Source organism: Fundulus heteroclitus, chromosome 19, assembly GCF_011125445.2.
Source record: "Fundulus heteroclitus isolate FHET01 chromosome 19, MU-UCD_Fhet_4.1, whole genome shotgun sequence".
Classification (NCBI taxonomy): Eukaryota; Metazoa; Chordata; class Actinopteri; order Cyprinodontiformes; family Fundulidae; genus Fundulus; species Fundulus heteroclitus.
Genome location: NC_046379.1, coordinates 19695066 through 19983423, shown reverse-complemented (window position 1 = coordinate 19983423; position 288358 = coordinate 19695066). Strand labels below are relative to the sequence as shown.

The window sequence follows — 288358 nt, the reverse complement described above, 5'->3', positions numbered from 1 at the left end:
CTCTTTTGGCTATTCAACCCACCTCTGGCTAAATCATAAAACCTTGTCTTTGGTTACCATGCAAGCTTTGATGCATATGCTAAGGAAAATTAGTAAAGTTCTGTTCAAGAAACACTGGACTTCTTTGTGCAAAATGGATTTCAGGCAAGGTGGTAATTGCTAAGCCTCGCTTTCTCCAAAACGTCATCCTTTTAAAGGTCCCCACGAAATGAGCTAAAAGTTACTTTGCTCCAGCTTTAATTTAGTGAGTTTTGAAGGAGAGGCTATTTTCTTTTCCCAAGTTCTGCAGGCATCAAGGGCCCTTCAGTTCTCCGATTTGCTGTAGACGGTAAAGAAATTTAGTTTATGTTTTGTTTTTTAAGCAGAGACAGTGAAATGTATCTCTAATTTTTTTTAAATTTAACATTGGCAGGTCACACACGTTTCTTTTTTTATCAGGTGTTTTGCAGTCATACCTAAACACAGTGAAAGCTCCAAATTATTTTTTACAACACAAGATGCAAAATCTAGACATCAGCTCGGTTAATGTAAAATGAAAGGTGCCCTCTATCCCTGATTGCAGAATCAATATCAACATCTCACTTTCTGGTTTTCTATTTCCCCAGATCCCAGGACCTAGATAGAAGGCCCAGCCACTTAATCAGCACTTTAGGAAAAACACTTGCTCCTCTAGATGACAATAAAGGATAATGCAGACGGGGGCCTGCACATTTAAGCGTGCGGCTGGAGCTGAGCGTGAGGCTGTATTTACATTCCAGTCAATAGAGTATTCACTCAGCTGTTTGAATGACCTTGTAAAGTCAGTAATCCCAGCTCCACAATGAATAAATACATAAACAATGAAATCTTATCCGCTCGCAGTCACTTATTTTGAAAGAAAATGAGACCAGAACAAAAAGAGAGGAGAAAGGTTTGAAGGTTTTTGTTTTTGCTGTGATCTCTTATAAGGTCTGCTCCAAATATTGGTATTTCACTGGACATTCAGTGGACGTCGTCTGAGCATTCGCTAGCTGGAGAGAGGGGGGGTCATCGGCTGAGCTACTGCTGCCAACAACTTCATGATCTCCTTTTGATCATAAGCTGTGTTTCCATACAATTCTCATGCAAATTTTGAGCGAATGTTTAAAATATCACAAAAGAAAATGCGCATTAGACGTGTTTCCGTTTACTGGTTTGTAGCAAATTAACCAGGCGATGCACAGAGTAACGTTGTCATATCTTGACGTTGGCTGTAATAAACAGGAAATAGAGGCTGGTAACTAGCACAGACCACAGATCAGTAATGGAGCAAGGCTTCGATGAATATGCCAATTTTTCTTTCTTTTTTTTTTTAAGGAAGAGACTAAGAAATGCGTCTCTTCATTGATCCACTCGTGTCTGTTGTTGCTTACAGCCCTGTTTTTGATCATTTTGATCGTTATGGGAATATCTGGGAAGATCAAAAAAACGTTGATGGAAACGCGACTACAGTTATTGGTCGAGCTTTTATTGCAAAAAAACTCTACATGCTCTTTCATTATGGACTTGAAAACTGGCTCAGAGCTTATCTGCTTAGCAGTGTTTCTTTCCTAGACGAAGTCATGAATGGCGCTAGTATTGGCATTATCATTTTACTTTTCTCTCACATAAACAGTCCTCCTGGATCAATGCTCCTGTGTTTTGTTTCGTTTTTTTTTTTTTTTCATGTGTATGCGCTGTCTTCTCAAACCCTCAGTCGGTTGTCCCAGTTGGCCGTTCACACTGAGCCTGGTTCTGCTGGAGGTTTCCTCCCGTTAAAGGGAAGTTTTCCTGTTCACTGCCACTACATCCTCATCCAGAAGAAGTGAATGCTGAAAGTAATTGACTCCATGCAATCTGCTGGGTTTCCTTATAAAGAAAACTTTTGAACCAATCGGTTTGTATGATTTGATCAAGGTGACTTTATAAAGTGCCTTATGATGATGATGATTTATCTGTTTTTAAAGCAGCACCATGTAACTTTTCGCCACTAAGGGCACTAGACCTGTAATATCCAGGTTTAGTGCCCCTGAAGGCCACTGGCAACACCGAACTGTTGCAGAATTTAACAATCTCCCTTCGTGTGTTGGAATCCAATAGCAGACCACTTTGAACCAGCAGATTCAGTCGTGGAGTTACTTGTAAAGAAAATGCCACATTCACCCCTCTAGATTACTTCCTACATCAGAGAACCAAAAATAAGTCTGATCAGGTAAGTGTCATATCTGGATTTTCTTTTTTGTTTGTTTGTTGCGGTAGTCTGAGCTCAGACTGCCATAATTTAGAATGGATCATGTGACCTAAAGCGACCCTTTAGGTCACATGACCCATTCAGCAACGGATCCGACCCACTCAAGTTACATAGGTGAGTTTTTGAGAAGGAAAGCATCCATGTGCACCAAGTGCTTTATAGTGACCTGAAAAATTATTTAATATATCTGAAATTAAGCTACTACATGGGTCAATTTACACAGTGCTGCTTTATCTTAGAGCTCTGTGATGTACTTTGTTAGATCATAACATCTTATTTGAAGTTACCGTTCTTTGTCCCAAAGTTAATCCACCTGTAGATTTTTTATGTTATGATTTTAATCCTTCCGCTGCTGGTCAGTGCTCTGATGAGATCAGCTCATGTTTTTACTCAACCTGCCAAACTGTTTTAGTTTCTGTGGCCTCCTTTAAGATCTGATAAGTAAAAGCCAAATCTGAAGTCTGGCTTAATGAAACCACACTTGCTGCTGCCAGAAGAAAGTGTAGAAGAGCCACACTTGAATGGAAGAAGGATAAACTTCAGATATCATATCAGATATTAAAATGCTACCGGAGTTTCTATTGATAAACTGTTTAGTATGCTGGAGTAAGCACTTTTCAGGGATATTGTCACGAGCCTTATATTTTATTTAAAACTTTTAGGTGGGTCTTTCATGCTCCACAGACTGTCTGTGATGGATCCTCTCAGGAAACTTATTGATAAAGTAATATCTCTGAAAGCTCAGATCTTAATTCTGTTTATGGCCCTTTTGTCCCTGTCCTCTGCTCAGCTGTGTTGGATAAGTTTGAGCCACTTTCTTTGCTTTCTTTACAGGAGACCGCAGCTTACTTGAAGCACTTAGTTTCTCCATATGATGCTCTCCCTCCTGGATTTTTAAAGAGGTCTTTGTCACTATAGCACCATTTGCACACTCAATTCTTAATGTTAGTTTGTTCCCTGGTGTTAAGAAACTTGCTCCCCAATACTCTTGAAAATTACAGGATTATCACCAAATTGCCTGTTTCTTGAAAAGTAGTTTACAAGCAAGTAATGGCCTTTTTAGACAAACATGGTATTTCAGAGGTCTTGCAATCTATTTTTAAACTTTTGCAAAGCACCAAATCCGACCTTTTTTTTTAAAGATTTTAACAACGTCTTTCTAACAACTGACTTGGGTGAGTCAGAAAAAGAGATGTGTAGATCCACATGTCTTGTTTCTTCATTAGTACCATCCCCAGATAACTGAAGGTGACATGCTCATATATGTTTAGACAAGTAAAAACACCATCAGGAAGTCTCAGCCTTAATAATGCTCAGTGAGGATTTTTGGTTGTGCGTCCCAGAAATGAACATTTTGTGGTGTGAAATGAACCAATTATTCAATTATTCTGTGGATTCTAGGTTATCCTTTGCTCTGTTCGATTTTCCTGTTGGTTTGATAGTTCTTTATCTCTTTAGCTCCATTTGTGTTAATTAGTTTCCCTTCCTCAGTCTTCCTGTGCTCCTTCTGCTTCCTCTGATTCACATTATCTCCTCATTAGCTTACCTGCATTTAATGCCATTCTCCACTTCTCCCTCAGTATATACTCATCCATTCCCATTGCTCTCCACTGGATTCTGTCCACATTTCCTGATACTCTCCCCATGTTCTGCCTCTGACTGCTGTATTCCTTGTGCTTCCTATGAGTCCTCTGTCCTTAATAAATCATCACAATGCTCATCACACGATCCCGTCTGCATGTTGGTTCTTCGTCTTATCCACAGCTCGAAACATGGAGCTGCCATCAGAATGGGCCAAAAACTCCAGCAAACGTTTGTGAGATGCATGTGGAAGGATACTAAAAATGTTTGATCTATATCACACAGTTTAAAAGGCGCTTATTTCAATAAAACTAATGAAATTACCACTAATGAAGTTAACATGATCAGGATTTGAATAAAGCTTAAAAATTCTCAAAATGTATATATTTTGTCTTGTTCTTTCTAGCATATAGCAAGTCTAAATGTTGGCAATCCTTACTGATGTAAAACAGGAAAGGTTTGATTAAATGTTAGACTGTGAGAATATAAGTGTGTGTAAATATTTGGCTTCTCCTGCACCTATATACAGATAAAATAAACATAAAACTGCTGTGCCAATAACTGCAGCTACATCCCTTTCTGTGAGAGAGACAAGCAGCTGTTTCTGTGCTCCAGGACTAGAAGGCAGAATCATTATGTGGAGTGTGGAGGTGAAAAGAGTTTCTTTTGTTCCCCGACTTGGTTTCTTTCAGTCCTTGCTGATTCTCCTTCTCCTTAAGTGCACAGGTAAGCTTTCAGCTTATTGGCCCCGACTGAGATGGAAGAAATTCTTGATCAGCTGTGACAAAAAACCCAATAAAACTCAATGATTTTGTTTTCCTTTCCCTTTTTTCCCCCGGTTTTAGCGAGTCTGTGCTAGCAGGATGGTTGTGCACAGAGACGCACATACTCTGGTGTTTGATGCCACATCAAAAGACAATCCTACCAATTAGGTGCAAAAAAATTCCCTGCTTATCCTGTTTTTTGGTAAACCACAATCATTAAATTTTAAATAGTTCTCTGAAAATATACAGCCAAGCAGCTTACCAGATTGTATAAAAGCAAAGTGAGAACGCCTAATTTATTTTAGAGGTGTTAAGTCTGTCTGCATCTCTGTTGACCCCCAAGGAAGTTTAAGGATTTACAATTCTCTTTAATTTCCTACTAATTTCTTAAATCTACTGTTATTTCCTTGCTTCTCTCCTCGGGTTTGCTAGCATCACCTGCTTATTTGTGGATTTATACTCAGATTTTTTGGATAAAGCTGCAAAACCTACTAAAAACCCAACCTTTTGCTGTCACAGACCCGTGCTCATGTGTGCCCAAGTGTGTGTGTCCTTGCAGGTTGCCAGCAATGCAGTGTGGGTTTAGGCAGAGTGAATGATCACTCTGTTTATAGGGATTTGATTGCAACCCAGAAACCAGGACACATACTTCGTCTGTGAGCTGCCAAGCAAGCTGCCTGGCGTCAACATTTTATTCCCTGAAACTCCGTCTTTCTTCTTCCCCTTCCTTCTCACCGCATCTCCCTCCTCTTTCCTAATTCCTTCTACCCACTTCCCACCGTCTCTGCTGCTACATGTGTGCTCTGATTTCCCTGGGAACTCGGCTGCAGCAGCAGCAGCAGAGTTCTGACTTCTTTCCAGCGAATATAGACACATGCACAGACAACTACTGTATATAAACACAAATATGAGCACGTTTGGAGGCAGCAACTTGTTTATTTCATGTGGATCACATTAGAATGACAACTAATATTTGTTTACTCTGAGCTCCCAGTCATCCAATATGTTGAAACATTTTTATGAAACCAGATTAATTATGTGTGGCAGCTCCCACAGGACATTCAAAACACACAGCTCATCACAGATTTGTACAGAAGATTAGAATCCAAGTCCCCCCTGACCTGAAGCAATGTTTTTTTCTTCAATGCAGCTGCATAAGCAGCTATCCATGTGTGTCTTGGGATGCTTTTTTTTTTTTTTTGTTGTTGTTCTTAGAACAAATGTGCTTTGGGGCTCTTTGTGTTTGAATTGAATTTTTCATAAAGATGGAGCAAAACATTCATAAAGCACCTCTTTGTGTTGTTAGTTGATAGTGGAACCCAAATTTGTTAAGTTTACTACGGTGGGTGAGACCTGTGTGTTTTGTGCAACACGACGTCTAGCATGAAACCGGTGGAAGACGTGAGAAGTCAGTCCCCTTCTCTCCATCTCTTTGTCTTTAGGAGGCAGATTCCTAAGAAATAAAAGCCTAATGGACAACTAGTGAAAACCATATAAATACTTTTTCAGTTAAGGTAATCAGCACTGCTCAGCTTGTTATCAGTGTGTTACCAACCACTAATGATTTACAATATTTCCTAATGTCAAAATGTTGACATTAACTTTTCATATACACTTGAAGCATTGCAGCAACAGTGTTTGTTAATCAAATTTACTTTTTTAATACGTTTTTTTTGTTTGAAGTGACTATTTATATTTATTTGCAAACACAGTTTAGCCATAAAAGTGAATAAAAAGGGGAAGCACACCTTATTTTTTTTTTTTTTTTTTTAATGAAGAACTGCAATACGTTGCAAAAACTAACCCTGAATAAACCCTTTTCAGGTTGTCACATAGTGGTGCCAGCATTGGGCCATAAGGATTTGTCTTTGGTAAGTGCAGAAAAGCCATTTAACTCTATCATTCTAAACCCCATCATGACATAAAGCACAATGTCTAAAGCATAATGTAGCCACATCTGTGGTTTCCATATGAAGGGTATCCCTGAAACAAACTCGTCCTAAACCAAAGCATTTTGCTCCTTTCAACCCTTTTTTCTATCTTAAACTCACTAAAGCCTTGTCTCTTAGTGACAGGTAACAGGTGTATTGTCAGCCCTGTATGAACCCAGGTCAGTTATAGACTCAACATTATAAGATTCTTTGGAGCTCATTAGAGTGAAAACGCTATTGTTGAAGTGGTTTAACATGGTTGAAAAGCCTGGGTTTCCATCATGCCCTTTGAGTTTCAGTACAGTCCTTCACTCTATTATACAGCTCACATGCATTTAGTCTTCTAATTATGAGCTATTTTACTTAGTGTGTTTCTTGTTGTTTGATTTGCTTTGTTTTTTGTAAGCTCACCTCTCAATGTACCATCAGCTTTTTATCGTTTTATTAACAACTGCCTATTTTACAGTTGTTAATTTGGATTTTTGTTTGTTTGTTCATAATTTTTCCAGATTTCTCTTTTCTTGCCTAACTTGAACCCCACAGCAATGCCAAGTAGCCCTAACCGCTACTCAAATATGTTCAAAGATGTGGCATAAAAAGTCACTAATAAGCACAGTTTGACCAAAACCACTCAAAGCTTTCAAAGCTCCAGCAGAATTTAGCATTTGTTTCTGTTATCATGCAGCTTTTTTATTTATTTTTTGCTTTGTCAACTTTAACTTAAGTTGGATTTTGTAATAATCAGTGCTCCATTTCCTCCATTATCACGCAGCCCATGGATTATTGAAGCACCAATGAATATCCCCATTTGAATGTTGTGATGACTGTTCAACAACTATCCATCTGCAGCACATCCTGAGGTTAACTGATACCCTGTGTTTGGGTGGAGAATAAACTGGAGATGGAAATTCTCCACCACCCACAGATGTTCAGCGCTAAAAGCCACAATGAGTAATCTCTAAAGCACTAGCACCCTGTAAAGTGCATTTTAGGTGTAAACATCTCATCAGAAACTGGTTTAACGGCTGGGTACCATCCTAAAAATGGAAAGTTGGGAGGAAAGGACCTTCCAAAAGAGCCAAAAATGCCACCTGTTGTTCTGATATCTTCTCATTTTAGACCCTTCTGGACTCCAAACAAGCTTGCTGAATGAATATTTGACACCCCAGTCTGCTTTTCTCATGCTTTCGTTGTCTATGGAGTTGGTATCTAATGCTTGTAGCATAAAATGTAAAAATACCACAGTATTGCTGATCAATGCAAGGCCGTTTCCAATTGCTGTCAGCTTGTGAGTTCATCTGATTAAATAAGTCTGAGCTATTATCCTGAGTTGTGAGGCTATCGCCCCCTGCTGAGAATCAATAAACCACCAGCCCAGTTCATAGTCTGATACTTGTTTACAAACACCCGATCAGAATTATTTTACAGTCTTTCATATTATAATATCTATTTGCACACTTTAGTTTCTCAGGGAATGTCTTTTTGGACATCCATGTAAACTTCATAGTTCTGTGACTGGAAGATCTACATTTATTGCGCAGTATTTTGCTGTATGCATGAGGGTGTCAAACAACAGCGCGTCACGTGATACACTCATGCAGCTGCACAGTAATCTATATTGTCTGCAAAGGGACTGACTTTTTGACTCAACTACTTGCCCGGCCTAGCTTTCAACGTTCTCCAAATCCATTACGACTCTTTCTGGTTTTCAGGCCATTTCAGGTGACTCCACAGATTCTCTGGCATATTTAGCTCTGGATTCAAACTAGACTATTCCAAAACATTCATTTTGCAAAGCAAAGCCATTATTTGGTTGCTTTGAAAGGAACCCCAGATCAAGATAGTACCACCACTTCACTTTGTGAAGTTGTGGCCTAAGAATCTAAGTTTGGTTTGTTTAAAAACATGTTCTCCCACAAGTTTTTAGAGTGCTTTAGCCAGGCCTGGGTGTGTTCTTTGGAAAGGAAAGGCTGTAACATGCAGAATACAACCAAAACTTGCCAGAAACTCCTGTGATCTCTCAGCAGCCTCCCTGACCAGTTGTGCTGTATTGTATTCCCATCCATTCTGGAGAAATTAACACTCTTAATGGTGTCATTTTTCTGCAGTTACTGATGACTTATTTACCGTCGCATGCTGTAGACTTTTTTTGTTATCTTCTTCTGACTGCTGCGTTTGTGATGTGAGATCCTACTGATCCTTTGCAACCGTTCTGTAAACTTTGGCTATGACTAAAAGATGCAAGGGGGTAATGTCTGGAAAATCAGGACAGTACAGCTTCATTCCAGGCTGATCAGATTCAATATAATTGACGTTAAGTGTGTAGTGTACCCACAAAGACTAAATGTGGAAATTCGATTAGAAGGTGCAAACAAAGGCATCCAAGGATGTGAACACAAATGTAACCAGATTGTTAGAGTTGTTTTTTTTTTTACATTTATAGTCTTCCCACTGTTTTATTTATTACATTTGTTTAGATAAATGTCACATTAGGTAGAAAAGTGTTTAAAATTATTGATCATAATCTCTTTTCAAAAACTTGCTATTTTACCAAGGGCTTAGGGAAGCTTACAAACATTGTATGAAATCTTATTCAGCTCCTGAGTACATAAAATCTTTTTGTAGGATCTTTATTTAACACTTTTGGCCCTAGGACCACCATGGAATTAGACAATTGATAAAATCCCAATGGATTGCATGGACAGGTCATGCCTGGATTTTAAGACATTGTTATTAGTGAAACCTTTCCTCTCTTTGCTTTTTTCATTGTTGTTTCTTCTGTAAGAAAATTATAAATCATTATAAAAAAATAAAAAGGGGAATAGTTGTTAAAAGGGAAATAGGGAATTCAGACTTTAACTCCATTCAAATGAAGCACCCTTAATTGTCAAGAAGATGTTAAAATCCGGTATTATGTATCGCCTCGTTTTGTGAGCTGAACGTAACATTACACTTAAAACATGAATTTCTCTAAAATAAAACTTTGAGATATCAATGAATTTATTACAACTGCTTCAACATTTCATTACATTTGTAAAGGAAATTATTTTCTTGGGGACACAAGCTCCCTTCTATAACTGAGGCAGCATGAAAAAGTTGTGAATGTCATTATTCCAATGAGGGAGGAGGAAACCTCACTGTCGTACCGTTAAAACATCCTGCAGATCCTGAGTGGTTTCCTGTGGTTTTATTTGTGCTCCTGTTTTGCTGTTTGGTTAAATTCTGAAAAAAAGACGGCTGGGCTTTGGACAGTCCAACATCGACGGGAAAATTACAAAACAACCTAGTTTTTCCTCCCTTGTGAAAGGTGTTTCCCTGGTAACCCAAGCGCTAACGTGGAAAGTTAATGGAGAAGAAACCCAAAGCTTTTACCCCTGCTGGCATGTCGTTTTTTTAAACATTTCTCTGGCTCTGCCAAATAATCCTTAATTCACATATTTCTGAGAGACCAGGCTTTTTGACAAATTGGTGTCACTCTATGTGTCAGCGGGCAAATTCCCCTCCAGCGTCTATTACACGCTTTGCTGTGATGCTGAGCTGGATCTCCGGTGGGGTTAAAATGTTATTCCGCAGTTATAATAAGAAACAGAGGGCCGAGTACCCAGCTGATAAAGCTTACTTAATTAGAAATGTGTTAATATTCAACTTTCATGAAGCAAGATAAGTTTGTTTGACATGCCACACCGAAAACATAGTTCCTCAGAAACATATTCAAACAACTTTTTCAACATTTGTCTGTGGCAGACATACAGTAAGCCATTAAAAGGGTTTAATGTGATAAAACACTACATCATTGTGGGGAGGAAGCGAAACGATTCATGAATTTCATCATTTTTATAAAAGATAATAACAGGAAACATAGAAGAGTCATACTCCAGTCCCCGGGAACCAGTGTCCTGCAACTTCTAGATGCACATCTGCTTTAACACACCTCAGTCTGTAATTGAGTCAGCAGCAGGCCTGCCTGCTGGCTGCATGCTCAGGGCTTCATTCAGCAGTCTGATTCAGGCGTGGTGAAACGGGGACACGTCTAAAGGTTGCAGGACATGCTTGGTTGAGATCAACACATATCTTTGTGAGAGCAGCCCACTCAAAGTAACAACCTTTTTTTTTGCTTAAAAAATGTGGCAAGTTTTAAAGATTCATGTTCATAGACTGTGTCCATCTCCTCTGACTGTGATTGAGACCTTTGCTGTAGAGCAGGGGTCTGCTTGCGTCTCTTTCATCCTTATAATGCAGCTTAGCGTGGCTTAAGAAAATTTAATTGAAGTGTTATGTATATGTGTTTACACACACACACACACACATATACATATATATATATATATATATATATATATATATATATATATATATATATATATATATATATATATATATATATATATATATATATATATATATATATATATTTATATATATATATATATATATTAGTGCTGTCAGTTAAACGCGTTATTAACAGCGTTAACGTAAACCCATTTTAACGCCGACAATTTTTTGTCGCCGTTAATCGCGTGTCAAAACACACACACCGTTCCCTAATGTTTTTTCCCCCGCCGCGCTTTCCGGACTGTGTTTCTTTTACCCTCTGCGCTTTCCGTAGTTTCAAGAGTGCTAGAAAACTGTAGCAAAACAGACCCGCCCTGCGCTAACTGTTGCCAACAGTGAGTCAGCCAATTCTCAAAATGCTTGAAAAATAGCAAAATAAAAATATTTTTTGTACAAGCATGTATTTTATTAGTGTCATTTATTGCAAAATTGCATATTAAAATGCCCAAACAGGCTATTACACTTTCAGACATAAAAGGATAAAATATGCGATTAATTTGCGATTAATTTCGAGTTAACTATCGACATTATGCGATTAATCGCGATTAAAATTTTTAATAGTTTGACAGCACTAATATATATATATATCCATCCATCCATCTTCCAACACGCTTATCCCTTGTGGGGTGGCGAGGGTGCTGGTGCCTATCTCCAGCTGTCAATAGGGAGAGGCGGGGTACACCCTGGACAGGTCGCCAGTCTATCGCAGGGCAACACAGAGACAAACAGGACAAACAACCATTCACACACACTCACACACAATTTAGAGAGGCCAATTAACCTAACAGTCATGTTTTTTGGACTGTGGGAGGAAGCCGGAGTAGCCGGAGAGAACCCACGCATGCACAGGGAGAACATGCAAACCTCATAAAATTATATTTTATTTTTTGTCCCTCAAAATACACGACACACTCGCCAAAAGCCGGTATATGCCCACCAAAATGTTGGGAAGTATGGCCAAGTGTGGAGAAATGTAAGAAGAGTAAAATATCTGAAGAAAATAGAACATTTGATGATACCCGGGCATATTCATTTACACTTACCTCTGATGAGAGTGGCTGTCGATCTGAGGAAAAAAGCACTTCAAGAAGTGGATGACGTCTGCAAATTCAGCTACATATGCAAGTTCTGTGGCCGCTCAGGAAATACTCAGGCAGGGGAAGCCGTTCATAGAGACTGGGTCCAAACGGCACATCGAGTGTTGAAGGTTGCCGACCCCTGCTTTAGAAGAATAAGAAAACATTTAATGAATAAATAATTATTTGTTCAAAAACCATGGATAGTCTTTCTTCAGCTTCACTGTTTATTTGCTACTTTGTATTGGTCTATAACATAAAACCTTATTTAAAAACATTCTAGTTTGTAACCATAATGTAAAAAAAAAACATGTAAAAGTTGTTAATTTAAACAGACTCCTCCATCAACAGAGATGTTGATGGAGGAGTCTGTTTCATAAACACTATGGATGCCAATGCTACACTCCGGCATCGTGCACTGAAATCCCACCATATCCCAGCATCATAGTATGTTGCAGTTTCATGTGAATTAATTCTCGACTCTTTGTCTTTCCCTCAAAGCCTTTCCAAAACACCAATCAGGGTTGTGAATACTTTTGCGAGGCACATTCCAGCAGCAGCAGCAGCAGCAGCAGCAGCAATCCTCCACTCTCACTGAGGCAGAAATAGACACGCATCCCTTCTCTGCTGTCTCAACACAGCATTGATATATGAGTTAGCTGTGATGTTTGAGGTTAAGTACAAAGACAGTAGCTGCTGTCGGCGACTCATGGTGGGCGAGGGAGTGGGGGGGGGGGGGTTGCGCCAAGAGGACAGGTGGGAAGAGAGGGAGAGGTTAGAGAAGTGGGTGCGCTGAATGATTCATACGCATTGCTCCCAGAACGGCTTGTGTTGTGCTTAACATCAGCGGTGGGGATATGAGAGCGCGCGTCTGTTGATGTAAAGAGTTTTCTCGCTGCTCCCATGCTGGAGGGTTCAAAGCTATCGATTTGGCCAGAGATGTTTCTCAGAGTAGGTGTTCCACATACCTGGCCCACCAGCTCGCTCTATTTTTACATTGTAGAGCAGAGGACCATTAGCCTGCCTGCAAAAGTGGGATTTCAAGATGAAGAAAAAAAAAGAAAGAAAGAAAAGAAAACACCTTCTCGCTTCTGCTTCGTTTTATTCATCAACTACACTTTCCAACCTCTGGTGTACTTTCCTGTTTTTGCTCACCCACTCCCTGCTTCCGAGGCCGCGCGCGGTGCGAGATAACGGGCGGGCGCGGAGGCTGGGCCGCCGCGATCGGTGTTTATGGACGTCGGGGCCTCGTCACTGAGAAAGGTAATTTCACGCTTGAGTCGCCCAGTTCAGTCCTGGCGTTGTCCCGGTGATTAATTAGGCTTTTTAAAACGAACAAACCGGGAGCAAAGTGAAGATGTTAATAAGCCCGCCGTTATGTAGACGGAATATAGTCGGTGACCTGCAGCGCTAGTTAGCTGCTACATCCCCCGTGCAGGAGCTGAAACAAGTCTAATTTCATATTAGCATATAGACGCACAAATCATGATGAAATAAAGGAACGGGAGGCAGGGCATAATATCTGGGCTCACCTTTTCCCTATAACAAGCACTTTTATGACGACTGTTAAAGGAATAGGCCTAGCACTGCTCTGGCTTCACACACACATTTAAAAGTTTCACTTCCAAGAATTAAAAAGACACAAACGAGTACACCGTTGTTCAAACCCTGAATCATCTGCTTCTTCTATAAAAGCCGCGTCATATTCTTCATAAGCCTGCAATCTTTATATATAAAAGCTGTAGGCTGGCTGGTTGTTCTCTTCGGGGAATGGCTATTACTTTTGCAACATGCACGTCTTATTATTCCTTCTATTCCAGTAACAGCCTACAACAGTGGGGGGTTGAATAATTTACAACATCGTCACGTCTTTGTGTTGTTTTCTACTCTCTCTTGTCTGTGTTCATGGTGACTATGGAGGAGCTACAGAGATTCTCAGCTCAGGTGGGAGAACTCAACCCTCCCACATGAATAACGAGTTAATTGCCAAAAGCCAATGAGGGGATACAGAAAAGATCTATGAAAGATGCTGTGGTCAGAATAGGCTAAAATGAAACTTTTTGGCCTGAACAAACAATCCCCAGAGTGAAGCACGGTAGCAGCAGCATCATGCTGTGGGCAGGCTTTTCTTCAGCAAGAAGGGGAGACATGAGAAGACGGATGGAGTTGAATACAGATAATCAAAGATCTGTTAAAGATCACATAAGAGAGGTCAATGACGTTAAACATGCAGGCAGAGCTTCAATCAGATGGATTAGATCAACCAGTGTGTGTTAAAAAGTGTAGTTTTTCATTTAAAGGTAACAGAGACATATTATTTAATCGAATGTGTAAATCTGGTGTCTTCTGTTTACTTGCAACAAGGTGCTATAACCCGTGCAATAAGCCTGTACAATAATCATGTATAAAGAGTATAATAACATATGTGCAATAACCTATTTATACATAGAAGTGTATAGAATTGTATATAGCTGTATAACTGTATCTAACTGATTCTACTTACCTACTTTGGCACCTTCTTCTGACTTTTGACTATTAGCCGATGGGACAAGTGAATTTCTCCATTGTGAGATCAATAAAGCTTACCTTATCTTATCTTTTTGCTACTGGCGTGCCCAAATGCCCCCATTGTGGGAGAATAAAGGTATGTCTGTTTCTATTCTATTGTCCTAAATACAAGCCAGGTTTGTCTGATCTTTATTTGTAAAATAGTGGAGAATAACGCCACTTTTTCTTTTCACTTCACCATTAAGCCCTGCTTTGTGTCGGGCTGTTTGAAAAATGTGAAATTTGGTTCAGGCGGTCATCGAGTTTGGAGGATGCCTGCCTGGATCCAGCAGAGAGATCAATTAATACTCACTTCCACCATCTGGCTTCTTCACGTACAGCGGCATTGTGTCAGCGCCTAAGTGGAAATGGAGTCTTAAATTAATGAATAAACTCTGTGAATCTTGCTTAGTGTCACAAATGAACCAGGCGGTGAACTGCGGTGCTTTTTTTTCTCGCCGTTGCTCATTTTTCCTTCCAGTGATCCCAGATGCATCGGATCTTTTTGGCTGTGATAGATCAGCTCTGGTCCAAGGTGACACTTACTCGTGCTGGGCAAGGTTTTTGATAAACTCCTCCCTCTTCGTCTCTTCACCCTCCAGACTTTCAGCTGGTTTAACAGGAAAAGGGAGTGGAACCACTGTTAATTTGTAAAGACCTTTAGATATCGCTGCTTCCAGCGAGTCCTTTGTTTGGATCTTTCACTTAGTGACATACAGCTTTACCAGATGACCTTGCAAGTAGCAGCAAAGATTAATCAAGATCTGTGCTTTTCAAAACTGTAATAGGAGTATCTCTGATGGTATCTGGACCATCAGAGGTATTTAAGAGCAATTTAAAAGCTAAATCCAAACCAAAGCATCTGTAATGTTGAGCTAAAGAGTCCAAACAGCCAAAACTCTGAGTTGTTTAAAGCAACTCAATCTTTGATTTGAACAGAATCTTGTCAAAGTGCATGTAAACAGTTTTTATATTGCAGGTACCTGTATGTTTTAACCACGCGGCAGGCGTCTGGAGTTCTGGGGCTAATGAAATACATCCTTCTTTCATTATGCTAATTCTGACCACTGTTGGGCTATCAATTTAATTCAATTTAATTATTTTTTTCTTTAGATGCCAATAAACAACACATGTCATCTGAAGGCACTTTACAAAGTCAATTCAATCAAATCACACAGACAGATTGGTCAAATATTTCTCTATCTAGAGAACTCCAGCAGGTTGCATCAAGTCATTGACTTCCAGCATTCACTCCTCCTGAAAGAACGTAGAGCCACAGTGGATTGTCGTCTGCATTGTCCATCGCTTTGCAGCAATCTCTCATACCGAACATGCATGAGGTGACAGTGGAAGAGTTTATTTTTTTGGCTTGAAATTTTAAAAGTTGTTATTAAAACTACAGTGGACATGTGTAAAAAAAAAAAATGACTTCTTTATTTGTACTTTTTTGTTGTGACCAAAGACAAAAGCTGAAGTCCATTTCCTGGTTTAAAATGTCTTAACAGTATGGTGGTACTTAAAAAAACTTCTTACTACTTATCTAAGATTTAAGAACATATATCTTGATAAAAGCTATTTATAAAGCCAAGAGAATATCTGAAAGTACTGATACTGCTGTCAACTCAAGTTTAAATCAGATACACTGCACAAAATTAAATTAATATGTTTATTTAAGTTCAGGCGCAGGGCCACGCCTAAACCGCACACCTTAACTATACTTCTAATTACCCAGCAGCTCACCTGACCCTCACAGTCTGTCATGTCCTCTTGACCCCTCCCTCACACTCAAACCCTTCATCTACTGAAATGTCGTTTTCTGACATTTAATCCCCCATTTCATGTTTTGGGTCAGTAAAGATTACCTATATATATATATATATATATATATATATTGTCATGGTTTAGTTTTGATTCGGCTTTTGTTGCCATTGGTTTTCGGTTTTTCCACCTTGTTTTAGTGTTTGTTAGGGTTTAACTTTATTTATTGTTTTTAGTTTCTCCTTCCCCTCACTTCAGCCTTCCCTTCCACCCAGCCTTCACTTCACTCTCCTTGCAGTCAGTCACACCTGTTAGTAATTATTCAGTCAGATGCATGTCACCTGTTAGTCTTCCTATTTAAACCTCCCTCTGCCTCACTTTAGTGCTGGTCCGTCTTCTGAATCATCCACTCCATGCCAGTCTTCGTCCTTGCCTTGGTTTCGGATTTAAGGCTCTGCTCTGTGCCACCCCGCTCAGCGTTGTTGGACTCTCTCTCCTGGCCGTCAGCCCCTGCCTTCACCTGCACCCCTGAGCCGTTGTATTCCTGCACCTCCGGTTACATCTTCCATCAGTCATCAACCCTTCAATAAACCTCTCAAACTTTTGTCCTGTGTGTGTTCTGAGTTCATCAATAAACAAATCCTGACAGTACGGACCAGCCAAAGATGAACTCAGACACCACATGGGACTTACCTCCAGGGGCTGACACCCCGGAGGTCCGCGCTTACCTGGACATGTGTGAACGCCTGATGAATGAGAGGTACGCCAGGATGGCTTCTGCCCAGGACCCTGCGCCGCCGATCAAGGCCGACTCCACTCCCCAGGTGTTCTACGTGGGCGTTGTTGCCGCTACCCCAGGGCACGAGAAGAGAAGCCGCAGATCCCTTCATCGCCTATGTCACCACCTCTATGACTCGCAGCTGGCTCCCCGAGTAAAGCTCAATGTCCCATCCATCAGAGCCCCACATGTCGAGGAGGACCAGCTGTGGAGCTTCTATTACGGTGACCGGGACGACCTTCTTCCCCGTGGGCCTGCAGCCACCCCTCTGACAGCCTCTGTACCCCCGTCTGGCTCCTCCCGGCTAGGACGCCGGGCACTCCGACGCTTTAAGGCCTCCGAAGACTCGCTTCCGCTCAGGTCCCGTGAGGGGGTTCAGGAGGACCCGCCCTCTGAAGCCTGTAGCCCGGCAGCGTCCGAGGTAGCTGAAGAGATGGTTCCGCCTCCACCCGAAAGCTCCGCTCCGCCGGCCACCGTAAGCTCCGCTCTGCCGGCCACCGTAAGCTCCGCTCTGCCGGCCACCGTAAGCTCCGCTCTGCCGGCCACCGTAGGCTCCGCTCTGCCGGCCTCTGAAGGCTTCGCTCTGCCGGCCGCTGAAAGCTCCGCTCTGCCGGCCACCGTAAGCCCCGCTCTGCCGGCCTCTGAAGGCTTCGCTCTGCCGGCCGCTGAAAGCTCCGCTCTGCCGGCCGACGTAGGCTCCGCTCTGCCGGCCACCGTAGGCTCCGCTCTGCCGGCCTCTGAAGGCTTCGCTCTGCCGGCCGCTGAAAGCTCCGCTCCGCCGGCCGACGCAGATCAGCCCGAGGCCTCCGAGGAAGCCGCCCTGCCTCAGGCCGAGGCCTCCGAGGGAGTAGTTTCGCCTCAGGCCGAGGCCTCCGAGGGAGTAGTTTCGCCTCAGGATGAGGCCTCCGAGGGAGTAGTTTCGCCTCAGGATGAGGCCTCCGAGGGAGTAGTTTCGCCTCAGGATGAGGCCTCCGAGGGAGTAGTTTCGCCTCAGGATGAGGCCTCCGAGGGAGTAGTTTCGCCTCAGGATGAGGCCTCCGAGGGAGTAGTTTCGCCTCAGGATGAGGCCTCCGAGGGAGTAGTTTCGCCTCAGGATGAGGCCTCCGAGGGAGTAGTTTCGCCTCAGGATGAGGCCTTAGTTGATGCTACTCCTATTTCTAGTTCGTCGTGCCGGGGTCGTCCTCCACGACGCCCGCACCAGACTTTCCTGTTCGGCCGGAGCCAAAGACTGCGGACTCCGGGCCGCTCAACTTTGCTTCGTCGGGGCCGTCCACAACGGCGCCCGCCTCTGACTTTCCTGTCCGGCCGGAGCCGCAGACTGTGGACTCCAGGCCGCTCGACTTTGCCTCGTCGGGGCCGCCCACCACGGCGACCGCCTCTGACTTTCCTGCTCGGCCGGAGCCGCAGATTGCGGACTCCGGGCCGCTCGTCTTTGCCTCGTCGGGGCCGTCCACCACGGCGCCCGCTTTTGACTTTTCTGTTCGGCCGGAACTGCCGACCGCGGTCTCCAGGCCGCTTAACTTTGCCTCGTCGGGGCCGTCCACCACGGCGCCCGCCTTTGACTTTTCTGTTCGGCCGGAGCTGCCGACCGCGGTCTCCAGGCCGCTTGACTTTGCCTCGTCAGGGCCGCCCTCCTCAAGGGCTTAGTCGGGCGATGCTGCTCCGCCGCCTGCCTCGTCCAGGACGACCTCCACGAGAACTCTTGCGGCTTAGCAGCCGTCTTTGTCTACGCCCTTAAGGCCAGTGCTTTCTGTTTTATTTTGTTTAAGCTCGGCTTTAGTTTTGATTGATTTAGAATACCTCAGTTTAGAATTATTTAGGGGGTTCTTTGTTTTCTTAGAGTACTTAGTCTCTGTTTTGCTTTGTTTTTTCCTGCTCTGTTTTAGGAGTCTAGAATTTGCCTTAGTTTTCTAGGTTTGCCCAGCCTTGTCATTTTAGCTTTAGCTCTCTGGTTGTCACGTTAGTGTACTTGTTCAGTCCTAGTTTTTCTTGTTTGTTCCTTCATTCGTAGTTAGCTTTAGTTTCATTTTCTGCTTTAGTGTTTTGATTTTATGTTTTGCCTTAGTTTTTCTTTTGTGGTGTTATCCCTGCTCTAGTTTTGCCTTATTTTCTAGTTCTTGGTTTGATTCTTTATTGTTGTCCTGCGCTTCTAGTTTCCAGCGCTCCTTAGGTCTTAGCGCTCACTTAGATTTCTGACCCCTGGCACTGAGCTGTTTCATGCTCCTTAGCTTTGGCTGGTTCGAGCTTCCTTGGTTTTTGTTTTGGCCTTTTAGTTCCTTAGTCCCCTGGCGTGTTAGGACGCCTTCTGTTTCTCGGTTCTCTGGCGTGTTAAGACGTCCACTGATTCTTGGCTCTCTGGCGTGTTAGGACGCCCTCTGTTTCTCGGTTCCCCGGCGTGTTAGGGCGCCCTCTGATTCTTGGTTCCCCGGCGTGTTAGGACGCCCTCTGATTCTTGGTTCCCCGGCGTGTTGGGACGCCCTCTGATTCTTGGTTCCCCGGCATGTTAGGATGCCCTCTGATTTATGGTTCCCCAGCGTCTTAGGACGACCTCGGTTCCCCGGCGTGTTAGTACGCCCTCCGTTCTTGTTCCTTGGCATTTTAGATGTTCCTGCTTCCCTTGTGCCCCGGCGTTTCCCTCACGCCCCGGCGTTCTCTTCCCCAAGCCCCGGCGTTTCCCTCACGCCCCGGCCTGTTCTTCCCTCTGGCGTTGTCGTACGCCCGTTCTTCCCTCTGGCGTTGTCGTACGCCTGTTCTTCCCTCTGGCGTTGTCGTACGCCTGTTCTTCCCTCTGGCGTTGTCGTACGCCTGTTCTTCCCTCTGGCGTTGTCGTACGCCCGTTCTTCCCTCTGGCGTTGTCGTACGCCCGTTCTTCCCTCTAGCGTTGTCGTACGCCCGTTCTTCCCTCTGGCGTTGTCGTACGCCCGTTCTTCCCTCTGGCGTTGTCGTACGCCCGTTCTTCCCTCTGGCGTTGTCGTACGCCCGTTCTTCCCTCTGGCGTTGTCGTACGCCCGTTCTTCCCTTTGGCGCTGTCGTGCGCCCGTTCCTTCCTTTTGGCGCTGTCGTGCGCCCGTTCCTTCCCTTTGGCGCTGTCGTGCGCCCGTTCCTTCCCTTTGGCGCTGTCGTGCGCCCGTTCCTTCCCTTTGGCGCTGTCGTGCGCCCGTTCCTTCCCTTTGGCGTTAAGTACGCCCGTTCCTTCCCTTTGGCGCTGTCGTGCGCCCGTTCCTTCCCTTTGGCGTTAAGTACGCCCGTTCCTTCCCTTTGGCGTTAAGTACGCCCGTTCCTTCCCTTTGGCGCTGTCGTGCGCCCGTTCCTTCCCTTTGGCGTTAAGTACGCCCGTTCCTTCCCTTTGGCGCTGTCGTGCGCCCGTTCCTTCCCTTTGGCGCTGTCGTGCGCCCGTTCCTTCCCTTTGGCGCTGTCGTGCGCCCGTTCCTCCCTCTGGCGCTGTCGCGCGCCTGTTCTCCCTCTGGCGTTAGCACGCCTACTTCTTCCCTCTGGCGTTAGTATGTCTGGCCTTGCCTGTTTTGCCTTGTGGCAATGTTCGCCTGACTTTCCTTGTGGCGATGTTTGCTTTTCAGCATCTGCTAGACGTTCTTGTTTTGCCTACCAGGGGTTGTTAGAGACCCCTTTTAGTCCGCTTTTGTTTTCCCTGTTGTTTCAGATCGCCCTGAGTGGGTAGTTTTTTTTTTGTTTGATTTTGGCCCACCATCCGTACCACCCTCCACCCACCCTGCTTTGATCTGTTTTGTTTGACCCTAGCCCGCCATCCGTACCACCCTCCACCCACCCTAGGTTGGTTGTTGTTTAGTTTGTTAGGCCGTCCGGAGTCCGGCCTTGAGGGGGGGGGTAATGTCATGGTTTAGTTTTGATTCGGCTTTTGTTGCCATTGGTTTTCGGTTTTTCCACCTTGTTTTAGTGTTTGTTAGGGTTTAACTTTATTTATTGTTTTTAGTTTCTCCTTCCCCTCACTTCAGCCTTCCCTTCCACCCAGCCTTCACTTCACTCTCCTTGCAGTCAGTCACACCTGTTAGTAATTATTCAGTCAGATGCATGTCACCTGTTAGTCTTCCTATTTAAACCTCCCTCTGCCTCACTTTAGTGCTGGTCCGTCTTCTGAATCATCCACTCCATGCCAGTCTTCGTCCTTGCCTTGGTTTCGGATTTAAGGCTCTGCTCTGTGCCACCCCGCTCAGCGTTGTTGGACTCTCTCTCCTGGCCGTCAGCCCCTGCCTTCACCTGCACCCCTGAGCCGTTGTATTCCTGCACCTCCGGTTACATCTTCCATCAGTCATCAACCCTTCAATAAACCTCTCAAACTTTTGTCCTGTGTGTGTTCTGAGTTCATCAATAAACAAATCCTGACATATATATATATATATATATATATATATATATATATGTATGATTTTGTTTACTTTTTTCAAAAACAGAGAAGGTTTCGAATCAAATCAGTTCATTTATATAGCACCACTTCACAACACAAATCAGCTCAAGGCACTTTACAGAGTCCATTCAATCAAATTAACTTGCATATATTTCCTTGGTATTTGGTGGAATTGCGTTTAAAATGCACGACGTTGGGCACATTCCTTCAAAAAGCTTGTAGAAGCAATTTGGCAGGATTTCTGGCCCACTCCTCCTGAACTAGTGTATGCTGTGTAGGCTCCCCAGCTCACACAAGGGCTTTGTAATATCTATTGCAAAAGACTGACCTTTTTGTCCGTTTGACCATTCAACTATTTGAAAACATTACGTCTTGTTCGAGTCTCTGTTGTGTGTGAATTCTGAGCAAGTGACTCTCAAATATTTCATTGTGGTAAAAAAAAATTACATTGAGGCTGTGTTTCCTGCTTGATGTCTTGAGATGTTACTTCAATATTTAGACATGTCCTTTTTCTCACAATTAGATCTATTTTGTGTAGCGCACCAGTCCCTTTGAGCAGAAAAACCTTATGCAACGTTGTGTTTTCAAGCTTTTCACTTTTCGATCCAAATATAATGAAGTTTAAAAAAAAACTTAAATTGTAGTTTCACCACACAACAGGACACATAGCAAAAATTAAGGCCTTTGTCCATAGGTGCATTTCAAAACGAATGGTTTCTTCCTCAGCCCTGGTTAGTACAGGATTAATTTGTCTTAAATCACTGTATTGTTATTGATATTTATTCCCTACTTACTAACTTCTTTTTCAAAGAAAAAGTCATTTTCAAAAAACTGACGGCATATTCTTGTAACAGTGAGCTGTTACAACCTGCCATAGCACAACACCAATAAAATACAGTAGTGTTAAATGTGGTGCTTTTGTGTTTTAAAACACTTCACAAGCACAAATGCCTGTGAAGAATTCCGATAAGTGTTATTTAGCTGTTCGCATTTTCAGCAACCACCACATACTGTGATTAAACCCACATAATTGGCCCGAGAAATTGTGATTTACTTGCTAATCGACTCGGTATCGGAAATCCGTCCGAATCTGTTGTGAGGTTTCCCTTTGTTTATTCACATCAGCGCGGCCGCTGATTCGGTCACGCAGAATGACCTTTCCCAGTGGGTCCGGCTGTCAGCGGTGTGCCGTTTGAAGTGTGACTGTACCTCTCAGTGGGAACCGGCGGCGAGCAGACATCAGACGGCGTATTAAAGACTCAATTAGACGTTATGCGTATTGGATTCCTGTGGCTGTCTGTCCAATTGAAAGACCATTACGAGGAGACGGAGGGAATCAAAACGAGATAAAGCGCAAAAGACGAAGACAAACAGAGAGGCCGAGGGAGGAGGAGGAGAGGCGCGGAGAGGCGGGAGGGAGACGGAGAGTGATAAAGACACATAGTGGGAGGCTGAATGAAGCGCCGTTGGCATTAAAGAATGAATCGAGCCCGGCCAACATAATGTGATCTCTGGCACTCAGAAGTTATGGCATCACGTCTCTGTACAGAAGCGAACATTACAGATGGCTCCTGTAGAGAGTAATCCAGTCACGCCCTACATGACTGATACGGATTTCAGTTCAATAACTGCCCCACTGTTGTGTTTTGCAGACCAATAACCGATATGAAGACACTTCAGCGACAGGCCATGATGCTGAAAAATGCTCTGTATAATATTAAAGATATTTGTTTCCAGATCTGACGTTTTCGAACCTGGGTGGCTTTACTCTTGCTGCTTTTCTCCTTCTCACTTCATTTCTATTTTTACTCCCTAATTACCGGCTTGCTTTTTCTCTTTAACAACTCTCTCAGTAAACTGCACCTAACACTCACCCATGGAGTCTTTATCCTTTTATTGTTTCGCTGCACATAATTACTCTGGATCCTATTGAGGCGTTCTGTCTTTGGATAGCGGGATTTTAAAAATAAATAAATAAAAATGTTTCTGCCAGGTTACATTTTAAAAATGTGTTGTTTGAAACTAAGGGGGTAAACGAATTTATGAAGGGACGGCTGCCTGTAGACACAAATTTAATGACTGATTTTGACTCCAACATGAAAAGAAACACAGTGACGTGTAAAGCAGGCAGGGGGCATGCTGCTGTGGTTGTTAGAGCTGTGAGTTTAGAGTAGCAATATCTCAGGTTTGAACTCCACTATAGCTCTGGGTGCATGTTCAGTGTCCTTAAATCTGTTGTTTTTGCACCTTGGGGTGCAAGCACCACTGCTGGCCCCAGGCGTCTGGTTTGTTTTTTTGTTCGATAGCTGTCTCGGTTCAAAGTGTTATTTGTAATGGAGCCACAAGTAAGGATCTGGTGAACGTATGAAGCAATGTGTTTGTCCCTGGGACACCGTGGAGCGATGGATTACCTACTCCCAGGAATATCTGTTGAGGTTTCAACAGGTAAATAATCCTCTGCCGATCCTTCTCCACAGTTGTTCCGAAATAACCCGCATTGTAAATCGACGGGATCATGACACAGTGGGAGGAGAATTGCAGACCCAGAGGCGGGATAGAGAACCGGCTTAACGGAGAGGTAGCTGCTGTTCGCTACCGACGATCGTTTTATCCAGTGTGCTCCCGTTAAGGAATGAGCTGGATCAACTATCTGGACTTGACAAATGTGAGAGACCTCAGGAGAGCCGACCTCGTATGTTTCCCGTAACTTTGGCTCACAGAGAATGACAACATGGCTGATCTGGATGGATACGCTGTGGTGCCCTACATGACAGAGACTCCAGCCGAACAAAGAAAAGCAATGGAGGCGGATCACATATGCTTGTGAAGAACGGCTGGGCAATCAATATAAAGGTACGTGAAACTGACTGTGTCGGTCTTGACTGCATCTTTTCGTCCTCGTTATCTTCCACAGGAGTTCGGACAGCTCACTGTTATTCTGGTTGATGTGCCTGGGCCAGACTGCGCTTTAGCATAACTTGACAACAACAATAAGAACCAAAATCATTCAATAAGGCACAAGATTACTCCAGGGACAACCTGGTTTGAGGGGTGGTTTTTCATAGATAAGACGTTTCTACCCATCTCCCAAACCTAGAACAATGTGTGACTCCTCCAACACAAAAAGACAAAACCCTAGACAAATATTTTGGTGATAAGGAAGGTGCTTATTGGCCAAGTGTCCTCCACTTCTTGGCCAGTCGGACCACAATGTCATCCGTCTCTTAGTTGTTGTTAACATACAGTGTTGGACAGCAGACTCAGTCAATGAACTGAGGACTACTTTTGAATTCACTGACTCGGGCTTATTTGTCAGCGAGGAGTTCTCCAGGAACAATGCTGAATTTTACCATCACTAGTTGGATAGTTTCATGTTGATCATACCATTAAAATAAGTCAGAATCTATCCAATCTATCCAAACAACAACCAATGGGTTTCAAAAGAATTCAAGCCTCTTTTAAACAAAAGAAATTAGAAAACAAGGGGTTAAGGGAGGAGATAAACAGAAGGAGAGGGAATTAGAAAAGCAAATAATGTGCATGATTAAGAAAGCAAAAATTAAATTACAAGGACATGCTTGAACTGACTCTGTTTTTGATTCTGAACTGACTCTGGGAAATGCAAAATAAAAAATAAAAAAAAAATGCCTGGAGGGGTCTACCCACAATAATGGGAATAAAACAAAAATATGCTCTTCAGCATCCTGACTCCATCGGCCTTGTAAATGATTTGAATGCCCGTTACTCGAGGTTTGACAAACATAACTTCAGTGATAAGATTGACTCCATTTGCGCAGCTATGAAACCTGGTCCTGCGACATTAAAGGATCAGGAGGTAATTTCCATCCTTGAGAAATTTAATCCCAATAAAGCTGCTGGGCCAGACAAAATTAAGGGCGAAGTTCTGAAGGAATGTGTGATTAGATGACTTCTGAAGGCCGTTGGTTGCACTGGGTTTTATGTAGCAGTATCAAAATGCAAATGCATGCAAGACTTAATTTTATTTGTAAAAAAAAAAAATATATATATATATATATATATATATATATATATATATAATGTGTATATATACACACACAAACCAGCTTCACCTTGGTCTTGGTGCTCAGGCCCAGGATACCAGGTAAAGGAGCATGGCAGAGGGAAGACATTGCCAGAAATGACAATGAAATGTTAACACTTTTATCTTTCCCTTTATCCTAAAGGAATTTATTTTACTATTTTATTTGTTTTATAAAGTTAATAAAGCAATTGGTTTCATGTTATGTCTATTTTGTTTTTATTATTTCAATAAAGTAGTGAAAGCAGAATGTTTTGCTTGGATTTATACATTTATTGATTTTGTTTTGCTTGTTTTTTTGTTTTTACAATCATCCTGTGTTTTACTCATGTGTCCATAATGTCTGGAAAATACCCAAGTACAGACAAAATGCCAATCTTACCATGCAGGTGAAGTAGATTTATTAAAAGAAAAAAAGACTAATGAAGAAACAGCGAGTGAGGAACTGGGGATAAAAATAGGCTAGGGCAACCAAAGCACCAGAGTCCAGGGAAGATGGCATGGGTAGAGACAACGGAAGAATCTGACAGAGACATAAAGAGCTGACCGGCTTTAAACTGCTGCGGAGGTGATCGAATGACATGAGAATCTGATGAGGCTCCAAGGTTTAGGAGCAGACCTTATTATCCAAGCGTTTCAGCTTGTGGCCAGAAACCTTTGGATCTAATCAGATGAGACTCATCAGTTGTATGTGAGGATCTGATCAGAGGAGCAACTCATCTGACAGAAATGAACAGAGCAGACAATGTTGGGCACACCTTCAAGTTTGTAACTACCTCCTTCCTTCTGTTATAAACCTGGAGCTAAAGGGAAATTCTAAGACTTTGCTGAGATTTCACATTCATGGTTTCCATCTTAGACCCTGAAGCAGCAAACATGCAGGAAGTGAAAAGAGTTTGTTATTGAAAGTTGAGATCGTGGGACGGCAGAGGGATTCAGGAAGAGGGGATCAGGTGACCGGGAGGGCTCTGAATGATAAATGGACAGGGTTGAGTACCTGCAGCAAGCAGGGAGGTTAGATGTTGAAACAGAGGCTGACTTTGGTGGATGTTTCAGTCAAAATGTGTGTGTTTGTTGGAGAGTTGCCGTCAGTTCAGGTTTTGGACAGAGTTGCGATAGTTTGAAGATTTTAGGTGAGAGAAGGAAAGATAGTTTGGAGATTGAGGAGGGTGAGGAGAGGGTAGGAAGAGGAGGATTTCACCAATGTGGGAACATTTTGACTTAATTTCTCCCGATAACGTAAGGCGAATCTAACATACTTAAGATTCATTAGATTAGCTTATGAAGAACTGTATTTTTCATTGTTTCTTAATTTATTTATAGGTAAGGTGCATTAGCTGCCTACAAACATTAACATCAGAGGAGTTCAACTTTGTTTGAGGGCACCTATCTTTGCTGTCTCCATTTTATGACGCCACTGCTGAGCTGTCTGCAGAGGAGAACGTTTCTGCCTCCAGTGGTTCCCCTCATATAAATGTTGGAGCAAAGCCTTCAGGAGGAGATGTCAAACCCAGCATCAGCATTATAAGTTGGAGACTGTCTCATCAGCCAACAGCAGGAAAAGCTTCAGACTTTGCAGACCATGAGCATCCTCTCCATCCAACCTCAAGTTGTCCTGTGGTTCTAATTACAGCGGTTTATTGCCCACCTAAATGCAACAATCTTTTTCTTTCTGAATTCTCAGACTTCCAGTCGTGCTTCATTGCTCATCATGACGGGATTTTAACAGTCAGGATTTTAATATTTGCCTGTTGTGAGGATAAACCTCTGGTTCAAAGACTTTTTGAATATCATTGATTCGCTCAACTTTACACTGCTTGAGTCTGGTCCAACACGTATGGGTCCCACCCTAGATCTTATTCTGGGCTATGGATTGAGTGTATCCGTAACCTATTCCCAAACGTATTCCCTTGTTCTGTATCTTTGTTAATATATGAAAGAATTCTAGTCAACGATATATTAATCATATTCCTTTGTTTTTCCTATCTATGACTAATGTTTTTCTGCTCATGTACAGCACTTTAAATGTCTTGTTACAGAAAAGCGCTATATAAATAAACTTACCATACCCTTAAGATTGACCACAACGTGATAAAATGTTGAGACAAGATTAAGAAATTGGGAGTGTGGTTTGACCCTGTGCTCACTTTTGAGCCTCATTTTGAAGGACGTGAGTGAGACTGCCTCTCAGAAACATCGCAAAAATTAGGTAGATTTCATCCTTCGAAAATACTGAGCTTCTTCTCTGAGCTAAAGGTTTAAGGGGTTTGCAGACAGTTATGAATGCGGCTGCCCATGTTTTAACCAAAACTAGGTAATATGAAGCTTAAGCGGAGATTCAGACTGAAGAAACTCTATTGCCTACCTCCATCAATCAGAGACTCATCCGCCTCCGTCGCAAGCCAATCAGCTTTGATCTGCTCCTCCTTGAAGCCAATCAGCATCCTGGGTTCATCTTAAAAGAACTCCACATCCACGTCTCGGCCTTCTCCTCAGCGAGCAAGCAGTGGCTGCGCCGTGTCTGATCTGGACTCTGATGACTGGATTCAACCCACCTCCATCCTCTTCTCCACCATCGTAGCAAGCTCCGCCTGTCTTTCCTATGGTCCTCCTTTAACCTCGTCCCTATCAGAGTGTAATTCCTCCCGGACTCTTACAGAATTCCCTGTCACATCTCAATCGGTCCGGCAGAAGACCGCCATGCTGAGCCCGGTTCTGCCAGAGGTTTCTTCCCAAAGGGGAGTTTTTCCTCTCCACAGTCGCTTCATGCTTGCTCATCATGGACATTTCATGCAAACCTGTGTTTATCAAGTTGGACATCTAGCTCAAACAGATCATCATATGGACTGAACAAACTTTGTTTATCGCCACTCCACCACCAGTTTCAGACCTGGGGGAAATATCCCTATTCTCATACGCCTGCTTATGCATATTGAAGTATAATTCAGCATGAATGTTTTCTGCCGAGGTCTGAGCGCCAAACTCTTAAAATATTGTATCGATAAAATTCTTCTAATTATCTTTTCTATCCGTGTGAGTTTTTCAGATTGAAATGCACACATCATGCCGCGTCATGTTCAAGTAGCCTTCAAGATCCTGTTGCTCACCTACAAGGCGTTAAACGGATCGGCCCCCTCTTACCTCTCAGACCTTTTGCATTTGTATGTCCCTCCTCGGGCTCTCAGATCTCAAGGCGCTAACTTTCTGAAAATCCCCAAAGCGTGAAGAAAAACTTCTGGCGAGTGTGCCTTCGCTTTCTGTGCCCCTTTGCTGTGGAACAGTCTCCCTCAGGACATCAGCCAGCCAGGTTCTGTTGGTGTTTTTAAAGTTAAGTTTAACACCCGCTTGTTTACTCTGTCCTGCTCGTAGTAAATTTTCTTATGTTGGTTTATCTGTTTTTATCTATTTTATCTGTTTGTTTTATTTGTTTTTTTATCTGTACTGTTTTTATTTGTCTTTTATTGCCTTGTAATTGTTCAGTGCTTTGTATAAAAACACTTTATAAAGAAAGTTATTATTATTATTGTTATTATTATTATTATTATTATTATTATTATTATTATCCATAGCTACCCTCGTCAACTCTAGATTGAAAATCATAGGTTTTTTCAGCCAGACTAAAGTCACCAAACCAATTAAGAGACAGACTGCTATGCAAAATGCAGCGCCCTATGGAAACCGCTTCAGGCGGGGTCATTGGCAGCAAGGCCTCAGTCAAATCGCTCCCAATGGACAGTTGTACTGGAAATGTCATTTCCTTCTGGGATTATTAAAGTATTTCTGATTCTAGACAGAGCTCAGAGGAAATCTCCCAGGCTTTCACCTCTCCTAATTTCATTGGAGGTAATCTATTATTTTTCATTTTGAGATCAGTTACTTCTATCAGAACACTTGCTAATATGATCTGCTGTTTTCTCTTAGGTAGCAAACTGTCATATTATTTGGACACGAGTGCGATGGAGGCAAGAGAAACCCTAAATATAGCCAGAGATGCTATGGGGGAAGTCCAGCGCTACTTTTCAGAGCCCAGTATTAGCAGAATGGAAAATCCACTAGAGTGCTGGGAGAGGCAACAACTCCTGTACCCCAAATATACTTGTGTTTTTGTGCACGCCAGCATCTTCAATGCCCTGTGCACAGGTGTTTTGAAAAGGCAGGAGAAGTAGTTAACAAAAAGAATCGATTAGAACAAAAAAAACTTGAAAAACTTTAGTTTCTGAATAGAATCTCTCTTTCTGCATATCATTGTCCAAGTTGCACAAGCATTTTCACTGTCTGTCTGCTTAAGCTCATGCCATTTCACTAAAGTGACAACAACAAAAAAAACACACACAGCCTTTCATTAAACATCGTGCTTTTCTTAGACAAATTATACACAGAACATGTTGAAAAAAATTTAATTTCACACATGTGATAATCATAAGAGAAATAAATGTTTATTTCTTATTGATGATAATCTCCAATGGCCGTAAAGGATAGAAATACAGGCAAGCGTCAGAGATTATTTTGCTGACTGTGATGATGCACTCGGCCAGTAGTTGGTTTTATGTGCAAATGAAGCTTCGAGAAATGAACCCTTTGCTGAAGCAAGTGGTCTCATGAGGACCCATCTCCCCATTGCTAGTATCTGGGAAGGGGGACACAAATGTTGGACAGAGAGGTCAGGTACCGCTCAGGAAGATCTAAAGCTCTGCAGCCTTCCTTCTGTCTCCTCCTTTTAATCGCCGATGATGGAAAACACCTCCTGCCGCTCTCCACCTTTCACACCCTGCTGGGGAGAGGAAGGACTGCACCACACAACCACTAAACAGTCTGAGCCGAGAACCGCATACTTGACAAAGATAAGGATAACTCAGACTAACCTAGTTTGAATTGTATTACTTTTAAACAGTGTTGATCTTAATATCCTTGATTACAACAACAGGTAAATCATTGTCCTTAATTTCTTGCCAGTTTCAGAAACTTAATTTACTTTGCTATGCGCTGCGGAGTCTTGGTTTTCTCTTTAGGGCCCGATCGACCCTCCGTTGGTTAGTGTCACTGACGTCAGGTGACATCTGCTGAGAATCTGTGCAAGGAGGTGTGAGAAAGTTCAAACGGGACCAAGAGAACTACTCTGCATTGCTGAGTTTTTAACCTTCACCCCTGCCCTCCCCTCCTCTCCCCCGTGTCGCTCCCCTCCCCTCATGGCCCCTTGCTTTAACACATTAAGTCTCCCTTGTTCCTATAGCAACCCGTCCTCATCTCTCTATCAGGGTGTGTATACATAGCCAGTCTCCAGGGTGTTCGTTCTCCAGCTCAGCAGAGATATTAGCAATTATGTGCTTGTTAGGAGTGGGCAGAAGATAAGAAAGATGTGTTTTGTGTCTGATTACTTTTGCTCCGTGTTCCTGGGAGAGGTGTAGGAGTCCTCAGGGGGACAGTGCCGAACCCCATTTGCTAATCTAGTCATAGCCCTGGTGGAAATATTGCACTTTTCCCTGCGTTTGGATTATTCATGCATGAAGCACTGAATAAATGGGAATACGAGAGAGCTGTTATGAGAGGTAATAGTTGTGAACATTAGGCAACCGCAACCTTCTTAATATTTTTTTTTTTTTTTGCCTTTTATGAACTGGGCATTTCTGTGCTTACCTGATTTATTGTGTTATGGGACAGGACGGACCTTTGGAGTAAATCAATGCCATGAATGGGTAGAGGCTGTGGATCTAGGTTAAAAAAAAAAAACTCCCTCAGACTGTTCACACATGCATGCACTTTAGCCATCTCACCCTGTTCTAAGTGTCAATCAGACTGCATGAGTAATACTCAGGTTCCTACGCAGACTGCAAAATGGGATTTGATTTTCATGGCATGAATCGGTACCGAAAAACAAAAAGCGGTGCGGGGAAAATAAATTTACTTCCAGATTTTGTAGCTTATTCCATTTAAAAAGTTGTATCCAACCATCCTTCAATCCATTGCTTCATTTTAGCTACATCCATCTGTTCATTATCCATTTATTCAGCATTTATCCATCCATTCATCCATTCATCTGTCAGTCATCTACAGGGGTGTGAAAAAGTTTTTTTTTTCCTCTTCCTGATTTCTTTTGTTTTCGCACGTTTGTCACGTTTAAGTGTTTCAGAACATCAAATGTGTTTTAATATTAGTCAAAAGCAACACAAGTAAACCCATAATGTAGTTTTTAAAATTAAAGGAGTCATATGCGAAATGCCATTATTATAGATAGAAACAACTAAAAAAAATAAGGTTGTGAAGAACTAAAGGTATCTCTTTAGGTATCTCTGTGTTGCTCTCCTGTCTCTTCTGCACGAGGGGATGGCTTGCAGCTGGCATGGAGGTGGAGAGTCGTGGCTTGTCACACAGCTTGTTTTGGTCTACAGCCAGTGCTCAACACCTAGTGGTGAAATTTCGCTTGTTGCACCTTTAAGCTTTTTGTTATTAAGGGAAAGAAATCCAAACCTACACGGGCCAGTGTGGAAAAAGCGATTGCCCCGTAAAACTTAACAACAGGTTGAGCCACCGATAGCAGCAACAACTGCAATCAGTTACATCCGGTGTAAATGTTATGGTGCATTTCATAGTAACAGTAAAACATGGTTGTGGTAGTGTGACGGTTTGCTGCAGGACTTGAAAGATTTGCTGTGATCAATGGAACCACACATCAGCAAGTTCACCTATGAATGACTGAAAAACACCAAAATGAATATTTTGGAGTGGCCTAGTCAAAGTCCTGACCTGAATCCCATTGAGGTCCTGCGGCAGGACCTTAAAAAGGCAGTTCATGCTTTAAAAACCTCCAACGTGGCTGAATTACAGCGATTCTGCAAATATGCGTGGACCAAAATTCCTCCACAGTGTTGGAAAACACTCAATGCACGTTATTGCAACGCTTGATTGCAGCCGTTTCTGCTAAGGGTGACCCAACCAGTTATTAAGTTTAGGAGGCAATCACTTTTTCACAGAGGGCCATGTTGATTTGGACTTTTTATTTTCTCCCTTAATAACAAAAACCTTCACCTAAAAACTGCATTTTGTGTTTACTTGTGTTGTCTTTGACTAATATTTAAATCAGTCTGACGTTCTGAAACACTTGAGTGCGACAAACATGCCCAAAAAGAATAAGAAATCAGAAACTTTTTCGTACCATGCTAACGCTGTCGTTGTAAGTGCAATAAAACGGTAATAAAATATGCACACTACTCCATTAGCGCGGCTGAAACACGAGCCACCTCACTTTATTTGCCACTGCCCGTGTCACATGCAGCTCTCAACGATGACGTCGGTAAAGAGCACATATCCAAGGAGATGCATTGCATGTCATCCACATATAGGATAACAATTCACCATTTACCCATCCAACTGTCTGTTCATCATCCATTTATCCAATATTTCCCCGGCCATCCTTCCGTTTTTAAAGCCGGACCAAAATACCGGCCATAGATTCAAAATGTTAGTGGTTTTCATGACCAAAAAACTACTTTTCTCTTTTCCAAATTCACTCTTCCGTTCCCCCTTCTTCTGCATTTAACACTCCCTGTGCATGACTCTGCTTCGCCATCTCCACTCCCTTTTCCCTTCTTACATCCCACCCACCCACACGCACACCCATTTGCACAGTCACCTCTGCTCCGTATTGCTCTGTGCCTTTCTTTCTCCGCACCCATCTTTCACTTCCTCTTTTTTTAGGTCCATCATGAAATCTTTAGCAGGAACTCATTATCATCAATCAATGGATGAAGCTCCTGCACAGGCAGCTCCTGTCAAATACTCTGCATTGCTGATCTGCACTCCCCCGAGCTCAGGCATGAGCTGAGTTGTTATCTCTCAGTCAGACAGAGGATGCTGGACTGTAAATTTACACGTTTGCTGAATAGATCCTGTGGGCTTTGATTGTTGGCTGGGGCTGATTACAGTGCAGTGCAGCAAGGTGTCAAACACACCAGCAGCACAGCGGGGGGGGGGGGGGGGGGGGGGGGGGGGGCACACCCTCCATGTCCCCTTTACCCAGTGCCCTTGTGCAAGCAGCCGTGTCAGGACTCATCATCGGACAGTCAGTTGAGGGAATTAACTGTAAGGCTGTTTTCTCTTCCCCGCGCTTGTCATCAAGAACAGCCATTAGGGTTGTTGCGTCAAGGGTAAAGCGAAGGAGGTTTTTGTTTTGGAGCGCAGCCATGCAGCAGAGTATTCAGGGGAGCTGGGGGGGGGGTTTGAATTGCTTTCCATTACAGAACACAGCAAGGCGGGCAATAAACCAAGGTATGCCTCTTTTTCTTTGCTCTCATTTTCTGCGCCTGAACATTATGGCTCTGAAATGTGTTTCAGTGTCATTAGAATAAAAAAAAAAAAAGAAAAGAAAAGAAAGAAAGCTTTCAAAGAAGAGATGCTCATGTTTTATTTTTAATTAGTTTGAAAACAAATGCACACCGTGCTGTCATGTTAAGTTTTGAATGTGAGATCCTACCTCAGTTACCCCCCCCCCCCACCACCACACACACACACACACACACACACACACATTTCTTAATGAGCTCCAAGAACAAGAAGGGATTCACTTTTGTTGCTTTACTGGAATGTTTTTACTTTTATATCACAAGCAAAGAGCACAAGCAAGTATGCAACAGTGTCATATTTTACAGTTATTGGCAAAAAAGAGCACAAAAGCCTTAAAATGTGTTTTTGTTGCTGACAGCAGCAGGTTTTATATGCTGCAAAAAGCAGCAAAATAAAAAATAAAAAAACAGCTATTTTTCTGTTTCTTATTGGCATGTCTGGTCAAAAGGGAATGGGGAGCCTACTGTGTCGTGCATGCTGCACAGTACTGCAGGTTGCTCAGGTGCGAGCCACCAGAACTGACAAAGACTCCTGGACAGGTGTCAAAATGTTTTCAGAAAGAACTGAGCGAAAGTCCAGTTGCAGCCGATTTGAGCCTGTTTGCTGCTGTGATGACCCGGATAACTGAGAAATCACCTGGGCACAGTGCAAGCAAGCATGGAAACCCCTGTTCTAGGTCAGTGTTCCTATATTACCCCCTGATTTGTAGTTTCCTTTGTGTGTACTTTAGCTCCCTTCCTGTTAGTTATTCACCTTTCTTTAATTTACCTGATTTGCTCTCCTTCACAGCTGTGTCAGATCCTACTGATTAGCTCACCTGCATCCAATGTCATTCTCCACCGTTTCCTTTGTACAATCTCTGGTTGTTACTGTTCATTACTGGTTCCTCCTGTTACTCTACTGTGCTCCATGTCCTTTTCTTCCCTTTAAGTCTCCTTGTTTGCTTTGGTTGAACCAACCAAGTCTTGTCACGGTAAGTTCTCGCCTTTCAGGGCCTTTAATAACCAGCAGACACGACGTTGGATTTTTCAAACCTGTGGAGCAATGAAACTTGATTTTAGACAATTGCCGTAGGACAAATTCTCTGGTCTTATTTTGGGTGATTCTAGACACCAGGATGCCACTGCTTTATGTGCACTGAGCTATAAAGATTTGTCTTGTGTTTTGCATCACTTTTAAGGTGTTTTTGTTTCTTTGTTTGGTTTTGTGTTATTTCTCAGTCTTTTATGTTCCGTGTTAATTCATGCATGTTTCAAGCTCCCTGCTCCTCTCACAGCTGTTTCCCATCAGTATAATCACCTGTTTTCTCTCCACCAATCACCTCCCCAGAATGTATACCTCAGTCTTTCTACGGCACATTGTCAGATCCCACTATTATTCTGTTAGATCTTGCCTGGTGTTCAGTTGGATGGTTTCTTCCTTTGTTCTCCTTTTCTTTCCTGCGAGCTGCCCCTGTTTGGATTTTGTTTTCTTCTCTGTAGAGAAACTTTTTTTGGGAAGTTTTCACTCCATTAAATATTGCCTTACCATGCACCTGCGTACCTACTGCCTGCTTTTGTGTCCCCCTCCGCTTCCATATGTCATTAGTTTTTTTCCAACTGTGCATGCCAAAATAAAAGTGCATCCTTCTTCAGACTTGTTTGTCACACTTCCAGTTGCTCTAAATGTTTTAATTATCATTCAGACAGTATTTATTGGAGCATTTTGATAAGCAGCTATTTTCTTGTTCCCATTTCCTGATTTATAAAAGAGCAGCAGACATCAGCCTTGGTGGAATGGCATGTTCTCTTGTTTTTTTTTTCTATTATAAAGAGTGGCCAAGAGAAATGGGCCTCTATGCCACGTTGTATTCATCAGGAAAATAGAAAATGTAGAGAATATAATAAGTATAGACACTACAATACTATATAATATTGCTTCAGTTACATTTACTCTATGGTAATCATTGGGGCTCCAATAATAGTTTTTTCTTAGTCTTTTTTTTTTTTTACATTGAATTAGTTTAAAGTCATGTTGGTATTGCACTTAAATATCCAATTACTTTATGTTTTTTCCACATTTTTAACAAAGGTGTTAACAATTATGAAGGGGGATTGTGTAATATCAATTTTGGAAAGTCCCACATCCTTAAGATTGACATCTACAAAGGAGAACTAGTCCAATTTAGGGAAGGCGTTGGAAGGAGGTAATGTTCCATTTAAATCTTTTCTTTGAAATGTACAATTTAACTTTAATTTGTTCATTATGTGCTATATTTAAAAAAAAGAAAAAAAAAACAAATAAAAAGACTTACTTTGTAGATTTAAACCCTCGGGATCCGTTATTGCATATCCTACACAGCTTGTTCTCTTTTTTGTTGTTGTTGTTTTTGTTTCTAAACTCCTTCTTTGTTTAACACAGACTGAAGCCTTTATTTCTGAAAATTGTGATTTTTACCCAAACCCCCCACCACCACCACCACCACCACCTCTATGCAATACAAACACAACATTTAAGATAAAAATATTGCATCAGACCAATAAAAAAGGTAAAAAATTTAATACAGAAATGTGAGCTTACTGAAAAATATGTTAAATAACGGATTAATTTTTTTTTAAAGGTATTTTAATCTGATAAAAAAAGCCTCTTAGATATGCATATTGTAATTTATTGAATTTGACTGTATATAGTGTGGGATCACAGGCAAAGCAGGAGGCACCATAACAAACAGCGGTGTACGACCCGGCTAAGATCCTGTTGGACATCCAGATCCAAACTGACATACAGATGATATCTTACCAGCTGGTCGGTGTAGTAGAAATAGTAGACAAGAAGGCAGTAAAGAGACATACACCAATCCCAAGAGGCATAAAGAAGAGGAAACAAAAGAAGATACAAAGCCAAAGAGTTCAAAGACAGAATAAAGTTGTGGAAATTCAGCGCTGCTCTGAGTTCTGTGAGCGTTTCAGAATATGAGTTACAAGAGTGGATCCAGCACATGTATTTGCTTTTTATTCCATCAAACCCAAAGTCCTTCTCTCAGCCACTCATTCTTGGCTAATCCTTGACAGATACAAGTTATTTTCACGGGATCCATAAGGTTGAGACAGCAAAGGTTAATTAAATACATGAGTAGAATGCTGCCTCGCTGCATTAAGAAGCTCCCTTTAAGCTATGTCAAGACTAGCTGTTCTTTCACAGTCAGAATCACGATAACACTGTGTTTCTTGTGGTTTCACTGTTTGCCTTAGGAAGATATGCAAACCATCAAATTCCGGGGCTGAAAGATGAAAATCCCGACATTATGATGTGATTTAAATTCTCTTCTTCTTGAAGTTTACAAATCAGGGTGACGACCTTAGAAAGGTGCCCGCTTAAGTTCTCTACAGTAGCAGATCACTGCAGAAATGCAGAAAAAGAATAGCTAAACATGTTGATGTCATGTTTTCAAGGGATTGATTTTATTCAGCCATGTCACTAAATGGTGGAATGATGAACATATCTGCTGAAAAACATTTTCTGTTCAGAGTGGAAATTATTAGGCTTGAGAAGTTTTCCTTCTCCTGCAAAGCAAGTTAACTTTCAGTGTTTGCGGTTCTATGAGACGGCGCTTCTGCCTCCTAGAAGAAGAAAAAAAAAGAGCAGGTATCGAATGCAAATCTATGCAAATGTTTCAACAAATACATCAGTTGCGTGCACCATGTGTGCATCTGTGCATTGCAGAAAATTCGTACCGGTGATTGTCCCGGCTGACAGTAAAGCAGCGAGCCAGTCTCAGCTCTCCCTGAGGCCAAGTCGAAAAATATAAGTAGTTTACTCTGAAATCCTCCTTTCTGACTGTCACTCTACATATTTCTTTCTTCTCAGACGGGCCTTTTCTGCAGAAAACATATTTTCACACAAAGCTACTCCCGTGGCAGACAGCTGGACCAGACACAAAGGAATCCTCCGTGTGTCCTGCACGTTATTTTTGTTTCACAGCATCAGGACTTTCAGATGCATACCTGAGCCCTGTTTCTTTTTCTCTACCATGCCTCTCTCTCTCTTATTTCCTCTGAAATAATAGCATAATTGTGTCAGCGACCCTGCCCACACTAAACCCTCAGGTGACAACGGGGATGAAGCGCCGCGGTTAACGTGATTCTCTTCATGAGTCCTCCTGAGTGTGAGAAAGTCCACTTCTGAGTGTGGCCACCTGCACGCATTATCTCTTTAATGGTACGCAATCTGTGACCTTGTGTCAGGAAGTTTTCAGCCCTTTTTCCCACCAAAGCCAACTTAGCTGGGAGAAAACAGACGGGGGCCAACTTGGGAATCTCGGAAATACGAGGAGCCCACGTCGGCTCTCTCACCCCCGTCTGCTGCTGCGGGTTTCTCCCTCGTGGAGCGCGTGAGAATTAGCAAGGTTGTTTTTCAGTGCTGCATAGTTCCAGGCTATTATAGAAACAAAACCACACAAGGGAGCGGGGCATTATGAGTGTTGGAACAGCTAAGAGCCGAGGAACAGATGAGTTCTCTCCTGGCTGTGTCTCTATCCGTCGTTCAGCCCGGTCCCGAGGGCACCCAGCCTCCATAAATATACATGCTGTGTAATGCTATTCTGAGATTTGCCCTGCCCTGCACCTCCAACATTACTGCTGCCCAATAAATCCTGTGGCTAGGCCATACCTGTGTGTTTAAGCTAAGATTGGGAATGCAACATCTGTCTACATCTCAGAGCTGAATTATTTATTGAATTTATCTATTTTGTCTTTTTTTTGTTTTGTTTTGTGACGATGCAGAAGGAGCAGGGGTGTAACAATGCACCGAGCTAATGAGACAATTTACAACACTACACAAAGCTAAGCATCACTTTTTTCCACTTTCACTAAGAGTAAGTTTTTTACAAATCATTCACCATGATCAGTTAGTTCAGTGTATTCCAGTTCAGATTTGACAGGCACAGACAGTGCATCTTTTATCTATGTCTACGGTGGTTCTAGTGCCAAAAAACATTTAAAAAAAATACTCCATGTTTGTTTTCTGTTTTGCACACAATCTAAGCATTTTGGACTTTTAATTAGTGATGATCAAATGCCAGGCAGATTCCTAAAGAAAAATATAATTTCTCTTTATTTGAATAGATGGGTAGCCAACAATGTAATTAGCGGCTAATGTTGGACCAGACACAGTAGCCTCATAGTACAGATCTACAATCTGCAATTCCTCCATATTTTAATTGTGACTCTGTCAGTGTTCCTTTTTTTATACAGAGTACCCAAAATGCTGCAGCAAAATCCTTTTCTGTGGCAGAGGCTCCTTCTCTGGTTTCGTAACCAAGTGTCGTCAGACAGCCTGAGCAGTCTGTGTTAGTTTACTCTTGACACAACAGGGCAACTCAGAACAAATTCCTTTCTCACTTTAAAATGAGTCTCAAACCTGCAGCTGAAGTCAGATTCATCCAATGCTCTGTTTTTGAAGACACGTGACCTTTTTTTGTTACTATCTCACATTAAATGATACCAGACTTTTTCTGTTCTATGTCGATTAAAGGTCATAGCTACAACGTTTTCATCAAAACGATTAACACGTCCACTGAACATCCAGAGAGGTGCAGAAAAAAGGTAATTTCCTGAAAAATAAATACTGTTTTATACATTGATAAACAGTTTCAACAATGTATAAAACAATTTATAAAGATGGGTCCAGAATATAGAAATATTTACCTCACATCATGAAAGGAATCCCAACCAATGGGATTAATAGGTTGAAGTCACATGAGACAGAGCTCAGGCGTTGCCAGATCATAGTAGCTCCGTGATAGCGCTGAGAAATGGCTTCAGTTTCAAGCGGACCAAAGAAGAAGCCAAACGAGGGTGAACATCGGTCAAGGTTTTAGCGTTGGTGCCGACTTAAGGTAGCAAAGGGGTTTAGAAGCCATGCAGAGGTTGCCACTTTCCTTCTGGACAGGTAAATTTAACGTTTGCTAATGCTAAACAAAGGATCTGGCAACCGGCTAGCAAACAGTGAAACTGAAGGTTGGAACGAGAGTCACCATCTACTGGCCAGGAGGAGATAAACTTGTAGCTATCTCCTTTAAGATTTCCAAAATTATTTATTTTTACTAATATCAGGTTAATGAAACTGGGGACTTTAAAAAAAAAAAAAAGAAAAAAAAAACGTTCTTTGAAGTCAGAAGATTGCACGCATTTCCTTCATATTTGTTAGAATTGGGTTTTAAACTGTATGACAGGATGGCCGATCCAAAACATTGACTTTATTGTCCCACTCTGTGACTAGTTTTTGGTATGCATAGGGTTTTTATCCATTTGTTTAAACAATTTTTACATTTCTGGCTCTTGTCTTGTGGCTTCAATTTTTCTGCATAAAGTTATTTCCAGAGGAGGACATGTCTCCAGTGAATTACACCAGTCTGTCCTGTGACAAAACACCAACAGGATGCTTCCACCGCCATACTTCATTGTTAGGATGGTGTTCTGAGGCTTTCAAGCTTCCCCCAGCACCACCTAATATCAGGCTATTCACAACAGCCTAACCTTCAATTTTACTTCCATCAGACTACATGACCTATCCCCAAAGTTAATATCTTTGTCCCTTAGCTTCTACTTGTCTGACTGGGCTTTCAGCTCGTGTGTGTACCGACCCATTAAACTGCAGATAATGATATTCTCCTACCAGCTTCAGACAACATCTTCACAACAGTCTTTGCTTTTGTTCCGGGGTTAATGAACCCATTCCGCACCTAAACTTGTTCATGTCTGTGACAGAATCATCTCGTTCCTGAACAATATAATGACTAGCTATTCCTACGTTGTGTGCACTCACATTTAAAAACTGATCAAATCAGTGTGGCACCTCCTAACATCTGGAAATCGTATATACCAGTCTGAACCAGACTTGAGAAGGTCCACAATTTCACTTCCTAGTATCTTGTCTGATTCTTCCGATATTCCCTAAAATCGGATTATTGTCATACATGGAGAAAAAAAATGGTAATGTGTCTTTCTATTCAGTATGTAAATATCTGGTTTTAACTGTTGATGTAGTGTGGCCCTAAACTAGGGCTGGACAATTAATCACGCTTGCAATATAATTACAATATAAAAATATATATATATATATATATATATATAAAAAAAAACGCAATTTGCAAATGGCAGAGGTCTGCAATTTCTGGCTATGTGACAATTCATGGATAAGAAACGTCCTTTAGGTGTGTGGAAGGGAAGATAGTTGCAGCAGTGAGATAATTTAATTTATCATTTGTTTTAGAGTTTATATAATCATACAGTTTTATCAGAAACTTTCAGGAATCTCACCATAACATTAAGTACTGGTCAAACTGTTTAATACAGACTTGTTTGTTGGTTGCACTTTATGTTCAACAAGGATTGACGTCAAACTCAATTAAAAGCTGTTCTCTTGACTAATGATATTCTGATCAATAGAAGACAGTAACATTTCTTGTTTTAATTAAGTCCTTGTTTACAAACATCTTTATCTACGGACCATTTTGTTGCTTGTGGTTAATGCAGAGAAAAGTCAAAATGAAATTGCAATTATGGTTGAAATACATTGCAATTTAGATTTTTAGCAAAATCGTCCAGCCCTACCCAAAAGCTCTTTAAAACAAAGGACTCATAATAATAGCTCACGCTCACTTCACCAGACCTTAGTTGACAGCAGACTGGTAGCAGTAAAGGCAGCAGACTTCACTTTGAACAAACATCACTGAGTTCTAAATATTGTAAGATCCCGTGCCATTAGGTCTTGATGCTTGATCCGGCGCCTACTCTGACATTTCAATTAAATGTCTCTAAACTTCCAATCTGTTTGATGGAAGTGGAAATTTCTTAAAGTATTGAAAATCAAGTGTGTTGCTTTTTTTTTTTTTTTCAAAATCTATCCGATCCCAAAAGTTTAGCTGTTAAAATCTTTTTGAGTTTCTTTGTCATCAAAATAAAGCATTTTGAATGTGTGAGGAAGAAACACAGTTAGTATTGATTTACAGGCATGTTTGAAAAGATAAATGTTTATTACATTATGAGTTGTGATCCTTCCTCTGAGGCTGAACTCATTCCAAGACAGAACTGTCCCCGCTGTACTGCTTAAATACCTGCGTCAGAGCGTCAAGCCCCTCATACTTGGGACCGGCTACGTATGTATGACTGCATTTCTGGGAAATTGTAGTCGCCGATTTTACAGAAAAGCTATTGTCTTCTGTTTGTTTTTGTGTTTGTTTGTTTTTGTTTTGTTTGTTTGTTTGTGCCAGTGGTAACATCCGGTTGTTTCCATCGTAGTTTTCAGAAATGCACCAATTTCACCAGTTTCTCTGAGGCATCAAAACATCATTTGAACTTTGCAATACATTTAATTTTTCTTACCCTTACCAGTTGCCTTTCAGTGTGTTGATGCATTTGTGCCCAAATTCAAACTTCCCATTACGGCAGAATGAACATCTATGAAGCCGTCTCTGCTCAGCGGAATATAGCACTATAATAGTGGAAACTCTGGAGGTAATCACACAGTGCAATAAACTTAACAAAGTCAGAACATCCACAGGAGACGACTCCCCTGTGGAAATGCAGTTATTTTGATCAGAAAGACCTTTTTCATTTCGTAATTCAGCAAGCTGACCCCCCTTCAACTGATCTGCAGGTGTTGGTTCGCATTTTACCTCAAGCTTTGATTCACTCAACACCGCAAGGACGAACGCCACCGTCAGCCCCGTCCCCCGTTTGCCACCCACAGCTGTATAACGACGCAATAGGTAACCACACGACCCATGACCGGCACCACATTTTACCAGATTTTGTCATGTTTCATTCGGTACCTCTCAGGACCAAATGCAGATGACAGCAGCTGTAAACAACCGGCTCTCCTTCGCTTTCCACTCCAGCTCTCTGTCTTTCTCTCTTGCCCGGAGGCTATGAAGTGGAGAGGGTATAATTTATCATGAACATGACAAATTACTTTTGGTGGAACCGAGGAGTGGATTGGTCAGCCATATATGGGTATGCACAGGGATGCATGCATGCGCGCCCGCGTGTGTGTGTGTGTGTTTTGTGTGTGAGACAAGAGAGGCAAGAGAGGAGTGTGTAAAAAGAGACAAAACTGAGAGACGGAGTGTGAAGTGGTAGCAGGGCCAATGAAATGATGTGCAGAATCTTGGCTCAGCCAGCTGGAAGGTGGAAACAGATTACAAATTGCATTGTTTTTCATCTCTGGGCAAATGCGGCTTCCACATATCACGACCAGCAGTTGTACTTACTGTATGTCATTTGCATTCTCTGTGTCGCAAGCTCTTCTATGAGAGGACGAGGGATAAAACCCTTGTCCGTCGTGAGCCTAACTCCCACTGGGTGATGGACCACCACTTTGTCAGAAGTCTCTAGTGTCAAACAGCAGCTAACTAGATGCAGTACAGTCTCATGAATTTATTAAATCTAACCGTTCCCAGTGACTGGCTAGTATGTTCATGTAAAAAACCAGGGGTGTCCAAAGTGTGGCCCGCGGGTATTTTGCAGCCCTCAAAATGATTTGGCACGGCTTGTTAGCTCATGAACAGTACAAATCTTTGTTTTTTTTTGTTTTGTTTTGTTTTTTTCTTTGTCTTTTTCTTATTTTTCAGCCGTAGAGATAGGGAGCTCCATCATAAAGAGGAGATAGGGGTAATGGGGGTGGGGCAGCACCAGCAGTGGATTTATAATCCGGCAACTTTCCCTCTCTAGAAGTGTTGGGTGCTCATATTTATTAAACTTGAATTAAAAACATCAACCTTTTTCGAAGAAAGTGTGGCTGATAACCCGTCCTTTTCACAGAAAATAAAATAAAACAAAACTCTAGACTTAGACAACAAAAATGAACTGACCCAAAAAATTTGAGCGTATCGTATGTTTTTCTTTTAAGAAGGTAAACATGAGGATGTTACATTGCTCTTCCCCTTTCCTCTCCTGTTTCTCGTTCAACTTTTCTCCCTTTTAGCATTTTGTCTCATCGGTTTCTTTCCTTTTTTGCCCCCCTTTACCTTCCCGTTTCAGTGTCCATTGAACATGAAGTAGTTCAATGGTACTTCTTGCATATATAAATCAAGCGGAGCACCATGGCGAAAGCAGTAAGGCTCCACTTGTGAAAGTAAAATCTGTTGGGCTCTTTTTGGCATTAAGACAACAATTCTTATTGCTACATTGCCAGACAGGACACACACACACACACACACACATGAAACGGCAAACTTGTAATACCACATGAGGAACATATATATATTTTGTGGCCTGGGAGTAATTTCAACTTAATGATTTTGGACATCCCTGCAGTAACATCTATTTATTAATTAACCAAAAAAAACTTTTTTCATCGAACTTTTGTCTTGTTTTGGTTGACAGTTTCACCATATTATCCTATCCATCATAGGAATAACTATTGAACATGCCATGAAACGTGTACCACTCCCAGAAAAACACAAGATAAACTACTTTGCGTGTTCACACTGAGACGGCCAGGTTCAAATTCAAAACGAACTATGAACTTTAAAGGACTTTTATGGTAATTTGACCGATTTTGTTGAAAGGTTATAAGAAATACCTCACCTATAACTCTCATATCATCACCCTTAAGTATAAATCCAGATCAGTTGGTCCTGGAGGCTGGGGCTACTGGCTAGCCAGAGAGCAGCCATGACCAAACTGGACTGCTACCATCATAAAACTGCTCATGTCTAAAAAAAAAAATAAAAATAAAAAAAAAGTCAAAGCAGTTTTTGCCAAGGATGTTTTTAACATCTTATGATTATTTGGGGGAGAAATAAAGGCTGGAGGGGTTTCACCCCGAGATCTTCCTGTGTGAAACGTGGGCTGAGCATGGAATATGTGCAATGTTTCCCATCATAGAAAGTACTTCATAGAAAAGTCAGGCATTAAAAACATTATGAAGCTGTGTTCACTAAAACTTATTTTGTATTTTTATTTTTTAATGATTCTTTACTTTTAATAGAGACATTTTTTTCACTGGTATAGCCTTACATGTTCCATTCTTGGCTCGTTTAACATGGGAAGCTTATTGGTGGCGCACCTCCTCCAACGTCAATTTCCTGTGTAACAAATCATCAGGTTCTACGTAAACAACCACACAATCCAAACGTGATCATGTGTTTTTTAATGTTCATGAAGTAGCATTAGCCCAAACTGTTGGCACATTTTGGAGACTGGACTTATTTTGAGATGACTGAAGCGTGCTTTGGTCTTGGCTCCACTCTACTACCTTACTAGCCGTTAGTGTGAGTCTCCAGGATCAACTAATTACTCTAAATGAAGCAACCATTAGAGTTGTTAATTACAAGTAACCTTTTTAAAGACCGTCATTTAAAAATCATGAACTCTGAGTATCCATCGGAAAACACAGAAAAAAGTGAAGACACAACCCAAGTGTCTATTGTAAAACTAAATAAAAATTGTGACAAACAAAACTCCAAGGTACGAGTCCAGTTCTTACATTCCTGCTGTCATCCATCCCTGTCTCCTCTTTTACAAAAGCTTTTGCCCTTAAATGATAGACTATTTTCTCCCGCTGTCAGACATTGTTATCGCCCATATGTGGCTGCACCGATGCCCATTTCCCTCTATTCTAAGTTCTCTTCAGGGTAAAAACACCAGGATTTCTTGAGAATAAATTGATAGAGTTTCGTCTTGGCTTATTTTCCACACGGTTTCCAAATGCACCTCACAGCAGGCTGTGTTTCTCTCTCTTCAAAATACTACAAACAGGCACCTGGTTGGAGCCTGAAAGACATGTTGGATAAAGTATGCTGTGGAAATCACTGTGTTTTGCTCACAGCATGTACGGTAACCATGGCAATGAAGCTCATTGAGTTTCACTCGATACCGATCCCTCAAGTTTGGACGTGTTCACGGCAGAGTGTTGTCCCGCAAACTAAAGTGTTGTGATTTAAACTCCCAACCTCCAAAGTTGGTCAGCCGGAGTGTCCTTGAGCAAGACGCTGAACTGTATGCTGTCCTTTGTAAAGGTACGTTTGTCTGCTAAGTTAATAAAAGCAACACAAAGTCACACCACCAACTGAGTGGAAAGTAGCATACAGCTGAGCAGGAAGAAGCGTGAAATGGGAGGAAACTGAAGGATGCTTTTTTTTATTTATTTTTTTATTCCTTTCACAAACAAACATCAGAAAAGTTTTGTGGAAATTTACATATATGCGTCTGAATCAATTATTCATGGAAACACTTTTACATTTTATTTTTTGTCTCTTCCATCTGTGTACCTACAGAGACCGAGATTCCAGAGATCAGTCGGGTTTAATCGATTCCTCTCCGAACAGCAATTTAAAAAGATGCTAAACTCCACTAGAATTAGGTCTGCATTATGACCGGGTCTTTCTAAGACATCAATGTGCGTTGAGCTAACCTGGATGCGTGTCATTGTCTCTTGATAGGTGAACTTCCCTCCAGTGTCAAGGCTTTTACAGCTGCTATCAGGTTTTCGTCACGCATTACCTTGTATTTAGTCTCATACATCTTCTCATCAGCTCTGACCAGAAGTGAAACTTCCAGGTCTACGCAGGAGAGAAGCATCCCATACCACGATGCTGCCTTCACCGTGTTTCACTGTAGGATTGGTGTGTTTAGAGGGCGATGTGAAGTGTTAGTGTTTCTCCATACAGAGCACCTTCCTCTAAATGGTTCCCCGTGTCCCCTACATGGGGTGTGGCAAACTGAAAACAATTGTTATAACTCTCATTTAACAAAGGATAATTTTTTTCCAAGCAACCTTAAAGGCGAAATTTGTGGAGTCCACTGAGCTGTGGCTCTCTGCAGCTCCCCCAGAGTTAACATGCGCCTCTTGGGTGCTTCTCTAATTAACGCCGTCCTTTTACAGGGCTGATTAGATGGACAGATGTGTTTTGGTAGGTGTGATTGGCCCAATTAAATACATAACATTTTGTAATAAGGATAATCAGGAATAAGGTAATAATAGCACTAATAAGGAATGGATGTCGAAACTGAGCTTGCTTTGACCAAAACTACTACGTACATTGTGGGACTATTGAATTCAACTTTTAAAAGTCTAATAGGACATGTTTAAAATAGTATTCCACCATTAAACGATTGTTTAGTATCAGAAGCATCAATCAGGAGATATACCTGTTATTTTTAAGCTCTGCTCCAGTTCCAAAGAGACTTTATGTCCACAAAGGAATGGGATTTGAAGTTACCCTGGAGATCAATAAAACAGCTAAAAGTGTTTAGTGTTAAAATACATCATAGAGCCATCCTGTCTCGAATAAAAGCTGACATTTGAGAGTTACGTGTTTTTTTTTTTTCAAGGTGACCAAGAAGGAACTTGTGAATTATATAAACATCCATGTGTTGTCTGAGTGTGCATCCGTCCTTATCTGTGTGAATTTGTGCTGGCGCTTTGCTTTTCACACCAGTTCTTATCATCACTTCTCACTTATCGCGTGCAAATTTTTTTCCCATCAGGCCTGTGTTTTTTGTTTTGCAGATGTCTTTTTCCATGAGGGCAGGTCGAGCTCCATAACAACTGGCAGTCATTGGGAAACAATGCCGTCATGAATGCCAAAAAAGAAAGAGGTTTGCCAGACAAATAACATAAAAACATTCAACACGAATAACCCTAAAGATGACTTTACTCTTAAAACAAATTTATAGTGACAGCAATGTGCAGGTCTTAGTAAACTTGGAGGACATAATTTAAAGTTTTTAAGATTTTCTTATTACTGATCATGTAAACAGATGTTAAGAATAAAGAATTGCACCCTAAATAACAAAAATATAATAATGGAAATGGATATAAATCTGTATTTTCTGTTGACATTGTAATAAATCCAAGATGTTGTGAGGTAATTAGATTATTGTATTTGGTTAGATAAAAATCTAACTTAACCCTGAGTTTTGAGTCCAACTGTGTGATCACTGAAAGCCAAAACATGGACAAACGTCCTGCGGTGAGGAGCTGAGGTTGGAGAAGTTTCAACCGGCTTGTGCCACAGTGGTGCTTTAAGCTAAGTCCTTCCGAGATGAGGTGATCCCAGAGAAAAAAAAAGTAAATTGATGGAAAGCGGTAACAAGCAGTTGGAAGGAAAAATGCAGACTGTTAGGGCTGCTCCTGCTGTCAAGAGCACAACTCATCAGCTGCTGTGCTAAAAGCAAACTATTTTGTCATCAGCGACATCATTAACTCTGGTGAATGAAAGGAATCCATTTTAATACAAGCCTGGTAAAAGGCAAAAACACCCGATTTAAGCTATTTGGTTTTCAGAACATAATAAAATGATCCTGTCTTTGGCAAAAACAAAAAAAAAAAAACACATAATACATTCCACGCTGTCATTATTTATTAAACAAAGATGAGGCCAAAATGGAGACGGTACAATGATTAGAAGAGAAGCCTTCAGCAGCAAACACTCCCAATAGCCGTTTTCTGTCTGACGTTAACGGTCTCTCTCGTCGCAGTGTGAGAAGTTTGGCGCATTCTTCTTTAAAATGTTGCTTCAATTAACTGAGGTTGGCCGGTATTTGTTTCTGGTACCACAGCAATACCACAAGGCTTTTGTTTCTTTAGCAGCCCTGTTGTAGATTTACTGCTGTGTTACGGATTGTTGCCATGTCTCAAAGGAGTTTATAAAGTCTAACATGACTGCAAGGAGCCCCACATCCTTTGGCTGCTAAACAAGCCCAAATCATCAACTTTCCACATCCATTGTTGACACAAGGGGTTTTCTCTGAATATTGCTGCTTTGGCCTATTCTGTCAATGGAGACTGTTTCCAAAGACTTGGTGGTTCAGTCAGGTGCAACTTTGCAAACCCAAACTGTGCCTCTTTTTAAAGAGATGAGCTCAGCTTTAACTTTTAACATGCCATTTGAGATTCTGCAGAATCTGAGATGGAGCTCTTGGGTTATTTGCACTTTTGGCAAGTTTTGTGCAGGTGTGTCAGGGTGCTATCACACCCAGTTCGTTTACTTTAGTCTGAATCTGTTGAGTTGTTAACTTGTGACTCTTTGGGTTTCTTTTCACACAGAAACAACTCCAAGCGAACCAAAACGTGTCACTACAAACCACACAAGATAGTTCACTCTATTTATTAGTCAGATGGGGCCGGGGTGGCAGTAAAAGAAAATCTAAACACAGGCAGCAGATGTTGTGCTCTGAGACAGTAGAAATTACAGGGATCATGTAAATGTTGTGTTTCTGGCTACTATTTCAGGCAAAATGATCTGAGCAGTATATCAAACGATTTTGAGAAGATGTCTTGAAATCACCTGGCAGCTGTGTCTGATCCAGGCCGGATCACCTTAAACAAACCACTATGGAGTTTATTTGAAACTGTTCCGAGATCGTTTGGAGGAAGTGGTCTTGGTATGGTACGGTTGTTTTGGTCCGGACCCTACGACGACTTCTTTGTTTTAAGTCTACACAAATTAACTGCACAAAGGGAACGAACCAGAGTTCATTTTAAAAGGAACTAAACACCTCACCGCTTGAATGTTTTTCACCTGTGAATAATCTCTAACACATTAGGATGACCAACATCAAAATGTTTTGAAATATCCCTGAGAGTCTGCTCAGATTGACGGGAAGCAGCGGTTGCATCTTCAACTTGCTGCTGATGTCTTTCCACCAGTGGCGGCCGGTGAAAAAAAATCTTGGTGGGGCTGGCCAATAGATTTCCCTGCCTAACCCAGTACGTGCATTTAAATTAAAAGTCGGAAGATTACTACATCGTACATGTACGTATATTATTACGAAACAAACGTTTACATCTTGACTTAAATATATATCCTAATTTTTCATTTATGTAATTATTTAAGTAGAACAATGACTAGTGCAAAATTAAGTTGTATTTACCGGAGATGAAGTGTAGACTGCAAATTCTGTCGTAGTATGATGGCTCCCAAAGTCGATTGGGATTGTCTGCTTGCATCCTTTTCATTGAAATTATCCATTTCTTTCTTCTTTCTTCATCCTTCGGTAAACGACAGGAACGTACATCCGACGATTTGGAATGCCTCTGTGAGCACAACAAGTCGCAGGCATTGTTTAAATTCCAAAAATAAACTAAAAGTACGCTCTAATATACCAGTATTTTCAGCGGATGTAGCTCGTGACGTCACAGGTGAAGTGCACCTATCACTGTGCAGCTAGGGCTATGACTCCAGGAGCCCCAGAGCCATTCATTTTGGCGATGCTGATTGGCCAAATATTTATAAATCTTCCCTAGCAACAGTATACGATTGGTTATTTCTAGGGCTGGGCAAGTTAACGCGTTAATTTCGCGTTAATTCATTAGACTATTAACGACGATATTTATTTTATCACGCATTAACGCATGTTGCTCACATGCTTTCAGTCAGTGTCAGTCAGCACGGCGCGCTGACTGCAGCGCGCTGTCACGGCAGCACTCTCCCGCTCCCCCTCCCCTCTCGTACATGGCTCAGCGGCGCCAGCCAATCAGCACGCAGGCTCAGCCTGGCCCGCCCACTCAGCTCTCACACAAACTTAACACACAAACAGCTGAGAGAGACCGCAGCAGCGAAAAAACATGAACAGGGGAAGTAGCACCGTTAGGCTTTATTTTAATACCGTAAATGAAATCAAACTGTATGTTTTGTAAAAAGCCGGTTCATTTCAGTGGAAACACAACAAATTTATCTAAGCACATGAAAAAACATGAAAACGTCGAGCCCCAGAAACGGAGAGAGGAGACGAAACTTCTCTCACTGCCCCAACAGACCCACAGACTGACGTCTCTGACTGAGGCGTTTCAGTCCTCCAGGGAACATCCAGGTAGATCAGTGGATGGATGGATGGATGGATGTTACTGGAGCCCACACATAACATGTAATTAAGACCTTGAAAGAACCCAGTACATATATTAAAAAGTGTTATTTAAGATAAGATAACATTAGCTAATCCTTTTTTTATCCCAGGACGGGGAAATGTATAGGATTAAAGCAACAGGCAGGTGCACACAACACAGACAAAATTACATAAGGATTGAAATATATAAGAGGTGGATTAGCGAAAAAACACTGAACATAACATTATTATTATTATTATTATTATTATTATTATTATTATTATTATTATTATTATTATTATTATTATTATTATTATTATTATTTAATTGTAATAATAAAATAAAAACCACAAAACCCAAAAGGTCAACAGTTTCATGATACATCAAGCTTAGGGACTGGCTAATATACAGCAGGTCAAAAAAGGCCATATTTTGGCTGCAGTGCTTGCTGTTCTCTTATGAAGAAAAGATCAACTAGTGCACTAAATTCAATAGATGGGTTGAAAATATCCAGTATAAAATAAGTGCTACAAATGTTACAACACTTTTGTTCATATGGCAGCAGAACATTAAAATAAAAGTGCTCTTTACACTACTTTTGAATTCATTCTTGAGTTTGTAAATACAATGCGATTAATCGCGATTAATCGCGATTAATCAGGGCGATTAATCGCGATTAATTATTTTAATCGTTGCCCAGCCCTAGTTATTTCACTACACTTGTAGGGCTCCTTGAGTCACAGCCCCAAAAGTGTAGAAGAAGAGAAATTATACCTTCTGTTGGTGAATATGCACTATTAAATGAGAGTCAATTGATAGAGTCAATTAGTAGAAGTGTTTTAATAATTCTTATTACATGTAGCCACGTGCTATTAGGTAAAAGCTGACATTAATAGTACATTTAAAATCTATATATATTTTGACTTTTCCCCTCCACATCTAGGGAGGGCAGCGCCCGAGTGCCCCCTATGGGCCAGCCGCCACTGCTTTCCACCATGGATGGATGGATGAAAGGATTAAACATTTAAGATTGTTTGGATTAAACAGGCTTCTGCGCACAAAATCATAACAATGTGAGTGTAAAAACAAATCAAACCAAGGACCTTCTATCTGCAAGGCACTGTGCAACCACTGTGAAAACTAGATCATTATATTATGCCCCTTTGCATAAATGTCAAGAGCAAATAGAGGGTGTAGTACCTTTTAGCCATAAAAGCCAAAATCTTACTAGAAAACAATTTATCAAAATTAATGTAATCTTCTCATATAAAAACAGAATGTTGTCCTACCTAAAAAAAAAAAAAAAAAGTTAATATTAACACTTCTAATTCTCATATCCTACAGTGGTTGAATGTGGCAAAACCCAAAAGGTATGAAACAACATTCCACTTATTGCTGGAGACTGGCAGGTCTATCTGTCTTAAAGCAGACGGACATCTTTTCAATCAAAGCACTCTGGAATTCCTTGGAGGAAATTAAAGCTTGGCTGGCCCTAAACTTCTTAAATTTTAATGAAAAGAAAACAGAGGCGCGAGAGTGTTTGGACCAAGAGTCCACCGCTGTTGATCTGGGAGCCCTGACAGCATCTTTTAAAGCATTACCGATCTGGGTACAGGGATTTTAAATTGGACAGCCAAATTAAAGCAGCTGTAAAGTCCTGCCTTTATCATTCAAAGGCACATCTTTGAGACAGTGATCCACGCTCAGATCCCACTGAGATCACTGTGATGGACTTTATGTCGGAGTGGGTCAGTCTTTGTTCTAACGTCTGCAGCTGGTCCAAAACGCTGCTGCTCGTCTTTTAACTGGTGCTCATAAAACTGAACACATCACCCTGGTTTTGGCCTTACGCCACTGTTTGCTTGTGCGCTTATTTTTTGGTTGTAAATGTTCGAATGATCTTGCCCGGCCGTACCTTTCTTAGCTCCTTCCTCCCTACCGACCTTCTCGGTCCCTCAGGTCAGACAAACCGCAGCCCCTGCAGGCCCCAAGGTCTAGGAGGAAGCTCAGAGGGGACAGGACCTTCTCTATTTCCGCCCCTCAGCTGTGGAGTAACCTTCCTCTGCTCATTAGAGAGGATCATTCACTCTCTGCTTTTAAAACTCATCTTAAAATCCATGTTTATTCTTTGGTTTTCCACCTCAGTGAGACTGTTGTTTGTTTTATTCTGTTTTGTTGTAGTCCTAATGTTTTATTTTCATATGTTTTTCTTTTGATTTATGTTTTTTTTTTTCTGTATGCAGTTATGTGCAGAACTTAACAGTTGTGGCTGTTTTAGAGTGATTTATAAATAAAAATGGTATGGTGTGGGCTTTGATTTAGCGTTTTCAGTTACTTTGCTCTGTATTTTGAGGATATTCCTGTTTTTGATCTAAAGTATTTTTTTGCTCTCTTCGGTTTCCCTGGTTCCTTTGTTTGCTTGTCTTCACTCTGTGTCATTTGGCCATTTTCCCTCAGCTTCTTCAGTCAGCAGCAGCACATTTAGTTAATTAAACTCAACTGTTTTTGTTTACAGCAAACGTCCTCTGTATTTATACGCCTGCCGCGGATTCAGGCGGTGGCGCAGGGGGCGCGCGCACCCCCCTTTTGGAGACCAAAAGTATTTTTTAATGAGCCCGAAATTTTAAACATCCTTCATAGAATTACGATTAAAAGCCAGTACCTGTCATTTAGAACGCACTGTGACGCCGGCGCGGCATAAATTGTCGTCGCAATCACCGATACTGGCGGCGGCATTTAGTGCCCAAATATGGGCAGTAATGGCGGCCTGACGTCACATCCTGTGTTGTTTCTTAGCAGAGGCACTGCGCTCACAAAGCTGTGATAAACAACAATTATTTCAGATTCCCAGAGGACTTCACCATTGAAATTTTCTAGAGCTATTATTGAAGCAACACTGCCCACGTGCATGGCAGTTTGATGTTGCAATACATCTGGTAAAAGTGGAAAAAACATCTCAAAAATAAGGAGACCGCTGCCGCAGCAGACAGATTCAACTCACATCATTCCTTTTTGGTCTCCTTGCCTCAAACTGGTATGGCTGGATTTTGTCAAAAATCAGGTTGCTGTCAAGAAAGTCTTCTATATATTCCAAATCGCTCTCAGATGATGATGATAAATCCATGAAACTCCATCACTATCGCTAAATAATCACTCTCTGCCGCACCGGTCGTCGCCATGTTGGATAATAGCGCGCAGTGACGAGCATGTTCTTCTTCTACTTCTACTTCTTCTTCTTCTTCTTCTTCTGTTGTGTTTTCTGGCAGTTTACATCCTGTGTGCATTACCGCCATCAGCTGGACGGAGATGTAATTTAGAAATATATTTTCCTATATATCTTTATATCTTAATGAAACTAAATTATATCTATACTTACACACTCACACACACATACACACTAAATCCTCCCAGCTAACTCTGTATATTTTAAATATTTAATAAGTGCTTTAAATATTTTATCTGATTGATGCTTCCCTAATAAATCAGCCATCTTTACTGAACTCCCCAATACCCTTTCCAGTTCTTTCCTCTCTTTTATATATTTTCTACAATAAATCAAAACATGTTCTACTTCTTGGATTTCTCCACAATAAGAACAATTACCTGTTGGATGTTTCCCTATTGTTTTTAAACCAGTACTTAAACTAGTATGCCCTATCCTCAACCTGTTTATCTATATTTCCTCTCTTCTATTCATTATACTATTATATCTTATGATAATATCTTTCTGTATTTTATATAAATGTCTTCCTTTTTCTTCTAAATTCCATCTCTCCTGCCATATATTATTTATTTTATCTTTAATAATTACTTTTATTTCTTTTCTACTTAGCGGGACATCATATTCAATTTCTCTTGCCTTAACTGCTTCTTTAGCTAATTTATCTACTTTTTCATTTCCTAAAATTCCTTTATGTGCTGGAACCCATGTAAATCGAATACTTATTTTTTGTTGCTTTATACCATATATTAAATAACTGACTTCATCTAGAAGATCTTGACGGCTTTCAGATTTTCCACTTTTAAAACTAGTCAGGCAAGACAATGAATCTGAACAGATAACTACATTTCTAGGCTTCACCTCCAGCACCCATTGTAATGCCATAATAATTGCCAACATCTCTGCTGAAAAAATTGATAAATTATCTGTTGTTCTTCTTTTTATAGAAATTTTTTCTTTCAGAATATATACTGCTACTCCTGTTTTACCATTTTCCTGTTTTGATGCATCTGTATATATTTGTGTCATATTTTTATACCTTATAACTAAATACTGCTGCATAATTTGATACAAACCTCCACAGGACTGTTCTATTTTTTTGGTTTCTAAATTTACTGTTGACATTTCAAAAAAACCATGGAGCAATTTTAGATGTATTTACAGTATGCTATATTACTTATACCAGAATACTCTGCATAAATATTTCCTTCCCATCCAAAACTCCTTATGTGATGGCCATATTCCCAACATTCTCTGAATATCTGTTTAGTAGGGTGATTTTCCTCATGTCCTTATAAATTTAACCAGTAATGTATTGACAGTTTCATTCTCCTTAAGTCCAGTGGCATTACTCTAGTAATCACCTGAAGAGCAGGAATTAGAGATGTTCTAAAAGCACCACAACATATTCTAAGCGCTTTGGCTTGGATTCTATCTAAATCTAATAACAAAGAATTTGCAGCTGACTTATAAACGATACATCCATAGTCCAACACATATCGAATTAAAACATCATATATTCTTTTCAAAGATGTACTAGTTGCCCCCCAGTCATTCCCTGACAAACATCTCAAAATATTAATACCTTTTTTACATTTATCAATGATCTTCTGTATATGTATCTTAAATGAAAGTTTTTCATCAAACCATACGCCGAGGTACCTTACGATATTTACCTGTTTCAATTTATGCCCATATAATATAAGATCTACTGTTGGATTAACCCTTTTCCTTGAAAAACATGCTGAGGTCAACAATGGGACAGGAAAGGTTTGTGGCTTTGCTACTTATGTATGTCCACAAGGACATTCATTTAGACATCAACAAAATCATACGCACATTTGCCCAGAAGCATCCTAGAGGGTTGACATTCATAAACCCATTATCATCATCATCATAAAGTTGAAGGTGTTGTAGAAGAGAGCAATATTCTTTGTCAAGTCTCACAGTTCTATTATAGGCTTATGGCTTAACTTCACCGTACATGTTCATTGGTTTAACTTACTTTAAAAAAAAATTCTCAACATGGTTTATCTTGTTAAAATGTGTTAAAAAATCCTTTGTCACTTGAACTATACCAAACTGTTCTTAAGTTCTTGGGTCTTTCTAAGTATTTTTTTTCTTAATATAGTTTATATGGTTAAAATATATTGTTAAAATACATGTATATTTTTAAAACTCTTTTGTCACTTGAACCATACCAAACTGTTCTTTAGTCCTTGGGTCTTTTTATTTCATTTTCTGTATACATATCATTTCTGGAAATAAAGAAAATCTTTGTTTGATTAATTGTTGATAAGGATAATTTTTTCTTCAAACTACTTTTTAACCTTGTGCATGCTGTAAAAAGCACGAGATTTTGACTTAAAAACCCATTTCAATTACAATAAGGTAATCATGCTAATTCCACTTATGTTCATCCATTAAAATTATTATCAATTAAAAAATCCTTAGATGAATAATTAGGGTAGTGTGAAAGAATAAAGATGGCATTCTTTGGTCGTTTAGCCTCACATTGTCTCGACCCCATGACCCTTGACCCCATGACCCTGAGGTGCGCACCCCCCTTTGAAAAATCCTGGATCCGCCCCTGTACGCCTGGGCTTTTTTTGGTTCATTTGCTGGATTCTTCTGTTCCCTCCTGATTTCTCCATTTTTTTATCCGTCCTTATTGGTCTTCCTAAGTTTCAACTGCAGTTTTTAAGTTAGGTTTCTTTGGGTGTATTTGTTGAATTTACCTATAGTACCAGCATCTCTGCCGCCTGTGTGTGTTTGAGTCCTTTATAACCGCAACACATGAATGACTGACAGACTAGAAAATGAACGTTCAGGAATTTTGTTTCTTGCAAAGCCCACTTGTGCAAAAAAGTATTACTTCAAGGTTTGTCAAACATATTTAAGACAATAAGTTCTCACAAATTGCGGTTTGAATTTTTTTTTATATAGATGTCTTCATGGCTGTATGGGCTGCCGGTTTTTGTACTGGAAGATTTACCTGAAATCTGAACACTCCTACCCAGCATTGCAAAGCCCGGCTTCAGATAAATTGGAGACTTACACGAGCTCAAAAGGTTTGGGAAACAATACGTGGGCTCAAAACCCCATCAGCGTCGGTCGCTTTATCACACAGCCGGGAATAAAAATCCTAGTAGGAACACAGAGGGAGAGAGGAGAAGGATCGATATTCCAATACCCCCCCTGTCTGCTCCGCTTCCCACCAACGTTATCCCACATCATTGCAGCGTACACGGTGAAGACGACTGACTCCCTTGTCAGGAGCAAACCACGGACCTGCTGAAGGGGTCCACTTATGGGGCATGCTGTGACCCCTAACATCAGCTCTGACAGTGAGAAAATCTGTGCAAACTTCACAGCACAAGGCTCCTACCAAGACAGACAAGAGTCTGAGTCTGCAATAACGGGGATATGAACTGTCTGGAAGCGGCACCGAAATCATGTGACCCAGATATGAAGACAAACAGGCAGAACATACTGCATGTTTTTTATGAGCTGTGTACTAATAAACAGAGCGCTCCAAGCGGCACGAGTCCTCGAGGGACGTCTGAACAGGCGCACACTCGCAGAGAGGGAGATCTGTGGTGGCAGAGAGGCAGACACTGCAGGCAGGCAGGTGGGGCAGGCTGGGGGCCTGTTTGTGATACGTGACATCTCAGAGTGACAGGCAGGCTGCAAAGAAAAGGTGTAGAAACGAGCCAAGATGGATGCAGGGGGGGGGGAGCGTTCCCTTTGTACCACAAAGAGGCCTCTGTTGTTTTTGATCCGCACCGACTTCAAAGTGCAAAAGTCTCTCTCTTTTTTTTTTTTTTCATTATTCCCGGCAGAACTCCCTCTGTTACCTTATCACACATCTCATTTGCAGGGCTCCAGACAAAACAGACAGCGGGTACATGGTTGAGGGCCCTGCTCGACGGAGGTTTGACAAATTAGATCTCGCGGTGATTGATGCAGAATCAGCAGCTGAAACAATGTTGAATCAGAGGTGTGGGTACAAGTAGAAGAGGCTGAAAGGAAGAAAGATGGAAGTGTAGAAATTAGACTATGAAAGCCTGACAATGGGAGGGACAAAGACAATGTCTCACAATATTAATTTGCACTTTTTGGGTAGGTGGGGGGGGGGCTGAGATGCCCTAGGAGAGGGCACAGTCAAAAACCCAATCTGGCAAAAAGACAAACAGAAAATTCTCACCCTAGTGCCCCCACCTGCTTGCACTCTTCAATTCAATTCAATTCAATTTTATTTATATAGCGCCAAATCATGAAACATGTCATCTCAAGGCACTTTACAAAATCAAGTTCAATCATATTATACAGATTGGGTCAGATTATACAGATTGGTCAAAAATGTCCTATATAAGGAAACCAGTTGATTGCATCAAAGTCCCGACAAGCAGCATTCACTCCTGGGGAAGCGTAGAGCCACAGGAAGAGTCATCTGCATTGTACATGGCTTTGCTGCAATCCCTCATACTGAGCAAGCATGAAGCGACAGTGGGAAGAAAAACCACCCATTAACGGGAAGGAAAAACCTCCGGCAGAACCGGGCTCAGTATGAACGGTCATCTGCCTCGACCGACTGGGGTTACAGAAGACAGAACAGAGACACAACAAGAGAAGCACAGAAGCACACATTGATCTAGTAATCTGTTCTACATTAGATGGTAGTAGCGGGTGAGCCGTCTTCTCTGGATGATGTCACAGTTAACAGAACGCCAGACCAGGTTTACCTACTATGAAGAAAAAGAGAGAGAGCAAAAAGTTAAAAGCTGAAATGACGACAGTCATTTCAATGTAATACAATGCAAAACTGGAGAACTGTAGACTGAAGAACAGTAGAAATCAGTAGAGTGAGAAAAATAGGCCCTGATGTCCTCCAGCAGCCTAGGCCTATCACAGCACAACTATAGAGATAGCTCAGGGTATGAGCCACTCTAACTATAAGCTTTGTCAAAAAGGAAATTTTTAACATTAGTCTTAAAAATAGATAGGGTGTCTGCCTCACGGACCAAAACTGGGAGTTGGTTCCACAGGAGAGGAGCCTGATAGCTAAAGGATCTGCCTCCCATTCTACTTTTAGAGACTCTAGGAACCACCAGCAGACCTGCAGTCTGAGAGCAAAGTGCTCTGTTAGGAACATACGGGGTAATCAGAGCTCTGATATATGATGGCGCTTGATTATTAAGGGCTTTATACATTAGAAGGAGAATTTTAAATTCTATTCTTGATTTAACAGGAAGCCAATGAAGGGAAGCTAAAATTGGAGACATATGATCCCTCTTGTTGATTTTCATCAGAACTCTTGCCGCAGCATTTTGAATCAGCTGAAGACTTCAAACTGCATTTTGTGGACTTCCTGATAGTAAAGAATTACAATAGTCCAGCCTTAAAGTAACAAATGCATGGACTAGTTTTTCAGCATCACTCCTGGACAGAATGTTTCTAATTTTGGCGATATTCCGGAGGTGAAAAAAGGAAACTCTGTTTTTCTTACCCACAAAAGAATAAGGAGGCGCTGTACACCCACTTGCACCCACCCCACACATTCTATACTCCCAGGTCCACATACCGGCACCCCAGAGGGGTATCCAGCCCCCAGACCTGGGAGGTGACCCCATCATCAGGATGGGTGGACCACCCCAAACCCAACAGTCCCCAAATCCGGCATACCTGGTTCATACCCGATCCCAGCCCCGACGGCCCACAAGCCCATCCGCCCGGAGATGGGGCCAACACAATCCGAACGGGCCAGCCAACCAGAGCCCACCCCACGAACACGGAGGCGCTGCCTCCCCCACACCCTGCCCTCCATACTTAAGCTCCGCACCCTATTCCCTGACAGAGCGGAAGTGCCAAGACTCAAGACACACACATGCACACCACCCAGAACCCTGTCTAAATAAAGTTTTTTTTGCTTGTTTTTTTTTTGGGGGGGGGGGTTAAGGCAGAAGAAGCCATCAGGGGTGAGGCCTGGACCTTATTAAGTTATTGAAATGAGGCGTACCTGTGGTACAGCTAGAGCTGAATCAATATTGATCAAAAATAAGGGTGAGGCTGTGATGCAGAAAAGCACAAAGAAACATTCAAAAGGGATGGAGATCAAGAGAAGACAGCAACAGAGACGAAACAGCACAAGGCAAAACACTGATATCAGGAGAACAAATGGAGATGGGTTCTGTGTCCCAGAGATAAACAAAAGACATAATTCTGATGAAGATGCTTGTTGGCAAGAGGGAGTCGTCCTGCAGTGACATGGACTAAAAGGGCCGTCCAGAGAGGAGGAAGCCATTATTCAAAAGTAACATAGAAAGCCCAATTAGAGTTTGTAAAATGCACTCAGGGACAAAGAAATTCTGGAGACATGTCTTGGGGTCTGATGAAACTAAAAGGTTCTTCACAACTTCATTAACCTGCAAGGTGCACAAAGAGGGACAAGGATCTGAAGAGGTGAAGACTTCGTCAATGCTTGATCTACTCAGAGCCAACACTGCAAAAACGGAACTAAAAATAAGTTAAAAAAAATTACTTTATGTAATTGTACTTTATTTGAACAGGTAAATAACATAACCTGGCAATGGAATGAGATTTGTGCACTTAGGAAGATAGGAAGAACTCATCTCCATCAACTTATTACTTATCTTATTTTAGGGGTAAAAATACTCTATCCATTGGCAGATAAAATTATTTACCTGCTCAAATCAAGGAGAATGCACTAATTTCGCACTAAATACACAGTCCAGCTTGTGGCCTTCATCAGGGTCATTACAAATCACCAAACAAATAGTGTTTAAATAGAAAAAGCACAGTACAGACAACATTCAAATACATCAGTCACATATTCACCCTTATACAAACTGACCAATCAGCATATGAGGGGATGGTATTTGATGGGTCAGATGAAACCATAATTGAACTGTTTGGTCAGTTCAATCATTTGTTTGCTTTTCTGTGTATCAGACTGTTCTTCAGCTGATAAGCAGGAAGGTTCTGTTAAGTTGCGAGGTTGTTTTCATATGAACAGCAAGCTCACTGCTGACGTTGGTGATTTTCTTGGTGAGTATTGCTGCGGTCGGAGGCTTGAACCATGCAGGATCCAAAGGATTGAGAAAAAGAGAGATCAGCTCCTGGTAGGTTATTCTAGGACATAACAGAAAAGTAATTCGTATCAACTGAGGGCACAGGAGTGAAGGAGGGCACACAGCCAAGATGGACAGTGGCTTTCTTGTCTTCTTATAAAGTAGCTTGATGGATGGACGGAGGGACGGACGGACGGACATTATCCTAAAGTACCTAAATTTTGTCAGTACTCTGAGTTTAAAAGGTACAAAGAGCATAGGGTCCCACAAGTTCAAATTACAACACTCAGGGTGTGTTGTCATTGTACTACAAGTCAGAGTTCCCAGTCAATAACATTCGCAGTACAACATAAACTCCCCCTAGAGTCAGAAATTCAACCGACAAAGGGGGAGATCACCAAGCAGCCCGGAGTTCAGCATCAATATGGATGTAATGCCCATAAAGCAGAGTTAAGGTTGAGGTTATAAACTATTAACACTTATGACAACTAGTGACTTCCTAAAGCAAGTGTGCTGTCAATATTTATTTGTGAACATGTTCCTTTTGAATTTAGATGATTAACATAGAGAGAAATACTGGGTTATTTTATTGCTATTAGTAGTTAGTACACAGCAGTCGTGTACTAAAATCCCGCTTGTTTTCAGACCCGACTTGGGTGGTGACATAACTGCCAGATCTGAGCTCCAACTTCTGAGACAAATTAAACCCAGCATGAGAACCCAGCATGATTTGAAGGATTATTATTAAAAGTCTAACAACAAATTAAGGGGGAACCATGAACAACGGTTTGATTGTGGCATTTCCTCGGTTCTTACAAAGCACAAGTGAAACTTCTGGGAGTTTTCCGCTTGCCAGTTCACTATGAACGATGAAATAATGAATTAGATTAAATAAAGTAAAAAGACAAGTGTAGCAATGCACTGAACGCACTAAATTAATTCAATTCAATTTTATTTTATTTAAATAGTGCCAATTCAAAACACATATCATCTCAAGGCACTTTACGAAGTCAAATTCAATCAAATCATACAGATTGGTCAAAAGGTTTCCTATCTAAGGAAACCCAGCAGATTGAATCAAGTCTTAAGAAGCAGCATTCACTCCTCATAAAAGAGCGTAGATCCACAGTGGACAGCATTGTCGATGGTTTTGCAGCAATCCCTCATACTGAGCATGCATGAAGCGACAGTGGAGAGGAAAACTTCCCATTAACAGGAAGGAAAACCTCCAGCAGAACCAGAACTAGACTCAGTATGAACGGTTATCTGCCTCGACTGACTGGAGGTTAGAGAAGACAGAGCAGAGACACAAAAAAACACAGAAGCACACATTGATCCAGGATTCCTTTCTATGTAATTTGGTAATAGTGGGTGATCTGTCTCCCCTGGAGGGTGTCACAGCTAACAGAATGCCAGACCAGGTGTGCCTACTATGAAAAGAAAAATGACAGAGAACAAAAAAGTTAAAAGTTGAAACAACAACAAACAATGCAAATTGGAGAACAGTAGGAAAACTCAGCAAAGTGAGAAAAACAGACCCCGGTATCCTCCAGTGGCCTAAGCCTATAGCAGCATAACTACAGAGATAGCTCAGGGTAACATGAGCCACTCTAACTGTAAGCTTTATCAAAAAGGAAAGTTTTAAGCCTAGTCTTAAAAGTAGACGGGGTGTCTGCCTCACGGACCAAAACTGGGAGTTGGTTCCACAGGAGAGGAGCCTGATAGCTAAAGGATCTGCCTCCCATTCTACTTTTAGAGACTCTAGGAACCACCAGCAGACCTGCAGTCTGAGAGTGAAGTGCTCTGTTAGGAACATACGGGGTAATCAGAGCTCTGATATATGATGGAGCTTGATTATTAAGGGCTTATACGTTAGAAGAAGAATTTTAAATTCTATTCTTGATTTAACAGGAAGCCAATGAAGGGAAGCTAAAATAGGAGAAATGTGATCCCTCTTGTTGATTTTCATCAGAACTCTTGCTGCAGCATTTTGGATCAGCTGAAGGCTTTGAACTGCATTTTGTGGACTTCCTGATAGTAAAGAATTACAATAGTCCAGCCTTGAAGTAACACATGCATGGACTAGTTTTTCAGCATCACTCCTGGACAGAATGTTTCTAATTTTGGCGATATTCCGGAGGTGAAAAAAGGAAAACTGTTTAATATGGGATTTAAATGACATGTCTTGGTAAAAAATAACACCAAGATTTTTTACTTTACATGAAGCTCCATAATTCAGAAACTGGTGGCACAGAAACAATGGGATGTGGCGATTTATCAGGAGATGAGCCGTCTTGGAATCTGTTTAGTAGTGACACACTGAATCTTTAGTATTTTCTTAGTTTTATTGGTTATGTTTTGCCATAAAAAAAGGAGGTGAAAATTGACACTTCTTGTGGCCTTCCCTGCTGCTTTAGTCCCTTTCTCTCCTCCCAATTGCTCCCTCGCTGCAGAGCACTACCCCTGTGCGGCTCGTGAGCATTGTGCTGCATTTTTCACAGGGCCTCGCATTAATGCCTGTTTTACAGGACAGTGGACAGCGTCTCTTCGCCAAGGTCAGGCAAACAGAATGCATTCTGGGAAAGCAATTCATGAGTTTACAATAGAGTGCATTTACACACTTACTGAAGTGTGAGAAATAATCTGTTATGTTTAAAGTATTGCAGCTACTGAGCTACTTCCTCAAACTATAACAACACCTGCTGTGCGTGCCTGTGGGTGTGGGAGCATACATATGAATGTTGTGACATTTGCTGCAGTGTCTGATTAATTACCTTATACAGCTTGTACACATAGTGACAGGTGTTGGTAATGTTTTTGGGGATTAGGGAGGTGAGAGGAAGACAGGGTAAGGTGGGTGGAGGCAGGCTGGAGAAGTGAATGAAGAGCAGAGACGCAGACGCACACGATCAAGGACATGGAAATAAATCTAACACGTGTATGTGTGTATACTTGCACCGATGAGAGCAAGACAGTAAGAGTGTTTGGAGCAATTATCTCTTTATTGCAATCACTGTTGATGTCTGGGTATAATCATCTGTAAACACTAAATGTGCCTAGGTCTCGTTTAATGAGACTGTCACTGGTTAAAGCGGTTAGGCAGACGCAAATCATTGTTTGACGGCAGCACTATGATTTTTTTTTTCTTAAGCCTTGTGGGGTTTCACAGCACAGGAGGATGAATTATCGTATATATATATATCAAAGCAGTCTTGTTACATGGCGATGTCAGCCAGTGGTGGTTCTTGAATGAATAGAGCCCTGGGCGACTGCTCTCTTTTGCCTATTTAAACTAAAAGTATAAGATACAATCATATTTAATAAACTAGAACATGCATTTCAAAGAGGCTTGTTTGTTAGATGTTTGTCAGATCAAAAAACCAACCTTTAGGTCGTTAGTAGACATACTTTTCATTAAGCCCTCATTTTAGCATGAAAAATGTTGCTTATTTTGTTGGTCTGGTGCAATATTCTAATCTGAAATGCTGTCTTTTTAACAGCTAGAGGTGGGAAAATCGTAATTAACAGAAACAAGGGTTTTAAAACATCATCAGTCTGTGTTAATATGTTTCCCTTAGTGAATTAAGTTACAGAAATAAATTAACTTTTCAATAATGTTCTGATTTATTGAATATGACTGTAATTGCAATAATCCAGTCCAGGATTGATCTGTCTATATATTATGATTTTAATTCTCTAATGTTCCAAAGAATTATGGAAGAAATAAAATAAAAAGGCTTCAACAACCTCAAATTGCATTAATTAATCTTTTTTCATTCAGGGTAGGGTGAGAATTTCAGACTCTGTACTGGATATGATCAAAAGCAGTTAAGAATCCATGAGGCGAAATTTCCCATTAATTTATTGGAGCCTGAAAGCTTAGAATTAGACGTCTCATTTAAACGTCATTACCCAGCGACGGTGCTTTCTTACAATTGTCGCAACAACACAATCCCCTTTGACTGAACATGCAGATAAGCAGCAAAAAAAAAGTCCTTCTGGGCAAGCCTGGAAACCTGTCAAGTTGCTTTTATTATGACTCTGGTGCTAGACCCAGTTACGAATTCAGAATGAATGGATTAAAAGGTTTTTACTGAGTGGTGGTTCTTCTGAATTACAATTAGGGTTCTGGTTCGGCACTGAAGGGGAAAGGGGAGATGTTAATATTTGTGCAGAGCGTGGAGTTTGACAGAGAGAAGTTAAAGTCCAGGAGGAGGTAAGCAACTCCACAGAGTCTGAGATTGGCTGTTGGTTGTTGTGGTGTCAGTCTAATGGTGTCTCAGTTGTTCTTTTCATTGGAAATGGCATCTGAAGAGTGGAGACCACTGGAGGGCGGATAGGCAGGTGAGTGATTGGTAAGCTAGAGATAGTCAGGTAGGACAGGGTTGAGAGGAAATACTGTTATGTCTTCTCAAACAACGCCACATGTCAGCACAAGGTCCAAAGTATAGAGGAGAGAATGCTTCGGTTTATGCACATTTTGAGTAAAACCAATTTAAGCTAAGATAGTTTTAAAGGCTACATTAAGGTAATCACATGAATGTTAAAATCCCCCACTATAATAACCTTTTTCAATGTTTAACACTAAATCAGATAAGAAGTCTGAGAACTGATCTAAAAACTGAGAGTAAGGGCCTAGTGGCCGAGACAGAACAACAACCAGAAGAGGTTTTATTGCTTTGCAGTTTGGATGAGGGGAAGTAAAGCTTAAATGTTCAAAAGAATTGTAGTTATTAATTGGCCTGGGACTAATTAATAAATCACACTGAAAGATGGTTGCTACTCTTCCTCCTCTTCCCGTTGTTCTGGGAATGTGGACATTTAAATAATTAGAAGGAGTTGACTCATTTATACTAATGTAGTCCTCTTGTAGCCATGTTTCTGTGAGACAAAATGCAGGTAAATCTATCTGATTATCAGAAATTAATTTATTAACTAACAAAGTCTTTGAAGAGAGAGAGAGACCCTATATTCCGTAAATTTTATTTATTTTATTTTTTGGTTCAAGTTGATTATTCATTATTAGATTTTCATGATTTGTTCCTTTTTGATCCGTTTTGAATCTATTTCATTGCTACCTGTGTATGAATGTTAAACTCCCTGGTTATTAACGTACGGTCCTGTTGATATCCATGTGAAATTGTTTTGTTTATTTTCTAATAAAATTTAGAATATGCTTAATTCGACTTCAATCTGTCATTTAGAAAAACACAATGAAAAAGCTGATACAGGGAAATGCTCAGTTCATGCAAAATCTGAGAAATTAGAAATGTTTTATTTTCCTTCAGAAAGCTTTATTTGAAGTAGCTGTGAACTTGTTTTGCTCAGTGTGTCGGAGTAATGTAGAGCTGTTGGCATTCCCGTGTAGGGCTGAGTACTATAATGGAGAGCTATTGTTTGTTTTACCTACACATGCCCACGTATGCAAAGATTTCTGCTGACAGTGCTGCGGGATCATCACTAATGCCGGTAACCATGAAAAGTAACTTGTCAGTGATAAATAAATTATAGGGTAGAAGTATGGTAGAATAGACCCGACAAGAGTTTTATTATTCTTATCATTATTTAAAGACACATTTATTTGGTTTGTTGTACGTTTAAAATAAAACTTGCTTTGCTCCCATGAAACATAGTCAGGGAAAACAAACACTCTGCAGGACATCTTGAAATTAGAGGCCTGTTATCCCCATTTCCTTCAGTGAATCAGACACATCACTTGGCAGTAAATCAGGCCAGAAATAAATAAGGAGCAATAATTATTCATCTGCACCAGTTAACACAGCTGTTCTAAAATAAAGTCATGTGAAAACTTCAGCAGAGGCATCTCAGTTAACTGTATGCTCAAATGAATCATTCCGAGTGTAACTTTCAGTTTCTTAGAATCAGAACAAATGCAGCCTGAATATAATTCACCAGGACCTTCTGAACAATAAAATACTTAACGTGATCCAGTTTTACGGTACTTGACATAAGACTTCTAACCTCATAGGAGGTTGCTCTATAATTTGAATTGGTTTTGATTTTCAAAGCCAAGCGGTTCAGAAGGTGTTAGTGTCTTGGTGTTAGTGATTCTGTGGTGATCCTGGACTGGTTGCTTGTCATTCACTCACTTGCAATTAATAAGCAATAGCAATAGTATAAGGGGACCAGTGGGACGCTCCAGCACTGCCAGATTGTGCCGTCTTGGTCTTTTAGTTATCCTCCAAATTGTAAGCTATTTATTCCTTTTTTTTTTCTCGTGTCCCAGAATCGTATTCACCAGAACACTTCCTGCTTTAGACAACATCATCAAACCTCAATATAAAAAGCCTGCTTTACTCCCTGAAGGCTTACTACAGGTTCTACTTACCTAGTAAACCTACCCTCCATCACCTGATCTTGTGTGGAACTACCTCCTGGAGATCAGCTAACCTACAAACCTCTCAATAACACCTCCATCCCATTATCCTTTTTGCAACAAATGATAGTAAATAAGCAACCTGATTCTCTCAAACTCTGCTCTTTTCCCTGATTATCCAAGACATCATTATTAATATCATATTGTTGCAATAAATCTTTGCATTAAACGTTACCTGAATAATTTCAGGCATGCTCGTGCATTTGCGTCTCAGAAACAAACCATTAATTGTTGCAATTTATGGTTTGCACACAATCTAAGCTTTACTTTGACGTAAGCCATCCCCATTCCCACGTCAGATGGAGCCGCACACAATCTGAAAAACAGGGGAACAAAGACCAGGGATTGAAGTGAGATGTGCTGGTAAACATTCCCTTTGTTCGATTTTCTTTCCACAAAAAGTCATTTATACAGACACCACTCAAAAAGCTGTTACAGGCATCAAGAAAATAGTTAAAGGTCTGTCTCGTATTTTCACAAAAAGCACATCAAGATATAAGGAGATCAATGCTGTATCCAAAGGGACTCTCACTGGTGGTTCTTGCATGATTGCTGCCCTGAGCAAGGCCTTCCCCCTTGGGAAAAATACGCATTGAACTTATCACATGAATTTTCCTTATAAATGTACTTCTAATAATGCGATTGACATATAAGATGCACGCCAGATGGTGATAACAACCCATTCAGTCTACACCTGCAAAGAGATAAAAAAAATACATGTTTAGAAATGAGGTGTTATGAAAGAAATTGAATGACACAGAGTGAAAAGTATTGAACACATGAAGAAAGGAGGCTGCTAAAAGGCAAAGAAAGTCAGTATACCATCTGAAATCTGTCAGTAACTAAACAGCAAAATCCGTCTACATCGTGCAAATTGATGTAAGCTCCGTCAGTCCCAAACGATGACCTAAATAAAGCTAGCTCGTTACTGAGATGTCACACAAAAAAAAACTTTTCATGATGGCCAGAACCAGTGTGCTCTCTCGGAAGAACCTCTAAACCACTGCAGCCATGTTCCAGTGATTACTTTTGGGTCCATGATCCATACGCAGAAAGAACATCATAGCACTTAAAAACCCACCCAAGCTGGGAAGTCCCTGCAAGATTTCAGACGGAGAGAAAGAATTATCAGTGAAATTGTCCAAGGGCCACTTACAGAGAGCTTCAAGAAAACCTGCAAGCTAGCAACGCACTCAGCCGCTGTGACCTGTATGCACGTTCACCACATAAGACTCCACTGCTGAAGAAAAATAACGTTGAGCTACATTTAACCTCTTAATTTTAGGCTTGTTGATGCCTGAAAATGATCAGTTTCTATTCAAACATATCATTTTCTTTCTTCTGAAAGATCTGTAAATGAGGTTGACAACTGATCAAATATATGTTGGAAGAGAAATTGATTCTGCTTTTTTTAAGTGTCTAAAAGCCTATGTGTGGACTAAAGTTCTCGGGTCTAAAGAGGTTAAAGTATGGAGGACAACATCTGGACAAGTTTGGAAAATACTCGGGGAATATAGTCTGAGACCACAGTTAAACTCTTGGATCAAATAAATACACAAATAATACAACTTATGTGTGGAGTTCATGAAGGCAGGGCAAATCAACCAAATGAAAAAAGAACTACACACCAACGGTGAAGTTTAGACGTTGAAATAACAGTGTGGGGCTGTTTTGCAGCATATGGTACTGGCACAGTTCACATGATGGAAAGATGACTGGAAAACTACCAAGACAAAAATCTGCACTCTTCCAGGATGACGAAGATGACACAAGGGGGGATTTCTCAGGAAGACGATCCCAAACATACTGCCATGGAAACACATAGGTTTCCCTGAAAGAAAATAAAGCTGCCCAGCCATTTACCTCACCTCAAAATCTTTGGAAACCACTCAAGCTCAGACTGAAGACGTGTCTTGGAGAACAAACAAAACCTTTCAACGAAGAAGAACCGGTCCAGGGGACCTACTCAATTTCCTATTTTATTTTATTTTATTTTTTCAACCTGGATTATTGAGATGCATCAGGACACCAAAGCTCAGGCTTCACAGAAGGCAAAAAAATCTGGGTTTGAAGACTAATGCCCCAAAATCAGCTTGCAATGGATGACTTGAAGGTGTTTTCACCATGTTAGATATATACCAATAAGTCTATTCGATACTTTTTCATCATCATTCAGATCACAGAAACAATTTTTTGGACATTTATGGTTTGAAAGAGAATCTCATGTCAATTACACATTTAAAAATATTCATTCCTATTTATTAATGTCATTTCTTTTGCTTTCATCAAGCTGGTGGTGGTCAAGAACAAGTGAAAATATTGTATTTTACAGGAATAATTTTTATTTGCTCAATTCTGTGTCTTGTTTATGTGTGTTTGTGCTTACGTGAGAAAATTGTGACAATTGAAAATCACCACGGGCCGTTGTAATGACTGTAAGCCGAAGCACGCAGGTGCTTGGCGACAAGCAGGACGTCTGCATCAGCGGCTGATGAAGAGAAGTCATCATTATGTTGCATGCGGACTCGTTGGGTGACGCATTTTTCACCTGTTTAGAATGCAGCGTTATTGGCTGGTTAACCACCCACTGTCAACCTTCTCCTCCAGGCCCTTCTCAGCTCTTCTCTCTATCTTTAGACATGCCTAGCGAACTGTTTCATGCTCTGTCTCCTCAACGATGCCTCAGAAACCGTCTCTCTCCGCTCTGTCTCTCTCTCCCACCATCTGTTCCTCCTGTAGACAGACACACCTGGTTCTATCCATTACCTGTTCCTAATAGAAACCTGTTTTCATACCAAACCACTTGCTTCAAAAATCCCCACTTCAGCAAATCTGTCTCCCAGACGGTCACGTTTCTCAAAGCCAAACTGCGTTATCTTTGTATGTTCAGCATATTTTCAGGTCCAATTCAGGTGGAATTGCTGTTCTGATGAGAACTACTTCATTGCCGCTCGTGCCTCCTCCAGCTCACATTGGACCAATTAAATGGGTATAATAAAGAGCAAAAAGAGAAGAATACAATGCTTTGAAAATCAGTTCTCCTTTAAAAAAAAAAAAAAAAATCAATAAGCCTCAGTATATACGTGTATTTCTGTGTGATTGGCTTTGCATTATGATGAATGTATGGGGGTGGGAGAGTGTTGATATTCAAAGCACAATACCTCCATAAGCAACCCGACAATTAATGCATTTCGGTTCCCACGTTTAAACTCAGCTAATGTGTTTATTCTTTTAACAGACAATGTTCGTCTCTAATTTTCTAATTTCCATCTGTAAGTGGCCGAGCAGGTGTAGACATGGGTGAGAGTGTAGATGAGCGTTTTTGTGTGTCCTTTGCGTGTGCGTTTGTTTGTGTGTGTGTGTGTGTGTGTGTGTGTGTGTGTGTGTGTGTGTGTGTGTGTGTGTGTGTGTGTGTGTGTGTGTGTGTGTGCATTAGTGACGGCGTCGGCTTCTGCTGAGCTGCCAGGCTCAGAAACTCATTTAGGCTGCAGCGTCGGCTCAGAGGAGGCCTGAGGCGGAGGCTCCTGCAGGCCGCCGCCGAGGACGGCTCACATTTTTACCCGGTTATCAGAGCTCCACTCCAGGCCGAGCCTGGCGGGTGTCCTGGCCGCCTCGCTATTCCTCCAGGCAAGACAGATAGCAACCAATCACTGGCACCAAAGAGACTGGCCCACGGTGCTCTCTGCAGACTGACATTAGCATATCCAGGTGTGTGTGTGTGTGTGCTTGTGTGTGTCTGCTAATAAAAATGCAATGAAGCTGCTTAGTGTGCAGTGTGTGTGGGCAAAGCTTAGGCTCAATTCTTGGTCAAATGGTGCTGATCATATTTTGTTTGCCTTTGGATGCCCTCATTATTCAATACGCTTACGCACAATGTGCAGGCGCACACAGTGTGTTGCAGAAGTATATCCACCCTTTGAACTATTGCACATTTTGTCTCATTACAAGCACAAACACTGATGTGATATATTGGGATTTTATGGTATAGGCACAAAACAAAGGGGTGCAAAACTGTAGGAGGGGAAATGATTCATGGTTTTCAAAGTTGTTGTTTTATAAACAAATCAAACTGTGTGCTTTTCACTTTAATTTAGCTCCCTTTACTGCGCTGCTTGTTAATAAAATCCAATGCAAATAATTATCTTCATCAGTCACCTAATTAGTAAATATAGTCCCCTTGTGTGTAATTTAATCTCAGTTATTTCACAAAAAGAAAGCTAAGGTTGAAAGAAAGCAACTAGAAGTCCCTTTTAATGCTTGCTGCAAGTCAGGCAGGACACGACAAAGAAGTGGAAGAAGTTGTTCGGGAAGTTGGACAGATTAGACCAAAACTGAGATTTTTGGCCTAAATACAAAACGGTACGCGTAGCAGGAGAGCAGTGGTCGTTTTCGAGCCGGCCAATATGGTGCCATTGCCAAGGGGGCGCCACAAGCATTCAAAAAGGTTTTTACAAAGTCACCTGTCAGTTGCACCTGAACGAGTTTGGCGGGAATTCTCTTCCTCAGCATAGACTGGGAAGCTGGCTAGTGATGATGACAAGACGGATGCTAAAAACAGGCCAGCCCTTATAAAAAATTATGAAAATAAGAGACCTAAACTGGTCAAAAGGTTCACATTCCAGGGGTAAAGTGTAAAGCGACCCTAAACCCACTGCCAGAGCTACAATAGGGCAGTTTAGATGAATTCGTACTCAAAGTGCAGACCTTTCTGTGTCTGCCCTGGACAATAACCCTTCAGGTTATTAGAGAGCTCCTCACCTTTTTCCCCTGGGCAAGCAAAACAAAAAAGGGGAGTCAGCAACTAGTTTCTATACTCCTTCCTATCCTCCTTTCAAGATTAAAAACACATTTGTTTAAAATTGCCTTTGACTGTTCTAGTTAAACTGTTCTACTGTTTTTAATGTTCTTTTTTGTTTCTACATTCTTTCCCTACTTGCTTTTATTCTGTTTTATTTTCTTAATTTTTAATCATGTAAAGCACTTTGCATTGTCTCTGTACTGAATTGTGCTATATAATTAAATTTGCCTTGCCTTGCCTTGCCTTGCCTTGCCTTGCCCTTGCCCTTGCCTTCGCTCTGGAACAAAGTGCCTAAATATCTGATAAATTGATCAATTGCTTGTTCCTTTAATTCAGACCCTGTGTATAAACAAGGTAATAGAAATAACGTTGCTGTACCAATTATAAATATGAGGCCAGACTTGAATATTGTTGCTAAAGGATTCTCTACATCCTACCTGTCTATGATAGAAGAGTTGAAATGGGCATAAATCCGTCGATCAATCTTATATACTTAATTATCCTTGCAGGGTGGGGGAAGGTTGTGCTGGCGCCTATCTCCAGAGGTCATTGGGTGAAAAGCGGGGTACACCCTGGACAAGTCAACCCTCTCAGAGGGGAACAATGAGACACGATGGAAAAACATCCATCCATGCACACTGTTGGACCTAATGGCATGTTAGAGAGACCAAGCAACCTTACTGTCATGTTTTTTGGACTGTAGGAGGAAGGGAACCGACACATGCATGGGAAGAACACGCAAACTCCACTCACAAACGTGGGATTCAGAAAGGTGGGATTCAAACCCCAGACCTTCTTGCTGTGAGGCAACAGGGCTGACAACTGTATGAGCAGAACTGCTCGGTCTATACAGGGGCAGAGCTGTGAGAGACACACCCTGAACTGTTTGCAGCAGTAGTTACAGCCAAAGGTTCTGGAAACATTTCATGTATGATGATAAAAGCAAACCCATGCCACACTTTTCAGATATATATAAATATATATATATATATATATATATATATATATATATATATATATATATATATATATATATATATATATATATATATTTTTTGTAAACAGATTAGATATTATATTTTCTTTTTCTTCTGCTTTACAATTCTTCAATAATTTGCTTAATCACAGCAGCCCTTGTCTGTACTGCATCCGCTGGAGCTTCTCATCTATCTCATAGCAGGTGATTTATGTGAAATTTACTTGACGCCACAAAGGCTCACAGCAGGATGCCCAGACGTCGACGCGCCGCAGTCTGTCCCCCGCTGTCATAAACGCGGTGACGGACTGTGGCGCGTTAACGCCTGAGCATCCTGTTGTGCCAAGAGGATATTGGACTTTCTCTCCGGTTATCAATGTTTCGGTTTTGATTGATGGCCTTTATTGTAATTATTTATCGGAAAGCGGGAACGAGATAATTAGAAAAAGGTCTGCAAGGGGAAGGAAAGTGCTGACCCGGTGGGAATTCTGAGGAGGAAACCGGAACGCCGAAGGTGATAAAGTTCACGGATCTCCTCAGAATTCTGTGTCAGCGAACTGGGAGGAGGGCGGGGATTTGCGGGAGGAATCAATGATCGGGGCTAATAGCATACTAATGATGTAACAACTCATCCATACAACTCAGCTCAGACAGAGGGACAGAGAGAGAGAGGAGTGGGGGGGGGGGGGCTGCAATATCCCTCTTGTCATTACTATTTCAATAGTGGAAAATGTAAAATCAAAGTAATGTGGTCACATCCTCTCCTAATGCAGTCACTGACTGAGTTATGGTTTTGGGTTGGGTTTTTTTTTTTTTTTTTTTTTTTCCTGCGCTGAATCGTTGCAGCAGTTCTCTACAGGAGGTTTCAGCTCAGTCTAATTCTGGCAACTTAATCTATCAGTCTTTTAAAAGTGCTGAAAGTGCATTGACTAACCCTCACAGCGGGCCGTTTGACAAGAAACTGTGAGCAAACTGTGAACAACCGCAGCCTGCCAGTTGGTCTAGGTGTCCGTTAGTGTGCGAAATTACCTCCATGAGGACGTAGCACTGTTCATTTTAAACAAATGCTGACTTTTTTTTTTCACGGGAAGTTTTGCCGCTTTCCAGGCACTGCCTCAAAAAACAAACATCCGAATCAGTCAGAATTTCATCAAGTGAGTAAATATCCAAGCTATTTGAGATTGCATTAATATTCAGAGTTTTCCCTGAAGGGTAAAAACTTGTTTGGCAACACTAAATCTCTTTCCTGTGTACGTGTAGGATTGTTTAAATCACCTAAATAGTCTACTAAATAATGTTTCACGTCATCCATACCCCTGGTAGACTCAGCTTAAAAGTAACCGTTTAATTTAACCAACATGTTTTGTTTGGACTGGAAGGAAAAGTTAATGCTTTGAAGTGGCCCAGCCAAAGTTCTGAGTTTAATCTGATAGAGAATCTGTGGAGGAAGTTAAAGATTAGGGTGATGGAAAGGAGGCCTTCTTCCAAATTTAAAGGCTTGAAGTTGTCAATGAAAATTTGTTTTCACTAATTATGGAGATGGGTGTGGGTATTTTTGTGAAAATGTAAGTAAAAAATAATGCATTGTTGCAGTTCTTCCCAATTTTTATACTCATTTTACTGCCTAGATTTTTTTTTAATCATCTTCTGAGAGACGCCTGTCTCTACTTCTGGATCCCGTGAAATCTAAATCTGCCGTGGGTATGAAAAGTTTTGAGTTCACAGTAGACCAAAAATAAACTGAACCTCCTGATATTTGACCATGAGCAAGATTTAGTTTCCTGCAAAACTGAAACCAACTTTTACCCTTGTTTCAGAATTAAACCAGAATGTTTAGTTTAGACAATAATGAAAGCAAAACGACTTGAATTCAAGACAATACTCTCTGTTAACGGTAAGGATATTATACACTGACTGATTGAAACTTTTGACTAAACAAAAGTTCTGTTACGAAATGACTAACATGTATTATCATACAAAATTCATTGTAGTTCATTCATTGAACACAGCAACACCTAATATAACACCTAATGAAGATTTAGATCTTTCTTTCTTTTTTGTGATTTGGTCATCACTACAAAATATCATCAAATTATCCTTATTAGTAAAATGGCAATAACATATTGTGACATCTCATGCTTGATGTAAATACTTACCATTTTTACAAATATCATTAGCTGAGGTCACATGCTTGAGAACATTGTAGTTTTATTATTTAGGGTACCACTCAAACAATTTTAATTTAAGTTCATTTCAGTTAATTTATTTAACAAATGTCACCTCAGCACACTTTACAAGACAAATATTATGCACAGTTCACATTTATTTCAATGAAATAAAATTCAGTTCATAAAAATGTGTTCCAAACATTCTCACTTTCAGATTCAGATACAAAAATATACAGTTCAGTCTAATCAGTTGGTAAATAAACACAATCCCTTATAAATGTGTACAAAAATAATTATAAGGGAAGTCCAGCTGATTGCATCAAGTCATTAACTTTGCAGCAATCCCTCCCTCTGAGCAAGAATGCTGCAGGAACAGGAGATGAACAAGTCCCTTTCAACGGGAAGAAACCTCCAGTCGGTAGGAGCAGCCATCTGCAGAGACTGACCGGGTCGGATGGGAAGAGAAAGAAAGAGAAAACAGCCCAGAAGCACCAGATTAGAAGTACTTATTACAGGAAAGAAAAGCCTAGCTGCCTCCTGGCTACAGAAACCAAAGGCTGTTTTATTTATTATTGTAAGAAATTAAGGGTGTAATTATGTGTTGTTGTTTTCTTATTCATTCATGCAAGTAAGCTTGGCATGTATGTATGTGTTCTATTGATTATTACTGTATTAAGAATGCATTTAACAATTATTGCAAGTATTATATTATCTATGGTATTTTTTTGTCTGCAAATGTTATTAGAGAACCTTGGCGAGTATGTTCACATGTTTTTGATGTAATTTCTTATCATCTTAAATTTTACTATACTTACCATAATTGTACTGATTTTTATATTTGATCGATTTGCTCAAAATATGTTTATGGTGTTTGAGTGTTTCCTCGCTTATCTACATGGTTGCATTTTCCATGGGTCCTTATGCACTAAGTTACTATGTATTTTAATGCTTCCTCATCATTATTTTTAATTATGTTAGTATTATTAGTAGTAGTAGTACTAACAATAGTAGTTATAGTAGCAATACTAAAGTACTTGTTTCAATCGTTTTTTCAACCTCCATAAAAATCTTTGTCTTACATTTGGCTGTATGAAAATTGATTTATATATGGATTTATTGATTACTGGATGGATGGATTGACTGCATGATAATTGCGTAATCTGATCCACTTTAATCAATGCTTTTTATCTTATTCAACCTGCAACATCATTAATTATAGATTTACAAACTCCATGCTGATGTTAGAGTTGTGAGGATTGCCTCATAAGGTGAGGACCAGGACTTTTCTGTGAACTAAAATAATAATAGCCACTGCAGACAGTAGTCGTGGCTGCAGAGAGCACAGCAACTCCCTGACAGAGAAACAAGTGCAAATTGTGCCCCTATGCATAATTTCCTCTAGCCCAGATAGTTATGCTGTTGTAACCATTCTTGTCAAAGTGAAACCGCTTCTTTCATTAAGACTGTTGGTAATTCGTTGGTATTATGGGTCTCTGAAGATGTGATCACTAAGAATCGCAGTGATCCCGGTTGGGCATTAACTTTTAAATAAGCAGTACCTCAGGTCCACGTGACTTTTCTAAAAACCTAGTGAAACTACCATATTTCTGACTCATTGAGTGACCAGACTTGCTTCTTCAACGGGTCGGTAAGGATTTAAAAGTCATCTGACTGTGACAAAAAAAAAAATCCTTTAAATGAATCACAATGTAAGTTCATAAAATAGGAACCGGCAGAGCATAGAGTGCGATGGATGTGTGATGCACAGTATTGATGCATTCTTGTCTGTTTTCTCTCCTGAATCTGTGACAGAATATGAAAGGTGGAAAAAGGGGACTCCGAAAAGGTGATTCATGAACTATCATAAAGGAGATGGCTTCAGCCGTGGACTCGCGGGCCCACAGGTGCAGTTACTGAAACCATAACCGCACATGTGTGACGAAGATAAAGAACTGAGTTGATTTAAAACCAAGCGCCAAAAGAACATCTGCCGAGTGCCAGGTGCAGCGTTCTGCCCTCGGCGGGGGGGACAGGCAGCTCCCTACCACCTGAAATGGGTGAGTGGACTGGCTCTGATGTGTTGGAGCAAACTAAATTGTTATTGCGGGTTCTTTGGAGTGGTCAGGAAGGCAAGGATAGAGCGTTTTCTCCACACCAGGAAAGTAAGAAATGACTATGCTGTGAGAAAGCATTTACCTCCTTACAGATTCCCTCTGTTTTTGTGTTTTTATTACACCTAAATGTTTCAGATCATCAAATGTTTAGATAAAATATAACCTGCACAGGTTGAGGATTGTTTTGATTCAGGAAAACTGAAAAGTTTCTACCCTAGATGGTTATGCCACAGCAATTAAGTCATAATAAGGTCCAGACTTTGACTAGGCCACCTATCCTGTTTTCATTTATCTATTTATTTTATTTCATTTCATTTTTTGGTTTCGTAACATTCAGAGGTGTGCTTGAAGTTATGGTAGGATCTTTATCTTCAGGACTCGCCGACCTTCATCCTACCACCGCCGTCTTTGAATTTGAATTGATTTTCTTTTATCTGAAATGTCGTTTTAGTCATCCATAGAGCCATTCATGCAAGACACGTCCTCCAAATAGTCTCATTGTTTGTCATGTCAGTTAAATATAATCAAGATGTTCCTCTGCAATTGTGAGAGGAGCTGTTGTATTTCTTTTTGGTCAGCAGCCCCTCTGTGGTTGGAGGCCATTTTGCCATTTATTCCTATTGTCGAATCCTAAACATTAACTATAACTGAGGAAAGTGTAGCCTGCAGTTCATGTGCTACTGGAGTATTTTTGTTAGGCTGGCCCCTCCTGGGAAGGTTCACCATTGTGCCATGTTTTTTGTGGTTTTGTGAAACTTTCCAGCCAATAATAGAGGTCAAGGGCTTTCTCATCAGCGTCGGTTCTATTCAGGCGATTTAGTGATTCATCCGGTCCGGGTTGACTCGAGCTTTTCAAAAATGTGGTCAGTCACCGTTAATTCATGATTTAACAGACTGTGAATTTGCAACCTCGCCTCATGTAAAGTGAGTTTGGTTTGCTTAACTCTTTCCCTTAATAAATTAAAGTATATCATTTGGAAAGGTTTTGTATTTACTCAGGTCACCGTTTTTTATCTTAAAATCGTTTAGATGATTGAAAAATTTCAATGCGACCTAAAACAGTCTAAATCTGTAAGTACTTGTCACAGAGTTGTATATTCACTTCATTTCATGCAAGGTTTGTAGAAATCAAAATAAAATATGCCGAAAGTCAAAATGTAAACTTAGTCTTGTCCTTATCATAAATGAATAGATATAATGAAGAAAACAAGTAACTGATTTTCTGAAAAATAAATGCATTTTTCTCCTGTAGTAAGGCAAACATAAGCAAATTCCAGCCTAAATGAAGTTCACCATATGAGAATAAGGAAGTCCATTACTTCATCTGCAGGAGAGCAATCATTTTGATTATCATCTTATTGCTGTTCTAATGGAAAGAGTAGCGTCTTGCCGTTTTATGAAATAGGACTCCTTATTGCCTAATATTACTTTAATTGCATGCACTACAGACACTAAACAGAGAAGTTAAAGAATGATTTTATCACCCTCCTTTATTGTCAGTTGCTGAAATGCAGCAGTAGATGGGGAAATCATTAATTTCTTATGAAATACTAATCTCCTGTGAAGTGGGAAGCAAGATAAGCTGACATTTGCAAGAAAAGGTGATGTTTGCTTTCAGTTATCAGGCTCTTTTCTCGTGAAACTTGTTCCCAATTGGCTTTCAGACAGCAGACACTATCTAAATTTAAGATTAGGTTTCAGTCAGATTACTGTTATCTTTGTCTTTGAGTTTTTCATGATCTTTTTTTTTTTCCCCCAAAGCAGTTATTCCTGGTCTGATCGGTTCACCACCTACCTCCACCCAAACAAGCAGGAGTGCTCTGGGTCAGTCGTTGAATCAAAGTTAAGATTTGACACAATCTGCTGGGTTCATTTTTTAGCAAACTTTAAAAAAAAAAAAACATCCGTTTTATAATGACAAACACACTGAATCTGGCTTGGAACTGGTTTATGAAGCGCCAGCGTTGAACTGAATTAGACCAGGTGTAACTGGACCTGTTTGTTTCTAAAGTACTTTGAGACACAGAGTGTAAACATACTAAAAAGACTTTGGTTCTGAATTGAAATATTGAGAAATATACACAATTTAATTGAAACTGAATTTGCAGAAGAATGAAATCCACAATCATAATGCAATTCACAAAGTAAACCATACTAGACATTTCCCCTTACTTCAACATAAATTCTTACTTCCTACATCCAACAGGCGAGGACTTTACCTTTTTAATTACCTTTGTCCGGCTTTGTTTTAAGGAAAAGCACATTTGTTTGCCTCTATAATAATTAACGTTTCGGCGAATGCATTTAAGCGCCCCGAATGACACGGCCTCTACAAATATATGCCCAAATGCAGGTTTGTGAGTGTGTCTGAGAATGTTTTTCATAGATCTACAGGTACATGCGTGTGCTTAACTTTGGACTGACAGTCTGCCTAAGTGTGATAGGTACATGCTCTGATTTGGGAACAGCACACACACACACGTTGCTCTTGGCATTTGGCTGTAAAACTGCAGCCGTCTGGATCTTGGAATCCTTTTGGTGCTGCGCTGTGTTATTGCAGCAATCATCTCCACAATGGCAAAAACGTTGTGTCTGTTCAGATTTAATCTCTTTACTTTTGCTATAAAAGAGAGAATTTTTTTTCCGGCTTCAGATCAGGAGTTAGCGGCTCTTAGTCTGGGACTGCAAGCTATGGTTTCAAAGTAAAAAAAAAATAAATCACAAAAAGATACACAATGCATAGTTCTGGACAAAGATTTACATAAACTCATCCAGAGCATTAATGTTTTATTAATCTTGAACTCTAAAATATTTATGTAACCATGTTTTATTTTCCATGTATTAAAATGCAACTTCAATGATTTTGATAACAATTAGGGCCCAAGTTTGTGTTCATTGTTTTTTCTCTAATCCAAATAGGGTCACAAGTAAGCATACAGGCTACAAATATCCATATAAATTGCTACTAGTATTTGGATTAAACAGTTTACAGAGAAAATACACACGTTTAGGGGCAATTAACAAGGCACAAATATATTTCTGCCTGGATTTTTTAAGAGAACAACCATAGCTTGAGAATACTTAATCCATACCAGGGCCAGTTTTAATGTTTATGAAGTCATTATCCTGCTGAAACGCCCAAACAGGTTTCAATCAGTCATCCTTGAAACACTTGCGATGCATCTGGACCACTGGCATCGGAAACAGCGCCACAGCATGATACAACCACTGATGTGCTTGAAAGCTGTTACAATGTCTATGTCCCCCATCATCCTTAATTGTTTGTATGCCCTGATGTTAAATGTTTTCTGTTTTCTTCTTATGTATAGCATTTTGTAATCTATTCTTACAACATTTTCTTAAAATAAGTGGTCCAATGCTCTTTCACAATAATCCCAGAAGCTTGTAGTGAAGGTGCAAAAATGGATCTAAAAACAAGTAAAATGTTCTTAAAGTTAGTCTATTTGTCCTTGATTTGAGCCAGTAAATAAGATTATCAGCCAATGGAATGAGTATCTTTACCCCTAAAATAAGATAATTAGACGTCCTGCACTTGAAATAAGATGATGGAAATTAATTGTTCCTATTTTAAGTGGAAAAATCTTATTCCATTGGCAAATATTCTTATTTACCTGCTCAAATCAAGGACAAATACACTCATTTCAAGAAAACTTTACTTATTTTTAGTTCTGTTTTTACAGTGACATTACCAAGGGACGATTAACTAAATATTAGAAGCCTCAATGTGTAATTTTGACCTTGTGTGGATCAGCGAAAAACTTGAAGTGTTTCTTTTCAAATGTGTCAAAGCTGTTTGTTGCATAAACATTTCACGCCGTTCAAATGAATCATTGAAAGGCATTTATGCCCCGCGATGAGTGCAGGTAAACTTTTACATCTACAGAGCGTTGTTTAAACTTATTAAATTGAAAGGAAAGTAGACCCTGAGCAGATGGGGATAAATTTAGAATTGCAAAAAGATGAAGTGATGCGGGGAAATCAGGAACAAGAGACAGCTAAAGAGGACACCTTAAACTCTGATGGGAAGAAAAAGGGATTCAACAGGGGAAAATCACACCGAGAGTGTCTGTGTGTGTGTGTGTGTGTGTGTGTGTGTGTGTGTGTGTGTGTGTGTGTGTGTGTGTGTGTGTGTGTGTGTGTGTGTGTGTGAGGGGCAACGAAGTGTGCAAAATCCCAGCGCTCTCACCTCAATCAGTGAGAGTTCAGCTGGAGGGTGACAGAGAGTGCGGCAGAGGTGGTGATCAAGAGAGCTTTTCTTAAAGGAAAAAGAATAATAAAAAAAAAAGGGAGGAAGAAGATGAGATAAATCAATGGAGGTATCATTCGGGTCATTTTTTTATCTTTTTGGGTCAACCCTGTTACATTGCATGTGGACTGTACTTCCTCAATCATGCCATTTTCTGATTCACACTAAAGCGGAGAGGACACAGGGTGGTGGGGAGAAATCACAGAAATGAATTTAATTTATCAATCTCCAAATTGATTTAGTGGAACCTAGAGAAGGCTACAAACTGACCCCTGAATATGGCTTATTGTGCTCCCGCTGTGCGCTGTCAAACAGATGGGATTTTGGATCAGCGCCGCGTTATGACCTGACCACACTAAGATGATAAGATGATTAAATATCTAATTCACTTTAGATCATTAACTTTAATCTGCTTATACTTAGGAGGCAGAGGAGGCGGTCGGGGAGGAGAGCGAGGGGAAGCACTCTGGCTTCCATATTTCTAAATCCATCATGGGCTCAGGTTTATCTTCTGACTACATCTGATAAGGAACCACTAACAGGAAGTAAAATAGTTCAAGGGGAAATTACTGCAGTCCAGAACGTGTGTGCAACAGCATCTTGTGAAGCTACGGTGACGCGACTCAGAGGTCGCATGAAGCCTGTGGACTGGACTTTGAAGATTGTGTGCCACGAAAAAAAAAAACCTGAGCAGGCCCAATTCTTTAAGTTTGAGAGAGAGAGAGAGAGAGAGAGAGAGAGAGAGAGAGAGAGAGAGAGAGAGAGAGAGAGAGAGAGAGAGAGAAGACACATGAGAGGAAGTGGAGGACACTGTGAGGACATTAAAGAGACGTAATAACAGTGAAGTTATTGCAGGTTATGGAACATAGCTGGCTTATAACTGATGTGGACATAATCTGCAGATATTACTAGAAGCAGTAATCAGTCATACATCATTGCCAGACCATAGAAAATTTCAGGGTGCATTTTTTTTTTAATATGTAAACTTCTGCCCCTTCTTTGGGAATCACCAATATAACTATCATTACTTATTCTCACATTTTACCATTCTTAATAGTAAAGCAGCTTAAGCTAAAGTCATCACCCAAAGATGAGATGCAAATGTTGTGTTTGTGATTTCAAAATATGATGTTTGTTTTTGACATGTTTCCGGAGGAGCATTAAAACATTTCATACACTTCTAAGGAGTTTATACATCACTTTTTTTTTTACAATATTGATGCTTCAACAAATCCCTTTGACGCGCCGGATATCAACGTTTGGCTCGCAGCGAGACCGATGCCATTCTTGTCTTATTAGTGTTTCGGTTCCATCATAATTTGTTGCTGTCTGTTTTTTTAATACTGATCACAGGGCCTCAATAGCAATAGCGCAATGTTCACAGACCCAAAGTTTCAATGTTGTGATCTTGAAGCGTCTTTGTCATCATTTTGCCCTGTAATGCCAAGCTCGGTTATGGTCGAAGATCCAGAGATTGTCATCAGATTGTGCCTGGATTCTTGGCAGGAGCTGTTCTTGGAGTAAGGTTTGATCCAATTCATTGTTCACGGGAGTGTTCCTAGGTGTAATGTAGAAGAAGCCCACTTCCTTAGATGAGAAACAAACATGTGAATTGTATCAGAAGTGCACTGTTGCCACATCGCATGATTCATTGTAGCCAATCTGTTTTCAATCTCTGAACAAATGATTTTCCAAATGAAAGAGGAGTCATCAGAGAAAATAACTTTACAGCAGTCGTCCAACGTCCATTTTTGCAGCTTCTTAACAATAAATTATCTTCACACACAGCGTCTGCCACAAAGTCAAAGCTTTATGCACCGATGGCGACACAATTCTGTTGTAGGCACATCAGGAGTAAACCATCTGCTTTTTCTGGACATTTTCTGTCTTCCTCTGTATCCTGCTGTAGCAAATCTCCTGTTGCACAGCATCTTGGCATTGGATTGTGACCTGGTGACTAAGGAGGCCACAGCACTCTCTATGTCCAAGGAACCAGTTTGAGATGACGTGAGCTTTGTGACATGGTGCCTTCACCCAGTCTGCCCATTCTCCTCTAATGATAATAAAACATTTCCATCCATACAGCTGCTGCCGTCTGAGTATTTTCCCATTTTAAACGCCAGTCTTTGTAAATCTGAGCGCTGGTTGAGTCGGAAAATCCCAGTAGATCCGCAGCTGCTGAATACTCTAACCAGTCTGGCGCCAAAAGCCCATTTCCCATTCTGATGCCCCCTTTGAACCTCAACAAGTCATCTTCATAACATGACAACGACCTCACTAACACATCGAGTTATTGCTATGAGATTGTCTGATTCACTACTTTTTGTTTTCAAGCAGTTGAAGAGGCGCATCATTCAATAAAAGAAGTGGCTGGTGAATGTAAACTTCTGATATGCTCCCTCCTAAAGATGCAACACTCTGATCTGTTCCTATTTCACTAAACTTCTAAATAGATGCCGAATTAGCCAGGAATCACAAACGAACCCAATCAGCAATCCCCTCACTGACATGGAAGTTCTGCAGGTATCCGTTTGCAGGTTCTCAGATGATTCACCGCATGATTAAACTCAGCCTTCGTTACCGTCTGCTACAGCGGAGAAACAACCCAGAGGCCAGACTCTGCGGCTGTTCTATGGAGCAACGCTTTTGCCAGGGATCGCCATGCCGGTAAGGTGGAACGGACATGAATGTGAGGAGAAGATTTAGATGAAGTGAAACCCACCAACAGCACGCTCATTCGTTTTAGAGGAGAAAGCCCATGATAGAGTGTTGATCTCTGTTTGGGAGAGTCTGATGCCAGTTGGTTTACAATGAGAAGAAGGACAGGCATCACGAATAGAACCGCAACAGAAGAAATAAGAAAACAAAAAACGAGTCAGAAGAGGGAAAAAAGAAAGAAAGAAAGCGGTGAGCTGGGGACAGAAGAGCATGTGAGGTTGAGTAGCGACCATTAGTCGTCCATTGTCTTCCAAGAACTGGAGCAGCAGCTGGATCAGATTTCTCGTTGCTCAAACAAAGAACATTGGTTATTTAAATCCTGAGCCATTGTAGCTGCTAAATTTCCCAAGGTAAATGTTTGACAGTGAAAACTGATACCGAGTATAATATTATTCTTCACCAATTACAGGGTATTTCCATCGGGAACTATGTTATCGCTAACGTCTGCGGAGTCAGAAGCTGCACAGCAACCAAAGATGGGTGGGTCATTTGTTCAAACGCCCCAGAACACGAAGGTCAAACTCTGTTTTCACTTTTAAAAATATAGCAAAACAACTAAATGTGCACACAAATGGAACGCACCGTCAGAATAAAGACTGACTGAGCGTGTGTAAAGATTAGCTTGTTTCTATCGGTTTGGTGAAGCGCAAAATGCCAGGATAACAGATCAAAAGGTTAAGACCCCCTGATGCCACATGTCCCTTACATTTGCTTAGAAATAGTGTTTGATTGTCAGAATAATTTGTAGTTCTTTTACTTGAGAAGCTGAAGGAAATGATGGGAGTAAATAAATCGACTTTGAGTGCTTCCTTTATTATCTTATTTCAGTTCGTTAGTTTTGCATTTAGGGGGATTTTAAGGCAGTCAAAGTTGACTGATTGCAGCACAAAGGAAAATAGTTTCAATATAAAATCTTCCCATCGCAAACACAGGTGAAGAAATTTGATTTAATTTCGTACCTGCAAACAAACTTAAAGATTGTTATGAAAGCCAGACATTTGCACACTTAAATAACTTTAACCACGTTAGTGTGTCTACGTGACTGTCAAAATGTCACATAGAAAAACTCTCTAATGATCAAGACTTTGTCACATTACAACTTAATACAACAAATTCCAAGTGGAGGGTTGAGAGAACATAAAGATCATTTAAAAGATTCAAAAATGAAATGAGTTGAATGGATTTTATATTGTGTGAAAACGTTACCTCATCTCTTATTTGCATACCACTTCATTTTCTCGTTAGTTTATAGTTACTCTTGCCGTTTCCTGTGTATTCATTTAGTGTCATTGCTAAGACAATCTCAACTCCATGCTTTCACCCACAGCTGCAGCCTGCTAGTGATATTCACTCCCTTCTTTTACTTCTCAGTAATCACCTCCTTAAACACTTATTTCTAATACTTTTGCCACACCATTATATATCTGCTTTGACATACAAACAGAACGATCATGTCGGACCACTGTCCTGACAAAGTAGCAGACTGTAAAACTTGCTCCACCCTCGTAAACATGTACCATGCAAAACATTAGGGAGCATGCTAATCAACACATACTCCCTAAACGGTACAGAATTTCTTTCTGTTCAGATCCATGTAAAACACGAGAAACACGGTGACATCCCCGTCGGATGTCTTTTGTGTCCAAAATTAAATCTCTAATAACCCTGCGCATGTTGCTTTATGGTCTACAAGATCTAAGCTGGTGTGGTCTGTTTTCAGTGATTGCTCAACAGACCTTTCATCCCAGGGGAGTTCTGTCAATGTGATTTAGGTACAGCTCCTCCTGACATATTACAGAGTTTGATCCGTGTTAGGGAAGTCCTACTACTCCTGCAAATTCAAACAAAGGAAGAATTTCATAAAAAAGTGAGAATATCTTAAAGACTTTAATCCTTTTAGGAAACATTAATGTGAAAGACGGAAACCATCCGCCGACTATTCGTGCTGATGACAAAGTGCGATCTAATCATGGGTATAGATTAGCCTTCCTCAGCACCAGTCCATTATCTCAGGCTTAAAACTTTTCTCATCTCACAAAGATTTCTGTCCTCCTGCTTTTTTTTTTTTTCCTTTTGCTTCTTTGCTCTGAAAAGTCTCTTGTGTATGCGACTGAAATGGTCCATGTGAAACCATCACATGGGAACGCACACCTGCACATACGTACATGACAACCCCTGAATCATCTGTGAACGCTCAGGAGCACACTCGCAGTCTTCCCCTCTCAGACACTTATGGACCATGGAATGCAGGAAACACAACTTCTGAGTTTGTTTTCCTTTCTATGACATGCCCTTCCCCTTGGACACAGCCACAGAAAATATTCCAAGCTGTTTCCAGGAAGGATTCATTTGGAAAGGTCATGGTGAAAACAGTACTCAAAGATTTTGCATGTGCATTCCTTGAAAAACAAATCTGAATCTTGAATTTTAACCAGAAAGGTGAAAATGATGGTATTTTTTGGTATTTGCAAGCTAGGTGGTGAGAGTCTCTGCATGTTTCCAGAGTTACGTAATATGTGTAGATCCCCACAAAAACTAATGCATTACAAATGAATCCATGCAGGAGCTGTGTCAACACGAAAATCAAAACCAAATGCACAGAAAGTTTTTAACTGTGCTTTGAAAAAAAAAACATTTTCCCCCTTGCTTTTTATTTACATTTCTTATCATTAAACTGATTTTAACATCAGACAAAGATCACATAAGTACATTTTAAAAATCTGTTTTGTCCTAAACATTATTTTATTTAAGGGAAGAGAAAACAGTCCAGACCAACCTGTGTCAGTGTGGTTTGAAAATACCCCTCATCTAGTTATGAAACAACTGTGTTTATCACGTTTTTATAGGAAAGATAAGCTCAGTTCCCTGTCTGACCTGTAGAATCGAGAAATCAATTCATTAGAACCTGTCTGACATCATGAAGTTGGCTGAAAAAAAATCACATCACACCCACACCCAAATAAATACAAGAACATGGAAAACATAGTCATTCACATAAGGCTGAAAAATGGTTTCAAAGTCATTCGAACAGTTTAGGGATAAGGCCGAACCAAAGTGAGAGTCTTCATCCCCTAATGGTAAAAACATGGCACATTCAGACGTTTCAGAATGAAAAACGTCAAATCAATGTGTCAAACTGGGCAGATTAAATAATTTAGAGCAGGATAAAATTTTATCAGGTGCCTTAAGCATAATGAAATCCAAAACAATGTTCCCAATAGAGCATTTTATGAAGCTAAACACAAAAATAATAAATGTTCAAAGTAGTCCAAACTTAACTGGGCAACTTCAGATTCTGCTACCAAATGTTTCCTGCAAGATGGAGCCACGTTTGAAAGTATGAATTAAAAATACTTTTATGCCTCTCATTTTCATAACACAACACAACAAAATGCAAAAAATATTCAACAGCATGATGACTGCGGTGGCCCTAAATACAAAACTAAAAACGCACAACAAACAGAAAAAAAATCAGAATTGGGAGAAAACAAACCACAAAACTAAACCTGCCCTTAAATAACTAACATCGGGTAAGGTTTTATAAATTGTTTGTAGGGGTTTTGTTGCTATATAATGTTTTGTTTTGTGTTTAAAGTCATGCATGGTCTCAGGGCCAGGGCACATGCTTACAAGTGTTTCATGCCATATGCATGATTAAGACCTTTTCGGGAAGGGCGAATGCTGTGTCAAAATAAAACAACTTTTTAAAGAATAACTGATTCATACTAGTGAACTGATTCCTGGATCAATGTGTGCTTCTTTGCTGTTTTTTTGTCTTCTATAAACCACATTTGGCCGCATCAGATGGCCGTTCACACTGAGCCTGGTTCTGCTGGAGGTTTTCCTTCCTGTTAAGGGGGAGTTTTCCTCTCCACTGTCGCTTCATGCATGCTCAGTATGAGGGATTGCTGCAAAGCCATCGACAATGCAGACAACTGTCCACTGTGGCTCTACACTCTTTCAGGAGGAGTGAATGCTGCTTGTCGAAACTCGATGCAATCTGCTGGGGTTCCTTAGATAAGACACTTTTTTAACAATCTGTCTGGACGATTTGATTGAATTTTACTTTGTAAAGTGCCTCGAGATCACACGTGTTGTGAATTGCCGTTATACTATTAAAATTTAATTTAACTGAACCTACACAGGATTGGCTAGCCGACCAAAATTACACCAAGATCACTTTGACAGCTCATACTGAAGGTCAAAAAGGAACTCGGCACAACATCTAAAGCTCTGCTGGTGTCACGTTTGCTGCAGATAAGGTCAGTGTTCATGGTTCAACAATTACCTGAACAAAAAGAAGAAAATGCACCCCAAAAAAGTCCCCCCAAAAATACATGGCGAAACACAAGTTAAACTTTGTGGAAGGTGTGTTCCACCATGTTCTGTGAGACACAGAACCAGCACAGCGTTTTAGAAGAAGAGCCTCCCACAGACAGTGAAATCCAGCTGGGGTAGTCTGGGGCTTCTTTGCTGCTTCAGGACCATAACAAATTGCGATAATTGAAGGAGCTCTGCTCCCAACCTGAAAATCTGGAAAGACAATAAGTCTGAGAAATCTCCAAATCCAAATTATGATCATAAGTTTAACAAAAAAGCAATAAATCTCTAAAAGGGGCAAATACTTTTTGACAACAATGTATGTGGTGTTTTTCAAGACTCTCCCACACATGTAAATAATTATCAGTGTGCATAGGTGCGTCTAAAAGTCTTGTTTCATTCTCACAGCACAATTGTCGCCAACGTGATGATGTGCTTAAAATGCATTTGTGTGCATTGGAGACAAAAGAGATGCGGTGAGCTCCTGGGAGCCACTGAGACAGGGGGATGATACATGACTAAAAGCATTTGGAAACGCGAAGAAAATATCCATCCAAGCAGGATCATTATGCAAAAGCAACAGTAAACTGGTTCTGATGATAAACAGACTGCCACGAGTCTATACTGGAGCCAGAGGGCAACACACTCTGTGACATCCATCTTCTTTAAGTAACACTGCTCAAAGTGGCACCGCCCATGGTGGGAGCAAAACACACACACACACACAAGTTAACCGTCGCAAGCGTAGAGTATTAATATTCTGTGTTGATGCCTGACAAATGCACGCGCACTCTCTCCCCAAAATCTCCCGGTATTTAATACAAGCGTGTGATGCCGGGGGGGGCGAGGCACAAGTCATAATCATGGGTGTGTTTAACAGCGGTGCGACTGGCAGATGCAGCTTCCGCCTAAGCAAAAGCCCATGTAAATAAGCAGGCTGAATTATTCAAGGCTCGCGCACGCCGGCTGCCCTCGCCTGCTCAGATCCAATCACGCAGGGATAATCGCAGTGGGTGGAAAAAAAAAAAAAAATTATGTTTTCTGTGCAGGTGAAAACCAAGACTGAGCCAAGCTGGGACTTTGTAACACAGCAGACAGTGTTTACCTCACTTATGAAGTCATGGAAACATCCAGGTGGAGTCCAAAAAAGAAAAAAAAAACGGTGGGTAAACTCCGAGGAGATGGGTTAGACCTGTGTGAAATGATCTGGAGTTCAGTGGAGGTCGTGTTTGTTGTCACCCTCAGGTAAAGGTGTGTTGAAAAGCCTTTGAAAAAAAAATATTTTTTACTGCAGTGGCATGATCGGGAATTTTCAACCTTTAAAAAAAAAAAAACATGACAGCAAATAATTTTTTTGCCGTTAATACTTTATGTACTCCCCGTCTGCCAATAGAACAATATTTTACAATATTTTTCAACCGTAATATTTCATAATTTGGACAATCATTTATCTTGCTCTTTTGTCTTGTGGGAAAGCCACCCTAGCATAGCCTGGTCAGCTATTCATAGCCATATATTTCTGATCATTGTCCCATTGAAGAACCATTAACGATCCACCAAGTCATTTAAAATCTCCTGGTAATCAAGGGACTTGGGTTCTTCTGAAGCAGAGGCCGAGATTTGTGGCGTCTATGGAAACAAACACTCTGGCACAGGAAGAATTTAGACGGGCTGTGGAGAGAGATTTTAGGTTGGCCCATAAGGAATTTAATGAAAACTGTACTGCAGCTCCAATCCGGTCCTCGTCTCAAGAGTCCATCCCCATGGCAGAGGTGGCCAAAGTCATTAAAAAGAGATATTCAGCGCGGGCACTGAGGGTGGACAAGATTAGGCCCGAGACGCTGAAGATGTTGACGGCTTTGAGCGCCGTCTTTCCTGACATCCCTCTTCATTGTCGCCTAGAGGATTCAGGCATAGTCTGTGGATGGGCAGACTGGGTAGGTGGTCTCAGGTTTTATGAAAGGGGAGCAACAGAGGGTGTTCCAATTATTGAGAGTACACTAGTCACACTCTGTGGGAAGCTCACTGGATGGTGTTAGAAAGAGGCCTCAACTGATTAATGAGAAGCAGCGCTTTCACATCTTTACCCCCGTGAAATTACACAGAAGGCCTTAGCAGTTTGGTTTTATGATGCATATCTTGCTTATGGATGGGGAGAAGGCTGACAAACCGAGTCAGGGAAGGTATGATGTGGAGGGTGCTGAAGAAATACTGGGTCCCTGCGGAGGCCTTCTGGGTCGTTGTGTGCCGTGTCCACTTCCCTGGCACAAATACGCTTTTTATTTTTTCTTCTTCTGCTGCGGGCTGAAGTCCACCTGGGATTCTCCTTGTCTCTGATTTGGATCCTTTAAAAAAACAAACAGGTTCACAGCATCATATTCCCTTCAACATACTACAGGGCTGATTCTTTGTTTCATACCAAACCCACCAACCTGACTCCACCAGATGGATTTGCTCCGCATATCCATCTGGAAACCTTCCGTTGAAGTAATTTTGGGAAGGGGCGAGAATACTGGTTAGCTGATTGGCCTATGTTGGTGATAGACGGGCCAAATAAACCAATCAGATTAACGAAGCGTACTAACAGTGACGACGATGAAAACACAACCACAAGCTCTTGCAGAAACCAGTCGGGAGAAGAGCAAAAGCATCTTTTCCTCTGAGAAAAGCCTCCAGAGCAGTGTTTTGCTCTTCTTTCAGTGAAGAAATACTCTGTAATTCCGATAAAACTTGCTCGATAGCCACGCTAACGCTAGTTTCATCGGCTGAAGCCGCCATGTTCTTTAGACTGAACTGTCGCGCTTCTCGTTGCGTCACACCTCAACCCGCCTCAAAGCCAACGCTGATTGGACATTCGTTTGGTGAACTGCTCCAAATTTTCTTTAACGGAAAGTAGCCAGACTGATCTGCGAGTGAAACCTTGAAAGCTCGCGAGATCAGGATGGTCTCACGAGGCTAAAACCCACCTGGAGCGTCTGTTGCCAAAAAGCCCAATCTTAGTCTTGTCTAACAGATGGTTCCAGTAAAAGTCGAGTTTAGTAAGCTCCACGTGTTTACCTTTGTGATGGTAGGGAAGAAAAGGATTTTGTCTGGCATCACTCCTCAGCCCTCGATTAGCAGGTACACAGCATCTACTGGTTGTTACGAGGATTTGAAGATTCCAAGATGTCAATCGTTGCTGCAGTTCTCTCACAGGGAGCCTTGAAATATTTTTTAAGCTCCCTTACTCTCCTCATTGATCCTCATCCAGCGTTGCGTCCAGTGGCTGAAAGAAACGGGCCTCCGTGTCATGTCATATTTACCAGTTAGACGTTTTTACAAAATCTGACCAGCTATGAAAAGGTATAAACGTAGAAAAATCTGCCATTGTGGCCTTCTCGCATACAATAAATGCACTAAACTTAGAGGTTGTTTTCTTTTCCTGTGGGATTTTATGCCGCTACAATAAACGTTGTATTTCTTTAAAGGCATTTGAAACATCTTTACCAGGAGCAGCCACGGACATGGCCAGCACTGTATATTCTTTGCTTAGAGTAATCTAAGCGCCTTGATGTAAGTTATGACTGAAAATGCTTTTCTACTTCACATGAACTCTGGATGTCAATGATACAATGACGTCTTCAGGTGAAGGTTAGTCTCTGAGCGGTGTATTTCCCTTGCTGCACGCCTGCGTGCACGGTTTCATCTGATTCCTTTTAAAAAAGGGATGACCTTGTTGCAGCCATTGTGTCTTCAGTTTCGTAAGAACAAGTTAATTAGGTGTCATCATGTTTCAAGGTCTAAATAAACAAGTCTTGCTTTTGCAGAAGCGTGCTCAGAGCTTTCCTCTCTGTTGCTCGGGGTCTTAGTAGACATCTGTCGACCGACTGATCAGTAGGTTTGAATATGTGTTCAGCTTTCAAGAACAGTTTAATAATTCAGATGTTTTAGTATTGTTGCTTCACTAAGAGAATAATTAGTGATGCTTGTATTTCTTTCCCTGTACGTGCTTGGGGTTTCTCACGCTGTCCAGAAACATACATGTTGGGCTAGCTGGTGAACTCAGACATGATTTTGGGCACCAAACCGCTCCTTGTTTTAGTTTTTCCTTTGGTGGGAATTTGACAGACTGGTGATTTGACCAGCTTGATTCCTGCCTGTTGATCAACTGGGTTATAAGCAGGGCTGTGGCGTTGCCAGATAACAGCACATAGGAACAAATTCCCAGAGGCCTCTGGTTGACCCTAGTGGGTAAAATCTACAATGTGCAGCACTGGGAATCGACACCTGAGTTGTCTGGCAGGAATTAATTTTGCTTCAGAAAACAGATGTGTCAAGTAATTAAGTAAACATACTTCATTACCTTACATAAGTAGAAATGTTGGTTATTCATACTTTACTGCAGTCATTATTTATACAATCCAGACGACTCTCCCTGTGGCTCTACGGTTCCCCAGGAGTGAATGCTGCTTGTCGGGACTTTGATGCAATCAACTGGTTTCCTTATATAGGAAATTTTTGACCAATCTGTATAATCTGACCCAATCTGTATAATATGATTGAACTTGACTTTGTAAAGTGCCTTGAGATGACATGTTTCATGATTTGGCGCTATATAAATAAAATTGAATTGAATTGAATTGAATTATTTTTAGCCTACTTTTTACTTCTACTCCTTGCATTTTCAAGCAATTATCCGTACTTTTTCCCCTTACATGTTGTTCAAATAGTCTCGTTACTTCTATTTTATTTCATCTTGTTTTCTTTCTGGCTTGTCAATAAAAAACCAAAAATATATATATTCAGATAAACAGCGCTACATGAACAGAGTGATTTTGATTGTGATTGAAGGCAGTACTGCGCCAAGTTGTCCCCAACAAAAACCTAAGAAGAACAAAACTCAGAAGAACATAGCATTTTTTTTTATTCTTTGTTATTTTCATTTTTTGATTAGCCACTAGGATTAATCATTCTTTTTGACAGCATTGTCTACTGTATACAGAAAACCTTACAAAGGTAATTGTTATAAGAGGGTAATGCACTCATTTTCATATGCGGTTTTGTTATCTTACATCTGCTGCCCTCGTTGATTCCTGTAGCTACGCTTGGATGTTCATTTACACTCCAATAATAACAAGTAAAAGGTTATTGATAATATGTCTCTGAAATCTAACTTTTTCCACCAATACTTATAGGCAACCAGACATCAGTTTTTTTTGCTCCATGAAACCCATGTTGATGCTCAGCATCACACCTATGAGAACCATTAAAATTTGCATTGTAATAAATGGTGAGTTTTCAATGGACATATATATGGGTGCAACAGCCAATCCCAATTTCTTTTCAATATTAACATCATATGATTCAATTATAGTAATGGGGGGGCGACAGTATATAAATACTGGATATAAAACTGCTTAAGTAGTAATCAAAGATACAAAAGGATTGGTTTAGGTCGAAGCATATTCAGGTCTAGAACGACCTAGATCTAAATCCAACAGAGAGTTTTTGGCAACACTTGAGAACTGATGTTCACAAATCCTCTAAATCCAATATAACTGAGCTTGAGGTATTTGACAAGCCTGAAAAGCCCTGCAGTTATAGTTGCACTGAAACGTGATTCAACAAACTATTGAGTAACTACCGGGGTAAACTTTTAATTATTTGGAAACCGTGCATGTACCATTTTCGTCCCACTAGAATACCAATAAAAATGCACGGAACACTATAGTTCAAGCTTTATATTTGAATAATTTGTTCACAATATTACTGCAGAGCAAGTAAAAGTGGAGTGATATTGATGCATCCATAAAGAGGGAACACCTGGCCCAACTGCAATCCACTGAGCATAAATTAAACCGTGATGGCCTTTCTGCGAGTCACAGCCAACTGGGAAATAACAGAAACTAAAACGATACCAAAAAAAAAAAAAAAACTAAAAACAATGAAAGCCTGACTAAACATACAAACAAAGTCAAACCCAAAACACGCCCCCATCCGTTTCTCACCGCGAGAAAAACCAGAACGCTGCCTTCACAGCCCCAAAGCTGCTGATTGGACCGATATCACTGCTGATATGAGCTTCTTCTAAGTAACATGTGGGGGCTGAGGTCTGGCAGCTCAGCAGAAACCCACACGGGTTATTACCGCCACGATGAGCTGAAATGTGAAGTATATGACAAACTCTAAATAACCCCTCCATGTCAGACTTTACAGCGTCACCTTACCTGCAGCAAGCATTTAACACGTGTGTTGTTGTTTTTTTAATTATTATTCTTTCTTCTTTTGTCCTGCTCCACATGATTAGTGTAGACCTGTTTCACCAATCAACATCCTGTGGGATTCGCATTAACACGCCCGACTAATTGATCGGTCAGAGTGAGGAGCGGCAGCAGCGGCAGCGCTGCTTATTGACCAGCAGCGGGAGCAGCGCGGAGAGAGAGGAGCAGCCGCGGCTGTTGGTCTCATGGTTGCCGGGCACAGCTCAGCTTTCAGACGCGCTGCTCATCGCTCCGGGCGCAGCAGTTCTGTGTTGTTTTTTCTGGTGACGTTGGAGCCAAACAGAAAGCAAAAGTTTGAGGGTGGAAAAACATGCTTATTGGAACGACTTTCTGCTGAAGCCTCATGCAGTCATATTCAGCGAATTATAGTATTATTGAAAGGTCTGTTTGTTTTAGTAGCTCAGTTCACAGGGGATTTGTGAAACACTGGATTTTTCAGGAGTTTGTTTACTATTTTCATCACAGCATAACATTTAAGATACATCAGACCAATTGCAAGAACATTTTTAGTACAGAAATTTAGGTTTAATGAAAGTATGTTTAATACCTGCCTAAAGGTTATTTTTCGAAATAACATCTGAACCCATGTTCTAATTTATCAAATATCACTGTAGTTTTATCTCTTCCGGCCAACAGATAGGTAAACGGTAGCAACAGGGGCCCCTCTAGAAAGTTTTGTAAGGGGTGTCTGGAAGGGGGGCCATTAATAATTTTGGGGTGGAATCTACAATACATGAATAAAAATGGCAGCAATACGAGAACAAGGGAATTAACCTGTATGGCAAACCCCAAATGGCAAAAATGAAAGAGCATCGCAAGCCTTGTTTTTTATAAACGTTTCAGAAAAATTTAAACGTTTCGAGAAAAGCTGAGCGAAAGTCCGGTTGCTATTGATCTGAGTCTTGCTGTTTGTTGTAACAAGAAAAATGTTGCAAAATAGAATATATATTTACCTTTATTGTCCCACAGTGGGGAAATTATGGGACAATATCCCCATTGTGGGACCAATGGGGGTGACAGTGGCAAAAAAAGGTAGACATCAGAGTTACACATAAGATGAATTAATATTAAAAAAAAAAAAAAATTGAGTTTAGCCGTGCAGCAGAAGATAGACTTATCACATGGGGGAAATATGAGAGGCATATTCAAAAAAAATATGAAATGTCCAAGTAAAAAAGTAAAAAAAGTAAAACAGCAGTCCATTTTTAGAAAAATATGAAAAAATAGTTCAATTTGGATGAATCTAACAAAAAAAACATTCCTAGAGAAGCTAAAAAGTGTCCAAATAGACAATACCATCTGAGAGAATTATTCCTAATCGAATCCAGAACCTTTGGAACAAGCAGCAGCTTTAGTCTAGTTTGTTGGGAGTAGCAGAGATTATGAAGTCTAACGGCAGCTGGGAAGAAGGACCTGCAGAGGCGTACTTTGGAGCATCTGGGTTCCAGCAGTCTGTTTCATTGAAGAAGGATTCACTTGTTGTGTCATTTTAGGCAATCAAACCCCTTCTAGTTATTCACAGGATGGCGTTGCGTTCAATTTGTTCGCTCCATCAACTGTTAATTGCCTTTTAGTGACAGTTTATACCTATTTGCATATGTATTGACTGTGCACAGGCCGCACAGGCTGACTTTTAATAGTCTATGAGACTATTAAAAGTCTGACTGGGTAATAGTCAGGGAAATTTAGATTTTTATGTATTTAACTCTATTCCATCTATCTTCTGTTTCTGAGGAGCTTTCCTGTTGTTGCTGAGAAAAACATACCAACAGCACGAATCATTCTTATTATGAAAATTTTATAAAAATTATGTGCAGCTATATGTGGGGATAAGAAAAAGAAAATCAAAACATTTTCAATGGGACAAACAAATTCCTACGTGAAAACATTCAGTAAACAAAAATTTCAATTTTGTACAGTGAGGGAACTACAAAACTACTACAAACGTGCTTTGTTTACTAACAAAGTGAGCAAAAACAAAGAGTAAAACAGAGAAATAAAACAAAATACGGCAACTGGGTGCGATAATTTAATTGGAAAACCTTTGTGTGGAACTATAATGAGCTACTGGCGTAGAAATTCCTAAAGTCATCCGAAAATGTCCTGAAAACGTTATTGTTGATGTTTTGGATTGTCTTACACTGGTCTTGGTGAAGTCCATAAAACAGCTTCCAGGGCGTCCTGTTCAGCTGGGATTACAGGTTTAGTTTTCTGGCACACAAACATTTACAACCGTCAGTTTTCCTGTTGACATTTTGCCCACGTGAGCTGTGGATCTACGCTGCTTCTCCAGAATCACCGCAGGCATCCTGGCAGGTTCTCAAATTTTTTATTTATTTTTTATTTTCATTTTGCATAGACAGTCATGTCTGGGTGTGTTTGCAGATGTGCCAAACGCATTAATAAATGAATGAATGAATTAATGAATGAATGAATGAATGAATGAATGATTTACTTCAGACAATCCAGTGAAATCTAAATATAATACATACAAACATTATGTATAAATAACTATGTAATTATACTATATGTATGATTTAGTGATTATGTCAATAAAGGGTTATGAAGAAGTGAAAGTTATTCATACATATGTGCAAATAATTATTATATGTGGATCAAATTACACACATTAAATTAAAGTATTTCCTGAAACTGCTTTTCAGGAACGACTTGATCCACCAGCACAGATGCCTAATGCAGATGGAAACTTTTTATCTTTAATTACGGCAAAATTGCAGGTTGAGATCTTACGATTGGAAATGTTAGATACAACACAAGGTGTTCTCATCTTTTAATAACCACACTTTTTCTTTTTATTTCACTCTCTTTTAATTTCATGGTAAATAGGACCACATGTCTCCAAGGACCTTAATTCAAATGCAGACTTTTGTGTATTAAAATCAGTTTTGAATTCATTTATTAAAATTAGATACATACTGTTAGCGGTGTAAAAAGAAATACTGACCCAAATCCTGTTCTTAGATTGCGAGACCAAAAACAATCCAGTTTTTTGTTTTCAACCTTAGCCTAAATAGTTTGCAAAACTGGGTGATCGTCTTTTAACCAGGCAAACCAGTAAAACCTGCTTTTAGCTTTGGAGCTACAGTGATTTATGCATCCCTTTCCTACAGAGATTCAGACTATCCATCCATCCATTATCTAACACATATATCCCTTGTGGGGTCCCGAGGGGTGCTGGTGCCTATCTCTCTAGCTGTCACTGGGCGAGAGGCGGGGTACACCCTGGACAGGTCGCCAGTCTGTCACAGGGCAACACAGAGACAAACAGGACAAACAACCATTCACGCACACACTCACACCTAAGGACAATTTAGAGTGGCCAATTAACCTAACAGTCATGTTTTTGGACTGTGGGAGGAGAGATTCACACTATTTTGTTCAATTAAAATTATCATATTTTGTAGAGGTTTAAAAAAATCCCAACATAATGTTTTTTGGTTCTTTTTTTAGTCTTTTATTATAAATGTTTTGGTCCTCCTGTACTTTTGCCTTGACAATTTTGGCCGTCGTGCAGAAAAATTTGGACATCCCTGATTTATCTTCATAGTAGGTACACCTGGTCTGGCATTCTGTTAGCTGTGACATCATCCAGAGAAGACGGCTCACCCGCTATTACCATCTAATATAGAACAGATTACTGGATCAATGTGTGCTTCTGTGCTTTTTTGTCTCTCTTGTTGGCAGATGACCGTTCATACTGAGCCCGGTTCTGCTGGAGGTTTTCCTTCCCGTTAATGGGGAGTTTTTCTTTCCACTGTCGCTTCATGCTTGCTCTGTATGAAGGATTGCTGCAAAGCCATGGACAATGCAGACGACTCTCCCTGTGGCTCTACGGTTCCCCAGGAGTGAATGCTGCTTGTCGGGACTTTGATGCAATCAACTGGTTTCCTTATATAGGAAATTGTTGACCAATCTGTATGATATGATTTAACTTGACTTTGTAAAGTGCCTTGAGATGACATGTTTCATGATTTGGCGCTATATAAATAAAATTGAATTGAATTGAATTGAATTTAGGGGTATCAGGGTGAGAGGGGATGAATACAAAAGCATGAAAACCTTTATTTTGCTTTTTTTTCTTTCCAAGACTCTTCTTTGTGTTGTTCGATAAAAAGAAATACATTTGTCCTTAACTTGAAAATGTGAAGAAGAAAAGAAAAAAAGAGGCAGTGAGACCACCTTTGCTGTGGCTGAAGAGCGTCAATCTGTGCCGCGTTCCTATTGGCTCACAAAGTGTGACGCAGCCGTGGCCCGTCAACCAATAAATTAAAGCGACTCTCCCTTTCAGCGTGTTTTCGGAGAGAGAGGTTGAAAAGGTGGGTGTCGCGCTGCATCCTGGGTACACATAGCTCCGCTGTGATGCAGTGAGCCTGTTGTGTTGACTGGAGAGACCAGCGGAAAGTGCACAGCGGGGACGGGGCACTGCCGCCGACGGGTGGGCTTTCTCAGCCGCTTTCACAATGCGCCTTTCGCCGAGTTGAACTCGCTCTCACACAACCATGCATCAACTTGGTCGGCAGGGAGCGAGCCACATCTGAGCCCCGACGACGAGCGCTTGCTGGCTGGCCGAGGAGGTTTTGGGGAGAGGAGGGGGGGGGGAGAGAGAGCGACTATGAAGCAGCCGAGCGCCCCGCTCTCTGTTGTCGGCTTGACTGGGAAATGGTAGCGCGCTGCAGGGACCGCCGCACCGGGAAGGATCATGGTCGAGAGGAGCAGCAAATTCTTGTTGATCGTCGTCGGATCCGTGTGCTTTATGCTGATCCTCTATCAGTACGTGGCCCCCGGGGTGATCAATTTCGGCTCCCCGCACGGTTACTTCGCGGAGGACGACGAGGGGGACATCTTCCCCACTCCGGACCCCCACTACGTTAAGAAATACTACTTCCCCGTGCGGGACCTGCTCAGGACCATCGACTTCCAGATCAAGGGGGAGGACGTGATCGTGTTCCTGCACATCCAGAAGACGGGCGGGACTACCTTCGGCCGGCACCTGGTCCAGAATGTGCGCCTGGAGGTCCCCTGCGACTGCAGACCGGGCCAGAAGAAGTGTACCTGCTACCGGCCGAACCGCAAGGAGACCTGGCTCTTCTCGCGGTTCTCCACCGGCTGGAGCTGCGGCTTGCACGCCGACTGGACCGAGCTCACCAACTGCGTGCCGGGGGTCCTCAACAAGAAGGAGAACAAGCAGAAGAACCAGAGGTAAGACTAAGGAAGCCCAGAAGGTCCATATGTCTGGCGATCATGACCCAAATGAGTCCAATACGGCTGGAAGTTGCACCGCAGAAACTTTACAACCACGCTGCAAAAGTTTTATTTTACTTTTACTTCATAGTATATATATATATATATATATATATATATATATATATATATATATATATATATATATATATATATATATATATATATATAATGCTGATAGTATTTATGTTGCTTTTTTATATACTAACAGGGAGGAGGGTATGTAGTTTGTGTTTTGCTGTTCTTTTTTTGGGGGGGGGGGGTATTTAGCAGTTAAAACTAAATCTTAGTTATTTACCACTTGCACTTTTAAGTACTTAACATCTTAAATTTTTTTTTTTTAAGTTTCACCAGAAGCGATATTCACTTCAAACAGTTTCTTTATATCAGTCCCTAGAAAGTGTGTTTTTTGTCAGCAGGCATGCAGCGATCAGGCATTTCCTGGCCAGTTCCGTTCCTTTTTTCATTTAGTTTATTTATTCAGTGGGGGTTAGAATAAGCTTACATGAAAGATAAATTGAGAGCTGTAGGTTCTGTAACAGGGGTAGGTGGGGTAGATTGTATCCAATCTGTTCCTAACTGCATATACCAGGATTATAACCACACAAATCAGCCAGTTTTTCTTGGATCGGCTCTGGTGTTGGGCAGGTTGAATCCTGGAAAATACATCTTTCCCCTTTTTTTTTTTTTTTTTTTTTTTTTTTAAAGCATTTATTTATTCGAACATGATACAAATATAAAAATAAAATAGTGCACAGTAACAAGAAGTGCATAAGATTACACTGTTACCAACACTGCACAACGTTTGGCAAATCAGCAAACATGCACTTAAAACCTTTTTAATGTAATAATAGACATAAAGGTTTATCGACACATGCTTTGAGGGATAAATCAGGATCGGGTCGTAATGCCTGCCCTGCATATTTATCAGACCCTGAAGCAAACCAGAACCCACCACCGGCTGGGGAAGGCTGACTTTTCATTCAAGTTCTGATAAAAATGTAATAAATGATCACATTGCATCCATTCTTTAAGTATAGTAAATATAGTAATATAGTAATAATATAGTAACTATCTGTTCTATAGTCAGTTTGGTTTAAACACGAGCCGCTTTCTTAAATATCTTTTATATGTTCAACGTCAAATGTATTTCTGTCGCACACATAAAAACAAAAGTTGTCTTGTGCTTCGCAGCTACACCAACATTCATAAAATGACAGAGAATGAAACTGTAATAAGCAACCATGGAGGAATTGAGATGTCCTTTAAGCAGGTTTTGCCTCAGAAATAGAGTTTTGACTAGAGATGCACTGATCAGGCCTTTGCTGGCCGATTCCTGAGGGGCCCAGTGGTCGTTGCAGCTGTACTTGTTGCACTAGAGCTGTTTTTTTTATCGTTTTTCAAGTAGTGGGACAAAAACTGGAATGGAAACTGATTGGCGTTTCCGGCCGTGCTGTCACAGCAGCTCTGGCATTTGTTGATGGATGCCAACAGGAGGTTGCCCTCCCACCCAATTACGCACCGAGGTCTGCCTGATTTCATCGCGGGGTCTGCGCAGCGCTCTGTGATAATCCCTTGTTTTGACGGTGCCATACCCAGACATCGATGCAGATTCCCATTAGGGTGTAACCCACTTTCTGCCCCCCCCACGCCTCCCCATTGTTGTGGCCCGCATGCTGCATCCCTCACGCAGACGTATCGACGGCTGTATCAACTTCCATCTCGCTGCGCCCTTGCGGCTGAACGGGCGCGCTTGCTGAATTGTTGGGGGGTGGGGTGGGGGGGGGGGTGCCTTTGTGTTGCCCCAGCTTGGTCAATATCTTCTCTCTTTTTTCCCCCCCCCTTACTGTTACCGATCAATAGGACAAAGACGGGCTCAGAAGTAATGCTGAAATTTGTTGGGGGGGCGAAAGATTGACTGCTCCGCTTCCCCCGACGGCTCAAACTGGGGATCAGTCCTGCGGGCTGGGCTGGGCAGGATAGAGCTGGAACTGGGTGGTGGTGGGGAGTGGGACCCTGCGGGGGTTTGGCTCCGCTCTAATCCGAGTGATTATTACTGCTGGGACTCACACACGCACACACACACACTCACATTAACCCTGGTATTCTCTGCTCTGCCGTCAGCCCCTGACTCCTGTGGTCTCTCTCCCCCCTGGTCAGAGGTGATAACGTGCTCGGTCCTTCTGCATCTCCAGCCAAGAGATCGCAGCACGCATGGGATAAACGGGCTTTCATCACTTTGTGAGCACGGTTTTGAAGCCTGAACTTGCGCTCTTGTGCACCCTGAGCAGAACGAGAAGGAGGAGGAGGAGGAGGAGGAGGGGGGGGGGGTGCACACAGAGAGAGACAGTCTCTCTCCCCTCAGGTTTAATCGGCTATCCGATCTGTCCTGACAGGAGAAAACAACGAGCTATAAGCTTAATAACAGCCCCAAGTAAAGCGGTGCCTCTCCACATTATGCGCAACACAACAATGGGAAGTAGAAGCGCATTCTCTCGCTGTCACATCTACGTTTTCCTCTCATTTCCCTCTTCTTCTTCTTCTTCTTTCCTCTTTTTTTTATTTCTTTCGGTGCGCGCTCGTTGTTTTGGTTCCGTCACGCCACTGCGTCTGTGCGAGGAGGCTTTATCTTCGGGCAAGAGGACAAGCGAAGGTGTGAAAAAATAAAATTTTATTTATGTAGTTTTGCGACGTCTGCAAAGCTTTCAGATCAGCTGTGCGTTTATTTATTTTATTTTATTTATTTATTTATTTTGTCAAGAGTGGAGGAAATCTACCCATCGGTGACGCGCGCGCACACCGCACGCGCATCGCACGTAGAGAACATCTGCTCACTTTCTCAGAGGAAGTGGTTTGGGAAGCGAATCTGTGCTTATGAGAAGCAGGGAAGAGATACGCGCTCATCCAGAAATGTTCGTCCATGCAGCAGCAGCAGCAGCAGCAGCAGCAGCGGTCCATGTGCTGGGATCCATCAGCTCTCTCTTTCTCTGCAGCTGGGTTCCCCTGCAGCTGTCAAGAGGATTTTTCACGCAAATGATTCAAATTGCTGCAAAAAGCAAGTGTGAACAAAACAATTTCAAGATGAGTTTTTGACAACCAGATGTCCAGACTGTTTTGAAGAATAAAAAAAAGTTTGATTTATATAAAAAAAAAAAAAAAAAAAATATATATATATATATATATATATATATATATATATATATATATATATATATATATATATATATATATATATATATATATATATATAACATTTTTTAGATTTATTTATTTTCATAGAAATCGAACTTTTTTTAATTCTTTTTTTTTAAACAGTTCAATAGTAGCTAAAATAGGGTGACCTTGTTTTGATTAGCATAATGGAGGAAACTTCACCCAGTCGTGAAACACTTTAATAACACCCTTTAATATAGGGTCTTAATATCTAAACCTGTTCAAAGTATGCCTTCTTTATGAAACAAATGACTGCTGTCTTTTTCGGGACATACTGGACAAATAATGCCAAATCTGAAATAATATTCTGAGAAGTCAACGATTCTGTTTTCATTTCCGTGTAATAATGCACTTAGTAGCAGTCAAACACACACTTATTTAGTATTATTGATCAGTATCGCTAATTATCAATAGATTCAAAACTTAGATTTTAAGTGCAGCCCTGGACATTTATGCTGCTGCTTAGCGACCTGTTTAGAACACACAAACTCAAACTCAACCCTTAATTCAACCAGCTTTTTACCAAAACTACAAGAGAAAAAATAACTTGTGCTCTCTGAACTCGTTTGTGATTGGTTGGGAGGATGCAATGACTGTAATTTTAACCTTCATGGTAGGCTATAATGCAAAAGGAAGGACAACTGTTCTTCTATTGAACTTTTTATAGACCCCTTTTCTCCTATCATCAATATACATCTATCGATTGATATATATTGTAATTGAATTATTATCCAGCCCTAATTCAACACACATTTATAAATGCTCTAGTGTTTAGTTTTCTTCTTCATCCTATCTTTTCATTCCTCCTCCTTGTCCTAATTAGTCTGAATTACCAATTGTAGTAAGAATTAATTACAAGTAACTAAGCTTTTACGTGGCTGCTAGGGTTTCAAAGTCTTCAAATCGGTTTCTATGACAAAACAACCAAAAAGGGGTGATCAGGCTTTCTCAGTGGCTCTAGAACCAGCTCCCTCTGGATCTACTCTCCACCACTCATCCAAGTCTTTTTTTAAATCAAAACAAATTTATTTATTCTGGTTTTATTCTGGCCTTTAATAGCAAGTAACACCCAAAGTCCTGATTATTAATCTTTATTGTCTGTTCTATGATTGTTGTTAATCTTTGTGGGGGTTTTTTTCTAATACCTTTTTATTGGCCATGTAAAGGACTATATAAATAAACAGTTGACTGATTTGTGCTTTAGAGCTGGTCTTATTGGTTTGTGGTCGCTGTTAAAATAATCCAGTCTTTGCACGAAATGCCTTTTTGAAATCAGCACAAGCCGCGTCCCCGTCAGTGACTCAACAGAAAGCTGGTTCCTCTCCTTGGTCCGCTGGCTCTGCAGCTTTGAGAAAACCCACACAACATTTGCATTGTGTGAGGGAAGTGCAAAGACAAACTGTTACATTGTTAGTTGTTCTGAGTAACATGCTATGCTTTGGGCCCTGTCAAAGTATTTGGTCCACTTCTGGGACATCCTAATCCTTTTCCCGGGCGTAACGACAAACTCTGAGAGACATTTTGTCAAGTTTCTAATCATACTTATGCAATACATGTGTATCTGCTGTAAAAACCAACTACAATCTAATTAGTTTATTTATTGCCTGGAGCCTTATGTATTCCAGAAAAATATGAGCTTGGCCTGCATTCGAAACTGCTATGTGTGGTGGGAAACTGACAGGCCGCATCACACTGCGTCTACATGGTGGTGGCAGCATCATGCCGGGATGCCTTTCATGCCGGAGGCAATTAGAATAAAATGTCGACCAACTCTTTTCAGATCCGATTTATTTCAAATGAAATGCGAGAGGTCAAGTGGTGGGATTAGTTTTTGCAGGGCAGTGTAGGTGCGTTAAGAGGAAGCGAGCCCGGGTGAGAAGAGAGGTGCATAATGGACCGTCGGGACTCGGGTCTGCCGCTGATCTGTGATTGGACGAGGTGGAGGTGGACAGCGGCGCCGGCGGGAGAGCAGATCTCAAACACCCTGCGGACCGTCACTCACGTCAAACATCTCACATCCGTTTTAATGTTCCTCGTCAATCCTTCGGACAAAGTCATGGGGCGCACACACGCGTTTAGAGATGATTGCCACCAACAGGCACTAATGCAAAGTTTAAGAGATGGGAGTTGTAATTGGTTAAGGAGGTTGCTATCACTTTACTCAAATTAGAGCCACGATTTGGGATGGAAGCGGTGGGTGGGGTGGGGAGGGGGGGGGATACCATCTGTCCTTAGCAAGCTTGCACACATCTTCCAACCTTGTTGGTGTCTGCTTTTTAATCCTGCACTCCCCATTAGAGAATGCCTTGGTAAGCAAAGTGATGGGGCTAATTTTACCGCCTCCGTTTCAACGCTCTCTCAGATAACCCCCTGCTTTCTCCCTTCATTTCCTTCTCTCTCTCTCTCTCGCCTCCTCCTCTAAAACACCCCTTCTTCTCCCTTTGCTGCCATCCTTCCCTCCATCCTTCCATCCGTGATGGTGTCACTTCATAATCAAACAGCAGGCTTGCTTTTTCGCTTGGTGGCTTTATGGCCATGGGGCTCTCTCTCTGTCTTTCTCTCTTTCTCTAGGCCTCACTTCTTTCACCCCCCCCCCTCTCTCTCTCTCTCTCTCTCCCCGCCTCTCTCCATCCCCTCCCTCTTGTCTTTCTTTCCCTCCTTTGCCATCTTTCTCTCCCTCTCCCTCCAAGCGTGACTGCCGCATTAGAGGGAATGTCTTTTCATGGAAGATTTGCTGCAATTTCCAAAATGGCTGCTTTGCCTAATGGACAACTGCCTTGGTTCTAATGAGTGATTACATGTGTGAGTGTGTGGTGGGGGGGAAAGAGGGGGGGGGCAAGGAGAGAGGCGACGGAGGAGGCGATGAAGAGGATGAGACAAGAGAGAAGCTGTCAGAGAATGACTGAAAAGATAAAAGATTTGTTGGTGGGGGGGACTAAAAACATTTAGCTTCATTGCTGGGGAGGGGGCTGGTCGATTTGCATGGTTGTCAAGCACTGGGCATTCCTCTTCTTTCAGTGGGGTTTGTTTCAGATTCACAGCACTAATCTCAGCACTATGATTGCCCTGTGAATAAGCACATGGATGGTCTGGGGGGGTTGGGTGGGTGGGGTGCTATGGGGGCATGAGAGCGGATGCACGTGCATGCGGTAGCCCAGCGGGACACCAGCAGCCAGCCAGCCAGCACGACCTCGGATCCAGATGAACTCTAGGAAGCTGCCGATTGGCATAAACCACAAATCCAAACGCGCCGCTTCGTGTCTACGTGCCTGCAAGTTCGCAAACGCGCTCCTGTGTTTCTTGGTCGGCCAGTCCTGCCGTTTAATCCAATCAGATTAACTGGGTTTAAGTGCTGGCGGCCATGCTCTCCAAAGCCGGTTACGGCCGCTCATCCCGCGGCTGTGGCTGCACTACGCTCCATCGTTCTCAGCATCCCTCCATCCGGTTATTCCCTTCAGCTGTACCGAGATCAACTTACCCTCTATTACAGGGAAAAATATGAATCTCTTCTCTTGGAAAGCACTTAGTAACTGTATTGACTATTGAAAGCGGTTTTGCCGCGTGCTAGAAGTTGGTGCTCGGGACAGATGAAATGTAAATTTAACTTTTTGGCCTAAATGTAAAGCTGACACTGCATTTCACACTGACTGCTTCGCCATCAGGATAAAGCATGGTGGCGGCAGCATTATGTTGTGGGGATGTTCTTTGTCGCCATGACAGGGATGCTTTTGAAAGTTGCTCGAAAGGTAATAGATTTATGACATTTTTGGAAGAAAACCGGTCGGAAGCTGTAAATGACTCGACCCTTTCGTGGCAATTCACCTTCCAGCAGAACTCTAAACAAAGAACCAGACCTACTTTTAAATGTGCATAGCCACGTTATATGCCTTTACCAAAAAGACCAAAATCTGCAGACTGCAGTAGATATTTTCATGTTGCCATCAAGCTAACCATGGCAAAGGTTTACAGTGAAATCACAGTGAAATCACTATTAATCACTTTGTGTCCTGTTGAGTAATCATAGACAAAGACTCAAGTGAGGCAACTAGGAGTTGCAACATACATATATCCAAAAACGCATAAAACACAGCAGAACTAGTGTCAGCCATTACCCTTCAACTGAACCATTAGTTGGCGATGTTTATGAATAAATATTGAGCTACCGTCGCACAGACAAACGTGCTGTGTTTAACTGCGCTTTCAGGCTCAAGTTCATCTTTTAAATTTTTCTTGATTTCTTTTGGTTTTTGGGAAAGGAATAAACACCCTCTAAACGTTCGAGATGATGCGTCTCTGAATTGTACTTTCCCCACTGATAATGTTTAACCATTTTTACCGATGTTTTTTTAGCGAAATCCCTCTGACCGCAACACATTTGTTACGTAAAATCCCGGCAATGTTTTCGGACGTAAAGGCTCTGCGGCTCCCCGCAGCTGTGGGGCCTTTCACTTGGGGACAAATTGCGATGCCTGATTAGACAGTTACTGACAAGCCTCCGAGAATGATTGACGGGCGGCGTCTCGCCAATTATCCGCCACTTTCGAGTTGGTCTGTCACATAAAATCTGAATAAAACGTAGTGGACTTTAAGATATGGGAAGAGGTCGCAGGGATATGAACGCTTTTTGAAAGACGCTGTGTGAAAGTACTGAGTCAAATGTGAGCATTTAATTTTAGCCGTTTGAAAGACATTATGGGAAATTCTAGTTGTTTAGGAAATTGCTGCCTTTAAAAACCTTCATAGTAATAACTGCCCTGTTCCTGGTAGAAATTTTCTCAGCTTTAGCGACCCAGTTGTGCCTTAACAGAAAATTTAAGTGTACAGCCGGATTAAATAGACCTTCTGTGAAATGGTTTCGGTCCGGACGAATCTTTTGTTCCTCAGATGGGATCCAGCGAGAAAACAGTTATTTCGATGGGCCCCAACTCACCCAAACAACGCCTCGCACGCGGACTTCGAGGCCTTAAATTCACCTTTTGATTATCTGGCCGACGGTTAATAACACTTTGGAGGAAGGCGCTCTCCGGGTTTTAATGCCTCGCCCTTCACGGGACGCTGAAAGAACGGTCGACTCGCGCGCAGTCTCACACATAAAAGGGTGAGATATGTCCCCCGTGTCTTTTTCCTCCTCAGCAGCTCGAGGCGAGTGTTGACAGGTCCTTTCCAGCGATCCACCTCGCTGCCCGTTGACTACCGGGGCTCAGCTCGAGTTCATCCGCAGGTCGGCGCAACGTACAACTCAAAGTTCGGACTCCGGCTCCAGAGGTTGCGCGGATACCTCGGCAGGGCCCCGCGCTCCGACATGCCGGGCTTACGGTTGTGACTCCGCAGACAATAGTTTCGTTGTGTTTGATTAGGACCGCTCATTGGCCTCAATACGACAGAACTGTGGAGCGTTATACTGTAAAATCAACGGGAGAGCGGCGAGGCTCATGCCAGGAAAAGGTCAAGTTGAGTTAAAGCCCATCCAGACGTTTATTTGTCCCAGCTGTTTCCCCTCTCTCTCTCTTTCTCTCTCTCTGCGCCGTCCAGAGAACAGGAAAGGGAGCAGGATCCGCTTTTAACACTGACAACCGTCTCCATCGGTGGTCTGCAGAGGGTTATCGTTTCTCCGCCTGAAGCCTTCCCTATTGATCGGCCGCTATAGATCGGGGAGGGTTTTATCATCGACCGATAAAAGTTGAATGACAACAAAACGGAGCGCGGGGGGCCTTCCTAAAACCCCACGTTGGATGCGTGGCGGGAGAAAAGCAAAGAGTGACGTGCCTCTTAATCGTTACACAGCCTCTGGTAGTCTCCGTGTCACTCTCTCTGTCGTGGCGTCGGCCGCCGGCTGTCAAGCGTCTACCGGGCGCCACGGCCGAGTCGACTCGGTGGGACGCACCGCCGTGCGCTGAATGATTAGCAAGCGTTTCTATGGCTGCTAATTAGAGCCGCTACGCTGCGGCGGCTCCGCCAACAGGATTACAGCCTATTGATTATCCTAGCCTAGCGTTAGCCTTGCTAGCTAAAAAGTGACTGGGTGATTAGTGGGGGATGTCTGCGCTGGTTAATGAGTGGTGCTATGGAATGCTATGGTATGCTGTCCATGAGAATGGGATTACAGGCTATTAATCAGACAAGAGCCCCGCTGAAGTAATTACCCTGCCTCCAAGCAAAGTCTGGCTAATTCTCCCTTCCCCGTTTGGCCCTCTCTTCATCATCTGGTCTCCATCTGCTCATCAACCCGGACTGCCTTTACCTGATAGTATCCTATTCTTCTCTTTTTATATCTACTTCGTGTCTTCTACTCTTCCTCGGAGCCAGAGAAGGACAAAGAGAAAGCCATCCCCAGGGGAGGGCTCTCTGCATCCATTAGCGGCACTGTCTTCTCATGCTCCTGGATGTGACGGTTCAGACAGGATGTCATCTGGATGCCTCTCCCCTCTTCTCTGTCAGTCTGAGCAGCTCTCGTTTCTTTTCCTTTTTTTGTGTGTATATATATATGTGTGTGTGTGTGTGTGTGTGTGTAAACAAACAAATAAATGCATCAGGTTTCCTTCATTTCAATGTACGTGAGCGGGGCGGCGGTCAAAAGAGGCCCCCGTAAATGGAAAGGAGAGGCTGACAGGCGTGTTAATTGAATTGTGGGAAAAATGCAAATGGTTCAGTGCCTTTTAGAGCTAAAGGGAGGAGTTTCGCATGACGGGAATGGCACAAACTTTCACACACGTACAGCTGACTCTATTTTATAAGTAAATAGGCAACAGGCTGGATTGAGATTCTCACAGTGTGATAACTTGAAGAAGATAACCGCGGCGTCAGCGTTAGCAAGAACAAGAAAATGATGTCAACATATTCCAGGGTTTTAAAACTTACTCTTCTTACGGTTGAAGGTCCTTCTATAGAGATTGCCAGAGACCAGAGTTTTCCCAAGCTTTATGGAGCATAGAGGAATGCAATGCTGCCCCCCCCTCCCCCCACTTTGCTGCACACTGCCAGTCAGCTGGCTGAAACGATGACAGTGCACTTTTCCCTTGCTTACGAAGAAATATTCAGGTGTTTGTTATTTTTTTATGGTCATAAAAACACAGATGGTCACAGTTGGGGAAACCAAAGAAGCCCCCATTGTCTTTAAATCAAGGCTGTTTTTAAAATGGAGTTGGCAAGTTACGAGCTGGATGGCAAACTGTTGTTGTAAACGAAATCAACTACTTCCTTGTTTTGTTTTTCCCTTATTTACATGAAACCGTGTGTGGTTTATACTCAAAGTCAATTTGCTTCCAGCTCCCAACTAAGCAGGAACTGCTTACTTTTATTTAGCCAACCGGCTCGTAAAGCGCGAGTGTTGTGATGGGTGGAGATGTTTATGTTTTTCATAACTGGAAATATTGCATAAAATTGCCACATTTATCTTTTGAATGTGATGAAAATGTGGCAATCTTCTTTCAGCCAGCTGCCCGGCACTGTGGGTGACGGGGAGCGCTGCGTTCGGTTACGCCTACACAGCCGCAGGAAAGTTCATTTAAAGGAGTTTAAACCGTTGAATCAGGTTGAGGGAAAACGTTTTGTGACTCTGTTATCTGAGAGCAGTTCCCGGGATTGCTCCATGTCACTTTAACTTGTCTGCATTTTCAACCAGTCAGCAAACGGCTTCCTCTTGATTGCTGATTGGTCAACCTGTTCATTTGTGATTGGTTCGTTTAAATTTTTTTTCTGAAATGTACTTTTTTTTTTAACTGTTTACTGTTAGCCTTTACCTTATACTGTTAGTTGTTCTACATTTATATTTTCCACTCACCTTATTTTGTGTCTTTATCTCATTTATGTTCCACTTATACTTAGATAACTATTCCTATTATATTTCAAACTTTTTGCCTGAGTTTCAAACTCTTTGAACCCTTGATGATTTCTAATGGCTCTAATGAAGGCCACAAGCCGAAACGCGTCGTTCTGGCTGCTAAGTCTTCACCTCACCAGATCGTTGTCCGTTTTACGCGTTGATAAAATTACGCCTGAAACATGTGGATGTTTTCTGATGCCAGAAACCAGCCTGGCTTTTGTCGTGTTTTGTTTTGCCACATCTGTTTTTGTTCTACGCGTCGTGTTTTTCCCAAGATATCGGTCTTTTATCTGTGTGCACGTGTGTCAGTCCGTGCATGGGAAAATCGAGAGTGCTGATGGCATTCGTAAAATAAAGATAAAGAGAAGTAGGCGTTGTCACAGTGCTGCGTTAGTTTTACTGCTCCACTTCAGGGAAGAGTCGTTCATCACCACAGCAGATCTTTCTCGAAAGCGCACACATCCCCAAACAGCGTTTTTTTTTCTTGTTTTCATTTCTGCTTTTACGTGAACCGTTATATGTTTCTCATGTGCACGTGTGTCCTGTGTGACGTGGACCACACTCTTGTCTGATTTCCGCAGCAGTATGCGCCCGTTCACTAATCCAGCTGATGAAACGCGCCACTGTGACTTACTTGAACGCAGCCCCTTAACCATGCCTCTTTGAACAGTTAATTTCAGGCGACCCACAAACAAAATGTTTGTTTCATTCTTGGGCAAATGCTTTCTTTCACCTGGGAATCGCTGATAAAAATGCAACATTTTAAATTAGATTCCTATTTTTTTACAGTCTGAAGTAGAAATAGGGCTTCAGATGCACAAACGGAGCCGACCAGTTGTTGCTGTTACTTTCCAATAATAATTCAACGTGTTGATCACGGTTATAGCAATGTTATTAATGACATATTTTTTTGTTTTCATACATAGACTTTAACTGAATTGTAAATAAATACGAAATGTTGTCTTTTTTTGCTGTTAAACGTTCCTTTTTGTTCACTCATCAAGATGCGCTTTGTAGCTAACATTACGTATAATTTTTTTTCTTCTCTTTGCCAAATTTACACAAAGGTCATTTCTGAGTTTTGTACCCTTTTTTTTTGCTATTGACCATCTTAAGAACATAAAGTAAAATTGGGAAAATGGAAAATAAAACTAAAAGTAATTTTTTTTAACCAGTTGAATAGATATAATCAAATTACTGATTATATCAGTATATATATATAGATCTGTGAGAATCTAATACTGAGCCGTTACAGTAAATGCCAGAGTTATAAAAGCCGAAAATATGGCAGGAAAACAGATTTCCTGCCCTGCTTAATGTTTCACCGTCTCTCATTTTAATTTGGTTCTGTGTAGTAAACCACGTTCTCTCACACCTCAGCTCAGCTTCATTCGTATAACGCTTGTTTCATGCACAAGTGCAAAGCACCTAACAAAGCCTGATCAAAACTTAGAGGTAACGATTTTAAAGAATTAAAGTGTGTGTAACCCCAAAGGGCCGAACTCAACCGTAAACAGGCTTGAACAAAAAGAATAAAACTGAACTGAATGATGCTCGGCACCTTTGTTGCCATATTGGAGCGGTCCTTTGTTGAGTCGACTCCAGAAGTGCAAAAGTAGGACGGGCCTCTCCTGTAGTGGCAGCAAAGAGCAAGGGAGCGTCGCCCTGCTGAATAAAGGTCAGCATTGAAGCTAATCCAGTTACACTATTCTTAGTCTCTCTTCACCTCCTCGTCTCCTGCTTCCTCCTGCTCTTTACCTCTCGGCTCCGTGGATCTGGGCCACTCGTATGTAGGTTTCCTCAGCGCCGACTGACTGTATTATTTCCTTCCCTCGCTCCCTTTCTATCAGTTTGCCTGACTTTCTTATTTTTTTCCTTTCTTTCTTTTTCTTTTTGTGCCCCGTCAAAAGTTTTACTTCTACATCACCCCTGCCAGCACACTGTCATTGCAGGTCCCAAGCTCGTGTCAGCTTCCTCCAGAGAGAGGAAGAGACGTGTCAGGATGTGCCTTTATCTGCCAGTGATCTGATCTGATGTGAGATTGAGATAAACACGGGCCGAGTGTAGAGTTCTTTCTCTGGGGAGCCGCAAGATGGAGGAGCCCTCATTTTATTTCTCTCTCCTCGGTTGCGCTTTTCGTTCTCTCTATCCCTCCTGGATGAGAGAAGACAAGCAAAAAAAAAAAAAAGAGGAAAAAAAAACCTGGTGGTCTTGGGGTGACTGCCAAATTACAAAGTGAATTCTCGGGTGTGGGTGTTTCAAACCTGTTCAGCCAGTCAATCCGTTGAAACAGACCTGCTTTGATACCTCGTAGGAGAAGTTTACGAAGTAGTCGTGTTATGTTGAGATCAGCCGTTTGATCCGACAATCCATGAAATGTGTCTGCCAACAGCCTCGTGCTGTCTGTCAAGATGTCGAGGAAAAAGCAGCGGCGGCTGCTCGCAGTTTTTATGCTTTTTCCCTAAATCAATGTGGAGAAATTATGGAGGCCCTTTTAAAGACTAAAGTCCACCGTTGGGACAAAATAGAATCCGAATGCGTCCACAAAAATGCAGTGCCCTGCAAAAGTACTCGCACTGTTGTTTTGTCATGTTGCAGCCACAAAAAAAATTTGTTTCACTGGTGTTTTATGTAAAGTGTTGCACAACTGGGGTGAAGCTTTTCTATACATAAAAATCTGACGTGTGTGTGTGGTTGCCCATCTATTCCCCATTTACACTACCCTTTTTTAACCGTGCCGAGACCAGTCCGAGCTCGGTAACTGAGATAACTTTTGAGTGTAAATCGATCGCAAACTGAACTGAACTGTGCCAGACACAACCGGACCGCGCTAAATCTAGACCAGTTCCATGTGTGGGCTCGGCCCAGTTTTTCAGTGGCTCGGTTCTCAGATAACGAAGAGCGCATGAGCAGACCGCGTCATCTCCTTACAGCCAGCTGACTAGTTTTACGGTTTCAGACATTCATAAAAATACTAGCTTTCCTTACCGTGCCACACCATTTCCAGTGATGATTCTGCTTAGCAGTGTGATGAACCATAACGTCTGTTGTTGTTTCCTGTGTCTGTAAATCCTTATTAGACGTTTGTTTGTCTTATCCACTTCCCAAAAGCCGACTCTGTCAAATAAATTTACCAAAGGTTGCCTTCTTCGCCTTACTCTCCGCAAAAAGCAATTATAACCAAGCATAACTTCCTGAATGTTACGGCGCCGCCATTTTGATTTGCTTGAGTCCCTCCTTCAATCCTAGAGAGCAGTAGTACCGTAAACCGTCACTAGGAGGCGAAGAACCGTGCTAGCGTGATGTGTAAACGGTCGTCAGAACCAAGCTCGGCGCGGTTAACTGAGCCAAGCTCAGTCCGAGCTCGGCATGGATCGGTTTAACAAGGGTAGTGTATATGGGGCTTATGGAAGAGGGTCAAGAAACAGATAAAAACATAACAGGTCCTGTTTGCCATGTAGGAGACACCGAGCTTCACTGCAGCAGAACAGCAGCCCTTAACAAACATCCGGAGTTGCAGTGGAAGGGGTTTATATCCGCGCTTTTAGTCTGTTAAAGTGGCCTAGTCAAAGTACAGATCAAAATCCAATTAGGAATCTGAGGGTTGTCCTGAAAATGTAATGTTTCTCCTAGGAATGTGGCGTTGCAGAGGCGGTGGGGGTCCTAAAAGCCAGCCTGCTACCGGCACCTGAAGCCCCCGAGGCAATTTTCTGTAGTTGGTTACTGAGCAGGAGAATTGTTGGCTGCTTCTACTTGAGAGTGAGTGTCGCTTTCCACGCAGCTCTGGGGGCATTTTTGAAAACAAACAAAGGGGCAGATATTTTAACTTGTATTGCAGGTGGTTGCGACCTCTTTTCCAGTGCGTGTGGTCTGTGTCTACTGGTGTGTGTTCATCTGTGTGATTGTGTGTGTGTCTGTGGTGAGTGAATTTGCAGAATCACGCCAAAGCAGAGGGAGAAATGAGTAGTGTTGAGAAAATGGCATCAATAATAAAATAGTTTTTGTTTGTGTATAGACCTTGGTATAGAGGAACGGTAACCATAAATGAGTTATACAATATGTGGCAAAAAATATATATATAATTATTAAAATGAGTTATGGGGAAGGGCTTCAAGAGGCGGAGCTTCCTCCCCCCAATATAACGACAGGGGAACTACTGTCGACCATTTAATTTGAATGAGCAAAACACTCGTTGCTGAAATGGTGCAAAGCGAGTTTATCAACACACCCTACTCCACAGATGTGGATTTTAAAAAAATAGGTTAAAGATGTTTGATTATCCTACCGCTTGAAATGTTGCACTAAGTTGTGTTGGTGTAAAATTGGATAAAATACAGTAAAGCTTGTGGCTGTAACGTGACACAATGAGGGTAGGGTTCAGGAGGAATAAAGGCTCCTTGTATCATGATCTAACATTTTCCCACACGGACCTTTAGTAGAGAGCAAAATCTGCTATGAAACGCTCAGGCATTTCAGGTTAGGTGGCTGTTTTAGATATTTTGAGCTTAATGACACAGTTTGAATTTCCGCTTTTGATTTTTTTAAATTATTATTATTATTCTCATATATCACAAATAAGGCGACTTCTAGATCCAAAAAGGTCGCTCTCTGCTGAAACCTTCACGAGCAATCCCCTCTGACCTAATCCCCCGATTTGAGCCGTTAACAAGGTTGCGCAATATATTGTGATTCTGAGCTTACAGGAAACCAAATGTTAAAGAGGCAAAGCCAGATATTTAGACACACTGAAAACTTGAACAAAAGAAGATACAAGATTACAACTCGGGGGAGCTTTCAGAAAGAAAAGTCCAGATTGCCGCTTAATCTGTTCAGCAGACGGCTCATTCTGAGGCCGCAGTGTTCATAGTCGTGTCAATCCCCCACTCTAATAACCCTCTAATCCACTGGGAGAAGTTACTGGTGGGTGTTTGGGAAGCTTTACTCTTCTATATGCGTTCCAACAAAGGAAAACTAACCCTCTGGGATCTCTTTTATCGTCATTTCCTGAGGAGGAAAAGGGACTCAAAACTTGTAGGCAGAGGTCAACAAGAATAGAAAGCCATCGAAAAGCAAAATAAGGAAACGGAAACTGAGGTCTTTTAAAGTCTAAAGTCTTTTTCATTTAATAAATCTTTACCATAAGCAGCAAAAAAATAAACTTGAATTCTTGCTTTTGCTCGCCAGACGTTAACGTCACCTTTTAGCCCAAGGTCCGCCAATACCTTTTACCAAATTAATTCTCTAGCATAGGTAAAATTAATAAGAAAATGACTACATATGCACCAATCGATCCAGAGAATTAGGCAGTTTTCTCTGATTGGTGCTCTGTAGATGAAATATTGGGGGGGAATGGCTTTTTTTCTATGCGTTACTTGCATCAAAACTAATAACTCCCACCATTTCATGTCTGTAAACAACCAACAGCATGCTCTTTGATCCGCTATTTTTGAGTTTACTAAAAATCAGATAAAGATTTAAAACTTATGTTTTGAATTAAAAATGGAAATTATCTTGTATATTTTTTTTAGTTTAGATTGAAAAGAAAGCCAGAAATCATGGTAATTTTAAGTAATGAACCATTGATTGAGCTGCTTTGTGGTGTCGACCATGAAACGCCGACTACCTGTCTGTTTGGTGCACCTCCAAAAATTAATGGTAAGCTGTTGTTAGCATTAAATTAATTTGCTAAAAGATGCCTAGAAACAAATACGAATAACATCCTAACCTGTGTTATAATAGTGCTACTTCCTCCGAAGTAGCACTATTCTCCTAGACTCTAGAGGGCAGCATTGTGCTCCTACGCCAAGCGTAATAAACCTCACTTCTGGTAGAAGTAGAAAACACAGTTGTTTCTAACAACTTAAAGCCTCTTCCTTACTTCCAAGAGTGACATCAATTTATTTCCAAGAATTAACAACTTGTTGATCATGGTGATTTTTATCAGCCTAATCACAAAGATGTCTATATTTACGAACCTCCGCCAGAAGGAGCTCTTGCTCGTCTGCCATGTGTTTCTGCACAGGACTGTCCACTTAGTTAGGAATGTTCCTTATGTACACGGAGTGGCAAGGTTTTGGCCGAGCGGAGGGACGTAGTAGCCAAAATGACGTAATATGGACGCACGGATGCAGCATAAACCTGCCTTTAAAGGAACAATAAGTAATAATGACACCTAGTGGTTAAAATCAGAACAACACATATACAATACCTTTCACGGAGACCCCCCCATTTACTCAACGGTCCGTTGCTGCTTTGAAACTCAACTGAATTTTTACTTCCACAGATGGTCTACGATGTTGTATTGTGTTCTAATTCTGGTCCGCTTCTCTTTCTGGCTTCCATGTGTGCAGGCTGCTGCTCTTTTGCCAAGATAAAATACCAAATGCTGCGCTCTGTTTTGGGAGCTCCCATATGATTGGCTCAGGAACCAGGAAGTAAACACGGTCTACACACTGCACCCAAGTCATTTCCGGACCGTGCCTCTAGGTTTGAAAGGAGGGAAAACTTGACTAAGATATTGTTGATGAGAGGACCGACTGTTTTTAGGGAATGTTACTTCCATCCTGGGTGACAGGTGAGAATGATCCAGGTTGATTGTACAGTAAATATCTTACTTATTGCCCCTTTTTAAGGTGGGAAAACTGCTCTAATTATTGAGGGTTTGACAGAGATGGATGTGCAGAGGTCCTCTGCAATAAAGCAAAGTGAGTAGAGATACTGGAAACCCACTGAAAGTTTAACCCCCGCCCGCCCACACACACACACACACACACACACACACACACATACACACACACACCACTGTAGTCCAGAAAGATGTCACTCATGTCAGCTATACTTGCGTGATGCTGTCCTTTGCATTTTAAGCACCATCATGCAAATCCCCCGAGACACTCGTGCAAAAAAAATGCCGACCATGCTAACACTCTCGCACTCGCTATCCGTCCACACACACATCCTGCCTCCATCGCTTCCAGACTTTATGGATGTTTGCCGTTTGTCATTTTGTCTCGCTGAATATACCCCCCCCCCCCCTTTTTGCGTGTTTTTTTTTTTTCCTCCCCCCTTCCTCCCTTCCTTTCTTTCTTGTCCCAGCCTTCGCTCTCGGCCCGTCTTTTGTCCGGGCATCTCTTCACGCTTGACCGGCCTTGCTGTGACTCTTGACTTCAAAGAGCTACTTCATTCATCAGTCACTCATCAGAGGGAAGGGGGTGGGGGGTTGCCCATTCAGCGACGCACTAAAAGAGAGGGAGGGGATGGAGGGAGAGTGTATGAAAAAGAGAGGGGGAATGAGGGTATGAAAAGGGAGCACAAGGGAGAAAGAGGATCCGTTCTTGACCGCGGGGGACCTTAGGAGGCAGAAAAAGGAAAGAGGGCCACACATCCACCCATTTCAAAAGTCTCTGTTGAGATCTAAACCCACTCTATCACACCTTTTATTGTTTTTGCTTTAAACATGATCCCCTTCCTCAATGCTCCATCCATCTTCGCCTTTTCTTCTAACTCTTAATTTGAGCTGGCAAGTGCGGCAGAGTGTCTGTGCCCGTTTCATCACATAATCCCCCGTCACACCTAGCGGTAGCTTTTATCTATCTCCATCGCTTTGTCCCGCGTTTCTAAATTTCACCTTTTACCATTTTTTTTTTGCTCACGCTCGGTGACATTTCCCATCTTTTGAGCGTGTGAGCGTGTGTGTGTTTTGAGTTGGCTGGCTGGCCAGTTTTCAGGTCAGTGGGAATCGCCATTGCCTCCTCTCTCAGCTGGGGTCTGGCTCACACTCAACTGCACACAAACACGCTCTCTCACGCAGATATGAACACTTATTGTTCACCCCCGCTCGCTCTGTGCGAACGTTTTAATCCGCGCTGTACACACGGCCGTCTAGCTTATGAAGGTGCTCTTCCCGAAGGTGCGCCAGGTTTCTTTTCATCCGTCTTTTGTCTGTCTGTCTTTATTTGTACCCCCCTGGGTAATAAATCATGGTCTGTTTTTGTGGTTGTTCACTTTCAGGTATGACTCACCTTGTTTGTGTCTGCTCCGATGAGACGTCCTAAGTCTGTGAAACCTTTGCTTTTTTGTATTTTTATTTAGGAGTGCCAGTAGCAATTATGTTACTTCCAAATTTGCTTTTTAAAACTGAGATAAGCATTGCAGTAAATAATTGATTTGGTTCATTTTGCAGTAAAGCGATAATTAGCCACCAGTGGAAGTCAACAGTGTTCCTGCATTTGGCAGCTGGAGCACAGATGCACTGCGCTGCAGTTTTAAGTGATGCATACATCTCCCCGTAAAGCAAAGTTGAGACTTATTGAAGTCAATTTTCTGTTTGCATGCTGCCTCTTTACTACATAAAAATTTCTCAAAGTTTCATATTTGACTTTATCTGTATGTTTTAATTTCAGTCATCTCTTGTAGGCAACAGGGACGATACGAGTGTCTAATGGATGATAGCTTTGAGTAATAGTACTTTATTATCATGCTATTTACACCAGATTTCAAAACAAAAAAGATGTAAGATGTTCTAATGGGTTTTATACAAAAGGGAGAAGATGCTATGACTCCTGCAGGTTCTTAAACAACAGAAAACACTGAGCAGATCGTTACACCTATAACAATATCTAATATTTATTAATTCCCATTTTGATTCTGATGCAACTCAAGCATAGTTTAAGGCCTTATTGCATAGAAGGCCGTACCTCATGTTTAAACAATCTGATATTGCTGTGAATTAGTCAGGCTATCTGCTGCTTGACAGACATGCTTTTATGACTGCTGGCCAGCAGACTTTCAGTTCAAACAACAAAGCATCTGTTTTTTGAAACCAGAAATCTGTACAAAAGGCCAAATGACTTTGTTTTCTGTAGGGGAAAAGGATCAGGAGCCAGCTGACCAGCAGTCTGCAGCAACATGTGGGGGAGGGGCATAGCTGCATAGGTCTATGGTCTTAACATTTAGAGAAAGCTTCTTTTACATTACCGCTTTCTCTTGCAGCTCGTAAAAGCGTTTTAGACCCGGCAAGGACAACAGAGACCGTCAGCTGTTTTTGAAATCGTAAAATCTTGACCAGATATAACGTTGTTTGCTTTAAAGCACAGAGAGGGTGTGACCTGACCATAACTTTTAAAACCCTGTTGCACCGTGATACTTTTAACCTTATGCCTTGTGTAGCCATTAATGCCCTTGTCACACAGAATTACTGCTGCTAATTTTCAATGAATCTACTGAGACAAACAAAACATGATTGCTTATGGAAATTATCAACTGTTTTTGGCTAAATACGTTTGTGATATTGATGCTTTTTTCTTGTCTTATTCCTTTTTTTTTCCTTGATTCCAGCAAAAATTCTGGATTTTTCTTTCGTTCATTCAAAGCTGCAGTAATCAACTTCACAAATAACTTGTTTACTCTTAAAGCCTGATATCGAAATTAATTGCCAACATTTTCTTACTTTCTTTTAAGTAGCTATTTATTGGATTCTTTTAAGTTAAAAAATCCCAAGTTTCCTTTTTTCTGTTAGAATAAAAAACAGCATTTATAAGTTTGATTACTTTCAAAATGTGATTTGAATGGTTTTTTTAATTCATTTTGCATTTATATAGTGCTTGTGTGCAATATATTCAGGAACATATTTACGTAATATAGCAGGACTTTTAGGAATGACCTCTGTTAAAGTCGGTGCAGAACTTTAGATTTACTTCTATCATCAATTAAACCTCTGCGAAAGGTGCCAGACCTCTACATCCGTTCAGACTTATTCAACGTCCCTACTCTGTAACTGGTTCATCCTGTACCCACCTATAGCGCACGTTTGTTTTGTTTCGACTCGGCCACATTCAAGTGTTAATAATGACTGTTTTTAACTTGCGTTTAAGCGTAACGGCTCATTGGACATCTAAGTTTGTTTCGTAACGCTGGGAACAGTCTAAACACTGTAAGTGGAAATTCATCAGACGGCAACAAAAGGAAAATAAAGCCTGTATGCTTTAACGGGGCTTTAAGGCCGTTGGCAATCTTTTGTTGGTCTGACTACAGGAAGTACACCGTCTAAGAATGTAGCAAGTTTTGTGAGTGTTACTATGTCTGTAGAAGTATTTTCCTTTTTAACACGCATCCCTTACCTGGCACAGATGCACAGCAATGTCCACAAATAGCTTTCAGAGGGCAGGCGCGGAGATGTGTGAGTCACATGTTTTTAATAAGCTCCAGAGGTGAAACATAGTTAATGAAACACCTAGTTATTTTCCTGTTTGTGTTACTTGGCTTGTCAAAGCGAGAGAGTGTGCCTTTGCTAATGTGTACATAGCTGCGTGCCAAAATAAATAAATTAACTTAATATGTATTCATCGTCATTATTAGTCACATAGTCGGCCCGATGCTGGTGAGTCGAGTTCTAGCGCAGTCGTGTGTTCGGCATAGCCAACCTGCCGCAACATGCCTGCATAACTCAGCGCACAGGCATACTTGTACACAACCAATGGATTAACTAATGGGAAAAGGCGATCTGAAGGTAGAGAGGCTGTTTAAGAGCTTAAATACGAACTCAACAATGAGGGGAAAAACTGCAAGGGTGTTGTAATTGCTTTCAAGTGACCAAACAGCAGTAAACGATGAAGTGAAAAGAGAGAACGATGGAGGAATAGGTGGAGGGAGAGTATCTCTTCTTCCCGCTCCTCTCTTAATGGAATGTTAATCAGCGGAAAGAGGTCAACCCTTTCTGCATTTCAGTGTGTGGTGAGAGAGAGAGGGAGAGGTATGGGGTAAAAAGGTCAAACATGGAACAACTGCACACAAGTGGTCCATTACAATGTCCTCTACTGCTGTTTTAACAACTCTCTGGGACACAAGAATGGATACGAACTGTTCTCTGGTTCATCAACCTATCGTGACAATATAGTGCTGTGTTACTGGTTTATTGGAAAACATCACATTCAGAGAGACTTAGGTAATTTCTCATGTTTTCACTCTTATACTCACTCATGAACTGCTAGCATTTTCTCCCCCAAGACCTTTTCCTTTAGTTGCACATATTCTATGTCATTTGGCCTGGCCTGCACCGAGGAAATGTTAAAGCACAATTCTTTGATCCCTTTATTTTAATTGAATTGCCATGTAAACACATTAAGCAAAGGTGTCAATCTTAGAAACTGAAGAAGGATTTTATTTCCTAAAGCATTTTCCACTCAACACCAGTATCCTACTTGGAGATAATCACTCAGATTTTGTTATTTATCTAAGCACGTGGCCTTTTACTACTTTAGTTAAATTATGATTCTAAAAATCACATTGTGTTGCCTTGCTAAGTCTGCCCACCACATTATGTTTTCTAAGGTATACCGGCTAAGAAGGCCTGGTGATCATTGGTCTCAAAGAATACTAACGTTTGTAAAAGTTTTAAATTAAGGTCATACTATTCCTAATGATGTCATATTCTTCTTATACATTTCAAATGTTAAAAATTCAGTTCAACGCTGATGGGGCTTTACCCACACATGCCAAAACAAAGCAACAGCTCTTGATATACTCTCTGTAGCTGTGATACAGAACATTGATGTTTACATATTAGTACAAAAAAGTCCAGTTTTTTTCTCTTGCCAGCCAGCAGGGGGCCAACAACAAGCATGTGTATTTATCGTTAGTGGCTAAGAAGCGGTAACCTGGCCAACCAGATTGATAATGTGGAGCGCTGTAGTTCTGCACATCATCAATCTGGGAGTGCTTCATTTGTATGTGTTTGGGGAAAGGAGCCGATTGGACGAAGCGACACCTGGTGCTGCCTACCAAAGGTTGGCTTTAGCCAATCGCGGTATCAAATTAAAACGTAAGCTGCATGCCTCATGAGAAATCACAAGAATTCAATTTACAGTTACATTTATTTATTTATATAGCGCCAATTCACAACACAGGTCAACTCAAGGCACTTTATAAAGTCAAATTAAATCATATAATCCAGATAGATTGGTCAAAACGTTTCCTATCTAAGGAACCAGTAGATTGCATCGAGTGTTGACAAGCAGCAGTCACTCCTCCTGAAAGAGCATGAAGGTAAGCTAGTCAAGGCGCTTTTTGCTGTTCTACTATCAACGAAGAAATTGTGGATTCTTACAAATGTACGGCAAATAAAGAAAACTTGGGACTGCTAAACATTGAACAAAAACCAAAGATTGCTTCAACCAAACTTCTATTGTAACTCTTGGATAAAATGCTGGGTTTCCTCATTTACTTATATTTCAGTCTCATTTTACACATTTCACACCAGATCAGTTTTCTTGGCCTGGCCTATTGGCCTGTGTTCATCCACTCATTTTTGGTCAGTGTTACAATTAAATTAGTTGAAGCAGCGCTTTTAAATTAAAATGGCTTTTCAGCCTTTTGGGCCACATAAGAAATTGGGGCGTGTAATTTCACCAGGGAACAAAACAATCAGACTTTGCCCTTGTTGAGGAGGCAGAAAGAAAAAGGCAACGCACCAAATTTAAAGTTATCGCTTAAACCATTTCAATTCTAAAGACAATTGTAAAATGACTCAATTATTTAAAGGTCATTTTTTAAAACGAGAGAAGGCGCTTTGTGTTGAAAAGCCCTGTAGCAGACTTAAAGTGTGTGGTTATCAATGTTGATCCAGACTCAGAGTAAAAGCTTATGAATCATGATTTATGTTAAGCTGGTGAGGAGTGATCTTTATCTGATTTCTGAACATGCAGGACCATCCATTAATTATTAGTTTCAAAATAAACTGAGAGATTAACATTTTTTTTTAGATGCACCAATCAGGTCCTCCCTGGTCAATATACTTATTTACGATCTTAGACACAACAGAAAAAAAAAATTGCTTTAATGATGGAGGTGGACGTTTGGATTTCATCCCTATTTATTCATCAAGGCAAATACCTCAAACCTTTTATCTGAGTTTTTGTTTCAGTAAACTAAAATAGGTGCACCAAAGCGTACAGGATATTAGTTGATGCTCTTGTTGACTAAAAATACCCAAAGTTCTTAATTCATAAATGGGGGAAATTTTTTCAGTTTTTTAGCTTTTAACCTACCCTACCGACCACCAGTCAGAGCAGATAACGTCATATTGGCTTAGTCTAATCTCTAGCTAGTTGGTTTGCTCATTTCTAGTTATATTAATTGAGATTAATAAATGTTATGTACTGATTGGACACCTCTTTTGTCATAACTTAATTAAAGAGATTAAAGACTCAAGCCTTTAGTGGCAGTTACTGGTTTCTGGTTTTCTTTCTGGTTTGGTCTGCTAGAAGAAATTCTGAGGACTATAACACATAGAAACTCGATTTCTCTAAACTTTTAGATTCATCAGTAAATATGACCAATACTAAGCACAAATAAAAGAGGTGCAGCAGATGTCTTGATAGTGGTAGTTTTAAATAGAACAAAAATTGGAATAAGATTATCCTCATTAATGCATGCTAGCACATGTCCCTAATCTTTAAACGATTATTATGCTCAAAACAAAATATAAGAACATGATGTTACTTGTGGCATTTATAGATGGAAAATGTTGAAGTTTTCATATTTTAAAGTGGACATATGCTTTTAAATCCTTCCATTTCACATTTAAGTCAATCAGTTGTCGTCGACATAAAGTAGAACTGCATTGCTTTGGTTTGAATTCCTCGTAATTTACCCCACCAGCCTGTCTTTTAAATATCTTTGTAGTATGCGGCGAGAAGGTGTATTGAGTTCTGTTAATTAATATGACCAATAACCGAACATTTTGACTCATATACTTGTAGTTTCGGCATTCTTCTTGGACTACAACATCTCGTTGATGAACAAAAATGGTGGGTTTGCAAAATTGGTAAACGGGAAGTCCATGAACTTGTTTAGCAGCTACGCAGCAAATACTGTGATGTTATTGTTAAAGAAATGTAAGAGGGAATAGAAAAAACTAAACGGCTTTAAAAATATGACCCAAACAGAATCTAAAGATATTTTCACAGTACCTGGAGAGACTACATTCAATTTCCTAGAGACTAAGTACACAACAAAATGTATATAAAGGCTAAACAAAAGCAGACTTTGCATGATATGTCACTTTCTGAGCAGAAAATTGGCCAGTTTACGACACTGGACAATTGATTGATGCACATCACTGGATTGTGTGCTTGTGTGGGGTATTATCTTAGCTATATAGCTTTCTTTCACTGTTTTTGCCTCTAAAAAGAGTTGTGTAGAACAAAGTCCTCCACAAGGGAAGCAATTTTCCTCTCTGGAAAATCTGTCTCCTGAATGGCCTATGCAGTCTTGTTCATTATGTGTGTGCGTTTTGCCCTTAATGTCTCTGCCATGAAACACAACTGCATTGTGCCTGCTGAGTGGCTGACTCAGCAGAGGCATTAGGAAGGAGCTTTGAGTTGCAAAGAAGTGTTTAGGATTGGAAGTAAGAGGGGACATGATGTAATAATTTCCTTATAACCTCCTAACCCGTGTTTGAGAATAATCTATAGGCTTTTTATCTATAGCAAATACAATACAAATAGAAATACAATTTTCTAGAGCAGGGGTTCCCAATGGGAGGTCAGGACATCACGTTTTAGCACATCACGATGCTTATGTGCTAAAAAGATTGAGCATTTCCTGATTTGTAAAACTGATATCAAAGTGTCACTTTATAAGATGCTCCACATTCCGCATTTTAATGCAGGGGAAAAGCCCAAAAAAGCGACTTCACGTTCTAAAACAACCCCAAGAAATTGGAACTGCCGACTCACGGAAGTTGCAAGTGACTTTAGAGAAAAACAAGCCCAAAGTCGCTTATAATGAGCAGACTACACAACAGTGATGTTCACATGAACACCCTTAATGGATTGTATAAAGGTTTAAAGCCACTGAGAAAAAGCCAAATAAATGTCGCCTACCTGCACAGATACTGCAGTCGCTGGTTTCAGGTCTGGACGTTCAGGTGTTGGGTTGGCTCCTTATGGCCGGGGAAATGCAGAGACTACATTTAGGTGTCTTTGGTTAGATTCCACAGTAAAGTCCTCCTGGTTACAAGCTCGTATCCAACACTGACATTTCTCTGCAGCCCTCTATGATTTTGGAAAATCAATGGGGAAAAAAATCTCCCTTCATATTATCACGATCATCAGATCACGGGTCACTCCAGCAGATACCAACGGCTGTGTTTTGTTGTTGCCATATTACATCTGTTGAGGCGATACGCAGGACAGATGTGTTCATTATTTGGCTCAAACGAGTAAACTATTCAAGCATTATTGCTCTGCAAGATGGCCGCGATGCATGCATCTAAATTTAGTAATTTGAGGAATGCCATATTGCCAAAACGAGATCGCCAGTCTCTGGCACTGCTATTTTGGGGGTCACAGGCTGAAATGGTTAGGAACCCCTGCTCTAGAGAATGTGGCCAGGGTTTTTTCCGCCTGTACGGAGCGTAGATTAACAGAGCATTCGCTCTTCCTTAGCTGTTGCTGCACACTGCCTGTCAGCCGGCTTGAGGAAACCTCCTAGAATTTTTTCCCCCCTGGGTTACAGAAAAGTTGACCATTTGGAAATTGCTCTGGGTGCGAAAGATGCAAACAAAACATGGCTCAAAAACTAACGGAGCACCACTCATCACTTTTATCACCTCACATTACCTTACATGTCTGTAAGATAATGTTCTAAAACTGGAGCTGCAGGCTATGAGCACGGAGTCTTTGTGATTGGTGTGTCTCCACTAAAACTGAATATATTACTTTAGCAACGATAGAAATAATTGCTTTCCTGTTTTATATTTAAAAAAGTGATTAGATCATGTTATGGGTTCCAGTTTTAAATGTGTGTTAAACAGCGTGAAGCCGTGGTACTTTTACATGAGTTTATTATACTGTGAGGATATTATAGCGGCCCGTGCTTACTTTAAACGCAGACAGAAACTTCTCTTCAACCCTAAGTGTCAGCTGAATTGAGGTTACAGCGTGTTTCTTCCGTCCATCGATCTTTGTGCACGAGCCGGCCTGTCAGCCTGACGGTTACTTTGAATTTCAATGCTTTTATATACATATGTATGACCGCACATGCATTCTGTGTCGGCTTTGCCGCGTCCCCTTTTGATTAATTTCACTTTGAGGTGAAATTGACTCTACTGCAGGGAAAGCACACACACGCACACAAACACACCGGCGCGCACGACTCCTGACACTGTTGACTGCTGCGGATGTGCACTGCGGGATGTGGTACCCGAGGTATAAGTGCTCCCCCTCTCTACCTCCCCCACCCCCCTCCATCCATCTTCCTCCCGCGGTGTTTGTCAGCGTCTCTTTCTGACGCTCCCGTTTCTTACCTGTGCTTACTCTGTCATCTCGGCGTCTCTCTCTCCGGCTCCTCCGCCGTCTCCCATCAGATAGAAGCTGACAGCTGCCATCAGGCCTATTTCAGGCTCTGGCACACACACACACACACAGACGCGCGCGCTTGTATCCGCCGAGCGCTCTCTCTCTCTCTCGCTCCCTTTTCACACTTTCACTCTTGTTTGTCACCATCCCCCGTCATTTCTCCATCCTTCTGTTAGACTCTGTCTGAACATACCTGCCTGGCAGCGAGCGCGTGTCCAAGTTGGATCTCCGTCTGAAAGCTCCGGCCCTCGGCAGCGGAAGATCTGGAAGAGTACCAAAGCGGGGTTAGGATTCGCTCCCTCTCTGCCTCTTCTTGTCCGCGCTACCTGTCCATCTGCTTGCCTACTCCAGGGACGGGACGGGAGGGGGGGGGGGGGGGGGGGGGGGTTCTCACATTGTGTTTGTGTTTCTCCCCTGAGCGCAAGCCTCTTTGAGCGCGCATCGCTCATTCATTTATAATGAGGTGTCAAGCCTTCCCCATCCCCGTGGCTGCACAAATTCCCTGCTTTTGGCGCGATGCTTCTGTCACTTCCAGCATGTCTCGTGCGTCTACTTGTCCATCTCCTTCTGTCTTCCCGATTTATACGTCTGTCTGCCCGTCTGTTTGCTGTCCCCTCTGTCACGCTTTCAACAAAAACACACAATCCACCTATCAGAGCGCGGCTTTCCTTCTCCGCCGGTTCCCCCAGCCTCTTAATTTAGCCTCACCTGTCAGTCTGTCGGATAATAACCTTTCTGTCCCAGAAATGAATGAAGCATGACATTTTTATTAACTGATTCTGTGATTGCTTCAGGACTTTAAAAGGTTGTCTCAAGGAACCGGCCGGCATGACATTCTCTCTGTTTGATAACTTTAGCAAAAAAGATTAGGTTATCCAACTAAGCTTTGGCAAATCGTGCGTACGTCTACAAGATATACTGTATTTCTTTTATTTTTTTTATATAGAAATCGATTTATTTACTTGGTTATTGTTGTGCCTTTCACTCTTATTGTTAATATTGCATCTGTAGGATTTTAGGTCTTGTAGTTTTGATGGAACCAGGAGCACTTTGTCTTTTTGTATTTTTACTATGTGAATACTATTCAGTGTTTGTTTGTTTTTACATATCTGGCAGAGGCATGGACTTCTTATTCAAAATTACAGTTAGAGTTTTGCTATAAGTATTATTAGGAGACGTAACTAGAAGATGCGCAATATTGAGTTAAGGAGGCAAGCTATACATTTGGGAAAACTTAAAAGTGTGGTTTTACAAATTATGAGGCCTTTTAAAGAATATATTATTAGTATTAGTATTAGTAAGTATTGTAGTTCAGGTTTGACTTGTCCATATGTTGCTGTATTTGTGGCTCTCTAATTCCAGCGTTGTCCTAATGCCAAAAATGCATCTTTTTATATGGTCATGAACCTCCAACACTATTTTGCACAATCTCGGTTCTGAATTAACAATTAAGTTGGTGCAATTAAGTTTTAATAATCTTAAGCAGTTCACATTTTGAACCAGGTGATATGATGCTCTTCAGGTTAGAGCTGGGCGATAAAACAATAGCAATATATCCCCCTACCCCAACATCACTGCCAGGCGAAGCGTTGTTTCTTTAGTTGAAATGCTAGATTTTTGACAACAACAGAACAGTTCAATAAAGTTCCCATCTGGAAAAAGACTCCATAAGCTAACGCGCTAGTTGTTATTATAAAGTCCAGGACTAAAAGGACTAGCTAACATTTGTTTCACTAAGTCACGCAATGACACCACCTACGCTTGGAGGAGAAATATTATATGGTTTTAATATATTAATAAATCTATGTTACACCCCAACACTTATTTATTATTTTTGGTTGTGTTTTTGGCATAGACTTGACCTTGGAAATCTGAACACACCAGCAAGATCATAGAGGGTCAAACTTTCTGGCAGGTTTTGTTTCACACTGATAAACCAGGTTAGAAAAACGTTTTTGATATGATGGTACAAAAATATTTATTTAGAGACGGTTCAGTCGGATCGGCTGATATTGCTCCACCAGAAGTGACGCTGACCAGATGGGGGCGGCGAAGCCAGATGTCAGCTTCAGGAAATAAAAAGTACAGAAAAAGGATCAGAGTTGAGCCTTTTGTTTCCTCCTTTATCTCATTTTCATTCTAAATAGATGGATACACTTTTTTTTTTAGGATGTATAACATTTTATGCATTTATATGTCTTCATCTGACAAGATATAAAAACCCTGCATGCATATACATGATTGACTGGGAAGTAATTGCATATTGTCAGCGTTATTATATTTAAATCGTACCCTTTCATACGGTAATTTTTGCAACTCGTGTTCGGTGTCAAGAAAAGTCCAGTGAACTTGTTTTGGGGTTTTTATTATGAGAAATAGTTTATTTTTTGAGTCAGATATGAGGAATTTGGTGTATTTGTGGATCATAGCTGTAAACAAAGCTGGTTATATAAGTAAGATTGTTCTGAAAAAGAAATGCAAACATGTATGTGGTTAAAAGAAATTTGTGGCAAAATCAATATTCATAGGAATATTCAAAATCATTTTGCTGCTATGGATTGTGCTCCTTTTACCCCCAACTACGCAGTCGGTGGGGAGAAATAACAAATTCCAGGATATGACACAGAAATCTTGGCATTTCTAAAGCTTTTTAAAACCTTTGCATAACTCATAAAGTCGTTTCAAGCTTTGTACAGTCCCCACGAGAAACACTGTGACACCCGTGTGTCGGTGCAAATCCTTATTCACCTTCCCCTCCCCCTTCTCCTCTCTCTTTTCTCTCTTCCATGGCACGCCCCTTCATCCTGGTCAACGTGACCTCCTCTGGCACAGGTAAGAGCTCTATTTTTTTTATTTATCCGAACCCTGTTTGTTTGTGAAAAATCAGTTCAGTGGTCACAGGACTCAAACACGAGCCGCCCGGCTTTGTTAATCAAACACTCTGCTTTCGTCTGTGATTAACAGAGCCACGCATGCTTCCAATCAAAGGTCGGGCGCACACAAGAGCTCCCTTGTGTGTTGATTTACTAAACTTGTTAAACTTTAACTTGACTTTGTAGGTCTGAAGGTTTTATTTGTGCTCCTTTGTGTGTGCGTGGTCTCTCTGTTGGGATGTTCTGGCTATTCCGTGTAGGATTGTAGGATTTCCTTTCCTCCCACTCAGGCTTGCCACGGGACCCTCTAATGTCCATGTAATTTCTTGATAAGTGGGGCCGTTTTGTCGTCTCCAAGTGTGTGCAGGTCTCGTCACCTGCTGGATGTTGTTTTCCCAGAGCCGTCTCTTGTGAGCTCTCTCACCTCTGAAGCGCCACTCCTCCAATTTGCCGTCACTCTGCATTCTCTCCATCCCGTCTTGTTTGCTTTCTTGAGCCTCCCTCGCCCTCCAGTCCCTTATCTTTCCTTTGCAGCTCAGCCTATGCCTGAAACATCACTTGTGCAGACCTGCTGTCATGTTTGTGTGCATATGAAGATTTTAGTGTGTGTGTGTGTGTGTGTGTGTGTGCACATTGTTCTGTGGTGCATTTCATTTCTCAGAAAAAAGGTGTTCTCTGTGTTGTGCTGCTGATGTGTCTGTTTTGTCCATTCCATATATTTGCCTCTGCATCCTTCATTGCCTAAGCTCTTCTCCCTTCTTTCCCTCGATTTTTTTTCGGCTTTGCCATCTGTTGAAAAATCTGTTTCAGGTCGAGCTCTCCTCTGTGATTGTTTACCTGTGCAGATGAAGTCTTCGTGAGGATTTTTTTTTTCTCCTCTTGTCAGATGTAGATATTGAGTATTTCAAGCCAAAAATAACACTGAAAATCATTTGCTTTTTCCCAATCCCATTCTCAAACCGTCCATAATGACTGGGTCAAGGAGGGCCTTTTCTCACACACTTCCCCACCAAAACCTCCTCCTGCAATCTACTGAGCAATAAAATCCACAGTTGAGACAGAATATCTTTTTCTCTTTTTTAAATAAGTTACTAAACTTATTTTTCAGCTTAATAAACACCAATACCTAAGTACCAATGGCTCACTCTTATCCATGTAGACATTGTTGATGGGGAAAGAAAACTTTTTTCAGTCTATTGTTGCGTTCATACCAAAAAGCCATCCAATGCCTCAACTTGGGTCACTTATAATCTGCGGCGTGTCTGAATTCACCAGATAATTCACAGGCGTTTTAAATTTGGTGAGATTCACCACCTACTTCGGGACCGCTGACGAGGGTCGCTTTCAAGCGCTATTTACGTCTGACCCGAGCCCAGTTTGACAACCTGCTGACCGGCATCGGTGCCCGCTTCTACCGCCAGGACACCAACAGGCGCTGAAGAGCACTTGTCCATATGTCTCAGGTTAGTGGGCTTCACTCAGGAGGCTTGAAGTTAACATTTATCAGTGATAACAAGAAGTAAAAATATTATTTTTCGGAAAATCCCCCACTACTTCACACAGCGGACTCCCTCTGATTGGTTGACGCCACGCATCCAGCTGCAAAAGTTCAGATTTTCCAACTCTTGCACTGCAAAAACTGAATTCAAAATAAGTAAAAATTTCTTGAAATTAGTGTATTTGTCCTTAATTTGAGCGGGTAAATAAGATGATATGCCAATGGAATGAGTATTTTTACACCTAATTTAAGATAATTAGGTAAACTACACTTGAAATAAGATGATGGAGATGAGTTGATCCTATTTTAAGTGCAAAAATCTTATTCCATTGGCAGATCATGTAAACTTGCTGCTCAAGTCAAGGACAAATACACTAATTTCAAGAAAACTTTACTTATTTTTAGTCGTGTTTTTGCAGTGTGCATCGGCCGCTGTAGAGGCGCTTAACGCGCGTCTAGCCAAACGGACGGCACAAAACGTGCGGAAAGCTTCAAATCGCGCAGCGCAAGATGTGTCTCAAAGCCCCTTGAGGCGTGTCCACCCTAGACGGCATGTATACCCGATGCCCGTCACGCTCAAAAACCTCTGATCTGAACGCAGTATTGCTGAAGTGTTACAAAATTTAGTTAAAGGAAGCAAAAAAAGGTTACTAGGCTTCTAGAACTGAGGCCATTTAAAACAGTAGCTTGTTTCCATGCACAACAAGGCAAGCTGAATGTCCCACAGCAAAAGCTGCTGTCTTATCTGCTTAAAGAGTCCGACTTGAACAGGAAAAAGGAAATGTCACATTTAAGGTAAGGGTCCACTAACGCTATAGAGACGCCATGCGGGGAAAATCAGTGGATCAAACTCCACCGTGATGGAGGAGTGAATCATCCGGTGTCGTATTGCTTTGCCATCTGTGCATCTAAAATGAAGCGGATCGTTGGGAGTTTATCGAGACAAGCATCACATCGGCCAGAGATCCACAACCTTAGTTTAGATCTATTAGGGTTGCAGGATTTCAAAAAAACATGAGGTAATGTTTGTGGATGACGTAGTGATGGTTTGACTCGCTATCAATTAGTACCTGACTCTGCCATTTAAATGTCTTTCTGATTTAGGCTTCCTGTAATGACAGAGGCCAGAGCGTAGGTAGCATCACATCAGTAAAATATCTGAGATTTATTGCAATCCCTGAAGTTCAGGGAAAATGCGATGGCGATAAAGGAGCCCTAATATCAATTATCAGTTAAGCTGTCTGTCACTGATCTTTAATTTTAATTTTTATTGTTATTTTTTAAATGAAACAGTTTCTTCTTTTAGCCCTGCTTCCTACCTACTGTATAGTCATAGGGAAAATAGGATAAAAGGATGACCCAGATTTGGGGGAGAATGAATGAGAAGGAACAGAGGGAATGCCAAAAGACGATACAAGGAAGACAAAAAAAAAAAAAAAGGAAGAAAAAGCAGGACTGAGAGAAAGGGAGGAGGTGGGATGGTTGGCGAGACATTTTCTGGCTGCACCTGTTTTTCAGACACATTCCCCAAGTCTGCCTTACCTTCCCGGTTCTCTTCCTTCTTTTTCCGCACAGCACAGATGGGGGGGGGGAATAGGACGGGGACGGAAAAGAACGTGTCATTTAGACAGGAAGCAGGAGAGGTGCCCGGTGCGCGCTTGTTTGTCTGCTCGCACGCGCACGAGAGAGAGAGAGAGAGAGAGAGAGAGAGAAAGAGAGAGAGAGTGTGAGTGTTTGAAGAGAGCTTCTCAAACAGCATTATTAACTCTTCTGGGTTTTCAGATGGGTCGCCTCCTATTCTCTGACAATGCACACACACACACACACACACACACACACACACACAGTCACCCTCACTAACAAAAAGCTGCACGGAGCACACTGACAGCTCCCCAGGCTCCTTTCCTGGAAATGTGAGACAGGAGAGTGGCGGAGCATGCTGGGATAGCTGAGGACCTGGACGTTCATCTCTGGGACCACCCAGCTCAGTTAATACTTAATGTCCCAGCATACACACACACACACACACACACAGACACACACACACAGACACACACGCAGACATACAGATGCTGTTTGAGAAGCTGCAGAGTAATAAACACGCACCCCATACACAAAGCCGCGTATGCATGCTGACACACACGTGCAGGAGAAGAAAAAAAAAGAAAAAACACACAGAGTGAATAAAATATTCAGGCATCCATGAAATAATGATGAGCACTGATGGAATGAAACTAGCTAATTTAACTGCGACCCTTTCTTTTCCCCTTTTGTTAGAGAACGGCGGCATGCGCGCACACCTTCAACGAATTAAGTGCAACTGGAGATCAGAAGTGACAGCTTATGAGTACCGGAGGGAGAGTTTCCAAACCACAGTGTGTGTGTGTGTGTGTGTTTCGGGTTGTTTTTTTTTTTTTTTCCCATCAGAGATGAGGCACACTGTTTGCATCGGAGCGTGCATGGACATGCTCGCATATCACAGGGAGAGCGCTTGGGTTTTTACAGTGGCTTGATTGCAAGCACACACACCCACTGAGTGTGAAAGTAGGGCAGCGTTCCTGTTTGCCTCCGTGCAACAGCTAGTGAGTGGGAAGTTCAGCGGGATTGCTGTAAAGATTAATAATACTGGCTGCCGTTTGTAGCATTGAGATAGAAGTTTGGTAATCAGTTAATTAAATCAGCTAATTAAATCAGTGTTTGGAGGCGTGTGTGTTTTCCACATTTTGCTTTTCTGAATGGGAGCAAACATACGGGGGGGGAGGGAGGCGGGGAGGGGAATACGAGGGACCGCTGGAAGACGGAGCGGGACTCTGCAGATGTGTTTACGAAGCGTTCCTGTGTGGTCATGAGTGTCTGTGTCAGCCGTGTGTGTGTGTGTGTGTTTTCAAACAGCATTATTAGCTCATCTGGATTGGCTTCTCCTTTGTGTGTTTAACGTCGACTGTTTCCAACAGCAACAGCCTCGCATTCCCCAAGGGCGAACTGCAAGCGTGCGTGTTTTCCACTGATGTCAGCGTTCGGACAAAGCGCGGCCTTACCCTGCAAGTGGCTGCGCTGCGATTGCTTATGCCGGAAAAAGATTCGGCACCGACACGGCGATCTGGCACTGACTTTTCTCTTCGCTGTAAGACGTAAGGGGTGAAATGCAGCGCCTTGCAAAAGTATTCCCACCCTTCTGACTTGTCTCATACTACGTCCACAAACTAAATTGGGGTTGTATGTCATAAATTAACACAGTGTAGCGCATAATTTTGTATAGCGGCATATTTTTATTCAGCCCCCTTTATGCTGATGCCTGTCATTTATTTTCTTTGTGTTTTTTTTTTTTTTCTGGTGTTGCATTGGGGAACGAGAAGCATCATGAAGGCCGTCGAATAAACCAAATAAAAATAATAAATTAGAGAAAAAAATATTCCAAACTTTAGACATCTTAGAAAACGTGGTTCTGTCCATCGATTTAAAAAAACTGGAAAGGCTACGGCACATGTCCTATGCCAACAAGGCATGGCTGCACACCTAAGCTGACATTAACCAGAAGATTAATCAGAGACGCGGCTAAGAGGGCCGACGATAAATCGGGAGGAGCGGCACAGGTCCAGAGTTTAACTGAAGTAACGTGTTCCCCAAATCTGGCTTTTATAGGAGAGTAAGGAGAGAGTCTTTGTTGAAAGAGAGTTCAGAACCCATGTATGGGCCACTGCAAACATGAAGCAGAACGTGTTCTAAGACGAGACCCAAAATTGAACATGCAACACTTGTATGGTGATAAACTGTGCATCGCCCTTTAGTGGCAGCATCATGCTGTGGGGAAAAACAGAAAGTTGGGTTGTTGGGAAGATAGATGGAGCAAGATACAAGACAATCAAAGAAGAAAACCTGGATGGAGATCAATGGCCTAGTCAAAGCCTAGTCAGGGCTGACCTTCCCTACATCCAGACCTTGTGCATGTCTGGGGTCAGGAAAAGGGCAGCTAATATCTCTGCAGACCCCACACATCCTGGACACAAACAGTTTACATCTTTACGTTCAGGGCGGCAGTACAATTTACAAAAAACCAGCCCCCACAGAGACGGCTTCTTCCCCGAGGCGTTCTTTCTAATGGGCTCATATAGTTGCTCTGCATATTTGCTGGAATTCAACCACATCTTTCTCATTTGTAAAAACACTGTATATAAACTTATTTACACCCAATTCTTATTCTAAATTTCCTTTTTAATTATATTAAAAATGTCTTCATTGGAACCGAAGTCAAACTCCTTGTTTGCGGGCACCAACAAAGCTGATTCAGATTTTATTTTCTACCTCACAGTTGTGCTCCAGTTTCTTTTAACTGCATAAAATCTGAAATAACTACATTCAAGTTTGTGGCAGTGTTTTTTTTTTTTTTTTTTTTTTTTTTGCAGCCTCTTATTGCCGACATCACATCTAGCCCTGAAGGCTTTCTACTTTTCTGCAGTGCCTTTAAACTCCGGCACATTAAAGCTAAGCTAGCAGAGTTGTATCAGCAATACTACTCGCTCTGACTCGGGGCTGTTTGGAGCGGTAACATCTTTGGAAGTCGCAGAGAGCGAAGGTTCAAAGCAAAATTACACATCAGCGCGCTGCAGTGAGGCGTTTGTCAGAGCATGCGCACGTCTGTTGATACGCGACTTTGGAGCTGATTTTTTTTTTTTTTTATACAAGCGCAGGCTTCTGCATGCGACATCAATCACGCCTCATCCCGTGACGCTCTGGAAGTGACGGATCCCCCACCGCTCGGCAGATTGGCACTACAGATCTCTGCTGGCGTCGCCTTTTAATCTGTCCCCACCGCGCCTCGCCCTAATCCCTCTCCCGCCGACCTGCGCTGACAGGTGGAGGTTCCGACGGGGGTGCCCTTGACCTCCGCTGCACGGCGGGTTTGCGTAGGACTGGATCAGGCTTGATCAGACCTGACTCACACTGCCAGCGTGTGTCTGTGAGCTGCCGTCAGCTGCAGCTCTTTTTGTTAACCTTTTGCTTTTTTCAGCAGGCGGAGAAATCGTTCTCTCCTCTGTTTAGATTTGCAAACCTTTCCAGCTACGTGCAGTGTTAAGAAAAAGTATTTGCCTCCTTGCATTTAAAGGTTTCAGATCATCAAAGACAAACATAACTCGAGTAGGTGTTAAATGCGGTGATTTAATATAAGTAAAAACTAAATTAGACCCTTTGTGACGAAGTAATTGTCCTCTAAACCCAATAAGTGGCTGGTTCAACTTCAGCGGCAACAACTACAACCAAACGGTTTTGACAGCTGACAGTGAATCCTTTACGTCACCTTGGTGGAGTTTTGGCGCGCTCTCCTTTGCATGATTGTTTCTGTTCAGGTCATACCAAAGCATTTCAATTTGATTCGAGCCACAGTCCAGTTCTGCTATATGCCTGATTTGTTTTGAGCCACTCGTAGGTTGACTTGCTGGCTTGCTTTCGATCCCTTTCCTCCTGCATGACGTATAGCTAAAGAGTTACCTCTTTATCAGATTCTCTGATAAAGAGGTAACTTCTGTGTTAGTTTATCTCTATAATCCACAGAATATTCTTCCAAAATTTCTCTGGGTTCATGAATTTTTTTAGCACATGTGAGATGGGCCTTTGTGTTCTTTTTGGTAAAGCAGAGTTTTCTCCTTGGGATTCTTTCATGGAGGCCATTTTTGCCCAGTCACGTTCTTATTTTTAAATCCTAAATTCTGACCTTAAACGAGGCAGGTGAGCAAGGCATGTCTTTAGTTTTACTGGGTTCTGCTGTCCATTTTTGGATGGGTCGTTTGTGCGCTCTTTGGGTAATTTTGGTAGAGCGGCAGCTCCTTTAAAGGTTCACCACTGTTTGATGTTTTCCCGATTTGTGAACAATGGCTCCAACTTTGGTGGGATACAGTCTCAAAGCTGTAGAAATGGTTTTGGAACCCCATCCAGACTAAAATTGCTTCACATCTATCCTTGAATGGCTTTAGATCAGGACATGTTGTCCTGCTTTGTGAGATCTTAAGGCCTATTTGTTCTATATTATTATTATGTATTATATTATTATTATTATAAGTTCTATTATATATTTGTTTTCTGTATTGAAATAGATTATCTTTTATCCCTTAAGTGAAATAATAAAAAAAAACTGCATCTTTTTACTTTATCTTTGTCCAATATTAACATTAGTTTGCTACATTTAAGGGTGAAAAAAGGCTAAAGCTGAAGATACAAGGCGGGAAAGCGCTTTTCTCACTGCTCTGTAATATTTGAAAATATTTCAATATCCTCTCCAGAAAGGCTGTATCTTCTGTAAGTGGCACTCTCCAGCGGCCTTTTGGATTTATTTTATTTTTTTTCTGGCTACCTTACAAGTCAAATAAGAGCTTCCGGCACAACGGTTTGCAAGATCTCGTTATGTTATGTTTTTTTCCAGGACTCCTTCCTGGCAGAGAAGTCTTCCTGTCATTGTCAGTCAATTGGCGATAAGCAGAGTAACATAATGCAGCCGCCATCTGAAGATCCTCTGCCCAGGCACAGCGAAATAACAATGGCACGGCAGCACGGGCTAAATCAAATCAGGGAACCCTGTTTACGCTCAGCGCGTATAGCAGAGAGAAGTCTGCAGAAGCTTGGTTTTTGTACTTTCTGATTGTGAATGGCAGCTAATGGTTCCTCCTGGACGTAGAGGAACATGGCACATCTTCCTTTTTATACAGATTTTCTTTAGGTGCCACCAGAGTAGCATAGAAGCAGAAGTTGGGGGCGGTGGATTGGCTAAACGTCAGCATACTGTTTATCATTGCTCTGGAGATTAGATAAATCTTTGAGGTTGTGTTTATGCTGTCAGGTCCACTTATGTTGAGTGGACGCTTTTGTTTCTCGTTGACTGGCAACAGAAGGGACAAACGGGGGAAAAAAAATGAAATAGGTTTCTATTGTACAAAAAAGCAATTTATTTTTTTATGGTTTGCCCAACATGACGTCTGATCAAGTCGCGCCGCTCCAAACAACGGACGACAGAGCTCCAAAAGGAACGTCTGATTTTGTTTTCCAAACATGTGAGAGGACCGTTTCAGGGTGGGACAAAGCCGAAAGAAATAAACACCGCAGAGTTACAACATCGTGGACTTTTCCCTCCGTTACATCAAACAAAAAAACGGCAACTCCCATCATCTCCTTTACCCTTTAGAACCCACTGTTTATTTACCAGCAGGCGTAAGCTGAGTGTTAAAGGCTGAGAAAAGGACAATAGTCACAATCCACAGGAACTGAATCGAATGTTTAACGTGAGCTCAAAGCGAGGGATCTCAGACAAAGTAAACAAGTAGATTGGCGCAGAAAACTCAAAGCGCTGTGGTTCTACACGTTTTCATCCCTTCGCCTTTGTGTACATCTGCAGTTTTGCTCATTCTGTAGTTTGAATTTTCCATGGATCGAACAGCAGTCTGCCACATTCGGTCATTCACACTCGTAAACACGCATACATTCCTATACCAATATGCAGGTTGGCAGGCAACCTGTGGTTTAGCGCCTTGCCCAGGGGCACATCAACATGTGACAGAAGGAACTTTTGGATTGCGAGACTTTATGAAGAATGGTCTAAAAATGAAAGATCGTCCAGTGAGCAGCAGTTGTGTGGACCAAAACACCTTTGCTGGGGTCAGAGGAGAATAGACGGACGGGTTCATTATGGTGGAGAGACCACAGCAACTCAAATAACCAGTCTTTACAAGCAGGGCATGCAGGATACCTTCTTTGAATGTCCAACATGTTGAACCTTGAAGCAGCAGAGGACCAGGCCAGGTGTCCCTCCAATCAGCTAAGAACAGGAAACTGTGGCTACACACAGGATCACCAGATCAGTCTTGGTCTAAGCTACAATCTTCCAATGGGAGAATCTTTTGGGCTGGTGGTGTCATACTGTGGGGGGACGTGTACTTTGTACATATTGGTACCAATTAGGTATGGTTTAAACACCATAGCCTACTGCCGGAGTATTGTTGCTGATGGTGTACTAATCTTCTGGTAGCTTTTTCCATCATAAATATGCCAGGTCACAAAGCTAAAATCATCTCTACCCTGTTCTTGAGCATGACGATGAGTTCACCGTACTCCAGCAGCCTCCACAGTCACCAGATCTCAATCCAACTGAGCACATTTGAGATGTGGTAGAGCTGGAGATTCACACCATGGATGTCCAGCTGACAAATCTGCAGCAAATACAGGAACCAGTCAGGTCGACGTAGGCCAGAATTTCTGCAAGATGTTTCTTTCCCTATGCTGAATCTGTACCACGAAGAATTAGGCAGTTCTGCAAACATAAGGGGGTTCAATCCAGTTCTTGGCAAACTGTATCCAGGAAATGACCGGTGAGTGTTTTATATAGCTCTATACATGGGTCTAATTTACTTCTTTTTTTTTTTTTTTTGGTACAAAGTTGAAGTAGAGGGGACCAGTTAACAGAAAGCCAATGCGCTCCAGTTGTGAAATCATTTGTCCCCACTCAGAGTACAGGGTAAAGTGTCCGTATTAAGTTGGAATGCCTTGTATTTATTGCCCGTTTTTAAATAGGTTTACTTAATGCACTAGTTTGCAAAAAGAAATGTTTTGCAAGTAAGAAGAAGAATATGAATTTCAACTTCATTGAAGGTGGACACAATCCAGTGGAGAATTAAAACTTTAGCCCCAAGCAAGAAGTTATATGGTTGAGGTGTCCTTTCAGACCCTGCAGACACCAGTAGCTATCACACTCATCACAAAATATCTACCTTCAGGCTTTTGACCGTACCTGGCAGCCACGGAGACAGAGAGGCTGTTACCCCTGGAGACCTGTGAATACCATAATAATCACTTAATGGCTGCTGGTGGATTGCTTCGGGGTAGTTTGGAGCTTTTTAAACGTCTCCTGCAGGGAAGATTGATATTGCGGCCATCCAGCGGAGACAAGCGAGTCTAAATTCTCCGACTGAATGTCTGATGCCGAAGCCGAGGTGTCCTTGCAGCTCATTGATCAATAGAGATTTGAGTGTTCCTCCAGTCTGCCTGTTGATTGAATTAAGGTTGCATTTTCATCCCTGGGCGTCCCTTTGTCCTGATATTTAGACATAGAATAGCTGAAGTGGGGAAAATGGATTTCAAACGCTCTGATACAAACTGGGACGCTCTTATCTGTTACAGCCTCTTTGTGTCAGCCTTATAAAATTTTTGATTTGTCTTGCTTTCATCTAGACTCTCCCCCTTTGGCCTCCTTTTTTCCTCCTGAGCCAGTTAAAACAGTGCCCTGAACTCTGCATACAACGGAAATTGGTCAATTTTAGGAAAACGTCCTAAAATCTCTTAACTGTCATCACTAAAGCCCGCCAAGAGTCCTGAAGAAGCTTTACATTAAAATCATTCATCTATTTTTCAAGCTTGTCCCTTCCCTCCCCCCAACAGACTCGTTTTGGTCTATAACAGTTTTGGGAAAATCAATTTATCACTCGGAGATAAACCTGGGCATTTATCTGGTATGAAGACCATGACAAGCTTTCTTATTGATCATTGGGGAATCCCATATCTTTATCTTCAAAGCTTTTTTTAAGACCTAACATCCTCTAGCTTATCTATACTACGCCAAAGTACATAATGTATGTTAGTCTTTCTGTTAACTGTTCGCACCATGAGTCGAATTCCTATTTTTACTCTCATCACGTGTGAAACCCATCTTTTTAAAAGCAGGGCTGCACTGAGAACTTCATTAGTGACCAGAATCTGATGATTTTCACTTTGACTGGTCCTGACCGAGCTGTGGAGTCTCTGATAATTTCCCGTATGCAGTTTAATTGGTTAGGTCGCGGCGATAAAAGGGACTCGCTAAGGCGCCGTTCATTCAAGGTACGCCGCTGCCGGTGAGGATCAAGGACCGCTGTTTAAAACTAGCGATGCTAATAATGCTCACTGAAAATATGAGATGCTAAAGCCTGCCTAAAATGTTATCTCCAAATCATGTTGTCTTTGTTTGCGTTTTAAAGGCATAGTGTGTCGTTTTCCACTCACACACTTGGTACCATCTCACCTTTGCTCCTTATAAAACGACCACTTACAAGAAGAAGGAGAAGAAGGGAAAAGAAACTTACGCAGATGATTGTATATGAGAAATTGGAATTGGTCTGCATGACGACGTGTTACGAAACCCTGAGATGGGAAACTGGAGCTTTGTTAACTAAGTCTGTTTGGTTATTATTGAAGATGTTTGTTCATCCTTGCGGGCTAGGTATAAATGACATTTTACTTTAGAGAAAAACTCTTGCACATCAATGGAAACCAAACCAGATCAAATGATCAAGCGCGGCAGAAATGCACTTCTCTGGGACCTTGCTTTTGCAGCAGCTGTTTCCTCCATCTAAAATGTTAGATCTGGAAACCTGATGTCTCCTTTTGCCAAATGTCATTTAATCAAGCTCTAAGATAACGCTGCATTCGGTGATTATAAGTCGTTTGATATTTGATATGACTTGTCTCGCGTGAACAGCTTGATGTTGCGCAGATGTGTCCGACTTCAACTCCCCTGTTTCCTCCCTGGTGTTTTCTTTCCTCTGCTGCCAAGTGTTGATTGAACATGGGGAGGAGAATGGGATGGAAATGTACTGCGGAGTTGTAATTCTCTTCATCTAATGGGCCAGCAGTGGAATCGGAGAAATGTGAAAAGGATTAAAGCGGGGATAAATGCGCAAGAGACAGGAGAGGCCTGGAGATTACAATGCGAGCTTTGTTTTCCCTCGCGATCGAGCCGGGGTTTCTGCAAGGATCCATTATTCTTGCTTTGATGCCGGTGTCTCAGTGAAAAGTAGTTGGCGCTGATGCATTGTTTCAACAGCAAAAAGGGATATCACTGCAGTGCTATTCAGCATAATTTGGCCTACCCCCTCCTTCGCTGCAAACCCACCGGCCCCAACTCAACGCGTCGTTCTGATGCTGCACAATTACCCGCGGTGCTAAATCAGAGCTGGACGGTTGCGGCTAAATATGGGCCCTGGTTCCCACCGTCACCTTATCAAACGTGAAGTGGAAAGCGGGGCAGAAAGCGCAGCGGAATGCCCCCGATAAACACAGCGGTTACCCAGGAACGACGATTGTACAGGGCACCGTTTGTCACTTATATGGGCTGGTTGTCAAGGAGCGGATTGTCAGACACCAAGGAAGTCAGGATCAATTAAGAAGGTCTGTGATTAGAAAACAAGTCCAGAGCTGCTGCTGTGTCGGGTTAGCGGCGCGCCGTCCGAGCCCTCCAATCCTCAGCTGTTCCTGCATGTGTTTGCAAGCGGTCGGATGCATCGGCCTGTCAAGAGTGTGACGGATATTCCTGGCCCCCGATGCTTGCAACACAATTTCGCACCGCACCTCTCGGCACAGCTGTTCGCCCCCGTGCGCGCCCGAACATACACCCGGCCACACACGCAATGTTCAGCGCTCTGCGCGCATCCGAGCTCCAGCTGTTTCAGCAGTTAGTGGGACATGGTGGATGCCTCTATTAGAGAGTTGCAAATCCCTGCAGAGGAAGAGAGAAGAGATGAAGTGAGCGACGGTTGAGGAATGAACAATGACCCCGGTGCTGCTGGGAGGGCGGGGAGGGGATGGCGCTCTGGCTCTGGCCCGTCTCACGGCAGTCATTCTGGACGTTTCTGGATCAGACTCTAAAGGCGGGGAGGGAGAGGTGCAGGCGGCAGGGTCGTGTGGGGGTTTCGGGGAGGGGTCTTGGAACGGGTGATTAATGTCCGTGGAATTTTCCAAGAATGTCGGATGGGGCTTTTTAGAGGCGGCCTCTTCAGCGAGGGCAGATGTTGCCCCAGGGGAAATCACAGGATCATCATTCCTTCCCTGCTTACCTATTTCCCTTCAACACACACACACACACACACACACACAAGCACACAAGCACACAAACTCACATTCCAAAGGAGCAGCTTCGCCTTTGGGACCATCAAGGGGGTGGAAGTTAAAGGGAATTGAACCCTCAGCTGGGGTGCATGGTTACCTTCAACCTTTGCAGATGGTTTTATTTACTTTTTACTAAGATTTATGTTTGCAGGTTTGAAGCTTCTGCCAGCTGCTGGTTGAGCTTTTCAGCGGGGCTTCATATCAAAGTACACAGTTGGTCAATTAGTCGATTAGAGGAGGATCTCAGTTATCCATAGTTTCCCTAGTTTTCCACTGCAAAAGCGTTCATTTCCCTTTGCCTTTTTTATGTTTTGTCACGTTGCAAACCGCAAACCTACAGCATATGTGTTTAATTGGATTTAGTGTGATAGAACATCACAAAGTAGTTGGAAGTAGATGGAAAATGGTGCATGGTTTTCACATATTTGTCATCACCTGAGTTGATACTTCATAGAATAATTTCCAGCTCCATTTTCCATCAACCCAAAAAGAGTTTAATCCAATCATATAAAGAAAAGAAAAGTCTGTAATGACTTTAAACCAAGATGGTCGTCCCCCTGACCCGACAGACCCAGGACGCCAAAGCATTGTCCCCCATAAGAAGCCAGGGGATCCATGGTAACTCTGGAGGTGCTGCAGAGATCCACAGCTCAGGTGGGAGAATCTGTCAGTTGTGCAATCCACAAATGTGACTTTATGGCGTCGTTGCAAGCAGAAAGCCATTGATTAAAGGAATCCATAAGAAGCCCGATTAGCCAAGTAGATCAAAGGTGGGGGAAGGTGCTCTGGTCAGATCAAACCAAGTTGGAATGTATGGCCTGCATGCAAAACACTAAAAACTCACCCTGATCATTACTTTAAACGCCCTCCCCGTAGTGACGCAAGGCGCTGGCTGCATCGTGCTGTTGATTTCTCTTAGAAGGGATAAAGGAGCTGCTCAGGGATGATGGGAAGATGTGCTGGAGCTAAATACTGGCCAGTATTTGAAGACAATCTGTTATATGCTGCAAAACACTTGAGGCCTTGAGTGGTCAAACACTTTCAATCTCAACCCTAGCGTACAGCCAATATAACTGGGAATCTGTGTCAAGACTGGAAAACTGAAGCTCAGAGATGCTTCTATATATCCAGGCTGACTGAGATTGAGCTATCGTGCCAAAAGGGGGAAAAAAAAAACTCTGTAACCTGTGCAACGTTGGTAGACATACTCCAAGGGAATTGCAGCTGGAACTGCAGGGAAAGGTGGTTTTATAACGTAATAACCGAGTGGAGCTGAGTACCAATGAACACCGTGCTTTTTACATTTAGCTTGGCCAAGGAGTGATGAAAACCGTGCGTCATTTTCCTTCTGCTACAGACTTGTGCAGCACCGCTGTGTTGGTTTTTCTAACAAGCTGCTTTGATGTTTGTGGATGCAAAAATGAGAAAAGGGGTGTGAATACTTTTGTAAGCCACTCTGACTCATTCGGCCTATGTCTGACTCATCCAACACAATTTTTCTCCGCTCCATCCTATCACCGCTTCACCAATGACGGGACCGAGCAGCACAGCCTCCCTCTCCAAAGCATTGTGAAGGTAGAATGGCTCCACCGTGGAGATAGCCAGCACGCTGGAGGCTAGATTAAGCAGACTCTTCTCAGATTGATGATGCTTCCCAGGGTGCGCGGGTTAGGCTGAGCTTTTTTTTCAGCGTTCCGTGATGTTTCTTGCTTCGCCGGGATGAACCGGTGTGGGCGGATTTACGGATGATAGGTGGTGGGAAGACCGGAAATAAGCCACAGTGAGCTTTCAGCGCGGTGACCCAGTGTGGGAGGCGCGCATGCAGGCTGTGATAAGGGCCAGACTGCAAACCGTTTCCTCCAGATTCCTCTGAATGCTAATCAGGAGGCACAGAAGATTGGCCAGTTTGTCTTCTGAGCGTCTGCCACTAACCCCCCCCCCCCCCCCCCCCCCCCCCACCCCGCATCTCTCGTTTTCCCCTCGTCTCTTCTTTTTCTTCTTTTCTTCCCGTCCTTGCAGACTGAGCAGAGAGAGTCGTTACAAAGCTTTGCGGATTTAGCATGAAAATGAGAAAGGCACTTGGCTCTTCGGCATAGACGTGTTTCCATGTGTGTGCTGAGTGCTCTGTTGATTCACCGTATGGAAAAGGCTCACTGGCATTGCATATTCTTCTTGTAGCACACGGTCTCCTGTAGATTTATCCCCAGCGAACGGTGTCCTAACCAGCGCATGGAGTCTCACTGTGACCCCCCCGACACACAGCCTAGCCTTCTCCCAGTTGCACCCCCTGCCACAGCATCTGATCCGAGGATTTGTTCGGGATTCTCTCGGATTCCTCCCCTCCCTTAGTCGTTGTGCTTGTGTGCTCGTCTGTGTGTCTCTCGTGTCTGGGCACATGAATATAATTACATATCACCCTCCACCCACACAGCCTTTGATTTATTCCAAGGAGACAAAATCTTGTATTGTTAGTATTTCAGAGGGTAGGATGTGTTGCCACACATTCACATACACTGATACTACCATTACCCCCCCCCCTCCCCTGTAGGCATTTCATTGACAAATATCCAGTTTGAAGCTCAGAACTGAACCGTTGGAGTCCAGTGGCCACACACAATAAAACTTAATTTATATAGCACCAATTCAAAACAGATGTCATCTCAAGCCGCTTTACAAAGTCAAATTCAATCAAACCATCCAGACTGATTGGTCAAAAGGTTTCCTCTCTAAATAAACCCAGTAGATTGCATCAAGTCTTAAGAAGCAGCATTCACTCCTCCTGAAAGAGCGTAGAGCCACAGTGGACAGTCGTCTGCATTGTCCATGGCTTTGCAGCAATCCCTCATACTGAGCGTGCATGAAGCGACAGTGGAGAGGAAAACTCCCCTTTAACAGGAAGGAAAAACCTCCAGCAGAACCAGAACCAGGCTCAGTGTGAACGGCCACGACTTTCAACACTGGTCTCATCTGAGCAGATCACCTTCTTCCTCGTCTCAGCTGTGTCGCCTACACGGCTTGTTGTTGCAAACTGCAAACAGGACTTCTTTTGGCTTACTTGCAATGACAGCTTACTTCTTGTCAGACTTATGGATTGGCAATAGTGCTCTTTTTACAAATACGTCTGTATTTTTAAGATTTGAGTATGTTAGGAAACAGTGGGTAGTCTGCTGTGGAGCCAGTTTTTCTTCTTTAGGTATTGTAGTGTTTAAAAGAAAGGAATTGACTGTGTCCGTTAATACGCCCACCTGAGCTGTCGATTTCCTGCAGATCCTCCAGAGCTATTACAGCCCTCTTGAATGCCACTTTAATGAATCCTCTTCTCGCCCTTTGTACAGCCATGTCTTGGGAGTTTTGTGGTCGCAGTTGTGCCGCACTCTCTCTGTCTCCCGACAACGAATGGATCAGTGTTGTAAGAGATGTTGATGCTCCTGGGATGTTGTTTTATAACCTAACCCAGCTCTGAGCTTCTCCAGAACTTCCTCCCTGCCATGTCTGCTATGTCCCTTGGTCTTTTTGAGGCTGTTTGTTCACCAATGTTCTCCACCAAACCACTGAGACCTTCACAGAACTATACCGACAAGAGGTTACACATTTTATTCACTACTTAGGCTCTATTTATCAGTTGTTTTTACTGGGTTTTATTTATCCAGTATCGGGGTGAAAGATGCTCAATATAAATGTGTCACACTCTTGAGATTTTTATCCTTCAACTTCATTGAAACAGTATTTTATATTGCTCTATCAAATCAGATGTCTGTAAAACACATGGGATTTTATGGTTGTAATGTGACAAATGAAAACGTTAAAGGAGCATACTATGTATGTACCGTATTTACATCTGCTTTGGCTGCTCTGTTTGGAAGTAATGCTTTCTTTGACCCTTGTCCTGCATTTATTTTTAAATGGTTGGGAAACTCTGGTATTTTTCCATGTTATTTGTCTTCCATGGCCAGAAAAAAAGGGGAGGGACATAAAATTCCCCTTATGTTTTTACATGTTACTGCTGGGTTGTTGTTGTTTTAAGGCAAAACGGAGTGACTGCTTGCCAAATTTAACCAGAGATTGTGTAAAAAAAAAAAGAAAAAAAATTAAAAGCTGACACATCTGAAATTAATTTATTGTAAGAATATTCCAAATGCAGCACAGGTGTTCAGGTTTGTACTTTTTCCTACTTAATGCATCAGGATGAATTCTTTGGTTGGATGTCTCATAGTTGGTGACAGCATAAAGAGTCAGTGAAGCTCGAACACATACTCGTGATTAACCTCTGCCTCGTATTAAATGTCGGGGTGTTGATGCTGGTGAGTTTTCATCCTGCTTGGTTGACTAGAAGCATTGCCAGACCGACAGCTGCTCCAACTTCGCACCCCCCCCCCCCCCCCCCCCCCCCCCCCAACACACACACATGTTTTTCCAAGATTGGAAACTCGGGGGAGCGCCTGCCTGGGTCTAACGCACACCCGCACGCACACATGGTGAAAATGCATGTACTCTAATCACACAGCAAAGGGGGGGTGGGAGCCGAAGAGCTGGAGAGGCTAGATGTCAAGGGCCTTATAATAGAAGGATGCTCTCTTAAGCCGCTTCACATCAGAGTCCAGAAAATCAAACTGTCATATCAATGAGCAGCTCAGCACCCTTGAAAATCCCCCCCGCCCTTGTCTTCTTCCCTTCTCTTCTTCACATTCCCTCCTATCCCTCCGCAGACTTTTCCCATGCCATTCTCAGAAAGCAGGTTTGGAGTTTTGGAGTCGGCCGTGGCAAGCTTTTCAATTATTCCCGGTGTCATTTGTAACAGCTTCACACCGAGAGTTTAGGAAAACCTGCCCAAGCGGTGCTGTGCCGTAGTCCTGCTTAACGGGGATCTAATTCAATTTTATAGCTGACCAAACGTCGGCGTCCCTTTGCTAAGAGCTTGCTCACTCCATATGCAAATACAGGATTTTTTTCCCCACTTTCCTTTTCTAAGTTCCCCTAAAAGATTGTCATCATCCGGGTGTTCCTTCCAAAATGTGGATTTTGTGCAGAATTAACAGCATTTTTTTGGGTCCTCCAAACACGGTCAATATGTAGCCAACAGATGGTGCGGGCTCCTCCTCCTTTCTTATTTTCTCAGCGCCGTCATTTTTTTTTTCTTCTCTTCACTAGTCGGTAACAATTTGCGGCTCAGTAAATGGTAGCTAGATGTTTCTCTTGTTTGTTCTGCTGTCTTTGTAGCCTGAAATCATGTCTGTCACGCTGGCCTTAATCTCAGGGGTCAGCGGCTGCCAGTTGATTGAGTCCAGGATGCAAGTGTAAATGTGTGATCATCACAGGTGTAAGGAATAAAAGAAGCTATCAAAATCTTATAGGTATAAAATGTCACCTGAATGTGCATTAAATTGGTTTAGGCCGTCAGTCAGTTATTAATTTTAATTTAACTTTATTCACAGTCTTTGCAAGAGTTAGAACACAAAGGAAACAGACCTTTCAATATCATTAAAGCTTATTCTTAGGTATCAGATTGTGTCGTGCATAAACTGAAATGTAAACATACAGATGCTCTCATTTATGTATTTTTTTCATTCCCTGATGCTGATTTGATTCATTGGGGAATTCCTACTAATTCCCAATCTGATACAATATTAAAGATGAGAATCGGGGCCATTTTTAGACATGATTCTGTCCCAACTTGAGTTCCTACAGGACAGGATAAAATTGTACATTTTATTTTATTAGCCATATCGCCCAGCCTTAGCGTGACTATATGACTCAGACATGTGGCTAACTAGGCTAGAGAAAGCTATTTTACCTTCATGCAATATCTGTTAAACCGGGCATAGCTTTGACATTCATTTAAAAAATTATCTGACTTGACACAACTAGCTCTGCCTTCAATTAACTTGATAACAAACTTTTGTTTCGGTGCTGCTGGCGGTGTTTTAATGCAGCTGTGCGAGGCTCTGTTAGCTGTTAACTCTCGGTTTTGATAGGACTTGTTGATAATTTCACTTATCAGCGCAGTTCCAGTTATGCATACGGCATAAGCATAAAAACAACACTCACAATATATTGAATCACAATTGTAACAACGTTGCTTTGTGGCATTCCAGTGGACTGCTTGGATGCAATTAATATTTGGCAGGAGTTACATGAATATTGTTAGACTCTCTATGGATATTAATAATACTTTTGGCCAGTATGATGGACCCTAATATTTGAATTCAGATAAACTGGATCAGAGGATCACTAATAAAAACACATCAATCTTTTTTCCTGTAAATCTGTTGTTGCAAACAGTTAGAGCCTTACTACTCCAAAATTGCTCCAAAGTAGTATTTACCCATTAACATTTAGGTAACTTAACTATAAGTGATATTAACCAGATATTAGATAACAAAACCTTAAAAAGTCTTCCACTGCTTTGGATATGCCACAATTTACTAAACCCATTTCCACAAAAATAAGACTAGCTGTATATGTTTCATTCAAATACTTTGTTGTTTGTCAGGATGAAAAAAACAAAAATCACATAATAATCTTTGTTTGTGAAATTTAAAAAATAACGCATTTTTGTGGCCAGTGAGGACCTTCGGCCTCAAGTTGAATAGTGCTGCTACTCTTCACATAGTAATGCTTGGGTTTAATTGTAGTTACAAACGTAAAATACTTTTTGCTTTTTTTGTGAAATCTACATAGGGAAAAAAAATGTTTAAAGTGTAAAAGTAACTGTTCCAATTTGCTTTGTTTAGAGTTTATTTAAAAAAAAAAAGTAGTAACATTGGGAAGTTCTAGATTGTTTCAGAAACTCCGTAAGTAAATGTTTTGTGTATCACGACGGACGCTCCTAAGTCAAAGTTTTTACAAATGAAGGAATTCAGGCGGGGTTTATTTAAAAAAAAATTAATGATTTAGTTAGAAATGGGACATATTTCTGATCTTTTCTCATGCTCAGTTAAGTCCACTTAACTGTAGCTTTTCGTTCACCGGATGTATACGCCATTGACCTTAGCCCCCGTCTCTAAGAAGCAACAAATATTACTTTAAATGTCAAACTATTCCTTTGAGATTAGCTTTAGGGTCCCTGAACAGATTTGAGAGGACAGAAGGGGGGATTGAAGGAAGGATGCCACAGCCTCGCAGCTCATTCGAGGCAAATCTGAAGCTGTGAGCTTGTGTTACACTGCTAGACAATGGGCTTCTTTCACCCTGTACCCACACACGGGGTCTCACAGAGACACACTCATGTACACACTCCGAACACAGAGACATTCTGTCTTGAAAACTGTTGTTGTTCCTGTTGCACAATATTTGGCTCCTGTAATTTCATTATGCTTGCTGCTTCTTGCTGCCCTGCTTCTTCGGCCATCTCTGGTTCTCATTTTCCCGGCCGCTTGTTTTCGTCTCTCTGATTAGAGGCTCTATGTGTGCTTGTGTAAACTTTCCTTGCCACTTGTGTCTTCCCTGTATTCTGTGGCGCTTATGATAACAAAGGCTAAATTTAGATCCTTGTGACATACCTCAAAAGTCGGGGCTGCAAATCAGAGACATCTGTCTTGGCAAAGATATTAAAACACAAAGCAAATCTACTTGTCTGTATCTTTAAAGCTCAAATAAATACTTATTTTTCAGGTAATACATATTAGCATTTCACAAACTAACGAATGAAAAACTGGGACGTCCGATCAGGATTAATCATTATCTGATACCAATCAGACTTTTTGAAGATTAGGCCCTCTCTGATGTTATATCCTAACCAGAAAGCACATTGAAGTTAAGTAAATCAGTGCCATATATTCACCCTAGAGACTTTATTAGGTACATCTGATCACTGATCTGATTGGCTGGTAACACAAATGGCAAATCGACCAATTGGATGGCAGCAATTTAGTGCACCTAGGGATCTAGACAGGGTGTGGACAAGTAGTTAAAAGTTAAACTGAGCATCAGAATGGAAACGGAAGTGGATTTCCATCACTTTAAACATAGAAGAGTTGTTGAAGTCAGACAGGCTTGTCTTGAGCATTTTATAAAAATGTTGGATCTACTGGGATTTTTAAACGCACCCATCTGTCAAGGATTCAGTGCTCACTGGATACTTTCCCTTGGTAGTTGATTGGCTAATAAAAATGTTTTGTTGATGTCAGAGAAGAATGGGCAGACTGAGGAAAAAAGAGAGGCAACAGTGACTCAAATAACCACCACAAGGTATGGGACACCATATGTATGTAAACACACAGCACGACAAACTTTGAAGCAGATGGGCTACTGCAGTAGAAGACCTCACCAAGTAGCACTCCTGTTAGCTAAGAACAGGAAACTGCATAGGTTCGCTTAAATTAGACTGTTAAAAATATTTCCGGGTAGTGTTGGGTCTCAATTTTAGCTGCGACAGTTTATGGTCAGATTCAGCCATAAACACCTTAAAAGCATGGATCTGTCTTACCTTTAATCAACGGCTCAGGCTATTGATGGTGTAATGTTAAGGAGAGTTTCAAAGCTCAAATACATGACAATCAGTTCCCTGTATCGTTCTCCACAGTCACCAGATCTCGATTCAATAGAGCACCTTTGTGATGTGTGGTAAAACAAGAAATTTGCAAGGTAGACGTGCTGCCGACAAATGTGCAGCAGCCTAGAGTTGCTATCTATCAATATGAATGAAAATGTTTCCGACACCTTGTTGAAGCTATGCCACAAAGAATTGAGATAGTTCTCAAGCCAAAAAGGGACTGAACCGGGTAGTTGCAAGCTGTACCTAATAATATGTCCTTTAAGTCCGCGTATACTTGGATTTTGAGTTTTGCGAATATGAGGCTCCTACATGTGTAAACCAGGGTTCTCGCCAGCACATTTCAGCACTTTGAATCGCCTTGTTACTGAAAAGTGCTTTATAAATAAACTTGTCTTGCCTTATAATGGACCGTTATGCTGAAAGTTGTGAAAGTTACGCTGAAATTAGACCGTTAAGCTAATTTTTAATCGGCATAATGGTCAGTACGACACGGAGCAACATAGAAAAATCAGTAAAGCTCTTGAACCCGCGTCAGTGCAGCTACAAACCTCTCGAACAACATAAGCTAACGCTAGCTGGTATTAGCTTGACGAATAGCCGCCCTTCGAGCTGCGCTACGCAACTCTCCGCCATGGGAACGCATCTAGAGAAGCAGCGGGACGTCACACCAGCGCCCAGGTCACCAGGTCTCATGACGCCATCGAACAGGAAATTGCGGCCGCCAATATGGTCCCATTGTAACGGGTGACAATCAGGAAAAAACTGGCCGGCGTCATTATTACTCTTTAATGCCCTGGAATTTTCCCCCATTTTTCTGTCTGTGTCGCTCGTGCTACACCAGCCCTCCAGGCTGTGCTCATTAGCCCCTTGGCCCTCTCTAAACAGGTGGGGCATGTTTGGCACGGTCCTCCGACATGCAGTCTGACTTAATTGGGCTTGGAGGAGCTCATATATACACACACACACACACACAGGCACACATAAACCACATGCAAGCCCCTCCCTAAACACTTTTTTTTTGCCTCTATTTCTAAAGAGCCAATTGTCGCCATCCAGCTCCCTGGGGGTTGAAGTTGTCACTCCTGAGACGGACAACAGAAATCCAGCCTCCGGCCCGTCTCCTGGCATGGCTGCCTCCCTGACCGCCCTGGGCTTCTTCCCCCCACTTCTCTGTCTAAAGATGATAACAACCACTCTCCATACAAGCCCTATTCATATACAGACATACCCCTCAACCGTCAACGGGCTCTTCTAGCCCTCAGCTCTCCCATTTCCACATTTTTTTTCCCCCTGTCCAACACACCTCTCTACCACATTTTTGTTTTCCCTCGCTATCTCTGGGCCTTTTCCCAGTTAAATTCATTTTCTTCCTCAAGACGGGGGAAACGCCTCGTGTGCATTATCCTATTTTTTTTTTTTTTGCTTCTGCTGTACGTGTGCATCTTTATTGCAATGAAAAACAACCCCCAGACTAACTTATCTGTATAATTACAGCTACCTTTTCCTCTTTCCCAGCAAACACTTGACGTTACCTTGAAAACGTGTTTTATTCAAAAGCGAAAAACCTTCTGCTGCTGCTGCCTTTTTCTTCTCTCAGAGGCTCTCGCATGCTATCCACTGGAGTTACTGGCTCAGCAAGATCTCATTATCCTGTTTATTCCTGCAAACAAGTGGTTACTCTTAAGCACACGTGAAAATATAGACGCAGGACAGCGTCGCGGAGGCTAACCTTGTCGCTGTGTGAGTGCGTGTGTGCGGTGGTGGTGGGCAGGTTTGAACCGCCTCATCTGTCCAATTTCACACTCTGGCTTCAAGTCTTGCACTCAAACACAATACGAAGTCACAGAACCACGCCGCTGCCTCCCATCTCTTACATGACGACTGATCTACGGGGGTCACGCACACTAATCCCAGCCACAGGGAAGGGAGGTCCTGTGAGCTTCAGCGTGTTAATGAGCGTGCTCGGCTGCTTCTGTAATAGGGCCACCTGTCTACTCGTTAGCCTCGTTACCCAGCCTTTTAATTGCCCCCAAACTCCACATCATGTCCCCCTCCTCTTCCTTATTTCTCGTTCCTTTTTTTCCCCCGTCGAGTTTCTCCTCTTCGTGCTAAGCGAGCTATTGGGACGTTCCCGAAAATCTGACACGGCCTCTAGCGGAAGGGATTATGTCATGACACGCAGGTGTGTGTGCGAGAGGAAGGGGCTGAGCGTGGCGGTGTGAGCGAAGCATCCTCGCATGTCAGCGCCTTCTTTTTTTTTTTTTGCTAAAGGATTGCTTTGACCTCAGATGAACATGATGCCGGGCGGAGGGGATTTCTGGGATATCAGGTGGATTTGTGTTGACTTGAACAGGCCGCCGCTTCTTGCTTCTGGCTCTTTCCTTTCCGGGTTCGCTCTCGCGGTTGTGAGAAAAGGCTTTGAGGAGTTCATTTTTATGTACAGCGCCATCGACTTTTATTTGCATGCCATAGCAAAAAAAAATTTTTAAAAAATGAGGCTCTCAACATGTTCACGCTACTGTTAAATTGCTGGGATTTTTGGGGACGTAAGGAGTGAGACCATGAACGGATTGCGTAGCTGTGACGGTGTGTCCCTGCAGTCCTTCCTGACAAATACATGTAATACTCTTGGAAAGCCCTAGTTGGAGATCCATGCAGCCCCTGGAGTGTTGGTGAATGAATGACTGGTTTTTAAGCCCTCTGCAGAACATGACGTTCTGAGGAGGTAATTCATCCCACTTTATTCGACTTGATCGGAAATTTGCAGGACGGAGTGACTTCCGAGGCCTGGAGTGAGAAACTCTCGCTTCGATTTGATTCGATGGGAACTGATGATAACTAAGATCTCAAGACCTTTCGGTTCAGCAGAGAACAGGATAAATACCACAGGCCCAAAAAAAAAAAACAGGTCAAACCAAATCTCCTCAACAGTCCAGAGTGTGGAATCCAAAATGGCTGCATGCATACTCTGTAAGTAGGGCTGGGCAACGATTAAAATATTTAATCGCGATTAATCGCATAATTTGCCTGATTAATCATGATTAATCGCATTGTATTTACAAACTCCAAGAATGAATTCAAAAGTAGTGTAAAGAGCACTTTTATTTTAATGTTCTGCTGCCATATGAACAAAAGTGTTGTAACATTTGTACCCCTTATCAGTAACACATATTTAGCGTAAAGCTCAACTTAAACATGTAAAACAAAAAATAGCAATAATAATAAATTAAAGCTTATTGCCACTGACAGGGAATTCTCTTTATGGGGAAAAAATCTACCAAAAACAGGCAATTTCTGAGGTAACCGCAGGGAGCAGCATTACCATTTTATGTTCAATACCAAAGTTTAACTTGGCAGTGGTTACAACTAACTTGTTTCTGTCATATTTGTTGCTGGAAGAACTTTAAACTGAAATGCTTGCTAACTCGATATGCTTGCGTTGCTTGCATTTATTTGACGTTAACACGCGGTTTTTTGTTGTTGCTTTCTCGCGTGCATATAGTGAATGGCAGGGAAAAACAGACAAAAACACATGGATACTTCGAAACAAGAAGCGACTTCACCGACGGCGTCTAAGCAGAACCCGCTCCGCACAAAACTTGTTCCGTTCGCCAACTCACCGCCTCGCCTAAGCAAATTACTGCGGGAAACACCGCCTTCCCCATGTCGGCTTAGTTTTTTTTCCGGCCAGCACCTTTCTTCCTCTTTGAATCCGAGGCTGGGCTGACAGCGAGGTTATTGGCGCATTATCGCCACCTACTGTTCTGATTCAAACCCCTACACCGCAGCAACGGACCTTCACAAAATAAAAGCATGTGAGCAACATGCGTTAATGCGCGTTAAAGTAAATATCGCCGTTAATAGTCTAATGAGTTAACGCGAAATTAACGCGGTAACTTGCCCAGCCCAATCTGTAAGCTTTAGTGAAAGATGCTGAGATTAGATATTTATCAACTCTTCTGGCAGTTCGTACTCCACTAAACCAGCAGCACACATGGTGACGTGTACAACCTCACATAAAATGAAGAATTTGGACTTGCATAGCTTGTAGCAGTTGGCACTAAAACAACAACTAGAACCCTTTCGACTAAGGTGTGAAGCCATTCGCGGGTCCGGCCGACCTCTTCCAAGACAAACTGAAGGCAGCGCTCATATTGCTTTGCTCAACGGCCCCTCGGCGGCAGCGTTGGTTCAGCTGTTTTCTCTTCCACATCTGGTCGGAACCGTGTAATATGGCTTCACTCGTGTTTGTACCGTTTCAAAATATCTCACTTCAGTTTGATTCAGCCTGCGTGTGGAGCGGCTTTTGCCCAAGTCATTTTTTTTTTTCCCCCGCTTTAAAGGCAGAGGGTACAGCTTTTATTTGTTACTGGGTGCCATCTTTATGAGTTCCTCAAAATTAGATAATAAATGAACACCAAGATGATCTAGTTTTGATGAAACACAAGGCTAATGGAGAACAGCCCGACAAGTTAACATTGCACACGCTTCGCTTTAAGGTCGGCCTTCCAGCCCTGTTTTTCGTCTTTATAGCCAATCTCCAATACTTGAGTGATTGAAATTGAATTTGGGTCATGTCCAATTTCATCACATGGATTTTATTATTAGTCTTTGCATTGCAGAGTTGGCTGGCTATAGTCCACAACACTGTCCTCTCCCACTGGCGTGTACATTTGCATTCCCATGAGCAGCTGCTTGGGGTAATGAGAAAGTTCTGGAAAACCGCTGGTGTCTGAGGATCTACAATAACAATAGCGATGCCTGCTTTGACAACACTTTATGTTCCTTATAAGGGAAAAAAAGTAAAATTAACATTGTAAAAAGTTAGTGTAGTTAACAATAAGTATATTTAAGGTCAAATCTTATTTTTCTCCTTTATTTTTCCAACCGTTTCTAGCTTAATGTGAATTAAACTTTGAGTGGGTAAGATAAGTTTAGCGCATTTCCCTTAAACGTTTCTTATTTTTCAGGTTACTTAACAGAATATTTGTCAGCACCGCCGTTCTAAGCGTTATGAGAAACTTCCTTACAACTGAGAAATGGATATAGCCCGTTGATCTATCGTCACGCCGGCATTTTTATTTTTTTTTCCCAGCCCTTTTCCGGGACGCTCGACTTAAAACTGTAAAAACGGTTATAAATTATGATGGGTGATTACTTGTGAAATCCTCTTCCCAGCACATCCATCGCATTCCCTGCCGAGCTCTCAGTCACTGTTAGACAGCTGCCTGGGCCCTTGCCAGTCTAGTTACATGAGAGAACAGGCGGCCAGGCATTCCTGCTGTACATAGCTTTGCACTCGGGGGGATTCCCTCCCCCCTTTCTCACTCTCGCCTGGCCTCACTTTGTTTTTGCACGATCCCAAACTGTACCCCACAACAAACTCTGTTCGCCGTCGGCCACATTTCCATCCGCCGTGCATTTTCCCTCGTGTCTTGCTCTGCCACTACTTGTAATCACACAGATGAGGCTTTTTTTTTTTTTTAAGCGCTAAAATGCAGTGAACCATGTGTTAACTTGCACTCATGGCATAAGATAAGTTTTCACACGCTCCTTTAGTTATGGTCGCTTGGCAACTCCTACATCCATTGCCAACTTTGTTTTTCTTTTTCTTCTTTTTTTTTTTTTTTGGGTGGGAATACCTTCCACTGCATAGAAGGTGCACCCCTGAAGACTTTGTTAGCGCCTGCAGGGGTTCTTGACATTCTCAGTCTTAGGTTGAAATTAATTACTTCAGTGTTTAAAGGGGAAGGGGGGTCATTTTGGAGCCCGTGAACACAACCTTTAATGCTGAAAATGTTTAACCCAATAAAAGTCACAGTTTCGCAGCAGCTAAAAGAACACATTTTGATTTATTTTGTTCAAACCACGAAATGTTTTTTTTTAAATGCATACTAATCATTTGAGAAGATAAAGCCAATATGTTTTCTTCAATATTGTTTATTATGTAATTTTTCATATTTTATACAGAGCTCTCCAGATCTTCAAATCTTGAAATTCTTCAAATGCTGTAAAGTTAATTTTAATCATTTAAAAAATGATCAAAATTTAATTTTAATCATTTAAAAATATATATAATTTAAAAAAACAACATTAATTTAAATAGTTTTTCACTGAGAAAATACCCTACCTTTAAAAAGTGATTGTTTGTTGTGCAGATTACAGATAAGAGCAGATCAAGGAAAAACTGGCAAATTCGAATCTCTGGCTAGATAATATACGCATCTAGTTGTCTTGCACCTTTGAGCTTAGATGAAGTTGCCAAAACAGTAGGTTTGATTTTAGGTTCTCAAAATGTTGCACTTTATAATCTCAACTAGTTTGCCAGATTATTGACAACCACAAAACTTTCTGCTCACGTTACTGCATAAAATTATGTTCTAGCGCAAACATCCTGACATTGGTATACATCGATACTTGTTTTAATGAACAAATTCTCTGAATAAAACCTATTTAGATTTCTTAACTTGAAAACCTCGTTGCTTTCAGCTAAAACATGAAAAATGTCTCAGAACATCACTGCTGTCAGGCCCATTTGGATCTTCTCACTTGATCATCGACTTCTCTTACTTCTAAGTCCCTCTAACTCCTTGTTTGTCTTTTTTCTCCCCCCTATCCACTCTAGTATGTCTTCAACGTTTAAAGTCCACATTATGAAGGCTGCCAGCCTGTGCCCCGAGGCTGTTATTGATCCAATAACAAAAAGAGAAGTAGACTGAGTCAGCATAGTTGGAGAACACGGCTGCAGAGCTTTTCTGATCCGGGCGGCCTATTTCTACCCATCTCAGTAGATCATTACGAGGCAGAGGTACCCAGGATGCACAGCGTGAAATGATGGATCGTGTTCAGAAGAAAGGAAATTAAGAACAGGAAGGAGGTCGGAGGGCGAGGGATCGGTTTGGAGGGGTCTTTTTCTCAGAGACGGCGAGATATAAATTGGACGGTCCAAGTGTTTGTAGGCAGAAGCCTGTCACCAACCCTGACGGTGTGGCTGTTGTATCCAACCTGGCAGTTTATGTTTTTTATTCTATCAATATGATAGAATATGAATAGAATAGTCGGCGTGTGTTGATGGCTAATAGAGAGCAGAGGAAGGATTTTTGCTGCCGTCTACTGAGCTTCATGTCCTGACTTGTTTCCCCCTTCTCTCAACACGCTGATGGTTGACATAATTTGCACTCAGAGCCACGCATTGTTTGGATCCATCTGTGTCTCAGAATACGGGGGAGAGGGGGGGGGGGACAAGTCGGGCCTAGCAGAGATTTTCTTAAAACCCAATAAAGGAGACTTGATTCTAATTTAGCCTGTAAAATTTCCCAGTCAAGATGTTTTACCACTTTTTCCACAGTGACACTGAACACCATAATTGTGGCATTATTCTCATGCAAAAAAAAATTTCAATGTATTCTCCACTTTTAAAGGCAGATGGCGTCCTGACCTGTAATCAGTATGTTTCTGGAGAAATCCGATACTAAATAAAGGATTTTTCTGTTTATTAGCTTCCATCCACTCGCGCCTCAGCGCTCGCACCGTTGCTCCTCTCTCTCTCTCTCTGCAAATGTCAGGTTTAAACTTTTCCTATTCAGGTGACAAACCTGTATCTTCCACTGTGTTGTTTCTTTCATTTCGTGTTTCTTAGCTGATTGAGTCCAGGTTCCATTTTTAGAGGCGGGAAAGTAAAAAAAAAATCTATTTTGTCGAGCAGATCTGGTTTCAACAAACATCCGTGGACTATTAATAAATCATAGTCGCTCCGCACGGCGGGGTGCAGTTGGCGTCTCTCTCTTTGTGTGTGTCTGTGTGCTTACATGAGAATGTGTACAAGCCTTAACCTTTTATTTAAGGTCTCTAATTTATTTTTTTTTCTCCCCTCCGAGTTGCCTTAGGAAACATAGATTTTCGCGTCTCTTGTGTATTGCAGCTCCTAACCAGCGGCTGTGCTTCCTTTGGTTCCCTTGTTGCTTCACATAAATGAAGCCTTAGTTTAAAAATAGGAACTGCTTCATGTTAAAATCAAAACCAAAATTCATTTTTTGGACTCAATTTAAATATTTATTGCACCCTGCAAGTTATTGCTCCAAACTTATTATTGCTCCACTGCAAAAAGGGAACTAAAAGTAGGTAAAATCCTCTTGAAATAAGTGTATTTTTCTTTGATTTGAGCTGGTAAATCAGACCATTTGCCAATGGAATAAGATTTTTGTACTTAAAATAAAAACAATTAATCTCTATCATCTTATTTCAAGTGCAGTTTAGCTAATTATCTTATTTTAGGGTTAGAAATTCTCATTCCATTGACAAATAATCTTATTAAGCTGCTCAAATCAAGGAAAAATATACAAATTGTAAAAATTTTTTACTTACTTTTAGTTCCCTTTTTTGCAGTGAAATAAGTAAGCTGCAACTGATGAGGTTGAGGCGAGGGTCAGACGGGCTGAAGGAAGTCTTAGAAGAGAAGGTGAAGGATTTAAACAGGAGGGAAGTGAGGTTAAGGAGACGTGGGTAAAAGCGGTGATTTGTGGCCCACAGGAAACGGGCGCCTTCTCTCCGGGCACTCTGGGACCACAACGGCACCAGGTGCCTTGTGTTTCCTCTTGATAACGCTCCGACACCTCACATAAACACGGGCTCTGTAAAATATGAGCTGCATCTGCATTAAAAGGCTGGTCGTGGCAATGTTTTGTTTTATGGCTTCTGATATTTATGTTTATAGTCTTTATAGCTGGTATCTGCTTAGTGCAACGGATGGAGAGTGATTCATTGCATGGGAAAGCTTAGTTAAACATCGTTTTTGTGTCATTTTGAAGGAAAAGATGTTTAGTTTTAGACGGTTTTGGTTATTATTGGAGTTACGGTTTTCTGTCAAATCCCTCCATAGCGTGGTGAGGCATATTGAGTCTTGTAAATTTAGTTTTTAACTGGTTATATCCTCTACAAAAAACACTGTAGAAATATAAAAAATAAATATAATTGTAAAAGAGAACTTGTCAGTGCTCCAGTTTGGAGACTTTTCACATACCACCTATTGTTTTTGAACTGCATGCATTTTTTAGGGTCTTTGTTTCTTGTGTGAAAATATTTAAAAGAGCATTTTAGGTTTTTGATTTTTTGAAGTAAGATCAGGGCTGGGCGATATTATTATCTCGATACTTTTAGGCTGAATGCTGCTATAGGATATTTATCTCAATATGTTTTTCTTTTCATAAAGTAATTATAAAACAGCGAATCATAGGTTTATCTCAAATATGTCACAGGGACATTGTAGATAAATATGAGAAACGGCAGAAAAATAACCCACTGGAATACATAAAAGTATATAACGCAACATAGACCATCTCAAAATGAACCATATAGTCTCAACTTCTATCTCTCTTTTTTTTTTTTTTATCTCAGTATTTTTAAAATCTCGATATATTGCCACGCCCTAATTAAGATTTTCCAGTTTCCAGCCAGAAATACAACTACAGCATCCTCTGATGTTGGAACTCCATCTTGGAACGAGAGAACACACAAATTTAGTATCAAATAAGACCGCTGCACATATAAAACGTAATGAAAGTTGCAGGTATAAACAATTTAACACCTCTGATAGTGGATCACAAAAATATCCATTGAGAACTTGTTTTCTTGTGTTTAAACGTATAAAAAGGAGAGAAAAGCCTTTTTGACTTCTGTTGCACGATAACCACCGGTTTTCCAACTTGCCACTCGTTTCCAGAACGCTCTCCATTATCTGAGACAAATCAAACTCACAAATTAAGAGTCTCACTCCTTTGAAATTAAAATTAATAAACCATTGAATTAACAATCCAAATTCTTTTCCTTTGAACAAAAAAAAGTTTAGTTACTCTTTAAACCTCAGTTTGTCAATGGTTTGGTTAATTGCAAATATAGATTCCAAACGACAAAGGGAACTAAAACGCTGATTCAATTAAATTGTATTTATATAGCACCAATTCATGATACATGTCGTCTCAAGGTACTTTCCAAAGTCAAATTTAATCAGATTATACAGATTGGATCAGATTATACAGATTGGTCATAAGAATTTCTTATATAAGGAAACCCAGTAGATTGCATCAAGTCTTGACAAGCACCTGGTTGCTGAGCTTTCAAAATAAAGCTTGCAGAGGGATTTACCAACATTAATGGATAAATATGTAATTGGTTGGATTATTGCAACAACAACAAAAAAAAACACGTTGCAGACAACGGTGGGGACAAAAAGTGGATTATGTTGGACATTCGAAATAAAGCTCACGAAGACTTAACAAAATAAAAACCTTTTTACTTTTCATAGTTTCAGTATTAGAAGAGTATGTTCTGATTCCAAATTGCCAACCAAAGTTTATATGTGTTACTCCTCAAATTAAAAGTCCCCGTGTTTCAGAGGCTGGATTATTACACAGGTAGGAACTCAACCAGTGATGACCGTTGAACACTAAAGCCGATGTGTGTGTGTTGGGCCCAGTAATTAAAGTGGTATTATGGTCTTTAAATGGCATCAAGAGGCAGTCACCTTCAAAGCTTCTGCAGCAATTTTCCACTTCCTGGGTTTTTCTCGCTATTTATTAATCTTGATGATGTGAAAAGCAAAGCATAGAAGCAACTTATCATCACTTTTTTTTTTGCAGCAAATAGAAGCACAGCATCAGAAAAGATGAGAGAAAGGAGTGCAAGAAAGCGTCAGATGAAGGAATTGAGGAAAGAGAGAGTGGTGTATTTCCCTTCTCGCTGTGCTTTTTGTGCTCTTGCCAGCCAGCCAGCTAGCTGGTTTTCATGGCACGCGTACAGTGGCGGCGCCGAACCCGTTAACACGCGTCAACGAGGAAAAAGGAAAAGGCAGAAAAGTGAAACAAAAAGACAAAACAGTTGTCTGTTCGTCTGGAGCTTGGCGGCGCTCCAGACAATAGCCTCATCACACCTAACCGGGGGATTTGATTTTGCTTCCTTCCAGCGCCACACACAATTAGTCTGATTGGATGAATCAATAAGCCAATGAGTGCGCTCGTTTTGATATTTGATGGGTGAGATCTTTCTGCTGCCGTGTTTTCTCCAAGTGTTTATTTCTTATTCTGGGGAGGCTTGATGAAAAATGTGCGGCACGTATAGTCTGGGAGAGGGCGATACGCAGGGGAGGGGGGGGGGGGGTCTGTGCCCTGACTGCAAATTCCTGCGCGCAGCCAGACGATGATGTTCTTAAATGTGTACAGTGAGAGTTGAGTGAGTGCTTCGTGTTTGGCTTTGAGGTTAAATTGACGAGCAGGATCACCTGTCGCTGTGGTAAAATGCTCCGCCGCCTTTTATGCAGGCAGGCAGGCAGGCTGTGAGTGTGTGTGTGTGTGAGTGTGTGTGTGTGAGAGAGATTGGGAGCAGACCTTCCTGGTGAGCGAGTGCCTGTTTGTGGGTTAAAACCTCATTACGAAGGGATCTAAGTCCAAGGCCAGACATTTAGATCTTTCCCAGGCGAGAGAGAGCCTCCTCGACACCGGCTATCCAGTCTGCCTGACCCAGCAGGCACGACGGGGCGGCTTGCTTTGGTGTGTGTGTGTGTGTGTGTGTGTGTGTGTGTGTGTGTGTGTTTGCGTGCATGTTATTTATTTATTTTGTGTGGTAATATGCCTGCGCCTTCATTATAGTGAGAGCCATAACTTTGATAAATCACTTGGGCTCGGGGCCCTCACTGCTTTCACAGTATTAGAAAAAAAACTAATTGAAATTCTCTTCTGCCGCCTCCTTCTTTCTTTTTCTTTCTCCTGTCTTCCTCTCTGTTTTTTCACCCTTTCCCTCGTCGTTCTCTCTTTCTCTTTCCCCCTCTTTCTTCCAGTCTGTGTAGCGAGACCCCAAACTGCACCGTGATTTTCTTATTTTATTTATTTTTTTTGTTTCCTTTTTCTTTTTTTCTTTCTTTTTTTGGTGGAATGGGAGCCAAGAGGGGGGGAAATGTCATCACTGATTTAATAAGCGTATTCTTGCTCCGAAACCCACAGCAGACTCATGAACTGGCACACAAACACACACGGCACTCTGGGGAGTGTTAAGAATGCTGATAATGTCATCATAGGAATCTCCATAATGTACCCCCGCTCTCCTGCAGGCTCCAGCTTGGCTGTGGTGGGTTTTTTTTTTTTGTTGTTGTTGTTTTTTTTATTTTATTAGACATGGAATGGAAGGGGGTGGATGAGATTTTAGGTTTAAGGGTGATGGGATTTGGAGTTTGGAAACTAGTCTCCACGGTCGGTGACTGAGGGTCTGTCTGGGTTGGTTGTCCGGGATCTCCCAGCTGCCGCCGGATTGAAGCTTTGGTGGTTTTATTGTCCGTCATCCCCCCGCCGCCACTTCATTTGTTCCATTTGCAGGGATCAAGCGCGCTCTGACGCCAGCTCTGGTTGGGGGGGTTATTCAGGAAATGGGAAATCTGACCAGGATCTCCTGACTTGTTGCTAGACATCATTTTATTATTGTCTTCTGAACTAGGTTTATCTTGTTATTTCGGTATTTTTGAAGCGCCTACATCTTGTCCCTCAGCAAAAACATACAAGCATTCGTACCCCCTTGAACTCGTTCACGATTCATCACATTTACGACCACAAATGTCAGCGTTTTATTGGGATTTTGTGATACAGACCAACATTTGCACATCAACTAGAAGGTAAACGAAGCATGGTGGGACATGCATTTCAGCCCTTTTTACTCTAATATTCATATATAAAACCCAGTGCTTGAAGAAGTCTCTTAATTACTAATTAGAGTAATGAGTGTAATTTTGTCCAAGCATAAATATATATCTGTGCTGGTGGAGATTTATTAGAAAATATTAATAGTGAGTAAACACCCTCAGAAGAACCAAGATACACAGCAGACAGGGCAGGGATGAAGTTTTAGAGAAGTTTAAAGCAGGTTTAGGTTTAAAACAATAACCCAAACTCTCATAAAGATTACCCAGAGAGCCAAAGGTAACTCTGGAGGAGCTGCACAGAGCCATAGGATCTCCTCAGGAGAGAGAATCTGTTGATATGACACCAGTAATCTGCTGTTTATGTCAGAATGGCAAGAAGTCACCCATAGTTCAAAGAATCTCAGCAGAAGTCCCCCTTCCAGCAACACAACAACACTAAACATACACCGAAATTGTAATCTTTTAGGTCAAAGCACATTTATGTGTGAGAACGGCCCGGTCAAAGTCCAAAACTTAATGCAACACTTGGCAGGGCTTGATGATTGATAAGCAGATGATTTCGGATACATCCAGCTGGACTTGAGCTCTTTTCCCAACAAAAACGGACACGGTTCCAGTTACCGGATGTCCAACATATCCAAAATGCTCACAGCTGCTGTTGCAAAATTCACTTATGAAGGCTGAAAATCACTTTTCAGTCCATTCCATCTGAAACAGGTTTGGGTTTGGGGGGGGGGTTGTAATATAAACAAAAACACGGGGAACTTAGAGCGATATAAACAGTTTGACAAGGCGTCTGTAGCGAGGAAAGCATGAGAGTGTTTGGGTCATGACTTCAGTGGGTTCCTGTGAGCTTCCCTCTGCAAACATCAGTCTCGGCCTCGCATGCTGGGACGGAGGGTCAAATCTGTGCCGGCGATCTCGGCACGTATTCAAACACAACCACGCACGTGAAAGCTGCCTGCCTGCGTGGTTAATGAGGATGTGTTGACTGACGGGACCGCAGTGATTAGCCTGAGCGAAAGGTCTCCACTCGAGTGGGCGTGTCCTCTCCCAGTCAGACGCACCGTGCTCCATTACCTCTCACACATACGCCACACAAGCAAGCGGCCCCGTCCCAATCTCAGATGCCGGGTGAGTCATCTCTCGGAGGCAGATGTAATATTCGGTGGCAGCGCCAAGCAGGAGGAAGGCTGCCGGAGACGCTGAGGCTCGCAGCGCGGAGACGTGCTGCTGCTGCTGCTGCTGCAGAGGGAGGTGTGCTTGTGCCAGCAAGTTTCTGTTCCTGCACGCCGTGGCCTCAAACGCTGAGCCGAGCCACTGCGTTACCCATCAACTCTGTCCTCCTCCTCCTCCTCCTCCTCCGCTGCTTCCTGCTCGTTTTTACCTCCACTTCCTGTCATCCAGACACACGTTTTTTTTTTTTCTTTCTGCACCACAAAGCAGTTTCTGCTAATAAAAATAACATATGAGGACCTCGGTCCTCTCTACTTGGAGTCAGGATGGTGTATAATGACTTTTATCCCGCGAACTCTTGCAAACAGTGCCTCCTCCTGGCTAACGCTGGAATAACACGTGATGTTTTTTTTTTTGTGGCAGCAGTTTCTGTGACCTCTGCGGTTTTTGCTTGAGTCGTTTAAGCTTGTCTCGTTTGGCAAAGTAAGTCGTTTGTATGATCAGATGCTGGGAAAGCCTGGCATTGGGTTTAGGATTGTTCCAGGTCCATTAGACTATTATTCTCAATACATATCTCCACATCTGTCCTCCATCCATCCAGCTGCCCACCCGTCACCTGTCTATTTCTCCGCCTGTCTGTAAATTCACCCATCTATTCATCTTTTCTGTTTTAATTATTTGCATCGTTACTGTTTATGTAACCTTTTTTTTTTTTTTTACGTCTCTCGCAAATGAGATGTTGGATCTCAGTGAGAAACGTGTATAAATAAAGGTTGAATTTTTAGAAAATCTATTTATCTGGTTCATTCTTTTCTCCATTGTGTCCGTCTGTCAGTCCATGTGATTCTCTGTCCATCCATCTGTCTGTCCACCCACCCATCATCCATCCGTCGGTTTGTGCATCCGTCCATCCACCCCTCTTTGTCAGTCCATCTGTCCATCCATTCATCCTGGTTCTGTTCCACTGTAGAAAAATATCTTTTTATTATTCATGAAATAAATAAATCACTTAGTGTCTTTTTTTTTTAAGGAATATTAATTATTTTCCTGTCTCTCTCTCTCCCTCTTCTCCCCCTCTCCCAATCTTTCGCTTCGCTTTCCCCGCCTTCCCTCCCCACCAAACAGGAAGTTCTACTACATCACTCTGCTGAGGGACCCCGTGTCCCGCTACCTCAGCGAGTGGAGGCACGTGCAGCGGGGGGCCACGTGGAAAACCTCCCTCCACATGTGCGACGGCCGGACCCCGACGCCGGAGGAGCTGCCGTCGTGCTACGAAGGCTCCGACTGGTCGGGGTGCACCCTGCAGCAGTTCATGGACTGTCCGTACAACCTGGCCAACAACAGACAGGTACGCAGCAGGGCGGGCCGTGTACAACGAGCTGCTGACGCGCCGTAAAAAAAAAACGAGGCGGGGTTTGTTGCGTGATTTATTACCTGCTAGCCTGCGTCCGCACCTGGCTTCACTTGACAGAGACGACACGGGAACGCAGTTTCGACCAGCTTGTGTTAAAAGTCCTAAAAAAGGAAATTTTGATGAAGGTAAAATTGGAAGGCTTACTAATTTTTCTTCTTTTTTTTAAAAGAAAAAAGATAACATGTGCACAGTGTATAAAACACACACTCTTACTCACCTTGACTCAGTCAGGAGTTTGTCCTCTGGCTATTAAAAAAAAAAAACAGCAAATTCACACCTTTTTTTCCCCCCACATGCCGTCTCAGTTTCCCACCTCATTGTGTCGGCCAGCTTATCTCATCTGGACCCTAGGGGGGTTTTATTAAGCCTCATATGTGACATACACACTACACATCGGGCTGAACCTGCAGGCCAGGGTGTACATTGTGTTGTCGGCTGAACTTTTCCCCCCCGTTTGTACTGTAATATGTACTGAATGCATTTGATTTTACAATAAAGAGCTGTCTCTGTCCTCCTATAAAAGGTGGGGTTAAGCTATTGCAATACGAAGAATCAAGCTCATGGTAGACAAAGCAGGGCGTAATAGTCGATGGAAAAGAAGGGATACGTGGTTTTTGAAATATTTCACAAATGGAAATCTGAAAAGTGGATTCAGTCCCCCTGTAGTCTGACCCCCTAAACTAAATCCCTTGCAACCAGCCTTCAGCAGCCAACCTATTGTAAAACCGCATTACGTGTGTAATTTCAACTTCGAATGCAGCTGGTCAGTGAAGGCCTCAAACTGCGATCTTCATCCGCCTAAAGACGACAGGCCGTGCAAAGATAAGATAACAGATAAGAGATAAGATAGGCTTTATTGATCTCACATTGGAGAAATTCACATGTCACGTCGGCTCAGAATCAGTAATCATAGGAAGAAGGTGTCAAGTAGGACGAGGTGCATCATATATATATATATATATATATACAGTGTGTCCTCGTTATACCCTGGATCAAAAAGGAGTAGGTAAGTAGAAGAAAAACAGAAAGATACAAAAAGAAATAAGGCAGATGATTGCAGTTGTAGTTGTAGTTACAGTTGTTACAGTTATACAGTTAAGTGGAGGAGGAGCTGCGGTGACCCATAGCTCAGGTGGGAAAGTCTGTTCGCTTTCCAAATTCAACGCTGGTCTGAAGAGGAGCAAGAATAAAATTCATAAGAGGGTCTGCTTTCCAGTTTGCTACAAGCTACTGTATGGAGAAAACACAGCAAACCTGTAGCAGGAGGTGCTCATTTTGGCCTACATACAAAATACAACGCTAAAACAAACCCTTTGTGGAGCATAGTGGTGGGACCATCATGCTGTGGGGATGCCTTTCTTTAGCAGCATCTAGGAAGCTGGTCAGATTTAACAGAATTAATGGAGCTAAATAAATGTTTTTAATGCGAAACTTCAGTCACAAACCTCCCTGTACCGCTGTTCCCGTGCCAACAGGTCCGTATGTTAGCCGACTTGAGCCTGGTCGGCTGCTACAACATGTCCACGGTGCCGGAGAAGAAGCGGGCCCAGCTGCTGCTCGAGTCGGCCAAGAAGAACCTGCGAGACATGGCCTTCTTCGGCCTGACGGAGTACCAGAGGAAAACGCAGTTCCTCTTCGAACGGACCTTCAGGTTGCGCTTCATCAGGCCTTTCATGCAGTACAACAGCACCCGGGCTGCGGGGGTGGACCTGGACAACACCACGGTCAGTGCAACACATCAGCAATAACAACTTTTTCTAAACCGCTTTCCACTACGCTCTGTTCCCAAGGCAAGTTGAATTTATTTACCCGGTTTTAATAAACATAATTATAACAGCACGGTGTTTGTGTTAAGATAAAATCAGATATTGCTTTCCTTTGAGGTGGTCTTTACAGAGGGACGTAAATCTTCCCAGGAAAACATTTATTTATTTATTCATTTTTAATCTTGAAAAGGAGATAAATGCAGAAAAGTACAAACGGCGCGACAGAAGGTAAACGCTTGCTGTGAAATGGACTGAAATAACTGCAACTGGTTAAAAGACAGCAGCTTCAAACCAGTTCTTCACACTTTGATTGGCCCAGTGTGGGAGTTCTTAAGCTCAATTTCTCTGCATAAAAAAAAATAGAAAAAGGGGAAAAAACTACCTCCGGAGCACAGCAGCGTGGTGATTTAAACATCAAGCCGGTGCTGCTCGGAGAGAATAAAATATGCACAGCTGCCAGACTCAAAGAAGTGGACCAGCGGTTTGCATGAAAAGGAGAGAAAATGTCTCATTGTAAAGGTTTGGAATAGGGCATGTGGGGAGTCTGCGTGTGGTACTATTATTATTTTTTTGTTAAAAATTGCTTTTTAAAATCACCATTTGTATGAAATCTAATTTCAGAGACCTTTGTGTGAAACAGAAAACTGGTATAACTAGGCTGCAGGTTTTTATAAAACCCGATATTGCTGCTATGCTCTGGTGAAATGCGCTCCTACCCATAATGACTTGAAGGTCCAGGCGAGGCTTCTCTGATTGCACCTTGTTTCTCCATGATTTGATTGCCTCTCGCTGACGGACGAACTCTTCGAGGCCTTAAAGCCGTCTGGGTTTGCATCGGCGTCAAAACCTCTTAATTTCCCAGCCTGGACGCAACATGTCGCCTCCCTGCGTTTTCACACGCATTGCTCACAAATCACGTCTCGCAGCTGATCAGAGGTTTCAAAGGGATTCTCGTAATTAAACACGTTCCCCCCTCTGTGTTTCATTCACACGCGCGCGCCTGACGGCACGTTGCAGTGAGGCCAGCTGCGTCGCATAAGCTAACATCATCGTGTTTCTGTTGTTTTTACGCCGCCTGTACATGCTCTTTGAGTCGCGTCGTTCCCCAGACGTCTGCGCCATTAAGAGATGTTCGGTAATTTGCTTCATCACATTTCCAGAATTATCTAAAATCTTGGTGTTTGCTGTCAAAGCTGTCCGTTTTTCACCACTTTTTGTATTAACGATCAGTTTGTGAAACAATCATCTTTCAACTCAACACATTTCATGGGATTCTCTCTTGGAGAAGTTCCTCTGAGAATCAAAGCCCTTAAATTGTCTCCTATTTCCTTTCTGCAGAAGTACTTGATTTTTTTTTGTGTGTGCCACAGTTTTGTTTTTCTGAAGCTCAAATGTTCCACATTTTGAACCTTGACACAGCATTATTTCAATAATCCTTTAGAGAGAACCACCACCGCGCCTCTGATTGCCTTTCTGTAAATATATGTGCAGAGATGGGGACCCAACATCGAGACTTAGGCTTCAGCCGTACTTAAAGCTACGCAAAAAGACTCGGGACCTGGGTCAAAAGAATTGAGACTCCCTCAAAGATTTGAGACCTTCTGTGAACAGACATTACAGCAGGGGCGGTTCTAGACAGGGGCCAACGGGGGCCTGTGCCCCTGTAGAACTGTTCCTGGCCCCTGTACTAAAGACATGATATTAAATTTCTTAGGATGATAAATGCTGACAAAGATACCCTGACTGACTGGTCATTTGGATCAGTTGTATTTTTTACTTTTATGGTTTTACCCAATAATAAAATAACAAAATAATTAAAAAATAAATATAAAAAATAACAATAATAATTTTTTTACTGTTTCACAATAAGCTCCTGCCGTATTGAGAAAAGACCAGGGGTCTGCAACCTGCAGTTCAAGAGCCACAATTGGCTCTTTGGCTTACTTAATATATTAAACGATGAAATGTTGACCTGTTTAGGTCAATCTTTTGTTCTGTGCCCCTGTAAAAAAACACTGGCCCCACCCTGGCCCCCATGCTAAATTTTGTTCTAAAACCACCACTGCATTACAGACTTTACTTGCCCTTCATTTGAGCTTGGCACCACAGGCTCAAGTCTATAACTTGAAACAAAAGACTTGATACTTGACTTGAAGTTGACCCTCACTGTTGGAAGTTTACCCAAAGTCTTGGAACTTGCCAGTCTAAGACTAGAGACCTGACTTATACTTGTCCCTTGAGACTTGGAACCAAAAACCTGAGTCTGGAATTGGACTTGTCCTTCAAGGACTCAGGACTTGGGCTGGCCCCTCAAAGACTAAAGACTCGACTTGGACATACCCCTCATAGGCTGACGGCTGGATTTGGAGTTGGGACTAAAGACTCATTGCTTGGCTTGGATTTGCCCCTCAATAAACTGAGACTTTCTCTGGACCTGTGGACTTGGGACCAAAGTCTTAGAAGCTGCCTGGGACTTTCATCTGAAAGACTTGAAACTTGGCTGGGGTCAAAAGACCTCAACGTTTGCCACGAACAGATCATCTGTAGCGACTTCGATCCATTATTCATTTTCCAAAGGTATTACATTGCCTAATCAAAACCAATACACTTATGATCAACACTGAAAAATAAAGCAAAACCAAAATAATGACATAGAACGACGATGCTAAAGAAAAACTAAGACTGACAGTGATTATGACGACGCTTACCTGTTCGGTCCGCCCGTATCCGCTAAATAACATGGGACCACACCCCCTTCAGTAATCACCTGAGGTGAAGGAAAATCTGATGGCCATCAAAACAAATAAACAAAAGATAAAACGTTCACTTCGGTTCTTACATCTTTGCATACGAGTCCCTGCTACGTGAGAAGGAAGCAAGGATGAATGTATCATTTCCCTTCACAGACCGATCCGTGTTTCCCGAACTAAAAGCCTTACTCTGAAATGGAAATGAGTTCACGGCCCTGCATATATGCAACCATAGATATAGAGAGCTCTATATCTTTTATCTCTATATCTGTGAGCGCAACTCTTTGTTTTAAGGGCCAGAGACGAACAGTCGGCTAGAGGAGCTTTCTATTTGAGCTCATTTCTGTCGGTTTGGAGCTCCAATGTTTTTCTAAGCTTGAATAAATTTTTAATTATTTTCAGAAGCTGTTGTTTACACAGCCATCATCTCTTTGTTTTAGTGGGGGATTTCTCCCTTTCTTGCTTGTTTTGTTGTTGTTGTTGCTGTTGCCTACTTATTTATTTTTTTGACTCATTGAAGTAAAGGCTTTGGCTAATCGAGCGTTAGTTCTCTGCTTTCGGTCAACATGCGTTTTGCAGACCGCTCTTGTGCTAGAGGACGTCCTCGCGTAGGAACACGCAGCAGCCTAAAACAAGACTGCGAGAGAACCTCAAGTATTTTGGCCTGCACAATGCAGAGGACACGCTTTATGCTTAAACAAATATTTTTGCTCCAGACTAATTTATTTTTGTTCAAGGCGCAGAGAAGGGTGTCTTTTTAAATTGGGATTTGTAGCAGAAATTACTCTTTTTGTTTGTTACACAGTGGATTTTAAATGAAAGCAAAAGAGGAGGGCAGCTGTAAGAGCACAGCGATACTAAAGCAAAGGTTAAAAACCCTGTTTTAATCTCTTGTTCCATTTAGTTTAACATATCTCTTTAAAGCAAACAGGCATTTCACTCCTTTTTGTGTTCCTCCTCCGCCTTTTAGGGTTATGTCTTTGTGCGACCCGGCAATAAACGTAAACCTTGTCCCTCCTGTGCAGGTGCAGCGTATAGAGGAGCTGAACGAGCTGGACATGGAGCTCTACGACTACGCCAGGGACCTGTTCCAGCAGCGCTACCAGTACACCCGGCAGCAGGAGCGCCGGCAGCAGCGCATCAAGAACTACATGCAGCAGGGCCACCAGGGACTCGGCCTGAGCGTGGGCCTGTGGCCCCCGCGCGCTCAGGCTAGCTCACAATCGACACTGGAGGAGGGCGACGGGGAGAGGGAGGAGCAGGCGGACGGCGAGGACGGTGGCCGGACGGAGGAGGCGGGCGCCAGGCTCCCCACGGAGGACTACATGAACCAGATCATCAACCGCTGGTAGCAGCAGAACGAGAACAGACGGCAGACACGCGCGTACTGTCAAAGTCATACTCCTGCACACACACACACACATAAAAACACACAGGCGCCGCAGAGACGTGCGTCCGCGGGAAAGCAGCGCCTTCTTCAAACGACCCGAACCAAACGCAGATCTGGGCTGGGAGTCGCGGTCCTGTGTCGGTCGCCATGGCGACCGGAGGCCGGTGGCTCGCATCGACTCTCGTTATCGAGGTTCGCCCAGTTGTTATCGGCGCCTGCTTGCCCTTTTCGCCTGCCTGCCACATCTCCTCGTTTCTCTATCCCTGCTATCATCGTTACTACCTGAGCAAAAGGAGGGGGGGAGCAAGAAGGTCGTTAGAACTGGGAAAGGCCGGGATGAAGGACAGAAGAAGTACGGCAGCGCCAGAGAGACTCTTATCAGGGATCAGGGGGGGAAAAGAACTGCAGAAAGTTGTGCGGCGAAAGCATAAAGCACCCATTTCATCCATGAGCGTACGCGTGCCCTGAAACAGTCTTATTCAGATTTTTTAAGATGGGTTTTAAATTTGTTTTGGTCTTTAAGCTTTTTTTTTTTTCTTGTTTTGTTTTTTTTTTAAAGCAGAATTGTAATAACACTGAGACCAACATCGCTGCCTAAAGAAAATTCCTTTTCTTTCTTTTTTGTTGTTTTATATATATATATATGGAAGAGGATTGGATTGATGAACAACGGACCATAGCCATTACTGAAGCCTCGCTTCTTTAAGGGAAGGGTGTCGCCAGTGTGTCTGATAGAGGTTCCCAAAGCTCCTGTCACTTTAACAAGTTCATTATTTTGCCTTTTCTCTCCTTTCTTTTCTTTTTTTTTTTCTTTCTTCGTTGGTGCGCCTCAGTCCTGCAAAGAAAGACAGCCAATTACAGAACCCAATCGCACATAGGTGTGAAGAAACCAGTAGCAGCAGGGCGGGGCGGTGAAGGGGGGGGGGGGTGAAAGTGCTGTAGGTTGTTGCCAGGAACCGTGCAGCGCGAGCGGCAAGTGCTTTGGAAGCCTTAACTCGGACAAAAAAAAAATAAAGAAAGATGCTTGAAATTGGAGCTGCAGAACTAGCGGTCACCATGGCAATGCGAGCTCTTAATGTAGTGGGTGGCATTTTAGCTTCTCTTCTTCTTCTCCCGTATTTTTTTTTTTTATGTCCTGACTGCATTGTAAAAGCAGCCATCTCATGCAAGCCTCTGTCCCGTCTCCCCGAAAGAGCGCAAACGCCTGCCGTGGTGACCCGCGGTTCGGCGGCGGCGGCGGCCGGGCTGAGGTAGCAGTGCCTCTACGTACTTGGATCATAGTCACCGTAATTATCGCCAGCTATCTGAGTCTGCGTTGTACTACAGTAATTTCTTTTGACTACTTGTGAGTTTTGCGTGCGGGTGTGTAAATAGTGTGTACAAGGAAGCCAGACTGGTGTTTGCCTTTTGTTTAAAAAAAAAAAAAAAAGGAAAAAGAAAAAGAAAAAGTGAGAATGACCGACAGAGGATGTTTGTGAACGACTCGTTTCATGACCAATTATTTAGCCATTTCTGTTTTTTTGTTGTTGTTTTATTTTTGCTGACAGATCACAATAATGCAAGCCCCTTTCTTGTCTCCTTTCCATGTGACGCTTGTAACCCACAACTGTAGCTTCGCGTTATTTATGTCGTTAAACAAATATGACCAATCTGCACTTTTAATCCAGCTTTTGGACCTCAGCACCCCCTACCACCCCCCACCCACCACCGCCGTTACCTTCAGTCCACGTCCACACCTTACTGTGAAAATAAAGCTCTCATATTTTTAAACTGTTTTCCAGCTGCTCGACCATGTCTTCAAAGCTACTTCGGCGGTCCCGCGGGGCCCGGCTTGTTGACCTGCACAGATAAATGTTTGCATGAGGTTAAGCCGGAGCAGTTCCACAGACGGTGGGGCTGCATGTTGACACGGCGCCGGCAGCCGGTTTAGCCCCGGGTGCACGTTTTATTAATCTCTGCGGGAAGTAGATGCTTGAGATATCTTCAGGAAAATATTTGGAGACGCATCTTAAGTTATTCCCCCCCCCCCCCCACACACACACACACACATACACACACAAGGTTTGCGCAAGAAACCCAATTTTGAGTGAACCGTAGACTTAAGGCATGAAGCCCAGATTACACCTGAGGCTGTAGCTCCAGTGCCATGCAAAAAAAGTATTCACACCTCTTTCATTTTTCGCATTTTGTCACGTTCCAGCTACAAACATGGATGTATTTTGTGGGGATTTTATGTGGATAGAGCAACACAAAGTAGTGCGTAATTATGAGGAGCGCAGAAAGTCATTCATGCTTGTAAATTTCTTAGTCATAGTCACGCGTATACGTTGTCTGTCTCTGAGTCAGGACCCGTGGAACCGCTTTTTGCTGTGGTCCTTTTGCATTACATCTCTACCATCTCTGCACATCAGGACATTTCTGTCTATTCTTCTTTAGAAAAATAGTTTTCCTCCACGCGGCATTTTGCAGTAAGGACGAAAATCATAAGGCCAGATTTGTGGGAAACCAACACTTGTCCTGTCACCAGATTCTCCCACCTGAGGTGTAGTTATCTGCAGCTCCTCCAGAGGTCATACTTGCTGAAAATCAGCATCCCCAAAGCAAGATGCTTCCTCCGCTATAAATTAACTTGGTGATAGCTTGCTGGGTGACGTTAAGCCTTAGTTTTTCATCCCACATAGTATCGCACTTTTATCCCCCAATAAGGCTCTCCAACCTCTGAGGCCTTCCCAGAGCAGCTGTATTCACGCTGAGATGGACGGACAGCAGCTGGTTTGCTCTGGACTTTTATTTAGGAGTGTTTTCAACCCACTGATTACTTAAAGTTGGTCTGTCACATAAAATGGCAGCAAAATACAATAAAGTTGGTTCGTCTAATGTGACAAAATGTGAAAGTTTAAGGGGAGTGACAACCTTTTGAAAGCCGCCGTTTGCTCCAGGTTTAAGCTTTTGGGCGTTTCTCTGTATTTTCCTTATGAGATCAGCTTAGGAACCTGCTCATGAAAAGTAAGGAAAAACAGAGCCACCCGTGTTTATAGTGAAATGAATGTGCGCGGTCCTTCCCATGTGTCTGTTGCCTGTCCGTAGGAATTTGTTTCACCTAAAGCAACAAACGCTTTGTGTCGTAGGTTGACTCAAAAAATGGTGTTAAACTTAGAAAATGCGAGGGAAAACCTGTGAGAGGAAACCGAGGGGAATGTCGCAGTGAGCCGGGGAGAACTCCGTGTTGTAATTCAAACTAGATAATGGAGCCGGGCGTCCTGCTTCCTTTGTCTTTTGAAAGCGTGATGCAGCCGTTTTAAAAAAAAACAAAAACCGGACACTTAAGTCTCAGCTAATCACTACCGAATCCTGTCCTCATGGTGCGATCTGCTCGGTTTTTAATGAGGAATGATTCATCATGGGAAGGAGAGGAGAACCGGAGGGCTCACACAAGGTATTTGTCGCCAGTGTGCTTCGTTTTGCACAGTTTTTAAAGTAATGCAATAGGGACGGAGAACCAGATCTGAGAGAGAGAGAGAGATCTCCTCCCTTTTCATATCAGCTTCCCCATCATTGTCTTTTTTTTTTGCAGATGGAGACTTGAAAACGCCGCAGCTTCAGGGCATTTTGCCCATAACTTCTCAATCAGAGCGGGGCTTGCATTGGTGTTTGTTTGGGCTCCGGTCCAACGTGTAGCTCTGCATCTGTTTTTGTAGAGCAAAAGGCAAAACCCATTCTCCACGTATGGAGGTTTATTTTTGTTTTTAAGCGTTCCAGTTTTGAGTGATAATCAGGCTTGAATCAAACACTGTTTGTCTGAGCGGTGTGTTTGTGTGTGTGAGTGTGAGTGTGAGAGAGAGAGAGGAAAAAGCTTTTTACTGACATCATTCCAGAGAAAAGGTATGCTCAAATATATTATTTCATGTCTTAACATTGTTTCCTTTGTGACGATAAAGCAAAGCATCATCCTTCTTTTAAAGATGTGTTAAAGAAAGCGTGAAAGTTTTTTGTTTTGTTTTTTATTAATTGATGCGCAGTCTGTCTCTGCCTCCTCATGTATGCATTTTTGTGGGTTTGTTTTCTTATGATTGCAAAGCTGAATCATCAAATCACTAATTAAAATATTTCATTTTTACAGACGTGAGTGTTTGTGTGTTTTTTTTTTTTGTTTTCATTTGCAGCACCTTGCCTAAATATTTGCGGTTTGCTAAACCTTTCTTTGTTTGTGTTCATCAAGTTTGCACGAAATTCTATAGATCAGCAGGTTTCCTATTACAGGAATTAGTCATCTTTTAATTTAGCGCCAAACTCCAGGTGACAAATGTTTTAAAACCAAAACAAAAGGACAGATATTGTTGGGATTGTTAGTTTTACTGTAGAAGCTGTTTTAACTCAGTTGGTTAAATGCGATCAACAAAAAATTCTCCGTTTAAACGGAGTCATTAGGCGCTTTTAGCAGTACTGTTGCACTGTTGAATGAGATTTATTGTGCAAAAGCATGATTTAAAACTGAAATAAACTTTAATACCAACAGTTCATCTCAGCCATCCCTACTGTGAACATCTATTGTCAAGTCGAGCATCAGATTCATGACTAGATTTGATTGGGCACTTTTGAGTATATTAATATGCTTTGATGTAAAATGACCGTACCTCTGGCTGCATGTTTAAGGTTGATCTACTCAAATGTGACCCCAGTTTGAAGCCTCTAACATTTGTTCTTCTAGGACGCCGCCGCATTGAGCTCCCCTTCCCTGCCGCTGCTCCACACTTGCAAAGTTCATCATTGCTGGAGGAAAAAAAAAGACGCTGCTTTGTTTGAACGAAGCGTTCATTGTAATGTGCCGTTAAAGTTTTCCACCACGTGTAGAACACTGAGCTATATAATACACTGGAGTGCTGATTTTGCCGAAAAACTGAAGTCACTGGCCGCCATCTTGCTACTCCCTACTCTCACAGAACCCCATAGGATTTGGTTGCACCAACAAGCAGTTTTCTGGCTGAGTGAAAACGTTTCACAGGTAATTCTACAGTCAGTGGATGTACTAACACTATCAGCTACTAGGAAATTAGGTGCTGACATATTTTACCTGTTATTCATATTATATATATGTATATATAAGTACGTGTATAGGTATATATGTATATATATATGGAACTATATTTTTGTATATTGTTATTTATATATTTATAAATGTTATATATATATTATATATATATTATATATAATTTTTTTTTAATAAATAAAGAGCAAAATATTTCAGCACATGACTTTCTCAGTACTTGATAGTTTTAGTACATAACATAAAAGTATATTGCATTTGACATTTTAAAAGTCTTAAGCCCCCCCCTGAACATGAGAATATATGCTGTAGCGCACATATTCCCTAGTTACTGGAGGAAAATAGGGAGTACCAATATGGTGGCTTCAAAGCGACTCGTTTAAACAGCGGCGATTAGCACTCCAGTGTATAATAGAGATCAGTGGTATAGAAGGTCAGAAAGTTCAAATCTGGCATCTTATCTGATTAATGTACTCCTTGCCTTCGCCTTCCTGTCTGTTTAGGTAGACGGTCATGCCTTGGCGGGGCCGTCATTGGGCCATAATCCAGTTTTCAGGTGATTGAGCAATGCTCTGCGAGACTGGATGACATTTGGAATATTGCTTTAAAGCTGAATTTTATTTGGGGGCATCAAAGTAAAGGAAGCTGAATACAAGTGCACATCCCACCTCTTAGGTTTTAATCTTTGCGCTTCTGCTTACTCTGGACAATACCAGTAAATAAAATGAAGTTTGTGTTTATACAAAAACAAAACTGCCAAAAATAAAGTTCAAGTTGTAAGAATTATTATTTAAGGTGCTGTATGGTTTTTTTGTCTAATCTTTTTGTATTTGAAGGAAATGACATCTGAAGCACAGAACTTGAGACAAAGAGCTCTCTATTAAAAGCTCACTCTGTTTTTTGGAGGGGTTTTTTTGTACAACCCGTGCAGAAGTTTCAACCCCCTGAGCTTTCTGCATTTCCACTCACAGACCAACCCGTTGCTGGAGGACACTTCCACCGCCCGCCCAAACAGACCACAGGACCGTGACCCCGGAAAGCAGCTCGCTGCCCTTTCTAATGACGGCCAGAGTCCTGTCAAAAGTGATCTACGGCCTAATCTGGCCTGCAGACGCACCCAGACCGCTGACCACACTTCGCACACACACATATTCCTCCTTGCTCCGCTGTGGCAGGTAAAGGGGTTGACAACAACAAGCTTTAGGGGGGAGTTTTAATTCCCTGTCCTTGGATGCGAAGGAGCAAAGTGCAGGCATTCACCCTTCTTTCTCATCACACACCAGCAGCTTCAACTCTGACCCCCTCGAGGTGGAGCGGGACGATAATTTGCACCGACAGTGACGTTAGGATGAAGGGAGATGAGAAGAGACAGGGCAAAGAGGAGCGGCAATGTAAGGTGATTTGGGAATCCACGAGGGCCTTTATGAAAGAGCGGAGAAAAGACTTTGGGCTTTGCGTCTCGCATATAAAACAGAGTGAAAGAGAGAGCGGCGCAGTCTCCCCGGCCGAATCTCGCTGTTTAATCCTCCCCACAGCTCTGGATCACAGTCATTTCAAGTGCAGCTGGCCTAAACAAACAATAGTGGCTCGGCTACCGCAGAGGGACGGCCATGTGCGCTGCTGCCTGTGTTCGTGAGAAAGTGTTAACTTGTTCCTGCGGGGAAGTGGATGTCCGGCCACGGGCGCTTCTACAGGCTTTGGCTGCCGTCCATCATCAGGGGGTCCCGCTGGCTGCGTCTCCCCCCCCTGTGCAGCTTCCCCAACGCTCGTTTCATACGAACAAAGGAACCCCGGCGTTATTATTGCTTATTCTCCAACGTGGAGTTCTGCTGATAAGGCCGCATTAAGTGCCTTCGGCGCGTGCATCAGAGACCCGCTATTGTCGTGCCGGAGGGTTGCCCTTGTTGGCACCGGCACCGATCACGATAAACCTAAGCCCCTTTTTTTTGTTTTTTGTTTTTTTTGTTTCTGGTTGAGTCATTTTCCCAACAGATGTCGTGGCTTAGACTTTCATAGTCATATATACAATGCGGATCAATTTCCATACACAAGTAATCTGCAGAGATTCAGCTCACTGTTTTGTCATTTGGTAAATGCAGAGGGCAGCGAGAGAGAGAGAAACCAGGCCAGGGTGAGGGTGCACATTTTTCCATCTGCAACACAATAAACACGATTAGGTTGAACATCTGGTGCTTTTATCTGACCCTCTGGGTCTGGCTTATCTCTCAGGATAGCACCAAATCATCTCGAGTGACGATACAGTAGATCTAAAGAGTAAAACCTCCCTCGCACCGCTTTGCAGACTAATATGAGCGAGAGAGCAATCTAAAGAACCCCTCAATCACATTAGGGTCTAAAACATATGCTCGTTATGTTTGAGAGTGTGTGGCAGTGTGGAGCTTAAGCCAGAAGCTCATGGGAAAAAACTGCAGCTGTGGCTAAACACAAAAACTCTGGTAAAGGGGACATATGAAGCATGCATGCTGACAATTTCCCATTATATGTTGTGTTACAGCTGCTAACGTATTTATACACTACAAGTGAAAGGTTTGGACTCACCCTCTCCTTATGGTCTGCCTTTGTTTTTATTCCAAGAAGCTGCAGGTGACTGCCTCATCGAGAGAATACCAAAGTAGTGATAAAAACAAGGGGGGGCTATTTTGAAGTACCGTACCTAAAATATAAAAGATGTTTTGAGTTATTTAACTTTTTGTTTGCTGCATGATCCTGTATGCATTTGCTGCATACTTTTGATGTCTTCGCTCTGTTTCTACAATCTAGAAAGTGGGGCTGGACGATATAGGAAAAAAAAGCATATTGATAGAAATCATATCATCGATCATCAATATTATCAAAAAAATATATTTTAAGTGCAGTCCTGGCCATTTTATGCTGTTGCTTAATGACCTATTTTTAAATAAAGAACACTGAATTCAAACACAACCCTCTACTCAACCAAATTTTTTTCCAAAACTGTAAGTCTTAAAGAAACAGCACGTGCTCTCTGAACTCTTTGAAGCTTGGTGAAGAAGTGTTCCTGGGTCTGCGATTGTGATTGGTTGGGAGGGTGTAATGATTGTAGTATTGACCTTCATGACTGGCTAAGATGCGAAAGGAAGGAAAACTGTTTCTTCTATTAAACTTTTTATTGACCGTTTTGCTTTCCATTGACCCACTCGTCTGTCGATCAATATATATCGTTATTGAATTATCGTCCAGCCCTACTAGGAAGTAATAAAAATAAGGGAAATTATTTGAATGACAAAGGCGTGTGCACACTTTTGACTGGTGAATATAAGATATATTTTATTAGGCTTTTATGGGATAGACCAACACAAAGTGCTGCGTAGCTGGGAAGAAGAAACAAAACGATAAATGGTTTGTTTAACCTCTCGTGACCGGCTCCCTGCCCAAATTCCCTTTTTCTTTATGAGTTTTTGCTCAAAATAACATGCTTGAATCTAATCACGCTTTACTCAACTTACAGACTCCATTTAGAAACCTTTGTTTAATCTTACATCCTCTGTAGATACCAAATGTGCTATTTTTATCAAAATAGAACTTACAGTGGTGAACATATAAGAAAAAAAGAAGGTTTGATTCCTCCCTCGGGGCTGCTGGGCTTTTTTTTCCATTATTTTTTGCAAAGCAGCTCAATTTCAGTCAGAATAGATTAAGATCCTCTATGAACATTTAGATCTGGCAACAGATTCTCAACTGGATTGAGGCCTTTAACTGGGCCATTTCATCATGTGATTATGCTTTGATCTAAATCACTCCTGGATGTTTAGGGTGGTCGTCCTGCAGGAAGGTGAACCGCTGCCCCATTCTCAAGTCTTTTGCAGCCTTTCACAGGTTTTCTTCCAGGATTGCTCTTCCCATCAACTTTGACCAACTTCCCTGTCCGCTGAAGCAGAGCATCCCCACACCATGATGCCACCACCACCGTGTTTCACTCCTGCGGATTGTGTCTTCAAGATGATGGTCAGAGTTATGTTTGTGCCACACACAGTGCTTTGCCTTTAGGCCAAAAGGTTTAACTCTGATCTCATCTGTCCCGTCTGCTGTGTTCCCAGGTCTTCACGAGGCGGTCTGTTCTCTCATGTTCTCCAACAAACCTCTCAGGCCTTCCCCTTTATCCATACAGAGATCAAACAGTTAAAAGTTGAAGGCAACTGACTGAACTGGATTTTAGTTAGTGTATCAGAATAAATAATACTCTCATACCCTAAATAATTTAAATTTGGGCACGGTGGCAGTGCCCGTATACCATTTGCTGTCAGCCTATTTTCAAATAAAGGCCACTAGTACCAAAAAAAGTATACAAATACACACTAAATTCTCCAAGAAAGTGATAACCATACATTAGTTTCTCTCAATTTACAATTAGACACTGCCTGGTTTTCATAAAACTATAAAGCATTAGTAATTTTGCAATGACAAAATAAATAAAAAAGGTTTTAATGTCTATTTTAGGATCTTGAAACCATTATGTAAGAGGTGCTTGACTTTAGGAATCTTTTTTTTTATTTCGTTTCAGACTATCCTCTCCAGGCTCTCTGATTCACACAGCCTGGCCCTGACCCAAACACTGGAAACCACTGGTCTAATTGGGAAAAAAAAACTTGTGATTATTTAAGTGAGTAAATATTAAAAACAGCAATCGGCCTCCTCTGCAGCTGTATTTAAGACTTAAGCTCGGTGCAGCGCCGTGTTCGGCCGCTGTAATGTGGTGAATTAGCTTCATGTTAGAGACCCCGGCTGACCCCCATTATACGGCCAGGGACACATTTAATTAGCAGCAGCTCACGTGAAACGACAAAATGTATTAATATTAATGGAGGTTTAATTGAGGTCGCTTTGGTCCCCCGTCGAGGCTTTCAACCTCTAAAAATGGCTGACGTGTGATAGCGCGAGTAGAGGGAGCCCACAGCCTGGGCTCGCCGTTTCCTGTGTGACCCCGGAGAAGATGACAACCAGCTCCCATAATTCACCGGAGGATGTCGCCTTCCTGACAAATGAACAGGCGCCATGGGCCGCGTGTGTGAGGGTGCTCCGGGCTCAGTTTAGTCCTACTTGTGAGGACTTATTAGGATGATTTGGCCTGTCCTTGTAGGGGACACCGCTGACTTTCAAGTTAGTTTACTGTGTGTGTGTGTTCAAGCATCGATATGTGAGCTGTCCACATGTTCATGTCAAAGTGAAGGTCATATCCAGCAGGATAATTAATGGAGCTGCTTTTTATATAATGTTAAATCAAACCTTGGAACTGCTCCCTCTGGAGGATCAGCTGTCCAATTTAATTTAGGCTGCCGAGCGAGTAAATGAAAAAGCAACGGCCATGTCTTTGCACCCTGGGACGCCGACTCTGTACCTTTCATCTTCCTTTTTATTATCAAGGCTGCAACAGGTAGCCAGGGAGCCCGTCATATGTCACCAAGCTGCCCCAAAGGGACTGTCCATGCAGAACATGTTGAGCAGATTTAAGACTGACAAAATGATTGCTGGTGGTCATTGTAAAATGATCTGGATTAATTCCCATTTCAAAGCCACTTCCAAACCTATTTCTGCCTTTAACTCTGTGTACTCATATATATATATATATATATATATATATATATATATATATATATATATATATATATATATATATATATATATCTTCTCATAGAAAGTGCTCTTAGCCCAGTTATTACATGTTGAAGGTTTTCTCTCTTGAGCACAACTATTAACTGAGCTATCGCTGTCGTTATCTATGTGTACTCTTGTTTTTCTTTTCTTTTGAGATTACTTCAGACTCTGTGCTTTGGCATTATTATTTTTTATTTTCGTCTCCCTCTCCTCCCAGCCCCGAGGGACTTCAAGGTAAAACAGTCGCCCATACTGACCCCGGTCCCCCTGAATGTTTCTTCATCTTTCCACACGCTTATTGAGGACGAAGAATTGATGCAAAATCAATCCAAACCAAAGGGATTCCCTTCACACACAACCTTTCATCAATTGGCATTTAACGGTCAGCTGAACTGGACTCTTTTTGAGTCATGATTTGGAGTGAATCTGACTGAATTGTAATTTATTAAATTCTGTACAGCCAGTATAGGATGACCCTGGTTTTGAATTGTAAGTGGAAAAAAAAAAAAAAAAACGTTAAACCAAACTGAGTGTGAGTAATTTTTGTTTTACTTCATTCCAAATATTTTTAACAGAAGAGGATGCAGTTACCTTTTCACCTGTAATTTATTTTTGCAGGGCTTTCACTAGCAGCATAAAGCAAAATTAACTTATTTTAGTTCACATCCCAATTACAAATGAGCAACCATCACACATCGCCACCCTGGATTCTTTTGATCACTTTAAAGATTAATACATAATGTTCATCAAAGACAGTGTATACTGTAAGGTTTGCTTGTTTAAAGATAAGCCTTTTCGACCAGGCACAATTTCAGAATAAATGGTGTGTAAGAAATATTTACGTCTTAGAGCTATGCTGAATTGAGTATCTCTTAAAAAGTGAAATATTTGCAAAATGAAACAACAAGACTGTTATTGCAATACATTATGGTGGATGTAAATATAAAATTAAATATATTTTTGGGTATATAAATACATATATTATATATTCATGTTAAATATATGGCAATATATGGAAAGCAACAATAATTTGTATATTTTGCAATATATTGCAATATATTACAACAATATATAATATATTGCAAAATATATGTTTCATGAATAAATAATTCCATATATAAAGAATATAATATATTGTAGAGAAAAATATATTACAATATATTTTGAGTAATTAATTGGTAAAAATATTTTTCTTTTTTTTTTTTTTTTTTTTTTTTTTTTTTTTTTTTTTTTTTTTTTTTTTCTCCCAGTGTCCTGTCTAGCACTATGGCAATAGGAATTGATATCTCAATGCCAGATGGAGCTCGACAGATTTTGCTTTTACAAGTGGAGCAAACAGCTTTCGCCATAGTGCTCCACTTGATTTATGCTTGTAAATAGCTTTATTATGATTCCTGCAAGGAGAATTTCAAATTATATGGACATGACAATGGGAGAGTAAAGGAAGAACAAAAAGTGAAAGAAAAGAAAAAAAAAAGAGTAGAGGTGAAAGAAAGAGGAGATAAAAGGAAGAGAATGATAAAATGTCCTCTGTCTGCTCCATCACCTGGAAAGAGACACAAAAAGAACAGCACAACCAACAGACATTAAGCAACAGATACACTCTTATTACACCTAGATGCCATTGCTTAATCATATATATTAATATGTAAGCTGACATGTGTAATGTGATATTTGAAAAAATAAAGTGACACAACATAAATAAATAAATAAATAAATTATAAGATTACTGTATATAAGTGAACACTTAATACCTGGGACCCAGCACCAGTGGGAGATGTGAAAGTGCACTAGTTTAGGTGAAGATTATCCAGAAATAGCTTGATAGTGATTGTGGAGAACCAAAGACCCACCTTCCCCGAGCACAGAGGCAGGCGTCAGGGGACCCGTAACCCCAGACTCCCAAAGGGGTCCCTAAAGCAGGTCGCCCAGGAGGGGCCGACACAGGATATCTGCAACCCCCCCCCCCAAGGAAGGAGCAGAGACGACCCCGAGGAAATCCCCCAGCCACCGCAATGTCGACGCCCTCAAGAGCCGCGGAGACGAGCCCGTGGGCTCCGCCGGCAGCCAGCCCCGCTGAAGTGGTCCCGGCCATGGGCCCTGAGGGCCAGAGGCCCCAGGGGCGCCCCGCCCCCGCGACGAGGGCCCCGGCCGCCCCCCGGGGGGCCAGGCCCCGCGAAGAGGCCGCCAGGAGCGGGCCGGCGCACGCCCGGGAACCCGCCCCAAACCCGAAGCCAACTAACGCGCCAGGGGGCCAAGGCGCCCGCCAACGAAGTGGAGGAGGGCAGGACGTGGGGGGATGGGCTCCGCACCTATCGGAGACTTGAGATGTTCTTGGGAGAGGGAGCGGACCACACCCATACCTGAAGAAAAAAAAAAAAAAAAAAAAAAAAAAAAAAAAAAAAAAAAAAAAAAAAAACTCATTCACCCCATCCCTCCCTTGTGCCCCACTCGCCACACACAGAAAAAAAAAAAAAAAAAAAAAAAAGACGCTGTACACACATTCCCACATAACACTCACATCCAACACTGACCAAAGGGGGGGGGGACACCCCAAATCGACTATACGACTGCCTGTGCCCGACCCCCGGCCCCGGCCCCCGACCAGACGTCCCCCGGACCGGGCCCCCCCAAGAGGGCGGGCCAACACGACCCGCACGAGCCACCCGGCCAGAGCCCCCCCCTCCCCCTAAATACCTAATAAACCCACTCCCTCCCCCCACCTTACCCTTGCCATCCCTGCCCCCCGCCCCCTGGGGGGAGCGGAGGCATCAGCCCCAGACCTGGTAGGCCGCTGACTGCACACCGCAGCCCCCCGCCAAGACCCCGGACACAGTGGCCCGCACCTCCTCCAGGCCCCAGACTCCTTGCCTCCATCGGAGAACGGGGGTGTGCAGAAGACCCCGACCCTCCCTACGCCTGCTCAAATGTTGTGTTGTTGCATGTTGTTCTCAAGTGCGTTTAAAAACTGGGAGCGCCGAAGGGGATGCACGGCACAGCCCACCCCCCTTTCGGAAGGTAGCTGTTGCCAGCGCACCCCTTCCGTGTGACTGCCCAGAACCCTCAATGTCTAAGTGGGAGAGGAGGTGAAGGGAGCCGTCCGAGGTGAGGCCCACACAACATAAGCCCCCTCCCAGACGTCTTCCCCCCACCCCCCCCTACCATGGCCTATATAAGTGTGTGATGTGAAAAATGTTTGAAGTGAAAGTGTCTAAGATGCAAAATAAAATTGGGGAGAGGGGCGTCACCAGAAAGTGGCAACCTCCAGTAACGCCCCCTCCCTCATGACCTGCATGTGTGGCGGCGTGATGGAGCAGGCAGAGGGAGGAGTCCGGGGATGGGGAGCAAATGACTGGGAAGCCAACCCAGGGAGCCAGCTCCCCTACTGACTCCAATAGGCACCCCCCGCTCCCCGAAAGCCCCACCTAGAGAAGGGGGCCTCGCCAGCGGCACCACCGTAGCCCGGGGGCCAGGGAGAGGCCGCAGGGCCCGCCAGCCAACCACCCACCAGGACCAACACCTAAGCCCCCCCCAGCCCACCCACCAAGCCTACTTAAACTAAATAAATAAATAAATAAATAAATAAATAAATAAATAATAATAATAATAATAATAATAATAATAATAATAATAATAATAGGGGGGGACCCTGGCCAGCCGGCCCGCACGAGCCACCCCAACCCCACCCCCCAGGGGAAACCCGCACCGGAAGACGACACAGACCAGGACCGGGACAGGGGGCCGGACACAAGCCCCCCAGAACGTCAACCCCCCCCAATCCCCCCCCCCCCCACCCGTGGATTTAATCCCTCCCCAACACTAACGTTCAAACAACTCACCATACATTCGACAGTAGACATCCAGGCTGGGTAGATCCCTACTCCCCCTCCTTTCCCCCTCCCCCCACTGGCAGAGTGCCTTTCCAATAAAGGAGAAGAGCATCTGCCCAGAGGTGTTAATGACCATGCCCCCCTACCAGCTCAACGGGCCCCGAGACCCCCCAGCGCACCAGAGGCCCCGTGCAGGGGCGGACACCCGGGCGCGCGCCGGCCCACACCAAAAGCGGCACACCCCCCGGAACCGGAACCCCCGAGGCCCCGCCGGGGCCCGCGCCCGAGGGCGGCGCGCCCCAGGGACCCCAGACCCCCAGACCCACCCCGGCCCCACCCAGCGGCAGCACAGCTACCAGGTCAGTAACCCACGTCCGTCAACACGCAGCTCCCAAAGAGCGCCGCAAGCGGCTGCTGTAGGCCACCCGTAGGCCTCCCAAACTCCTCCCAGATGGGGGCAACAGACCCCGGAGCCGGATCCACCAGGCGCCCTACTCCAAGTGCCCCCAGGGCCCCAGGAACCCCTTCATCCAGCCACTGCGCCCTGCAGGAAGCAACCCACCGCCCCCTATTCCACTAAGTGATGGTGTTGATCAGAGGAGCCCAAAAAGACCAATCAGATGTGGAAGCAGATGCTGTCTCTAGATTAATATGATCCAACAAAAGATCTCTATACTGATTGATACTGAGATTTTGTTTACTTTTCCAATTCATGAGGATAGTTTTCTTTGCGATGCATAAAGCAGTAAAAACCATGTAAACTATTTCTTTTTTCAGAGGACTTTCCTCAAAATTACCGAGCAGGCAAACTGATGGGGATGGTGTAATCTTACAGCTCAAGCACCTTGATAAGTCCTTACATATCTGTGTCCAGAACCTCTGGACTGGTGTGCATAACCATAACGCATGAAAATAATTATCAGGATGATTGCCTATGCAGTGTGGGCAGATATTAGATTGTGCCAGACCCATCTTGAATAATCTTTGTCCTGTGTAATGTACTCTGTGAAGGATTTTGTATTGTATTAGTTGTAAGTTGGTGTTTCTAGTCAATTTGAAAGTTCTTAGACATGTCTGAGCCCAGAAATTTTGTTCAAAGGTGCCTGATAAATCTTTTTCCCACTTCATTATAGGAAGAGATATCGAATCATCTATTTTAGTCAGTGTCCTGTATGATTTAGACAGTAGTTTGGGGGGGGTTAAATCTAAGAACTCTATTATATTAGTTGGGACTTGTAAACCACCATTAATATGCTTATATTTATTTTTAATTATAGATTTAAGTTGTTCATATTCCAAGAATTTATTTTTACTAATGCCATATTGCATATTTAGTTTAGCAAAATTGATGAACTCGGTTCCGTCAAGTAGATGTTCCAGATATTTAATACCTTTATTCTTCCAGTATGTAAAGTTTATCATTTTATTATTTTGTAGGATATCAGGGTTATTCCAGATAGGTGTACGACTGCATGGGATAAGGGATGACTTTGTCATTTTGAGGAACTCCCACCATGCTGTCAGAGTAGAACTAATGTTGATATATTTGAAGCATGTATGCCGTTTTATATTTGAGCTTATAAACGGCAGATCTGAAATCATGATATTATTGCACATTTCCTGTTCTATATCTAACCAAGGCTCATCTAAAAGACTATTTTTTATCCATTTAGAGATGTATTGTAGCCTATTTGCTAAGTAATAGTTATGGAAGTTAGGCAGATCTAATCCTCCCCTGTCTTTAGTCTTCTGTATTGTCTTTAAGCTAATACGTGGGGGTTTATCTTTCCAAAGAAATCTAGAAATGGCAGAGTCTAGAGATTTAAACCAGTCAGATGATGGTTTATTGGGGACCATTGAAAATAAATAATTAATTCTAGGTAGGACCATCATTTTTATTGAAGCTACCCTACCCATAAGTGTGATTGGAAGCGATTTCCATCTTTCAAGGTCCTCTTCTATCCTGTTTAAAAGTGGGGCATGGTTAAGTTTAAGTAAATCTGTTAATTTATTCGACACAGTAATACCTAAATATTTAATATTTCCTGATTGCATTTGTAAATTTAGGGAGTTTTCGAGAGAGCAATTAATTGACAGTACCGTAGATTTAGACCAGTTTAACGAGTAATCTGATACTTTGGAGAAAGATTCTAGTATTCTAATTACTTGTAAAAGAGAATTATTTGAATGCTGGAGATAAAGTAATACATCATCCGCGTACAGACTAATCTTGTGCTCTATTTTCATGCATTTTATACCTTTTACAGCTTTTGTTTGTCTGATAGTTGCTGCTAGAGGTTCTATAAAGATGGCAAAAAGTGATGGAGAAAGAGGGCATCCTTGCCTGGTGCCCCTCTGTAGACAAAAACTGGAAGATATTTGATTATTTGTCCTGACACAGGCTGTTGGAGAATTGTATAGAATTTTTAACCAGTTTATGAATAAATCGCCAAAACCGAATTTATGAAGAGTAGCGAATAAAAATTTCCAATTTACTCTATCAAATGCTTTTTCTGCGTCTAAAGACAATATATTGGTTTTAATGTTTTTACTGTAGGAATAATCAATTAAATTAAGTAATCGGCGTGTATTTGTGGATGACTGCCTTCCTCTGATGAAACCAGTTTGATCTGGATGTATTATGAGGGGAGTTACTTTGTCTAATCTTTTTGCTAAAGCTTTACAGATTATCTTAATATCCACATTAATTAAGGATATGGGACGATAACTAGTGGGCAACACAGGATCTTTGTCTGGCTTGAGCAGAAGGCTGATGGTGGCAGAGTTCATATTAGCTGGAAATCTACCTTTTTCCTGTATTTCCTGCAACATTCTGTGGAACGTTGGGGCTAGAATATTCCAGAACTCTTTATAAAACTCAGTGGGGAATCCATCTGGACCTGGAGCCTTTTTATTAGGCATGCTTTTAAGAGCTTCCTGGGTTTCAGCTGTTGTCAGCGGGGAATCCAGTGTCATTCTTTGGTTATCTGATAATTTAGGAAGTGTAATTTTATCCAGAAATTGCTTAATATCCTTCTCTGATGGATTTATCTGTGGTGTGTATAAAGATTTGTAGAAATCGCGGAAGGTATTATTTATACACTCTGGTTCACTTACTGTATTACCAGTTGAATACAGTAAGTGAACCAGAGTGTATAAATAATACCTTTCGTAAGGGAACGAAACGTATACCCAAAATTGACCTAAAATAACTTTTAAAAATGTATGTTGTGTGCCTATAATTAATTATAGCACCTTGTGGTGACATTGTTTTCTTTTATTACATAAAATAAGTCAGAAATAATAATAGAAACATTTGATATTTTTCATAAATATTTATCTATTGTATTTTTTACAACTTCATCAACAGCTGCTGTGGTGTGAAAAATCAACAGAGCAGACAGGAAGCATAACTGGTTGCTTACTTTTTCAGAAACAGCCACTTTCAGATCAAACAAACTCAAAAATTGACATGCAAAACATCCCTTGCTGCTTCCAGACATTTTAAAATGCAAACAAAGTAGGCAGAATAAAGCTAAACCGGCTGCTTACTATTTAGGGAACACTTTTTACTTGTTAAGGTGGTCAACAAGTCTCCCAAACAGATCTAGCCAGCCGGGCTCTGTCCTGGTCATCGTTCTCTTTTTGTCTCCTCTCCATGTTCCCACACTGTTACCTAAGGCCCTCTTCTGTGTTCTCATCACTCTTTCTGTTTCTTTTCCTTCCAGTTCCACAATTTTACATATATTACGGAGAAATACATAATTAAATAGATATTTAAAATGTATTGCTTTATGCTTACTTGAAATATGTTTATATTGTTTATAGCTATTAACTCACTCGTAGCCTTGGGGAATGCATACTGTGCCCAGTGAACAGATGGTCATTTTCCGCTCTAAAGTGGAGAAAGTTAAAAGTCATTTGATCTATCACTGTAAAGACGAAAACAAGCTAAATTATTCTAAGTAAAAATAACCACCATATTCGTTTTGAGAAATGAAAATTGGGGGTCAGTCATTTATTCAAAGTGGCAGTATGATTTTAAATATAAAGCATTGGTCTTTTTACACTCAAACTAAAATATGTTGTTTTATGACTTGTATACTTGGCATGTTTTCATCTTTTTGCTCAAAATGTCACGTGCAGCAATGAATGATGGTTAATACATTTCAGCAAAGCCCACATCAATGTGGATCTATGGGGCAAAGGGGGCGGGGTGAAAGACCACTCTGGAGACGCACTACGCGCTCAAACCCTCAACGGGGAAAAAGGATGGAAAAGTGAGTATTGGAGCCAGGACCAACAGTCATGTTTTTGACTGTGGGAGGAGCCTTATGACACAGAGCGTAGGCTACTTGTGCATCCACAGCGAAACCATCCAATCTCCTTGCAGTAAAACCACAGGCCAGGATTCAATCCCAAAACATTCATGCTGCAAAAGAACAGTGCGACTCCCTAACCTGCAGCCCCCTGAAAAGGAGTTAATTTTTGGGGTAAGTATTACTTATTAGTAATTCATATTATAGTTTTTCCTAAGTTAGTAGCCTCAATGTTAGACATTAGTCATGTTAACACTTTATTTGAGTTGAAAACTTCAATCAGCATGATAGGTTAATGGATCAAAACACATTTAACCCAACACTGGGTGACCAAAATCAAATGGATTCTTTTCAACCCAGCAGTTTATAGAGTGTAATCAGAGAGCAGGGAGGCCACAGCTTATTGAAAATAAAGTGAACCATGAGACAGCTAATTTCCACTGTTTCTGCTTCAGAACATACAGACTAAGAAACTAGTTATTTGAGCTAAATCAGTAATACGGAGTAAGATTGTGGGCCTCTTTCCCCCTTCTCATGTGCTTCTTGCTTGATTTCCAGCCTTTAAAGGTCAAATATTAAAAATATGGCAAAATGTACCATTTTCTATTCATCATTAAAGGTATAAGAGAATTACATGTGACTTCTTAATGAGGTTGTTAATAAGGCTTTATCTGACATAACACAATCAAATAAATAGAACAAAACTCACCTTAAGAAATAAACATCCATCCATCCATTTTCTGACCCGCTCAGTCCCCCATGGGGTCGCGGGGGTTGCTGGTGCCCATCTCCAACGTTCACTGGGCGAGAGGCGGGGTACACCCTGGACAGGTTGCCAGTCTGTCGCAGTAAGAAATAAACACAGATATACAATTCATTGAAGCTATATTGGCAGACTTGGGTCAATAATCAACACAGATAAACCAAAAAAAGTATAGAAATATCATACAAAAATGCAAAAGCATAAATAGAAGGATTCTATTGGCAAAATAATATATACATAGAACAGGAGCAGGCCTTGAGCTCCAGAGCAATAGAGGCCGAGATCTACCATAACAGGCAAGATCCCAGGCTATGCATAGAGACCCCAGAAACCATCCAGCATCTTACAGCAGGGCGTTAGATGCTAACAGGAATACATGGAACGCCATAACCAAGTGGCTGGTATAGCATACAGAAACATCTGCTCAGAAAACCAACTGGAGACCACCAGGTCAAAATGGGAATCATCTCCCAAGGTGGTAAAGAATGACAGAGCTAAGATCCTGTGGGACTTCCAGATACAAACTGACAAAATGGTAATGGCCAACCAACCGGACATTGTGAAGATTGATAAGCAGCAGGAAACAGCTGTTATGATCGATGTAGCCATCTTGAGTGATGGAAACATCAGGGGGAAAAAACACAAGAAGCTGGAGAAATACCAAGGGCTCAGAGAAGAACAAGAAAGAGTCTGGAAGATGAAGACAACAGTGGTGCCTGTCGTCATCGGAGCACTCGGGGCAGTAACCCCCACTCTGGAGAAGTGGCTCCAACAGATACCTGGAGAAACCTCAGACATCTCAGTCCAGAACAGCACAATCTTAGGAACAACTGAGATCCTAAGAAGAACCCTCAAGCTCCCAGGCGTCTGGTAGAGGACCCGAGCCAGAGAAATGGAGAGCTACCCAACCTGCTCAGGAGTATGAGGGGTGGGTGAGAGAGCAGATTTATTTATATATATATATATATATATTTATATATATATATATATATATATATATATATATATATATATATATATATATATATATATATATAAAAACCTGTATACACACTTAACCCCCAGGGAATAATGTGGTTGGCCAGTGCAATCAAGGGGTTTTTAACATAAATAGATAAATAAATAAAAAAGGACAGTCATCTTAGTCTTGCTGTGTCTGCGTGTTATGTGTAATTATGTGCATTCTGAGCCGGTGTCTTTCTCATCAAAGATTTCAGTATGGTAACACATAGCAATGACAAAGCTGATTATATATATATATATATATATATATATATATATATATATATATATATATATATATATATATATATATATATATATATATATATATATATATATATATATATATATATATATATATATATATATACAAAGTGGAGAAAAATTTAACGATTCTTTCCCAACTTTATTCAAAGATTAATTGGCATTTTGAAGCGTAGTACACACGTATTCTTTAGCGTACCTAGTGCTGAAAATTACCAGTAAATAATTAAATAAATATAAAAAATACATGAATGCTGCTCGTCGTGGAGTATTCATTCTGAACAGGCAATACTTTAGTCGCCTAACCCGGATGTGAGGACCCACTCGCAGCGGAGCGGATCATGGATACAGGAAGCTACAGAGCCGGCTTCGGTGAGAATAAATCATGGTTTTTCAACTGCTCTGGAGCTAAATATGACTCTTATTTGAGGTTTGTTTTTATTTTCACGTAGAGAAGGTGACCAGACGTGTCTCCACTGAAACAGAAAAACATGGTTCTCCTTTTGTAGAGGAGGAGTTGGCTGCCGTTTACAAACCAGCGGCGGGCTGGGTTTACTCATTGTGATTTTCTTTTACACTGGTTGTCTATATAAGTGCCTTTAGAAACGTTTTGTGATCTAAACTCGTAATAACTGGCTTGTTAAATGGAACAAGCAGTTAGCTGTGTGCACTAACGTGCCATCGCCGAGGATCTTGAAGATGTTAAAACTGTGCGCTTATTGGACAGAGCAGCCACGCTCAAGGTGCTTATTGGACGGAGTTCAGGAAGTCTTGTATTTACTCGCGATTTATCCCTGCAGGTGCACAACATCTTTTCCTGCTGTTCAGTCTCAGACATGATGTGTTTACCAGGATAAGTTATCTGACCCTCGCTTAGTTAATCCCTAAAACTAACAGAGTTGGGCCCATTATCCTGTTTGCTGCTAGTGTAATCTTTGCTGCACAGAGTAAATTATTGATAGATTCAGGTTTGCTGACCTATTTTTACTATATTAAGCATAGACTTTATCATAAAAAGACATACATATTCAGCTAAGCTGAAACTACTGACCTACACAAGAGACTATGATGGACTAATTCACCAAATTATTACACGTTACCAGAAAATCAGTGTTAATATTAAGTGAAAGGTTGGTGTGCTTTTTTTTTTTTTTATTCAGCCTCTTTCACTCTGACGCCACGCCCACTAATTGCCTTTAGGAGTCACCCCAGTGGCCAAAAAGGAGGCTACCTCTGTGCATTTTAAATTTAGTATAAATATATAGCTGTTACACAAAGATCTTAGAAGTTTCTTGTAGTATGGTGGTGAACAAGAAGCAATGGAATGGGCTAGATCAAAGCGCAAGTATATGCTAGAATGGCCCAGTCAAAGTTCAAAATGTGGAAAAGTTAGAGGATGTGTGAATACATTTGCTTTTATAAAAATGGATGTCATATTTGCTGAGGATATTTTCAAAACCCAAACCATTCAGAGACTGGAGTTTTCTCTAAAAGTTGCCCATCAGAAGGTCAGCATCATCACCACACTGACATACTGGTAGCAAAGGCAGAGTAGGGTGAATATGTCCCTTATCCAACTGTGTGTTGTGGCTGATTATGGCTTCTTCTCATAAACATGAAGTTTTTAATTTAAATTGTTTAATTTGTTTTTTTGAAACCAAAAGGAGGCAAAAAAAATAAATAAATGGGATTTGGTATAACAAAATTAGAGATTTTATTTTTAAGCCATATCGCCCAGCCCTTCTTCTGAATCCACATTTGACCGCTCTTCTTGTTAGAAACGGTTGAATTCATTTGAATTGGTCATATTTCTGGCATGAGCCCGGCAGCTTCTATGCATGGCCTGCATAGATATATCAGGAACATATGTAATGGTGTTACTACTGCTGAAAGTAGCGATGACTTTGTGGGTGTTGATTAACCCACATCTTTCTGACTTTTTCAGTCTGTATACAATGTTTCCACTGATCTGTTTGAGATTTAGCTGGTCAGCCAGTATGATACGCATCCTGCATTTACATTGTTGATATGCATGGAATATAGCATTCTTCTAAATATTGCAATCAAGCAGCCTTTTATGATTGCCATAATTGCACTCACTGGTGTTGCAAAGACTGTTCAATTTATTGTAGCAGTCCACACCCTTTGTAGATTGCATCAGCACCTCTGACAGCAAACGGCCCCACAGCATGACACTGCCACTACCGTGCTTGAGAAGAGTCGGTACAGTGTTTTATTTAGTCAATGTGATCCAGTGCCTCAACCTTTCCGTCGTCTTACCACGTAACCTTGCTCCAGAAGGCATTTGCTTTCTGCACATTTCAGCTCGATGTCAGTTTTTAAGTTGTAAGTCCATGTATGAGAAGGATTTGATTATTTGTCAGCACCTCGTTTTACTGTGCCGTCTCAGGTACAGGTGTGAGGATGTGGCTTCTGTGTGTCCTGCTGCCGTCGTTGCTGCCTCCTGTTTCCAGTGCCGCGGACTCCAAGGCCATCACCACCACTCTTACAACCAAATGGGCTGATACCCCTCTGCTGCTGGAAGCCAGGTATGACAACACGTAGACAGCTTTCACATCGTAGGTCAATCCATATCCGTCCAATGTTGCAACTCCGTTTGAACGGCCGTCTTAGACACTGCCTGCTTAAAAAAGTGATTTTGCTGTTAATTCCATTGTGACATAGAGTGTCATACAGTGGGGAGAAAAATAGTTTGCCCCCTTTGAAATTTTTTGTCTAATGTAAATGTTTCAGATCAGCAAACGATTTTAAATATTAGACAAAGATTAGAGACACAAAATTTTGTGTTTAGATGAAAGTGTTTGTTATGCAGGGGGGAAAAATTTAAACCCATACCACCTTGGGTGAAAACTATGGAAAGTTGGGTTCAGTCTTTCTAGACACACCCAGAGGCGGATTGCTGTCACACCTGTTCTCAACATAGAAAACATTACAATAAGACTTGCCTGACGAAGCGGAGTTCACCGAAAAATCCTCAGAAGCAAGACATCGGGAACAATTACAAAGTAATTGAGATCCACCAGTCTAGAAAAGGGTATAAAGTATTTTCTGAGAGCCTTTATACAGATAAGCAGAAAATATGCAACAATAGTAAATCTAACCAGGAGCGACCTGTTGATCAAAATTACCCCAAGAGCAAAGCGACAACCCGTCCAAGAGGTCACAAAGACCCCAGAATAACATTCAAAGAACTACAGGCCTCCACTGGGACCGGGCTAAAGTCGCCTGCATGGCAGAGTTCCTAGGAGAAAACCACCGCTAAGGAGAAGGAACGTAATGGATCGTCCCAGTTTTGCCAGAAGAAAACTTGATTATCCCCAAGACTTTTTGGAAATTATTCCTCAAACCGACGAGGCAAAAGTTAAACATTTTGGGAGGCGTGTATCCCGTTACATCTGGCCCAGATTAACACGTCATTTCTGGAAAGGAACTTCCTACCAGCAGTAAAACATGGTGGGTAGTGTGATGACCTGGGGCTGTTTTGCTGCTGCAGGACGTGGAAGACTTGAATTCTGCCGTGTACCAAAAAATCCTGAAGGCGAAAGTCCGGCTGTCTGTCTGTGACCTCAAACTGAAACCAACTTGGGTTGTGCAGCGGGATAATGATCCAAAATACACCAGCAATGGCCCAGGAATAACAGAATGAAGACTTTGGAGCGGCCTAATCAAAGTCCTGACCTTAATCCAGTTAAAAAACTGTGAGATGACCTTAAACCTCCACCAGTGTGCTGAATTACATCAAGCTAAGAAAGAAAAGTGGCTCAAAGTTCCTTCACAGGGCTGGAAAAGACTTATTGCTGGTATTGCTAACACTTGCTTGCAGCTGTTGCTAGATATCGACCGATACAGATTTTTTAAGGCCGATGCCGATACAGATTATTTTGACATCAGTCTAGCTGATACCTGATATGTTTTTTTTTTTTATGGAGGAGCGATTCTTGAAGCCGATATTGATTTTTCCTTCTCCATTTACATGATAAAAATAACACAATGATAACAAGTGTTTTGCAAAAGTCTCAAAACCAGCTAATAACAATCAGCTGTAGCTTCAGTTTGAAAGGCACACTGGAAAAGTGATCGGTAATTTTCATGCACATACATGATTCTACATGGCCAGCTGGAGATCAGACGTGGGTTTTTAGATGATGGATCGGTACACGGACGCACGTATCGGCCGACGTCAGTACAAGAAATAACGCAAACATCGGCCCAAAATATCGGCCAGCTGATGTAGCGGCCGACCTTTAGCTTGTTGCTGTTAAGACACGACCAGTTATTAGCTTTAGGGGGAATTATTTTTCACACTGGCCCATATATGTTTGTTTCCCCTTCATAATAAACGCTGCAATTTGTGTTTACTTGTATTATCGTTATACTTTTAATTTCTCCCGTTAATGGGGAGTTTTTCTTCCCACTGTCGTGGGAATGCTTGCTCAGTATGAGGGATTGCAGCAAAGCCATCAACAATGCAGACGACTCTCCCTGTGGCTCTACGGTTCCCCAGGAGTGAATGCTGCTTGTCGGGACTTTGATGCAATCAACTGGTTTCCTTATATAGGACATTTTTGACCAATCTGTATAATCTGACCCAATCTGTATAATCTGATTGAACTTGATTTTGTAAAGTGCCCTGAGATGACATGTTTCATGATTTGGCGCTATATAAATAAAATTTAATTGCATTTAATTAATTTGTTTCATGATCGGAAACATTTATGTTTGACATTGCAAAACATAAGTAATTAAGGGAGGGCAAAGACTTTTCCTCATCTCTGTATGTGCTTATATGTTAAAAGTGTTTTGTTTCTATCGTTTTTGTTTCTTCTTCTTCTCCTCCAGCGAGTTTCTGGCCGAGGAGAGCCAGGAGAAGTTCTGGGACTTCGTTGAGGCCAATCAAAACGTCCAAGGAGAGCACGATGGTAATGGAAATCTGCTGCAGACGCACGTTTCACTTTCAGTCTGCGATCCGGGAGCATCTGAATTTCAGACGCCGTTGCTGCATCTCGGCGTTAATAGCGTTGCACTTTCAGTGTTTTGGCCGAGTTCTTGTGCATGCGGAGTAGTGTGATGATATAAAGGAGCTGGAAGCCGTCTCTGTTAACAGCAGCTGGGTCACAGCTACTGTGACAGAAGAGAAGTGGTGATATGATTTAATTTTAAAGTGAGAAGACACCTTTGCACACTGTTAGCTGATAAACAGAGGCGCTTGTTTAAGCATTTATACGTCTTTAACAAATTCCAGATTTTGTCATGCTCTAATCAGGAGAAATAATGTCGTTTCTTGGGGTTTTATGTGATTTACCGACAAAAGTAGAGAATCATTCTGGGGAAGGACATTGATGGATAGTTTTGTAAGTTAAAAAATAGGAAAAATTCTGTTAAAAACCTAAAAGAAAATCTGAAAATTGTGTTTATTTGTATTAAATCCTCCTGAGACAGGATGCAGACTGACATTTTTTCCTATTTTTCTTTGCATAATAGCTCAAACTCAGGTTGACTAAATAGTATCTAGGAGAATCTCCTCTTTCCAAATGCATTTAGTGCTTTAAATACATTACAAGCAAAGTTGTTGCGCATCATCCTCAGCATGTTACCCTGATCAGATTCAGCTGACCAGCATATTTCTCACTTCAGATGGATGTGGAGGATGCCGTAACGGTTCTCTTCTGTGCCCACCCTAAAGAGATGTGGCAAATGTCTTTGCTTTGTTCTCCGTCAAACTCGTCCTGCAAGTTTGTGTTAAGACTTACAGTTTATAGTGGTTTCACTACCCTGCAAAAGTATTCAACGCTTGGCTTTTTACCTATTTTGTTACATTCCAACCTGTAATTTCAATGTTTCTTAATCTTATTTTATGTGGTGGATCTGCACAAAATAGTCTCAGTGGTTGATCCAAAGCCACTTTCAGCTTCAGCTGCCACAAAAGGCTGCTCTACAAACGACTGACTTTAGGGAGGGTGAACAATACACGCTGACGTTTCCTGTTATTTTGTACTGTTAATTTTTATCGTATAACATGTTACATAACGTATAACTGTTACATATTCAAAGTTGTTTTCATGTTGTGTTAAAGAAACGGTGCAAAGCTCTTAAACAATCCATTTTAATTCCAGGTTGTGAGGAAACATGAAAAATGCCTAGGGGATGAATACTTTAGCATGGCACTGTGCATGTTTATTACCACCTTAATGAATTTCTTCCTGCCGCTCGTCAATGAAGGCCAGCTTTATGGAGTGCAGGACTAATAGTTGTCCTGTTGACAGGCTCCCTCGGCTGATCTGTGCTATGGTCCTCTCTGCTCCTTCGCTGGTTAATGCTCTCCTTGCTGAGCCTCTTGGTTTAGGTTCAGAGCCACACTGCAAAAAAGGAACTAAAAGTAAGTCAGATTTTCTTGAAATAAATGTATTTTTCCTTGATTTAAGCAGGTAAATAAGACTGCCAATGGAATAAGATTTTTGCACTTAAAATAGGAACATTTCATCTTGATCATCTTATTTCAAGTGCAAGATATCTAATCATCTTATTTCAGGGGTAAAAATACTCACTCCATTGAAAAATAGTCTGATTTACCTGCTTAAATCAAGGAAAAATACATTAATTTCAAGAACATTTGACTTACTTTTAGTTCCCTTTTTGCAGTGCTCGTACTCCTTTTACATCTCAAACATGCAATAGGCTATTTTGGTGTCGCACATAAAAAAGAGAATTTTGAAGGGTCTTTAAACTTTGGCCAATCAGTGTATCTGTGCACATTTTAACCCAGATTTTTTGCTTCCTGTAAGTATTTCTGGTAGAAAGCAGAATGTTTTCAACACGATCACAGAGTTTTAGGGTTTTTAAACAAAGCACTCAATCATAATGGAAGAATGACGTCAGACCTTACAGCGATCACTTCTCTGCTCTTCATATATGTTTTTATTTTCCCCGCAGACACAGACCTAGCTTACTATGAGCTGATCGTGAAGAAGGCCAGCGCTCTGCTTAGCTCCGTCCAGCTGAATATGCTGAAGCTGGCCCTCTCTCTGAGAGCCTACTCTGCCACAGTACACTCCTTCCAGCAGGTAACCGGAGGCGTATGATTTGGTTTAACGGCGTCTGCCGTCCTCACAGAGAGGTCATTGTTTGTCTTTTCTTTATTTTTTATCAGATCGCGTCCACTGAGCATCCTCCCTCTGGCTGCTCAGCCTTTATCAGTGTCCATGGAGTGAAGTCCTGCGATCCGGAAAGCTTGGCGACGCTGCTGAAAACTGCAGCAGAAAGGTAACGACACAAACATACGCGTAAAATACATCCAGTACTCTTTGAAGCGGCAATGCACTGACTTGTCATTTAATGCTGTCTCCGTTTCAGACCAAAGCCGTACCTTTTCAAAGGTGATCATAGATACCCAGGAGCAAATCCAGACACGCCTGTGGTCATCCTCTACGCTGAGCTCGGGAAACCAGATTTCCAGAAGTTCCACCAAGTCCTAACATCCAGTGTCGCCGAAGGCTCAGCAGTTTATGTGCTTCGTCACTATGTGGCTGTAGGTGTCACTATACACACACAATCAGGGGAATGGAGGAAACACACCGGACGCGTAGTTTAGGCGCTCCTACGCTTAGCTTAGCTTTTCATTTTAATCAGTCAATAATAGATACAGTACCTTAGATAGGACATTTTTTTGACCAATCTGTATAATCTGATTTAATTTGACTTTGGATAGTGCGTTTTGATAGTGCGTTGTTTCATGAATTGGTGCTATATAAATAAAATTAAATTGAATAAATGTACACCAGAAGCAAAATACCTGCGTACAACATGACGCCTAAATTAGACTGAAGTTCTAATTTCAGACGCCTGTACGCTACTGTTTGGCAGGGAATAAACGGGAAAACAGCATCATGTGTCAAAGTTCGCATCCGAAAGTATCCCAAAAGTTGAATGATGGGATACACCCATCACGCCCATTAGCCATGCTGTGCCGCGCCGCTTACGTTACGCTTATGTTACGTTCCTGGTGTATTTCCTCCTTTACTCTTGTCTGATATCGTACTAATATCATAGCAGACAGATTAAAGTTGCTTTATCCACTGATTCAAGTTCCCCAACAAACCATTTTTTTTTAAAGTTGTCTCGCTGTCGCGTCACCGGGACTTCATTAAATGATACGAGCCTTTCCAAATTAATAAGCCAGCTGCTCAGAAATTTCATTTCAGTCTCTGAGCCAATTTTTTTTTTTTAATTCAGTCATTTGGACTCTGCTCATGTATGCTTTTTTTCTTTTTTTTTTTATTTTCATCTTTTTATATTTATGGAGGCTTTCTGTAAAAAATGAAATCTCTTTTAGTTTCTTTTTATTAGCTCAAACATAAATTTAATGTGCCGCATAAAAAAAATCCTGTGAATTAATTTAAGGAATCTAGTCTCCCATGATGGAGCCATTTTTGCTGATTTTGCATTAAAACCTCATTATTGCTATTGCTGTTACCAGGTAGATGTTGGTTAGACAACAGATCTAATTTGACTGAAAAGTGCAGGATGAATACTTGAACTGGTGGAGGTGACTTGTATTGTAAAAAAAAAACAACAACTAGAGAATCACTTCTTAAAAGCAGGCCATTTACTATTTTCCCCCTTGCTACAGCAGGACTGTACCAGATGTCCACATTAGTGAACATATGGCAAAATAATGATTTGAGTGCACTTGTTTTCTCAATTTTCCTTATTTGAAAAAACAACAACAGAAAAAAAAAAACTTGCACAAGCTTCTCGTTTACACCTGGGATGAAGTGTTTCTCCAGTTTTTTATGCCAAGTTGAACTTAGATTTCTTCCTTTCTCACATTTAAATACAGCTGATCCATTTATTTCTCCCTCTGATTATGCAAAATTATTCTTACCATCTGCATTAAGTCTTTATTCTTAACTAAATCAGGCTAGTTAAGTACCAGATATTGGACAGCTAATGTTTTAAGTAGCGGCTTGTTATCTTTGAATTTGTCACTGGAGTCGCAGAGTAATTTCTAAAGAGAATCAGCTTCATGGTTCAGCAGGTGAGACGACAACAGCGAAGCTGATGGAGCCTTTTGAAACGACAAATATTGGGTCACATATCTCATCAGGGTATTTGCACAACATGAGGTTCAGCCAGGATTCCTAGAAGCCTGTGAATGTCTGGATCTTTGTTTAAGCACTTTGCAAATCTAGATTAATATAGAAAGGGGAAAGTAGAGACTGGATAAACGTTGGCTTTATGCAGCTTTTTTTTCCATACCCTGTTGTCTGACATTGTTGGACATCCATCCATCCACCCATACATCTATTCACCTGCAGGTCCTTTTATTGTCCATTTATCCCTCCTTGCTTTTCATTATGTTTTTTCATGTCTGCAGCTTCCATATTGTAAGCTTTGTGCACTGTATAAATATCTGCCTTGGTGAACAGTGCATATTTTGAATTTTGACAAGAAGAGACCATTTCTCCCTGAAATCCATTTTCTTTATACCAAAATCTCCTCCTTTCCTTCCAGAAACCTAACGAAAACAGAGTGTATCTGTCGGGGTACGGAGTGGAGCTGGCCATTAAGAGCCAGGAATACAAGGCAAAGGATGACACACAAGTTCAGGGTGCGTACTCTCTAACAATACACAGACTGCCGTGCCGGTGTAATCACTGAGGAGTCCTGACATGAATATCCAGTTAATTGATTTTGCTTCCAGGGGCGGAGGTGAATGCTACAGTGATTGGCGAGAACGATCCGGTGGATGAGGTCCAGGGATTCCTTTTTGGCAAACTGAAGTGAGTGTGTCTGTGTTGGGCTGTGATAAATTTTTTACAAGCTTGGTTTGGTTCCAACAGCATTAACTCCAGCCAAGCTATTTTTTTTTTCCTTGCTCTTTTTTTTTTTTTTTTACTATCCAAACTTAATTCCCTTGAAGCGCTGACCATATCTCTGCTCAGCTAACCTGCAAATAACTAAATCAATCTGTGGTTCCAATCACGCTCCCTCTTAATTAGAAGTTCAGTCCCACTGGCTTATTTTCCTATAATGTCTCCCTCTCCCTTGCCAGGACCCTCTATCCAGAGCTGAAGGAGCAGCTGAAGGAGTTGAGGAAGCATTTGGTTGAAAGCACCAATGAAATGGCACCTCTAAAAGTCTGGCAAATGCAAGGTGGGCCTCCCTCCAAATCATGGTCTCTTTCTTTAACCATCAGCAGATGATCCCTCCTTTTTTTTTTTTTTTTTTTTTTTTTATCTTGGCCGTTTCCTGCTGAATTACTGGATGTGGAAGTACAAACATGGGAGGCACTTGGTTGTGGTGTTGTAGATAAATATCCAGTTGGCTAAAACAAACATCAGAAGGGACGGAGCAGCCATATTGAGTGAATGTCAAATTTTACGCTGAGGCTATGTCATCTCACAACTAACACCTGCAATCACTAGCCCAGTCGCCTTTTAGGACATCAGTTTTATTATCATTCAAGCACATTACTGTTTTTACCCTGATAGCCAAGAGATAATATTGTAATAACTCTGAAAACCACATGACCCCACAATAGCCTTAAACTGTACTAAAACTGCATTACCACGTTAAGATCAAGCAGCATGTAGATGCAGAGGTCTTCTAGGGTGCATCAGAAGCACAATAGCATGATAGTTTTATGACCATTTTAAGTACAAAGCTTCCTTGGTGAGATCATGTTGGCTCATTGTAGCTACAGAAGCATATTTAAATAGACCAGCCTGGTAGTAGCTTATCCTTGATGTATAACTTACCATGGCTGCTGTTGCGTGTATCTCCTCTATCTCTATCTATAAGGGTTTCAATACTAGGGCTGGGCGATAAATCGATTTAATCGATTAATTCGAATTTACAATTCTTTAAGATTTCATTTTTGGAAAATCTGAATTTTATTTTGCCAATACACTCATTGGGTTTCTATGAAGAGAACAGCATGTGATGCTGAATATATGTTTAGGCAAATGTATTGTCAAAATATTGTTAAGTGGAAACTTTTTTTTACCATAATACGAGGTACTTCATTTACTTATTTCCTTTTTTTTTCAACTTAATTTGAAGTTCACAAGTGCAGTGAAGCCTGTTCTTAGCTCAATGTGTAATACCACTAGCAGCAAATGTTTTGTTATATTTTAATTGTTTATAATGGCACGGCTGCCATCTTGTTTTACAAGCATGTTTCACAGCTTGTTTTTAGTTGCACTTTGAATTCAGGTGAACTCCCTGACAAAATACTTGACATAAAAAGCAAGGTGTTAAAATAATTTCTTTAATTTATTTTTATGAAACAAAAAGGAGGAAAAAAATCGATTAATCGGATTTGGTATGATAAAATCGGAGATTTATTTTTTAATCCATATCGCCCAGCCCTATTCAATACACAGCTGAAAGGAACAATTCTCGCTCTCCAAAACAGAAAAGAAAAAAACTTCATCCTTCTTCCTTAATAGTGCTGCACTCCCTGTGGAATGGGGCTCCCAGCTGGGGAGAAGCACACACCTCCAAATTGCACATATGATCGCAGGGAGACAGGGAAGTTGGGAGTTCTTGAAGCAGAAGTTTTATTTACGTTGTCAGAGAGAAGTGGAGGAAAAAAAGCATGAACAATGTGTTGTATAAGTTTGATAATACAAAAAAAAAACAGCTTCTGGGTGATCAGCACAGAGTTTAGGTGACAAACACATAGATACTGAATTATGTGATTATCATTTTTCTCTGATCGCGTTTGCTGAGATATGTGCACAGAGTGCTCAGCATTGAACTGATTTGTTACGCTCTGCAGTTTGCTGCATTTGTGCAGAAAGCCTCAGTCACTTGCATCCTCTCATGCTGCAAATCACCTGATGAAGGGAATGAGGCTGAAACTGATGGCCGAGGTGAGGAAATTTACAAAGGGAAGTAAAATAGGTCGTGCAGAAAAATCCTTGTGCAGCTTTGTTGCAGGAAGGTTTGTTACAGGATGCGCTGGGAAGCCAGCCGTAGGAGCAGGTGTGGAGTGGAGGATGGCCATGTTTGCATTTAGCCTGAAATGAAGTTTCCCTAATTTATTTAACTGTTTTATTTTGTTTAGTTTTTTTGTTCATAAACTGAATATAGGGTTTTACTACTGCACTGTTAAACCATCTAATGATTGCACAATTACAAAAGCAATAGAGGAAACCCTAAAAGCAAATATTTGGCAAAGATGTTTATCCAAGTTTTGATGACGGGTGGTTTGCTTTTTGATTTCCGCATCGGGGAGTAAGCCGGATGATTTTAAGACATCCTTGGAAACTGATCGTAAACATGCGAGCACGCTTGGTGTGTTGGATGAACCATCTCCACGTGATACCAGTGGACCAACCAGTTGCTGTGTTTTTTTTATAACACTAGTCCAATTGTTATAGAGTGGAAGTCTTATTCACACAGCGGTTCTTAGTGTTGGCAGCTGCTTGCTCTGTTAAAAACACACCAGTGAACTGGTTCGGGTCGTTTATAGTTTAGCACCTTTCCTACGGTCATTATTTTAGTGATACCTGTCTATAACAGTGTATTATTTTAGTATATTTAGAAACATGATATCTACTTAGCTTTTAAGCGTTCTCAAACTTTGTCATGTTAGAGTAGGGCTGGGCGACATGGACAAAAAATATTAATATCGATATTATTCGGCTGAATGCCAATATACAATATTTATCTTGATTATATTTTCTTTTCATAAAGTAATTATAAAAAAAGTCTCTCTGAATCAAAGCTTTATCCCAAATGTACTGCAGGCAGATTTTTTTAACAAATAGCAGGACATACATATGAGAAATGGCGGAAAAATAACCCACTGGAATACATAAAAGTATAATTATAACCATCTCGATATGAAATATATAGTCACACCTCTTTTTTTTTTCCAGTGTCCTGTCTAGCACTATGGCAATAGGAATTGATATCTCAATGCCAGATGGAGCTCGACAGATTTTGCTTTTACAAGTGGAGCAAACAGCTTTCGCCATAGTGCTCCACTTGATTTATGCTTTTAAATAGCTTTATTATGATTCCTGCAAGGAGAATTTCAAATTATATGGACATGACAATGGGAGAGTAAAGGAAGAACAAAAAGTGAAAGAAAAGAAAAAGAGTAGAGGTGAAAGAAAGAGGAGATAAAAGGAAGAGAATGATAAAATGTCCTCTGTCTGCTCCATCACCTGGAAAGAGACACAAAAAGAACAGCACAACCAATAGACATAAAGCAACAGATACACTCGAATAACACCTAGATGCCATTGCTAAATCATATATATTATTATGTAAGCTGACATGTGTAATGTGATATTTGAAAAAAGAAACGAAGAAAGAAGTCACACCTCTTTTAAAAAAATCTTGATACTTAAATGTTTTTTTTGAGATATCATCTGATATCATTTGATAATCATTTTAATAATGAAGAAAAAGGACTGCACATTCTGTTTTGCTTTATTTATTATAATAGGGATGTGACTCATTAATGAACATTTACATGTAAACAAGGCTTTTAGCCGTGTTCCCTATGTTCCCCATTGGCAGGTTGATGGTATTCATCGAAGCAGAATATCGTACACTACATTACTCTTGCATACCTGCACAGCCTGATCATTGTATATTGCCTATTATAAAGGGCCTTGTGCCTTTCAGACTTACAAGTACTGGAAGTATAAAGAACAGAACATAGTGCCTTTGCTTATTCAATTACAGATTAGATGTGATTGCATACCTGATGTGCCCCTGAATATATGACCTAATATATTTCAAGTGTCATGAGATCAGTTTCCTTGAAAATGTAATATACAGCCTGCTAGCTGGACTCTCGTGACACAGATCTTGGCGCTCAAGGTGCTAAAAATCACAAATGAGAACAAACGAGTGAGTAAAACAAATTTATTGCAAGTGTATTCATCACGGCAACATCTATCAATAATGTTGCCATTGCATGGTTTTATAATTTATTTAATATATATATATTTCATTTCATAACCCTGTGTAAAATGAAACGCCTACATCTTGCAACATGCCTGCAAGATAACTTTTTGCATTTAAATTTCACTTTAATATTCGGGTGCAAAGCATTTTGTGTGCTCTTTATTTCAATTGGACAAAATAAAAAGCCCCGAGATTAAGTTCGTTCCAATGAGTTGATTTGCATGTCCGCCCTGTTCCCTCGATGCTAATGTTATTATGAGTAAAATTTGCTAACTGATGCTTTGATCTTGATTAAATGCAAGCGAATAATAACCTTTTGTTGCTCCAACACTGCTATCATTCCATCAGTGAATCAAACCAGCAGCCGAACCTTAATTAGTGCCGATTTATGATCCTTCAGTGCCCTCTCAGTACATGCGAGCTGTAATGTTTAATATATGAGAGATCTGTCTGCTGCAGCTTTACAGCCTTACAGATTCCACCATTTATTGTTACATGTACCGTTTTTTTTCTCGTTTTCTTCATTTCTCTTATCGCACACATATTCATAGTATAAACATCTGAATTTTATTTATTTATTTACTTATTTTACAATAGCCTTGCACGCATAAAAAGTCATCTATCAGCAGGCGCGGTCAGGATGCGAGCGCGGAGCTGCTTTGATTGTGCCGAATAAAGGATGTGAGGGGATGAGCAGGCTGAGCTCGACTGTCAGACTGACACGAGGGCGCCTGTCTTTATCTTCTAACCCACTGGGGCTCATTAGCTCAGCCTGTTTACAAAGAGCGGAAGACCTCCAGGGGCTAATAATCACAGCCTACAACACCATTACAGGGAGGCTCACCGCATTGAAATAAAGCTCACTGCATCCTTTCTTTTCGAGGAAAGCCTCGCTCTTAATGCGCATATATTTTCTGCACGCCGAGTCCAAGGAAATTGTTTTCTGCAGCCAGACCGGACCTCTTTAGGTGTATCCCATTTTTTTAACAGCAGTTCAATGAGGTTCTCAATGGTTTTGGACAAAAGTGGGGATTTTTCTTTCCAATTCAGACTACTTCTAATACTTTGATTAAGCTTTTTGTTTTCATTTTTGCACACGAATTTTCACTTTTATGTTTGCCCTTCACTCAGAGACTAATTCATTCTATTTTCTATGGGATTGTTGGTGTGTTTGCACGTAGTAATAATAATAATAATATAATGAGATGTACTTGATAAAGGTGTTAAATAAACACGTTGCACTATTAATGTTGTTTTAATTTAAGCATCTGCACTGCTTCGAGTTTTGTAAAGGTGGGAAACACCCGAGGAAAATGTTAACATTTCAGTAATGTATGTAGAAAAAATAAATTGATGTTTACATTCTTTACACAGAGAATTATATTTCAGGTCATTATTCCTTATAATTCTGCCTTACAGCTAATAAAGAAATCACATTCCTCTTGACTCCGTAGGTTCTGTGTAGGGTTTAGGTACCATTAGCCTATCATTGTCATTAAAGCGTGTTGTGGTGCCTTTGGCCGTGGGGACAGGTGCCAAGTCCTGCAGGAAAGTTAAATCAGCATCAGAGCGAAGCATTAAGTGCTTTAAAGTTTCCTGGTAGACGGCTGCGTTGGCTGTGGACTTGAGAAAACCACCGACACTGACTGAAGGCTACAGCTTGTGAATCTCCTCAACACGTTTGTGTGGGTTTTGCTTCACAATCCTCTCATTGCTGCAGTCTCGATGGCACTTTTTCCTTCCACTCAACTTTCTTTTGACATGCTTGCATAAAGCAGCCTTAACAATCATCTTTACTAATGGCCTTTTGTAGTTTACCCTCCTTGTGTTGGATGTCGGTGGTTGTCTGGCTGGACATCTGTGAAGTCAGCAGTCTTCTCCCATAGCATGTGATTTCTGCGTTAGAAATGACTAATCACTGGTTTTATGGCATAGTTGAATTTTCTGAGAAACTGAATCTTCTGGATTTTCTTTAGCTGTAAACCTGAAATGAGCAAACAGAGCTCTGAGGACTGCTGATCAGACTCTTTTGTTAGCGCCACCTATTAGGTTTAAAATCGCTGTTTTCCAGCTGTTGCACCCTGATTGTGGGATTCTCTCTCATTGTTTTTACGTCAGAAGGGTTCTGTTGACCATTTTAAACCGCAGCTAAAAACTTATCTGTACAGACAGGCTTTTAATATAATGTAATGTCGTGTTTTATGTGCTTTTCCTTTTGTGTTGTGTGAAGCACTTTTTGATTTTATCTGTGAAAAGTGCTTTACAGATTAAATTCTACTTACTTACACTTGGAACATATCACTCTGTGTGTAAAGGATCTGTATAATACACGAGTTTCCTTTTTTGTGACTTTATTGAAATTAATTAACTTTACAGTAATATTTTAATGTATCATTCTGACATGTACTTTATTATTTGCTCCTGCAGCATTAGAAATGTGTGTAAGCTTTGGTTTTCATTCAGATTTAATTTTTTTTAATATATATCTTTAATAATTGCTAATCTATCCCAAAGATGGATGGATGAGGGAACAGCAGGTTTGAGACAGACTGAGGCTGAGCAGACAAGTTCATCTTTTGACTCCTGCTGTTTAAAACCAACAATTAGTTTGGATAGTTGGAAAAAAATCCAATTATATTAAGTTGTGCTTAAACAACATATTTTCTTTGGCAGAGGTGAAAATGTTCAACATCACATCCTCCTGTGAGTTTCAAGTTTGCTCTTCATTGTTGTCCACTCACCTCTCTTTCCCCTTGTTTTTTTTTTTTTTTTTTTTTTTCATCCACGTCTTCTGGTATAGATCTGAGTTTCCAGACAGCAGCTCGCATTCTTGCTGCTCCCGCTGTTGATGCCCTCAATGTTATGAAAGACCTGAGTCAGAACTTCCCCACCAAAGCCAGGTACAGACAAGCAGTCCCCTCAGCAAGATGTCTGAGTTTGTAAAACGTGCTGACAGGTCCTCGTCTTTTTGTTTTTCCTTACAGGTCCATCACAAAAACCGTGGTCAACTCTGAAATCCGCAAAGAGATCGAGGAGAACCAAAAGGTAAAAGTTTGTTCTCTCCTTTTCTTCTTTTGGTTTTGATCTTTTATTCTCTCTTCTACTCTTTTTTTTTTTTTTTGGTCCTAACTCATACAGATACAGAAATTTCTAATCTTTTAAAAGTCGAGAAACATCAGACAGGCTTTTTCTCTTTGACCTACCAGTTCAAATTCTTTTAAGCGCATAAAAGAGAAAAAAGAGCCGTAGGTTAGGGGTGTATTATTCAAATAGAAGAGGAACTAATTAAAAAAAAACTAGCCCTACATCAAAACAAATGTTTCCTAAACTTGCAAACATTGAAATGCTTATTTAGCTCATTAAAGGCTTTCAAGGTAAAGGCTGTTGGTTAATGCATATAAGGACTGAAAACAGTGTGAGTTCCTTGTTTTGATGCATTTAATGAATCGGAGGGAAATCAGATTTTTCTGCGTTTAACCTGCCAATCAACACTAGAAGCAGCTCAAGGCAAGATTGGCAGATTACCGTCTTTACCTGATTGGTTGATTCATGCATTTCCAGTTGCTATATATGCACGCTGTTCCTGGCTAATAGCATTTACAAAAATCTTCTTTTTTTATTTAAAGGGTTTACTTGCAAAATCTGGATTTTGGATGATTCTGATCTTTTTCTTTTCTTATGGGCTAAAAAGGACTGAAAGAGAAAAATGTGCAGCAGTTTCTTTGATAAAGGTTGTTGTTTTAAATCCATCATATGTCCCTGACCTTTATCCAAATATAGCCAAACTCAATAATGGACTTCAAGGCACAGTGCCAGTCAAAAGTTTGGACTCACCTATGTCGTTTAATGGCTTTTCCTTATTTTTGTGACTTTCTACACTGCAGATACCTAATGAAAACATAAGAACTCTGACTCAAAAGTATATAGAATTATATATCAAACACAAGTTTGCGAAATAATTCGAAACATTTTGTATATTTTAGCTTTTTCTAAATACCCTCCATTTGTTTTGATTCCTGCTGTGGTCACTCTTGGCCTTCTCTGGAGTTCCCAGAGGTAGGAATAAAATGAAAAACAAACCACTGAATGAGAAGCTGAGTCCAAACCTTTGACTGGCAGAGTATATATTGTTGATTTGTTCAGCTTCTTTTGTAACCTACCATTTCAAACTGGGACCCAAAATCTTCTCGATGTTGTGTTCCCCAACCCACTTTGAGTCTGAAACTTGATTTATTTTTTTCTTATTCTCAGTCTTTTGACTATCAGTCAAGAGTTTCTCTCTCTTCTTACCTTAACTCACATGTCCCTTTGGAGTTTCAGGAAGAGGTTAAGGTATCTGATAATCTGTCAGGCCTGATGAAATTTTCTTCTTTATATAAATAAAACGAGGAATTTAATAGAAATGTTTATAGTCTTTAAGGTACATAGCCACATTATATGCTTATAAATAAAGACCAAAAACCGTTTGATCATGATAAAATAAAGTTATATACACTAAGCCTCCATCCTGATAATGTTTTGATGGTCCTTTTGTGGATAGAAATAATGCTGTTTGATTAATTAATAAAACAGCATTGAATAATGCTGGACCGATCCTGAGCCTCTGCAATACCTCGCAGTTTAGCGGCAGGGTGGCGTGATCAAAGATCAGCCGTTTTTAATTAAATAAACCTATGTGCAACAACTTTAAGAGACTCGTATCAGAACATTTACTCACGTCAATCAACTCGCATCTAAGCAATCGGCAGGTTTAGCGTCTGCTTCAGTGAACACCACCGTTCATACTGTATTCCCAGTGACATTCCAGTCTTTTTCCTCTTGGAATCATATATTTGTTTCTTCTTCACTGGATCTTGGACCATTCTTCATTGTTTTAGCCGGGAGATGCTAATAGCCGTTAGCCACTTACTTGCTTTATCCCCTGCTGGTGTTGTACTTCCTCTGTTATTAAAAATAAACACGAAAGGCTTTATTTACTAATAAATTGAGCAAAAAACAAAGCATACAACACCAAAATAACAACTAACATGCCAGCAGGATGTGATCATCCTTAATTAAAAACTCTGTATGTAACCAGAGTAAGCTACTGACGTATAAATAAAAAAAAAAACTCAAATAGCATGGCTATGCACCTTTAAGGGACTCAATTCCTAAAATCCTTAATAAATATGTTATTATGCAAAAGGATGTTAGTTTGTAAAGGAAGATATTGCAGTTTTATGAGTAACTATTTGAAGCTAAAGGTTTGCTTTGACGAAAACCAAATCTCAAAAACAAAAACAGTTACAATGTCTTGATTTAAACTGTTGTGTGCTAAATGAACGATTAAAAAGCAGCAAGTCGCTTCTGCACTTGTTGGACTTTGTTTTGTCTGTGAATAAAAACTCTGTAAGGAGCTATTTCTTGCCTCCAATTTGCACAAATCTGGTTCTTGAGGGATCCTGCTTGGAAGGAAGAACACTGCCTGCAGGGCTCATTTTCACTTTGATGAGCGCATTTATAAAACAGTCCAATTAAAAGAAAATCGTGTTGCAGTTTTGGTTTCGGGTTTTTTTTTCTCGAAGAAAAGGAGGTTTAGCTCACAAAGGGCGCCGGTAAATCTGGTTTTATTTTCTTAGACTCTTTTTATTTTGTCATTTTTAATTATTCAAATCCAGATTAATTAAAATCGCATTAATGTTTTAACAAATATTTTAGCATAATACTTTCCTCTGCCTCCCAAGCTAGGTTGGTTGATCTTTCAATGTATTTAGTGCACAGGTGCGTTAAAGAGGAAGTACCTTGCAGAAGTATTCACAGCCATTTGACTTGTTTGTCTAACAACTTCAAACTAAAATGTGCAGAATAGAACAACACTAATTAGTGTCTAATGGTGAAGTTGAGGAGAAATTATCTGGTTCTCAAATGTTGTAAATAAATGTAATTGCCTTAAGAAGTGTTAAATCCAGCTGCGTGAAACTAAATCTTGGTATCGAGCTTTTCTGCGGAGACTAAAAAAAACAATGTTTGAAGTTTTGAACATCTCACGGGATCTAAACACTTCTGTAAAGAGACACGCTTCGTCCATTCTGATGGAGTTTGGACTGGTTTGCTAATAACGTTGTTCAGTTTTCAGCCTCTGCCAGTTTGACTGAATCTCTAGATGACGCCACACGTTGCTGATTTGTAACTGTAAAATTGTAAAACGTGTTTCATTTTCTTTCCACTTCAAAAGTAGAAAACACAGTGGGGTTTCTGGTTTTAACATGACAAAATGTAAAAGAATTCAAAGGTCATGAATTACTTTTGCAAGGCACATCAGTCAGCTGAAGCTCTAGTTCTTTGTTCAACCCCTACAGATCTGAACATTGTTCCAGAAAATCTCACTTAGATGAAAAATTTAAATAATAGTAAAAGAAACAACAGAAGTTCTGATTTAGGTTTTTGGTTAAAGTTGAGTTCACTTTTGAATATTTATAAAACACACACACCAGTGTGGAGGGAAAAACTTTTACGCTCCCTGGTTTGAAGGGCAACTGATTAAAATCACCGCTTCTTAGATCCTTTTGATTTTTTTTTTACCTGCTTGTACTTTTGTCGTTCTGCTGACTTGATTCACTGCTGCTCTGGAGTAAATGCAGTTTTAAAAGTTCAGCAGTGAAGAAAAGAGATAGCATTACGGCATGCACCCACGAGCAGAGCTCCTCAGCCCTCCCAGCATCAGGCCTGCAGGGAAATATCTCCAAATGAGAGCTGCTCCTCCTGTTATTGTTTGTTCTTGTCACCTTTTGTTACGTGATGAACTGCAGACAGCATCCGACTTCAAAAAGCCTTTCGGTTCTTGACAATGTGTTTGGCTTTGCCCCGCTAATAATGGAATAGGTAATCACCCCCGTTTTTTTCTTTTTTTCTTTTTTCCTCCTGTCGATGCTTTTTCACTCCCTCTCTCTGCCTCCTCACGCCTCCTGACTCCTGGCGCTCTTCTCACATTATCTCGCCGTGCAGAAGACAGGAGTTTGGGTCGGCGGCGGGGGTGTGCAGACAGACGTCCTAATTACCGAATCGGTGATTCATTCAGCAGGCGCTGCGCGTCCTGCGGCAAAGAAATGATTATTGATTGGAGCAGTTTGGACACCAGCACTTGCTTCCAGACACTTCTTTCTGAGACACACACACACGAAGAGTTTAACTGGGATGAGCAATATTTGTGTTAATCTTGTCTTGTTGTAATTGCAGTGTCTGAAGTATGATTAATCTGATGTCTTTGTCTTCCTGTAATGAGATTTGACTGCGCCAGAATGACTTGGAGCTTTTTTTTTTTTTCTTTTTTTTCTCTCCACAGACACACAAACACACGGCTCCTCCTAGCCGCGCAGACACTCACGCACCTTTCCTCCCCCCCCCCTCTGATAATTAGATTTGTATAGCGTGGGCTCAGATTGCTCGAAACACGCCGAACAGAGCTGTCAGCGCTCGTTTGGAGCCGTCAGCCTGCCTCGTTACCGCTCTGCAATGACCGTTGCGTCTAGTTTACAGTATAATTGACTGTGCAAAGGGAGGTTTTTGACGTTACACGATGCAAACCGCTCGGCTGGTGTTAGACGAGGAGTTTCGGTGTTTGACGCGAGCAGGCCATTTAGTCACGTTTGACGTTTCTTCTCTGTAGTTCTTCAAAGGGACCCTGGGATTGCAGCCCGGAGACTCGGCCCTGTTCATCAACGGGCTGCACATAGACCTGGACACCCAAGACATCTTCAGGTACAACCGGACACCGAGACAACCGGCCGTAATCCCAGCTCAGATCATTTTAGGTGGTAGATCAACATAAAAGGAGCGTATAATTGTGAAATGGCAGCAAAAATTATATAGGTGGTTTGAAAGTTTTATTTGAAGATAAACATCTGAAAAGTGTGGAGTGCCTTTTGAATTGAGCCACACTAAAGTCTTTTGGTGGCATTTCTCCACCAGCTTTGCACATTTGGAGAGAAAGGTGTTTGTCCAATTGTCTTTGCGAGCCAGATAACAGGTTCTGATTGGATGTAGAGCGTCTGCAAACAACAATTTGAAAGTTTTGCCACAGACTCTCAATTGGGTTTAGCGCTGGACTGTAATGAAGAAATATGCTTGATCTAAACCATTCTAATGTCCCACTAACCCTAACCCTAACCCTCCACCCCAGTTTTAAGGCTTATGCAGCTTTTCTTCGCCTTGTTTTTAGCTCCATCGTTTTGTCTCATCCACTCTGACTAGCTTCTCTGTCTCTAATGTGGGGAAGTATCCCCAAACCAAGAGGCTGCCACCAAAAAGGTTCAACGTCGGAAAGCCGTGTTTAGTGTAATGCTAAATTTCTCCCAACATGTAATATGTTGCATGTAGATAACTTTGGTGTCCTTCTTCCACGTGGCTGGTGACAAATCAGGCTTTCTTCTTGCCTCCCTCCCATCAAGGTGGGATCTGTGGAGTGTGCGACCAATGGTTAACAGATTTTCCCACCTAAGCAGTGGTTCCTGCAGCTCCTCCAGAGTTACAAGGCCTATTTGCAGCTTCTCTAAGTGCCGTATTTTTCGGAATATGAGTCGCATCAGTCAAAAAATGCGTCATAAAGAGGGGAAAAAAACATATAAGTCGCACTATACGCATTTATTTAGAAATTTATTTCACACAATTCAAGACTAAAAACTGACATTTAATCTGGTTAACCAATTTATTAAATTACACAGCTGCATCCACAACTGGCTGAATAACATGGAACATACCTGGGAGGATGAACTCCAACCAGTGAGGTTTTATCTAGCGTATTTATGTAATATAAGTCACAGGATCGGCCAAACGATGAAAAAAAGTGTGACTTATAGTCAGAAAATTACAGAAATGTTCTCCTTTCCCGCCTTTAGGTTTTGCAGACGGCCTTATCTCCAGTTTGAACGATGGATTGAAGAGGGTTATTGCTGTGTAATCTAACCCTTCTTTAAATGTTCCTGCTACTTTAACCCCGACCCGCCTGCTCTGTGCCTTTGTCTTCCTTTCCTTAGGTTTGATTTTGGGGTTTAAAACCAGGGCTTTGAACCTTTTTTTTTTTTTTTTCCCCAATCGGTTCTTTCCGAACAGAAACGGAATTATAACGTTTCCAGTTATGAGTTCCACCAATAAATTGATGTTCCCGAACCGGTTAGAACAAAAAAATACTGTTCCCGGAACGGTTAATTTTGTTCCTGTCAGCTGTTTAATGCTATAGAATTATGTCACATCTTTCTCATCCAGCTTAAACCAGCTATTGATATTGTGTTTGGAATGAGCGTTTTACTTAACGATGGATCGTAATTTACCTCTTATTTAAGATGTGTAGCTCTAGTGGAGACACGGCTCTCTCTCCATTCAGTCAGCGAATGTGTGATGTGATGTCACACAGGAAGTGAACCTCAGCCGTCATGGTAACGTGCGCACGAAAGTAATTATAATTTTTTTAGTTAATTAGGCAACGAAAATTTTGAGGAACGAAATAAAACCGGTATTAACCGGTTAACATTATTTTTAAATAAGGGTTCCAGTTCCAGAACATAAAAAATAATAACGTTTCCAGGTTCGTTTCTGTTCCCTGTAAAATACAAAAAGTTCCCGGTTTTCGTTTTCGTTCCTTGAACCGGTTCAAAGCCCTGTTTAAAAGTAACTACTCTTAAATACAGTGCATGCCCCATGAAAACAGTGCATAGTTTTCCTCCCAGCTCATGAGTATGTTTTATCTTTTTGTGGGTTCGTTGCATGACATCCAAATAAAAAAAAACATGAGTTTGTGCTTGTAATATTACCAAATGTGGAAAGACTTCAAGGGTGGGAATACTTTTAGCAGGCATTTTGTTGTAGTTTTATTGTGTCTAAGAACTAGAAATGATCAGCCGCGTAGATGTGTGAGTTACTATTTTATGTTAGAAGTGAAAGTAGATGCTTTTTATTCATTTGAATACAAACGGAGGCAGGAGCCCTTCTCGTTCCGGTAACCGTTATCTGACCTCTCTCTCCAGTGTGCTGGACGTGCTGCGCAGCGAAGCCAGAGTGATGGAGGGCCTGCGCTCCCTGCTCATAGAGACGCCCTACATCCACGACATCCTCAAGCTCAACGTCCAGCCGTCTGATTCTGATTACGCCGTCGATATTCGCAACTCCGCCATCTGTGTAAGCTCGCCGAGGAAGATCACTCTATTCATATGTCCCTGGTTTTCAGCCGCCAACAGCCGGAAATAATTTTTTGCTGGCAGCTTTATGCTCATATATTTTTATTTTCTTCTTTCAACTAATTGCTTCTGCCGTTTTAGTGGATTAACAACCTGGAGACGGACCACAGGTACAGCTCCTGGCCCCACAACGTGCAGGAGCTGCTCAGACCCACCTTCCCCGGAGTCATCAGGCAAATCCGCAAGAACTTCCACAATCTTGTAAGAGCGCTCGTCGACTAATCAGCCTCCGACGGAGTCCGTTTAAATTCGAGCCAGCCTGAAAAGTAAGAGTTTGTTTCTTTTTGCAGGTGATTATTCTGGATCCCACCCAGGAGAACGCCGCTGAGCTGCTGAGCGTGGCAGAGATGTTTTACGCCAATAACATCCCACTCAGGTCGGTGTGTGCGCCGTGAGGAAAAAGGTGGACTGTAAGCCTTTGGAAATGGTTACATTTAACACTCCCACTCAACATGGAGCCCGGTTTCACCGGGTCTCGACAGGTTCAACCGTTCCCTAATGGATAGGGCGTCACATGAATATGCAGCTCCATGGGATGATCATTTATGTGGGCGAAGGAGGCAGGACAGGTGTTGAATTTTAAGCGTTTTTGTGTCTCTAGGATTGGGCTGGTGTTTGTGGTGTCGGATGAAGACGACGTCGACGGCATGCAGGATGCAGGCGTGGCGCTGGTTCGAGCCTACAACTACATCACCGACGAGGTGGACAGCCACAGCGCATTTGAAGCCGTCGTCTCGGTAGGCGCCTGACTTAAAATCTGGAAGGCCCTCTTACGGTTTTACCCTCACTGTGTCTAACATTGCTCCCCCACCTGCTTATTGGCCTTTGTCTCCTTAGATGTTTAACCGCGTGGTGATTGGTGGAAAGCTGAGTGTTGGAGATGTTGTTAAAGTGCTGGAGAAGAGATTCCCCTACGTGGAGGTCAGCAGCGTTCTTGGAGCTGATTCAAGCTACGACAGCAACAGGAAGGTAAATTGAACAGAATCTGGCTTCACTTAGTGTGGATGCAGTTTTTCTGATGACTTTAACATTTTGACCTCAGCTGGTTGGCGTCTATTAATCTGCCAATAAATCTATGTGTAATGAAGCCTCTATCTTTAATAAGGATCTGATTTACCCAGTCTGGTCTGGTACCTTTTTATGTGCATTCCCAATATATATTTCTTATTTTCATCGTTATTAAATGCATTGCTTTTGTCATATTAATGTAAATTCATTCACATTTCCATCTTGATTCCCTCTACTTCTGTAATTAAAGCTGTGTTATAATTCATCTTATAAGCTTAGCTAACAAAGCAAATAGGTTTTATAAAATCTGAGTGAACACAAAAGTAGCGATGAACTCTATATTTAAAGCAGTAATTGAATAGAAGTAGATTGTTGCTAAGGCAGAAATTGCTCAGTGTCATTTCAATTTGACTTCTGCTTTCCGATCACCTCTGAGGCATAAACTGTCTTTTTCCTTTCCAGGAAGGGAGGGCGTACTATGAGCAAACAGGAGTGGGCCCGCTACCGGTGGTGATGTACAACGGCATCCCTTACCAGCGTGAGCAGCTGGACCCCGATGAACTGGAAACAACCACCATGCAAAAAATCCTGGAAACCACGTCTTTCTACCAGAGAGCCGTCTACCTGGTGAGTTACATCCCATACAGTCTCTTAAATTTATAGCCAGTGTTGAGGTGTGTTAGGGTGCTGAAGCTGTTTTGATTATTATGTAAATATATATGCCTCAAAAGTAGGGCTGAACAATTAATCGCATTTGCAATATAATCGCAATTTTAAAAAACGTAATTTCCAAATCGCAGCGGTCTGCAGTTTTTCGCTATGTAACAATCAGTGAATCAGACGTGTCCTTTAGGTGTCAGTAAAATGTTTAAAGTGGGTTTGCCTCCACATGGAAGGGAAGACAGTTGCAGCAGTGAGATAATCTAAATTTATTATTTGATTTAGAGTTTATATAATCATACTGTTTTACCAGAAACTTTCAGGAATCTCACCAATGCATTAAATACTGGTCAATTAGTTTAATACATAGACTTGCTTGTTGTTTGCACTGTATGTTCAACAAGGATTGATGTCCAACTCAATTAAAAGCTGTTCTCTTGAATAATATTCTGATTAATAAAAACACGAAAAGTTCTTGTTTTAAATAGTCCCTGTTTACAAACGTCTTTATCTAAAGGCCATTTTTGTTGCTTGTGGTTAATGCAGAGAAAAGTCAAAATCAAATTGTAAATTTGGTTGAAATATATCGTAGGCAGAAGGCAAATCATTTCTGCTCCGAGCTGAGACACAGTGGCTTTTTTAGCACCTAATCTGCACAGCGATGAAACAGATTGATTTGTTGTTTGTATATGTTTAAAAAGACATGATAAATTAAACTGAAAAAATAAATAATCGCATTAAATCGCAATAATAGGATGAAAAAAATCCCAATTGGATTATTTCCCAAAATCGTTCAGCCCTACTCAAAAGCTATATACCTAGTTTTCACTTTTTATTATTGATAAAAAGAGAGAATAATTCAGCAGTGGGAGTGAAAGCGTGTGCAGTCCTCCAGTTGCTCCCTGACTTTTAGTATTTGATAGATTTTTACTAAGATTTAACAATGTAGCATCGCACACTCACCATAGTCAGCGCCACGACTGGTGGAGTTATGGTGCCACATAGTGGTGGCTGAATCAGGCTGTGGAGATGCTTAGATATTATGGGACCTCACTTCTGCAGTCTACTTAGCCTGCAGGTGGAAGGAGGTGCTCAGGTCAGATGAGACTAAAATTAAACTGTTTTGACCTAAAAGAAAAAAGCCTGAAAACTCCTGAAAGTGAAGCATGGTGGTTGTCCCCTGATGGTGAGGTGGTGCTTTTCCTCAGCAGGGCAGGGGAACTGGCCAAAGCTGATGGGAAGATGGAGGAAGCAAAATAGGGGCAATTTTCTAAGAAGCCCACAGGAGGCTGCAAGGGCTGAGGTTCACTTTGCAGGAAGACTCGACCCTAAATAAACGGCCAGAGCTTCAAAGGAATGGTGTAGATCAGGGCTTTTTGCAAACCAACACCCAATTCAAGATCTGTCGCCGTTCATAGATGCTCGCCATACAACCGGACTGAGCTTCAGCCTTTTTGCAAACGACAAGTAAAAGTACCAGTCTCTAGGTCTGCAAATTATGTCTCAAAAGACTCAAAGGTGGTCAAACAAAGTGTTGAGTTGGTGCTGAATACAAATACAAACACTATTTAGATTTTAATGTGTAAAAATATTAAAAAAACACGTACCATACATACTCTCCCTTCACCATTGGGTACCACTTTGTGTTGGTCTATTGGATAAAATCCCCCCCGAATACATGAAGTTGTTGTTGTAATGTGAGAAAATGGAGAAAAATTAATAGAGTATTTTTGTAAGGCGCTTTATTTTCCAGTCTTCATCCCTTTTATAGTCTGACTTCATACAACGGGCATAATCTCATCAAAAAGAGCTCGATACCGATCTTTAATTTTTGACCGGTACAGTGAGAGGATTGATGTTCGACTTTTCTCGCTGCTGGAACTAACATCAAATAAATCTATTTTAAAAAAGCAAAAAGGTCAGAAAGATCTTTAGATGTTTTTAGGTTGTTTGAAAAAGCTTAATTTTCACGTCTTTTGGGGATTTGGTCATGAGATAAATTTTGTGTTTGGCATGCAGCATGTGTACGCGCCATCTGTCATATTTCCTCTTTTTAAAATTATCCCATCGTTCACGCGATCCAAGTGTTTATTTAAAAACGGCGCTTCTCAGGCACAGACATACACGGCGCTGGATTTAGCAGTTCCAATCAACAGTGTGTTAGTCATCATTTTCTTAAACTTCCAGAAGGAAAGCTTAAATAAATGCACGGGAGAAGTCGTTTGTTAGTTTTGTTACTGTGGCTTTAAGCCTGGAAAGTCTGCAGAATAGGAGACGATGCATCACTGTCAGCTCTGCGGTAACGCTAAAGAATGTCCTCACTAAATCACAGCGTTCACAGCCTCACTTCCAATTCCTAAACTGTCTGGCAGGGCGAGCTGGCTACGGATCACGACGTCGTCGACTTCATCATGAACCAGCCCAACGTTGTTCCTCGCATTAACTCCAGAGTGTTGTCCACCAGCAGAACCTACCTGGACCTGTCCAGCACGAGTGAGTTGGCAATAGAAATTGAGCGGGATGCCATAATGAAAGGCAACAATGTTATACCCAGTGGTGGAAATTGGCACCGGCCGCTCGGTAAATGCAGGTAAATCTATGAACCCTCAGGCCACAGGAGCGAATTAGCTATTTGAGCAGAACTGTGTTCTGTTTCTGAAGACCTGTGTGAGACAGGAATGCACCTGAACTGCTGCACGAATGCTGCAAAACTGGCATCAACAGAAGAATAGAACAGCGAGGTGGTAATTCATGCAATCATGCTATAGCACTAGTCAATAAAAGAAATAACTCGCATCTCACATGTTATTGTTAATACTGATGAAATGTGTAAATGTTAAACTCACATTCTTGTACCAGGATGCTTTCATATAGCAGGCGGGATGACTTTTAGGAGCTTAACTCTAAATTGATAAGTTAACTCTGTTAAATTCAAGTTATTTATGTCAATCTGCTGAAAATCTTATTCTTCAGCCACATTACTTAAATTAACTAATGTGTTAACTTGATAAAACATAATTCAGAAAAATAAAAAAACTGAAAACTGAATTGTGGAGTAAACAGCACATTTCATAGGGCTCTAAAGTATACATGTGTGGTATATTTACAGTATATACATCTTTTAGTGCTTTTTACAGAATTAATGTGAATAAAACTAGATGCGACTCACAAGGTGTTTCAGTGGCCATTGGTATAATTCCAGTTTCCAACTCTAGTATTATCCCATAGCAGGCCAAGATGTCCATTAAGTAGAAAACAATCCAGCATTACGTCTATATGCATCAGATACTGTGTTGCAGATGCTATTTTAGCTTCAGCTAATTTAAGCTGCTGAGGTTTTTTGAAGAATTGTCAAAGTTCTTTGGCAACTCAGATGCCATATGAAGTCATATTCAATAAATTAGAATATGCTTTCCAACAAAGCTTGTTTGTCAGACTACAAATAACAACTTTTAATCTGGTATTAAACACACCTTACAGTAAGTCCAAATCTTTGTATTTAAATGTTTCTTTATTAGTCTGATGTAATGTTTTGATCTTAAATGTCATGTTTTCATTAGCTGTGAGAAGATAATCATCATAATCAACAGAAATACTCCGTGTGTAATTAAACTATATAATGTGTTTCACTAAGTGATGGAGTTACTGAAATAACTGGACTTGCAATAATATTCGAGTTTATTAAATGGGTCTTATATACTGAACATATGCACCGCTGCTACAGGGTTTATTCTGCTGTTCTTGGCTAGGTCACCGTTGTGATAACCCCAGGTAACCTTTGACCTCAATGGGTCTTTTATCTGGTTAAATAAAGGTTTAATAAAAATGAAAAATACAAGTACTAGTCAAATATGGCAGCAATGGCCTGATAATAACGTCACTTATCTCATGCTATTCTATGCTGACGCTTTGTCTGCTCTGAGGAAGATTCACATCAAGCCAAATGCTTAAAGTGGCTCCAGCATCGAGGCTGTTTGAAACATATTGGCTAATAATTACTTAACTGCTTGCTGACACTTATAAACTGTGTATAACATTGAATTATCTGTCATAGATGGTCAAGCATTTAATGGAGGGGTCCAGAACTTGACCTTTCACAATTGATGGCCAATTATAATTTCTCGTTATTTTGGGGGGGAATTTAAAAGCAATACGTTTTTAATTGATAATGTTTAAAAAGAGTAAAGGTCTCATAACATCATGCATTGTGTTAATGGAGATCTGGATTGTCTTCATCTGAGCTTGATATTTCATTATGAAGTTCAGTTTTTGTTTTCTTGAAAACTTAAAATCTTCATCTTTGACACACACACTCTTTTTGCAGACAACTACTTTATCGACGATTACGCTCGCTTCTCCACCCTGGAAATAAAGCAGAAGAGCACGGCCGTGGCCAACAGCATGAACTACATGACCAAGAAAGGTAAAGGCAAAAAGCATCAAAAACTAAAAGCAGAGTATGCCTTTTGACATGTATTTGTTGTTCTGCTGAGGAAAACTCAGCCATCTTCAAGCCTAAACTCTCCCTGTTTGTTCTGCTGTCCTGTCCTCCTCCCCTCCGTTTCTGTGTGTTGTTCAAACTCTCCCTGCATCAGGGACGGCCACCACCAACAGGCATGGTAAAATCATCCTCGTTCTCCACGTTATTCCCTCTCCTACCTCACTTGCTCTTTTTTTTTTTTTTTTCTGTCAACCACGTTGCTGACATTCTTTCAGTATTACTCCTCCATCTGCGATTCATCTCTCGAAGGACACTAGTGACTAATGATGCATGTGAATATTGTGCCCGAGTATTAAAATGTGTTCATGCAAGTGCCAGTGCTCTAACATTTGCTTGTAATATTCAGGGAGACTGCATGCTAATGTAGAAGGGTGCAAAAATTATAATTTTAACCAAAAAAATTTAATTGAGAAATGTTTTTTTTTTTGCATTTTTCTCTCTTACACCAATAAACTCTGCTGTCTAGTTCCTGATATTTTCCTCCCAGACGTTCAACTATATAGACGGACGTCTCATGTCACAAAGGAGCATAGTGAGAGGGCAGAAAGCTTCGCATACTTCAGTGTTTTTAATAAAGACAAGCCTCTAACCTAAAACACGAGGCTAACTGTAAAAAAAAAAAAAGTTTAAATTAGAGGAAATCTCTTTTTCATGAACATATGTTTTTAAAAAAAAATTACATATCAGTAGGTATGTGTACTTTTCACATTTGAACCGGTACCTGGGAATCGCTAACGGTTCCTATGTTCAGTACTTTATGTGGTAATAAATGTTGGTTTATTAATAAAATCTCTAAAATTTTCAATTTAATATATTTCTCAATATATTAACTTGTTTGGATCAACAGATGAACCTCATTATATAATTTATGAATTTAATACATTCCTTGAATCCACAGCACATGAAATGATTTTTTACCAAAACAACAGTTATCAGAGGCACAGAGAGTGAACAAGGTGAATACGGGGTAAAGCTGTGTGTGAATAAAATTCAGGGAATTGGTTTAGTGTTTCAGACCAGAAACAACTATATTAAAAACATTATATTTTATCCCGCTTTGTAATCCAAGGCGGTATACATTTATCATGAGGGAACAGAGAGGCTTTCCTCTGTGCTCTCTTTGCTCTGACTGCAGGAGAGTTACAGGACCAGGCAGCAGCTGCTGTCGGTGTGAGACGGCGCTTGGAGAAGTGGGAAGGGGCTCACAGCAGCAGTCGCTGGTGCCTCAAGACAATAACTGCACGATTACTTTTTTTGCTAGTTGCTTTTTTTAAAGAAGGTCACTGGATAGGTCTGAAAAGTTGTAAAATATAAAGAGAAATTTGCTAAATTGGCAGCAGTGACCAGGTGCTTCCTCAGATTAGAAGTAGTCCCGCCGCTGGCCTTACACTTCACATCACAAATATTGTAGCGAGCTTAATCTGCAGCGCATTTAGAAAAGTGAAGCCATACTTTCCAGCGCTTTCTATCAGCCACGTTTACTTTGTTTACTGGACCAGCGGCTGCTGACATCATTACACTATTGTGCGTGTGATGCTGTGTTCATGTCTGGCCCACTCTTCAGCTCCCTAAGTGTCACAGTGATGCGTTTAGGTACCGAAACCTGGTACCGCTTGATTTTACATGAATCAGTACCTGGTAGTGCCAACGGGATTCGATCGGTGCCTATAAAAGTACCGAATTCGGTACCCATCCCTACAATGCAGGAAAAGCTTGCGGTTGTGGTGATTTCTTACCATTCAAGGTACCAGTGTGATTGGCACATAATTATCGGCACCCATGGTGAAGATGCGTTAAAAGTCTTAAAATGGTTTCAGAATAATGTACAAAAGTACAGCTTTTATTTCTTTTTTGTTTTGTTGTTGTTTTGTGTCCTGTCTGGCAATGTAGCATCAAGAATTGTTGTCTTAATGCCAAAGAGAGCCCAACAGATTTTACTTTCACAAGTGGAGCCTTACTGCTTTCTCCATAGCTCTCCGCTTGATGTATATATGCGAAAAGCTTTATTAGATTTTATGTTGGGACTATTTCATGTTCTATGGACACAGAAACAGGAAGATATAAGAGAAACAGATGATACAAAATGCTGAAAGGGAGAAAAGGTGAAAAGAGGAGAGGAAAGGGAGAAAGTAATATAACATCCACTGAGTCTGCTTCTACACCTGCAAAGAGAGATATAAAAAGAACAGCAAAACCAGCCAATAAAGTATTACAGGTACAAACAACTAACACGTTGATACCATCACTGAAGAACTTAGTGTTAAAAGTACAGCTTTTATTTCAAGTACATTCAATCAGTGGAGAAAAAATAAATCCTATGTTAAGAAATAATTTTTTCCACAAAAGCAATAGTGATGAACCTTTTGGTTTTTCGAACGATTTATATAAAATAAACGCAACTGAAGTGTTTTAATTTCTACGTTTCTTGACATTTCGTTTCCCTGGGCTAGAAATCTGACAAGACACAGCCATGCTCAGTGAGGAGGATGACGAAAAGAGAGGTTTCAAAAAACTGGACTGAGATTATACGCCCTATCAGATCCTCCATTCGTTCCATGGGGTTAGGGTTAGGGCCCTGAAATTTAAGGTGGGTTGAAGCCCACCCACCGATATCATGCACCTAAAGCACTATGCATTGTTAGAGCTAATCATAGGAGGATTATTATAACTGGAGTGGCAAAGGCAGCATCTGCTGTGGCTCAAATCTGTTGGTTTACACAAAGCAGACGCATCGGCTCATCCTGTCTGAAACATGTTGAACAGTAGAATCTGATGCAGTTTATAAAAGCTTTTCTTCTATTTAAAGCCTGTATCTGGCAGGCATGACATGGTATGGAGCTTCTCTTTTGGAGAAATCTCACTCGTCTTTTGCCCAATAAAGGCTTCAACGTTGGGCCGCACCCATTTCTTTCTGCAAACGCAGCTTGATGAGCTGAAGGTGCACGAGCCGCAAATTTCCGTGGATCGAGTTGTACGACGCGACAGGACAAAGGGATCCCTGATTGCAGGAGTTCTGGATGCATGTTGATGTCGGACTCATCAGAAAGTTCATGTTTATTTATGGAGCACATTGAAGAGCAAGTGCAACGTTCTCTAGTGTGCTGTACATAAAGTAGAAAAAAGGCACCGAAGTACAAAAAAGACGATCTATATAAACCAGCAGCGTGTAAAGAAGTGGTTTTAGATGAGACTTAAAAACAATGAAAGCTAGAGCCTCTGATGTGCAGAGGCATTTTGTTACACAGTTTAGATGCTACATCTCCAAAAGCACCGTCACCTCTGGACCAGCCTAGACCTTCTTATAGCTAAAAGCAGCTGATCATTAGATCTAAGAGATCTGGATAAGAGATCTGGATAAGAGATCTGGATAAGGCTGCATGAAGTTAAATCACTGCTGCACCTTTATACTGTATTTTAAATCTACTGTAATTTACAAGCTGTATTCTTGCACAAATGCCCTTTGCACAATCAATTCTGCACATACAAATGGTTTCTAAAAATACTCACCTGCACACTGTGATTTCTCCTGCATTGTTCTGCAATCAGTTTTTACTGTTACAATAACCCAGGTGGGATTAAATGTCCATCTAAAGCCTTTAAACAATGCAAATTATTTCATTTTAGGTTAAAGCCTCCGATTCGGGCCCATCTAGAGTGATTCTTCTCTAAATACAGTTGTACAAAGGATTGGCAGCAGAGATGCTTAAAATCTTGCATCCAGTGATTTAGTTAAGAAAAAAACTACCATTTCTTAACATTGGATATTTTTTTTACCACTGAATAAATGTTCCAAAATAAAAATAAAAAAAATTCTCAAATTCTCAGTGCCAGATAATGCTGCAGGTATTACAAAGTGACATTTATTTAAAAGCTTTTAACACTTCTTTAGCAGGAATGGCAGGGAATATGCCAGCAGAAACCATTCTTCCTAACAGAACGAGATTATTCTCATCTTAAATCTCCTTGTAAAGATGCCTGTGCACTGAGGAATGTTTGTGTAAGCAGTAGACTTACCTTAACCCCAGCCTAATTTCTTTGCTCCAACCTTTTTGTTTCGCTTGTCAGATGATGGATACATCCGTCCCGTGACTTTCTGGGTAGTGGGAGACTTCGATAAGCCCTCAGGACGCCAACTGCTTTATGATGCCATCAGACACATGGTGAGAAATGCTTTTTAAAAAGCAGTGTGATTGCAAAAATACGATGTGTTATGAAGCATTTTGAGGCTAAGCCAGCGATTTTCTGTCAGACTTTAGCGGAGAAAGTCATTTAAAAGAACACTGGGAAGTAGCATTAAGGATATACGAGTGCTTTCATATACCATAAATGTCAGACCTAATCCGCGCAAGCTTTTAATTCTCACCCTTGCCCCGCTCCATAACAGAAAACCAGCAACAATGTGCGACTGGGGATGATCAACAACCCGTCGTCTGATCTGTCCGCGGAGACGAGCCGCGTGGCCAGAGCCATCTGGTCTGCCATGCAGACGCAGTCGGCCAATAATGCCAAGAACTTCATCACCAAGATGTCCAAGGAGGAAACGGCGGAGGCCTTGGAGAAGGGCGCCGACATCGGAGAGTTTGCCGTCGGGGTGAGACGTTCACAAACTGCAGCACTTTGCCTGTGTTATTACATTTCTGGAGGTACAGCTAAGTAAAAATTAGAATATCATTGGAAAGGTAGTTGATTTTATTAAAATTATATAGTATATAGATATATAGCATTACAGATACTGTGGAAAAAAGCTACTCTGGATTTTTCAGAAAATGTAAATGTTACACACGACCAATAAAAAGGTCTTTTAATATAGAAATGCCTGTTTTTGGCCATGTTATGGGCTACCTAACCATGGAAAAGACAAAGGCAGTCACTAAAACACTTAAGGGAGGTAATGCACAAAAAGTCATTGTTGAAGAAGCTGGCTGATCTTTAATATATGTAATATGCTTGCATATTATTACATAATATTAGACCTCAGAGGATGGAAAGCAAAGCTCATTGAAGAGTTTGGAGTGGAAGCTTCGAGCGTTGCGACCACACAGGTGTATCCAGACGCTGAGGTCCAGCCTCAACGCAGAATCAACCAGGAACGTTTCAGCGCTTCATGCTTCCTTCTGAAAAGACCTGAGACCCAACAACGCTGACGAGCTGAAGGCCGCTAGTAAAGCAGCCTGGCATACCTTAACTCCTCTAAACTCTCTGTAACTGTATACCAGGTCCTCAACCTCGGCCCTCAGGACCCACCGTTCTACATGTTTCAGGTGTTTTCCTGTCTCCACACACCTGAATTAAATAAATGGGTGATTAACAGGCCTCTGCAGCCCCTGATGGCGGCTCAGGAGGTCATCCAACCATTTGATTCAGGTGTGGTGGAGCAGACCCGCATCTAAAGCATGCAGGACTTCTCTGTCTGTAATGCATCTATATAATGTGGGTTTCAGTTTTTAATAAAGTAGAACTATCCTTTATTGTCCCATAGTAGGAAAATTCAGATTTTAAAGTAATTTTTTGAAGTAACTGAACTTTTTTGTGATGTCCTCGTTTCCTGAGATGCACCTGCATCTTTCTCTTGGCAAAGCATGTCAGGCTTTTTACCGTCCTTTCTCCTGCAGGGTATGGATTTGCCGTTGTTCAGAAGTGCTTATGAGGGTCCCAAATTTGACTTCCTGCTGTCCCACGCTGCCTACTGCCGAGATGTGCTCAAACTGAAGAAAGGGCAGAGGGCAGTCATCAGCAATGGACGGGTACGTTAGTCATTTCTCCTGGCTGACTAAACTTTGACCTGTGCTAAAACAAAAGCAACATAAAGCTTGAATAAAAACTAGTGTTGCACCGATGCCATTTTTTGGCCCTGATACCTGGCTGTGCAGTATTGGCCGAGACCGATACCATCTGTTTGAAATTGATGAGTGTGTCTATATATGAAGAACTGCATACTACTTAGGGTAGTAGAACTTTTTATTGCCTACCTGGAATGGGTGACAATAGTTGAATAAACTTTTGGCTCTCAAAGGCCAAAATAGTGCAACATTCGTGAAATTATAACATGTATAATAGCAGGGCAGTCAAAAGTAGCCGGTCAACGGCGGCAAATCGCCGTCTATAGCAGCTCTTGTCACCGCCTACATTTCCCCGATTATATAATGGAGCGATATTTGTGCCTTTCGGTTGAGCGCGCAGGGACCAATCCGAGCTCAACTCTGAAACTGTTTTATATGGTGCTAGTAATTCAAATTCAACAAATTTTATGCAAATTTGTTCAAAACCTTGTTAAAACATGATAACGTGTGAAAAAAAAATTAAGAATAATAATTAGAAAAAAAAGTTGTTTTTGAAGAATTGATCATTCACTTTTTCTGCTTTTATTCAATTTATAACATGCACTCTGACTCTATTCTTTAAATAATCACCTGTCTTGAAAGCTTCCAAAATACATCAGGGAGACTCTATTTTTCAAAATTCTCCCCTCCGGGGCTCGGGGCACCGGCATAAGTGCACCCTCCTACCTGATAGTGTGTGGCCTGCTACTGTAAAAAAGTTTGACTGCCCTGATAATAGTAATGCAACAGTAAGACAGTAAAATTGCATTAATAATTGAATAATCTCTTTTTAAACCCTGAGTTTTGGCTCTCAAATGCCAAAATAGTGCAACTTTCATGAACTTATATAACATGTATAATACTAGTCAGGAGAGAGAAGGCTGCATTCAAGTGACATACAAACATCAAAATGGTATCGGTGCCTATTTGTTGGTACTCACCGATACCGATACCACCATTTTAGTGCTGGATCGGGGCCCTGTCCCATACTGGTATCGGTGCAACACTAGTAAAAATGTGCAGATTCTTCGTTTAATGCCGACGCAGCTGTTTGACATTCCTGATCCCTCTTCCCAGGTCATCGGCCCGCTGGAGGAGAACGAGGTGTTTAACCAGGATGACTTCTTGCTTCTGGAGAACATCATCCTAAAAACGTCAGGGGAGCGCATCAAAAGCAAAGTCCAGCAGTTTGAAATGGAAGAGGACAGGTAGTTTTGCTTCATTTCTGTCTCCATAAGAAGCACAGACGAGTCCTCTGAGCTGACGCAGCGTTTCCCTCAGGGCCAGCGACCTTGTGATGAAGGTGGACGCTCTGCTGTCCTCTCAGCCCAAAGGGGAATCGAGGATCGAGTACGGCTTCGCAGACGATCGCTACAGGTACGTCTGTGAAGGTTTATTGCCCCGATGGGCTCGATTTAACAGCGATTCAGTCAAATCCATCTGTTCTCTGAGCAAAACAGGAAAATCTTTCTGTTTACTTCACTCGACCGTCGATCTCCTGTGTGTCGGCAGCGCTGTAAAGATCCGGCCCAAGGAGGGAGACGTGTACTTTGACGTTGTTGCCGTGGTGGATCCAGTAACCAGGGACGCACAGAAACTGGCTCCTCTCCTATCGGTGGGTTTTGTGTCAGCGGATCAGAAGGCCCGCCTAATGCCGCGCTCATCCTTTGTCCTCTGCTGTCTCTAAGCTCTTTGTCTCCTATCACCTCTGTGTGTTACATCCTGAAGGTTTTGAAGCAGCTCGTGAACGTCAACCTGAGGGTTTTCATGAACTGCCAGTCCAAACTGTCAGACATGCCACTAAAAAGGTAAAACACACGGCATGAACTTCAGCTTTCCCATTTGTTTTTTTTTTATGAGGGATATATTAGACTGTTTGAGAATATATTGCTTTGGCACATTTTTACAGTCGCTTGCAAATGTTTCCCCATTGTGTCACAACACAACCACAAACAGAAATGTGCTTTTAATGGGATGTTATTTTATAGGCCAACACAGAGTAGTGCAGAAAGTGGAAAATGTTGGAATATTTTTACATAATTTGAAAAGTGTGGCCTGCATTTGTATAAAAACACCTTTTATTTGGTATACCTAAATAACATATCGGTATCGGTCAGATGAGTAGAACTGGGCCGATATTATTGTGGGATATTTAAATGAAGCAGAGATTTAAAAAAAAAAAAAAAAAAAAAAAGCACTTTTTAAGTCTAGACTAAAACCCGTATTCAAAAATTAAGTTGGCATAGTTTTCAGTCGGTGCAAACTTTTATTAAATTTCACCATCACAGAAACATAAATGTGTGCGCACACACACACACACATTGGTAAATATCGGTTATCAATATCGGATAACGGTATCGGCCCAAACTTTCATATCAGTGCATCCTGGGTGCGATTTGCTGGGGGGGATGGGGGGGTTTTCCCCCCCTCTGGTTGTGACGTCCCCCCCTCTGGTCATTCATGTTTTATCCCTGGGGGGGGATACATTCTTCCCCCTTCTGATCTGAATAAGTAATGTTATCAGGGGTTTAATGTTCTCCGTCACTGTGAGGGACTTTTGTCATTTGGAAAATGAGCGCAAAATGTTCCGTGTAGACTTTTTATTCAAGATTTTAAACAGAAGCTGCGCTTAACCAATGAAATCTGGCAGAGCTAAGACATTAGCCAATCAGAAGGAAAGTAAGGCGGGTCTTTGCAAAGCGGAAATCTACCCATTTGATGTTTATCGGTGTTCAATCATTTTAACTTTTGGAAGGACGTCTCAAACTGACCGCAGATGCATGAATAAAAGTAGCGATGGTCAAAGGTTTTCTTTGGATTTACGCAGTTTATACAGTAAATGGCGCAAGTTTAAAAACAATAGTCTAACCTACTGGATCTAGATAGCTACCTGAAAGAACACCTGCTAGCTAACCATTATTAATAAAACTTTCATTCATTAATAAAACTTTTGAAATGATCCCCCCCCTCTGTTTTTTTTTGCAAATCGCACACTGAGTGCATCTCTACTAAATAAAAAACAGCCTGTTTTCAGAGTTTCAAGGAGGTCAGGAGGAGATGGGGCCCCTTAAGCTGCCTTAGGATTCAGTTAAACAGCGTTTGCTCTGCTTAGTGACATGGACCTGCACTGATGCACACCTGTAAAGGTTCCCCTGTATCTCGCAGTTTTTACCGTTACGTGTTGGAGCCGGAGGTGGCGTTTCAGGCTGACGGGACTTTCTCTCCGGGCCCCATGGCCAAGTTCCTGGACATGCCTCAGTCTCCGCTTTTCACGCTGAACCTCAACACCCCCGAGAGCTGGATGGTGGAGTCAGTGCGCACCCGCTACGACCTGGACAACATCTATCTGCAGGAGGTAAGGAGGCTTTGAGCTGGAAAACTTAGACTGATTTCTACCCCTTTAACCCTGCAACTGTATCATCTCAATTCTTATTTTCACATTTCAAGGGAGAAATATTGTTTTTATTTGAACTAGAATCGAAGTTTTCAAAGAACACCTGAGGAACTCCGTAGAGGAGCTTTTTAACACAGAGGTGAATCTTAAGGTTTAGACTGACGCTCTGCTGTCAGTGTTCCCAAACAGGGCGTGACCTCCTCGAATTTTCTTTCCTAAAGTTTCTGCTTTTCTGCTTCAGAGTTTGGAGAATTGTTCTCCTCTTTATAGAAACATTGTTGGTTTTAGTCATTATTAATGCATGTTGCTGTGGGAAGCTGGACGCTGGTGCTGGACGGGGTAAACTGTACTTGGCTGCCCTCCTGTGGCTGCAGGTGGAGAATATAGTAGCGGCAGAGTACGAGCTGGAGCACCTCCTGTTGGAGGGCCATTGTTTTGACGTCAGCTCAGGCCAGCCTCCACGCGGCCTTCAGTTCACTCTGGGAACCGCGTCCGAGCCCGTCATCATGGACACTATCGTCATGGCAAACCTGGTAAGAGCCTCTTCCTGTTGGTCGATACGTCACAGGGCTTCACCACCTTCCTTCCTTACCCACTAGTATTCTTTCTTTTCCTTCCTTCCTTCCTAGTTTATTTCCTTTCCTAGTATCCCTTCCTTCCTCACAAGTATTCTTTCTTTTCCTTCCTTCCTAGTTTATGTCCTTTACCAGTATTCTTTCCTTCCTTCTTTCATTCCATGATTCCTTCGATCCTTAATTCCTTAATTCCTTGATTCCTTCCAGTGTTCGTTCCTACCTTCCTTCCTTCCTTCCTTCCTCATCAGTGTTCTATCCTTTCTTTCTTCCTAGATTACTTCCATCCTTCATTCCTACCATCCTACATTAATTTCTTTCTTCCATCCTTCTTTCCTAGTATCCCTTCCTTCCTTCCTTCCTTTCTCAGTAGTATTCTTTATTTTCCTTCCTTCCTAGTTTATGTCCTTTACTAGTATTCTCTCCTTCCTTCTTTCATTCCATGATTCCTTCGATCCTTAATTCCTTGATTCCTTCCAGTGTTCCTTCCAATGTTCCTTCCTTCCTTCCTTCCTTCCTTCCTTCCTTCCTTCCTTCCTTCCTTCCTTCCTTCCTTCCTTAGTAGTGTTCTATCCTTTCCTTCTTCCTTTATTCATTTCTTTCTTCCATCCTTCTTCACTAGTATCCGTTCCTTCCTTCCTCACTAGTATTCTTTATTCCCCTCCTTTATTACTATTATTTTAATTATTTTCTTCCATCCTTCATTCCTTCCTTCCTTCTGTCCTTCTTTCTTAGTATTCCTTGCTTCCTTCCTCACTAGTATTCTTTATTTCCCACCTTTAATAATATTACTATTATTATTATTTTCTTCCATCCATTCATCATTTCTTTCTTCTTTTGTCCTTCTTCCTTCTATTCTTTCCTAATTTTCTTTCTTTCTTACTTACTCATATTATTTCCTATCTTCCTCCCTTCCTTCCTTCTTTCATTCCTCCTGTCCTTTACTAGTATTGTTTCCTTCCTTCCTTCCTTCCTTCCTTCCTTCCTTCCTTCCTTCCTTCCTTCCTTCCTTCCTTCCTTCCTTTGTTGCGTCCTACCTTCCATTTGCTCAGAAATATCTGTAATAAATTGAACTTTATTTAATATTTCTGAAACGAACAGAAAGGACTGAGAACCGTGGACAGTTTAGTCTGGAAGAGCCAGAACCCTGAAAGCATCACATTTAAGAACAGAGGCAGCTTATTGTTTATTAAATGCTGTTTTCCATCCTGTAAATCTTACAGGGTTACTTTCAGCTCAAAGCCAACCCCGGCGCCTGGATGCTAAAGCTCCGGAAAGGACGGTCCGATGATATCTACAAGATTTACAGGTGAGCCAGATTGTGGAGAACTGGTTTTAATCTTCTAGCCCAGTGATGAAAAGTATCATTAATGTTTTAATTCGGTCATTGTTTAGCTTCAGGATCTGCAGTCTGGTCATAAACTGTCTTTTTTCCCCTCCTGCAGTCACGATGGAACAGACTCCCCGTCAGACTCGGATGACATTATTGTGGTGCTGAATAATTTCAAGAGTAGAATCATTAAAGTGAAGGTCAGTCCATCTTTGATGTGCAGCACTAATCTGCCCTCAGAGCCACGATACACAGTCAGAGCAGGAGTTAGGTACAGTAACTTTAAAGGTTTTACTTATCAGAACATAATTATGGCCTCCAACCAACAACCCAGCAGACTGTTGGGACCTGATCCGCTGCTATTATCCCTCTGAGTGGCTGTAAAGTGGCCTTTATGTTGGGGGAGGCTCTGATCTCACTTTGTTTGACGCGTCTACCTAGACATAAAGAAAACCAGCCGGGGGAGGTTTGTTCTGCCTAAAAGTTCCCGCAGCTGTCTGGAAAGGACTTGTATCACGTCCACTGGAGGAATTTTGGTTCTGTACGTGTTTTAGGGGGGGAAAATCCCCAAATTACTAACATTTGTCCCTAATTTTAAATAGAATTTAGTCAGTTTGAGTATTTATTTGAAGAACTATCAGACAAACTAACATAAAGGCTTTTTTCAGACTTAGGAAAATAAGTTCATATTCATTTTAAAAACTTAATACTGATGTTAAACTCAGATCAGATTATCAGATTATAAGGCTCACTACATATTCTTCCCATGTGTGTAATATCACTCCGCCCCTCCGCGTACACATGTCTCTCCTGAAAGGGAGACTTTTAGTTGGACTACACTGCCCTGCTTCTATAAGGCCAAAATAAACTGAACTTTTATATTGATTAACTTACTAGATTTATTATTGCTAGTGCGTACTCCGTGCGCAGGGTGCCTTACATGAATGCACTTCTAGTTTAGACATTACAGTCAGGCAGTCTTGTAGACAGCTCAGCAGGCCGATCAGGTAGAGACACAGTGTGCTGTAATTCTCTGAATATCCATTGAGCGGAGCGGCTTCATTGCTAACCAAAGTCGTGCATTTTAACGTATTTTTAAGGTCACTGTACCACATATAATCGACCAATAAACAACAGTAATCATATATAAGGTGCACCATCAATTTTTGAGAAACTTTAAGGATTTTAAGTGCGCCTTAAAGTCAGAGAAATACGGTACTTATGTTACCCTAGTTCTCTGATAGCATGCTTGAAAGTTTTAATAAGTGCTTCAATGGGTCTCTCTTTTCCCCCCTTAACTCTGGTTTTTAGTCTGTTTCTGCTTGTCGAGATGTTCTTGCCTCAGCAGAGCTAGAGAAGTGTCACACCCCTAAACTGCATTACCACGAATATGTGAAAACATGTGCTGCTAAAAATAATAATCAGTCTAATTCCTACAGCCGATTTGCCTCCAAATTGCAATCCTAGTGCTCCGAATAAAGAGACCAGTTTGGACCACGCATCAGTGAGAGAAGCCCGTCAACATCTGACTCTGTAATAATCTTGGCTGACTGGAAGATAATAAGCTTTATATCATCAGTCAACCTCAGCATGTTGGACAGCTGGAGGGCATGTAGACCAGTGTCAACGATGACACCAGAGGAAGCTTTTACTATCGTAGACGAGCCTGTGTTGATGTGTTGACCACATTTTACAAAGTCAGAAACAGCAGATTTGAAAAACAAAACGGGTCTTTTGAAAATTGAACTAAAAAAAAAATCCAAGTTGTGTTTCAGACCCGTTGTGACGAATTGAAAAAATACACGATCCAGTCTAAATCTCTTTTTTTGCCATGCTGGCCAACATTGTCAAATTTATAGCACTCACTGGCCACAAATATCAGAATCCCCTTTATATTAATTAAAAAAAACTATTTTTACATGTAATAATCTAAAAACAAAATATTTGTCTGATTTCTTTTAATATATTAAAGATTATAAACATTTGTAGTTCTCAAACCTAAAAAGGATTTTCCATTTTATTTTATTAAAAGTAAGACATGCAGTGTCAGGTTTTGGGACCTTAATTGTTGTTAATTGCCTTTTTTTTATTAAATGCTTGTTTAATTGAGCCAAGATCTGTAAGTAAGGGCTACTTTCTATTAAGTTACTGGAAAGTATAAAATATGGTTAGAAAAAGATGGAAAAGACTTTGTGCTGTTCACATTTTCAGATTTTAATTTGTCTCCATCTTTTGTGAAATTTGCCCTGAGCTGTTTTTTTTTTTTTTTTTAGAAGTGCCTGTTCGTATCAATGCCTGCACCTGTAGCACTTTCTATCATTGGCTGCACAGAGTTACAAATGACACCTTGGATCCCCCTGGTTTACAAAAGCATGTTAAAGAAGAATGGGAAAAATAGGAAAAACACGAAAAAATATGCGGTCGAAGCTATTTAAAAAAAAAAAAAAAAAAAAAAGGAAATATACCACCATATTTTAAAGAGCTGCTTTGTTTAGTGGTGTCCAGTGGATTAAATGGGTTTTATCTGCTGCTCAACTCAGCTTCTAACATTTATTTTACTATTTCAGTTTTACTGAACTCTTGTAGCTGGTCGACTTTCATTCATTAATGTTTGATGATGTTTTAAATGACACGATGCAGATTTGTTGAATTCTGTAGGAATAATTCTAAATATGGTGCAGAAATCACTGCAACAATGGTTTAAAAAACATTTGACTGTTTATTTCCTCTTTTTCCCAACATTTTACCCCCTAATAACTTCAATATTTCAGAATAAGGACATTTTCTTTTCTTGCTGTTCAGGTTCAGAAGAAGCCGGACAAATTTAACGAGGAGCTGCTGAGTGACGGGACGGAGGAAGACGACGACGGCTTTTGGAAATCTCTGACCCGGTACGGCTCGGGTTTATATTTATTCTTCGTTTTAATTGTGTGTTTCATATATGGGGAGCTTTGTTGTCTGTTTCTTCTTCTTTCCAATGAACAGAACTCACGTCATGGGCTTTGGTTTGTCTTTGCAGAGGTTTTACAGGCGGAGGGAAAGCTGAGGAGCCAAAGCAGGAGAAAGACGACGTGATCAACATTTTCTCCGTGGCTTCGGGGCATCTGTACGAGAGATTCCTCAGGTGGGGATTAAATACCTAAAAATAATCCTTTTTAATTCTTCGGCAGACAAAAGGAAGCTGCTGCTTCTTTTCTTTCTATCCTGTTACCACCACTGTTTTTAGTTTTCTTCTTCTTCTTCTCTGTCAGGATCATGATGCTGTCGGTGATAAAGAACACCAAAACCCCCGTCAAGTTCTGGTTCCTGAAGAACTACCTGTCCCCGACATTCAAGGTAGGAACGTCCTTCCCTCTGTTGGCGTTTGAGGACCTGCCGGGATTTCCTGTTTTCATTTGGATGTGTTGTGTTTTCCTCTGCGGTTGATTTTAAACCGGAGCAGGAGTGACATATTTAGTGGTTGTTTTATTAATAAGCTATTAATAGTTTTATTTCTAGGCTTCCTTCCCTGTCTCATTACCTGGAAAAATAAATGTTAAATAAAAATCTGACAGTGGCGTGAATACTTTTAGGATTAACTATTAGTCACTATCCCAGGAAGAAGTATTAAAATGACTTTATGGTTCCTCCTCCTGTGTCCTTTTCCTTATTCCCCAACTTCCTCCTTATCACCTTCATGTGCTACCTTCTTTTGTTCCTTCCTCCCTTGTGTCCTTACTTCTTTCCTACCTTGTCTTTCCTTCCTTGCTGCTTCTCTTCCATCCTAGTTTCTTACCTGTTTTTGGTTTGTTCTTCCCTGCTTCCCAGTGTCCTGGCTTTCTTCTTTTTTTGTTTCTTCCCCTTTTCCTTCCTTGCTTTGTGTCCTTCCTCACTTTCTTCCTTATCTCCTACCTCCTTTCTTCCTTCTGTCCTTCCTTCATTTGGTCATTTGGTCTTTGTGTCCTTCCTTTTTCGTTAATTGTGTACATTGCCTGTGTCCTTGCTTCCTCCTTCATGCTCTTCCTTCTGTCCTTTCTTTCTTTCCGTGTGTCCTATCTTACTTTTGTTCCCTTCCATTATCTTTTTGTCCTTACTTCTGTTCTTTCTTACCTCCCTGTGTCTTTCCGTTCACCTTTGCTTTCTTCTTTCTTGTCCTTTCTTCCTTTGCAGCCCTTCTTCCTCCCTCTGTGTCCTTCCTTTCTTCCTTTGTGTCCTTTCTTCCTTTCTTTGTGTCTTTCTCCCTTCCTATGCGGCCTTTCTCTCTTCCTTTGTGTCCTTTCTCGTTCCCTTTGTGTCCTTTCTTTCTTCCTTTATGCCCTTTCTCCCTCCCTTTGTGTCCTTTCTTTCTTCCTTTATGCCCTTTCTTCCTTTCTTTGTGTCCTTTCTCCCTCCCTTTGTGTCCTTTCTCTCTTCCTTTGTGTCCTTTCTCTCTTCCTTTGTGGCCTTTCTCTCTTCCTTTGTGTCCTTCCTTCCTTTTCTTCCTTTGTGACCTTTCTCCTTCCCTTTGTGTCCTTCCTTCCTTTTCTTCCTTTGTGACCTTTCTCCTTCCCTTTGTGTCCTTTCTTTCTTCCTTTGTGTCCTTTCTCCCTTCCTCTATGCCCTTTCTTCCTTTCTTTGTGTCCTTTCTCCCTCCCTTTGTGTCCTTTCTCTCTTCCTTTGCGGTCTTTCTCTCTTCCTTTGTGTCCTTCCTTGCTTTCTTCCTTTGTGACCTTTGTGTTTTCCTTTGTGTCCTTCCTTTCTTCCTTTGTGTCCTTTCTCCCTCCCTTTGTGTCCTTTCTCTCTTCCTTTGCGGTCTTTCTCTCTTCCTTTGTGTCCTTTCTCCCTCCCTTTGTGTACTTTCTTTCTTCCTTTATGCCCTTTCTTCCTTTCTTTGTGTCCTTTCTCCCTCTCTTTGTGTCCTTTCTCTCTTCCTTTGCGGTCTTTCTCTCTTCCTTTGTGTCCTTCCTTGCTTTCTTCCTTTGTGACCTTTGTGTTTTCCTTTGTGTCCTTCCTTTCTTCCTTTATGTCCTTTCTCCCTCCCGTTGTGTCCTTTCTCCCTTCCTTTGCGTCCTTTCTTCCTTCCTTTGTCCTTTTTCTTCCTTTGTCATGCATGTCTCTGTGTTCTCCCTCTCTCCGTCTATCCCTCCTTGCAGCATGCCTTCCCTTCTTTACTTCCTTTCCTTTTCTTTAGTGGCCTTTCTCCCTTCTTTCTTTCCAGTTTCTGCTTTTGGCTTTCAATCCTACCCACTGTAAAAATGTCTAGGAATTTCACTCAAACCTTTTTAGTATGTCCGTTGAAATGGAAGCAAAGAGCTGAGGTCTGTGGCAGTGGTAATAATAATAATAATAATAATAATATAATAATATATGGTATGGATAAGTGTTGGCCTGTCATTACTAGTTAGCGTGTGGCATGTCGCTGTAGGCTTCATGTGTCTGGATGTGCTTCACTCTGCAGGACTTCATTCCCCACATGGCGAAGCAGTATGGCTTCCAGTATGAGCTGGTCCAGTACAAGTGGCCCCGCTGGTTGCACCAGCAGACTGAGAAGCAGAGGATCATTTGGGGCTACAAGATCCTCTTCCTGGACGTGCTCTTCCCTCTCGCCGTGGACAAGATCCTGTTTGTGGACGCAGACCAGGTTTGCAGCCCGATTCCTGTCCAGATAAACATTCTTACCGCCTGCTCTCCCCCTGAGAGACCAGATCTAGAAACAAGACAGTGTTAGAGAGCGTTTGCATCGAGACTTAAGACCCTGAGCCTGACCTTCCTCCTGTCAGATCGTGCGAACGGACCTGAAGGATCTGCGGGACTTTGACCTGGAGGGGGCGCCGTACGGCTACACCCCGTTCTGCGAGAGCCGCAGGGAGATGGACGGCTATCGCTTCTGGAAGTCGGGCTACTGGGCGAGCCACCTCGCCGGGCGCAAGTACCACATCAGGTGCTGGTTCAGCTCAGCAGTCGCCCACAGACACATTTAGACACTGCCTTGCTAAAGAGCTCCAGGAAATCCTTGTCACCTTAGAATCACAACTTTCAACTTGGACAACTAATATATTACCAAGCAGAAAGGGGCATGGGTTAATGTTTTAGAAAGAAAGCCTAGGGTGTGAAAACTTTTTCATCTAATCATGTAGCTACTGTGTGTTTTTCGGCCTGCAGTGCCCTGTATGTCGTCGACTTGAAGAAGTTCAGGAAGATCGCAGCAGGAGACCGCCTCAGAGGACAGTACCAGGGACTCAGCCAGGACCCCAACAGTCTGTCCAACCTGGACCAGGTCTGCTAGCCGCCGTTTCTCTTTACTGCTCTGCATTCCAGCTATAGACGTCGTGTCTACTAACCCTAGCTTTAAGATTCACCTAATGCTCCTGTCCTTCAGCTTTGGCCTTAAAAACCTCCAGAGGGCATATTTATGACATGTCCAACTCTGGCAGCATCTCAAAACATCACTGAGACATTTCACTTTTATTCTGGCTCAGGTTTTGTTGCATTTTGAGGTTATTTCAGCTTTGTTATTATTATTATTATTCTCTGTTTCTTTGGTTAAAACAGCCGGCTGTGGTCAGAAGGTTTTAGGTACCTCGTTGTGATCTTCGTTCTCTCGTTTGCGTCTTTCTCAAACGTTGGCTGTGTTTTTTTTCCAGGATCTGCCCAACAACATGATCCACCAGGTTCCCATCAAGTCTCTGCCTCAGGAGTGGCTGTGGTGTGAGACCTGGTGTGACGACAGCTCCAAAAGGACGGCAAAGACGATAGATTTGGTAACAGCCTCTTGTGTCTGAGAGCAAAACACACACCGACACGTTTTCAGCAGCCTGTTGGTGTCCCCGCAGCCACTAGAGGGCGCACCTGGGTATAACTAGAGCGTCTGTAAATGATTCTTCATCAGTTTAGTGACTTAGAACAGTAAATGAAACATTAGAAACAATATGCAGGGATACTTTATTTATTGTAGTAGATGGTCAGATTACAGTGCAGAGAAATGTTTACATATAAACAAGTGTTGATCATTCTGTTTTAAAGTCCTATATGTGATTGTTTTGTCTTGCTGAGCAGCAAATCCTGTATACAGGCTCACAGTAATAATATAATTAAAATATATATTTGTACAGTAAATTATTTACACTCTGGAGGGATTTAGTTTCAGTTATTTTTAACCAACCAGGAAGTTTGTGACAGGAAATGAGACGAGCGTCTCTCAAAACATGAAACAAAATGAAACAAGAATCAGTTTTGAAAAATAGATTTATCTGTTGTTGTTTTTTTTGGGGGGGGGGGGGGGGGGGGGGAGGTGTTGCTTGTTTTTTTACATTTAAAACTAAAAGTATCCTCTTACCATTCCAGCTGTCCAACCCTCCCTATAACCACTGACCAGCTGGTTGTTTCATGTTTTCGCCGATCTTTCGAAGACTTATGTTTATCGGCTTGGAAGGCCTCCTTGCCATCACCCTAATCTTTAGCTCCCTCCACAGATTCTCTATCTTCTCTGGCTGGGCCGTTTTATGAGCTCCTGTCGGTCAAATTAAAAGTTAACCTCAAATCTTCCAGGGGCATGACTAAGTTAACTCAACTGCATTTAAATACAAAAAGACAATTTGTTTAAATCGTGTTAGATTAACAGTATAGGTGGACACATTAATAATGGTGGCGTAGATGTAGGACAAAAGTCATTTTTATATCAGTACAAAAACACATTTTGTTCAAACTGTATTCTAATATCAATATTAGTGCATACTATTTTATTATTTAAGTCTATAACCTATAATCGTGGAGCCCCATGATCGCCATCACCGATGATAGTAAAATAAGAATATTAATAAATTATTGTAATTGTATATAAACACATGGTGGGAGTGGTGGCCAGTGGTTGTTTATTGGGTCTTGGAGAGGCTGCAAAGGTCACTGGTTTGAAACTCTCCAACGCTCTGGGTCCCTGAGCAACTCAGTGATGGGCTAAAGGCAGAGACCATATAACGGGAAATATTTAGCTATTTACTAAAATTACAATTCTCTATGACAAAGTAAATTGTAACTTACACCAGTATTAGTAGCTTTAATGATAGCGGTGTGAATGCAAAGTAAAAAGGCCTTCAGACAGTTAAATGAATCATAAAAGCAAAAAATATTTTATTTACTTTAAGTAAACTGTGTTTATTTGTAATTTGATATTTTATTATTACATTAATAATAATTATAGAGGTTAAACCCAGGTTTAAAATAACTGATACAGATATGACTCAGAGAGAATAGCCAAAGAGGTTGCAACAATTTTAGGAAAAACTCTTGATGTGAATATTGTAAATAAAACAAACAGCTGTTCCTTTGTGTCCACGCGCGGTCTGATCCTGTAACCAGGTGTACGTGTTTCTCCCCAGTGTAACAATCCAATGACCAAAGAGCCGAAGCTGCAGGCAGCGGTGAGGATCGTAGCGGAGTGGACCGACTACGACCAGGAGATAAAACGCCTTCAGACCAGAGTCCAGGGCAGGGCGGGCCACTCAGCGCCGCAGCAGGGCACAGGTACCCAGCCGTCTGAGCAGCCGCTGCCAAACCCTCCACATCCACCGTCCTGACGATCCTCTTTCTGTCCTCCTGCCAGATGTTCACTCAGAGCTGTGAAGGTCCACAACAAGCCAGAGATCTGGACTCTGAAGAATCAGCTTCACGAGGAGGTTCCTCCTGAAGCCTTTGGGGACTGCTGACCACACGCCAGAAACAAACGGGCTCAAACAACCGTTTTGCTGTTTTTTTTTTCTAATTTTTTATGTATATGTGGGTAAATGTGGCAGGAATGTACTTTGTGAAGCAAATATAAAGTGTTTTTTTTTTTTCTGTATTGGATGTCAGATGTTTGCACTGATTTCAGGTTGAGACTGAGGTGAAGGACAACAGGACCTGAGCAGATCTTTGATGTTTATCCTCAGTCAGGAACAATTTCAAAGAGTTTAATCATAAAAGGTACAGAGATAATGGTTGGTGTTGGGTTCAACCAATACCTGACAGGAACTATGTACAAAGTAGTCTAATAAAAGATAACTGCTGATGTTAAATAAATCAGACTGTTTGATTAAATTGAACTGTTTGAGTGCCTACAATATGTCAATGTGCATGTTCTACTTTTTTTTTTTTGGACAATTTGTAAAGAAGAAATGCAAGATTTTTATTAAATCTATAGCTGTTTTTTCCATATTGAACAGAACATGCAGACCAGGGGGGATAGATGGATTAAATAATGCATGAATGAATGCTGGGTAAATTCCTCAATAGGTGTTTGACCCAATGTTTCACATTTTCCACCCTCCATATGAACCCTGACATTGTTGATGTATATTTCTGCAGTAAGGGACAGAGCGGCGATGTTTTCTCCTTTTTATTAAACAAATTCAGGATGTCGTTTCTCTTAAATCTGACAAACTGTGAAATACAAAACTGGAAGCTTTCAGACTTTTATTGTGATCCATTTGAAAAAAGGTTTTACAAAAGGTAACATTCAATTTTTACACCAATTTAAAAAAAAAAAAAATTAAAATAAGGTTTTGATACGACAAATTCAGCTAACTACGTAATGGCTTCTATAAACAAGGTGAAAATAAGATAATATACATGTAAAAAGAATGCTACAAATATAAAGACAAACCGAGGAAAGGATTACATTAAATAAAAATTAAAAAAATAAAAGTCAAATGGCATGATTGTTTTCCTTTCGAACGGCATCTGGCCAGAACCAGCGTCGGAGCAGTTATTGCGAAAAGCCGCTCGGCGCGACGCCGCCCTGCAGGAACGTCGGACGACAATCTGCTGCTTTTGGTTTCCTCACATGGCAACATTTGGACCCGTTCTCCTTCACAATCTATGATCGTCGTCGTGCGGGCTCTGGTCTAGGTGACACCCGGTTAGTAAAGAGACGTGAAATACATGATCAATTTACAGAAGGTGGGGGGAAAGAAAAAAAACAAACAAAAACAAAAAAGTAAAGAGGCGTTTCTTGTCTGCAATATGTGGGGGAATAGCAGAGAGGACGGTGTGCTCAGGAGGACAGATGGGACATTTTACTCGAGCTGAGCAGACACTGGAAGAAGTTGCTCTCTGTTCCAGATCGTGAGACGGCCGTGGGCGCCACCTGCGCTGTTTTCAGGCGCGCGCCGCTGCCCTGTTGGCGCGCGGCTAAAATGCGGAGAAGCCAACTCGACTTGCGGCTTTAACACAAACACTGGAAACCGAGCTGAAACGCAACGAGAACAAGTCAGCGTGGGCTTCCAGTGTCGATGTTAACCCAAATGTTGAACCACCTCTTAAAAAATAAAAAACAAAAATAAAAAAAATAGCGGCGCATCCCTGGCAGCAGTCAAACCCGGAAGTTACGCCGCTTCAAACAGAGCGCCCGGCTTCACGCGCAGCCCTCCTGCCGCCGGAGCAACAAGAAAGAAAGAAAGAAAAACTCCTTAAACATCCCAGAGAGAGCGAGCGAGCGAGGTTCTGGACATCCTTCTCCTTCCTCCTCCTACATTAAAGTCCGTTACAGTCACAAGATCTGCAATGCTTAAAAAACATGCACCTCCAGCATTTTATACAAGAGTATCATACAAAGTAAGGCATTTCACGTTGTGTTCTTGAGTGTTAATTCAGGTGACAGGTGTGTTTCCACGTGTACATAACCACATTTTAATGTTTTTTTTTCTTTTTTTTTCTTTTCGTCCCCCTATAAAAAAAGACTGCAAAAAACAAAAAGATAAATTTCACTTAAAATATATATATTTGTCATATATATTTACGTATATATTCATATGTTAAAAAAAAAAAAAAGTAAAAGAAAAAAAATAAAGAGGAAAGCTCAAGCGGTCCCTGTGATTGGCCGGTCAGATTAACCCTCCTCACTCCAGGACCTCACCGGGCGCCACGGTGACCAGCTGCAGAGGGATCTCCTGATTGGCTACAAGGTCGTGGGCGGTGGCGGTCTGGAGGATGAGCGTGGTTCCGTCCGCGGTGATGACGGCGTCGGTGGTGGGCGGGGACGTGGAGGGGGGCCCGCCACCCTTTTTGTTCTGGTGAGTCTTTATGTGCTTGGCCAGGTGGTCGCTGCGCATGAACCTCTTGGAGCATTCGGAGCACACGAACTTCTTCTCTCCTGCAGGCCGAGGACAAACACACACACCTCCGTTAAGCAACCGGAGATTTACATGGGGGGGGGGGTTATTTTTTTTCTAAAACATTTGCTCAAACTACAGTCTGAAAAAAAAAAAACATACACAGAATATAAAGTATCCAACCCTCCCAGGTCTCTGGACATTTAATATGTTTTTATTTTGGGTTGATTTAATTTTTTAGCTTTCCCTGCCTTCCAGGAAATCATATTTTATCGTTTTCCCATGAGGGGAATATATTTTTTCATGTACTGTAAATCAAGAGGAGGACTAAAATTTAAAAAAAATGCCACAGATTAATTTAAAAAAAAAAATATATATATATATATATATATATATATATATATATATATATATATATATATATATATATATATAAATATATCCAAGGAACTAAAGTTGATATTTGGAAATTAAATGTTAAAGAAATCTGTATTTTTAACTTGATGCCTCACATCAGCACCCAGACCCTGAAAGCTGCTCGCTGCGTCTCTCTCCCATCAACAGGTTCCTGGTGAATCTTTAGGTCAGAGACGGTTTTCTACACGTTTAAACTGAATGCTGACAAAGTGCTCAAGAGTCAAATAAAGAAAACAAAAAGAGAAAAGGAGCACCGCAGCAGAAAAACTGGAGAAATAGGGCCAAACGTGAACCCTTACAAATGTGTCATTTTTGAGACCTCTAACTCAAACAAATTCTGTATTTTTCTGAACATACGATTTACAACATAAAAATATATTTTACAATCAATCGCATTTGCAATACAATCGCAATTTCCAAACGGCACAGGTCTGCAATTTTTTTTGTCTATGTAACAACTAATGGATAAGACACGTCCTCTAGGTGTCAGTAATACGTTTAAAGTGGATTTGGCTCCACATGGAAGGGAAGGGAATTACAGCAGTGAGATAATCAATTTTATCAGAAACCTCACCATAGCATTAAGCACAGGTCAAACTGTTTAATAATAATACATAGACTTGGTTGTTGGTTGCACTTTATGTTCAACTAGAATGGATGTCCAACCCAACAAGCTTATCTCTTGAATAATGATATTCTGATTAATAAAAACATTTAATTTCTTGTTTTAAATAGTCCTTGTTTACAAGCATCTTTATCTACTGACCAAGGGTCCGTTCTTCGTACGTCGCTAACTCAGTTAGCAGGATTTCATTGTTGACGATTTGGCATGATCTTGGATCGTTTGGTTCTTCGAAAGACTTCCTGCACTTGTTGTCATAGCAACATGTGCGCCAGCTTAAGCCTGATCCAGAGCAGGCTTATTTAATGTAAACAAGATTAGATCGCGGCTGTATAAGCGGAGGAGATAGGGAAGTCTGCCGTAGCCATGTCCATTTTTACGACTGCAACCTGTTGCGGAAGGTGCAAGAATAATTTGCAGAGTTTTTCGAATTAATCGCGTATTGCGCAATAAACAGGATCCTTTAGCGCAGCGCGACAGTGTAATTGTAGAGAGATTTTTCTTGGTGGCTGTTATAAACAGACAAACACATCATTTAACAGTGGCTTTTAAAGAGGAAAAATTGGTGTTGGAGCCATAAATCTAAAATATTTAAGTTATTTGTATGATGGTTTGCTTTTTATTTTTATCATATTCAGTAAGAAGATTTGTTCGGGCCATTTTATAGTGAAGTTTAGTTTACTTTGAAAGGCTTGCTTCCTGTCGAGCCGTATATTGTATTAGAAAAAACTATGGATGCATTATCTAGACACGGAGCAATACAGTTTTACCGTGTAAACTGTGGATGACTTGGAAAAGAAGATTTTAATTGTTTATTGTTTATGAATAAAGATTTTTTTGTTAAAATTCCCAGTTTGCACGTGTCCTTTACTTCCCGTGTCTAATGAATGACACTGAAATTTGGATCTCTTGATATAACAAGTGCCTTTTTAAAATAAAGTGTAATAATTAAAGGCTACCATTTTGTAGAATATTCTTGTATTTCACTTTTACTTGTCCCCATGTTGTAGTGGGTCCTGTGGAGGCTCTGACATAAAAGAACAAAGTAAATATGAGATTATTAAAATGCAAAAATTCATACTGTAGAAAGTGATAGAAACATCTACCATGGACAGTATTTACACATTAATTTGTTTGCTACTTTTTGCCAGCCCTCTCTCCTGGCTTTAACAGATTTTGAGGTGTTTTAATTAATGACTTAAATTCGGCATAACCTTCCATTAAAAGCTCGTGTTCTGCTTGAGAGAAAAACTGTGGGCGTTCTTTGGCCATGCTGAACAGCCAATAGCAGCGCTGCTGATCATTGTTTTTACTATCGATACATTTCCCCTTTTAAACAAACGCATGAACGCGCAGTTGTCTCAGATAACTCAATCCAGCCATACTAATCATAAACAACATTTGTGTTCGAAGAACCCAGTTAGCCGGATCATGATTAGCCGAATGAAATCATCTTGGATGTCTCATTTGATCTCAGATGTTTTAAGCAACGTACGAAGAACGGACCCCAGTTTTGTTGCTTGTGGTTAATGCAGAGAAAAGTCAAAACGAAATCACAATTATAGTTGAAATAAATCACAATTTAGATTTCTGGCTAAATTGAACAGCCCTACACACTATAGAAAAATGCAGAAAACATGAGGAAAATGTATTTTCAGTCTCATTTATCAATTACGATAGACAGAAAATTTGAAAGCCTGACGTTTTTTTTTGTTTGTGTGGGGTTTTTTTTCCGTTTTTTCAAAGGAACCAAAAATGTTTTTATGTGAAGTTTCCTCATCTATCAGGCTTTAAAGGGTTAAGCTTTTGGGGAAATAGCCCGAATGCATCGATTAAGAACAGATATCTACAGCTGCCAGCATCGAGGTTCTTAAACTCTCCCCACGATAGAAAGTGCTTTAAACGTCTGTGCGACAGCGACTGTATGAAGAACAACGAATGGCAGCGACCACCTGGCTGGAAAAATAAATGTATAAAAAAATGAAAGAGGGCCGCTACACTTTTAGGAAATATTTGCAGCTGGAGAAAACGCAGACAGTTAAGATTTGCGAGCCCTGGGTCTGTCCCAGTCTGATATTAATAAATTATATATTAATAATTAAATAAGTCGTCCTGCGTCTAAAATCGCCGATATAGACGCGCTTACAGAAGTGCATGAGGATTTTCACAAGACCCCGGAGGGGAAGAGACAAACCTCTGGCTCTTTTAAACAACAAACGTCCGAAACCTGTGCAAAGCGTGAAAAACTCTGGCGGGACGGCAAAAAAACAAAGATTAGCTCTAAGAAAAGAGTTTATTGTGCTTGATGAGCAGCCTGTGGTGGTGAGTGATGTCTTCTTTTAACGGCTAACCTTCAGCCTCGCTGTGTTATGCTGAGCCGCCACTAAACTGTGGACAAAACCATCTCTTCATCATCTCCTCCTCATCCTCAGACTGCAGGAAGAAGGAGCGTCAGCCAGCAATTCAGCTACTTAATTATTTGTGTTTGCTCTCGTCATTAGAGTTAAATGTTAATTTTATTTATACTAGTGTTTTAGTAAAAACTAAGACCAATGTTCACGTCTCTGAACATCGGAGCTGTGGACTCTGAACTGGCTGAAACTCAACTGACCTTGAAATGCTATTTGCACTTTAAAGTTATTTGTTTTTATTGGACTCATTGAGCTTTCTTCCACGGTTTTATAATTTATATGCATTTTATTTGATTTTATTTAATATAGAACATTCTTACGTTTAAGTTTATAAAACCCATTGGTTAACAAAAAATTGGTCACTTGTTCTTATATTGACTATTGTTCTTCTAACATTACACAGCACAAAATATGTAATAAAAGCATCTATAATTCCAGCTGATATCGTACCGGGTTAATAGAGCAGAGCCAGAGCAGACAGCCTGACTACTTAAAGCGGATATCAGGTTTTATTTGTGCTTCTCCTTGGAGCGCCTCTTTTTTTTTGCAGAACTGCAAAAAAAATTTTTAATATTTATCCGACACAGCTAAATCACAGATAATAAAATAATATTTTAGCTCATGTTAAACTGCAATAAAAAAAAATCATATTTTACCAATAGATGCGACGATTGTTTCCTGTTTGAAATAAACCACTAGATGATGTAAGACGTTTGATTTTTTAAATCTGTAAACAAGATTATAGCAGATATACACACCGTATCATACTGGCCCATGCCCATTTATTAATGCATTATAAGTTGTATATAAGAAGAGTTTCTCCTCATTCTATCAATAAAAAAGATCTAAATGTTACATCTCTGCACCTAAAAAAACATTTCTGTATGAATTAGACACTTTCATGCTTTTATCTCCTGCCTGTAACCCTGTTTTTATCCTGGACGGTGTAATGAGCTGTTGCTGCCACTAGAGGGCAGAGACAAACGGGATTTTAGGAGTAAAGTTGAACTAAAACAGAGAAATGTTCGTTCCTGGTGCAGAACGTGTGCTGGTCATGCTGTAGAGCTCATCCAGCGTTGAACTGGTCATAATAAGACCCGAGGGTCGGTTCTTATTATCTTATCGGTTCCTACATGATTCCAGCTTTCATCCTCAACAGCAGACCTACTTCTCTCTGTGTCTGATGGGGAGCATCTTTCTGCTCGTTTTTTAAGCAGAGCTAAACGTTCAGCCTGTGCGCCGCGGCTGAGGGTTCAAAACGGTAAGACAGCTTTTGTTTTTTTGTCGCTGTGCAAAAACCACAGCGCTCAAAATGTCCTCTGTGTCGAAATCTGATTCTAAAACGCTTCAAAGAGTGAGCCCCGCCACACAGCCGCAAGCTCTCGCTCTGCAGATAAGTGTTTGCACCGCGGACGTCTGAACATGCAGAAAGCACCGGGTTGGAGTCTGCGAACCCCGGCGAGCCAAACCCTGAGGGGCTGAAACCAGAGGAAGGCGGCAGAGGAAAAGCCGTGCGCCACTCGCCTGTGTGCGTCCTCCTGTGTCTCTGGAGCTCGTCGCTCCGGGTGAACCTCTTCCCGCAGTACATCCAGTTGCAGACGAAGGGCCTCTCTCCGCTGTGCCAGCGCAGGTGAGCCCTCAGGTGGGACGTCTTCCCGTAGACCTTGCCGCAGCCGGGGATGTGGCAGATGTGCTGCTTCTTCTTGCCCACGCCTGAACCCCTGGGAGGCGAGGCGGGGAGAGAGGAGAGAGTCAGGGAACAGCCTCAGAGGGAGGGAGAACGCTGAGGCCCCGCACCGCTTTCATGTAAAGACACCAAAAACGCTCTCAGGTTTCACCGTCTGCTTTAAAAATCTAACATACTGAGGTGCATAGGATGGCAGACTTTAAAGTAAAGGAGAGAAAATATTAAAAGGAAGACAAGGGAGGAAGGTATAGGTAGGACTCAAGGAAGGAAGGATAAGAGGAGAAGTTGGGAGAGGGAGTCAGGTAGAAGACAAAGTGGAAGAAAAGGAAGCAAGGATACCAAAGGGAAGAAGTGAGGGCACAGGACATGAAGGGAGGGGCAAAAGGAGACACAGGACAGAAGAAAAGAAATAAAGAAAGGGAAGAAGGAAGAATGTGAGGGAGGGAGAAATTTCAGACTAAAGGAAGTAAACAAGAAAGGAAGGATAGAAGTAGGGCTGCAACATCGAATCGATAAAAATCAACAATTAAAAGCGGTGGCAACGAATTTCTTCATTGATTCGTTGTGTCGCGAGATTAATGCGTCACTCTGCGTGTCGCAGAGCCGCTTCATTTACCTACAGGCGGTGGTCAATGCTGACTGACTGACTGGCTGCAGAGGGATGGAAACAAAGCCAGGAGGAGACGGGATTTGCAAATACTTGTTTGTAGTAAATTCTCCAATCTGATCATGACGTGCGTTTATTTGCACCAAGATTTATTCAAAGTAGAAACTCTGATATTATCAGAGTTGGTGGATTTCCATGAAACAACCGCAGAAGTTTTTTTACTTCTTCATGCGGGAAAAAAAATTAACACAGAGGTGTGTTGGTTCTGACGGTTCTGAGCGCACAGAATGGACCCGCACCAGGTTCTGTGATGGTGGAGAACTCCTGCTGCTGCTGCTGCTGAGGGAGCGGGAGGAAATGATGATCCTCCCAAAATGATCTGTGCTGCAGCGCTGCGGCTCCATCCTCCACATGCAGGAGCTGGAAGTTCATGAGTTTAGATGGACGCTGATCAGCTTATGGATCATAAACCAGCCCTCTCAATCAGAAGACAGTTTCATTCTGATGGTAATTTTTGTTGATTAAGCTTTAAGTTTTAATTAGCTAACAAAGTCTAAACGACGGTTTTGTATGGGAGAGAGGAGCCGGCCTCTAGAAACAAGAGTCTTTATTGTTGTTATGTAACCATAACGAAATTTTGGTGAGACACTCAGGATGATAGGAGGCAGCCCTGAATTAAAAACAATCATATGGCAGGATTTTAAAACAGTCGGCTGATTTTCACACCTGAGAGATGCAACGATAAAAAAAATCCTAGATAAAACAGATTTGCTCTACAGTGTGTGGCGTCCGGTCAGACGGCGAGCTCAACACGCCAACAGATTATTCGTTCAGATGTCAGACGGAAAATGTTGGGAATCCTCTGAAGATCAAACGTGAGTTCAGAGTAAATAAACATGAAAGACGAAGAAGAAGAATGCTGATAGTTTGTGGACTGATTTTAACGGAGAAAAATCATAACAAAAAGAAAAGCCGCTGGTTAAAGAAGCGGAGATAACGCGGCCGACCTATCGGTGCTTTCTGATTGGCTACACGTCACATTCAACAGGCTGTGTGCTCATTTGTCATCAGGGAACTCCAGACAGGCTTTTATATAAAATGCAGCTTCTGCTGAGACAGTCTATGAAATGGGCTGGAGGTTTATCTGATTGTCAGAAGTGGTGTTTTTCCACTGGTTGCATTGTTATGCCCAATTATTTCCCAGGATGCACCAGAACAAGGGTGAGGTTCAACCAAACTGCATTGACTCTCCAGTTTTCCAGCTTCACCTCTGTTGTGTTAACTCGCTGTTCATCTAAACAACATTGACTATTAAATGACTATCTGGTCAACATAATCTTTATTTGAAGCTAAATTATTTATTTCCTTATATTATTGTAACAAAAACACCTAAATATCAACGTGTTTTGTGATCTTATTAGCTCTGTCAGTCCAAATTTTCTATTTTGGGAAAAAGTAGAAATAAAAGAGGTATTTTTTGTCCGATTCATCAAAAAAATAATGGAGTGATTATTAAAACGATCGTTAGTTGCAGCTCTAGATCTAAGACAGAAAGCTGAATGAGGAATAAAGTGTGAATCTCCCATTTCCCTCCTCATTTCTCCTGGGCGGCTTTCCTCACCTTCCTCCGGACTCCTTGCAGTTGGGGCAGGTGCAGGCCACCCTGCGGAGCCGCTTGCCGTCTCCGCCCGCCGCCTCCATGTCCTCGTCTCCCATTGGCCCCCGGAGGTTGCTCAGGTCGCTGGGGTTGAGCGTGGAGTCCCCGCTCAGCTGCCACTCCTCCGAGTCGGGCTCCTCTTTGATCTGGATGCCTGAGGCGGGACAACACACAGAGGTCACGGTCTGCGGCGGCACACGGCCACGGCGAGGCGTTCAGGGTTCGACGGGCCGCGGTTTTTACCGGATGGACTCCTCGCCTCCTCTCCCTGCGCGTACTGGACTCCGGTCTGCGTTACGGAGTTGACCGTGACCGTCTGGAGGTTGGGGAGGCTGACCTGGCCCGCCTGGCCCAGGGGAAGGGTCTGGACCGGGGCCAGGGTCAGCTGCTGAGCCTGGCCCTGGCCCTGCGGTAGCTGGAGCCCCTGCAGCGACTGGACGCCCTGAACCTGCCGGAGAGAGAGAGACAGGAAAAAACAGGATGGATCCGGATTCTGGCGGCGTGCGGAGGAACCAGGGTGGTGGGGGGAGACGGGTGCGCGCTACCTGGAAGGTCTGCCACTGGATCTGACCCGTGGCGGTGACCGTCTGGGCCTGGATGAGGAAGGTGCCCGGGTTGACCAGCTGCACGCTCTGCATGGTCTGGCCGGCGCCGCTCAGGTCCTGGCCCTGGGCCACCTGGGCCTGGCCGTCCCCCGACAGCTGCAGGATGGGCTGGGAGATGGTGGTGGCGCTGGAGGAGGACACCTGCAGAGAGAGGAGCGCCGCGGTTACAGCTGCACCACCGGACCGCAAAGCCAGACGAGAGGGCGGTACCGGTGTGGGTACCAGATCAGCTCAGGGCCCTGCGCTTTATGATGACATCACTATACATGATCGGTTTAACGTTTGCACAATTACGCAAAACATTGTGATTGGTCTGAACAACTTACTAACGTAATTATAGCGGGGTGTGGGGTTTATCCGGTTTGTAAACGGACAATTTTACATAGAAATTCTCCATGGTCCCGGCGCCTCCCGATGATGTCACATTATGGCAACGCCACTCAAACAAACTACATTGAGCCCGCGGTCTGCATTTGTAACGAATCAGTTTTATTTAGTTAATTCTTTTTTCTCAAAAGCTTCAGCCTTAAAGATGAACATAGAAAAATATGAAATCTTAGCAATTCACACTGCAAAAACTCAATTAAAAATAAGTAAAATTTTCTTGAAATTAGTGTATTTGTCCGGTAAATAAGATGATATGCCAATGGAATGAGTATTTTTACACCTAAAATAAGATAATTAGATAAACTGCACTAGAAATAAGATCATGGAGATGAGTTGTTCCTATTTTAAGCGCAAAAATCTTATTCCATTGGCAGATTATTTAAATTTGCTGCTCAAATCAAGGATGAATACACTAATTTCAAGAAAACTTTACTTCTTTTTAGTCATGTTTTTGCAGTGCAAAATAATCCACCCACTTAAATTGATAAAAATTAGGTAAAATATTAAGGTATAATGATTAACAAGGACCACACTGAAAATTACAGAATTAATATTCAAGCCATTTAAAAAAAAAAAAGAAAAAAAAAAAAAAATCAGCAAATATTTGACAGTTGGCTCAATTTTTGGAAGAATATTGTCACAATTCCATCTGGAATAATAAAAAACATGTGATCAGAAAGAACGACATAGTAATATCAGTAGAAAAAGGAGGAATAAACATTATTGATTTTAAAGTGATGAATGCTGTGATAAAATTAAAACGGCTGCAGACTTTTATTAAAAATGAAAAGAGTTTATGGTTTAGTTTCCCTTCACAACTTTTTTTTTTTGTTTTTGTAAATTGGAGGAAGGAAATTTCTCTTAAGATGTAACTTTGATCCTGCTAAAATTACCGATTTAAATTGTCAGACTACCACAGAAGCATTCCAAAAATGATGTTAAAAGTTTTCATGCCTCGATTAAGTTCATGGAAAATAACCGTAAATTAACAAAATAAAATTGATTTGTAACAACACCCTGAAGGCTATGGGCGCCTTTGCTAGGCTGGGCTGCAGACCTGTGAAATCCTGGTTCCATTTATATCAAACTAAACATCTGGACAGCTGTTGTGCAGCTGCTGAATCGGTGAACTAATCTACTTTTCCCGGTTTGCTGACAAACCTGCGATTAAAAAAAAAAAAAAGCCGCCTCAACAACAGTGGCTACGTCCGGCGGACACACTGACCTGCATCTGCTGTAGGTGGTTGTGGGAGTTGAAGTTTTCCGTGGAGGAGGGGTCGGACACCCCCGCGGACACCGCCGTGGCCTGGGTGAGGACCCCCGTGCCGTCGATGGTGGCGGGGAGCTGGGAGGCGTTGGAGGACGAGGAGGAAGTGGTTGGCACGTACATCTCTTGGTTGCCGCCGGCGTCGCCCACCGTCACCAGCGACTGCTTGCTGCCGCCGTCCTGGCTCTGGCTCTCCAGCGGCTGGCCGCTCATGATCAGCTGGCCCTCGGGCGTCACCCCGGTGGCGATCGGTACCGTCTGGGCCCCCGTCAGCCCGAGGGACTCCAGGTCCACGCTGTTTATGGGGACGAAGGTGATGTTGCCGGGAAGCCCTACGGTGCTGGCGTACGCCGAGCCTCCGGCCAGCGACACGCCCTGGATGGACTGGACCTGGCCCGCCTGCGTGAGGAGGTCCGTGGCCGCCGTCGTGGAGCAGCTGATTCCCATGTTGCTCTGGCTGCCGTCCTGGAGGAGGTGGATCTGGCCCGTGCCGTCGTCCAGTCCCTGTGTGGAGAACCCTGCCAGCGTCCCGTCGGCGTTCTGGATTTGGGGAATGACCTGCGAGCGCAGAGGGACGGCTGTGAGCGCGACGGCTACCCGGCACACAAACCCCCCCACCCCCCCGGCGCGGTCCTCACCTGATACTGGATGCCCGACACCCCGTTGGCCGTGGCCTCGTTCCCAGACGCGGTGACGTAAATGGGCTGGCTGGGAAGACTCCCGATTGGAAGCACGTACTGCCCGTTGGACGTGACGATCCCCGAGTTAGGAATGTGGATGACGCCTTGGTCTTCCTTGGCGGACGAGACGGGGGTCAGCACCTCCCACCGGTCCGAGCCCGTCAACTGAATGGCCGACATGTCTGTTGTCTGGGAGCACAATCGGCACCGGGGTTAGCAAGGAGACGGGAGCGGCGAGGGGAGATCAGGAGGACGGCAGCGTTCAGACACAGAGACGTTCACACCGACAACAAAAAGAAAACTACATTAAAGACAGGAAGTGAGTCTGCTGTATTTAAGAAGCACATTCATCTGTGGCTTCTAGGTCGATTCGTTTTAAACAACCAGGGAGCCAGAGCGGTGATTTAAGGCCCTGCGGGATGGATCAGTTTTCTGGCCCAGGTCAGGACTCACGGTCCGTATTTCCTCGGTTTCTAGCCCGTTCTGCAGTTATTAAACATCGTTAAATCTACGTTTTAGGAACAAAAACAGTGACTTTTGTCTTATCGGCATCAAGCTGGAGGAGGTGCTGGTCTATTCACACCTGTTAAACCTTTTCACAACCAAAGCATTGTGTGTCTTCCACTTGAAGTCTCAATAAAATACAACTGAATAACTGAAGGGAACAAGAATCCTCAAGGCCTTCTTATTTATTTTCTTTGAACAAAAAGCTGAACAGTGTGGTGTGCATTTTGTTTTCAGCCCCCTTTCCTCTGATACTCTCGGTAAATTTAAGTCAAGCCACTGCTTTCAACAGCCACGTATCAGTAATAGAGTCCACCACGTCTGTGTAATTCAGACCTCAGCAGGAATCCGGCCGTTCTGGAGGCTTTTAGAGGCTTCTAAGACAACATTAGGGAGCAAACAAAGCTACAATTTGGAAAGACTCAAAGCAGAGAAAGGTTACTAAACGACTTCTCTCAAAAAACAATTCGAGTGAATTCTATCATCCATCTGAAAATGACTCTAAACCACCAGCTAAAGAGGGCGTGGCCGTCCTCCGATACGGACAGGCGGGACGAGGGGAGGATTAATCACAAAGGCAGCCTGCGGTACCTCTGGAGGAACCGCAGAGATCCACAGCTCAGGTGGGACAATCTGACAGCAGGACGACACAAACAGGGTCATTTGTGGATGCAAAAAAAAAAAATTATACTAAATGCTAATGACAGTGATGGCAGCACCATGCTGTGAGATGCTGTTCTCCAGCGGAGACGGCGATGGATGGAAAGATGACGAGAGCTAATTAACAAAACACGGTTAAAAGAAAACCCCGTTAAAGCTCCGGGGTAGAGGTTCACCTTTCACCAGGACAATCAAGCTAAACATAGTCAGCTAAAAGGGCCAGATCCACATAAAAGTACAGGCTTAAACTGAGAATATGGGAGCAATGTTGGCCTAGTGGTTATTGCAGCACGCTTGCACTCAGAGAAGGATGCAAGTACCCGGTTCGATCCCCAGCGCCTGCACTCTGGGTCCCTGAGCAAGACCCTTAACCCCAGATTGCTCCCTGGGCGTCACACACGGCAGCCCACTGCTCCCCAAGGGTGATGGGTTAAAAGCAGAGAACAAATGTCGTTGTAATGTATGTTTCAATGACAATAAATCTGATATTACTATTACTATAATGCTGCTCACAGATTTTCTGCCTTAGGTTTGAAAAAGCTTAAACTGTTTCACGAAGACAAAAAGGAGCTGAAAAAAATTTTTTTTTTTAACCACCACACAATTACATAACATTTGGTGTCAGTCTAGGATGTAAAATCCCAGCAAAGAACAAATTAAGCATGTGCTTGTTTTTGCAGGGCAGCCTCTGCAAAACACGGAAAAGGGTTCAAAGGATAGGCAGTATAAAAGGGAGCCAAGAAAGGCGCCTTGTGGGACCCCTTGTGTGTGTTTTTGTTTTTTTCTTCACTCCCACGACCCACTTTAGTACCAGCCAGACCCAGGTGCACTTTCCTGGCAACCAACCAGCATGCCATGATCAAACACAGACACCCCGGATCACACCGAGGAAGAAGAGGGGGGATAACAATGGCTTCCATCTGTCAGTCAGCTATTAAAAAAAAATAATAGAGAGTTCTGCTCTGAAAAAAAGAGATCGTGCTGAATTTACTCTGATGGGGGGGGAAACTGAAGAGAAGAGACAGACCACAGCGGGCTGAGGACCGGGTGGGGGATGGGAGGCTGCTACAGCACAACCGAGCGATACAGTAATGATTACAGCAGCTCCTCCTGACATTAGATCATCCCGGCAGCCTCGCCGAAGCCCAAGGTGCTCCGGCTATCTGGAAGTGACTGACTTCAGCGTCCTACCCACTATGGGCGGGTTTTACGGGGGGAAAGTGGGTGGCCGTTATTGAGGGGAACACAGGAAGTGTACGGCTTTCACCCAATGCCATCAAAATTGTAAAACGTGTGAACGTCCAAGCTGCTACAAAAAAAAAAAAAAAGCACAACCCGAGTCGGAAAGCGGCGGGGAGGTGGGAAATGTGGCGGATACCTGTGTTTCGGCCGCGCCGCCAGCTTGCAGGAACTCGCTCTGACTGCTGTCCACGTCCGCGGACGCCATTTCTCCTTGTTTCAGAGACGGCTGTTGGCGCTAGCGGGGAGAGTGAGAGAGGGGGAAGCCGAGAAAAAAGTCTGCAATCTTCAACTCCTGCCTGCCAGAAAAGCCCGCAAAGCATCCCCGGCTCTGCGGTCCGCCGTCTGCGAAATTCAGCGTAGCGCCGTAGATCCCCCGGAGCGTTCGGGCCCAGGCCGACAGTTTTACTTTGTCAACTCCGAGAGGTAGCCAGCTAGCTCGGTTAGCTGACCATATCCAGCTAGTTAGCGTCGGAGCTAACGATAAAAAGACGCAGCTCGCTTCGCCGCCGCGCTCACAAACTCACCGATTAGTTGCCGCTTCGATGCGCTAACCGTTTACGTATCAGCCATAGCGTAAATATGGCGGATTACCACACCGACCAAACTCCGAACATGATTATTTTATCAAAGGCGGGCTAGTGTTGATCGTTGAATTCGGGTCGATTTTTTTTCTATTTTGATTGACGGTGCGGGAAACACAAAAGGGTGGGACTAAACGAGCTCGACGTTGAATTTGCATCACATTACAGGACGTCCCGCCCTTCTTCCTTGCCGCGATTGGCTCCGCGGCGGTGTCGCGGAGCGTGATTGGCTGACCGGGATGCCAGTCCGTTTTTTTTGCAGCGCGTGCGTTTCCTGTTTGTCGAGCGAGGCTAGAAGAGGAATGTAGATGACTAAATCGTTACTTTAAACCCCGCAGTTTAAAGTGTAACTCACCCCGGTGTAAAAGCACAACCACGGCCCCCAGACTAAGCTGTGAAAAACGCCACCAAAGCGGGCAGTGCTTAGAGAGGCCGAGGGGCAGGGCTACGTGTGGGGGTGAGCGGTGGGGGCCTCGCCAGGACGAGGGAAAGTGTCTGGCAGCTAGCTTAATTTGACTTATGGAAGCTGGTAGTGAGCCCACGGAGGAGTTGAAGTGGAGGATTTCTCGCTATGTTAGCATCATGGCTAACACGTGCTAACGTTCAAAGCAGTCACAAAGATTCTATAAGTTTGCATTTATATTTTAATGATCTTAAATTACAAAAAAAATATGATTAAAGGTATAAAGAATAAAAGATTTTCCTTCAACAGGTTCCACCCCCCCCCCTCCCCTGTGGTCACTGCAGCTTTGTCCTCCGTAGGAAACCTTAGTGCAGGGAAATCCCGAAGGTGTTTTTAAAATCTTCACCAGAAAATATCAAGGCTTTACAACACTACATAATTTAGAATTTACAGTTAAAGAAACTATTTCTGCTTATTTGCAATGGAACTATGAAGCTGTCCCTATCTCTACACTAGTTTCTAACCCCTCTAGGTCTGAATATATTAACTTAAACTACCACAATAAATGACTTGCCTTTGACAAAGATGGTCCAAAGTCTCAAAATACACCAACAAGTTGTTTTAAGCCTTCATTCTGTGTTAAAAAAAAAAAATTGAATTATAGTTGGTCTTTGAATTATAGTTGGTCTAGTCAGGCCCACTCCCAAGAGCCCCATTGTAATAGCCCAATCAAACTATATTTAATTGACTTAAATTGAGATAATGCATACAATATTTAAGGAAGCCTGAGCAAGTTGCCCTTTTAAATCATCTACAAATAGGCCAATTGACCTTCAGATGCCAAAAGTGTTCCTTTATTGTTGGCGATGCACATCTGTGAACAGGTGGGCTGGCTCCAGGTAGCCTAGGAGCCTGGTTTGGAAAGGGCTTTTATTTAATCGCACAATAGAGGTAAGAGGAACCATAATTTTGATATGAATACTTTATTTGCAGTATAAAAAAAAATAATTCTACAGTTAAAATTGTGTATGTATTTAAGGACAGAAAAAAAATATTTTCAGTTTCTTAAAGTTTACTAAACTAGCAGTTTATACAAATCAAAACAATTAAGGAACAAAACAACTAATTTCCTGAAATGAAGTGAGACCTGAAATTAATCATGTGTCAGCCTGTTCTAAAACGTCAAACAGCTTTGGATTGGACTACAATTCTCAGATCTCAAGAGGTATAATATAATTCTATGCAAACACCTATTGACAATGCAGCCCTGTACACGGCACCTGGCACAGTTTCACAGTATTCAGTGTTAGAATACAAATACAATAAAAAACATTAAAGAAAAGTGCTAAACACAGTAGTTACCTTGTTTTTTCTTTAGCTGGTAAAAACTACATTCATGTAGAAACAACAGGAAAACAGGATGTATATTTATTAAAATCCTTGTTTGAACAGACTCTCTCCTGTCATGTCTTCCTTGTTCTGGTCAGCCAGTATGAATTGACATTAGTTTGACTCGATAAAGCTGAGTACTTATTTAACCTTTAATGTTCTTTGTGCCCCGATCACGACCAAAAACACAAACATGCTGCATGCCACCTCTGAGATGGGACAGGGCCGTGCAGGAAGTGTTTGTTATTCTGCTGCAGCCATGCTGCTCGGTCCGGTGTCATCACTGGTCCAGCCGACGCTAGTTACGCTGATCTTAGGACCTCCAAAAAAGGTTGTTTAATTCTTCACACAGGCTGCTTCTTATTTCAACGGGCTCCATCTTTTTTCTAAATATGGAGGAGCAGTTTGTATCTCAGATTGACCCAGTCTGTTGTTGCTACTGTGCCACCTGCAGACACCAGGGCAGCTTTACACCCGTGCATCAACGCAGCCAGGTTTTATGGAGTGGAGGAAAAAGAAATAAAAACAGAAAAACATTCAAACCACCAATTGGTGAGATGCAAGAAACATTATTGAAAAAGGTTTGTTACAGACGGAGCCATTCATATTTGTAAGCTACATGGCAGCAAACAACACACATATCTAGCAACTCTTATTTCAGGTGTTACAAGCATCTTGCCCCGTGGTTAAGTGGTGCTGAGGATATCTGGGTCAGGACATTAGGGTGGTGATACCATCCTGCACGGTCGCCAACATCAGGCAGGAGTTCCCATAGGATGGACCTTACAGTAGATTCTCCTTCCTTCACCTGAAACAGTTATTGTGCAAAATAATGTTTTACAAGCACAATAAATATAACAATTAGTGTGAGGCCCAATGGCAGTAAAAGAGGCAGGAGACAATGAAGGTAAAAAGTTTATTTGCCATCAGTGGGACCAGGGCCAGACCAGAGGCCCTTAGAGAGATCCCTGCATGTGGAAATCCTCAAAGAATAAAAAAAAAAATGAGGAGAGAAAAAAAATTAGCAACAAATATAAAGACCTGACAGAAACATAACAGAAACATTTGTGTCTCTTACCTTGGATGCCTGATGAAAGGATGAGCCTGAGCTAAAGGTTGCCTGCTGGGATGTTGTTCGCCACCGGCTGACTGGACCACTCGTTGGCATATTCACAGCTGCTGCACTGCTGTTTGACGCGGAGGAGCGTACCAATGGTTGTTTTTTCCACAACACATCTCCGGGTGCAAACGGGACACCTCCAAAAAAGCTTCAGCAGCTGTTCTTCGTGAACAATATACTCTTTGTGGGACGGAGGGGGGGCTTCGTCGAAGAAGCTATGCAGCAATAAGGAAGAACAAAACCAGCATAATACCACCAATAATGTTTAACACCTAAATAAAACATGAACATAATTTTAGTTTTACCTTGTGGGGTTTATGGTGACCTCACTTCCATCAGGATGATAGGACGACTCATCAACTAACACCTCACATTTTTCTATTTTCACTGACGTCGGGCTGGGAGACTCTGGAAACGACGGCTCCGTGAAGGTCCCAGGGTCACATGACATGCTCCTGGTAGAAGGTTGTTCTTGTGACGATTTAAAAAATATAAATCATGTCCCTTTTACTAACAAGCATCTAAGCCACCATTAAAGTACAACACAGAGCAAAAATTAATACTATATTGAAGCTTTGATGGCTAATATATGCATTTCAACAAAAATAATAATAATATTCACCCTTGCTTCTCCTGGCAGGCCTCAGGCTGGCCAGGACACCATCACAAGTGGTCGCAACTGGTTCAGTTTTGCATCCAATTTCTCGTGTTAATTTTGGCTGTAAAAACGTGTTAAAATTGGTTATTATTAATAATGAAACCAAAAATAACAAATTACTGAATCCTTGTGATAACAAGAAGGTTCTGTCTAGCTCTAACCACACCGTCTGCTGAGAGAAGGAGAAGGAATGCCATGTTGTTGTTTACAAATACCACAGCCCCAGAGCTTCCATCTTAGCTTGCGACACAAAGCATGGCGCCTGTTACAGATGTGCACTAGAATGCTAAGTTAGGATACTTGCTGCAACCTAACCCTACACCTACATAGCATCCAAAAGATACGTTTCCGATTAACTACATGATTCATATCCTAATAATCCACTTAGAAATAAAATGTCTCTAAACCTCCGTTGAATGAGTTGCTTTTTCCACTTGCCATGATTTATCAGCCGTAATAACTGCACAAAAATGCAAGACAGAGGTGCTGCACACAGGATTTCCAAGGTACCTTTCCTTAAAGGAGCAATAAGTAATATTTCACCACTAGGTGGAGCTTGAGCACTGTATGTAGACCAAAACAAGCCGTGTATCAAACCACGCCTTTCCCTAACTAGCTCCAGCAATGGTCACCCATATCCCCCGTCAGCTGGAATGAGCCTATTACCAAAGGATAAATACACAACAGAACAGCATCACCTTCCAGAGGAACATGTAACAAGTAACTCATAACTATATAATGCTGTCAGCAAGAGAACGTTTTGATCCGATGGCCGTGCTCTCCATTTTGTGCCTGGCGATGGCATTTTATGGGCATGGAGTGGGTAAGCCCTCAGTGGCATCTGTTCACGTGTACCCTCGGCTGTCTGGCTATAGAAACAAGAGACTGGAGAACAACACAGAGAGATGGTGTGTGAAGTTTAACCAGAGTTGATCTAAAAAGATACCTTTACCTCTTCACAAAACTATTTTTTAGTTAATTCCATCTAAAACAATGAAATTTTGTTTCCCTTAAAGAGACAGCACCAAAACAATTTGCTCACTCAGACATACCTGAGCACAGGGGTAAAAAGGGGGAATATGGGGGTAAATTAACGAGGAATTCATAATAAGCATTGGAGTTCCACTTTATACAGACCACGACTGGGTGATTTAAATGTGAAAAGGAAGAACTGAAAAAAAACAAAAACAAGATACATGTCCCCTTTAACGGCGGTCAGCGTTTTCCCACCAGATAGGCTACTATTACCCCTGCATCTCTGCGCATGCTCATTGGCTGCTTGGGGGAAACCTGCAACCTGAATCAGTCTGGAAGAAGGCATCTTGACATGTTGTCAGACACGGTCACAGACAGCAGCAGCTCAGAGTTCATTAACACCACCAGTTAATATGAGACCCACAAACAAACAAACAAAAAAACAAAAACAAAAAAAACGGGACAAAGCATGGTGAGATATGAAATCTAGAGCTGGTGAATCTTTAATTTTCACTCACCTGCAAACGCCTGGTCCCCTGCTGCCGCTCCTGCTCCAACGTCGGTACAGCGTTGCTCTTCAGGTGCAAATGCTTGATGAAGCCCATTTCAAACTCGGTCCAGTTGCTGAAGGAGTCCAGGGTAAAATGCTGGTTGCAAACTACAGCGGAAGGCGTGAGGTCACCATTTTTTAATCCTAGAGCGCGTAACCACTGGCGCCGAATCTTAGAGTCCCCTGGAAATCTATGCAATCCGGTGGTCCTCCGACAACCCAGCACACAGCACACACGCACCATCCTCCTCCCAGGAAACAACGCGGAGCTATGACGAAAGCACGTACCAGCGACGACAGCATGTACCGTTTGAACCAATAGCAAAGTGCCGCCGTTAAGCCCCAAGAGGGCAGCACTGAGTCAAACAGAGTCACATGAAAATAGATATTTTAACAAAGTAGCACACCAGATTATCTGCAAAAAAAAAAAAAAAAAAAAAAAAAAAAATTGACTTTGGAGTGAGTCACACATTAAGCAGCATTCCTCCATCACTTCAAGTAAAATATGCTGGTGAAGATTCTCAGTAATCCAGGCAATGGTCATTCCAAAAAAGTAAAAAAAACAAGACAACTGGACTTTTTTCCAAAGTTTGAAGACGTTTCGCTTCCTATACAAAAATTCAAGTAAAATAGTATTTTTCAGATGGCTTAAAATGCTAGTTGCCTCAAAAGCCCAACGTATGACTTTGTATTTTATTCTTTCTTTAAAAATGAAACATATGACTTTATGATAGCCATGACTTTGAAAGTCAAACTTGTGATTCAGATAATTAAAATTAAGAAACGACTAAGCATGTTATCACTAATTTTCTTAATTGACTTCCAAAATACTGATATTCACGTCACAATTATGAATTTCTATTCATCCGTCGTCTATAATCGCCTGTTCGTGCAGGATTGCAGGTCATTAGTAGGCAAGAGGCGGGGTACACCATGGACACGTCGCCAGTCCATCACAGAGACACACAGGACAAACAACCACGCAGACTCATACCTAGAGACCAGCAGTAATGTTTTTGTACTGTAGGAGGAACCTGCACACGCAGAGGGAGAACATGCAAACACCAAGCAAAAAGACCCCAGGCGGGGATTTGATCTCAGGACCTGGACAACTGTGCACACGCATGACTTTGATACTCAGAATTAAAACCGTACAAAAGAATTAATCAAAAGTAGGACTTCAAATTCAACCATGACTTCAAATTTCATAATTAGAACTTTTAGAGTTCAAAGTATTACTTTGGGTCAAATATTTAAGGACTTTAAAATCCACGATGTAGCGTGGACATATTCCTCTTCAAGATGAGGAACGTGGCTTCCACATTCAACAGATACAGATTAGTCAGTGTTTTTTGCTGTACTATATTATTAATCTCAAAGTTCTAAATAGAAAAAGTTGCATCTTTTTTTATACAAGTACTTCTTTTACAACACAGTAAATATGTCTAAACTCCATTTTTAGTGAAAACCTTTAGAACATATTAATTTAAATACCAGAGGACCGATTGTATGTTAAGTCCAGATATATTATCTGCAAGTTTAAAAAAAAAAAAAACTAACAACTGAATGTCATTTAATAAAGAAAGCAATTGTTTTCACAGTTTATGTTATGATGCAATTTTTTACATTTATTTTAAAAACAGAAAGTGCAAATATTTCTATTTAACCCCCCCCCCCCCGATTTAATGTACATTACTTTTTGAAATGCTGCTCTATGTGGAATAACACAAAGCTAATGATAGTCGTTCAGTTGACTTAGCTACTTTACATTTGGCAGAGGACGCACAGAAAAGTGTTTTCTTTCAGCCCGCAGATTGGCAGTGAGCAGAAATAGGTGGGGGAGGGGCAATACTACTCTGTGCTACACATAACTTGGGAAAACCGTGGTCACTGCAGTATTTTTTCCCACCATCTTATTAAAAAAATACTTTGAACTGTGGGAACAGTATAACAAAACTGATTTTGAAATGGCAACCTCGCTAGAACTATAATTATATGCGGTTTATCTCCATTTCTTTTTGAGGCGATGTTACTAAATAAATAAAATAAATAAATAAAACACAAAAGCAAAGAGATTTTTTTCTTCTTTTACTGACGTGCATTTTCATGAGGGCAACATTTATGCAAATGCAACTTTCAGTTTAGAGCTTTCCATTTTAGGGCACAATGTCTAATGAGGAGATGAAGACATTAACAATGTGGGAAAAGGTAAATCTTCAGCTGCACAGTCCAGCGAACGCATTGTCAATAAAGGATACAGGGTGAAGTTGTGGATTTTTATTTTTTTTAGTATCCAAGCCAGAGCGAGTCAGTAAAAGTGAATAATGTAGCATGAATTCAGTTCAGGAGTTTGACCAGGCACCATCAGTTCGTTCTGTCTCTTCACATCCATCCCATTTCCAGCCGAGTCCTGCACTGAATGATGGCTTTCATTCTCCTTTAGTACAGAAACACGTCAGAGTTTTTTTGTTTTTAAGAACAAGCTTCGTCACGAACAGTGTCAGGTTTATAATAAAAGGGTTATTAGAGGGAGGAGACTTCCCGATCTGTCTTTAATAGAGCATCAACTAAGAGTCCTGTTAGGCTCTATCAGTTCATCAACTAATGAAACAGGAATGCTGCTAAACGTGAAGATAAACGGAAAGCATCAAAGGTTACTCAGCTTCTGTGATTTAAATGGTCAAAATAATGAAAAAACCTGAATAAAAAAAAAACAGGCTTGATGCATGCTAAAAACAATAATCCCATCCCCAGCAGCATCATTATAAAAGAAAATGCAAACTTGCGATCTGGTGCAGGTATTTCAGTTTAGTCACTGTTCTATATTGACTATGTAAATGACTTGGACTTTATCAAAGATTGTTTGAACATTACCAAAATAATCGACAAGCGTTGACTGGGATTATGCTGAGAGATTGTGATAACTGTGCCCAATATTTGATTTTCGGTTTTAAAGGAGAATTATAAAAACCAGCCAACAGTGCAGCCCTTTGGAGCCCGACCGTACTGTACAGAGATACTCCCTCAGCGATTATGTGGTCCCTTTATTTCTTTTTGGGTGCGTTGGGTGTGTTGAATTTGAAAAAGATAATGTCGCCATCCTCCACGACGTAGTTCCTGCCCTGCTGTCTGTATTTGCCGGCGGCCTGAGAACGAGCAGAGGGAGTGGAAAGGACACGTTTGAGACGCGCTGCAGCAGCTCCAGATTAACATCCAACCGTGTGGCCGCCCCGCTCACCTTGACTGCGTTCTCGCTGCCCTCCTCTTTGAAGTCATTGAACTTCATCACCTCAGCCATGATGAAGCCTTTCTCAAAGTCGGTGTGGATTTTCCCTGCAGCTTGAGGCGCTTTGGCTCCTTTCTGTTGGGGGAAAACAGAATTTAAACCACATCCAGCCAATTCGCCTCATCATTATTCTCCCTTTCACCTTCTGGCTGCATACCTCAGGATTCTGACATTTCTATCTTATACTAAAGTAGATGGCCTTTAAATAGGTCACCAATAACTGGGTGAAAGGAAAGAACAAGAATGAATGACGAGAGGAAGGAAGGTCAGAAAGAAAGACAAGTGAGTGAGACACAGGCGGAAACAACAGGAAGGAACTTCCACAACTGAACTTTATGGCCATTGTGCATAATTATTTTGCACCGCCAACGTTGCTGAACTTTTATAAATCAATTTAAATGTAAAAGTACACAACTGAATGATTACTGCATTTTTGCACTGTTATTATCTTGCACTGCCAACATTGGACTTTTCAAATTAATGCCTTTTTGCACCACTATTTATGCACTATAAACATGATGGAACATTCTTCTGCACCCTTTTTTACATTCTTATCACTGCTGCACTTTATATTGTAATGTTATTTTATTTCACTTGCAATCTCAATAAATTGTCGTAAGCTTTATGCAACGAAATTTCATTTTGTTTGCAACTCTGCACATACAAAATGACAAAGTTTGTCTGAGTCTAAGGAAGCGATGATACTGGGACCTCTGCTGTTCCCTTTCCAAACACGTCTGTGAATAGGAGCCTTTTAGGAGCACTCACCCTGATGGTCCACGCTCGCACCTCATCCGGCCCTGCCGTGAAGAAGTATTCCAGCTGAAGAGCTGAATAGCCCGTCTTTATTATTTTGGTCAGAACACTGTAAACAGACACATAATGTATGACAGCCATAAACACAAAGACCAATAACTAAAGTTCATTTTCAGCAATCTTCATCAATGGCAATAGCATAAGTGTCCTATTATTTTAAAAAAACTTAAAGCAATAAAATAAAAAAACATTTGGGTTTGGGAAAAATTTGTTTTTGTATTTCTCAGTTTGACATTTTCTTTAGATTTTATCGTATTAAATAATAATAATAATTCAATATGTTTTATTGGGATTTTATGTGACAGACCAACACAAACTAGTGCATAACAGTGAAGAGGAAGGAAAAAGACTTTCAGTATATAAAGAAAACTTTAAAAAGTGTGACATGTACTTAATTCAGCTCTCTTCACGTCAGCATGTCATGTGCTGAAATAAAAAAAAGTAAAAATTACAAATTTACCAAGACATGGCTGTATATGTCTAAAAAGACATGTATACAAAAGGGGAACTTTTATAACCAAAGCACCCAAGAGGCCCATGGTTACTTTGCAGGAGCTGCAGAGAGTCACAGCTCGGGTGGGAGAATCTATCCATAGGACATTTATTATTTGTCCTATGGATAGATTTGGACCAGATTTCTGACACTAGATCGGAGCAAAGCTGACGGAGACATTTCCTAATAAATTGCAGCCGTAACTGCAGCAAAAGCTTATTTTACAATGTATTGATTTAAGAGAGCTGAGAACAAATGCCGGTTACCCTTCATATTATGAACTAACTTGTGTCCATGTCACACTTTTTAGACTGAATCCCAAAGCCTTTTGATGGGCATCACACTCACCTCTGTGTTTTCTGTTCCTCGCAGTACTTGTTCCGCTCCTCCTCCTCCATCTCCTGAATCTTGGCCTCCACAGCTCCGCTCAGCGGGATGACCACGGCACCAGGATCGTGGGCATCTACCCACTCTTTGATTTTTGCCAGCCTTAAAAAAAAAAAAAATAATAAAAAAAAATAAAAAAATCACAGCAGCGTTTTATCAAAGAGGAAATCCCTGAAAACGGTAGACACAAGAAGGGGAAAGCAAAAAGCAACGCACCACTTGTTCTTTTTTCTGATGTAATCCTTCTCGGAGAGATTAACCAGGTAGATCATGGGCTTTGATGTCAGAAACAGGTATTTGTTCAGCACCTCAATCTGCAGAGAGCAAGTCAACACTGAGAAGTTCATTGCTAGCCAGTAAATGCGTGAAATTCAGAACAAGTCTTGCACGTGAACACGTCGATACCTCTTTGTCGTTCCACTCGTGGTAAAATCGAACGTGTTTCTTCTCTTCCACCACCCAGTTCTTTACCTTCAACATGATGTCCTGGAGGAACAGTTAGCAAGTCAATAGGTGCAGAGACTCCAAGACACCAGCTTGAATGTTAAGCAGAGACGGACGTGTTTTTAGTAAAGCCACAGGTACGAACTTCTTACATATTCAGGTTTCAGTTTTTTGTCTCCACCTCTGACGGCGGTTTTCTCCAGCTTGTCGATGATCGGGTCGATCATTTCCTCGTCTTTTAGCCGCAGCTCCTCGTGGATGATCTCGATGTCTCTCACCGGGTCGACGCTGCCTTCCACGTGGGTAATGTCTTCATCGTCGAATGCACCTTAAACATACCAAACCATCTCTTACATACATAAAACAAAAAAACAAAAAACTAATTGGCTTTTAGATAGGAGAAAGGATGGCTGGTTGATCATTATCATGATGTCTCATGATGAGAATGATTTATTGCGACAACCATAAATTCCAATTAAAGATGTCCGAGAGCGATAAACACTTTCTATATTGTCGGATTTATTTTTACTATGTTCGCCACTGTTGGTTCCATTAAAACATCAACATCAATAAATATAAGCACATTCCAAAATATTATTAAAATAAAGTTACCATGTGCAGTTCTGGGATAATATTTCCTGAAGAAGCTTATTTAAAATCTATAGGTTTCTTAAGAGAGCTATCTGCTCTTGTGAGGCTTTGACAGCAGAGACACATTGGTCCTAACCGTACCGTTACATAAAAAGACTGCAAAGAACTTGTAAATACTTTTTTGTCATCACTTTTATGGTTGTCGCAATAAATAAATCCTAAAAAGTTAATATCGCCCACCCCTAGATTGGAACTTATTGCCGTTTCCCCATAATTTCTCATGGTCTAACCAACTGTTCCCTCTGAAGCCGTCGTTAGGTAACGGCTGCAGAAGTGGTGGAACAGGCTACTCACGGGTCATGTGGAAAATGGCATCGCAGGCACTGATATGAGAGAGGAAGGCATTTCCAAGTCCCTGCCCTGAGTGAGCTCCCTTCACCAGACCAGCAATGTCAACGACATTCAGGAAAGCAGGAACCTTACTGAGGAGACAAAAAAAAAGCCAATCAGCAAGATAGTGTTACGTACAGTGCAGTCCAACCTTTCCACACTTAGTCATGCTAGAACTGCAATCTTTTTAGACGATCGATAACTAAAAAGGATGGAAGAGTGGCAAGTAATGAAGGAAGCCCATAAGAAGCTTGATACACCCCATTTACACATGAGGGACGGTGCTTTGCTCACGTAACACCGAAGTTGATCTTTTTGATTTACATGGAAAGCACTAAAAATCCACCTGAACACACCATCCCTCTGGTGCAACCTGGTGGTAGTAGCATCAAGCTGTGGGGAAGGATACAGAACGGACAAACGTGCAGGACAACGCTGACCTGAACTGATAGTGAATGTCCAGAATTTGTAGCTTGCTTTGCAAAAATGGCAATTAGTGCAATAGAACAGGAAGAAGCAAATCATGTTTTATTTAGGTAAAGATTACTGGGTATCCTTTTGAAAATGTTCCAATATTTCCTGCAACCACTATTGAAACCTCACTACAGTGTTGGGACTCCGGCTGCACATATATTATATATATATATATTATATACATATATATTGCAAATTTATTGTTACCACAATATAACGGGTCACAATGTGCACGCTGCAAAGAAGCACAATAAGTGTTTTCTAATTATTTAGACACTCTGCACTCAGTGCCCCTAATATGTTTGGTGACACTTGTTGTTTAATGCAACACAAAAAGTTGAGAAGGTAAAGAGGTGGTAAGGTTGAGAAACTACAGCCAACTTGTTTCATTGTCTAAACATCACAAGTCAAAGGCAATCCTTTCATTAAAACTTTGTATTTGTGATGGAAAAATTGGTGTTTTTTGTCTTTTAGAAGCTGGATCGCCTACCCATTATATGGAGTCTATGTTTGCTATGATCCTAAAGCAGAAAGACATTTTTACTGTACTTATGGCAAGCTAACTTATATTATTATCATCGCAACCTTTCCCAACATTATTGCAACCTTTACTAATGTAGAGACGCAGAATGCTTTATAAGCACACCACTGATGGATGATGGTAATTAAATAACTATGTCAGAGGCTGGAAAGCACAGAATAAGAACATTAAACATCACATGGTTTAGCTCAAAGGTATGTCCATGTTGTATTCAGAGACCTGACAGAACTTTAGCTATTTTGCAAGGAATAGGCACAAAATGTATTATGGAGGAAAAAAAACATGCATCCTTTCCCATCCACCTTGGTGTTACTCACTACTTTGGCTTAGTCTATAGCACAAAATCTATTAAAACACGTTGAAATGTGCGTTTGTGACAGGACAAAATGTGAAAAGGTTGAAATAGGACATGAATACTTTTAAAAAGGGAATGTAGACGTGTTATGAAAACACACCTGGCTGGCTTGTGGTACTGGCACAGGTAGTCGAAGCGCTCATCGGGGACCGGCACCCTGCTCTCGTTGGGATCAATAGTGCAGAACGGGAAGTTATCTGCAGCAGCTTGGCTTTTGGTTAGCACGTTGAAAAATGTCGACTTCCTGCAACAAAGCCAGAAGAGCATCAGCAGCAGCTACGTTCAGTTATGAATAAACAGCATATATGCCACATTCAGCATCACTCCTTCAGGTATTTACCCGACATTAGGCAACCCCACGATGCCAATTTTCAGGGATGTTCCAAATCGCCCAATCAACGGAGGTTGTTTTGGAGCTTCTGTCTTTTTCGGAGGCATCTGTAGGAGGTAAAAGAGGAAGGTTCAACCATGACACGCGTTTACAAACCACATATTATTTAGAAATCTTTGCCAGAACTGCCCAAATTATTATTATTCATATAAACCAGCTAATATTCTTCACAGCTAGCCCTGGTGAAAACGTGTGAAGGCAGCTCATGCTCATTCAAACACAGCACGCTAAGCGTTAGCAGGTGGCTAACTGGTACCGCCTCAAAGCATCCGACAGCAGGGCTTACATAAACATTCAAAGACTCCTTTAAAACGTTTAAAAACAACTTCGCGAGAAGCTTAGCAGAGTCGGCAACTCGCGTGGTACCTTTAATCCTTTCTCCTACGTGGTGTTCGCTCCTCTGCTGCCCGCACACACCAGCCACCCCACTGGAAAGGCAGGTCGGAAAGCTAACCGGAAGGGTTTTGACGCAAAGCGTCTCTGATTGGTCAGGCAGACGTCTAGAACGACACGTCAGAGGCAAGTTGATACGATACGATAGTCTGACAAAAAACGTTTTCTTCTACTGACACGCTGCATAAAACTATTGTTTTCCCTGCTTTATTTCGCATAAAAATAAAAATAGAATCTGCTGTCATTGTGTTTTTTTATCTGAGTAATCCACAGTTCTGTTAACATTTCATACAATACATGCCAAAATTGTTAAGAGTTTGCGCCGTCATCCGCAGTTGGGGACGGATTTAGACACTCTGCTACGTAATCTTCTCTGCTGCTCAATGTACAAAAGCATTTTCCTAATAAATCTGACACTATTTATAAGGCGGAAAGATCATCCCCACGATCATTTATAATCCCAAGAATTGACCAGACACTTTTCCTCACTTTTTTATCAGACACAAATGGAGAGAATTCGCTTTTAATCTAATATTATGCATTAAGCATATTTACAGGAGTTAACGCCACAAAAAACTTCGCTTCTTCGCCTCCCAAAACAAGATGTGATGACATTCTCAGATTAGTGTTCCGATTTCCGACGTAACTCAAAGGCAACATGGGTGCTGAAACCGTATGCCAATCAGTTTACGTCAACCTGCTGTTACCATCAAAACAACGAGCAACATGCAATAGAAGTTAATTTCAAACGAAGCAATGGATTAAACTAGGAGTGAAATTTGTGACGATCGTTTAAATTTGTATTCTGCAAATTTTGAACTTAAACATTGTTTTGTATTTCTTTCACATCCATGCACTTAAAGTTGTCCGACGTGTAAAATTAGTTATTCTCCTTGTATACCGCAGTTGCCTGCCTGGATTAGTCGCGATTGTGACACGCGGCGCTCTCGATCACCTGGCTACTTTGTCTGAAATCGCAGTGCGCATGCCCAACGCACTCTCCGTAGACAGCTGTGGAGCACAAATACTAAATCGCATAAAATCTATGACCCCAAGCTCGGATCGTATAGTCAAAATACTGGAAATGCACGTTACGTTTAGCCGGAAAGTGTGCGATAATGTAGTATTGAATGGCCTTGCTAGCTTATTAAAGGGTCGATTTGAATCTTTCCTGTTCAATAAACACCATTAGTGGGCCTTTATTTGTAATTTGTAACATTACCATATAAAAAGGCATTTCTAGTGTTTTGGTTTATGCCAATTTATGTCTCATTTAAAACTGATCAGTCAGATTGTATGAGTCAAACAAAAAATAAAGTTGCTGCTAATAGGTGGTTTGTATGACCCACTTAACTCATCATGCCACCAAAGTCTTTAGACCTGTGAAGTCACAGTGGGAGATGTTCCTCTTCTCCCATCCACCAGTGTCATTTCGGCTTGTTGCCTCAGAAGTCAGCACTATGTTTCTTTAAGCATTTCACGTCGTTTGAAAATAACAACCAGGCCATATTTTTTTTTTCAATCTGTTCAGCCAAGTTATAACTAAAACTATGTTAGCTATGAAATGTCATACTGAAACTACAGCTTTGGTATAAATATTTTCTCTTTAGTTAAATATATCTGCAGCATTTTCATCATTTAGTTATAATCTAAGAGGTTATAGCTTTAATGGTGCATTATTGATGATAAATAAGTACATTATCCAGGTATTTTATGTCTTATATAGAAACAAAAAGCTAGTATCCACCAGACAAACACAAAATGTCACATTTATTTATTGTGGGGGGAATAAACACAAAATCCTGACAGAGTAAAGAAGTTATCTACAAAAAAAAAAAAAAAAAAAAAAACGTAAAAAAAAAAAGGAACCCTACAAAGACATGTCAGTTCAAACAAAGTATTTTCAAACAACATTTTTAAAAAGCATTCTTATTTTGTATATGACAACATACAGAAAGACCAAAACAGAAAAAGCAAAAATTGCCCGACTATTTGAAACTCCATAATTTTTGCTAAACTGAGTGACATGAAAACTCACCACTGCCTTTGACATGTTTAGAGACAAAAATCAAACTTTCTAATACATGAATACATGCAAAGTCCCTTTCACACACACTCGCATATGGAAGTGAAAAAAACAATAAAGTATCCAAAAGGTAACACTGTTGTTGACCATCCTCACCGACCATCTAGTAGTGACCTAAAACAAAGCAACGCATACAGATTATTAGTCATGAAAGCACTGATGTTTAAATTATTTCATCTGTCTGCCTTAACCATCACAGTGGAGCAAAGACTGCTCCAGTCAAAATGACGGAACAGTGGATTTGTTTTAATATTAGAAGCTTTTGGTCAATCAACAAGTGCAATGCACAGGAAACATAATGACCATATACTTATTGAAGGCATGATAAATTAAAATATAAACAATCGATTTTGTATTTCAAGTGTACAGTTCAATTTATATAATGGACTACCTGTTCTTGGTTACTTCATAGTAAAAAAAAAAAAAAAGAGTGTATTTTATATACATACGTGGTGAGTAGGACCGAGATCGTGAGCGGTAACCCCTGCTGTAGTACGGAGACGGAGATCTGCGCCTGTTCAAGGAACAACAACTTTCATTGTACACAAAAACAAGCAAAAGCATCTACCAGTGGTTTTATCCTACAATCTCATACATCGTGTAAAAATGATTGTACCTGTATGACCGGTAATCTCGCTCTTCATAACGATCATAGTCCCGATCATAACCTCTATCGTATCCTCTGTCATAGCCCCTGTCGTAGTCCCTAGAGAAACGGCGTGATGAGCCACCTCCACCTCCTCCTCCACCACCTCCTCCTCCTCCACCACCACCACCACCACCTCCTCCACCACCACCACTGCAAACATAACGTTCCAGGGTCAGCTTTATACACAACATAGACGATAACTACGTCACTAAATGCATAAATACTCCAACTCTGAACAATATGAGCATCCCGCTCCCAACCACTCACTAAGTAGGGCGTCCCATGTAGATTCCAGGAGTTGGAGTGTGAGCTCTTTTGGTAATAGAAAAATCCACCCTGATCCTGCGCCCGTCAAGCTCCATACCATTAGCATGCTCCTTAGCCTGACAGACATCATTATTATGAGAACCAGCTAAACAGAACCGCCACCGCATGCAGCAAACCCAACCACGTGCTTACCTCCTTGGAGTCCTGACTGTTTTCAAAATAAACAAAAGCGAAGCCTCTTGAGCGCCGGGACTGCTGATCATACACTATGTTGACGTCCGCCAGAGGGCCGTATTTAGAGAAAACCTCCCTCAGGTCCCTCTCAGTGGTGTAAAGGCTCAGACCAAACACGCCCAGGCAGGCGCTGGGGTCCGGATTGGCCTGGGACAGCAAACGGGTGCAAAGCATAGCAAAGACAAAATGGTTGTTAGAAACGCGAGATGGGATTCAGAACGTCTGGAAACGCACTTCAAAAGACGCAACACACACCCTGTTGCCAATGTGTCTGCGCCGATTGGACATCGGGGAATGGCTGTGGCTCCTGCGTCGACGGTAACTCGAACTGCGAGAGCGGCTTCTTGACCGCCTGCGTCGAGAGCGGGAGCGAGAGCGGGAGTAGCGCCTGCGCGAGCTTCGGTGGGACCTTGATCTATGTTCGGGGGGGCGGGAGTGTAACAGGTGATTAGGCCAACAGTGATTATAAACAGGTATTTAAACCCTATAATCAGCAAAACCTTAAAAAGGATTATATCTCACCTGGATTTTGATCTGGAATGCGACCGAGATCTGGACCTGGAGTGCCGAGAGCCATCCTTAGAGCGTGCCGGAGAGTGGCTGGTGGATTTTGCCGAGCCCCTTGGGGACGCACTCCTTGAGGCTCCCCGAGAGTCCTGAGCAAACCAAAGACGGGTATCAGAGGCCCTTTTACAGACAAGCTCGCCACACAGTAACAAAAAGGGCCAGGAGATGAGAACCCTCAGTCATCTTAATGCCCTTTTCAAAAAGGAAGCACCTAAGTATGTTGATTAGAGGGTATGACAGGAATTATCTGAAAATTTGAGAAAACATACTGTGACAAATAATTGAATTAAATGAAATACATTAACTGAGCCACATTTAAATAATGCTAACAGAATTAAGGGACAGTCAGAGATGTGTCTGATACAGAAAGGTCAAAAAAAAAATTAAGCATGCTAAAGGAGAAAGAAAAAGTAAAAGAGAAATGATATAACATGTTAGGAAATCACTCATACCCAGTTATACTTCTGATCTTAACTTCATAACTTCGTTCACTTCATTACTTCATAACAACCCTTCATTTCTTCTTTCTTCCGTTTGAATCTGACTTCTTTTTTCATCCTCCTCTTCCCCATTTTACCATCTGCCATTACAACACTAGAAGTGAGGCCAGATCTTGATCGCTTCGTTTCAGCTTCCAAAACATTAGCATGCATCAACCCCATCAGCTTCAAACATTAAAAACGTCACATCTGAAACGTCTTGGGCCTTTTTCCTTTCTTCCCACCTTAACCTTGACAAAAAAACAAACAGGGTGATGAGGCAAGTTGGTTTCTGTTTAAACCAAAAAAGGTATAAAGAGAATAAAATAAACAGAAAATAAAAGCTCAACAAGTTAGCTCATTACAATTAACGTTAAACTTCAAATGTACGAGGAGCATAGTTCACATATAGTAGCTACGTTATTTAGCACTCACAATTCATTGCTTAATTCAATAGTTCAATAAAAAGAAAAAAAACGAATGTGTTAAATGAAGGTACCTCTAAGAGGCGAAATCACATTTCCCGATCTGCACAGGCCGCATAGTTTAGCCTAGCCTAGCATGCTTTGGGATTTAATCCTCATCTTTAAATGTGTTGCAGCCATCAGTAATTAGTAGCTTATAAACAATAACATAAAATACAACTAAGTGATATGCAGATATGAGTTCTAAAAAAATAAATAAAAAAAACATAAACCTTTTTTTTTTTCTGGCAAACCTTTTCAGACGTTCGACGGCTGCAAACGGTTATGTTAGCTGGCCGTTTTTATCTTAACTGCAAAAACTCGACGTTTTCTTTTTCACTTATAAAACTCACCTGCTCCCTAAAGTCCTTCTCGTTGTCGCTCATTTTCGACTCAGAGATCTGAGACGAGTTTAGAGTATACTGAACTGCGGGAGCAACGTAAATTTAGGCTAAGTGCAGAAGCGCACCGCACAACGAGCTGCTTCTGCCTACACCGCCTAACAACAGCAGCCTTCTATAATGTTCTACTGCCAGCAGTGACGTCATTTCCGGTACTGTGCACAATGCGGCTCCCCTGGAGTCGGGAGAGCGCGCGCATTGTAAAACACTGGTTCTTTCAGCACAAAAAAAAAGAAAAAATACCCCCAAGAGACACGAAACATTGTCATACGCTAAATAAGAACACGTTTTATTTTTATTTTTCCGGGAACCACAGGCTCAAAGATAAAGTAACCTTGACACGATAAGTGGTCATTCTGCAGACAGGCTCCGCCTCTCCGGCTGTGCAGGGGAACGGATTCTTTCAGAACTGAATTTCAATTTCGTACAATACCTTCTTTATAATGATTAAAACGGTAAAACAAAACGGAATTTTCTTAACAATCTTGCCAAATAAATGGAAAAATGCCTGGACGTTAAAAAAAATATGAACAAAAATGTGACTTTGTGTATGACTTTCTGAGCTTTTATGCATCACATCTGAGTTGCATGGAGTGCCGTAACTTTTATTTGGATGGGTACAGAGACTGGCTTGTCTAATTTACAAAAGACAGAGAGAGAACTTCCAGCACCTATGAGTACAATTTCTTGCCTGGGATGATTAATGAACATGACTCAATTCCTTAGCACAACTGTGCAAATTCTCAGTTATCAGTCAGCGCATTCAGCAAAAAAAGCTCAAATCAGAGGCAAACTGACTTTCACTGAGTTTTTCTGAAATCTTTTCAACTCTTATCCAGCAGGGGTCTTTTTCGGTTCTGGCAGCAGGCACTTCAGCAACCTGAAGTTAGAGCGCTGCCATTTTTAAGCACACGGAGGCCCATCCTGCTGGTCGCATTCCAGGTCAGATGCAGATCATTCTCCCACCCGTCATTGTCTTGGTTCGTCAGAGGCTTGGTGTGAGTGGAATACTTGGTCACCTGAATCATGATGAGACGTCTTATGTAATCTTCTTGGAATGTGTTGGGCACGCCTGAGCTGTACACACCGGAGAATTGGAAGCACAATCCTCCCCATCTGTTCAGTGTTGGCTTCTCTCTTTTTGACCAAGATGGCTTCTTTCACCCCACTTTAAAACCACCCATTTTCTCTGTCCTTTGCACTTTTTGCTTCAGAAACATCTTTAATGTCTACCTTTTAAGTTTTCCATTGAATAAAAGTGTAAGGACAAGCTGCAGAGCTGACGACAGAATGAACATATTACGTAGTACAATGTGTTGGGATTATATTACTCTACACCAGGCATGTCCAAAGTCCGGCCCGGGGGTCATTTGCAGCCCCTGGACTGATTATGTGTGCTAAATACAGCAAGTGTTTAAAAAAACAAAAATGCTGCCATAAATCCTTTATACTGCCAGGCCAAAAAGAATTCAGTTTTTCCCCAACTGAGCCTAAAATAATTTGCACAATGGGTGACCATCTTTCAATAAAGCAATTAAGCAGAACCTGTTTTTTTAACCTTTGGATCTAGGTTATTTACACATCCCATTACTTCAGGAAATTTGACAGATTATTTTTTTTATTAAAATGATCATATTTTATAGAGCAGGTTAAAGAAAGCTCATTGCTTTATCAGCTTGGGATGTAAAGAGCTTGGAAAAAGCCTACTTGCTGGTTCACTAAAAACCATCTACGATTACAGGTAAAAATAAAATAAAAACTTGAACTCTGCTTACAAAAAAAAAAAAAACTCACTTTATTACATGAGAGGGCATCACATTTTAAGCATTAGGGTCAAGATGCATGCCTGTTCAGTAGTTCCCTAGGAAGTATTCTATTGTCCAATTCCTTGTACCTGCCACTATATGTGGATGAACAAATAGGCCAGAATCCAATTATGAAAAGCATTACACACACACACACCAAAAAAAAAAATCATCATCAAAATTATAAATAATGTTTAACAAATGTTATTCCAGCAATCTCATGCAAACTGTCTCTGGACAAAAGTCAAAACAAGAGGTATTTCAACATTTTCAGTTTATATTTCCACACAATACAGTTTCATGACTAAATATAACTATCTTTACATAATTCGGTCAATGAATCCACATTACCGACAGGAGGGAATCCCTGGATTCTGGGCCAAGCTGCTCAAACATTATGCCGAGTTGCAAAAACACCAAAACAAATTCTACATAAACCGCGCTCTTCACTGAGCTCTGCAAAAGGGTTAAAGGCACTTCAAGCAGTAAATCAGCCTGTAAAAAAATAATCTTAAGTCAAAAGCCATTCACTCACCAGAGATAACTCCCTTCAACAAAATAACATCTCCAATTAGAACTCAGAGATTAAAAATGGTTTATATCCCCCGTAGGAAGAGACAAAGGTAAGACTAGTGTTTGATTTCTTCAAATATCAGGGTTAGCGTTCAGTCAGTGAAGTCCATGCCTTTGGCCGACAAACTGTTAGACCAACATGCACTTCTTGTTGCTCCTGCTATTGCAATCTTCTATAGGAGCTTCTGATTGAGGATTTCCCACATCATTAACTTCCTGAAGAGAGGCATGTGGCACTAAAAGCAAAGTTGAAGAAAGTGATCATAAAGTTAGTACCATAGTTGCATGGTACGAAAACAAAAAGGAACAAAAAAAAAAAACTGTAAAATATTTTAAATGCACCGATAACTAAAACTAAGGATGATGCGATGTTGATTCAAAGTGTTAACACGGTAGGACAAGTAACAAGGCCCAAATGGTTTCATTATTTACACGACATTTGTTTTCTTTACCTGTTTAAAGGTGAGGGGTTTTCCCTTAGCAATATAGTCCGCAAATTTACAGGCAAAAACACCACAGTCGCTTCCATTTTTCTGCTGGGGAATGTCCTGTTTGTACAGAAAGATGTATCAATCTCTAACTTCAAGATGAAATGTAAAATTGTGTTTTAAGTGCCATGTCAGTAGTAAGTTTAACCAACCTTTAGGCTTCCAACAGTCCATTTGGCACCGTCAAGCTCCCTCCCTTTCTTTGCTTTGTGCTCTTCTTTAAGGTAAAGTCTGGAAAATAAGCACAAATGGATCATTTATAGAGCAGTACAAGTCAAGGAAATTAACATTAAAGATCAGATGTCAGCCTGGAGTTTGAGGGGAAAAAAAGATCAAAGTAGAGAGAGAAAGAAAAAAAGACTCACAGTAAAAGATTACAGATGTCATCATGTCTCTGACCCATCGAATCATATGATCTTACAGTCTTTGACCTTAAATCTATAACCTAAAAGAAAAACAATAACACTGTTTAAAATAAGCCAAACAAGTGCACAGTTGTATTCAATCAAAATGGTAAATCTACAGTTTTTCATTTACAAAATGAAATGCCAATGTGCAAACAAATTAAATGTGGAGTCCCACAAGGTTTAGTGTTGGGAACACAAACTTTTTTATTTATAGAATAATTACGTTTGTGAATTAACTAAAGTTTCGGTTTGCAGATGATTAAAAAAAAAAATTTTTGCTGAGGAAATTATTGAAATATTATTGTATAATGTGGTTTATTAATAGGTTAGTTTTAAATTATCAAACAAAATGTATATCTTTTTGGCACCTGAAAAAAAAAAAAGGTTTCAATGCGAATACATGACAATTCTGTAGAAAAGTTGTGACGTCAAGCTTTGTAGGAGAAAGTTTAGATCAGGGGTGTCAAACTCATTTTGGTTTAGGGGCCGTATTCAGCTTAATCTGATCTCAAGAGGGCCACACGAGTAAACTCATTGCAAGATTAAATAGAACTAATAAATGTGGACTTGTTGTTGATTTTTATATTAAGTTAATTTCACTTTTACACAATATATTATGAAAACCTCAGCGTTTTTAAGAAAAGTATGTGCAATTTCAACAATACTTTTACTCAGTTAAACATTTACTTGTGCATTATGCATAAGAACTGATCACAGTGATTATACAATGTTGAAAAACATTTATTCACATTTTTGGAACTTAAAAACACTGTCCTGCATGACAAAATACATCAAACAGATAAAATTTAAGAAATGATTTGAATTTTTCCACACCTGAAGCTTAATCTGCTAATTAAAACACAGCGCCCCTCGTGGACAATATAGGAACTGCATATTTTCAATTAAACGAAGTACATGTTTTTTTTCAATAATTGTTTTATCATTCTCTTCCTTTTATCTTGTCCACTTGTGAAAGTCAAATCTGATGAGCTCTTTGTGGCATCTTATTGCCACATTGCCAGACAGGACACTGGAAAAAACTTTTTTTTTTTATAATGATAATGCATATTTTTTTTATATATATATATATATATATATATATATATATATATATATATATATATATATATAAATATATATATAATAAATAAATAAAAAACAAACTTAATGCATTAGCAAAAATATAAATACTCAGTATATGCACTGTATAAGTGCATATACAGAGTATTTTAGGCAGATTATCATTAAAAGTGAAATGAAAATTAGTAAAATACAATTTAACTGAACTTGAAAGTAATTGACTCACAGCTAATGCCCAGTGGACACCGAGATGCAGTGGGACAAGAATGAGGTCAAACACGAAGAGGTCAACAGCCTTGGTCCAGCGCTTCACAGCCACATGTCCTCCAACCTGTACTCCTGCCCCACCACCCTGCAGCTTCGGGTAAAAGAAGGTACTAAAAGTGTAGACCTTTAATCTTCCACTTTCTCCAGAATGTCGCTCCATGATGAGGGAAAGGTAGAAATTCATTACCTTAAAAGGAAGAATTGGCACAATACAATAAATTCAGACAATACATATTTTGCTTTCAAAATGTCATCAGCTCGTCATCAGTGGATCAGAAAAAAAAGTAAAGGTTGGTGTTCATCTGATAGCCATCTTATAAAGATTTTGCAGGCCAAAGTTAAGCGTTCAAGTACCTCATCATTGAGCCATCCACCTTCCAGCAGGGTGGACAGGTCTCGCTGCGTGATACGGAGTTTGAAGGCTGCACTTAAAACGAGGTTAGGATCTCTCTGAGCCAAAGCTTCACTAACCTCTGCAGACATTTCCTATGAGAAAAGACATTAAAATAACTTTGTGTAACCATGCTGTCGGAAAAAAACATCAACGGTGTTTCCGTACAGTTCCCATTCGAATCTTGAGCGAACATTTAAAACGTCGCAGAACAGAAAATGTGAATCAGACGTGTTTCTATCTACTGGTTTGTAACAAAGTAATCAGGCAACGCCAAGCGTACTGTCTTCATACCGTCACGTTACGTTGTAGTAAACAGGAGGTAAAAGTTGCTGAGTAGAACGGACCACAGATCAGTAATGGAGTAATGCAATTTCTCTGTTCACTAATGAAACTAAGAAATGCTGGAGTCTCTTTGTCGGTCTCTACGTGTACCTGTCGTTGCTTCCGGCCATGTTTCCGAGCATTATGGGAAAATTCAGGAAGACGCCCGCAGCAGCAACAGCTGATCACTCATGTGAAGTAAATGTGTGCTACGTCACAACTTATTCGACAAATGTGTTTCCATCACTGAGCTATAATATACACTGGAGTGCTGATTTGGCTGAAAAACTGAAGTCACTGGCCGCCATCTTGCTCCTCCCTACTCTCACAGAATCCCACAGGATTTGGTTGCAACAACAAGCAGTTTTCTGGCTGTGTGAAAACGTTTCACAGGTAATTCTACAGTCAGTGGATGTACTAACACTATCAGCTACAAGGAAATTAGGTGCTGAAATATTTAACATATTATTCATATAAAAAAACAAAAACAATTATATATATATATATATATATATATATTGTTATTTATATATTTATAAATGTTATATATGTATATTTAAATTATTAAAATGCAAAATATTTCAGCACATGACTTTCTCAGTACTTGATAGTTTTAGAACATAACATAAAAGTATATGGCATTTGACATTTTAAAAGTCTTAAGCTCCCCCTGAACATGAGAAAATCCTCGTTATTCGATGTTGTAGCGCCCATATTCCCTAGTTACTAGGGGAAAATAGGGAGTACCAATATGGCGGCTGGTGGCTTCAAAGCAACTCGTTCAAACAGCCGGCGATAAGCACTCCAGTGTATAATATAGCTCAGTGGTTTCCATCTCTTTTTTTTTTTTTTTTTTTTTTTTTTTTCCCGAAAAAAGTCAAAAACCACCCCAAGCGTAAAAACTTTTTTCTGACATGACGTCACCGTCACACTTTTTTAAGGTTATATTTCAAAAGGCACGTTTAAAAAAGGTTAATGGAAACACAACTACTGAGTCAATATTACATTTAAACACTAATTATCACCTTCGTCAGCCTGGGTATGTCCTCATCACTGTGTCTTATACGTGCAGCATAGGCAGACTGGGGTTCACTGGCGCCGGGTGGAAAAGCATCTCTGTCCACCAGATTAAGGCGAGTAGCAACTTCTGTAGAAAGGTCCACGTCTGGTGCATCTTTTTGCTGCAATGCAGGTCAACATTACTCCCTGGACTGAGAGAATTATTCTGGCAGAAGAGAATTAAGGACTGCCTACCTTTGTATATCTAACAGGCCGTTTTTCTTCGAGGGATTCGCTGTAGGACTTGTTGAAAGTTAAGCCTCCCCACCTGAAGATGCATTACATACAACTTACTAAAATAATGAAAAACAAAATAATTTACTGATCACACGTATAATTAAAGTGCTTTAAAACCAACCTGTCCTTAGTTGCCGTAGTACTTCGGTATGTAAATACACTTGGTGCAGCTGTGAAGAACAGAAAATGGATATTGAAAACTTACTGAAAAGAACTTTTAAATGTAAAAAAGGGCTTCAGCAAGTTCATTTTCATCCTTTTACAGACAATAAGTTCAATTTAAGAACTTTATTAACTATAAGAAAGCTTGCTTCTAATAGTTACCTTTTTTTTTCAATAACATAAACATAATTATCAGCTTATATTGGTGTTTGCAAAAGAATGGAGCCAGAACATTCACAGAGAAATAAAAAGGCAAATAATGAACAATCAAATTTAGGACTGAACTAAATTGACTTGACTCAAAAAGTTTTACGTCTGCTAGTATGTAACATTTGGGCATTTCTATTATTTTTTTTATAATTAAAGTCATAATTTTAAGACCCTGCAGAAACTCTGGTGAGGAAATAAATTAATTAGTATCATTATTATGTTACTTTATTGCGTATGTGCCTTTAGTTTCAATGGAATTACAAAAAAATATTGCTTAACAATGAGGCTTACTGAATGTAATCATAAGACTAGAGATGGAGATGTTTTTAAACATGTCAAAAAAAATTCCCCTACATGTCCAGCATTGTTGAAGAACTCACAACTTTGACTCAAATATCACAGCGATGACTCAATAACAGCATTGACATCACACTTCGCTTACTTTTGCATTCTGGAAGCTTGAACCTGATTTTATGACCTTGCCACATAACTTTGGTCCAATTCCCAGACTACCAGCTTTCTGCCTTGGGCTGTTTAACTGGTCAGCTGCTGTTTAACCTATAGTTATTGCATGTCATTTTTATGTTTTTTATCATTTTTGTATTTGTTTAATAATGTTAATACTTTTCCCACACAAATCTCTCCAGTGATCCCACAAATGCACTGCGAGATTTTGTGGTAACAGATTTAATGGAAGCCTCTTGAACAAACCAAAAAATAACTGAAGAGGTTATTAGTTAGTCTGAGGACAAACAGGATCCATAGGAAAGCCCTACCTGTGCACACAACCCTCCTGGAGACCGAGTCAAAGGCTCTTTCTGAAGCGGACGTTTTGTGAGAAACCTGTAACAGCAACTCACTACGGGAAAAGGATGAGAGGCGCATGGTGACTGGATTTTATCAGGTGTTTTTAAAAAGCCTTTACATCAGCAGATGAAAACACTCACTCGTGTGGTTTGGCTTGGTTGAAAGGTAGTGGTTGGCTTTTGCTGTACTGCTCTGTCACCATCTCCAGTAAGCGTCTGTAGTGCTCCTTATTGTTCTGCTTTATGGCCTAAAATGAAGATTAAAACTGAAGATCTCAGTGGCAAAAACATTGTGAGGATAAGGTGCCCTAGGGTGATGACCTGATCGATACTATGTGCAAGGTAAACCAGGAAGTGAAGAAAACCATGCGAACTGAATTATAACTGTGCCAGAGTATTTCAAACAATAAATGGTTTTAGATCAAATATAGACGCAAAACGAGATACATGGGTACAATGTATCAAAAGTAAATCTAATAAATGAGACTGACACCACAGAATAACTGGTTAAGATATTAAATCTGAGATCAGGGAGATGTTACAAACATTTGTAACAGAGGGGCACCCCCATGACGCCATGTTGATTTACTTTGTATGTTCACATGGTATTTTACTTTTACTTACTATTATTAAGATGTATATATATTTACTTGCAAAAAACCTTTTGCACTAATAAAATGTAAGTATCAAAAAAATGTTTTAGATCCAAATATACCTCTTCTACCGTAAGGCTGGGCTTATAGCAGCGATTGTGTCCGTAGCCATTACAAATCGGTTCAGGATTAGCATTTCCCACTCTGAGAGGAGGCTTTGAAGGCAGCAGCTGAAGGGAGCCTCTTCTCTCCCAGTTTTTCCCTCCATCTGGGAGCCCAGAAGGGAGTACCGGTCCACTAGATTCAAAATAAAGAAAAAAAAAGCAGTTTAGAAAAGATTTGTTCTTAAGCTTTTATTTAAAACCTTCACAAAACAAGTTGCATCGAAACTAGAACCACGTACCCGTATTTCCTTATTAAAGGGGGTAAAGAGCTTTGAAAGGGATTCTTTGCACTCCTGTCATTCACCCCACCTGTAGTTTTATCTGTGAAGAAGACAGACGTTAGCTATGAATACAGCCAAGAGCCTACAGTTTTTGTAGAGGTATCCATCTTCACCTACCCATTTTCCAGTCGGTACCATTTACCCATGAAGTGTGGACCTCGTCTATGCCCATTAGAGTGATGGACTAGATTAAAACATAATGAAAAAAACAAACAAAAAAAAAAGCATTTTAAATCCAATCAAATTAATCAATAAAAGCACATTTAATGCACAATGATGTACGTGAAAAGGCAAACAGACGAGCTGCACCATTCTGAACCAACTGAAGCCATGACAGAGAGGTAAACATACAAAGAGTTGTAATTATCAAACTGGGAACTTATAAAAGCATGGATTGTCCTTTCATTGCCACTAAATACTAAATTTTTTTAATTAAAACTTAAAACATATCAAACAAAGGGGGATTCACATCCGGAGCCTCGCGTTGTGATGCATAATTAGACTTGTGTAAATGACA

The 288358-nt window shown here is 41.4% G+C and overlaps 7 protein-coding genes and 1 long non-coding RNA gene across 10 annotated transcripts in view; 2 read left to right on the top strand and 6 right to left on the bottom strand.

Moving 5' to 3' along the window:
- Nucleotides 1-90147: 90147 nt before the first annotated feature.
- Nucleotides 90148-127645, bottom strand: LOC118567069. Its single transcript, XR_004933455.1, has 3 exons — nucleotides 127538-127645; nucleotides 91732-91939; nucleotides 90148-91019 (listed from the first exon to the last, which is right to left on the bottom strand). It is a non-coding gene; the product is annotated as an uncharacterized LOC118567069 (long non-coding RNA).
- Nucleotides 99279-177648, top strand: hs6st1a (heparan sulfate 6-O-sulfotransferase 1a). The gene is made up of 4 exons (XM_012881049.3): nucleotides 99279-100154; nucleotides 167333-167555; nucleotides 169097-169345; nucleotides 173163-177648. Exons 1-4 carry the CDS (start codon nucleotides 99655-99657, stop codon nucleotides 173487-173489), a joined length of 1299 nt encoding a protein of 432 aa, XP_012736503.2. The 5' UTR covers nucleotides 99279-99654; the 3' UTR covers nucleotides 173490-177648.
- A 17029-nt stretch (nucleotides 177649-194677) lies between these two features.
- uggt1 (UDP-glucose glycoprotein glucosyltransferase 1) lies at nucleotides 194678-244854 on the top strand. 2 transcript variants are annotated; one of them, XM_012881042.3, is made up of 41 exons: nucleotides 194678-194752; nucleotides 196791-196929; nucleotides 199241-199320; nucleotides 201332-201462; nucleotides 201549-201661; nucleotides 201752-201926; nucleotides 203912-204008; nucleotides 204102-204180; nucleotides 204453-204553; nucleotides 211131-211230; nucleotides 211315-211375; nucleotides 215976-216067; nucleotides 218329-218479; nucleotides 218620-218739; nucleotides 218829-218914; nucleotides 219140-219275; nucleotides 219376-219507; nucleotides 220009-220173; nucleotides 222579-222699; nucleotides 224531-224629; nucleotides 224802-224825; nucleotides 228773-228867; nucleotides 229092-229298; nucleotides 230320-230451; nucleotides 231604-231734; nucleotides 231808-231903; nucleotides 232039-232141; nucleotides 232255-232334; nucleotides 233692-233881; nucleotides 234295-234453; nucleotides 235716-235801; nucleotides 235938-236022; nucleotides 238625-238713; nucleotides 238842-238946; nucleotides 239074-239158; nucleotides 241239-241421; nucleotides 241561-241721; nucleotides 241943-242057; nucleotides 242425-242541; nucleotides 244156-244300; nucleotides 244380-244854. In XM_012881042.3, exons 1-41 carry the CDS (start codon nucleotides 194722-194724, stop codon nucleotides 244397-244399), a joined length of 4617 nt encoding a protein of 1538 aa, XP_012736496.2. In that variant the 5' UTR covers nucleotides 194678-194721; the 3' UTR covers nucleotides 244400-244854. The 2 variants fall into 2 exon arrangements, with proteins under 2 accessions (XP_012736496.2, XP_012736498.2); XM_012881044.3 differs by lacking the exon at nucleotides 224802-224825.
- Nucleotides 244855-245213: 359 nt separating this feature from the next.
- LOC105939045 (transcription factor Sp3) lies at nucleotides 245214-260361 on the bottom strand. Its single transcript, XM_012881045.3, has 8 exons — nucleotides 259747-260361; nucleotides 257163-257393; nucleotides 256483-257082; nucleotides 254811-255011; nucleotides 254509-254713; nucleotides 254230-254419; nucleotides 251839-252035; nucleotides 245214-246905 (listed from the first exon to the last, which is right to left on the bottom strand). The coding sequence occupies exons 1-8, from the start codon at nucleotides 259813-259815 to the stop codon at nucleotides 246652-246654; spliced, it is 1947 nt and encodes a 648-aa protein (XP_012736499.2). The 5' UTR covers nucleotides 259816-260361; the 3' UTR covers nucleotides 245214-246651.
- Nucleotides 260362-261561: 1200 nt separating this feature from the next.
- On the bottom strand, nucleotides 261562-265569 carry LOC105939047 (peroxynitrite isomerase THAP4). 2 transcript variants are annotated; one of them, XM_036151136.1, is made up of 5 exons: nucleotides 265255-265569; nucleotides 263726-263822; nucleotides 263409-263574; nucleotides 263062-263318; nucleotides 261562-262966 (listed from the first exon to the last, which is right to left on the bottom strand). In XM_036151136.1, the coding sequence occupies exons 1-4, from the start codon at nucleotides 265528-265530 to the stop codon at nucleotides 263093-263095; spliced, it is 765 nt and encodes a 254-aa protein (XP_036007029.1). In that variant the 5' UTR covers nucleotides 265531-265569; the 3' UTR covers nucleotides 261562-262966; nucleotides 263062-263092. The 2 variants fall into 2 exon arrangements, with proteins under 2 accessions (XP_036007029.1, XP_036007028.1); XM_036151135.1 differs by having other exon boundaries at nucleotides 261562-262791.
- Nucleotides 265570-267548: 1979 nt separating this feature from the next.
- Nucleotides 267549-273964, bottom strand: ola1 (Obg-like ATPase 1). Its single transcript, XM_036151134.1, has 11 exons — nucleotides 273821-273964; nucleotides 273404-273501; nucleotides 273164-273307; nucleotides 271658-271785; nucleotides 270865-271040; nucleotides 270674-270754; nucleotides 270485-270582; nucleotides 270230-270370; nucleotides 269341-269437; nucleotides 268525-268647; nucleotides 267549-268432 (listed from the first exon to the last, which is right to left on the bottom strand). Exons 2-11 carry the CDS (start codon nucleotides 273499-273501, stop codon nucleotides 268331-268333), a joined length of 1188 nt encoding a protein of 395 aa, XP_036007027.1. The 5' UTR covers nucleotides 273821-273964; the 3' UTR covers nucleotides 267549-268330.
- A 1791-nt stretch (nucleotides 273965-275755) lies between these two features.
- On the bottom strand, nucleotides 275756-279128 carry LOC105939058 (transformer-2 protein homolog alpha). Its single transcript, XM_021307827.2, has 8 exons — nucleotides 278947-279128; nucleotides 277606-277739; nucleotides 277339-277498; nucleotides 277042-277230; nucleotides 276850-276965; nucleotides 276550-276732; nucleotides 276383-276447; nucleotides 275756-276047 (listed from the first exon to the last, which is right to left on the bottom strand). Exons 1-8 carry the CDS (start codon nucleotides 278977-278979, stop codon nucleotides 276037-276039), a joined length of 891 nt encoding a protein of 296 aa, XP_021163502.2. The 5' UTR covers nucleotides 278980-279128; the 3' UTR covers nucleotides 275756-276036.
- A 1641-nt stretch (nucleotides 279129-280769) lies between these two features.
- The window catches only part of senp2 (SUMO specific peptidase 2), a 9525-nt gene continuing 1936 nt past the window's right edge, over nucleotides 280770-288358 (bottom strand). The window contains exons 4-17 of the mRNA XM_012881060.3: nucleotides 287959-288025; nucleotides 287800-287881; nucleotides 287519-287693; nucleotides 286945-287051; nucleotides 286774-286856; nucleotides 285747-285795; nucleotides 285584-285656; nucleotides 285355-285510; nucleotides 283969-284100; nucleotides 283574-283801; nucleotides 282226-282305; nucleotides 282013-282091; nucleotides 281825-281920; nucleotides 280770-281608 (exon numbers count right to left, since the gene is read on the bottom strand). Of these exons, the coding sequence (XP_012736514.2) occupies nucleotides 281546-281608; nucleotides 281825-281920; nucleotides 282013-282091; nucleotides 282226-282305; nucleotides 283574-283801; nucleotides 283969-284100; nucleotides 285355-285510; nucleotides 285584-285656; nucleotides 285747-285795; nucleotides 286774-286856; nucleotides 286945-287051; nucleotides 287519-287693; nucleotides 287800-287881; nucleotides 287959-288025 (1470 nt within the window). The 3' untranslated portion in view covers nucleotides 280770-281545. The remainder of the gene's footprint in view (nucleotides 281609-281824; nucleotides 281921-282012; nucleotides 282092-282225; nucleotides 282306-283573; nucleotides 283802-283968; nucleotides 284101-285354; nucleotides 285511-285583; nucleotides 285657-285746; nucleotides 285796-286773; nucleotides 286857-286944; nucleotides 287052-287518; nucleotides 287694-287799; nucleotides 287882-287958; nucleotides 288026-288358) is intronic.

Excerpts from the sequence above, each read along its gene's own strand:
- hs6st1a (XM_012881049.3), top strand. The coding sequence starts at position 99,655 with ATGGTCGAGAGGAGCAGCAAATTCTTGTTGATCGTCGTCGGATCCGTG. Across the intron at positions 167,556-169,096 it reads ACCTGGCCAACAACAGACAG|GTCCGTATGTTAGCCGACTT; the intron begins GTACGCAGCAGG and ends CCGTGCCAACAG. Across the intron at positions 169,346-173,162 it reads TGGACCTGGACAACACCACG|GTGCAGCGTATAGAGGAGCT; the intron begins GTCAGTGCAACA and ends CCTCCTGTGCAG.
- uggt1 (XM_012881042.3), top strand. The coding sequence starts at position 194,722 with ATGGATACAGGAAGCTACAGAGCCGGCTTCG. Across the intron at positions 201,463-201,548 it reads CAGTACACTCCTTCCAGCAG|ATCGCGTCCACTGAGCATCC; the intron begins GTAACCGGAGGC and ends ATTTTTTATCAG. Across the intron at positions 229,299-230,319 it reads TCGGAGAGTTTGCCGTCGGG|GGTATGGATTTGCCGTTGTT; the intron begins GTGAGACGTTCA and ends TTTCTCCTGCAG.
- LOC105939045 (XM_012881045.3), bottom strand. The coding sequence starts at position 259,815 with ATGGCGTCCGCGGACGTGGACAGCAGTCAGAGCGAGTTCCTGCAAGCT. Across the intron at positions 257,394-259,746 it reads GCGGCGCGGCCGAAACACAG|ACAACAGACATGTCGGCCAT; the intron begins GTATCCGCCACA and ends TTGTGCTCCCAG. Across the intron at positions 252,036-254,229 it reads TGCAAGGAGTCCGGAGGAAG|GGGTTCAGGCGTGGGCAAGA; the intron begins GTGAGGAAAGCC and ends CTCGCCTCCCAG.
- LOC105939047 (XM_036151136.1), bottom strand. The coding sequence starts at position 265,530 with ATGGTGCGTGTGTGCTGTGTGCTGGGTTGTCGGAGGACCACCGGATTG. Across the intron at positions 263,823-265,254 it reads AGGGGACCAGGCGTTTGCAG|CCAAAATTAACACGAGAAAT; the intron begins GTGAGTGAAAAT and ends ACGTTTTTACAG. Across the intron at positions 263,575-263,725 it reads GCCTGCCAGGAGAAGCAAGG|AACAACCTTCTACCAGGAGC; the intron begins GTGAATATTATT and ends AATCGTCACAAG.
- ola1 (XM_036151134.1), bottom strand. The coding sequence starts at position 273,501 with ATGCCTCCGAAAAAGACAGAAGCTCCAAAACAACCTCCGTTGATTGGG. Across the intron at positions 270,755-270,864 it reads AAAAACTGAAACCTGAATAT|GACATCATGTTGAAGGTAAA; the intron begins GTAAGAAGTTCG and ends CTGTTCCTCCAG. Across the intron at positions 270,583-270,673 it reads ACGAGTGGAACGACAAAGAG|ATTGAGGTGCTGAACAAATA; the intron begins GTATCGACGTGT and ends TGCTCTCTGCAG.
- LOC105939058 (XM_021307827.2), bottom strand. The coding sequence starts at position 278,979 with ATGAGCGACAACGAGAAGGACTTTAGGGAGCAG. Across the intron at positions 276,733-276,849 it reads TACATGGGACGCCCTACTTA|TGGTGGTGGTGGAGGAGGTG; the intron begins GTGAGTGGTTGG and ends TTATGTTTGCAG. Across the intron at positions 276,448-276,549 it reads CGAGATTACCGGTCATACAG|GCGCAGATCTCCGTCTCCGT; the intron begins GTACAATCATTT and ends TTCCTTGAACAG.